The sequence below is a fragment of the Parasteatoda tepidariorum genome, chromosome 1 (assembly GCF_982258835.1).
Source record: "Parasteatoda tepidariorum strain Cologne lab strain chromosome 1, Ptep-v5.0, whole genome shotgun sequence".
In the NCBI taxonomy this organism is placed as follows: Eukaryota; Metazoa; Arthropoda; class Arachnida; order Araneae; family Theridiidae; genus Parasteatoda; species Parasteatoda tepidariorum.
In genome coordinates, this window is record NC_141755.1 from 85541697 (window position 1) to 85785489 (window position 243793).

Below are 243793 nucleotides of genomic sequence, written 5' to 3' on the forward strand. Positions count from 1 at the left end.
TGTGTTTCAAGCTTATTTAGGTCATTAAATTAAGGACTGTATGCTTTCGAACAAGGATGGGCAAACTCTTTTGGTTGAGGGCAAAAAATCGGAAAAAAAAGTTTGGTGGGTTATGTAAAATCTTCTAAAATGAAAAAGAAACGATATACAAGTTTCAATTTAAATATTTAATGAGATTAATGAAATTGCGATTTCATTTTTAAGAGTTCGTTAGATTAAGGTTCCAAGTGAGATGTGCTTATTGTAAGAAACGAGGGTAAATGTTTGACTGATGGTCTACTTCTGAAATGATTGTTTCTAAGGTTGAAACGAGTTTTGTATGGTGTCATAGTTGAAAACACTTGTTCACAGAAATAAAATAACGCAAACATGGCTCTGATTTTCTGGACATGAGATATTAAATTTGGGAAACTAGCTTTTGGTAATGATTTGTAAAACTCAAACTTTGGCATACTTAGAAAAAATTACTTCAGGTGGCGCCAATCTGTGGCTATTCTATAAAGAACTTCTGCTTTCAACATTTTACCAATTGCAGATGTCAGTCTATTTCTATTGTAGAACAAAAATAGAAAAAGTAAAAAGGTCATCAGTACTTTGTTAAAAAAGAAAGAGCAAAAATAGCTTTAAACAAAGTAAACACGAAAATGGATGAATATTGTTTATATTCGCCACGGTTCGGCAAGTTAAAATTCTATCCGCGGGCCTGAAAAAACCTACCGGTGAGCCATAGTTGACCCGTGGGCCTTAGTTTTTGCCCATCCCTGCTTTAGAATATTCCTCTTTAGTTATTAAGAAAGTTTCTTAAAGGGTATCAAAATATAGTTACCAATCCTTCGTGAGCTTTTTATTCTGGACATAGCTCAAAATACGCGTTTCAAAAAATGGCCATGGCTCGAAATGCGCCTTCACGAAAATGAGCAACGCAACTCAAAAAGCTTGTTAAAGAAAATGGACTTAAGAAATGCGCGATTATTAAGAAAATGAACACAGTTTCAAATTACTGTTTTAAAAAAATTAGAAATTTTTTATAAACGTATTTCTAAATAAGTGGATTTTTTTCTGTAAAATTAAGTTTAATAATAAGTTTTGTAAAGATACTTTCCGTTTCATTTAAATGTAGAAAATAAATTTAAATGTAGTTTAAAATTAATTCGTAAAGCTCTTTTTTTCATAATTTCGAAGATTGATCACTCATTTTTTAATGCAGTGCATAAGCAAGTGATCTATAAAGCGGCAGGTAAATTTGCCCAATTACTGCATCTTTTGTACTGAAGCTATGCTCTTTTATCTCACATTTACTGCTACTTTTTCTGTATGTTCTGCTGTTTGTTTTTATTTACCAATTACCAAATGGGGGATAAATGCATAATGTAATAATATGATTAAGTAGAAAGAAGTGCGCTGTTTCTTTTAGCATCTTTATTTTATGATGTAACAATATCGCTATTGATAAACACTTTTTTATGGTGCAGATCAGTGTCAAACAGTGAACGAACCGCCTGCTGCCGATCCGATCCGATTACCATAATCGTGGGTCAGGGATATGACACGTGACTGGCATGTTGGTCGACAGCGGAGGCACTTCCAGCCACGTTCTAACTTTTTTTTCCTTATTTTTTCTTTTGCCAATTTTGTTACTTTTGAATCATTTCGGTATTTCGTCTGTCTGACATAAATAACATAGCCCATTCATTCAATTTCACACTGTCACCACAAATGACTATAAGTAATTGACACGTAGCATTCGATTCCAAAATGGGTTGGCTTTGCCTCGTGTGATACCGATGTCAGTTCACTGTGGTAAATAAATATTTCTGGTTTCTATCAGAGAATATTAAAAGGAAAAAAATCGAGATAAAAGACATGCATCAAAACGAAACTACTTTTAGAGTCTATTTATGTTTTTTAAGAGCAGTAAATCATAGAAAAACTAAATTCTTTGAATGTCAAATAATTAGTCACTTAACAGTTTTTGTTTGCAATTTAGAAAATGGCGTATGAAAAAAAAATATAAACTTACAAAAGTAAGATGAAAAGATTTATCTATCATCTGTTAATTGGGGGAAGACAAGCCGCTTTCATTGCAATTTTTTCTACTAATTGCACATCCCCTGGTGAACGAACAGCATCTTAGTAAGTATCAATTTCATTTGGAGGATTATTTCACTAAATATATTTTTTACGACTATGAAGTAGCAGTGAAAAATAAATTTCTACAAATCTAAAAAATAAATCTTTACGAAATTTCCTGGTATGGTCTGGTGTTATAAAATAAGTGGATAAAAATAGAGATTTTTAATTCGATCTACTATTTACCTCATGCTAACTGAATGTTAATTAATCACGTTAATTAAAAATCACCTCATGCACCAGATTGGCTTAGAAATCTTGCTTACTTTTGCTATACAGTAAAACCTGTTTTTGTGCGGTGGATAAGGACCGCATAAAAGAATTCGTACAAAAAAATATTCGAAAATTTTATAAATTCTTACACATAATAAACAACATTGTACGATATACAACGTAATTTTTTTTTATGCGGTTGATAGGGACCGCATAAAAAAAGTCGGGCTTAGAAATTACATCAATGATTTATGAAATAGATGAGAGAATGCTTTCAATTAAATTAAATAATTAAATTACGCCTAAATAAATTGTAAAAATATTTAATTCTTCATTGTACATATACATGGAGAAGTTTTCAAATTATACATTAAATAGTTTGCTGCTACTCGTCGTAATCCGAAACGCACATCCTCTTGTGATTAATTGGTTGAAAATCGCTTTCGTCGCTTGAAGATAGGATTTCGACTTCAAAAGTGCATTGATGCTGGAGGAGACTACTTTGAACACACCTAAAATTTTGTAAGTGTAACTTTAAAAACCTAGCTGTATCTCAAAAATTTCAGAGTGACCCTCGTATGTACGTAACTGACTCTGCCTTGTCAGGAGATTGTTTAAAATAAATGAACAGAGCATCGCGAAGTCCAGATACATCGTTGTCAAGGAGACAACGTAATCAGAGTACGTCCACAAAATGTATATGTACATTGATAGGAAACATTAAACTGGTGCTAACGCCGCTAAGATTCATATACCGCATAAAAATAAATCGCACAAAAACAAAATCGCATAAAAAAGGACGGCACAAAAAAAAGTTTCACTGTACTCGCTTACAATTAATGCGATGCCTGTTAGTGTGTTTATCTGAATTCTTTTAGTTTAACAAAAATTATTCAAACTATAAGTTTATAAATATTTTTTTTATATTAAAGGGATTTTACATACGTTCAGGTATATAATTTCTGCGCAAAACAGTAAGTAAAAAATAATAAACTCTCCTTATTTACAGAACTTGCGTGAGTGAATCTGTTATCCTGCTCTCTAGTAACACTTAGAACACAGGTTCCCAATTTTTTCTTCACCACCTAGTTAGCAAAAAAAAAATTTTACACGCCCGTTAAAAAAAATTTTTTAACAAATGTTCATTAAATGATTTAAAAATAACTCTCTTACTTTCTTTATTTTCGATATGGTACACTTTTAATCACATCGTTAATTTATTGAAATTCCCGATGAGCTGCGATTTTATATTTTAACTTTTAGCAAATTTTTTTATGAAAGTAGTATTAACATTAAAAAAAAATTCGCTTAGTACTTTTAAGTAGTTACTGTTGCAACATTATGTTCAGGACAAATAAAAACAAACATCAAGTTAATTTTTAAAAATTCACAAAGAATATTCTGAATTTTGAAAAGCGAAAAAAAAGTCAACTCAAACTTCTTAGCGCATAGTTTTTTTTATGTGGAATAGCAAGCAAAATGTCACAATAAAATGGGTCAGAAATCTTTTTTTTTCCATAAATTATTGAATAACTTTAATAGTAATTTATGTAGAATTGTTGGATTTTTAGAACTAAATAAAATTATTAATTTTAAAGTCAAAATAAAATTTAAAGAAATTTCTGCAATCAATTCTTCTAGAAAGTCTCAACGCTTCCCTAGAAATTTGCAACGACCACTGGGGGGTGTTCATGCCCACATTGAGAAATTATGACTCAAAGGAAAGCTGCCTAAATAGAATCGGTAGCGAAAGGTTTCTTAAACTTCTTGGGAGTGGGGACCCTTTAATATTTACAAACCTTTTGTGAAACCCATAAGCAATGCAAAAATCTGACATACGCTTGAGTGAAACTGTCAATTTCACCACTTGTACTGCAATGCGCTATTGCAGTTTTAGGTCATTAACTTTAAATTTAAGACATGGACTAAAATAAATTCAGTGGCGCGACAGCCCATAGAGACCCAAGGCCTACTGTGCCCATCTCAGCTTTCTTGACCTCAGGCTCTGGGGTGCAGGGGCAGATTCTCCGGTTGGATGAAAAGCCGAACGCGGAGCGAACAGGGTTTAGTTCACAAGCATGCTTGGTACTCATTTTATCGACTGAAGGGTGTGTCAAGAATATATTCGAACTAAAGTAATTTTCAGATTATTTAATATATTGCATAATTGTTAAGCAACTTACTCTATGTTCGACTTGTTTCTTTGCTGGCTAACGCTTGAGACTTGGAATAAACTTTGCTTAAAAAATAACGTAGTTGCCGAAAATTGTTTTTCGTGTGCAATCCTAAATTGTAAAAAATTTTCAGTAATTTCTGACTGATACAAATTTAATATAAAAGTGGTATCATTTAGGCAAATTTCCTCCATTTTACTTATAAAATTAGTCGTTTTATAAAGTTTTATTTTAAAAACGAGACAAAATGTAAAAATTTGAAAGAAGTTGTCAAATTTCATTTTAATTCGATACACTTGATAGTAAAATTGCACTACTGTTCGTAAAAAAAAAATTTGCAAATTAAATTTTTGTAATGGTTTACAGCTTTTTTAGGCTCTATACGCGTTTATAAAAAAGTAATAAGTCACTTTTTCTTCAATCCTTAATTAAACGTAGTTAACGATTTCATAGAAAGGGCAAACTTTTGTGAAAACTTATAAATTTGATTAATTGAACTACTTTAATATTTTATATGAACTATATAATTGAATAATTCTCTAAGAAAAACCGTTTTAAAAAAAACCTAAACTTTTGCACTTGATGAATCATCATTTTCGTATGTATGACAGCAGATTTAAATATATTTAAAAAATGAATAATAAAAAAAATATTAAAGGAAAATTTAATAAAATTAAATTAAGCTTTAAAATTATATTTACTACTTAACTATTTACTGTTTAATTATATTTACTGCTTAGTAACAAAATAAAAAGTGAAAAGTTAATTAAAAACTCGGTTTTTAAAATTTTTATTTATTTATTATTATTATTATTATTTTCCTCTTTTTGGGATTATACCCTTTAAACTGTTGGAATTTTTAACCGTTTATTTTTTAGTCAATTTTTAGATGTTGTTTATGTTGGAAGGTATTCAAAATGTCAATTAATGATAAAACGACAATAAATATTGATTGTAGCTGCTAGAAATCGATTGAAACTTCTGTTATCTTTCAGCACAGAGCTTCCATTTCAGTTTTGAATACTCGAACTAGTCATAAATTGATGGAAATTTAAATTGAAGATAAATTTTATTTGGTGATAAATGTAGCTTGGAAGTGATTGAAAGCACCAGTTCAGCTTTAAACACTCTAATAAGTCATAAAACTGATTGAAATTCAGAATGTCACTAAATTTTATTTACGTAGAAAATAAATTTTTTATTTCTGCTGTAATGGTCAGTCGGGCATAGAATCTGTTTGGGATTTGAACACTCAAGCTAGTCGGCAAGAAGTTGAAATTTAAATTTACAAGATTCCACCATCATCACAGACACGAAAGACAGAATAAACACGTAATAATAATCAACAGAATTTTCTTGTAACGCAGGCAATTGCAAATTACTGATTACCCATGATTTTTCCAAAAACTATTCGCTCTTCGTCAATACATGCTCATTATTTATGGCAACATTTCTCGCTTAATGAGGAATTCTTCACCCATTCTTTGATCCGTGTCTCCATAATTTTTACAAACAATCTTGCAGCTTTTAAGCTAAGGGGAAACTAGATGCACGGGTAATCAAATGCTTACCGACCGGGAAAAAAATTGCTAAATGGCGTAAAAAAACTGCATTTGATACGCCGGGGGATTCCGCGGATCTTTTGACGTGGGTGGTATTGAGGGTCTACGATTTGATTGACAGTGGCGACGCCTTTGGAAGGTTCCAGGAACTAAAACTGATGCCGGAATTAAACGATGGTAATTGATGCTATTTTAAGCAATTTCCAGATGCTAATTGGAGAGAGCAGTGTGATAAGGTTGTCGGCTTATTTAGAGTCTTAGTATCAAAGGAAGTAATTGTTGAATTATAAATACTTAAAACGGCTACTGCAATTAATATGATTTTTCATCAAACTAAGTAACTGTATCAGATTAGTTTCGGAAACGCTTAATGTCACGCTTGTGGCGTTTAACGACCGATAAAACAAACAAATGCGATAAAAACAAAACCACAAATCATAAAAAAAGAAAAATTATTTTCAGTTCTAAGCATTTACCAAAAAAAACTCCAAAAATATATTTAGTATACCTTATTTTTATTCACTTAAAATTGAAAATTAATCGATATTTTCTTTTTCTTTCTTTCGAAATCTCATTCCCTATATTATTTCGTTCGAAATCTCATTCCCTATATTATTTCTTTCGATTTCGAAGTTCTTTACACATGCGCAGTACAAAATCATATTGCTATATAATATGTTCCACAATTCGTTCAAATCGCTGACAATTAAATATCAATTTACGAAATTCCCGAGTAAACATTGATCAAAGCCTTGATACTTAATTTTAAGCCTTACAAATTTTAATCCCTGATACCCTATTCAAATTCATTGATACTCAATTTACCCACCCTGATACAAAATTTATACACTGATTAAAATGATTATATTTTTTATTAGGGCAATAGATAGGATGTGAGCAGTTGATATTGAATTCTCATGCAAAAAATAACTTTATTTTTTATGGAATAGAATAAGACCTAGTTTCAAATTGAAGTTAACATTTTCAATTTAAAATGCGAATATTTAAAATTCACTCTTTGTAATCCTAAGAAACAAAAAGAATTGTCTCTGATCTCTAAAATCTTTCAGCAGTAAGCAATGTTTCAAAAATTTCCTGGCCCGAGGGTGTGCGGTATTGGTCCTCGTTAAACTGTGCTACCGTAAAGTGCTCGTTTTCGCGCGCAGGTCGTCGGGCTACCGAAGCGGGGGTGCTATCCCCTCCGCAGAGGATCAAAATTGTGATGGCATGTCTTCGGATCATCCTTCGGGATGTTTCCCAGACCGTCGCCAATAGCCCATTGTGCAGCTCTAGTGCAACGTAAATTAACAACAACAAAAATTTCCTGATTATTACAAAAATAATTTGTAGCTAGATTTTTTATTATTATTTTTTTATGAATAAGAAATAAAGAAAAGGCATAAAGACAAAGGAACTAGAAAAAAAATTGCAAGGCATAATATTGCAAGTACATAAATTCTGATTGCAACTGTGTAATGCAGAGGTCAACAAACCGCGGGCGTGATTTCCTGATCCAGTGGTATTTAATAAACCGCTTTTCTGTTTGGCACATTCTGAAATAAAACATAAAAACTTGATTATTGACATTTTTTAGTACAAGCAACAAATTTTAAAGAAATAAAAAAATTTATTATGATTGCGATAAACTACAACCAAAAGAAATATCTCCAACAAAAAAAAAGAAGTCGAGTAGTTAAAAGTCGTTGGATTGTAAATTCGCACCAAAGTCACCATGAAGAATAAAAAGTTCGTTGCAAGGGCCGAATATTTCAGTAAATTGCTATTCATTCCAAAACGTGCTGGCCTCTAGACATTTTGCATTTTTGTATACTCTCGTTATTGTGAATTTTCTATTCAACAAGCAGAAAATTTTATGGTAATTTACTCAAATTCAATAAAAAGTAACGTAAAATATTCACTCAGCTTCTCGATTTCATTTAATCTTTTGACTCAGAGAGACACCGGTGTCCCTTTTGAACATTTTTTTTTTCTAATCTTCTAATTACGAGCAAAAATAAATTTGTTATTTCTCAATTATAAATAACAGTCTAATAGTTACTAAAAATAGCTGCTAGATTATCGAAATTATGTTTGTACCAAAATATAAAATTTAAAAAATGTAATTTGAAAAAAAAAATTCATTCATATTCAAAAATTAATCGATAACTGATTTTGTAAATTAAAGAAATTTCAACGATGAATAACTGTTTCTCTTAGATCTAAATAACTGCAAATAAGTGCAAATTTGAAAAATTATTGTTTGGAAAATTTTACCAGTGTTTCATGTTGTATTTCATAGCCATATAATATTAAAATGCTTAATCTAATATTTTTGATTTATTTCGACCTAAATTGATATAAAATAATGTAAAAAAAAGTATGAAAAATATGTTTAATAAAAATTCTGTGCCAAAGGGCTTAAGTCTGGTTTCTGTAGACGACTGCTGCACTCCGTTCTTTTCGTCAACGGTGCTATAGTTGTGCATGCCCACTTAAAAAGTGATTAATCATAGATCTTGTTACCCCTTGTCATATTTTCTACTCCCACTATTAATGAACCATTAAACATTTCGCACTCATGTTCGAAATGTGAAAAGCGTCTTCGCTTCAACTTCTCCCTCTTTCGGGTAGAATAAGTGCTTTTTGAAAGCCGTTAGAATTTGATGGTATACAAATTTTTACTTCATTCATTATGTAAAGAATAATTGCTAAGAAAAGCCGGGATAAAAACATCAAAAGCAATTTGATTGCCAGAGGAAACAAGAATTGAAAGGCGTTTGTTAAGATCACCATCAAGTTTAATTAGACAAATCAAACTGGTTTTCATGTGTTTTTTTCTTCTATTTCGTTACTTGAACAGCGATAGCTTAGGGGGTGGAGCGTTCGCCTTCTGATGAGATGAACCGGGTTCGAATCCCAGACGATACGAATTCCGCATCCGGCTTGCACCGACCACAGTGCTGATGTGAAATATCCTCAGTGGTAGACAGATCCTGGGTTAGAGTTCCCATTCCGCCAGGGTAACCGTGGGAGGTTCTCGTGGTCTTCCTTTCCATGTAACGCAAATGCGGGTTAGCTCCATCAAAAAGTCCTCCACGAAGGCAAATTTCTCCAATACTCGATCCAGGAGTTCCCTTGTCTTCTGGATTATTTTCAAAATTACAAGGCTATGGAGTTGAACATCAGTAGTCGTAAACCCATAAAATAGGGTCGGCTATTCAACGAAGGTCATAATATTTCGTTACTTACTCGCTTAAATGTTTATTTGCGATCCTTGACTTGTTTTCTTGTTTCACGTAAAAATGCACAGTAAGGTAAGGTCTAACGAACAAATTTAAACTCCGTTTTTCAAATAGACGATTGTTCGAGTTTTTTTATTTATGAAATTAGATTCCATTAAAATTAATTTTACCTGGAAATTTCCATATTATATTAATACGAAAAATAATATATAATCTCTAACTATTACACTACTACTACTAATAATAATAATAAATAATTTATTCCATAAAAATTATAATTTTAACCTAATTTGCTTTTCTACTGCAACATAATCATGCATATCTGCCGTACCTCAAAGTTTTTATTTAATTATAAAAAACAACTCCTTATTAATTACCTATAACTGACTTAATTGCCAAAGATAAGAAGAAGAAAAAAAAAATTGGGAAAAGTTGGCGCCTATGCTGTTAAGAAAAAGGGTGTATTTTCTTTCGGAAATAGAAGACATCAAAAGAGAGTGTGAACAACTGTCAGATATCATTTATTTGACAGAAATTGCAACCAGCGCGTGCCATTTAGATTGCTCCTTCAATTTAATTTTCTTGAGGACGGTTAGGAAGAAGAAAAAAACTACCGATTATGAACGCTCTTTTATTCGAATTTACAGTTAAAAATTTCAGTGTGAGTGACCGAAACGCATCTCGAGTTTCTTACACTAAATAAGTGTATATATATATATATATATATATATATATATATATATATATATATATATATATATATATATATATATATATATATATATATATATATATATATATATATATATATATATATATATATATATATATATATATATATATGGATGGATGGATGGATGGATGGATATAACCATAGCTGCACTCATACATAATCGTTTCATTTTTGATACGTCCGTTTATTTTTATAAATATTTATAAAAATAAAAATAAAAATAATATTAACTAAAACCGCGTTTTTGTAGTGGAGAATAATAATTAAAAAATAAAAATTTGAAAAACGAAAATCGTGGGGCGCATGAAATACATAACAGTAACAGTGTGTGTGCTCATGAGAATATCCGTAATTGCATCTGAATGTGGATGTGCATGTGGAATATGTTTGTGTACATGCATGTGCAAGTGGATGTATATGTGGATGTGCATGTGATTGTGCATGTGTATGAGTAAGAAAATGTGTATATGTACTGTTATGTATTTCATGCGCCCCACGTTTTTCGTTTTTCAAATTTTTGCTTTATTATTATTCTCCACTACAAAAACGCGGTTTTAGTTAATATTATTTTTATTTTTATTTTTATAAATATTTATTTTTATAATTCTTCATTTTTGGAGTCAGTTTAATCAGCAAAAATGAAAAAAATAAATAAATCTAAATACAGACAAATGTAAAGCATAAAAAGTAAAGTTAGTTCACAAAAATTGAAGAGTTTTAAATTTTAATAAAATTACGGTATTCATCACCAAAAACGTAATAAGAATCATTATAGAATAAATGATGATAAAGAATGGCAATAATTTTCTGGTCTATAAAAATGCGTCGATAACAAAGAAAAGTGGTTCTTGACCATTATGTTTTATGTTACATAGAGATATTATGTGGTAGTTAAGATACTTCTAATTGCTTAAATAATAGTTCGATTTATGGTAATTCCAAAAAAAATATTTGAAAATTGGAAGAAAGTTTCTATTTAAAATTTTTGTTTTAGATATTTTAAAATTAAAGTATCTCACGAATTTGTGAGAAACATTCTGAAAGTGTAAATAAATATGTGATGTGCCATTTAATATCATACCAAGAAGTTTTTGGAAAATCACTAATAAAAGTTTTTTTTCTTTGATGAGATAAAATTAAAAAAATTCTCCACTACAAAAACGTGGTTTTTAAAAATATTATTTTGATTTTTATTTATTTATTTTTTACTCACTTCCAAAATCTCAATTTTTTCACTCACTGTACACAAAACTTTTCAACTGACATGTGACACTAATTTGAAATAATCTTATCGACAATAAAGACAATCGCGAAAATATTAATTTTTCTTTAATTCTATTTTACTTTGTATGTCTTTTTTCTCATCATTTTCATGCATTGTCATCCAATTCTGAACTGCGTGCCAAACGTGCTGTAGCTAGACGGGAAGTTAGTTTAAAATCGATTACAAAATTTCACCCGAATAGACATACACGAAGTCAAGTTGATATAAACGTGGTAAAAATAAATAATTATATAAGTAATTGAATCATATTCAGGAAATTAACCAATAGATAAATCGTTACAAAAGTCAAGTGCCGATGTCGGCAAAAAAATTATCCGAAACACTTTCTGTGGTAGATTAGTTTTGCCTTTAATATTCTTCTTCATTAATTGAAAATATTTTTTCTTCACTTTGACATATTTAGATGCCACATTTTACTATATCAAAAATTTTAAATTATTGATACAAAAAATATATTAACAGATTAACTTCTCCGTTAATTACCTACGAATAATAAAAAGAAATCAATTTCTCTATTTATTTAATAAGTAATCTATATTTTTGAATACATTTTGTTTTATTTTATTTTTGAAATGCATTGTTAAATGGAAAATTTCGAATTTTAAAGAATCCAAGTTTGAAATTTGAATATTTAAAAGTACTTATAATTTTAAAATTCGGAAATTAGGCTCAATAAAACACATTTAATTTTTATTTCTCTTTTCATTGAAACAACTTTTAAGAAACTGATATTTACTCCTTTCGGCCTTACTCTGGCATATATTTAAAGAAGATGAAAACGCCACTGGGACATATGTGTCCGGTCTAAAACACCTGATGGGGTACATATGTCCCAGCCCTCCTCCCAATTCCCCAAATGGTTTTTTTTTTCTTTTCCGCAGAATATTGTTATTTTTTCCCTATTTGATCTTTTAAAATCGTGATTTGCCTTTTTATCTGAAAAGAAAAAATTGATCTTGAAAGGATTAATATACAGTTTTTCGATAATTGTGTTACCTTGATTCACAAGATATTTTTAATCGTTCATATAATTAAAAACATTTATTTCAACATGAAACCTAGAACATGTTACTTCAAAAAAAAAGTGGTGTTTCTGTAAACTTCTAATGAGCTAGAAACAAAACTTAATGAATCAACCGAGTTTCCTTCAAATCCATCATTTTATTCTTTTTTACTGCAAAACAACCAATGAAAAGTTTTTACAACCTCTAAGTTCAAAGATGTACTTAATCATTTTACGTGATGAGGAATGCTTTTAGTTTTTGATTGAATTGTTAGAAGTTGTAATTTCCTTCCCGCCCTAAATAGGTTTTCTTTAGATATGCCTTAATTTAACACTTATGGATATACTCTTTTTTTTATCCAATGCTATTCACCAATGCATATGTTACCACTAAATCTCGAAAGAAGTAAACATGAACATTGCCTAGCTAATTTACAGAATAACTAGTTAATATTCATATAAACGGCTTTCGAGCTTTAGGCGAAACATATACATATGGTAACATTGTTTAGTGGTAACATCAATCTTCTTTACTGAGATAGCTTAGTTTAGTAATTATGGGTGTACTCCTTTTTATCCAATGTATATGTTACCACTGAATCTCGAAAGCCGTAAACATGAACATTGCCTAGCAAATCTACAGAATAACTAGTGTAATGTTCATATTAACGGCTTTCGAGCTTTAGGCGAAACATATGCATGTGGTAACATTAGTTTTGTTTAGTGAGATAGCTTAGTTTAAGCAATTATGGATGTACTCTTTTTATCCAACGTTATTCATTACCCAATGTATATGTTACCACTAAAATTCAAAAGCTGTTGAAATGAGCATTTCCTAGCTAATCTGCAAATCAACTAGGTTACTCCATTAAAGTGCGGAATCAAGTTTTTTCCTCAGTTTCTCTGGAAATGCTCGAAAGTTTCTTATAAGATAAAGTTCGAAAGTTTCTTTCTCTTATTCTAAGAACTAATTTGTTGATTGTTTGACTGTATTTATTATTGACTTGATTCTAAATTGAAAAATAAATAAATGACATTATATCATTTCCTTAATTGTAAGAATGTCTTGAAACTGTTTGATTCTTTGTATTATAGCTTTGAAAGGGAATGGTGATTGATTCTATCAACTAATGAAATGATTGTTTGATTGTAGAAGCTTGATTTCTTCAATAACGAGAAATAAATAAATAACATAATGGTAATTAAAGCTTGTTTGTCAATCAAGGGTCTTATTTTCCCTTTAATGTGTGCCTAGTAGATAATTTGCGAATTATCTAGATAGTTTGAAGATTATTATAAAAACAATCCGAATCAAATTACGGTAATAAGTGCCGGCACTCAAGGTGCCGGTACTTTTCACCGTAAAATACATTTTTCCGAAATCCATGTTCCCGAGAGAAATATCTGATATACCGTAATTTTTACAGTTATAATTACAGTAATAATTATCAAACCTGAAAAGATGCGCTATTCACAGCTCGAATTGTGCAGTAATTTACACTTTCTCTGAATAAACATGCTTTTTCTGGATGAGTTAGGATATTTATGCCTTAAAATATGGAGGATAAGACAAATACTGAATAAATGATTCCATAATAGTTTAGGCATGAAAGCGAGTTAAAGTTTGAGTCCCTTAATGCTAATTCCACTTTTTGCGTAGCTCCCCGTACCTCTGGAACAATTTAAGGAAATTAAAAATAATTTTACACTTAATTATAAAACTTATTTATCTAAAGATGTAAGTGAAAAAAGTATAATCTAAGTGAAAGATAACTTTTATAATTATTTATTATTTTCTTAAAATTTTTAATAATGCTCGAAGGTTTTTTGAATTGCAAACTTTAAAAATTTTTACATCATTTCAAAGTGTGTCACATTAAATAACAAAATACAAAACTAGAACGTAAAATATTTAAATTTTTAAATTACATTTCTCAAGAATATTAGACCGATTCCATTCCAATTTTGAATTTTGTCATTTAAAATTACATATTTAAAAATGAAGTGAGAATTTGTGTATCTTATAATTTATAACTTTTTGTCCTTGTTTAAATAACCATCACAAGATTTTAAAAAATTACTTTTCGCGTAGAATTTTCTCTGGATAAACGAGTTTGTGCTAACAATATTGTATTTTCACAAATAGCTCATAAGATGTGGGGTAATTCTCCGAAGGGAAATAAATTGAGGGATCTAAACATTCAACCACTCTTCTGCCTAAAATATCCAGATTGCTGCTACCCTTTTTATTTTGAGAGTCAAAACCTCAAATACAACCGAAAAAAAGCATGTTTATTTAGATAAAAAATAACATTGTCTGAAATTATAAATGAAAATATAAATAAATACATAACTGAGAAATGTATATTTTTTTTCGCTTTTGCAGTTCAAATTTTACATGTATTCAATCTTTTGACATGAATAGATACGCTAAGTTATAAGAAATATCGTTTAACAAAAGCAAAACATTATTTTATAAAATAAATAAATAAAAGAAAAGTAAGAAATGAAAATAAATAAAAAGCAAATGAATAAAATATACGTAAAAAATATTTTAATTGTTATTCCCCAACTTTTATTTATATAAAATCTTTGCAAAGCTAACAGTGTAACTAGGTTAATTAAATCTAAATGAAATAAAAAATTAATAATGAAAAATGAAAAATTAAATAAATATATATTAAAATATAAACAAATCAACAAAGAACTAATGCAATTTTACAAAATTGCAAAAATAAGCAAGAATCTTTTCAAATAAATATTTCCATCTCCAAAATATTCGTAATCCTTCTTAGTAAAACGAAAAAGTAGGAAAACATCATATTAAAGGATTCAAATTTCCGCGCGGCCGGCGGTAAACCAAAAAAGGCTGCCGCTCGTGTCACAAGCCCCGCCTTCCTCGTAGTTTTTACAGTTAACTCCTTCGTCCTGTCAATCTGTCATTAAAATAAACCGCATAAATTTCAAACATACTATTTAAGAAGAACGACACCCCTCATTTGCTTTTAATTCTGTATGGCCAAAGTATCCTATCCAGTACCACCACAAATTTTCAACCTAAAGCATTTGTAAGTATCTGACTTTAATTTTAATGGTAACTTCAAAAAAAATTTATAGATTATTGTACTCTATGCTTTTTTTTGAAAATGTATAATGGAAGAAAATTATTATATTAAATGGTGTGCTGACTCTTAATATCTCCTTAATTTAAAATTAAATCATTACATTTTTGTATTTAATGAAGCAGTTTAATACCAATAACTTGAAAGTCATTGTTGAGGTCAATAACTTATGAATTCATCACTGAAACTTCTTTTGAAATACATATTTAAACAAAATTTACAATTTACAAAATTATACAAAATTTAATATTTTGAAATACATACAATATTGTTTTGCATTATATTTATTGAAATGTATTTACGATCAATTTATTGAAACGTGTTTACTTTTTTTTTTTTACAAGTTTGTTTATTTTAGATTCTATACAATTGATCCTTTTACCTCGTAGCAAAAATTTGTCATCTATAGATCTCGATTTGTCCCCTGTCATTTAATCTGTCACAAGCAATGTTAAGATTGTAAATGTAACCCAAAAAATAAAAAATCATCGATAAATTTATTGCATCGATAAATTTATTACATCGATAAATTTAGTCATCTATAAATTTAGTATCGATAAACTTAGCCTCGTACAGCCAATCGGCAGAGCAAGCAGTAATGAGAAACAATGCAAAATACTCCAACAGACACTTTGGAAAATTTTTCGGTGCGATTTCGAGCACTTTTTTTTAAAATTAATTTTTAAATGTTACTATGCTTAATTTATAGAGCACTTAAAGTACTACTGATGTTTCATCTCTTAATCACAGTACAAAACTGTAATTACTGTAATTTGTATAAAGACTTATACAAATAAATTTAATAACATTTAGCGATTTTTTTTTAAGGAATGGAATTGGATATTCATATTTTCTTCTAAGCCATGGATTCCTTAAAATATCATTTTTCAATCATATCCCTCTAATCACAGTACAAAACTGTAATTTGAGGGATATGATTGAAAAATGATATTTTAAGGAATCCATGGCTTAAAAGAAAATATGAATATCCAATTCCATTCCTTAAAAAAAAATCGCTAAATGTTATTAAATTTATTTGTATAAGTCTTTCCCGAATGTACTCTGCGAAAGAGACTTACTTTGCTTCTTGACTATACATTGCTAATGACATAAAATAACGATTTTTATTGTCAAAAATTTTGAAGTCCTTTCTGAGGAATGTTAGAAGTGCTTAAAAATCTCTGGTGTAAGTAGAGAATCTCGCGTATAAGTAGATAAATTTAACTGGAGAAGATGTTTTCAACCACTTTGCAATGGAAGATGATAATAGGATTAAAATAATTTGCAACGAAACATTAAATATTTTTAATTATAGCATGTTTATCCTTTTATGTTGTAATTTATTAATTAAAATATTTAGTAATTTAGCTATTGATGCACAAAAATTTAATTTGTAAATGCTATTTCATTATTAAGACAAGATTGTGTGTAATGTATTGAGTACTGGTATACTAAATAAAATATAATTAATTAGATGATATATTAAATAAAATAATACCATCATATAGAAGTAAACTATATATTTAATATTATATTTTGTTAAATAATAATAGAAGTAATAAATAAAATATAATGCTCCTATAAGATTTTTTAACTGTTTAATAAAACTAACAAATGCTTAAAGCTAGATCCTAATGCTATCGTTTTGCTAGATCCTCATAACGCTATATCCTTATGCTAAATCTCATACCTAACGGTCCTTAAATTCTATTTTTTACACCCAAAAATGCAACAGAAGATCTTAGAAAATATTTTTAGACACTAATTTTACATGTATTGCTTTAGGTATCTATTTCATTAAAATTTTATGAATGATAGCTGTTAAAAAAGCTACGAAAGATCATAGAAACTATTTCTTAGAAATTATTTTTACACATATTACTTTTAAACATATATTTATTTTAAATTAAAGAGCACGCTAGCCCACAAAATTAATCATAAATTAAATAAAGAACTTTAAATAAAGAAAATAATTTCTTAAATAATTTTATTTACAACATGTAACTTTATGAAACAACATGCAAACTTTATGAAAAATATGTTTTATGAAGCAAACATGTAACTATTTAATTTAATTGTATATTGTAATGTAAGATTATCTAAACACATATTATACTTATTTGAAAATAATTTACTAAATAGATTTCGTTTTCTTAAGAAATCTTTAAAATAAAGAAATGCAAAGCAGTGCTACATTTTACTTGATTCTGCACTGTTAAGAAGCAGTGCTACATTTAATTAACTCCGCATTTAAGAAGCAGTGCAAGATTTTTTTAAGTAAAAAAAACTTTTTGCGATAAAATAAGGTGTTCTCATGGTCCGAAACGCACAACAATTTAGTTATGGATATTTTATTCACAAACAAATTCAGTTTTAGAACCTTTTTCAACAATATAACTTTTCTGTCATTTTCTATTTTTATGTATTATTTCATTATGCATTATTATTTGTAGCAAAGTCATATACGCCATAACTGTATTGAACAGAAATTTAAATAAATGTGAACAGATTATCAAAATTCTAATAGTACTAGTTAATCGGAGCAGAAAGTAAATGTCTCACTATAAGTAATTTGACATGAGGAAAAGAAAAAAGAAATTTAGAAACGGAAAATATCAGACGTCAAATAAAACATGATTAATAGTTTTTTAAAACTCAAATTTAAGATTTTACAATTATGAAACAACATAATTTTTAAAAAATGTTTTAAAGAGAAATTCAATGCCGTGACATCTTTGGCTCTTGCACAAATCAGCAATGGTTTATGCAGTTATTCCGTAAAACAGATAAAGACCGATATTAGTGAATGTCGTCAGTCCCCAGTGATTCTCATAGTTGCTCTGGTGAATGTCCGAAATATTGTAAAAATTATAAAATAATGATAGCGAACCTTTTATTCCATATTTACTGCTGAATGTCAACATTTACATTTCATTTATTCTTTCTTTCAGTAACAAATGTCGCTAACTAGCGTGTTCTAATGGAAAGATTATAAGTGCAAAATAAAGATAGCGAACTTTTTATTTATTCCATATTCACTGCTAAACGTGGACACTTAGATTTCATTAATCCGATCTTTCACCAGCAAATGTTGATTTCCAGCTTGATCTAATGGAATAATTACAAGTATAAAATAATGATAGCGAACTTGTTTCTTTTTATTCCATATTAGCAGGTAAATGTCGAGATTAATGGAAGTTCACAGTGCCACAAGTATAATATAGGAAGTAAAAAAAAGTCTTCTTAATTATTATTATTAATTTATTTTATTTCTGTTTATTTATTTATTTATTTTATTTTTATTTATTTATATATTTACTTATTTGCAATATGGAATTTTAACATTGATTAGAATTGGTTTACTGTTATAAATGTTTTAAACGTAAAGCTAGGATACGTGACAAACATTGGATTTTGTTTTAATTTTATAAAATAAAAAAGTTCGTACAAATTTAGTGAATTTCGTTAACATTGTATTATTTTATTTGCTTTTGCTTAAATTTTGAAGCTTTTTTAACTAATATAATAGTTTAAATTTCATACAATGCGAACCAGTTTACATAGCATTATATTTTCTAAATCTACTGGCATAGGTAAAATTAGAAAATTTTGTTGCTGGCCAGTGTCAGTTGTAGCATTTCTAGCATTACCCACTGTGGCCATTTTTTTCCCAAAAATTAAAAATTATAAACGATTACGAAAATCGTACGATTAGTAATGCAAGACATTTTTTTCATAAATTTCACGAAATATATTAAGTCCATTTCAAAAATAAGAAAAATTTTAAGAAAGAGCCATAGATAAAATGATTTACACTATATTATGAAATACTCATTACAATTCCGCGTTTATTGAAAAATAATAATAAAATACAAATGTGGTGCATTTTTTGACGGAAAGAGTAGTGATCGGATCGAATAGTCGATTTGTGAGGACCATTAATTTTGCCATTAGTTGATTAGTGAGGACCATTAATTGATTTTAATCTTTATTCAATAGTTTTTTATGTGCATCAATTCTTTTTACAGCTAAAATTCAGAATTCACAAATTTTCATGCTAAAATTTAAATTTTTCGACAATTAAAAAAAATTATTTTGTTGAAGTATTTTAGAAAAGTAGAGTGGTACGAACAAACAAACAAACAAAGTGGTACGAACAAATAAACAAAAATTGAACGTCGCCGTTTTAATAACTACCGAGCCAGACCGTGCTAGTAGTATCTTGCACTGGCATGTTTTTATATCATAAATAAGGAGGATAGTTTTTAAGTAAAAAATAAATGACAGACAACATTAAAAGGAATCAAATAATGTCAACTTGAAAATTTCGTCATGTTGAAAAAATGTATATGAATATTTTTGTTAAAAATGGGTCAAACTTCCCATATTTTTCCTAAAAATTAATTTCAACTATATATCAAGATAGCTACAATAGAGAAATGCCTCAATTGGTACTTAGTTTCTTAATAGGCGATGGATAACAACTTATAAGCAGAGTAGGAAAAGAATTATGAAATAATTCATTTTTTACTCTTTTTGAAAAATTCTTTAAATAAATAGTTAATGACAGTGCTTCTTTCAGATAGGAGGGGCTTTCAAATACGTACACGGAAAAAAAAATTCTGGTAAAATTACCGTACAGCTGTATAGTAATGGCATTTTTGAAAACGAAAAAACAACATGATTCTGGCCAAATATACGGTATTTAAACCATTTATGCAGTAACGGTTTACTGAAAAATTAGTTTTTCGAAATTAGTTCTTTTTACTCCACATTAAATAAAAAATGCAAAATCGGAAAATTAATTTAACCGAATAAATGGTTTTTAAGCAATGCTCTAATCATGATAAAATTACCCAAATTTACTAAATTTTATCTCATGTTATAAAACTATATTTTGTTGTTAATTTTACCAAAATCATTACCAAAGCGCTTCGGAAAAAATTAAAGAGCTTTTTAGTGTTCCCATAAAGCCAGAAATATTGTAAATTTTACCATATTTTGCAATTTTTTACCATACTTTCTCAATGTAGAAAAAATGCATTCCGTTTCCTCAGTGTACCATACTCGTTTCTCAGTGTTAAAAAAATGCATTCAATTTTTTCTCACAGTGTTTTGTATCAAAAATGCGCCTATCAATTTAATATACTTCTCGATGTGTAAAAGAAGCATTTCTCATTATGTAACAGAAAAACCAGTTTACATTTCAATAGCAACACCAAATTTTCCTTTGCCCAAATCTATTACTTACACATATTTTTATTATTAATATTAATTTAAAATCAAGTGTCTCCGAAATGTTTCTGAAATACAATCTTTCAAAAGTATAATATTGGATATAATAACGAAATATTTTAAGTATATTTCTGAGACGTATCAGTAAAGTGGTTAAGAAAAAACTATATATTTCTACGTTTTGAAAATAACTGAAAACCTTTCTGGAACTTTTTGTTTCGTAAATTTTAGTTTTGACTTATCTAAAACGTAATTTTGACAATTTGTTGATATAGGTATAGATCACATCAATAAAAAAAATTGCTAATATTTCAAACTTATCTCTAAATTTGAAATAAAAAGAAATTAGAAAATTGAGTGCACATTTAAGATTTTTTTGATTTGAGTAGTCTAGCTATATCTACAAGGTGCTTTGTAAAGACTTTCCTTAATATGTATTTTTAGAATTCCTTATCGGAAATGGGATCTAAAAATGTATATATATGGAAAGTCACAAATTAATATTTAAACGAGGAAAAAAAGCTATTTAAATTTGGCAAATAAAAAAATAGGATGTAAGAAAATCGGAGGATTTTGTAATTACATCAAAATAAGTTTCATTGGAAGTTCACTCGTCTTTCAGCTGCTCTCTGCTTGCCGACCGGCCTGTGTAGGGGTTAGGGAACTGCCTTTGCATCAGAAAGGTTCTGGGTTCGATTCCCGGGCAAGGCATGGATGTTCTTTCCTTCTCTGCACTATATGTCCTTACTGTGTGAGCAGCGTTGGCCCACCTAATATGGTGCCTCTGAAAGATAGGCCAACAAATCTGCCCTTCAGATGCCTATAAGACGTAAGTCACTCTCCAGGTGGGCATTAGAAAAAAAATACTCTCTGCTTTCTCCTCCTGTAATCAAACCTGTCTTCTTTTTCAATGCATATGCCTTCCTGTACTGTGATTAGTCAGTGTTTCATTTAGCATTTCAGTTTTTTCCTCTTTTAAACATTAATTTGCTACGCTTTCCACCAATATGAATACTTCGTTTTGTTTCCATTTTTGATAAGGATTCTAAAATGTAATATTAAGTGGGATCTTTACTGGACACTGTGTATACAAATAACTGTACATGTTTTTTTAGATATTTTTAGATATAGCAGATTACGCTTTTTTTTCTTCTTCTTTTTTCTTAAATCAAAATTAATCTGTATTAAAAACATTTAACAAATTGCACACAGACTCCGAATAATGTTGTACTCTGTGGCAGCTAACATTAAAATCAAAACGTAAACAAGTGTTCTTCAGGGTAATTTTTCACTCATTACTTTTTTATAGATTCCTGACCCCTTTTGCAATGGTTCCACCCACTCTGGCCAATGATGTATCCTCATCAATGAACCAATATTGCATGTATCAAACCAGAAATGCAACTAAGGTTTTGAAGAAAGCACGTCCTCTTGAAAGTAAATATTATTATACTGTCAGTACAGCATGAAATAAATTTTTCATTTCAGAAGTATTTTTAATCTTCTGAAAATGATTGCTAATTTAATATGCTTTCAAAAATGCATAATTCTTTTATTATGGTCTGAAAAATACATCAAAATTTTCATATGTTCCCAAAACGCATTATAAATTTTACGTTTCCATCTCATTTTTAACTTGATGTTTCATAACTATTTCTAATTCTCCAAAAAAAAACAATTCCTAATTTTTATATGCTCTTAAAAATGTATCATTATTTTAATATGATCTAAAAAACGTATCATAATTTTTGTATGTTCTCAATAACGTATCATACATTTTACATTCTTTGAGAAGCATATAATTATTTCCATATGTTATGTACCATATTTTTTGTATTTCCATTTCATTTCTCATTTGATGTTTTAATAACTACTTTAAATCTTCATAACACAATTCCTAATTTTTATATGCTCTCAAAAATGCGCCATTATTTTAATATGATCTAAAAAACGTATCATAATTTTTTATATGCATCCAAAAAAGCATCGAAATTTTTATATGCAACAAAATTTTTTCGAATTATACCCTCATTCCTTACAATAAAGCTGCTTCCAATTATACGTAAGTAATAAACAAAATACGGCGGCGATAGAATTGTTGTGTTGATGCATATGAGTTTTGCAATCTTCTAAGAAAATCATAGTTTTTATACGTTCTCAAGAATGCATCATTGTTTTAATATGCTCTGAAAAATGTATCATAATTTTATAAGTTTTTATAGTTTCATAATTACAATAATACGTAAGTAATAAACAAAATACGCAGCGATAGTATTGTTGTGTTGATGCATATGAGTTTTTCAATCTTCTAAAAACAATTCTAGTTTTTATATGTTCTCAAAAATGCCTTACTGTTTTAATATGCTCTGAAAAATGTATCATAATTTTATAAGTTTTAATAGTTTTATATTTTTAATAATTTTTATATATATCGAAAACCGCATCATGAAATTTAAAACATATCAGAACTTTCACGTGCTCTGAAAAAAGTACAATTATTTTCATATCCCCCCCCCCCCCAAAAAAAAAATCATGATTTTTACATTCATCCAAATCCGCAGCATAAATTATTATTCAACGAACAATTATAATGGAATCCAATTTTTTAAAATAACAGTCCAAAACTTTAGGATACATGTTAAACTTGAATATTTTTTACGCCTTTTGTCTTCATTCCTTTCGAGATTTATAAGGGAAAAAAAAACTGCGGCGATAGCGTTGTCGTGTTGATGAATTGGTGCTTTGCCTGCATGAGCGATCGTTGAAAAGGTTAAGCTGGACAAGTTTCGAATTACACTGCACTTGAGATATTATGTCAGCAGTTACTACGCATATAAATTGGAAGAAAAATGAAAACGTTGCCTTTAGAAAAAAAAATGTTCATCTCAAATAAATCATGAGTAATGATAAATTTTTATTGTAACACGAGCTTTACAAATGTAATTTCTATACTGATTTTTTTTAATGAAGTAAATAAATATGGTAAATCTAAATAACGTAATCGATTTTACGTATTTGTATGATATAGAAAGATCTTTAAGCTTTTATTTATCAATTAAATAGATCTTAAAGTAAAAAACTCTACATTTATTTATGTCTGAAGTTAAATTGATAGTATGTTGAGATAATAATTATGCCATGATTAAATTTGCCTATATCAGTTGAAGCAAAATCCAAATATTTTTTTTATTTTATTTCATTTTATTTTACTTCTTATTTATTTTATTTATATGTTCATTAAAAAAAGGAAATAAATGGGTAGGCACATAGTTTGAAAACAACTAATATTTTTACCACATGTTTAGATTATTAAGTATTACTTATTATTTAACGAAATAAAAGAGAGATAGATTAATATTTGAACAAAAAGAATCAGTTGTATTTATTGCTTTAATGTTATATAAATTTTCGCTATAACTATTTTTGTTATTTAATCAGACACTAAAACATACTTTCTCTGAACAAACACACGATTTTTTTCCTTGTTGGATCCGTGAATTCCACAATATTAAAGATTACTTCAATCTAGAAAATATGGTCTCAATAGCCAAAATTTGAACACTTGGTCAAAAATTCGATTCCTTATTGTCAATCTTAATTCTTTTTTTTCATTTTTAGTATATTTTTTGGAACTGAATAAATGAATCAAAAAGTGCTAGATCACAATTGTTAATATTATACTTTCAAGCATAATTTTACTCAAAAATAGTTTTTATAAATATTTATCATTTTTTATTCCTTAATAAAGCTATAAAAAAAACTTTGAGAAGTAATGTATAAAACTTTTCACATTAGCTTATACTATATCTATACGGATGACTAAATTCAAAATTTGAGCGAAGAAGGTTAGTGAGAAATAAAAATTTAAAAAATAATAACAACACATTATTCAATTTTTTTAATGCCTCAGCAAATAATGAACTAAAGTATGAATATCTTCATTCAAAACAAATGAAGAAAAAAAAGCACTATTTATTTTAAATCTTAATTTTTTTCAACAACATATGAGCTACAAGTATTATTTCCTTCAAACGTTTATCAAAACATTATTTACACTTAAAAAAAAAATTTAATTTCTTTTCAAAATGTGTCATGGATCCGCTTAAATCTTTAATCACCAATATCAGTATTGTGATGCTTTTAAGAACTATTTAAAAACATTCAGTACGTTTCTGTATGTGATCTCTTTAGGTAAGAATTCCAATGGGATGTCCAGGAATGCGGCGAGAGAGCGGTACCGAGTCAAAAGTTTGAGAAATGCTTTCCATACACTTCAACAATGCCTCCCTTCTGTACCACCCAACACAAAACTATCCAAGCTGGACGTCCTCATTCTGGCCACAACTTACATATCTCACCTCAGTCGGATACTCAACGAGAATGAGATGCCACAGGTAAGACAACAAGTACAGCACGCCAAACACAGTAAATTACTTTTGATTTAGCAATCGATTGACGAACTGAAAAACAATCAGAAGTTTAATGAGTAGATCTCAAATACATTTAAGAACGATAATTAAAATTACGAATAAAATTAAAATTAATTTAATTGTCACACAAAAAGTACTTTCTCTGAATAAACAATGTAAGGATTCGAGGGTATGAAAGAATCACTAAAAAATCGACCCTATGTCTTTAAAAAAGGCACTGGGACTGGTAAAAAGTATAAAGATGACGGCTTGGAGCCTTATCATTTGTCTCTTCAGATGGTCTTGATTTCATTTAAATGGAAGACAACAAGTAGTTGAATTAGATCTCAGCTGTTTTACGGTTTTGATAGAAAGGGAAGAGATTCATTGGTTGGATTGGACAACCAGATCCTCAGACTTTAGCTTTTAGAACATGCCTCTAACGTTATAAGAAGGGCAAGTGTAACTCACGATTCCCTTTCGACAAGCACACCAAACAATACCTCTTAGAAGAGAGAAGGCCTCTGAAAGGGTTACCATAAGCAAGAATTTTGATAGAAGCTCCCAGACTGCCTTGGCCAGATTCTCAACTGGTAACCTAAAATGTCTAACATTCGAACATGGTACAAAAATTTATCTGACTTGTAAAAAATGCTGTGTCCATCCAGCCTCGCCGAAACACATACTTGATTGTGTCGGACTATCCAGGGCGGACTTAACTTCCGATCGCCTTTTTGTCATCGACTTTCTGGCTGTCAACAATTTTTTAGAGTTGATCTGACTAATGTCAGATGTATGAGGATAAGCGACAACAACAACACCAAAATTTTGATCTTTTAGTAATCCAAACGTAATGGCATATTTCGAATTTTCCCCCACTACTCAGCTCAGTAGCCCGAGCGTAGTGACATCGTTGTTATTTTTCGTCCACTGGGCAGTATACGTTCGTTAGGTCGGACTACTGAATTGATACATGCTGAGGCCTTCTCTCTTCTAGGAGATAATGCTCCAAGGCTCCTTTTTGACCCTCAAAATATAGGGGGTAGCAGCAGAAATATGGTCCCAATAGCTTGGTAAGGAAAACGGTTCAGAGTTTGGGCTCTTTATTATTAATTTTACTTTTTGAATATTTCAGCATATTTCGAAAAACTTTTTAAGCGAATTGAAAAATTTTTGCACACAATTGTAAAATTCGTTTATCCAAAGATAATTTAATGCAAAATGCTGAATTTTGAAAGCGTCCTTTTTTTTTTTTTTTAAAAAAAATTCGATTTCTCGGGAACTATTCGACCGATTTTGCTCAAATTTTGCATTATGTCTTTTAAAATTACATTCTTTAAAATTATAAGAAAAATTGTATACCTTATACAATTCATTTCTTTTTCGACTAATATTAAACGAAATAATAAAAAACCACAAATATTTACTATAAGTTACATTTTGCATCGAATCTTTAAATAAATGAATTTTACAATTGTATACAACAATTTTTCTATTCACTTAAGAAGTTCGCGAGATATGGTGAAATACGCAAAAAGTAAAGTTAACATTAAGGTGTTCAAACTTTGAACTGTTCTTCTGACCCAACTATTGGAGCCATATTTCTCAGATTGAATTTGTTGAAAAAAAGGTATGTTTTTTCAGAGAAAGTGCGTATTTGTGTCTGATTTCGTAACTTAAAATTTTGTCTGCACTAATTAATTAGCGTATTCGATGTCGCCCTCTCTAAGCATTAAGTCCTAGATCGTGAAGATCCGATCGTAGATCAAGAGTTATTCAGGGTGATCCGTTTTTTATTTTGAGCACTGTACACTGTTCTGTTAGTAAAAACATTTACTGTTCTTGGTGAAATTTGGATCTAAAAACTAAGATTACAGAAAAAGAAAGAGAAAGAAACAAGAATTAATGTTTAAAAAGTTCTATTTTTCTAGACACGCGTATTTTTAACGAAAATGCTGTTTTTCTAACAACATGTTTTAAGATCAAATTTTTAATAAAACTTTAAACCATCATAAGAGTAATATGATGATTGAGTTCTAAAACCATCCTTTTACCTTGGGCATATCTTTACCATAGAGTTGATTTTTACCTGTAAAAAAATATAAATAAGTAAACGGCACAACTAGGAACAACTTATTTAAGTTTTTTCTATTTCCTAGGAATCGATAATGATGCCAAATATAGATTTTGATGTACCAGATGACTCTTATGCGCAATTACCTGAAAACGAAGCAATAAGTCCTAGGTGGGCGAAAAGTTACTTTCATCCAATTCGAGTAAGAATCATTTTATCTTTTTGTGATAAAAATTAATGAATACTGAATCTGTATTAGAGGCCCCGGAAAGTGATGCAATATGACACATGTTAGTATTTTTTTAAACTTTTAACAGCTCATTGTGAATTTCAAAGTAGTACAATTATCATTATTATTACATAATATATAATAATATATGATTTTTATTATTATTATTATTAGTAGTAGTAGTAGTAGTACTATATTATTATTATTGTGGTTAATTTTTTTTATAACCGTCGTTGAACAGCCGACCCTATTTTATGGGTTTACGACAATTAATGTTCAACTCTGTTGCCTTGTAATTTTGAACCCAATCCAGAAGACAAGGTTGATTGATTGATTGAATGTAGGATTTAGTGGCGCAAGATCCAGATGAGGACTTGCTACGCCAAACAATACGGTAAAGCCAGAAGACAAGGAAACTACTGGATCGAGTAATGGGAGAAATTTTGCATTCGTGGAGGACTTTTTGATGGAGCTAACCCGCATTTGCGTTACATGGAGAGGAAGACCACGAGTACTTCCCACGGTTAGCCTGACGGCAAGGGGACTCAAACCCATGATCCGTCTACCACTGAGGATATTTCACCTCAGCACTGTGGTCGGTGCAAGCCGGATGCGGAATTCGTATCGACTGGGATTCGAACCGGTTCTCCCATTGCAAGGCGAACACTCTATCCCCTGAGCCATCGCTGCTCAAGTGATGCAATATGACACATGTCAGTATTTTTTTTAACTTTTAACAACTCATTGTGAATTTCAAAGTCGTATCAATAATGTTTAAGTTCCTTGTTTACCCATAATAATTATAATAGTAATAGTAAATAGTTTTTATTATTAGTATTAGTAATAGCAGTAGTAGTACTATTATTATTATTATTATTACATAATATATAATATATGATTTTCATTATTATTATTAGTAGTAGTAGTAGCAGTAGTAGTACTATTATTACTATTATTATTACTTAAAATATAGTAATATATGATTTTTATTATTATTAGTAGTAGTAGTACTATTATTATTGTTGTTGTTGCTATTTGGCAATTTATGATGAGATGAATATTGAAAGAAAAATATCCGGTATTGTATGTTGTTAAAGTTTCCAAATGTTACAAAAGTTGATACCAAGAATACATAGTACGTATGTCAAAGATGTTTTTTTATTTCGGAAATCAGATCCGATTCTTTTAATCTCTCTAACTCATATCAATTCGGGATACCAGGCCTTAAAAAATTAATGATTCAGTGTGGGAGATGCTACTCCATCCATCATACTTACCTGACATTGCATCATCATCAGATTTTCGTTTCTATACAGCATTTTTTATTTGACAAAAAAAATTGAAAAATTTGAATGATATCGAAAATAACTGCTCAAAAACCAAATAATCCTGATGGCAAATAGTTATTCATGAGAAGAATATTGATTAAAAGGAGAAGTTTTAAAGTTTGTTTGCTAATACGAATATTAAAAAAAAAATGACATTCTTTTTAGAATTCCCTAAAAACTTGAGCTCTTTTCAACAGTAACTGTAAAAAGGAACTTTCTCAGATTTATTTTTCCTGGCAGTCTTTTGTTTGCTTCTTCAGGATGCACCTTTATTGTTCGGTTTTTAACTATTGGAATATCAATTTAGCTTTAAATATGTCAATAGCATTTAAATATCTTTTTTACTTACTTATTTATTTATTTTACTGTGGTTCCCTCTGATAAGTATATAAATTCAAAAATTTTAAGGCGCCATTTTAAAGAAAAGACGTAAAAAAATTTATACTCTTAATTTTTTATTTAACTTAAAATTCTACTGTCATTCGGAGTTAATTAAGTCATGAGTATACAAAAAGCTATGAGTGTTCATACTATCATCATAATAAATGTTTAAGGAGAACGACATGGAGAATGTCCTAAAGAAGATTCACACAGGGCTGTCAAGTCAATGATGATGATAACTCAGTAAAACTCATTGGTCCACTAGATATACTATCATAATAAATGTTCAAGGAGTACGACATAGAGAATGTCCTAAAGAAGGTCCACACGGGGTTGTCAAGTCAATGATGATGATAACTCAGTAAAACTCATTGGTCCACTAGATGTTTTCACATACTATTGAGTATATTCTCAATAAATCTTCGGTCTACATGTTATTTTGGACCTAACTCAAAATGAATGCTAAAGAAAATGGGAATAGTTTGAAATGCCTGCATAATGTAGTTCAAAACGCGTGTTTAAAATAATTGACCAGCGCAAAAAAAATAGAAATGGCTTAAAATGTGTATTTATAAAGAAGATGAAGTTGTGAAATGTATGTTTTTAAGACAAATCTAGCTCAAAATGCACGTTTAAAATAATGGACATTACTTGAAATACCTGTTTAAACATTTAGACATAGCTCATGCAAAACGTATTTTTTTATGGACTCACTAATAAGGTGTTTTTAATTGTTAAGAACCTGAATTCTTAACCCCGAGCCAAATCACTTTAGAATTCTACTTACTTTTTTAAAAAAAACGTTAATAATAATCGTTATTGAGCGAGTCCCTCGAACTGCAGGGTTGAAAAATGACTAATTGTATTACATTACAAATGTAACTTTTCAAGATGACCTCACTAACTTAGAAAACAAAAGTTATTGGTTACTTTTTAATACCTTTATTTTTCCAAAATGTTGTTGTAAAGCCTCGTGAAGTTAAGAAATAGAAATATCTGCAATTCAAAAATTAATTAAATTGACTCCTCTACCTCGCATTTAGGGCCGGGATAGCCTAGTCGGTAGGGCGCTGGGCCCATGTCCGAGAGTTCTTGGGTTCGAACCCCGCCGGCCGAAGACTCCCTGTGTAGTAAATGCACGCTAAATCTGTCGAGTCTCAAAGTCCTCCATGTTCCCATAACAAATCAATACCTCTGGGGGTACTGAATTGGAGATCGACCGTTTTCTGATTCAGTTCAAAATTACGATCTGTGGATGAATGAATGGATGTATGAATGGGTCCGCCCTATAAAACGGACTGTGACGTGTGTGTGGCTGAAGACGAATTCTTGGACATAGGATGGCGCCACTGAAGAAAACAAGAAGCGCACACTCAGCCTTAAATTTGCTCGGTTTCCCCAAGCAGGCTTGCCCGTGCGGCAAGTTACATTAGAAACAACAACAACCACGGATTTTATGAAAATATTACCCCGTAAAATAATCTAAAAGCACGGTTCCCAGGACTTACAAATTATGAAAAATTTCGCCGAAATATTCATATACAATCTACACCATTTAGTAAAACTACCATTATTGCTATCCTTTCATTATAATGACCGATACGCAAAGTATCCTTTGTTATTCTATAGTCGCCATGTTGTTTTAACTCTCATTAAAGCATCCGAACTGAACAGGTCTTCCCAATATAACGAACAAAATTTTTGCTTAGTACATATATATTTTTTTTGGTCGTAAAAAATTATTTAAAATTTTTTTCTTTATTGGGAACTAAAAGTGCACATTGCATCCTCCTCGTTTGAAAACCGGAGTTTTCTGTATGCATTCATGTACTTTGTAAATTTCCCTACTAAAGGTTCAATAAATTCATTAATCATGTTTTTATTTTATCAAAAATGTACTCACTTCTTTTGTGTTGTAATAGAGGTGTTTCATTTTGGGTTAAAATGTGATGTTTTCTCATTCCACGCGATTTAATTGTTGCTTAGACTTAGCAGTTCTCTAGACCAGCTGTTCCCAAATGGTATTCCTCGGAATCTTAGGGTTCCGTGGAATGCTCTTAAGAGTTCCGAGAGTTTGGACATTTTTAATCAACGTTCTTCAAAACGTATTATTAAATTGATATCTAATTAATTAACCCTTATCTATTATATATAATTCTCTTACGTGGCTCCCAAATTTTGGCTGTATTTCTTTTTCGCCGGTGGCAACATTTGCTTTGTTTTGTTTACGTTTTGAAAACACCAAAGCATTCTGCATTTTAATGATGTGTTTCTGATCTAATATAGACAATTCTCTTACGTGACTCCCAAATTTAGGCTGAAGTACTTTGTACAACTAAATAAGATTCTTTTCACAACACTTAAATATTTACTTTATTTTCTTCATATATCAGTCGGCAAACAATTCTGTTAGGTTAAAAAACATTTCACTAAAAAAATAACGAATTTTTAAAGAAATAAAAATAGACAATTTAAAAAATAAAAATGCTGTTGCCAGCCATAGAATTTTTTGAAAGTTAACTTATCAACATAAATCAAAATGACATAGAAGCTCAACTAGATCAAAATTATGATACCTTAACGCTTGACGTAACAAATCCTTCAATTCTATAAGTGTTGTATTGCCAAATGCCCAAAATAACAATTGAGTTTTTAAAGAAATACTATAAACAGTTTTAAATAAACAACCTACTTCTACAACTGCTTCTTGAAGAACTTGGCTCATTGATTAAAAATATTGTTTTAATTTTACAGTACTAACTTTACTTCTACTTTCATTATTGCTATGACCCTCTTTCAATACATTTTACAACTTCATGCTAAATTTGAGGACTTTAAGTTGTTTTGTGGTTGAATACTGACATTAAGAAATGTGTACATAAAAAAAAAATATTTAGAGGTTAAGAGTTGCCTCAGAAAAATTTGAATTGTTGACATTGAATTTAACAATGGAAACAACCGTTTTTGTGAAAAATTGAATTGTATTGTTGACATCAAAGCTAAAAATATTGTGTTTCAATTTAACAATACTACCTTAATTTATACTTTAGAATTGCCTCGGAGAAATTTGAATTGTTAGCAATGACTTAAACAAAACGTTTTATTTTAACTGACAAATACTGTATTATAATTTTAACTTTTTCTATGACTATACTCATTTTCTTACTCCTTTCTTTGTTTTTTATATATTTTATATTTTTGTGATAAAATAAAAAAACTTATAGTTGTTCTGCTTCTGAACACAGATGAAAACACAAAATGATGGGCTTCATCAACAATCAAAAATATATACATTAATTTTACAAATTCCATATTACTAGGGTGGCGCCCTTCTGAGAATTAAAAATACAAAATTATCTTCATCAAAGCCGATGCTTTACATTCGGCGTTCAGTGGCAGACTACTATTTCATATTGTTTTACAACACATGGCTTAGCCCTCTGGTGGGAAAGACTTTAAAACAAAACTTACAACAGTTACTTTTCTCAACAACTGAAATTTAGAATAGTGTGATTAAGTAAAATATGTGAACTGCTTGCGATTTCAAATTAATATTGAAATGTACAGGTTTAGAATTTTCTACAGTGAAAAGTTTTCGGAACTTCAGTGTTCAAAAAAGTATACAAAAGCTAGACGTTAAGAACGTACCCAAGCGAGCAAAGCGAGCATTGGATTGCGAAGCAATCCGAAATGAACTGCGAAAGCAGTTCCGGGGGTTGGAGAGCGCCAGCGAGCAGGGGGCGAAGCCTCCTAGTTTATTTAATATTTCCATTATTTTTATAAAATTACTTAAGTAAAATGCTTGTGAAGAAAGAAAATCAAATCTTTTAACAAATACATTGAATGAATAATGAATGCATTCATGAGAAATTGCAACAGTACCTCAAATTAAATAAAAATATCAACAAAAAAGAATATTTTGCTGATAACCATTTTCGACAACTATTTTTGCTAATTTCGGTTTTTATTTCAACGAAAACCATTTATCAGCTAATTCATTTTCAGTGTATGCGTGCACTAAAACCAAATTATGAACTAGACTAGATGAATCTCTATAGACCATTATCAGTAAACCCAACTTGTAGACTAGTATTGATGGAAAGTTACAATGAAAGAATATCATATTTTATGCATTCATTAAATATTTTCAAAATAGTTAATACAATTTCATTCATTAAATACTTTTAAAACATTTTAAAGAATTTCATTCCTTAAATATTTTCAAAATAATTAATGCAATTTCATTCATTAAATATTTTCAAAATAATTAATACAATTTCATTCATAAAATACTTTTAAAATTATTAATATAATTTCATTCATTATATATTTTCAAAATAATTAATACAATTTTATTCATAAAATACTTTTAAAATTATTAATATAATTTCATTCATTATATATTTTCAAAATAATTAATACAATTTCATTCATTAAATATTTTCAAAATAATTAATACAATTTCATTCATTAAATATTTTCAAAATAATTAATACAATTTCATTCATTAAATATTTTCAATATAATTAATACAATTTCATTCATTAAATATTTTCAAAATAATTAATACAATTTCTTTCATAAAATACTCTTAAAATTATTAATATAATTTCATTCATTATATATTTTCGAAATAATTAATACAATTTCATTCATTAAATATTTTCAAAATATTTAATATACTTTCATTCATTAAATATTTTCAAAATAATTAATACGATTTCATTCATTAAATATTTTAAAAATAATTAATAGTCGATCTTCGATTTATGTATTCACAATAGCTAATGGATTTATTTGTTTAGTCACGGGGTTCCGCCGAAATAAGGTCAACCATTTAGGGTTCCATTGGGAACCGCTGCTCTAGAGACGAATGTTATTTAACTAAAATGGTTGCTTGCAACCCGCGTAACGTCATAATGCTTAGAAAACACAAATTGAAACTTTTGAAAGAAATGGACAATGTTTATGGACTTACGTTTATGGAAATGAACTTATTTTTACAATGTTTTTGTAAAAATAAGTCCCGTATTTATGAGTTATATTAAAATATTTGCTATAATTTTGTGCATTCATGAGACAAACCGCCACAAGTGAGCCCAGTTATAACGTCGGTTTTCGTTTAAGCTACATCGGTCGTTAAATCGAGCGTCAACTTTATGTGTACAAACTTAGATATTTTAGGTAGTTTGTGATAACCAGTATGCATTATTTTTTAGCGGAAAATGTATTAATATTTCTTTATATAAATATATTGTATTAGTATTGTATTTAGTAAACGTTATAGGGTGTCTTACAAAAAGAAATTCCTGATATATCATAGTAAAATAAATTTACTACCACTGTTATGAATGTGGAAGATGCATGGTAACCCTAAAAAACAAATGTGGATTTTTAAAGTATGTTGAATAACTAAAACATATAAAATGCATTAAGAATTCATTTGGATCCAAGTCCATTTTCTACGTCCATTTTCTTAAATACCTGTCACATTTTTCTCAGACGCATAATTTTGAACTGCGCCACTTTATTTTCAAATACGTATTTAAAGCGCGTAATTTTTTTAAACACGAGTTTGGACCATCTTCAAATTTTAAAAGTTCTACGACGAAATATTTATCAACGAGAACAAGTGTTATAAAATAAAATTGTTTAAAAACTAGTCGTAAAAATAGATAGATTAAGCATATAAATGTGTGATTGCTTTCAGAAATGGCCCATGAGATCACGACTCTACGCTGGCGTGGAAGAAAACAACTCATCCAAAGAACCTATTTCACCACCAATGCTCCAACAATCTCTAAATTCATGGATGATGTAGATTGTCGGAAACTCGTATTCTTGCTCATCAGCAACTTATAAGACCCAATAGTGCTTCCGTCCTCTGTTTTTAAATTTCAATGTAAAGAAATAATAACTTTTCAGTTATTATTCTGTCAGGTTTGCTAAAAACTTTGAGATTAACAGTGTGCAGAATAGATGTCTTCATTCTAAAGTACCAATTATTTTGAACAGTTATAATTTTAGAAATGAGTGCAAGTAAAAGAGGAGAAATTGTGATCAATTAACAAGTAACAATCGACATAATATAATGTAATCTTTCTTGAAAGCATTTATTTTTCAAAGTTTTTTATTAAGATTTCATTCATTAGCAAATAATATAAAACAAAATAAAAGTGATATAAAATAAAATTTTCGTTATCTTAGCAATCATAGAATTGCATTACTTTTCAAGAAAGTAACACCCCTTTTAGGAAATAGAGTATATATTTAGACAGGATGTTTTTTAATAACCACCCTAAATATATATTCTTTTTAGAAAATTGCAGCAAAAGCTATGCATATAAGCGTTAAAGTACGTATAGCGCTCACATATATTAATGTTAAAATCTATACATTAGTCATTAGTGTTACCTGGAAAAAGCTGTAGAAGTTCACCATACAAAAACTTTTAACACGTCACAGAATATACTAAAATTATTCTTCCTTGTATCATTTGCCAATAGTTGGATGATTATCATACTTTAAATTATTTTATATTTAATTATGTATAGAGGGTTATGAATAAGTAAATTTACATACAAAGCTTCCAAGTTGACTTATAAATTTTTGCAAGATAACTCCGTTATCATACTTAAACTAGTATAATGTTTATATTTATATTAATTAATGCAATATATACGCAACTATAACAATATAAATAGTTTAATTAGAAATATAAAAATTACTGTTATTTCTTAATGCCAAGATTTTATTTGAAAGTAAAATTGTAAATAGTGAAAGTTAAGAAGTCTTTTAATCAAAACTTCTGTGAAATTTATATTTGAAGTTCGTTAGCTGTATGTTTTTTTTTAATCATGTCTGCTGTTTTATGTAAATAAAAGAAATGTTCCATACATTGTCATTCCTTACACCATGCATGTATATTTGAATATATGTTGTGAAAATATTTTTATAATATATATATATTTATGTAAATAACAATTTTAATAAAGAATGTAATTATTTTGAAGATTTTTATGAACTTCTCCTATTCCACTGACATACTTAAATTTTAATAAATATATTTTGACCCAAAAAGATTCGGTAAAATATTGATAATCTTCTTATAATAAGTAAAATTTAATTAATGCATTTGAGGGTCTTTATGTTATCATGTGGGATCCTGGTCATTTACCACCCATGCGAAAATAGGGCCCTGGTACTGGCTACAGCACGGAAAAAGAAAAAAAAATGAAACTAAAGAAACTTAAGATCGAAGTTTCTTGATCTAAATTACAATTTTGAAGAGTAGACCTTATTATGCTAATTGATTAATACTGATAATATTCTAAGCTATGAAATCGTACACAATACATGTTCTTTTTCTGAAGATTTGTTTTGTTTATGTCGTTTATTTCAAAATGTTTTCGATCATTATTAAATTAAATAATAAAAAAATAATTTATAAATATCAAAAAAAAATTTTACATGGAAATTCTCTCAAGATCTTTATGTTGTTGTTGTTAATTTACGTCGCACTAGAGCTGCACAATGGGCTATTGGCGACGGTCTGGGAAGCATCCCGGAGGATGATCCGAAGACATGCCATCACAATTTTGATCCTCTGCGGAGGGGATGGCACCCCCGCTTCGGTAGCCCGACGACCTGGAAGATCTTTATAAAGATTAATTTATATTATGATAAAATTTATCTATAGATAAATTTTTATAATAATAAGAAAAGTTTTTTTTTCTTTGATTCGCTCATAGTTTAATTGATAACGATGCGCAGTGCACATTAACCCTTTGAAGCAGATTTTTTCAAAAGCTCTAATTACAAGCAAAAATATATTTTCGTGTTTTTTTTTTAATTTTCAAAAGCAGTAGTTACTTTAAAAATAAATAAAAAATTCAGTCATATTCCAAAATTTATCAATTATTGATTTTGTAAATTAAAGAAATTTCAATGGTGAATAACTATTTTTCTTAAGTTTTAAATAACTGCAAATAAGTGTAAGCTTGAAACTGTGCTTGGAACATTTTACTTTTAACGCAGGAAAAGACACTGGTGTTACATAGTGTATTGCTAAATATAACGTTTTTCATTTATTTTGACCTAAATAAATAAAAAATAATATAAAAAGTATGAAGAATATGTTTAATAAAAATTCCGCGTCAACCGGGTTAAGCGTTTAAGAAATGGATTTTTATGTTTCAACTTTCCTTGGACCAGAATTTTCAACCTTCCTTCTTCCTTGGGTCAGAAATTAAATTTGTAGAAAGTACAATTTTGTGTAAAATGATCAGACGTAAAAAAATTTTAAAATTTTTTTATTAATTTTTTTAGACTACAGTTATTTTTAATTTTGAATTAGTATTCAATTATTCGATCTCGGTTTTGGGTGATTAAATAAAAAATACTAATTTAAAAAATTACGTTTTCTTTTTAAGCAAAAATTATGTATCCTTATTCCTAAATTAGTTTTGAACACTATGGATGAGATGGCCTAGCCTTCATTAATAACTTGTTAATTATTTTTACCATAACTTTTTTACTATTTATTTGTTAGCAATAAGCACAATCTACCCACTCCCTTGTTCATTCCCAATTAGCAGGGAACGATATCATTAATTATATTTATCATTAGTAGATGGCAGCACTACACTATTTTAATTTCGGGAAAGTCGTTAAGAAATAGTCATCGTCGGCATTTGTTTATATTCTTTGTTATGATTTTATATAGGAATTGTAAAGTTAAATTATAGAATTTTATTGTAAATTAGTAGTATTTTGGTAATAATAAATCCTACATTATTTAGATCGAAACTGTATTTTACATTTAGTTAAATTCAATCATAACATTATGCATACGTGATATTTTGTATGTTTTGTAAACATACCCCCCATAGGACAGTCTCCTCAAAAGCGGCTGTTGATATTTTTGTAGTATGCTAATACCTGGAATAGACGACATGCTACATTTTGGACTTCTTCTGTCGTTAATTTTACGGTGGGCTGTATCTCGCTTCTCATATTCAGGTAAATATGATTTCGGTACTCTTTTACATTTCCATGCATCAATACCTGTTCGACGAAAGTTGATATGTTTTTCATTTTCTTCTTAATTTTATTAAATTTCATAAAATTACAATGCAAATATGGTAAACTACTATTATCTTTCTTATTTATTTACTATTGTTGAATTTTACTTATACAAACATCTAATGTATCAGTTATCCTATCAGTTAATTATATTTCATTTTATCACCGTCGTTGCACATCCTACCCAATTTAGAGTTTACGTCTGCCAGTATCCTACTCCGCAATCTTATAATTTTGAGCGAAATCCAGAAGACAAGGGAACTTCCTGGATTAAGTATTGGGTGAAAATTCGTCTTCGTAGGGAACTTTTCTGAAGAAACTTAACTTCCTTTGCATTACATGGAAAAGAGCGGTCCAAGATTAGTGTGATGGTAAGGGAACTCAAACCCATGATCTGTCTACCACTGAGGATATTTTACATTTGCACTGTGAACCGGGTGCAGAATTCGTATTTCCCCAGCCAGAGCTGGGATTCGAACCTGGGTAACTTCATTGGGAGGTAAATTCTCTATCTTCTGAGTATACAGTAATTTATTTGTCTTATATAGTAGTTTTTAGTATATATAGTAGTTATAGTATATAGTAGTTTATAGTATTTTATTTGTCTTATTATAGTTGTTTTTTGGGAATATATCCGTATCATGATCTGTTACTCACACTACATTCGCCAAGACTTTAAACTTGCATTATTTTTTTAAAAAAAATTTTCAGAGGTTTGACCAGACAGAGTTGGCTATGGGTACCCTTCGAGTTGGTCCGAGAATAGGGATATTTACATACCATGATCTCTAAAGCCAACTCCAGGATATTTTCGTATCCTGATCGGCTGCAAAGACATCAATTTATTATAAACTTCATATTTTAAGAATTTTCACGTGTTTTCAGAAAAATATGTAAAAAATATATAACTTTACTTGGGAGTGGCTATAAGGGTACTTTTCAATTAGCCAGGCACCAAGTAATTGAACTATTTTTTTATTTATTAAATTTTTATGGAGGGGATATTTTATGTGCTAAAAAAATAGTAGGTGAAGATCTAAAATATTTGGTGACTTTTTGTTCACACCTTACTAACAGAAAAGTACGACTATGAGTTATATTCTTAGAGTTCGTACCCTTCTGTGATGTTATTTTATGTTTCTCGTAGCCTGCTTCCTAGATGTTGCCAAGACTTCGTGATTATTCTGCAACAGATCTCGATACAGAAATCTTAACTTTCTCCCCTTTTATATTTCAGCCCATCATACTAATGTGCATTGTTTCCGTGGTATAAAGTTACTCATTGCTGATAAAACATTTTTTGTTATATTTCATGAAAATACTATTATACTTTTATTCTCTTGAACAAAGAACGGAAGATATTTCTGTGTCACAATTTGTTGTTAACAACTACAATCGCCCAGGTGCCAAATGAATTTTAAACTCGTAAATATTTTTAAAAAAGAAAAACTTGTGGATGTTTGTCTATGGGTGGTTGGTGCCTTCTGTGATTCTTTTCTTTCAATTTCTCATGGTGCCGAGAAGTTACCAAGACTTGGAGATTATTCTGCCACAGATCTTGGCTCCCAAAAAAAAATCAGTGACGTGATTGCTTTTAAGCTTAGACTTTTTTTTTAATCTTAAAGTCTTGTAATTATCTATTAATTTTAATATATATGTATATAAATTTTATTTGTAATTTTTCATTTTTGCAGGGTCTTGTAAACCACCCATGTATGGTGATTATGAGGCACAGAGACATTGGATGGAAATAACTGTGAATCTTCCTGTACAAGAATGGTTAGTATACCTTTCAAGAAATATTAATTATGAATGTACACATATAATTTATTTTAAATATTTTGTTCACTTAAGAATGTTTAATCCTAATTAAAACAAGGTTTGGTGATTAGTTAAGAAAAAAACAATTGTATTGAGGACATTGGAAGAAACTAAAAATAACTAATATAATTGTTTATCAATAAGTATCATAAGAATAATTTACATTTAATGTAGTATCAAAAAGTTTTCACAATATCTTTTTAACAAAATATGCCCATTTTCATATTATTTATTTAATTTTTATACAGAATAAGTACTACCACGGATCTTGGAGAACAGGAAAAACCTAGAATTTTCAGGAAATTTTGTTTTAACTCTGAAAAGCAGGGAAAATTGCATTTTTTTAGAGAAAACCTAGAAAATTCCTTTATCATACCTGGAAAATAACCAGTCTTAGAATTGTCAGTAACAGTAATCAGTTATTGAGATTCGAGTTAAATAATATTAGCATCTATTACAATTATTTTATAAAATTCCACTTTTTAGTGAAGCTTTTCCATGTTTCAGTTCTCATTCTATTATATGTTTTTGGTCATAAAATTTAATATTTTACATTGCAAATTTAAAAAAATCAAAGTTTTCTGATTAAAACTTGCATGTTATGGATAAAATATGGTCTGGATTTTCATTGAAATTTTCCTAGTATACCTGGAAAAGTCTAGGAATTTTTTTTTTAAAACTAAGTGGGAAACCTGAGAATTTTAAAATGTCTATATCATCTATTTACGAATTGTTTTGATTATTTCATACTTAACTCTTAACAGTATTTAGTTATAAAAATTAATTAGTAATTAATAGTAAATTAGTGATTAATAGTAAACAAATATTAAAATAATTTTTTAAGCATTTATAAACTGTATAAAAAATTATTTTAATATTTGATATTTATTTTCGAAATAGAGTTTCTTCCTCTTGGTCTGGTGTTTCTTTCGGAACTGTTTTTTCCGCTAAGCGGGAACCACTATGGATCAATTTTTTTACATAGGTACTATCTACAAAAGATGCAAGATATTTCAGATAGTTTTTCGTAAATTTAATAAATAGTTTAAAACATTTATAAATTGTACATAATTTACTGTAATTTAAACATAATGATATTTTTTATGATAAACATCAATTCAGCTTATTCGGTAATTGTGTGTTGTGTTTGTTGTTAGTCATTTAAGTACTAATAATAAATTTTTTGTTTAATGAAAAGAACTTGAACTTTTATCCTATTAATTGAATTCATGAATGATTTGTTATCTTATAGGTACAAAAATTCTTCCAATAATGATTTGCAATATTGGGGATTAGATTATCCACCTTTAACAGCCTATCATAGTATGCTTTGTGGTTATGTGTAAGTATTAATTTCTGATGGTTTTTAACTGTCATTCTTCTATGTGAATCAAACAAAAATGAAATATTATCTATTTATTTTACTACTAGTGCTAGATGGATAAATCCTGATTGGGTTGCATTAAATAGTTCCAGAGGATATGAGGGTTATTATCATAAAATATTCATGAGGTCCACTGGTGAGTTTATATTAGTGTTATTTACTCTTTATATTCTGAAGAAAATAATGAATTAATTGTTTGTTAAAAAATAATCCTTTTTATTATTTCATTAAATAAAAATTCTCGTCTAATTTCTGGAAGAAAATTTTTATGTTCGGTTTGTTAGCAAAAGAACAAGGTAAGTACGGATTCACAAATTGTTGGAAGGAGCCAAATAAAATTTTAAAAAATGATTGACTTCCGTGTATCCCATTGTATAAGTCAACCCATAATTGATCGCTAATAAAACCAAGTATAGAATTTTTGAAAATTTAAGTATTGGCAAAAGGTGGATTCAAATTATTTGAATAGGATTAAAGATGATTTTTTGTGACACTCAACAGATGAGGACATTGAATTCCTTGACAATACAGATGTCCTTCTTGATTTTTTTATTTTGTAGCTTTATGATATTTTTCAAAGTTTTCATTTGTCATGTTTTTTTTTTTAAATAGTCTTAGACAGCATGCCTAACTTTTATATTGATTGCTTGGAACCCCTGATAAATATATTATGATGATCCTAGACAAATAACCTTATCAAATAGGTCCTAGCCTTTACTGTTAGACCACCGATAATTTCGAGCCCCGGTTGGTATATTGCTGAAAATGTCTCTAAGTCTAAAGCTAAAGTACTTAATATGATAATGAATATAATTGATAAGTTATCAAAAATTAAATCAAAATATAATGAAGAACTCTCAATTATTTTTAATGAAAATTTTGCTATTGAAGCATCAGATTTTTATAGTAGAATTATAGCTTTTCGAATGAATAATAAAATTCAGTAATAATATTAATAAGGAATGAAATGGTTAATAGTAAATTAAATAGTCGGTTAAATTTAAGTTTGCCATTGTTATTTCAAATGTGTTTTTGTTAGTCATCTTATTTTTTAATTATAATTTAAGTTTATTTTTCTAGTATGTACTCTGTTTACCATTTTGTTGTTGAAATTCTTTTAGTTTTGGCTGCTGATCTTCTATTTTATCTTCCTATAATATTCTACTGGATTACAATAAGGCAACCTCATAATCTAAGGGATAAAGTAAGCAGTTTTACAATTTTATTTACTCTTAGTATTCAATTCATTATGAATGAAATACTTAGTTTCTGTTTTGTGTTTCTTAATTGTCTTCTATATATTTTTGTTATTTTTTAGGCTATTCTGGTTGGACTGTGCCTTTTATATCCTGGACTAATACTTATCGATCATGGACATTTTCAGTATCCTTTTAATCTCTCCCATTTCATTTTTACTTTATCTGCTTGACTCTTTGTTTCCATTATTTCTAATAATAATTTATTGTTTAATAAAAATCAACTAAGTAGCAAGTTTATTTCTTAACTTTCTGAAGTGGAGAATCATTTGGTTTTCTAGATTTTTCACATGACTTTTTTTTTTCTTTTTAAATAAAATTCTTTCTTCAAATAATAATTATTAATTTCTTTGAGATGTAATAAATTAAATTAATATCTTTATATAAGATGACAGCAATTATGTGCTAGATTATATTTTTTAATTGGATAATTTGCATAGTTGAGAATCAATTAATAGTGATTAAGTAAATTTATACATACCAGTTTTGCTGATTTAGTACTTGTTTGTTTTCTCTTTAACAAAAACTGGCATTATCCTTGACAAGAAAAATAAGCAAATTGCAAAGACCTCTTTATTTAAGACTTAGTTCAGATTTTTTTTTTCTGATTTCCCACTGTTCTTTCTTTGTTTATTGTTGCAACATTTTCAACTATTATATAAATTGATGTAGTTTTAATAGCTATATTTCTGATGTTTATTTATTTAAAGTAATCTGATTTAAGTAAAATATTTTTGACTAACTGAGATTGCAATATTTCACAAACAAAGCACTTTGTTTCTGAAGATGCAAGATCTTTAAACATAAGCAGAGAAATCTCCAAGCTGATGCTTGAGAAATTTTTAAAAAATGCAGTGTTGCGTTAATCAACAGGAAGACATAAATAATTTTAACATTATGTTGTTTTTCTTGATTAATAATTAATTTTTTATAAGTTTTAATTTACTTATGTACTGAAACATAAATTTTCATAAGCATTATTTACATATTCATGTACAATCTAATGCATCTCAACATTTTTTCATCATGGTGAGTTTTCAATTTGTCCTGTGAATTAACTTAAAATAATGATAATTCCTAACCCACTTCATGTGTGCATTGCTAATAATTGAAAAACTTTCAGATTCCTCAGTAAAGTAAATTAACATCATTATAACAATTCTAGTTAGCACTTCCTAACATTTATCTAGATACAACTCTGTTAGCTTGGGATTTACTGCCACAGCAATTCTGTTTTTAATGTGGAGATATGATTTAGTTGGGGCAGCTTTCTTTACCCTCGCATTGCATTACAAGCAGATGTCTCTCTATTATGCACTTCCCTTTTTCTGTTACTTACTAGGCAGATGCTTACAACTCCCTTTTAAAGAAAGGTAAGCATAATATAATTTATTAGCTCAATTTTTTTCTGAAGTGGAAAAAAAATAGTTATAATAATATGGAAATTTTAATCTCCATTTAGAGAAACAACTATGTCTTTGTCCCGAAATTGATTAAATGCCAGCAATTTCATTTCTAATAATTTTAATATTTCAGAATTAAAAAACTACTTCGACTGAGTTTGGTTGTCATAGTGACTACAGCTGTGTGTTGGTTTCCATTTCTAATGAGCTTGGAAAGTACTTCAGATGTCATACAACGAATATTTCCACTCAGCAGGGGCATTTATGAAGTATGTGAAGTTTACGATTTGTTTCCACTTTTGTAACTCTTATGTAATAGTTTTTTTTTTGCTTAGCAAATAAAATATGATCTCAATATTTAATTTTTTTCTTTGTTTTAAAAAGTATTTGCTAATGAATCTTAGTTATCTATTTATATTTATATCAATTACTGAATTTAAGTAAAAAAGTAACAAAAAATACTTGAGTAACCCTAAAAAACATGAAAAAATAATCAGATAAATAGGACTTAAAATGCAATTTCTAAAACCAAAATAAGGGGTTTTTTTGTAAAAAAATTTTTTTTTAATTAACGAAGCAGAAATTAAAAAAGAGCTGAGTTACAAATAAGAATTAACAATGAATAACAACATCATGCATGAAGCTAACAAATTTTTTTTTTAAATAATTTGGAATACTTTTACCAAAATATATAATAACTAAAATGGGATATATAACATGCTACTCTGTCTGGAAAAAAAAGTTTTTAATTGCTCAGCATTATCAATAATTATATGTGAAGCAAACTTTTCAATTCTCACAAGCAGATCTATACAAAATGCTTAAAGCAACTATGAAAAAAGTTACACAAATAAGCTAACAAATAAAAGTTTTTAATTTATTCAAGAGAATTAAATGCTTAACTTAGGAATTAGTTTTCAATCTAATTTAAAAGGCAAACAATTGCTGAGCTTGCAATATCTTGGTATGGTATCCTCGTGGTATACGATTAATAAAACCACCACAACACATGGTTTGATGAAATTAGAAGAGCAGCTAGTGTAAATTTAAAAGCTCAAGCAGCAGATCAAATTTCATGGAAAAATTTGGAGGAGACCTTCATCCTGCACTGGATTCAAAAATGGTTGAAGGTGATGTATATTTATAGTATATATATTGTAAGTGAAAAGTACAAAATTGAAGTACAAAAGTAGACAGTAGCAATGGTAAAATAAATTATCCCAAGAAACTGAATCGAACAGACATATTTTATAATGAAATAAATTCATTAGCTTCAAAAATTATTTAGGTGTAAAAAGTAGACATATTTTGAGAATTTGAAAATGAAACAAGTTTTTTTATTTCCTTAAATTAACTTAACATTAACTTGCATTTAATATTCATAATAGATTCAAAAGTACTTTTTTTTTTCAATAATTCTCCTTTTTTTAAAATCTAGGATAAAGTGGCTAATTTTTGGTACTTGTTATCAGTACTAGTAAAACTGAAGGAAGTTTTTCCCTCTTCTAAACTTGCTGTTGTTAGGTAATTTACTTTATTGTTCTTACTTACAATTTTTGTTGTTTTTAAGTGAACCTTATATACATAAAGAATAACTATAGATTTAAAAAAATTAACTTACTTATTCAGAAACAAAAACAAGCATTTAAACACACAAATATATATTAAATGGCAAGTAAAATAGTTAATTATTTTTATTTAATACATTTGAGAGTTTTTGTATTTTAATGAAATGTGCCAACTAACGAAATTTTTCAGAATAATTTGTCCTTATTATTCAAATAAAATGCATGGGTATATAAAAAAAAATTATTTTATTACTGACTTAAAACTTTTCTTAAGATTACACTTTTATTCTAACATAACAAAGTTAAAACAACACATTTTTAATAATTGATTTAATGTTACTGCTATCATAAATCAATTCTTTTATACATTTTCTGATTTCTTAGATACATGGAAATATGACTACTACATAAAATCTTCTTTTATTTAGACTTTTAGTTTATGTATATCATACATTCACTTTAAATTGTTCAAATTATTCAACATCGCTGAAATAAAATCTTTGTAAATAAATCATTTGCGATCTACCGTTTATTTCATTTCTGTTATTTATTGCAATATTAGTTTTTTTATTGTAGTCCAATGTTTAATCCATTACATATATTAATTAAATCTTTTGCAATTAATTGTTTATTTCCTAAATTTTCCAAGTAGCCCAATGGTGTAGCACTTGTGCAGTTTTAACAACCAAACTGAAATCATTAATTTCAAAATGATTTTTTTTTCTCACTCTTTCATATTTTTTTTCTTTCTTAAGATTGTAACATCAGTGATAAAAAAGTGTTTTTGCTGATTAAGCTGGTTTTGCTATAAAAGAAATTTGAAAGTTGTGATTTAAATTGTTTCACATGTTTTTTTTTTTTTTACTATTCCTGGTATATTTTAGTTTGACCATCATGGTCTCTTCCGCTCTAAAAAAGAAGTGTGTTGTGTTATAACTATGCAAGAAAAATATAATTACGCAGAGGGAATGGAATCGGAAAAAAAAATATTTACAAAACCTTTAATGTAATAGATATATTTATAACTATTATTATTTAAATATATTTATGACTCAGAATACAAATAAAAAAAATCAACTTGAAATATTGCTGAAATCAGTTCAACATACAGAATTTGATTCTGCTTTGTGCAAATGATTTATTCAAAAAATATGTAAAAAGCACAGGTATCTGAAACAAAAGTGCAAGTAAATTTTAAAATAAATAATATCTTTATACTTATTTGATTTGAATTTCTTGCAAATAATCTGCAAATTCTTTATCCTTTATCGCTAATTGATAAAATTTCATTCATCCAATTCAGTTTTAATCCCCTTGAAATACAAATTACATATCAAGATTCTTAATTATGCAATTTATAAAATCAACATCTTAGTTTATGATTAATCTTCACTTGGTTTATATATCATTATGTTTCTTTGTTTGTATTGATCTGGTTTACAAATTACACGTTGTAATTTATTATCGGTTTGCTAGTCGTCCATGCGATTTCTCACATCGACTGCATTTCATATAGCATAACTCAATTGGTATTCAGTCAATTTTAGAATCACACATTACAATTTATTTTCATGCAATCTAAAAAATTTTGTATCACAATTGGCAATCAAAATGAGCTACAGGTGGTGCATGGAAGAACTCTTCACCTATGGCAACACTTGGTATTCTTTCACTATTAGCGTGTGGATTGTCATAGGAGTAGGAAGTATGTTAGTCTCCATCTTGATTTTGAAACTGATTTAAACAAATTTTTTAATTTAAAAATCTCTGTAACTCAAAACTGTGCATTAAATATTGTTCTTAAAGTAATCGTCCTGAGAATTCTAAAATAAAAAATATTTTTGACGATCTAAATGCTAAAAGTAATATGGAAGGAAAAAACAGCATGATACATTCCCGTTCATCAAGAGGAGAGGAGAAGGTTGGTGACATTCAAATGTTTTGATCACAGATTTGTCAAAGAAAGATTTGTTTGAGATTACACTTGGAGATTTATATTCATGTGATTTGAGAAATGAAAAAAGCAAATCTTGATTCATGTTCATGCGATTTAAAATTACAGATCACTATTCATGATCACTTGATTTAAAATCCAATATCGCGATAGGTATTCATGTGATTTCAAAATCCAATATCATGATTCTTGTTCTTCCTATTTTTAAATGAAACATATTCATATTTCTGCAATTTAAAAGTCCTGCGTTGTGATTCGTATTTATGTGGTTTAAAAATTGCATATAACGATTAATATTCACACGATTAAAAAATCAAACACCGATATTTCTATGTGAATTTCTACTATTAACTTATAAATTAGAGTTAGAAAAACAATCATTGTTTTTGTGTCAACTTGTTGAGACAAAATGTTTTTTTTTCTTCTCCCATTTAAGAAAAGATTGTGATATTAGGCCGTACAGCCTGTATGTACTGTGATATTAGGCTGGAATTTTTTTCTTCTGCTTAAGTAGCAACCCTGTCTTAGGCCCGCCCTGTCTTAGCATCGCAAAATGATGTTAGAATTTTTTATCGTGCCGGATTTTTCAATTGCCGTATTACATACATACTGTCCTAAGAAAGATATTGATTTGTTTGAGAACTTTCCTAATTTTTTCTTTTCCCTGCTATGATAACCCAGATTCTATCATTGAAAAACGAAATTTTTTATTAAAATGTCTTTTTTTCGTCCACAGTGCACTTTCTACATTGTTAGTTGTTTTGCCTTCCTGTGTAAATCTATTAAAGAATCCTAAGATGCATACATTTAGACTTGCTTTAGTAAGTATTAATTCTTACAAAATTCGGTGTTTATATGTGATGTTTTCATAAAAATATATATTTGTTATAAATGTTACATTTATATATATTTGAAATGTATTACTTAAGTTATATTCACTAATAATATTCTACAAAAATAGGATATGACTCATTACAATACTTTGTGATATTCTATTTAAAAATAAAGAAGGTTAAAAATAGTGGAAAAGTGGATAAAGAACTTAGACCAATAGATGGAGAAATATAGCATCAAATAGATCTAGATGGGGTAAACGGACTGAGATGGCCTTGGCCGGTAACCGGCTGTAAGACCTAAGAGGAAGAATAGATTTAATAAAGAATAATCTAAAATCTTACTTTCAATTGTAGATTATCAGAGATAGTTTTTACACATATTTAAGTTTTAAAATTCATGTACTTGCACACAGCTTGCAAGTTAATCTGCTGAAAGACAGATAGGTAACAGAATTTGAAGAATTGCTGCTAGATTGCTTTATACTGAACCACAAACTTTTGTACTTCTGCTTTTTTTAAATTATATTCAGGCAAGTCAATCTCATCATTTTTCTGACAGATTTTGTTTTAAGAATTAAAAACAATTTTTTTTCTTCCTTTTTGCTGTTTCTTTTTATTATTATTATTACAGTTCATTTTAACAGAGTATTTCTGATAAACTTTATTCATTTATCGTAGCTTTTTCCCTTTACGGTAATAAGGATAACCATGCTGGAAATCTGTAGCTCTAACTATTGTAAAAGCAATCAAGAAAGAACACAGATTTGCAATAGAATCTAGGCAAATTGAGTGCATCAAAAAGTGATGACTCTAAAGTGCAATTTAAAATTTGTATCATTTCTTTTATTTTTGAGGGGGAGGAATTTTTTTTTCCATTGTGTTTAGAATCTTCCACGAGCTGTACACCAACAGTCAGCGGGCCGCATGTTGTGCATTGCAAATATAGATAGATATTTAATTAATGGAAAAACTTATTTTTCGCAAAAGAATTAAGTTACTTTAATTTGAAATTAGTAATGTTTGGTTAGAAAATTGCAAAATATAGCGACATTACTGTTTTGAACATTTTCAAAAGCGCTAGTGTCAGTGAAAAGTATAATGTAGAATTAAGAAAGACCAATAAATTTATACTTAAAGATTACAACAAAAAAGCTCAATGCTAGTGAAGCGGCGTAAAAATTTTCAAATGCTCTTCGAATAAAACTACTAATATTAAAAATTGTGTCATGGTAGCAAAAGAAGTAAGAAGGGATTATCTTGATGAAATTGGACAAATATGAGTGGAACAGAGAAAGTAAAGTTGTTAATGATAGAGAAATCAAGAGAAACAGGCCGTGGGCTGTAGCCATTTGTTGTGTTACAATTGCTGAAGTGGACACTCGGGGGTTTCTGTCTCTCTGGCCACAGAAATCAATCTGATAAATGCTCTTTTCAGACTCTTTAGTGCGAAGCTGTGGGCTAGTTCTGTTGTTGTGTATAGAAATATCAACAAAATTTAGGTGTTACAGTGGTTTAAAAAAAAAATTTAATTACAGTTTTTATCAAAAATCTTGAATGGCATGGTTTTCTGTTAGAAAATCAGCTCAAAAAATTTTATTTAAAAAAAGAAAGCAAAAGGATTAAATTGTGTTTTTCATTGATAATAGCATGGAACATGGTATCATACCTAAGATGAAAAACTGATCCCCCCCCCCCTCAAATACTCATCCAAGTATCAGCCACTAGACCAGGGCATCATTGAAAGTCTTAAAGTTTGCCATCAAAAAGTGAAGAAAAAAAATGTTCTCCATAATAAAAGAAAGGGTTCAACCCCTTGGTGTAAATGTTCTACATGCCTTGTGAATGACCAACAAAAAGTAAAATGAAATGTCTTCCTTTACCATAATAGGCCTAAAAAGGTGATTTGCTTAACGACTATGAAAAAACTCCAATAAATTGTAATGAGAATCCTACTGAAAATCGCATAGAAATGGAATTGAGCGGCAAAACTCACACAGCTCAATTTGATGCAGTTATTTCGTTGTTATTGATAATTCTGTAATAGTGTGCCATCTATTAAGAGACTGTGATATCCTTGTGCAAAATAGAGCTTCTTTTGCATTAAAATAAGTTGAAAACGAGGAAGATAACGAAAACAAATGATAATTATTTTCTAAATCACATTTAAAGCTGCTGTCGCTTTAAAAATGTAATTGATGAATTATCATAATTTTTTCGCAACCAAACGATAATAATTTCTTGTGCAAAATGTTTGTTTTAATAAAAAATTTATTACTTTGTAAAAAAGGTATGTAGAAAGTACATACCTTTCTACCTAAGACCTTTGTATCTAGGTACCGTCTTTTCTTTACTCTATCATTGATAGCATGTAAATTTTCGTTGCTGGAATTTTCAATGCTTCAAAAAATTTTTTGTATCCCATCTAATTTGAGATATCAATGTTTGTCTGTATTTAAAAATGTACCATATTGTGTACCATATTATTACTTTATTAAAGATAAATTGAATCCCTAAGAGCAATCGTCTAAAAATAAATTTTAAAATTATTGACCACAACCTATATCATGCAGAGTTCTCCTTAGAAATAAAAAATGGCAGGGCGCTTCCTTCCTAAAAAGATACTTACCACTGTTAAAATTTATCAAAATGTGAAAGATTATATAATAACTGAATTTGACCCTCAATTTTTAAAATCACTTTCTTATACTATTTTATGTGTATATTTCACAAAGTAATTCTCACTCATTATCAAAATAACAGAAAAGTTTGAAACTCTTGCAGAATAATTAACCGCAGATTCATTTATAAACAACTTGAAAGATTTTTTTATACATATTTTAAGCTGAAAAATATGAGAAAATAAACATTTAAAGGTGCATTTTTATATAAAATGTATTTATTTAAAATATTTATTATAAATTTAAAATCGCTGAAAAATTTATTAATGTTCCCCCTCCCAAAAAAAAGAATCAAATCAAAATTTAATCAGTTGAGAATAATCCTAACAAAGTAAATATTTGTAATAGTAATCAAAAAAACTTATTATGCTGTTACTTATGCTGTTGCAAAATTTATGATTAAGCATAATGTCTATTATTTATATATTTGTTCCATTTTCAGAGATGAGCTTGTATAATTGAATATTTACCATTGACATAAATGGAGACCAAATGGCAACCAAACGATAATAATTTCTTGTGCAAAATGTTTGTTTTAATAAAAAATTTATTACTTTGTAAAAAAGGTATGTAGAAAGTACATACCTTTCTACCTAAGACCTTTGTATCTAGGTACCGTCTTTTCTTTACTCTATCATTGATAGCATGTAAATTTTCGTTGCTGGAATTTTCAATGCTTCAAAAAATTATTTGTATCCTATCTAATTTGAGATATCAATGTTTGTCTGTATTTAAAAATGTACCATATTGTGTACCATATTATTACTTTATTAAAGATAAATTGAATCCCTAAGAGCAATCGTCTAAAAATAAATTTTAAAATTATTGACCACAACCTATATCATGCAGAGTTCTCCTTAGAAATAAAAAATGACATGGCGCTTCCTTCCTAAAAAGATACTTACCACTGTTAAAATTTATCAAAATGTGAAAGATTATATAATAACTGAATTTGACCCTCAATTTTTAAAATCACTTTCTTATACTATTTTATGTGTATATTTCACAAAGTAATTCTCACTCATTATCAAAATAACAGAAAAGTTTGAAACTCTTGCAGAATAATTAACCGCAGATTCATTTATAAACAACTTGAAAGATTTTTTTATACATATTTTAAGCTGAAAAATATGAGAAAATAAACATTTAAAGGTGCATTTTTATATAAAATGTATTTATTTAAAATATTTATTATAAATTTAAAATCGCTGAAAAATTTATTAATGTTCCCCCTCCCAAAAAAAAGAATCAAATTAAAATTTAATCAGTTGAGAATAATCCTAACAAAGTAAATATTTGTAATAGTAATCAAAAAAACTTATTATGCTGTTACTTATGCTGTTGCAAAATTTATGATTAAGCATAATGTCTATTATTTATATATTTGTTCCATTTTCAGAGATGAGCTTGTATAATTGAATATTTACCATTGACATAAATGGATTGATTTATATTTTTCTATTCATCATTAGGTCTCTTTTTATGGGTGAATCATGTTATTTTCGTTTTTCGTTGATTACTAATATTATTTGAGTTTTATAGTTATGTTTTAGTTTATTTTTTACAAAAATATTTGTTTTCATTTTTACAGGTCAATAGTTCCTTGACATTTTTCTTATTTTCTTACCAAGTTCATGAGAAAAGTATCTTATTCCCTGCATTGTACGTTTCTTTACATTTTTATTTTCCTTTGCAATATTTCCTTTCTTTTAATAATTTTAACACCGTAAACATATCAAAAACTAATTAAGTACTTTATGCTAAATTTAAATATTAAACTGATTTTACTATTTTTGCAGACCTGTCATGCTGTTATTTGAAGACCATCCATTGCTTTGTACCTGGTTTGCATACATATCAACATATAGGTATAGTTGTATATGTGCATTTCATATTTAATTTCAGACAACAAAAAAAAATTCCGAAGTCTGATTAAATGTATAGGATAATTCAACCTATTAAATAGTGTTTTTTTTTTTTTTTTTTTACAAGTACTATTTAAATGTTTTTTTTTTTTTTTTTTTTGTGAGTGCAGTGCCTTTTTTTAGATGAAGCATTATTGTGGGAAAATGTTCACACTTTGTTAAGAGTGAATAGTAATGTAATATGCCTATATAATTGGTATTTACCCTATACTATTTATGGGTTTGATTCAGTTCTTAATTTTTGTTGTTTGCTTTTTTATTTATTTCAAAATTACCCATACACATGTGTTGTAGGTCATAATCATATTTTAACTTAAGTAAGTATGTTTGCAAAGTACTGAAGTTGAGCTGGTTTGAAACTTTTCTTTTCTTCATCAAAATATTCTTAATTTTCTTCTTCTAAAATAAATATTGCAACTAATTTAAATGTATAGTTAATAGTGTAATATAGTTCATAGTGTTTGTATTTTATTGATTGTAAATATCCCTAAAACTCTGTTCATAAAAAAATTTAGGCATAAATAATAAGCAGAATTATGCAATAGTTCGCAGTGAAATTTATATTATTGTGTAAAATATATATTGGGGCATTTAGGCCAGTGATATTTTCTCTCTTTTTTTTATATATACCGAGCTTGATTTACAGCATTCATGAGTCTGATCAATTTACCAAAGGTGGTTGTTCTCTCTTACCTCAGTATTTTGTAATGACCACCATATTGATAAAATTCTAGTCAAGAATGAAGTGAGAGAATTATACACATTTAGGGTGTCAAATCAATGTATAAACTAGGATAATATTCCAACGCAATCCATAATCTATGAATCACTATTGAGGAGGCGAGACTGGAAACAAAAAAAAAGTTTCTTTGATTGCTGGCAGAAACAAGGAGGAGTTTAACATAATTTATTTAAAACACATTCAATATTTATAATAAAACTAAACTGTTTTTGTTTTCAGCACTATTATCCTGAGTGATAATTCCCTTGATTTTAATAGTGTTTTTCTTCCTTGTTGAAATATTTATAATATGTGTAAAATTTTTACTTTATTTTCGACCAATATTCTAAAAAAAAAATACTCGAATTTTTGTCTTGGAGCGTGTTCCAGCTAGCAAAAAAGTACTAGGACATTGTACTGGTGCATCCTAGCCCCACTACACTCTAGGTTACTAAGACTGGTATGGTGACTATTCAGGGACTGCATTTAAGCATATTTACCTGCTTATTGTACACTGCTCAACCTACTAGTAATTGTGCTTAGTGGAAATGTATACAAACAAGAACTGCACTCTAGTTTACATACATTTACAAAATATCTTTAATTTTTGCATGTCTTTATTTTTCAATTGACTGTGTTAATATATTATTTTCATTTTTAATTTTCATTCCAAATTAATATTTTCATTGATTTATGTACAGCTTTTTCATGCAAACACATTTCTAAATCAATATTAATTACATTTCATAACTTTTAGTTATTTCTTTATTTTAAACTGGATATTTATTTGCATTTCTATCTATCAATACCTTTTACAAAGTTTTTTTTTCTTTTTAGTCTAGTTCCTCTCCTTGCCAAAGATGGCTTGATAGTGCCATTCATAGCTTTAAGTATCCTATTCCTTATTGGTGCCATACGAGCGTACGAGGATTTACTTCTTTCTTTCAAGAGCCAAAAATCAACCATTGCTAGTCTGAGCGTAAGTACAATATTAGAATGATACTGAAACATTTTATGTTTTGATTTGCAGGATGCTATACAAAGTCTGATTTTTAAAGAGCTATGGAAAAGGAAAAGAACCACTTGTCTGAATGATGTAATATTTGACCTGGGTATTCTCTCGGAAAAGAATCTCAAGAACTTCCTAAAGATTCTTTTTCTTTAATCCTAGAAATAATTTAACCTAGAAAGGAAAAAGGGTACATGGGAAGTTTTAGAGATACAGTGCTTTATTAGTCATAAAAAAATTTGTTTGAGCTTCTGTTGATATTAATATCCATACAAATGTAATTAAATAACAATATATTGCATTATTAAATTTCTGGAAATATGAAAACAAAATAGCATTGAACAGTTGTGAAATTTCTCAGAGAAATGCTCAATATGATGTTCAGTGTTTTTATGCCAGAACCGGGAAAATGAATGCTCCTCAGCAGATTGGAGTGCATCGGAGATGTCATTATGATCATATTATGATTTTACCTTTGTTTTCATGTATACTTTTTGCAGTACTTAGTGATATTATAATATGTGTCATTTGATAGTGAAGGGTTTGATAGTTTACTACATATTAGACTCCATATTTTACATATATTTTATTGGTTTCATTTTATGATCAAGCACATAGCTTTTGGTTTCGATATTTCTAAGATGTAAACGTACTTGGAAGTATAAATACTCTAGTTACTCTTTTATTGCAGTTACTTTCTTTTTTTTCTTTTTTTTTTTGCTGCTGTTTTTTATTATTTTACGAGATTAAATCTTCCAATGTTTAGTTTGGTGTAAATTCACAATCGATTTTTTTACATTGCTATGTGTCTACACCAAGGGTGCAGAATCGTCCGTATGAGGTTCAGGGGAAATTCAGACATCCCTGGGGAAAAGTTTTAGTCAAATTTAAAAAAAATTGCTATAAAATTCTTATTGTAAAATAAATTGTTCCTTTAAAAAAAACATTACTATTTCAGTATATTTTGGTTTTTATTATTTTTAACACACATGCTATTTTTTTCATAAATTAAATTAAATCAAGCGAATTTCTTTCTGTGATAAAAAAAATATTATCAACAAATTTATTACACCCCTAGTCTACACGATCCTCATTGTAAGTTCCTCTATGCACGCTATTTATGTCCTGCAACAGTAAATTAACTTCCACCTCTGCTAGTGACTATTTGCGTTTTTCATTCCAATGTGCGTTTATCTTATTTCCAGTTACATTAGATGGTGAACGAAAAGCAATTTTAGATAAAGTACGTACATATTTAGTAGCTACATTTTTCTTTGTTAGTGCTCTACTTGTTTAGAATTTTTTCTTGTCCCAATTTTAATGTATCTTTATTTTTTCTTTGTAGTTCCTGGTATCCATTTTCGGAAGTGCAATACTTGTGTTTGCCATGTACTCTGTGAAGCAGCCTGCCAGATATCCTCATCTTCATGTCTTACTGAATTGTGTTTACTCAGGGGTACACTTTATTGGGTTTTTACTGTACTTCAACTATTTGCAATTTACTGAGAAACCATATGATTTATATTATCCAAAGATTCGGGACCGTAAATTTGATTAGATGGAATTAAAAATTATTGCACTTCAAATCATTACAATTCATACTATCCAAAGATTCGGGACCGTAAATTTGATTAGATGAAATAAAAAATTATTGCACTTCAAATCATTACAATTTACACTATCCAAAGATTCGGGATCGTAAATTTGATTAGATGAAATTAAAAATTATTGCACTTCAAATCATCACAATTTATACTATCCAAAGATTCGGGACCGTAAATTTGATTAGATGAAATTAAAAATTATTGCACTTCAAATCATCACAATTTATATTATCCAAAGATTCGGGACCGTAATTTGATTAGATCAAATTAAAAATTATTGCACTTCAAATCATCACAATTTATATTATCCAAAGATTCGGGACCGTAAATTTGATTAGATGAAATTAAAAATTATTGCACTTCAAATCATCACAATTTATACTATCCAAAGATTTGGGACCGTAAATTTAATTAGATGAAATTAAAAATTATTCCACTTCAAATCATCATAATATTTTTTTTTTCATTTGTGTAAAATTTAATGAATTATTTTTCATTCTTTAAAATTTGAGTTTGTGCATATTGTGTTGCTTCTATAAAAGATCAAAAACAATTATAGGTGAATAAGTGCAATTTTTTGACATATCGCTTTTTTTATAGAGTTTCAAAAGATTTTTAGTAGCATTGTAATTGTTTGAAAAATTCATGAAATTTCTGCTGTTGTAATATGTTTAAGGTTGACTTTGCCAGACCCATTCAAATATCTCTAATTTATCATTTATGTCTTGAATCTCCTATCTACATGATATCAGTATTTTAAGATAAAATTGATTTTTTGTTAGTAAGTACTAGAAGTATTTTATAGAAGGTTGTAAAGATATCCACCGATTTGCCTTTTTTGATATCATATATTATTTTCTGAAAAACGTCATATATTTTTTATATTTATACATTTGCTTGGTGCTATTGTGTAGAACTTTAATATTGCTGTTAAAAGTTTATTGCATGTTGCTGAAAATGAATTATTTATGCCATAATTTATTGCAATGAAGAGGTATTAAAATAAATGAATTTTAAATAGAGATATATAGTGCTTTAGTGCCTGCTAAATTGTATTGCTGTTAAAAGTTTATTTCTTGTTTGCTGAAAATAAATTATTTATGCCATAATTTATTGCAATGAAGAGGTATTAAAATAAATGAATTTTAAATATAGATATATAGTGCTTTAGTGCCTGCTAAATTGTATTGCTGTTAAAAGTTTATTTCTTGTTGCCGAAAATAAATTATTTATGCCATAATTTATTGCAATGAAGATGTATTCAAATAAATGAATTTTAAATATAGATATATAGTGCTTCAGTGCCTGCTAAATTGTATGCAATGCCTTAAATTATGCTTTTATTTATATAATTATATATATAATTACTGAAATTTTTACTGAGTCTTATGTTTTATGTACCAAGTGTTTTAAAATAAAATGCTAGTAATTTACAACAATATTAACATTGTTATTTTTGTACAAAATGTTTGAAATAATTTAATAATCAGATGAATTTTTTCAATACTTGATTCAACCTGTCGTATGTATTATTTACGAATTCCGCATCATGATTTGTATGAACACTATTTACAAGTCACATAAACAAATTTATATAAATTTGAGTTATAAATTTCTTCTTGCAATTTGTAGAAACAATAACAAGATTAACGAAGCACATACCACAAATCGTTTTTATTAGTATTAAACTGATTTCACATTATGCTTCATATTCACTTGATTTAAATACAAATCTGCCAATGCAATTTCTATTCATGATGGTTGTTCTTACACATTTTGATTTTTATTGACATTATTTTGAAATTAGTTATATAATCATCATCCTGCTCATTAAATAAACAATTGAAGTGTCATTAATAAATTTCAATTTTTTTTGTTTCTGACCAATCACATGTATGCTTATTGTTTTTGTTTTGTTTTTTTTAATTCATAATAAACTAATTATTTTTTAGCAATTTTTTGAGCTGTGCAAGATGCATGTGATGCTCTTTTTAAACAGTCTTAGTATAAGTTACAACGAAGTACATTGCTTTTTATTAAAATTATTCTAGCATTTTGTTTAAACACATTGTGAGTTCTGTTTGTTAATATATTTATATAATATGTTTCTGTTTGTTAATATTTTTATGTAACTCATTGTGTTTATATAATATACAGGGTATCCGTGCATATGGAAAGTCATGAAATGTCATGATTTTAACTATTTTTTTAAAAAATTCATGGATTTAGGTCGCCGAAAAATCTAATTTTTAAAATGGAACTTACCCCCCCCCCCCATTCCATGGTGCTCCGATATCTGAATTTGTAAAAAAGTCCCCAATCAGTCATATTTTATTAAAATATAAAAATTTTTATCGTGTTCTTTAAAAATTATGGTATTCTTTAAAAAATTGAAATAAAAGTATCGTTTTTAGAGCGAATTATCTTTTAAACTTCTATGATTACAGAATTTTTGTTATTATTTATTTTTATTTATTTTTTTTATCAATTTCACATTCTAGCTGAAGCAAGCCAATCATTGACAAATTTTTTTTATTCCGAAATGAGAACAAAAAAAATCAGGAGTATTTCTTTCCTTTTCGATGAACAAGAAAAATATCTTTAAAATATAATTCTGCAGAAAAATAAATTATTTGCTTTTGTATTTTTTTTCAGCTATTTTATTGCTTCAACTCTTTCTTTCCTCTGTTTTTCAAATTTAAAATCTATAAATATGAAGACGCAGAGTATAACAGTTTTGGTTATACCTATCATTTCAATTAATGTTATTATAATGCTTTTTTAAATTTATTGTTGTGTTTTTTTCGGAGAAAATAGTAACTTCGTTAAGTCATGAATTTGAGAATCTAAAATGTAACAGATACCGTGAATATATTTATCAGACATTGAAAATCTTATGTATTAAGTTGGTACTTGAAATATCATTTTCTATTGTTTCATTGAAAAATGAAATTGACATGTCTACTATTTTATTTTGTAATTTGTTTACTTCGTTTAATCTAGTTTTTTTTTGCTGTGTTTGAGTGTTTCTACTTACTTAATTTTCTTGTCTGTTTAAAAATTGGTTTTGGGTGCAATTTTTAAATAAACTGTTTAATCAGTGTTATTTCTCTTTTTTGTTTATCACTATGGGTCTATATATATTTTATTATCGAATCATTTAAAGCTATAGATTTACAAATAATATCGAATATCAACGAGTCTGACAGATTCTGTTGATAATTTACAGAACAAGACAAATATTAAAATTAACCATATAACAAAGGCAATACCAAATTTTTATAGTGTCGCGTACAAAAGATCTCACATTTATTTTTTGAATTGAAAAATAATTAAGAAATAAAAAAAAATGTTCTAATATGAAAAAAAGCATAAATAATACATGGTGCGTAGCGTTTTTAAAAAGTGCTTATTTTCGTTTTTAAAAGTGCTTTTTTCATTGGGTGTTTTTAAAAAGTGCTTAATTTTCCCTTTTCGAAAAATAGATTTTTTTTACCATGTCCATTTTCGCCACGTTTTATACTAAAGCCTGCTTTTCAAGTTGTTCTATACAACGTTTTCACAATTCATTTAACCGCAATCTATTTCGGCGTACCGTTGGTCCATAGCGTACGAAAGCACCAATCATTTTATATGTTTGATGAAGTACTTGCGAGTTCGTATGAGCGTCTACTGAGCGGGATTTGGTGAGCTTATTCCACTCCCATGTGCAACTCAGCTGCATTTTGCAAGATATTCTCAATTTCAAGCTTCATTTTCCATCCTCTGATATCGAATCGAAAAATCTCTCGATCATTTTATGATGGCTAATATAATTAAGAAAAGCGTTCTTTGTTCGAATTTTACGTGATCATGTGAAATCTTTGAAAATTATTTTGCTGATGTATATAGTGCTTACAAATATCTTTTGATGACTTAAAAGGTGCTTATTTAAAGATTTGGCTTAATATCACTGACTTTAATGTTGATTCTTTTAGAAAGAATGACTAAAGAAGAAAGATTGCTTTTGCAAATTATCAGGACTTCCCTTTTTAGAACTTTATTTTAACCAATGAATGGGGAGTGGGAAATATGAGTGTGATGAACCCAGTTATCGAATCCACCAAGAAGAGATGCAAAGCAGTGAGATTGGAATAACTGAGAGCCGAATTCGGTTCCTAGAGACCAGGGTTCGTCACATGCGGTCGTCATTGGCATCCAACAAGTTTTGAGTGGCGACTATAATTTTAGCTTTTTAATTAGGATATGACATTTGTTTTTTAAAATTCAATAATTACGTAAAAAAGTCTGAGAATGAAATGTAAGCTATTTTTCTTTTGTTCTCGTATGTGCTTTCGAGATAAATTCTCTTTTTCTTTATCAACCATCGAAAGATGATCCTTAAAATGCACGATTTGAAAGTTTCGTGTGTGTTAATATCATCTTAAAAAATGGAAAAACGATTAATTTTTATTTCGGCAAAATAATACGAAACATATGTTTTTATTCATAGTATTTACGAAATTTTACGAGGCTCGTGATTTTGGGGTTTTCCTACGGAACTGAAAAGTTATGACGTCTTGACCCATTTTATAAATTTGCGTAAAATTAACCCCGCTGTAATGAACCTTATTACACGCAATCGCAAATTCTCAGATAATGTGCAAATTTAATTGTAAAAACATAATGCTTCGAAATTTCTTTCAATTTTCATAACATTTTATTATGTCGTAATAAGTATTTCATTCATTTAAAATAATCATTCCAAATGTAAGTATTGGATTTTTGTACATTAGCAAAACCAACATTTTTCAAATCCTGGTAGAAACTATTGCCAGATAATTTTTTCACTTAAATTATAAATAAACAGAAAATCTTGATTTTGTTAGTTTGATTTATAAATTTCGTATTTTTATTGTTGATAAAATGAGACATTTTGTACTATATTACTAAAAGATTTTCTATCGCAATGACTTGGGTCGGTAAAAGATGAAAAGTAAATGATCTTTTTATATTTAAAAAAATAGAGTGCTCATTGTTTTGAGGCTTGTTTAAAATTTTTAGACTTATACATTAGCTATTTTTCAATAAATAATATATTTCTGCAAGTTTTTTTTTTTTATGTCTTTAAATCTTATTTTTAAAAATATACTTTTTTTCATGAATACGGAATTATTGAATCAGGGAAATGAAAAACATCCTTTCATATTATCACATTATCCAGATTGATGCTACCTTATAAAATCATAGGAAAAAGACATATTTATTTTTGAGAAATAGGATTTCATATCTTATTTCGTAGCTTAAATTATCGTCTGTATTTCTAATTTAGCATATTTAACCCCTTAACAATCGGTTAATTTTCAAAAAAACGGTCATAAAAGTCCCTATTTTTTTATATACGTATTTGATTAGTGCTCACATCTAGTTTAAAATAAACTATCTACAATAATCTTAAAAATATCCTGGTACTGCCACCTGGTATGTAAAATGAGAAATAAAATATTTTCCGGACAAAAGAAATGAATTAGTTTTATTCTTGTTGGCGCGTTGCTACTGAACACTCCAGCCTAGAAACATCACGGGAGCGAGAAGGAAGGGGTTAATGTGTGCTCCTTAATTATTAAAATTGAAACTTAACATATGAAAATCTGGTTAGTAGATTGAAAGCTATTCTTTTAATTCATTTCTTTACTTTTCCTGCTATACAGTGCACACAAAAAATATTAAAAACTCCCTGTTTAATTTTTCATCCAATGATCGCATTTTCGCGTACTGAGACTCAGTTTTAATGGTTCGAGAGGGTGATCACAAATATGGTAATTAATTATTAGAGACAATATTTTAAATTGCGAAATCAGAGATAGAAATGTACTTTCTCTGAATAAACGTACCTTTTTCTCTACAGTGATTACTGACACCAAAGATATTTAGATAGGTGCAATCGTTAAAGTATGGTCCTAATATTACAGCGGTGGCCAAGCTCCTTAATAGTCGAGCCATTTTTCAAAATTTGAAATTTTTCGCGAGCCGCAATTAAATACGTATTTAAAAGGTATGCAAAAAAGGTATTTAAAAACATTTTTGACATTAATTATATTTATAGAAAACATATAAAAAAAAAAGGAAAAGTACAAAATATATGTATTGAATTTAAATATTAAAAATTAAACACATTTATTTTACTTCTCTTGATAATTGGTGACAGCACTTCTCAGTAATTCTTTGAGATGCTGGTTAGTTTATACTGATCGGTGTTCGGATTTCACGAATTTTAAAGTGAAATAAAATGATTTACATAAGTACGTTGTTCCGAATATTGAAATAATTCGACAGGCAGCCTTTTTTAATTTAGGATATTTCGATTCTGGTACAAATTTCCAAAATTCAGTAATCGACGTCGACTTATATTTTCATTGTAGAGCTTGATCTTCTTGCATCTCTATTAATTCTAATTCTCCAGATGCTTTTTGTGTCATAATTATGTTAGAAATGGAAAACTCACCTTGAATTGAACAACGTTGCACTTAGTCTTTCATATTTGTTCTCAGTAATTTAAGAGACATTTTGAAACACATACGGAATGATAATAATTTTTTTCAATATAATAGCACAAAAATGAAAAAGGAACTCGGGTACATTTTTCAAGAGCCACAAATAATCCTTCAAAGAGCCGCATGAGGCTCGCGAGCCGCAGGTTGGCCACCCCTGTAATATTATGGGGACTGGAAAGTAATGACGTCTCGGCGCTTTAAATATTCGTTAGTCTTAAAAACCTATTCATTTTTTTCGATTCGACATTGAAAGGTTGTTGCTAACGAGGGTGAATACATTATTGATTAAAAATAAAATCTTGATATCAAATGCACTGAAACGACATTACTTTCCGGTCCCCCTAATGGTTTAGTCAAGAAAGTGTTTAAAAGTTTGAATTCCTTAATGTTAATTTTATTTTTTGCGTATTTTATCATATCCCGTAAATTTTTTAAGCGAATTGAAACAAGCATATTTTGCACACAATTATAAAATGTGTTTATTTAATGATAATTCCATGCTAAAAATGGTTTTAATAATTATTATTTATTTAATAATAAAGCCCAAAAAATTTTAAATTGTAGCTTACACAAATTTTTACATCATTTTAAAGAATGATATTTTAAACAGGACGTTTGAACGAAATTAGTCCAATAGTTTCTACATTAGTTATTCAAAATCCGATTTCTCGAGAAATATTCCACCGATTTCGTTCAAATTTTTTATTTTGCCATTTAAAGTTACTTCTTTTAAATGATGTAAAACTTGTATTCGTTACAATTTAAAATATAATAATAATAAATATTATATCCCGACAATTTTTTAATGAATTGAAACATTTTTTACACAATTATAAAATGCGTTTATTTCATGATAATTCCATGCAAAAAATAAGTTTTAATAATTACTATTTATTTAATAATAAAACCCAAACAGTTTTTAAATTGAAGCGTATACAAATTTTTACACCATTTTAACGAATGAGATTTTGAACGGCAAGTTTGAACGAAATTAGCCAAATAGTTTCGACGTCAGTTATTCAAAATCCGATTTCTCGAGAAATATTCCACCGATTTCATTCAAATTTTGTATTTTGTCATTTTAAGTTACTTCTTTTAAATGATGTAAAACTTGTATTCGTTGCAATTTAAAATATAATAATAATAAATATTTATTAAAAATTATTTTTTGCTTGGAATTATCGTTGAATAAATAAATTGTATAGTTGCGCGAAAAATTTATATTCGATTAAAAAGTTCTGGAGATTAGCGAAATACGCAAAAAGTAAAAATAAAATTAAGGGGTCCATACCTTCCACCTCTCTCCTAAGCAAACTATGGGGACCATATTTCGCAGATTGTGGCTCTCCTCTATAATTTGGAGGTCAGGAATCATAATCAGATGAAAAATGAGGTCACCCCCTCGAACCATTAAAAAGTATTTTAATTATGTGCGGTACACAATTAGTTGTTTTTTTTTTCTTGTTGAATGCTCAGTTAATAAAAAGTTAAGATTTTAAAATTGATTTACCTTTAATAATTACTTAAGTTTTCAAGGAAAAATTTTTATAAATAATTTTCGGTAATAGTTTCAAAATGTTTCATAATTATGAGTGAAAAAATTCCTTCGAATGGAAAAAGAAGCGGGAATTCCAAAATGACCTTTAATAACAGAGTTCCTTCATGGCGAGGTATGTCAAGTTCCGCTTGGAAGAAGAAGAAAAAAAAAATCAATAGAAATATTTGTGGAACAGCAATAACTAAGATGCGTTTCAAAATAAATATTTTTCTTCATTAAAACCATAAATGGCCTCGCCTACTAATCTTGTCTTGCCTCAATCAATTTATCATCAATTGCAATCGAACAAAGTTCCATCTATTCCACTCTCAGAAGATGCGGATGTTCCAGGACAACATAACATCTGTTGCTCCACGAAAAATGAAGGGCTTCTTCCTTGCCCTTAAACAGTGGCAGTTTCTGTTAAAAGAATAATGCAACAGACTAATATCCGGACAGCTATTTGTCTGTCAGTAAGCCACTAATAAAATTCCAATCGATGGGCGATACCGCAATCTCGTTTTCTGGTAGCCGGTCGCCACCACTCATCGAGATCCACTCATCACCTGTCACCCGAAAAAAAAAATAATATTAAAAATAAAAATTCTCTCACACGATAAACATCAAGATTAATCGTAATCGTAAGCGATAGCCTTTGAAATCGGATTGTATTGCTTTTGTGTTGTTTTAAGAAGACTATTTACGAATGTTAACATTTTAATGTAGAAATCAGATTTTTTTTTTAATATAATGTAATTTGCATGTTTTTGTTCATTTCTTTTAGCCTACTTTCCAGGGTAATTAAGAAATTTTAGTCACCAGTCTTAAGGAATAGTAATTAAAAGATTTAAATTAGTTCATGCATATTTTCACTGGACCGGTTTCATGCCTCTATTTTATTTCATTTTATGACCGCCGTTGAACAACCGACCCAACCGTTTATGACCATTATGTTTAACTCCGTAGCCTTGTAATTTCAAATCCAATCCAGAAGACAAGGGAACTCCTGGACCAGGCATCGGGACAAACTAGCTTTCACGGAGGATCTTTTGATGGAACTAACCCACATTTGCGTTACATGTAGAGGAAAACCAGAAAAACCTCCAACGGTTAGCTCGACTGCAAAAGGATTCCAACCCATGATCCGTCTACCACTAAGGTCGGTGCGAGCTAGGAGCAGAATTCGCATCGATTAGCCAACGCTATGATTTGGACCTGGGTCATCTAATTGCGAGGCGAGTGCTCTACATGCCTCTATTGGATTTTGTTTAAGTCGTCACCTCTTTTTGACGTAATATTGTTTTATATACATTACACGTCATATTACATGATATGGTATTTTGGGCACTATGTTTTTGACGTAATATTACTATTCGGTTTTGTCCATTTCCTCTTGTTTTTAACGTATCATTTTGCTCTCGCCTTCCAGCTAGCATACAGCCTGTTAGCAAAGAGAGATAGAAAGAAAATAGCATTAAAACAGGTGAAGAGTTTTAAAAAAAATATTCAATAAGCGAATTTAAATTAAAAATTACATTACAAATAATGTCTAGCGTCTCAATTATAATTAAATTGTCTATTTTGTGACAAAAACAGAGACCAAAACAAGGACCACTGATAATTATTTTCTCATGGTCCGACTCAATAGTGGTCTCGGTTCCCCATAATTTCAAGGCCTGCTTCAATTCAAATGAATCTTTCAACTCAACATAACATAACATTTTTCGTACCCTCATTATTTTGCCATCGAAATCTTAAGGCTGATGAGCTAATTTTTCCAATTTTGGTTCGCAATTTATTTTTTTTCTGGTATACTTTCAGATTCTTAAGATGTTTTTATTTTTGGTGTTCAAGTAGGAAAAATTATATTTTCGGTTGTATAACTATAGTGTTATTATTTTTCTTTTCTTGCTGCTGTGGTTATGTAAAACATTTCCTAAAGAAAAAGAGTTAACAGTGTAATAGTTTAGGAATCCCAGATATTCAGGGTGTTCCTTAACGTCCGCCCTTTATACGTGTCTTTTGAAGTAGATAGATAAGTATAAACCTTAATTAATATTTAAGTAAGGTAAATGTAAGGAGGCATCGAAGTCTGATGAATCTCTTGTGCGGAAGGCAGGGATGAAAAACAGTAAAACCTGTTTGATCGAAGGAAAGAGAGGGTAGTTTTATGAAAAACGGCTTCAGGTTTAAACATCCAATCAAACCAGATTTTGATGCTTTTCTTCCTGCCTTTCTAATTCGACAGATTTTGAGAACGGTTTTACTTTACCCTTACTTGAATATTAATTTGCGACCTTTAATGTGCCTACTTTTTAAACATCATTTTTGTTATGGAATCTAAAATTATATATTGTAATCAGTCATTACTTAATTTGTCTGTTTCTCAATGTAGTCAAAATAAAGCTACCCCGGATAATAATTTATATCCAGACATAGATTATACCTTTGTTCCTGAATAATAGAACTGCCCATTTCAGAAAATGGCCAACGTTGACATCGCTGCTGCCAATTTTTTATGATAGCAATCTATATATATATTTCTCTCACACGGTGACAAAAAAAAGCCTCATTACAACTCCCCGAATGGCAACGCTGGAAAATCGACCAATGATAGCCGCTAAGAATGTCACATGCCAAATCTAGCTGAGGTGGCTCAACATATAGCGCTTTTAAAAACGGAAACTGAAATAACCAGAGAGAGCATTCTCACCAAATGTGATCTCTTCCGAAATTCATCCTATCAGCTGCGGCAATCTCATACTATTAAGCTAGGCAGAAGTGAGTAGTCTTTGTCGATAGATCTCTATTTTAGTATTTTGTCGAAAGCGCTCTTTTTCACGAATTTATATCTTACGAATTTATTTGACGATTTTTGATTTACATCACGAATTATTCTATAGCATATTTCTAATAGGTTTCACGAATTACATGTCATTTATTTGAATTCAAATTTATTTTAATGACTTAGTATTTACTAAAAAGATGTATTTTTTTTAAAAAAAAAGTTGTTATATGGATTTGAATGATTGTTTTGTTTTGTGCATTTGCAATGTACCTAAGTTAGTAGCGAGCTTGGTTTGCGAAGCAAACCATATAAGATTGCGTAGCAATTTTCTGGGGTTGGCGAGCGTTAGTGAGCAGGGGGCGCAGCGCACTAGTAAAAAAAAATTAGCTATCAACAATAATTTAATTATTCAGCTGCAAAAGAAAATAACTATCTGTTTTAAGAAAATAATTTATTTAATAAGAAAATATTAAAAGACGAAATAAAAAAACAAAAATTAAGACGAAAAAAAAAAGACTCAGGAGCTATTAAATTTAAGCTATTGCTATCACCATTATTCTTTTGTATTACAAAATATTTCAGAGAATCTTTTTTCTTAAAAAAACAATCATAAGGGTTTTGTTTTGTGAGACCGCGTTCCTGTTTATCCTTGATCTCAATGATTTCTGATCATTTAAGTTCACTTAGAAAAATCTTTTCATATTGTTTTCTTTGTCTTAGGATCGCTACTTTGTGCCGATCATTTTTCAAGTATTAAAGCGCGCTAATTGCAAACAGTAATTGAAGGGGCGCCCCATTTACTGATGTGACGTTTTGTCGCGAGTAAGTTTGTTCAAGAAGCGGAACACGACAGTGACGCAGCACCATTTCCCACGGAGTAGAGAACAAAACGAATTTGTTTTAGGACTACCCAAAAGGAAAAATTCAATTTTCAAGTACCTGTTCGAATTGGTATTAAAATAGGTACCGGAGCCGGATTTAAATCAAATTAAGAAGAATAACTTTTTTGTAAAGCATTCCTGTCAACCCGGATCGGCAGAAATTAATATTATCAATTAACGAAGTGGGCTTTGTAACATGAAGACCCACAGATAATTTGTTATTAAAAAAATTTAATGCGGGACTAATAAGAATTTGGTGACCAATAATAAGTTAAATTGGAATATTGCCAAAAAGCATTTAATATGTGGTGACAAAACTCAAATGAGCGAAATTTTGTTCTCGTATACTAAAAGGACTATTAAGGATATAAACAGTAGAAGTTATAAAATTGTAAAATGTTAAGTTATAGATGGGTTAATATGTAGGAAGAAAATGTGCTATCAATTATTGTAATAATTGACTCCAAAATCTGTGAAACTGTTTTCACATACATAGATAAAAAAAAAAATTTAACAATTATTTTCAATAAACTATCCTTGGGTAAGCGAGTTTCATTAAAGGAGTCGGATTCTTTTGAATTGCATAATTAGTTTTGCAGATTTTGGAGAAAATTGAGCCCAAACTACATTTGGGCATTCCTTTTGTTTTCGGCATTTTAGTGAATGACGGCATTTATTGCATTACGGCATTATAATGCATTTTAATGGATCATGTAGATGATTTTCTGGAGTTGAGATATATTTTCCAGATGATTGGCCATCCATATCTCCAGACTTGAGTAGGCTAGAGAATGTGGTGCCCTGGGTCCTTTCCCACGGTCACTACGTGATCTACAACAGTTACTTCTTATCCTCACTGTGCTTCTCAGTTTGGTGACCAATAACTTTCGATAGCATGGAAAGTTTATGCCCCAATGCAATGATTTTGGAGATTGGCATATTTCATACTAGAATATGTTTTTGTGATGTTTTCATGACAATATTCAGCAAAAAATTGTAATTTACAGCTTTCTCTGAGACTTGATGTGCACATTTTTGTGTCGAGATTTTTTTTTTAATTTTTATAAATTTCTAACCAACGTATAATAAAGAGCTTTTAAGTGTACATTTATTTCAAATTTTTTATTTCTGTATTCATTCATTTTCAAATTAGACACAGAATATTGGTTGTACCTTGCCTTTTGAAAGTCAGCTTACACCCATAGCCACGCACAACCCCAGCTTTATTCGTCTTTCCTTACTCTACTTTTTAAGTACCATGTTGGTAACAACACGCAGTTTTGACTTCTGTCAGATGACGTAAGCAGTACCTGAGCTGGTATCACACACTTGAAACTTCTACACCAAAAAGAGAACTTGCAATCACGTTAAATTTAACATGCTGGTTCTTAAGTCGACCACCATGATCAAAATAACGATTCTCTGTTCTCAACACGAATACGTATTTTATTATTAACGGAAACTTATTAATATACAAAGCAATTTCTCTTCTAAAGAACGTGAGTTAATAAGGGTCGTGTTGCAGGCGTAAATTTGCCTAACTTTTATTGAATTCATGGATATCGAACTTCCTAATGCATCTAGCTGGAGTCTCCAAACTTTGGGAATGTAGGTATATTTTTACCGCTAATTTGGCCGAAATCCCGCTGCCAATGAAAGTGCCATTCCATTACTTGTAAGCTCTTATTCTGTGCCTTTAAAATGCGTGAAATCACCAAGCTAAAATGTGAATTTGGGAGAAAATAGTGTGTGGTCTGCAAAGAATAATTACAGATTCATTATTTTAATTTCAAAATATGAAAGAAACACTTATGTATTTTCATCCAGAGAACATTTTTATATAATTTAATAGCTATAAATGGATTTTTATTTTATTTTATAACCGCCGTTAAACAGCCGAAAAATTTTTTGGGTTTACGACTACTAATGTTCAACTCAGTAGCCTTTTAATTTTGAACCCAATCCAGATAACAAGGGATCTCCTGGATCACGTATTGGGAAAAATTTGCCTTCGTGGAGGACTCTTTGATGGAACTAACCCGCACTTGCGTTACATGCAGAGGAAGACCACGAGAACCTCCCACGGTTAGCCTGGCGGCAAAGGGACTGTAACCCCTGATCCGTCTACCTCTGAGCATATTTCACGTCAGCACTGTGGTCGATGCAAGCAGGGTGCGGATTCGTTTCGCCCAGCCATCGCTGAGATTTCGAACCCGCTACACCTTATTAGAAGGCAAACGCTTTATGCTCTGAGCCATCGCCGCTCTGTTACAGGTTATTACGTAAAAGTGCATCCAAACCTTTTTAAAATTATTTTGGTTGGCTGGTTTCGTATGCCTGTTTAGGCAGAGAGGTGAGATTATTCTTGTTTTCCAGTGGCACCATCTATGGCCAAGAATTCTACTTCTGCCACACCCATTCGTTGCACCCGTTTATAGGGCGGACCCATTCATACATCCATTCATTCATCCACAGATCGTAATTTTGACCTGAATCAGAGAACGATCTCCAATCCAGTACCCCCAGTGGTATTGATTTGTTATGGGAACATGGAGGACTCTGCGACTCGACAAATTTAACGTGCATCAGACACCATTTTTACTACACGGAGAGTCTTCGGCCGGCGGGTTCGAACCCAAGATGAGCCCAGCCCCCTACCGACCAGGCTATCCCGGCCTCAAAATTATTTTATAATGCATATATTTTATCAAAAAGCATACAAAATAGTTTATGTAAACAAAAACAATTTTCAGACTGGCTGAAAGAAAATGATTGATTGATTGCGAAAATTTATTTTTTGCACGAATGTCAAGGAGATGTTCGTTATAAATTTAAATTAAAATCTAGCAAAATTTCTATTAGTAGAGCGTTATTTTCCTTTTTATTATTATCATTTGGGGTGGGGGGCTCAAACAACAAGTTGAGCCTAATTATCCTCACAGGGTGCGAGATTGGATTAAACAAACCAATCGGAAGTGCATGTAAGAGTGTTCATTGCACCTCCGATAAGATAAAAGAATTTCTTATTTCTATTAAGAATTGTATTTAAAGATATGTTTATGATATTCTTTCATCATTAGCATCGTGTAGGAATGTAAACAAAATTGCACCAGGCGTCAACCTACTGTAAAGATCAGATAATTAGAAGAGAAGGTGAAAAAAGTTTTGGCATGACCTCTCTCCTCGAGGTATCAATGGATTTTAAGAAAGATAAATATAAAACAACAAAACCGGATGCATATTACAAAATTTTCTTATCAGATAAAACTATTAATTTTTTATCCCTCCTAAACATGGCTTCGGAAATTTAGCATTTAGCATTATTTTTTGAAAGTCACTAATTTGAATTTCTGAGTTATAAAAGTATTGAGATCGAATTCACTTTTGATAATTTAAATAATGCGGATTTGATTTGATTGGCTGACAGGGGCGGATCAAGAAATTTTTCCTGGTGGCGGGGGGTTCGTAGACTCAAACCCCTCCCCACACAATTAATTTTTTTTTATAAATTTTTTTTAATTTTTTTTTTTAATATTTCTTTTGAAAAAAAAACTGGGGTTTTTAATGCTAGTCTTCGCATTTATTTTTTTCATAATGAACAATAGAACAGTACATAAATATTTCAAGTATTCAAAATCTTTAAATAATAAATGTAATGCGTTTCTTAGAAACTTTGGCAAATCTGTCAATGATTTTTTTCAACATCCAAATCAATTTCTCGATGAATGTTTAATAATGCGAATCCATTTAATCGTTCTTGATTTTGAGTTTGCTCTTGTATTTCTTTTGTCTTGAGTTTCGTTTGTAAACTATTAAAAAAATGATTTTTTTTTTTTGGGGGGGGGGCAATAAAATAAAAAAATTATTTTTTTTCTTGATCCCTATGACCCCCTCCCCCGCTTGATCCGCCACTGTTGGATAATATGAACAACAAATTAACTCATTACAATTATTTCGAAATTACTTCGAATGCATTAGTTTCACCCTGTTCATAGTACATATAAATCACGAAAAAATTTTCTAATCATGCTTAATATTACTGTATTCCATCAAACAATTTTTTTTAATTTCTAGATAATTGTCTAAGTAGATTTATGCACTCCTTCAAAACTAAAGATGTACTTTTATAATAAATACTTAAAAACACTGCGATAGAAGTATTTTTGAAGAAAGATTTATTGTTTCTTTTTAAATGCAAAAATGAAAAAAATCAATATTTTTTTAAAATAAAATAATTCGAAACAAGTTTACTTAGAAAAAATAGCTATATAAACGTAAAATAAAAATTAATTTGTTTTAAAGCGTTGTTTTAAAAAAGTTTCGAGAACGTTTATTTTTCCATCTTCACTAAATACATGTCTCGTGCTACAATGCAACGTTTATCAAAACCTTCACCCTTGTTACAGAGGCGTTTGTTTTTCTATCTTTAAAGATCCGAAATATAGTCCGTTTCTTTTCAATATTTTTCAAAACATTTATACATGTTTTAAAAGCGTGGATTTAAAAACTATTTTTAAAATATCATTTATTTTCATTTACAATCAAAATGTCTTTTATTTTTATTTATCTATTTATTTTTGTCATAATTGTATCACAGATACATTTTTACGAGCGTTTGAAAATTATATTGCGTGTTTGGAAGGTTGAAACTTTTGTGAAAAATAAATGCGATGTTTTGTATTTTTGAAAAGTGTTTTATACTTTTTCTTATTGATCAGCAGTTGATTACCTAGTCTATTAATAGAATTGAAATAAAAAAACTCCCTTTTTTATTTCAATTTACTGGCACAACAGCCGGACTCAACTAAACTGCTCCAAATGTAAACTGTGTTATGTATTAAAGGTAAGCTGGAAAAAAAAGTTCTTGGGACGGTGGGACCCGTGTTTACTAACAAAAGAAAACACACTGATTTAATTCCAAAAAGATAAAAAAGAAAGAAAGGAACTTATAGTATGCAATTGAAAATTTAAATTAATAAATAACTTCAACTCTAAGTTGATAAAATGCCATGAAATATCGTGTAAATCAGTATTTCCTAAGCTGTGGTACGCGTACCTCCCAGGGGTACGGGAACAGTTCGGCGGGGGTACGCGTTCTTATGCGAAACATCTTGCAACAGACGAAAATTTCAAAAACTTTTATTTAAAAACCAAGCTAGGCTAGCCATGAAAATTTACAATTACGTATTTTTCTATTGGCTATTTTTTGTAGAGTTTACAGTTAATAATTAGTGGTGTCAACAGCTAGTTGTGATTGTCAAATTTTGTGTAATTTGTTATACTAAAAAATACATTCTTTTTTTTTATTAGTGGTACACAGCGTTACGAGCAATTTAGAAAGGGTACACAAAAGTCATAAGTTTGAGAAACACTGTTGTAAATAATCAAAATAATATTACCTAAACCTTACCAGTAAAAGCAAGCTTTAGATTATTTTTCATAAGAAAAAAAAAAGCAAATGTAACTTCAACAATTAAAGTAATATATTACAGGGGGGAATGAAATAAATTTGAAACAACAAATAAAATCTTTCTGGTTGATATTTTCTTTTAATGTAAATCCCAATTCCGCTTGCAGTAAAAAATATAACAACACCGCAGGGAATTCGTCGCCAAAACTTCCATTTAATTAATTTTGTTCCAAACGTCAACGATAACAAAGTGCAAAAAGGAAACCGACATGCTACGATGTGTGTCTCCAATCTCGATTATTATTATTACTCTTTTTATGTTGCGGGGGTTACAGGTCAACATAATGACCTTTAAAGAAAATAATGGCTGCTGCCTGTTGTGCAAAGCATGGGTGTTTTAGGAACAAATTAAGAAATTAATTCGTTTGTCCTCAGACTTCACTGCTCTCGGTGTTAGGGGGTCGCGGACAAAGTGCATGCGGAATGTGATTACATCAATTGAAAAAAAAAAGTTCTTGTGGAATCACACATATTAAAGCTGTTTTTTTAAAAGCTCGCCGCTAAATAAAATAATAACCGCAGTTTGACTGCCTGAAATCTGATACAGAAGCAATTTAGAGGCAAATGTTTCCTTTCCATCTAAATCTGTTTCAATTAGTCCATGCTAACGAATTTTAATTCTATTTTAATGAAAATTTAAATTAGTTATATGTGAATGTCATTCGAGCGTTATTTTCATTTGAAATTCTTTTCTATTTGAAGAATTTCTTTTTTTATTTGAAAAGAATTTTTTATTTGAAAAGCTATAATAGATAGAGAAGAGCTCCGACTCACTTTTGAAAGCATGGCATTGCCCAATCAGAAAGACTTTTAGACCAAAAGCCCATCGAGGGTTAATTTTATTTTCAATCAACTTTATACTTAGCTCTCCGAGGTGTCTTAAAAAACTGTTTACGCGTGGTATTTATCATAAAAATGCATAGTATTGGTGCAGCTTAAATAGACACCAAATTTACTCATAAAATACTATGTACATATACTTAGAGTACTTGTACTTAGTACTTTGGTACTTATTAAAACTGCACCAATTACTATAACGCTTGAAGAGTCTATTGCCGAAAGTAAGCATCACTGGTTTCAATAACAGTATGGCGACTTTTTACAGTCCCCCCAAAGCAAATTTTTAATATAGCTTTTTTTTTTTTTATATCAATGAGTACTTATAACCAAAATTAAGTAAGCATTATAGACGGCAAGAATCATTTGCCAATTTTTTATGCTCTCTTAAACGAAATAGTACCATTTTTCTATTAATTTTGCTTTTTAATACACAGCTTAATTTTTTTCTTATTTCAATGAATACCTGTTACCAAAATTAATCACGCATCATTGTCGCCAATGATACTTTGTCGATTCTTTTATGTTCTCTTAAGCGAATTAGTACCATTTCTTCATTAATTTTGCTTTTTTTTACATAGCTTTTTTTTTTAAACTCAATGAGTACCTATTATCAAAATTAATTAAACATCATTTACGGCACTAATAATTTGCTGATTTTTTTACACTCTCTTAAGCGAATTAATACCATTTATCCATTAATTTTGCTTTTTAGTTCACAGTTTCTTTTTTACTTCAATTACTAACTATTGACAAAAATAATTATCATTGGCGTCAAAAATAATATTGGAGTTTTTTTTTTCTTCCTTCTTCTCAACGTATTAACACCATTTACTTCTTGTACAAATGTGGAATGCCCCGTGATGAACACCTCAATCCTGTCTACACAATACAGCAGCACCCTGCTTCTACTGCTGGTGTGATGGTATAAGATTCCATCGCTTACAACACACAATCACCCCTAATATTAATTCACAGTGCCTTAACAGTCCAACGGTAAGCTCGCGACATTATGCAGCCACATATTATAACCGTCTTTAAACAGCCGACGCAATTTTGGGTTTACGACAAGTAGTGTTCGACTCCGTAGCCTTGTAATTTTGAACCCAATCCAGAAGACAAGCCCCCTGATCTATATACCACTGAGATATTTTACTTCAGTACTATGGTTGGTGCGATCCGGGTGCCGAATTCATATTGAACAGCCATTGCTGGAATTCGAACCTGGATTATCTATTGGGAGGTCAGCTCTCTATCCTGGGCAGCCATGACTCTTTATAAAATATCGCAATATTTCAAAGATAAACAGTCCAAAAAATTTTCATATTCTATCCTGACTGTTAGGTCAAGTTTAGCCAATCTCTAGCGATCTCTATGCCTATCTCAATTCTACCGATCTCTATGCCTATCTCAATTCTAACGATCTCTATGCCTATCTCAAAACGATCTCAATTCTGAAAATGGCGCAAAACGTCAATAAGAAAACCCCCCACAGTTTTGTGAAAATAAAATGTGTTTGTGATCGAAAAGTTATTTTAACGCTGTATTATCTGGACTCAAACAAAAAATTTGCAAAAACTCGAATTTCTTAATTTATTTTGAATTAATTTATTTAATTATTCAAAATAAATTAAGAATTTATTTAATAATTTATTTATTTTTCATCTAAGACTAAAAGTTTCGGTAAATTAACCATATTTTTAAAAAAGAAGTTGAGTAACTTTTAAAAAAGCAAAGTTATTTTCGGCAAGATAATATAGCTTTGCCTCAAATAAAAGCGCAAGAGCTTAGAAAAATGCTGCTAAGGAAACGAATTTTAATTCCTTCCTTACATTAAGCTAATAATTTGAAAAACAAAACACAAATGTGAGAATACTATTTTTCTTGGATTCTTACATTTAGATTTTGATGTTTTTGTTATTTTGTAGTCTGTTCTTAAATTTTGCAGATTTTCTTTACTTTGTTGATTAAAGCAGAAAAAAGTTTTATTTACAATGTTAAATAATTTTCTATTGATTTATGACATTTAAAATTGATGCAAAAATTATCAAACTATTGCGACTTGTGAGTAAAGGGGCTAAACCTTTCTTCTTTAAACCTCAGAGCATTTTTTAAAAATATGGTTTTAATTATTGTGTGTAACATTGAAAAAGAATTTTTAAAAACTTTTTTTTATAGTTTTAGCGGAATTTTACGAAATGAAGTTGTGCTTAATTTTTACCGCCAAACTGCATTTAAAAACTCTCCGTAATATCCCAGATTTGAATTTTTTTATTTTTTACGTAAATTATCAAAGTACGAGACTTTTAAGTTTTAACACAAAAAATTAAAATACGCATAACAAAATGCAAGTATTATATTAATCGGTAATTTCTAAACAAAGGACATTGCATCAATTTTTGGAAAAAATAAAATAAAATAAAAATACGATTCTCTACAAAATGAAGAAAATTGTGATCGCCTCAATGCGATCACAGGTTACCCATTGGCAAATTGGTTGTTGTCTAACTTTTTTTGGAAGGGAAACTTTATTGTGTTTTCATCTTGGACATCTTTAACTGTTAATCCTGAATTGCTCGGTGCACAATTTCGCAGACATATTTAAATGCAAATCAGACACATTCTGTGTAAATTCTTTTGATGACTGAATAGACATTGAACAGCCAATCGAGATCAATATTAACATTTTCGGATTGGTACATTGGTACTTTTATGAAATATGATTTGAAAACTATGCTTTTTTTTCCAATTTTACATGAATAGTGAATTAATCATTTATATTGCGTGGAAGACAGTTTACAGTCTTGTGCAATTTATTGGGTACGTTGACAATGGATCCTTTTATCCTTAACAGGTGATCAACAACCAATTCTTCGTATTTGCATGAAAGGGGTTCGGAGAGTCACTCTTCGGTAGGGTTCAATTTTCTCAACCACTTTGGTACTTTGGTGAGGGACGGGCTTCATGCTTGCGTTTGCGAACGGAATCCTTTCGTTTTTCCGTTTGTGTGTAATGCTTAATGTATTCCCGTCTACGCTCTTTGGCTTTGGTTTTTTCAGCCTCGGTAAGTTTCGATCTTGGCATCTTTTTATCTTTCTTCAACTCTAACTTTTGGGACCGTGTCAATCAGTTTAGAACCTCTTTATTTGTGATATTCACCTGAATTAGTACTGAAAACGATCCAGTTTGAACTGTAGGTTAGAATTTCTAATTCTTAATTAAAACAATAAAGACAAAAATATCGTTCAAATGATTAAATTCTCTTTTGTTCACAACTGTAGAAGTATTTATGGGATCTCTCTGGCCCCATATCTCAAAAATAAAATCACCAACTTAATGCATAACAAAATTAAAAGTTAAAAAAAGAATTCTAAAAAAAATTATCAAACAGTTGCGGTCGCCATAGCAACGCATGCGTACTGCTTATTATTACTCTTGATTATTGTAGTTGAAAAGTGAGGACGCCATGAAATCCAAACAAGGATCCATTTGGCCAATGGGTAATAAATAAATAAGTAAATAAATAAAATTTCTTTTAAAATAGCCAAAAAATTTCACTTTGAAAAGAGTGTGATTTTTTTCTTCTTCAAACCAAAGAAATAAAAGAAATCATTTTTAAAAAATTAGCATGCATAAAAAGGTTACCAACTTTGTGAAAACTAGAATATTTCAAAAAGCATTTTCATGAGCATATGATAGAATATGACAGGCATGTTTCTTTAATTTATCTTACTCTAGTTGAAAGAGAAAAATAATTGGAGATTTAAATAACTCTAAGACCTTGTATTTTGTAGACTCATTAAATCTTCGAAGAAGAATATTAGAAAAGATTACAAGACTCTCGTCAATTACCTATCTGTTCTTTTTAGAATTTATTTAGCTAATAAAATGACATCTTTTCTCGTCTGCAGTTACCTAGAGAATTCTATAAATACCGTTTAAAACAGAGATAAATGAAGCGATCGTTAAGAAGGACGCAATCATATTCGCTGACGCCCATCTTTCTAATGAACATAACTTCTTTTTGAATGAAAAGAAAACGATTCTTTTTTCATGGCGCCAAATATCTCATTCGTTAATAATCATGGACGGTTAAGTTACGCTTGTTATAAGTAATCTGATTTAAATACGGAAGTTTTTTTATTTATTATTATTTATGTTAATAACTTCTTTTGTTTTATGTCAGAATTTTTGTGTCACAATCAGCCTTGAACTTCTAATCCTGAATCGATTTTAAAAACATTATTCGTGGCAAATCAGTGAGTCACATTCAATAAGGGTTCAGGGGTAAAATGTTGCATTGAAAATTTTGAAAGACGTTGAGATAATCCTTTTATGGGGAGCTATTAATACAAATCGGATTAAATCCATGTTGATAACCATTTGACGCAGAATCTTTATTTAAGGAAAATTTCATGCTTTTTTTAATTATTTTGTATTAATTTAGGTAAAAAAAGTTGAAAATATTGTATTTAGCATTTTAATAATTGATGATTATGAAATACAGCATAAAACACCAGTGTCTTTCGGTGAAATCTTCCAAATACGACTTTCTTCCAAACAATAATCTTTCAAATTCGCAGTTATTTAGATCTAAGAGAAACAGTTATTCACCATTAAAATATACTTAATTAACAAAATTAATTATTGATAATTTTTTAAATATGAACAAAAAAACTATTTTCAAACTACTTTTGTTTTTATTTAATATTTTAGCAGTAATATAATTCCGATAATCTAACAGGTATTTTTTAGTAACTATTAGGCTGTTATTTATAGTAGACAGTTAAATATATTTTAATTATATAGTTAATATATATAGTCAAATATGTTTTTGCATAAAATTATAGCTTTAAAAAAATTTTGCATAAAAGGGACACCGTTGTCCCTAGGTTCGCAGCGACTTCATAATTTTAGGCGAGAAATATATATCTTTGGAATTATCCTCAGTTTACCGAATGAAATTTGATTTTTATGGGATCATATGAAAAATAAGCATTAGACGGTTTCGTTTTTGCCGTTCGTTATTTTGATTACATAGCAATGTTTCTTTCTTAACTATAATGCGGTTCCCTTACTGGCTGTTCCCCCATTAAATCCGATTAATTTTTAAAACTGAAAATTTACAGCAATTAAACTGAATTAATGTAAATTAACTAAAACTGAAGTTGTTGCTAACCAGAAAGATAAACAACTAACCCCATAAGTTTAAACTTACATTTACGATTACTTTTCCTCTTTTAAGTGTTGATTATAGTAAATAGGAATTCCAGATTATGTAAAAAATAATAATAATAAATCAATAAATAAAAATAAAGAAACAAGCTTGAAATGACTTGAATTGCTTTTTTTTTCCTCTTAAAAAGACATAGTTTCGAAAGTCAGATTACAATAAAAAAAATTTTTAAACGTTCGGGATAAATTTTAATAAATTTAGTTAATTAACAGTTTTCATAGTATTGAAAATAAGTAAACAAATATTTAATATTAGAGCTTATAAAATTTTTTTGCTTTGTCTTCACTCAAATAGAGTCCTACATTTTTTTTCTCCAAAAAAAGTAATTTTTTTTTATCTCAAAAGTAAATGCAGGTAAGAAAACGGCTCAATTGAAAAGTAAAATAACCCATCCTATTTATTACGTGAAAGCAGCGCCCTCTGTTTGATGGAAACGAAGTTAGGAAGAGAGCCGGCGACTTTTCCTTCTTTCATTTCACTCTTTTTCGTCCCTCGGATGAAACGAGAACTTGTAAATAAGAAAAAGAGCATCTCTCTTTTCTTCGGATGTCGTCCCATAGGATGAGGTGATGCTTCTCTCCAATTCATCCATCCCTTCCTGGCTCATCCTCGCCATCAGCCTCACCTGTATTTGCCAGGGTATCGACTACAAATCGGGACCCAAAAATTACGAGGATTTCTTTAACCGCGGAGTCAAAGTGAGCTCGAAGACTTCTCGCGACAAACTTCCCAACCAAATCGAGAAATCGAAAGTTGATGTCCTGGGCTCTGTTCTAAAGAAACAGGTGGAGGCTTTGCGGAAGACGCAAAACAAGGAGCTGGAATTAGTGTTCCTTATTGACAGTTCGGCGTCTGTGGGTGCCGAGAATTTCTTCAATGAACTGAAATTTGTGAAAAAACTGTTGGCTGATTTCACAGTGGAGTACAATGCCACGCGGGTGTCAGTGATCACTTTCAGTTCTAAAAATCGGGTTGTCAAACATATTGACCACGTGAGCGAGGCGGATGTAAATAATCATAAGTGTGCTTTATTTGAGGAACAATTACCGACTATTACTTATCAAGGTGGAGGAACTTACACTCTCGGAGCCGTTCTCCAAGCTCAGGTATTTATTCAATTTTATCTATGCATGTATTATTGTGAATGTCAACATTCAAATAGTTGCTTTGGTCAATATCAAAATATTTGCAGGGATCTGTCCAGACATTTTGTAAAAGGTTTTGTTTTTGTAAAATTGTGAAAAAACTATTCATAATTTATGAATATAAAATAAGCGTTGAGTCACATTCTTTCAACCAGGGTCCCATTTTTGTGAAATTGTGCAAAAAGGGTCCTGTTATTGCAAAAATTTCGAAAAACCTTTTTAAGAAGTTTTTAAATTGTAAATAGATACAAGATTCTGCTCAGCAATTGCTGCTACTAAATTAGAGATGCAACATACAAATATTTGGTATTTAGCCTATACTGCTCAACACAGAATATTCATTTCAGACAAACCATGGAAACAAAGTCTCTTTTAAGGTGTTACGCATTAAGTAAACTTAAACAATTCTTAAATTTATAATATTTTATTTTGAAAATTGCCAGAAATGAATTTTTATTTAGTTACAAAAAAATAAAACGCGATTTAATATTAATAAGAATGCGGCCACGATGTTTGTAAAAGTAGAAATATTTTCTTAGATTACTACATTAGGAATTTAAACTTAGAAAACTGGGAAAACTTAGTTCGTTTCGAACCGTCTTTCTTTTTTTTTTCCCCGGGAAGAGTTTACTCGATTAACAAAACAATAATGAAGATAAACAAATTTGTGAAGGGTCCGATTAAAAGATAAATTATTTTGTTAAGGTTTCATGAAAGGATATATTAAGAAGGGTCAATCAAATTTTTTCATAACAGACCCCTGATTTGTTAAATATAATTTTTTCTCACTGTTACCTTCAAAATAAAAAATGACTAATTTCTCCTGTTAATGTCAACTTTCATTTAGTCTGGTGAATGTTCGAAATATTTGTAATAAGAGAAAAGAGAAATTAACAAAGAAAATCGATAAGTTTAATTCACTACACATAAACTGCAAACACGTGGAATCCGTATAATACAATAAAAATACAAAGAAAAGAAAAACATTTTTTACAGGAAGAAGAAGAAAAACTACCAAAAATAACAAATTTATTATCAAAATTCTTCAAAAAAAAAAATCAGCTTATACTATTGTTATAATATATTTTTCTTTAGCTATATTAATACAATAATAGAAAACACCATAATTTGCGGATACAATAGTATGAGCTGAAGATAAGATAATATCTGTTTTTTTATTTTGTTTTCCGGTTTTTTAAAATTTTACAAGAATTTTGATAATAAATTTGTTGTTTTTGGGAGTTTGAATTCTTCTTCTTTAAAAAATATTTTTCCTTTATTTATATATGGGCATGATTAAGCGACTGCAATCATGCCGTTTTGCATGAAATTGTGGAGCCTTAACCTCCATGAACCCCCAGGCCCACAACGGGCTGTTGTGGCTTAAGTATAGCTTTGGCACTTAAAACTGGATTATGCTTGAACTGTTTTTATTTTATTTTCACACAAAAGTGACTTATATGTACACTGTGAACAAAATTATCGAATTTTGTAACTTTTTTATTAAATTCTGTGATATTTAAATCATATCTGATTGTTAGAGGATAAAAAATGTTTTTATGTTTGGTGGTTTACAAGCTAGTGTCTAAATCAGACAATTTTTTCTCAAATGTGCCCCAATCTATATTGTTCTGTTTTTTTCTTTCTTTTTTTTTACAAAAACATGCTATGTTTCAGGTTCGCGATGTACGCTTATATACATATTAATTTTCTACTAAATTTCACTTGAGTAGCCGAAACAGTGTTTGGAGAAAGAATGAAAAAAATATTTCCATTGAAATGCTTATTGTTTAAATGCTTTTTAACATCAATTAAGTTGAAAAGAAAATCAACATGATACTCACCAGTTGATTGATAAAATCTGATGTCTATAAATTATTTTGCAAAAACATTTTTGAAAGTTTAACTGATACTTTAGCTGATAATTTTAACAACTCAGATAGTCTTAGGCTTATATCTTTTTTTTCCTAAGTATGAAAAGATGCAGTTAAAAATAAATAAATAAAGTTACGTTAGCTAATATAAAATCATCACTGTTAATATCCAATATTTAAATATTTAATTATTAATATATTAAGAAAAGGAATACAGCATTATGGAAAATAATTTTAAAAAACGAGAAAAAAAATTTGCAAATTAATATAAATAATATAAAATAATTTATCCATGTAAATAATTTTATATCATTGAAAATAGTTTGAATAATTTAAGAAATATCAAGAAATTTCTGATATTCTTCATAGGTGTAAAAAATAAAAAGACGCTAATTTATTTTGTTCCAGTCATGCACAAAATTGAAAAAGAAATACTTACACAATTTTTTTTTGCTTTTCCTGGTGGCTTTACGATATTAGTTTAAGCAAAACTCGTTTTTTACAGTTAATAGCATTAAAATTATCAATTCCATCATGTAATTAATCCTATCTCATCAATTTACTATTACTATACTCGAGGCCAAACTCAGCCGCACAATTAAAAAACTAAGTGAGAGATAGATTTTGAGGAAATTGGGCCTGTCAACTATTTTACTTTTCATCGCTAACCCTATCAACGTATTCAGAAAACTATTCGGAAATATATATATATATATATATATATATATATATATATATATATATATATAGATAGATAGATAGATAGATAGATAGATAGATAGATAGATAGATAGATAGATAGATAGATAGATAGATAGATAGATAGATAGATAGATAGATAGATAGATAGATAGATAGATAGATAGATAGATAGATAGATAGATAGATAGATAGATAGATAGATAGATAGATAGATAGATAGATAGATAGATAGATAGATAGATAGATAGATAGATAGATAGATAGATAGATAGATAGATAGATAGATAGATAGATAGATAGATAGATAGATAGATAGATAGATAGATAGATAGATAGATAGATAGATAGATAGATAGATAGATAGATAGATAGATAGATAGATAGATAGATAGATAGATAGATAGATAGATAGATAGATAGATAGATAGATAGATAGATAGATAGATAGATAGATAGATAGATAGATAGATAGATAGATAGATAGATAGATAGATAGATAGATAGATAGATAGATAGATAGATAGATAGATAGATAGATAGATAGATAGATAGATAGATAGATAGATAGATAGATAGATAGATAGATAGATAGATAGATAGATAGATAGATAGATAGATAGATAGATAGATAGATAGATAGATAGATAGATAGATAGATAGATAGATAGATAGATAGATAGATAGATAGATAGATAGATAGATAGATAGATAGATAGATAGATAGATAGATAGATAGATAGATAGATAGATAGATAGATAGATAGATAGATAGATAGATAGATAGATAGATAGATAGATAGATAGATAGATAGATAGATAGATAGATAGATAGATAGATAGATAGATAGATTAGATAGATAGATAGATAGATAGATAGATTAATTTCAGTTTTGAATATTTTGTCCACATTTATCAGTTTCTACGAAATTAGATAACACGGAAAAAATCTTAAAATTAAAAAGCAATTTTCGATTATTAACAAGGTTAGTAACAAACTTATGCAGGGGTCTGTCCAGACATTTTGTGAAAGGTCCTGTTTTTGTAAAATTGTGAAAAAATTACTCATTTGTGATTATGAAATATGCGTTAAGTCACAGTCTTTCAACCAGGGTCCGCTTTTGTGAATTTGTGCAAATAGGGTCCTGTTATTGCAAAAAACCTTTTCAAAGAGTTTTTAAATTGTAAATAGATACAAGATTATTCTCAACACTGTAAAATAAAAATTAAATTTTCAAAAACAAACAGCTATTGCTGCTACTAAATTAGAGATGCAACATACAAATATTTGGTATTTAGCCTATTCTGCACAACACAGAATATTCTTTTCGGACGAATAATGGAAACAAAATCACTCACATTTTTAATAATTTCAAATGACATATTTTAAATAATACAACTTAGTTATGTATCACTTCTAATGTGTTACACGTTAAACAATTCTTAAATTTATAATATTTTTTTAAAATATTGACATTAGTTAATTTTTATTTACATAATATTTTATCAATTAATATTATGAATAATATATTGCTCAATTATTTATTTACAAATAAAACATCGTTTAATATCAATAAGAATGAATGTACACGCGATGTTTTTAGAAGTAGAAATGTTTTCTTAGAATACTGCATTTGGAATTTATAAATTTTTTTTGACTTCGAAGAGGTTAAGGTACATAATATAAATGTAGATAAATATAAATATAGATCAAACTTAGCTTCAGAATTAAAGCAGAAAAACACGATTAACAAATTATTAGAGCAATACACATCGATCACCAGTAGAAATATATGAAGTATAGTTGAAAATATCTATAATAGCTGAACACTCAGCATCAGTCAATTTTTTCCGCCCATTTACAATAATACCAGGGGTCTGTCCAGACATTTTGTGAAAGGTCCGTTTTTCGTGAAATTGTGAAAAAATTACTCACATTCTTCTAACCAGGGTCCGCTTTTATGAATTTGTGCAAATAGGGTCCGTTATTGCAAAAAAAAAGCTTTTTCAAGGAGTTTTTAAATTGTAAAGACATGCAAGATTATGCTCAACACTGTAAAATTATAATTAAAAAAATTAAATTTTAAAAAATAAACAACAATTGCTGCTTCTAAATTAGAGATGCAACATACAAATATTTGGTATTTAGCCTATACTGCTGAACGCAGAATATTAATTTCGGATGAATAATGGAAGAATCGTCTGCCAAAGACAAAACTTAATTCGTTTACATCCATCTTTCTTGTTTTCTGCCCTGGAAAGGGTTTATTCGATTAACAAAACAATAATGAAGATAAACAAATTTGTGAAGGGTCCGATTAAAAGAAAAATCATTTTGTGAAGGGTCCGTTTTTAAGTTAAAATATTTTGTGAAGGGTCCGTTTTTATGAAAAGATATTTTGTGAAGATTGTTAACGGACCCAAATTTCTTCTAAACAGACCCCTGAATACGCAAATGTCTATCGAGTGTCTATTGTGAAGGGTCCGATTAAAAGATAAATTATTTTGCGAAGGGACCGATTAAAAGATAAATTATTTTGTGAAGGGTCCGTTTTTATGATAAGATATTTTGTAAGGAGTCCGTTAACGGACCCAAATTTCTTCTAAACAGACCCCGGATAGTCGACCACCTGCACGAATTCACTTCTTCATGATTTAAAGGCACATAAGTGGGAATTGGCTGTGTTTTACAAACAGATGGATGTAATTCGTAGAAACATGTTAATTAGCAATTTAGCATAACTGTTGATTGGGCACCACTGTTAGTTTACAGTTACAACAGTTACAAAATATCGAAATAAAGCTCTTTTTAGTTTTATTAGTTTAGTTTTTTAGATTTCAATTGTTTAAATTTGGGACTTCTTTCTCGGTAAAGGCTTGTTATTTAGCATTGCTGTCAATTGCTAATTGCCTCCTATTCACCTCAATAATTTAGAAATATTGTAAAAAAATTTTATTGTTTTTCTTTGTATCTGATAAAGAATGCATAATTTAAATGTGAGATTTCTATCTTGGCAAAAACGTTATTAAGCGTAACTGTTAATTACGCCCCAGTACTCCCGATAAATTCCGATAATTTTAAATATTGAAATGAACATTTTTTAAGTTTTTCTATTTATCTGATCTAAAACTGAGTCTTCCCTCTTGTTAAGAATGTTTTTTCAGCATTATTGTCAATTTTAGGCTAATTACGCTCAATTTCATTGATAATTAAGAAATATCGGAATGAAACTTTTTTAGTTTTTCATTTTATATGATAATGAAAGCATGGTCTAAATTTAAAACTTCTATCTTAGTAAAAACGTTATTTAGCCCTACTGCCAATTCGGCCAATTGCCCCCTAATCACCCTGATAAACCGAGATAATTTCAAATATCGAAATGAGTCCTTCTTAATATTTCAATTTATCTCATAAAAAAACACAGGTTCTAAATTTGAGTTTTCCATTTTGGTAAAAACGTGTTATCACTGTCAATTTTTAGATATTACCTATAATTATATTGGTAGTTACAAATTATCAAAATTTAACTTTAAAGTTCCTTATAATCTTTTAAAAAATGCATGTTTCAAATTTGAGACTTCCTTCTTGGTCAAAACTTTTTATTTAGCATTACTGCCAATTTTAGGCTAATTACTCCTTATTACCCAGAGAATTACAAAATATCGAAGTAAAACTTTTTTTAAGACACTCTTTTTACCTGATAACGAGCACATGGTTCAAATTTGAGACTTCTATCCTCAGAAAAATGTTATTTAATGATACTGACATAGTCTAATTACCTGTAATAACTTCTATATACAGAGGTCTGTCCAGACATTTTGTGAAAGGTCCGGATTTTGTGAAATTGTGAAAAAAAATTACTCAAATTTTTTCAACCAGGATCCTGGTTTTATGAATTTGTGCAAATAGGGTCGGGTTATTGCAAAAAACTTTTTCAAGCAGTTTTTAAATTGTAAAGAGATACAAGATTATGCTCAGCACTGTAAAATTATAATTAAAAAAATTAAATTTTCAAAAATAAACAGCAATTGCTGCTTCTAAATTAGAGATGCAACATAAAAATATTTGGTATTTAGCTATACTGCTGAACGCAGAATATTCATTTCGGACGAATAATGGAAGAATCGTCTGCGAAGACAAGACTTAATTCGTTTACATCCATCTTTCTTGTTTTCTGCCCTGGGAAGGGTTTATTCAATTAACAAAACAATAACGAAAATAAACAAATTCGTAAAGGGTCCGATTAAAAGAAAAATCATTTTGTGAAGGGTCCGTTTGCATTAAAAGATATTTTGTGTGTTAATGGACCCAAATTTCTTCTAAACAGACCCCTGATATATCCCAATAGTTCGAATTCCAGCAATGGCTGGTCGATTCGAATTCCGCATCCGGCTAGCACCGACCATAGTGCTGACGTAAAATATCCTCAGTGGTAAACGGATCATGGGTCAGAGTCCCTTTGTCGTCAGATTAAGCATCGGAGGTTTTTGTGATTTTCCTCTCCATGTAACGCAAATGCGGGTTAGTTCTATCGGAAAGTTCTCCACGAAGGCAAATTTCTCCCACTACTTGATCCAGAAGTTCCCTTGTCCTCTGTGTTGGATTCAAAATTACCAGCTTACATAGCTGAACACTTTTAATCATAAACCGAAAATTGGGTCTGCTGTTCAACGACGGTTTATAAAATAAAATAAAGTATGTACCCCAATAATTATAAAATATTGAAATGAATTTTTTTATTCATAAAGGGCTAAGTTCAGAGTTGTAAGTGAAAAATTATAATAATAAAATCGTTCAACATCCATTGTCATTGTCGTGGAAATGTTGATAATACAAGTAGTGTAATTTATATGATGATAATACTAATAAATACAAATTGTGTTTCAAATTTTTTTAAAAAATGAGCCTAAACGCTCTTTTTATTACTAAAGAAATTGTGTAACAGTTTTTCAACGTTTCTCACATTAACATCGACTGATACGACTGAACTCATTACTACTCAAATTGAGCATAAAAGAAAGGGTGTTTTGCAACTTTTCTTTTATACTTCGTGATCTAAGTGTAATCTAACACTTCTTCATTTTCGTGTGAAGATTGTGAGTCACTCTGCAACAATAGGCATTTCTTAAATTTCTGAGAGAATATTTCAAATGTTTATATTATTGATTTTTTTTCCATCAATAAATTGTTTTTGATGATCAAATAGTTTGCACTAAATGATTTTAGTTTGTTAATTTCACTAAAATTCCTAGAAATTTACGCTATTGGAAATTTTAGAATGCGCATTGTTCCGGATCAAATAACGATGAAAAGTCCTGGCACTGAGGAAATTGGTACGCATATTTACTGAACAATGTTACGGAACAAAAAATCCGATATACCATTATTTTTACAGTAATTATTACCGCAAAATACCTGAATCACTCTAATTAAATCAATACTGTAAAATTCCCGTCATATTATTTTATGGTTAAAAATGGTTTTTACATGCATTGTAAAAAATTCCGGTTCAAATCGCGATGAAAAGTCATGGCTCTCAGGAAATTGGTACGCATATTTACTGGACAATGTTATGGAACAAAAAATCCGATATACCGTTATTTTTACAGTAATTATTACCGCAAAATACCTGAATCACTCTAATTAAATAAATATTACTGTAGAATTTACGGCATATTATTTTATGGTAAAAATGGATTTTACACGCAAAAAAAAATGAAAATTTGATGATGCTCCTAAAGATTTGAGCCGGAATTTTTCCCAGCGTGTTAAACTATAACATGGCTAAAATTAGCATCAACATTAATTAGGTGAAATGAACCACATTATCATTCTAATTTCGTTACACGGTACTATGATTCGTCATGGGTCAATTTATAACCGAATTAAAGGCTGCATTACGGTTTCAAGTACGAATGTTATGTATTACTTTGAACGGATTTTCCAGATATTGTAGTGGTGTTTTATTGCATTTTGATGTCGAGAAAAAAACACGAAAGATGCGTTACTTTGTCCAATATTTTGCGTACTTTTTCGTATTTCATTGATGTAAACCAATCAAAAATATGAAAAATATAGCAACTGAATATAGCAACTATAAGCAAAAATATAGCAACTGAAAGCATTGCTCAACCTTTTACTCAATCTGACAGTTGACTCACCGAATTGAAGTCATCTTCTTACTATAATCTTTGCTTTTCTGTTATTTTTAATGAGTTTCAATATTAATTTTAGAGGAAAAAATTTGATTGGAAAAATCTGTTTTGGGATCCCCTCAAGAATGATAGTATTATCGAAAAAAGAATGTTTTTAGTATTTATTACATTTATTTCACACTATTAATATTTAATTTTATCATAGATATATTACAAAACCACGTAACTAAAAGAGAAAATGCAAATTTTTGAACCAGAAACAAAAATGACTGAACTTGTTCGTAACCTTTATGTAGCCACTAGGTCAATGTTTGACATTTCGCTCATTTAGACAAGTCAATGGTGTTTTAAACCTTGATGGGGTTATAAAAACTCCAGCTAATAAAAATAAATATAACGTTAAAAGTATAAAAAAGTTAGACATTCCCGCTACAGTCCGTTTTGGGTCAGGGGGTCATGGAGTTCAAAACTTCATAATTTCAAGACCAACAGTATGATTGTGTCAATGCGGCATGGCACACAACGCCGCCTTTATTTCCCAAGTAAGCTGGAACCCATCGATCTGACTCTAAGTGGGATTACAGTAGCCAGAGAATCGAACCCTAGACCTTGAGAATGACAATTCAATACCTTTAACCATTGAGCCAACGCGGTTCAAGTTTAACATTTTGCTATTTTAAAACTAATAACACAAAAGAGTTTAGAATGATTTGCTGCTTTACTACATTCAGTTATGAGTATTCATTATATCGGTTTTTTTTAAAAAAGCAGACAAATTTGACATACATTTTCGCATTTCTCTCGCTTGCAGCAATAAAGTTTTAGTGGTATTTTCATCACATGCCTGTAATTTTTTTATCTTAATAATAGACGATGAAAAACTATGTAACTTCAATTTTATCATTGTGCAGGCATCGGTACACGGATGATCATTCCTTTAAGACTCTTTGTCAAATACCAAATAGTCAGTATAAACAAAGGCTAACTTAAGCAATAATAAAGAGCAGTAGAACAAGATCAAGTAAAGAAGCAGACGATATTTTTAGAACAGATTTAGATTTGACTAAAATAAGCCGAGTTTTTTGGAAAAGAATTGTAGTAAGCCCGTTACGGCGGAAAAGAAAGACATAATTTTTGTTGAGAAATGTGGACTACCCGTTACAGTAAGTGGAATGAGTTTTAACTTTTATCATCACTTAAACAACTTTCTGCAGTTTTTTTTCTTTTTTTAAGTTTTTATGACTTTTTCAAAAAAAATCGTCTGAAGTGATCGAATTGTTAGTCTTAGTTAGAAATGATGAAAAACTTTCTAATAGATAAATAAATGTCCTTTTTTACATTGATAGTATCTTAACACTCTGTACTGCCCCTCTCCCTATAAAATAGGTGCAAGGATAATTGCTTCATTTAAACCACTGACTTCTTTTTCTCATAAAAAAAGGAACAAGGATGACCATCCTATTGATAATCTCATACAGAATTCCCTTTCTCTTCTATAAAAAGGGAGAGAAGATAATTCCAGTTGACCAGAAGCCACACCCCCCTCCCTCAAAAAACAGTCATTCTGAAATTTCCAAAATAAATGTTCAGTAAATAAATAATAATAGTTTCCTGTATTCATAAGACCTTTTAAGGATTTGTTATATAAATCCGATGTTTCATTATCCTCTGGGTGGACTTAAAAATCATAAACCCATAGAGATGAACGCTTAAAGGCACTATTCTGAAAAGCTCACCATTTTGAATTGCGAAACACTGTTTTCAACCTCGGAAAGTGAGATCTGCTTTTACCATCGTAGTAATTTGTGAGTTAAAAAAAATATTTGAAATACTATATATATAATTATTTTTCTACTGAAATGAATTTGATATTTGATTACTTCTTTTTTGCCAATTATTTATGTTAAAAATAGTTTTCTCAGTAGAAGTTAATATATTTAGCCCCAAGGTCAAGGAAATTAATCTTGCTTTTTCATTTCTTTCTGTATTTAGTTTGCTTAAATTCTATTGAAACTGAATCAGTGATTATGTATAACAATGAAACTGAAAGGCATAATTTTAATCATTTAGCTAATTTTAATTTTATTTTATTTTAGGGAGCATGTCATATTAAATTTAACGATAATATTTTTAAAATTTTAAGAACAATTATACGTTCTATGTTCGATTCATAAAAAGTGGTTAAATACCAAATATTTGTATGTTGCATCTCTAATTTAGTAGCAGCAATTGTTGAGTAGAATTTTGTGCAGTTTTTCACAAAGTGTGGTACGCGTACCCCCAGGGGTACGGAAACAGTTCAGCGGGGGTACGCGTTCTTATGCGAAATATCTTGCAACAAATGAAAATTTCAAAAATTTATATTTAAAAACAAAGCCAGCCATGAAAATTTACGATTGTGTATTTCTCTATTGACTTTTTTTTGCAGAGTTAACAATTAATAATTAGTGGTGTCAACAGCCAGCTATGATTTTTAACTTTTGTGCAATTTTTTTATAGTAAAATATACATTAATTTTTTATTGGTGGTACACAGCATCGCGAAACATTTAGAAAGGGTACGCAAATGTCATAAGTTTGGGAAACACTTCCCAAATGGAATATAAACTTAAATAATTTACGATATTTAAAATATCTTATCTGAAAGTTCGAAAAATAGATTTGTGTAACAATTATTATTAAAAAAAATGAGTTATATTACTCTCGCATTCAGGAAAATTATATGTAAAAATAAGATTTGACTCAAATTTCAATCAAAAACTAGTTTGTTAAGTTCATGGAAACTTATCTTTTTAAACAGCTCCTATTTTGTTATTTTTTTTATTGGATTTAAATAAAATAAACAGTCAACTAATCGGAGAAGAAAATCAACTCCATCGATACTTTCGATCTGTTAATTTGGGTTAAAATAAAAATAAAATGTTATTCAAGTTTGCCCTGTCTAGTTGTTTTGTTTATCATATTTTTAAAAATATTCAAATCTCTTTGTATTTTGATTAAGAATCCTCCAATGTGATTACACGGCATGCTTTTTTTAAATAAATGTATCTTGTTTTCAACACATTGGGAAAATGCGACAACCATTTTTAATTACGATACCCAAATGATAGTTAAAATAAGTTAATTGTTCGCCTAAATTTTTTCTAAACGACAATTTCCTTAGGTATCAAATGATACAAAAATTTCATTCATTTTTTATGCTTGTATCAGAATTTTCGTAATTCAAAATTTCAGTTTTAAATTTATGTTTTTTGAAAGAAGATTTCAAATTTTTTTCTGCTTTGTTTATATTTTATTTTATAACAGTCGTTTAACAGTCTACCCAATTTTGATTTTACGACTACTAGTGTTCAACTCCGTAGCCTTGTAATTTTGAACCCAATACAGAAGACAAGGGAACTCCTGGATCAAGTTATAAGAGAAATTTCCCTTCGTGGAGGACTTTTTGATGGAACTAACCCGCATTTGCATTATATGGAGAGGAAAACCACGTAAACCTCCTACGGTTAGCCAGACGACACAGAAACTCTAACCCATGATCCGTCTACCACTGGGGATATTTTACGCCCGCTCTGTGGTCGGTGCGAGCCGGGTGCGGAATTCGAATCGACCAGCCATTGGTGGGATTCGAACCCGCTTCACCTCATTAGAAGACGAACACTCTATCCCCTGAGCCACCACGGCTTTGCTTTGTTTACAAAAAAAAGTTAGCGCCACAACAAAATAAAATAAAATTTTGGAATTTATTAATATTATCAAATACGAAAGAAAAGAAAATGTGCCAACCGCCCTCTCTTTTAACACCTCTTCATTGAATAAAACAATAGAATACAGTTAGAGTAAAAACTCTTAGAATAAAAACTCTTAGAATAAAAACTTAAAGAATCTCTCAGAATTAACAGTAGTATATGGGGGGGGCTAGAGGACACTTTTGCCCTTTCCATATACTACTATTGATTTCCTATTTTTATATTAAAAAAAATTAAAATAGGCCTATATTTTACATTTTTTATGAAATATTAAAGAAAATCAGCATATTTAAAAATTCTTATTTTTATATTAATAATTTTTATTTTATTAAAACCTTATTGAAAATATCGTTTTTTATTTTACATGTAATTCATAATCGTAATATTTATTTTTACCTTTAAAATCAAAAATATATTTTCCACTATTAATTTTTCTTATAGCTTTATCAGATAATTCACCATGACATTTCGAGAGATAAAAATCTTTCTCATCATTGTCTACTTCTAATCTAGCTATAATAGAGTCACCGTATTTTGTATTTATTTTTCTCAGTGATATTAAATTATATTTACCTATCTCGAGTTCATTTAATTTATATGTTTCAGGAAATCGTTTGAGGTCATTAAATTCTTCCATTTATTTAAGAACATTTTTTGTAATATAATTTTATTATCTATATCTAAAAAATAATAGGGCTATAAAGTTAAGTATGTCATAAAGTTTAACTGACGTTTTCTAGAACTAGGATTTGATCACAAGAGTCTACTACTAAGTCTAATAATTTTTACTATTTAATTAAAACATCATTAATTAATTTAGAAAAAAATGGCAAAATGGCCTACCGGATTGATGTACTGAGACTCCGATTCCTACAGCTGTTTACGAATTCAGGAACCAGAGTCCCAGTACACCAACCCAGCCTACGTGGCCGACACTGTTATAACATTACATATACATTATTAATACATAAACAATATTAACACATAAACAATACATTAATACATAAACAATAAATTAATACATAAACAATACATTAATACATAAACAATACATTAACACATAAACAATACAAACAACATTAATACATAAAAACATCCAGGACATGGAGCCACAAGTCTCCGCCCACCTCGATGACGCTCTGTGGGATGTTTTATATGGCTTTATAATGATCCCCCTATTGACGCTTAACGCAAATAACACTCCTGCTACTCACGAAAGCTTCTGGGGATCGAACCAACTATCTACGTGATGCTAAGCTTAGACTTAACCACAGAGCTACGGGGCCCCAGACTGAAGGAAGCTGAAGAAGAGCTTTTATTATTTTAACAAGAGAAAATGTAAAACTTTTTGATTTCCTTTGAAACAGTGGTGTCATCTAGTAGTATAAAAGAAAGACTGACATTAAATTAATCTTATTATCTACATCTATTTATAATCTCTAATTTCATATGTTATTTTTTTAATTATTAATATAAAATTTTACCAGTAAATATCTTATGTAAATAAATGGAATCAGTTTATACAGAAATATTTGAACAAATTAAGAATAAAAAAATAAGTTACGATTCAGAAGAAGATGAATTTTTTTATGATACGAAGGAATTCGATATTTTTTTAAAACAGAGATACAATTCGAGAATTTGTTTTTTTAAAAAGTTAAAAAGAAAATTGAACTTGGTTTTTACAGTTGAAACAGATGAAATGTTTTTAAAATTTTTAGATTATATGTATTTTAAAAAGAGTATAAATTATAAATATTTTATGAAAAAGATATGTGAATATTATAATATTTCTAACAATATTAAGTTAGGTAGTCCTAAAAAACAAATCATTTATGATGAAATTTGGAATTCGTTTCTTAAAGAGACAGAAAAGTATTTATAAAAACTCCATTTAATAAATGGAAGATAAATTTTGTTGCGATTGTAAGACTTTGAAATCAGTTGACGAATTTTACAAATATAAAAAATATTTATTTAAAAGATGTATAGATTGTGATCTTAAAAGAAAATATATATATTATGAATGCGATTGTGGTAAAAATTATACTTATTCACATAAACAAAGACATTTTAGAAGTAATTTTCATATAAAACGTATGAACTCCTTTTTATAAAAGTATTTATAAATTTTCTTCCTTATAAATGAGTAACATGACAAAGGAGTTCAAACACTTGAGTAATGTACTCTCAACTTTCAGTATTAAAAAACTAAGAGAATTGATAACTAAATTTAAAATTCCTGTCCTGACTGATAAGAAATTGAAATCAAATATTATTGAATCAGTAGTTTCTTATATCAAAAGTACAGGAAATTATAAATCTATTTTATCAGATTATTTAGGATTGGATGTTTCTTATTATATGGAAAACAAAACTAAACTATTTAATAAATATCCTAAGTATAGAAATGAATTAAAAAAAGTTTTTGATTCTTATAATTTAAAATATAAAGATGGTAAATTTATACCAAAAGTAGAAAAAAATATAATAACTGAAACTAATTTAAATGCTTTGTATAGGCCTCAAAAAATAAAAGATAAGGTAAAAGTAGAGGTAAATCTTAAAAATTTCTTTAAACCAGATTATAAAATTATTGAATTCAGAGGTCAATATATTGAAAAATATAAAGTTTATAGAAAACAATATAGAGTGGTAGGATCTAAAATTTTACCTGAACAATATTATAATATTTTAAGAAATATATTTAAAAGGGCTATTGGAAATATTACAGGAAAAGTAGATGTAATTATACATAATCCTAAATTAAATGTACCTTTTCATGATAAAATGATGTCAACTAAAACTGCTTTTAATGAATACATTGATAAATTATCTAACCAAATTGAATATAAAGAACTCGATATAACAGAGTGTATATTTGATTTTAATGTCATCGAATTACCTCAAGGTGGTAGACACAAGGCTTTAAAAATGTATTATGAAACAGATCCAGCAAAAAAGAAAAGTATTTGCCAAATAAAAAATGATGATAATATATGTTTGGCTAGATCAATTGTAACAGCTTTAGCTATCCAAAATCCTGAACTGTTAAGTGATAAATTATGTACTGAAAAATTATCAAGCAATGAGATAATTTATATTAAAAAAGGTCGTGTTTTACAAAAAACATTAGCTATAAAATTACATGATATATGTAAAATTCCTCTAGAAGTGTGCAGTTTAGAAGAAGTTAAAATATTTGAAAATTTTTTAGACATTCAGATCAATATAGTTTGTAGAGAAAATGGTAATGAAATTATATATAATGGTGATTATAAATCAACATGTATTTTTATATATAAGAATAGAAATCATTTCGATGTCATTACATCAATGACAGGATTTTTAGGTAAGAATAATTATTGTAATTATTGTAAAGTGGGTTATAAACGTTCAAATCAACATAAATGCCCTTTAAAATGTGATAGGTGTTTTATTAAAGAATCTGATTGTGAAGGAGAGGAAATATTTTGTAAAAAATGTAATCGGAAATTCTTAGGAGAAAACTGTTTTGATAATCATAACAAGAAAAATTCAGAAGGTTTTACTGTTTGCAAATTACTATGGAAATGTCTAAAATGTAAAAGAAATATTAATAGAAATGAAAGGAAAACAGAAGAACATATATGTGGTGAATATCGTTGTAATAATTGTTGGAAATGGGTTATGAAAGGTCATGAGTGTTTCATGAAATATGAAAACAGTAAAGGAGGTGTATGTGAAGATAATTGTGTAAAAAATAAATGTAATAAATTAGATTGGTGTAAGAAATGTAAAACAGGAAAATACTTATTTTTTGATGTTGAAACCAAGCAAGATACAGGAATTCATGAAGTGAATCTAGTTATATGTCATGATTTTGATGGAAATGAAACAGAATTTAAAAATGAAAACGATTTTTGTGAATGGTTATTTTGCGAGGAACACGAAGGATATACAGTTATAGCTCATTATGGAAAAGGATTTGATTTTCAATTTTTAGCTAAATATTGTTTCAAAAAGCATATTAAAGTATTTACAATTTACCAAGGAAATAAACTAACATATATGAATGCTTATGGTTACTATATAAGATTTATTGATTCTATTAATTTTACAATGTGTGCACTCAAGAAATTTCCTAAAACATTTGGTTTAAATGAACTGGCCAAGGGTTATTTTCCTCATTTATTCAACAAACAAAAGAATCAAAATTATATTGGTAAATATCCAGATAAATATTACTATGGATATAATTATATGGTTGATGAAGACAGGAAAAAATTTGATAAATGGTATGATTCCATTAAACATGAAACTTTTGATTTCCAAAAGGAATTTATAAAATACTGTAGATCTGATGTAGATATTTTAAGAAAAGGTTGTTTAGAATTAAGAAGATTATTCTTAGTAACTGTGAATATAGATCCGTTTAAATATGTAACTTTAGCTGGTCTATGTATGGCCATTTACAGAGATAAATTCTTGAAAGAAAACACAATAGCTATTGACGAAATTGTCATTCAAAAAGATCAGTACAGTAAAAAATCAATAGCTTGGTTAGATTACATATCAAAAAAGGAAAATATTAATATACGCCATGCTTTGAATGGAGGAGAGAAAAAATTACAATTAGGTGAAAAATGTTATAAGGTAGATGGATTTTATAAAAATACAGTATTTCAATTTAATGGATGTTTCTGGCATGGATGTACCAAATGTTTCACTAGAACAAAAGTAAACACAGTTAATCAATTGCTCATGGAAGATTTATATAAACAAACTAAGAAGATCAATAAAAATATAATTGAAGCAGGTTATGAATTGGTAAATATCTGGGAGTGTGATTTTGATAATAATAAGGATATGAAAAATTACATGAAAAAAGAATGGAAGAGAGATTTTATAGAACCTTTAAATCCTAGAGATGCTTTTTATGGTGGAAGATGTGAACCTACCAAATTAAAATATGAAATGAAAAGTAATGAAAAAGGCAGATATATTGACGTATGTTCTTTATATCCTACTGTAAATTATTTTGATAACTATCCAGAAGGTCATCCAATCAAAATATTTAATCCTAAAAAATACGATGAAAATTGGTATGGATTAATAAAATGTAAAGTACTTCCACCTAGAAAATTATATCATCCAGTATTACCTTATAAAGAAGAAAAATTAATATTTTCATTATGTAGAACTTGTTCTGAAACAATAAAATGTAATCATTTCAAAACCACTTTAGAAAAGAAAAAATGTAAGCAGTGTTATGAGATAAGAAATTCTGAGTGTAAACACACTGATAACGAAAGATGTCTAATAGGAACGTGGACTACCGATGAGATCAGATTAGCTGTTAAAAAAGGATATAAAATATTGAAAATATATGAGGTTTGGCATTTTGAAAATAAAACAAATGAATTGTTTAAAGAATATGTTAAAACGTTTTTAAAGATTAAACTAGAAACATGCGATAAATGGAAAAACAATTTCAAAAATGAAGAAGAATACAGACAAATAGTTAAAGAAAAATTAGATATAGAATTAGATAAAATTGAAGAAAATCCAGGTTTGAGATTCATAGCTAAAATATGTTTAAATTCTTTATGGGGTAAGTTTGGTCAAAGAAATAACATGAAACAAACTGAATATGTGATGGAAATTGAAGATTTTTATAGAATTATTCTAAATGATACTATTAAAGATTTGAATATGAATTTTTTGAATGACGATTGTGTGGAAATGAGTTATAAAATGAAAGATATATTTGAAAAAAATAACTTCAATACTAATATATATATAGCTGCTTTTACAACTAGTTCTGCCAGAATTAGATTATATGAAATGTTAGATAAATTAGGAGATAAAGTACTTTATTATGATACAGATAGTGTAGTATATATAGACGACGGAACCAATAAAATTGAAACGGGATGCATGTTAGGAGAATGGACTGATGAATTGGGAAATGATAAATATATTACATCTTGGATAGCTGGAGCCTCTAAAGATTATGGGTATAAATTAAATGATAAATCTGTATATGGAAAAGTAAAAGGATTTAAAATGTCTTATCAGAGTGAAACCATATTAGACTTTGATAATAGGGCTAAAATAATAACAGGTGAAACAGATTATTTGGATGTAGAAATCAATCAGTTTAAAATCGAAAAAGATAGAAATATTTCAAGTATTAAAACAAATAAACGTTATACCTTTGGATACGATAAACGTAGACTTTTAGATAATTATGATACTGTACCTTTTGGCTTTTAAAAATGATTCCTAAATTAGTATAATATTTTTTTCATCTATCCAACTATTAAATTCTTCAGGGTAACCTAGCCATTTTACGAATAACTTATTATCTTTTCTTTTTATTACTTTTTCAATCTTATATGTTTCATTTTTCTTATTATATTTTACTAATTCTTTTTCATAATAAGTTCCTTTAATTTCTTCACCATTTAAATCTTTCACTCTATAAGTTATAGGATCTGTTTTCAATATTTCAGATATTATAAAAATTTCTTCTGTAAATGTAGGATGATAACCTCTGGTAAATGTTTCTTTATATTTTGAAATTCTAACTTTATCGCCTATTTTAAACTTTGGTTTCTTTATTTCTTTTTTAGAAAATAAATTATTGTATACGATACTTTCATTTTCTGTCCGACTGGCTTGTGAGGGTGTCATTTTAATAGATCGATGATAAGAATTATTATAATTATAAACTAATTTATCTAGTACTTCTAAGTATTTATTTGTATTATTTGTAGCCATATATTTTCTTATTTTTCCATTAATTGTTCGATTAAATCTTTCAACAATAGAACATTTTATTTCAACATTTTCAGTAGTAAACCATTGAATATTATTATCTTTGAATAATTTTTGAGTATCTTTATTAATAAATTCCGTACCTTTATCCGTTTGTAGTTTCTCTGGAATTCGTTCTTTAAATATTAACTTGAAAGCATTTGATACTTCTTCGCCTGTTTTTCTTTTTATTGGAATAACCCAAGCATATTTACTAAACATATCAATAACTGTTAAAATATAATTAACTCCACTATTATATTTACTAAATGGTTTTATAAATAATAAATCCGCTTGCCATTGATCATCAATATGTGAAACGTAACATCTCCTTCTTCTAAATTTACGAATAATTGGTTTATGTCTAGTATAAACATCTTGTTCATGTAAAAATTCTGTAATTTGTTTTTGAGATAAACCTGTTTTTCTTTTTAATTCATTTATACCACAATAACCTTTTTCGGGATCATAATAAACTGTTTTTATGACCCCGTTTTCTTTAAAAAAGTACTTTTTTTAGATCCACAAGCTTCACATATACCTTTCCTCGTCAATCTTCCATTTTTAGAAGTTTCTTCATAAACATCTTTAGTATTAGTAAAATTTTTACATTTTAAACAATAAATCATACCCATACCGAATGTTCTTTTGGCTTTGATAATAGGTTTAACAATTCCTCTTTCTATTCTTTCCCTGATTGTAGGATTTGAAATTGTATTTAACTCTTCTATCATATTTTTATCACATACATCATTTCTAGTTTTAGTATCTTTATTTTTAAGGTAACAAACATCATGTTTATATGCTATTTCATCTACTCTGTTAATGGGCTTACTCCATTCTTTATATGTTAAATCATCGTTTAATCTTTTCTTTCCATGTAATAATTGTGTTCCAGGTCCTGTAAATTGATGTCCTGGTAAATGCATTTCAAAGGGTAAATTATTAATTGCTGAATTGATAAAGCCAGATCCTTTTTGACCACATTCTTTACAACAAAACTTGAACTTTCCGTCTTTACTTAATTTTCCAACTTTGAATATATTACTTTTACACGTCATTTATAGGTAATAAAAAATTATATGTATTTGTAGCCATTCAATTGAGTTATAACTTTTTCTGTGAATAAAAATTCTTTTCTCCAAATATTCTTCCATTACACAAATTCTTTATTTCGGTACCTCATATTAGGATTGACTAAATCTAAAACTAAAAAATCATATGGTTTTTTGATACAGTTCTTATACATTTTATTAAATTCTTCTTTTGTTAATTGACCATCTATTTCTCGTATTATTTGTTTAATTTCTTTTTGTTTCATATCGAAAAATATAAAATAATTGCTGTTACTTCTGATGGTTATAGGTATTTTATAATAGTACTGACTTATATAGATAAGGGATGTATTTTTCTTTCTTCCTCGTATAAAAAATTCTTCTATAGATTGTTGATCTTTTTCACATATACAATCATCAAATACAACTAAATTCATATAGGAAGGATCCAAGTCATCTACGGTAATAAAATCCTCTAGTTTGGAAGAAAACAAAACTTGATCTTTTTTAAATTTTTTATATTCTTTCAAAACTTCTTTTTTATTCTTTAAACCTTTACATTTTTGAATATCTTCTAATTCTACATCTGTAAATTGAATGTATTTTTCTTGTAATTTTTTATACTTAGATTCAAATATGTCTTTTGTACACATGTAAAGTCTATCAAAGTGTAAATAGTCATAAATTAAATTGATTAATAAGTTTGATTTTCCACTGTTGGAAGAACCATTTATGATTAATCTAAAGGGATGTATAGGCAATAGAGGATGTTGATTTGGATCTTTAAATTCATCTGGTTCATTATAGTCTTTAATTACAATTTTAGAATACATTTATTAATTAAAAAATAATCTACTACGAGTAAAAAATAATCTACTACGAGTAAAAACTATTATTAAAATAAAAATATTTTTTTTAAATAATTTATTCTTTTAATGGTTCATATAGCGGTACTCGTGTATTATGACAAATTTCAGCAAGAAGTATACAAACTATCTTTTCTTTGTTTGAATTATAAAATTCTTCTGGTAATATATTACTTTTATTTTTTATTAAAAGACAGAAATCTATTTTAGAAACAAATTCTATTACAAAGTCTTTATCAATATCTTGATATTGTATAATATAATCCCAATTTACATAATCTTGAAATTTTCTTATAAGGTTCATTGATAATTTTTGATATCTAGATACAACATTCATATTTAAACGGTCAGAATAATTTTCTATAAATCTTAAATCCAATTTTTGGAATCTTGATATTTCATACCAAGTCACTTTATCTAAATGTCTCTCAATAAAACGGATAGATAAGGTTTGGTATCTACATATTTTTTCCCAATCTACATCAGAGGCATGTTTTTCAATAAAAGGTTCATTGAGTTTTTGATATTGAGAAATAATATACCAATCATTTGGCTGTACATATCGTTCGATTAAAACTTCAGATAATTCAGAAAATTGAAACACATATTCCCATCTTAAATAATCTGCTAAACTTATAATTACATCTTCTGAAAGTTTCTTTCTAGAAAAGTCGTTCCAATTAATTTCATTGGCCATTTATTAAGAAGAAAAATTTATCTTTTCAATATGTAAATAAGGCTTTAATTTACAACCTCCTCCTGTTAACACTGATAATGTTAAAACTTCATTTAACTTTCCATACGCAAACATAGTTATTGCATCTTCATTAACATTTATCTCTTTATCAAGAAGTACTTCTTTCACTTTTTCTAAACGTATTTTTGGCTTTTCATTCATTTTGTCACAGGCTAAAAAAATTGTAATTTTCATATACATGTTTTGTGATAATTTTAAGTTTGAATCTAAAAGTTTTGAAGTAGTTTCATTGAATTCAAAAGTCTTGTAACCCACACCTGTAAACTGAACAAGTCTATCTGTGGTAGCGCAAAAAGTTTTATTATCAACGTAATATTTATTAGCAACGTCAGTATCATTTATGGGCCATTTTACACTCGATATTCTTTCGTTGTGAGCATAATAACTTCTATTAATTTTATCCCACAGTATACAATAATAATCAAGATGTTTTTTGGTAACCACATCGCCTTCTTTTTCAGGTTCTTTTACATTTGATATGATTTTATTTTTAGCATCAAAATTATTTTCATCATGTATTAAACTTTTGTCTTTTAATTCATCGACATATTTTTTAGTTGAAGCATCATTGTCCTCTAGAGGAGTAGCTATATTTCTAATACATTTATTTTTAGAATTAAAATAACCATTATTACGAATCAAACACTTATTTTTTAAATCATCTACATATTTTTTAGTTGAAGAATCATTATCTTCTTGAGGATGTAAAACATTTTTTAAAAGTTTACTTTCCATATCATAATTACCATCATTCGTTAATTTAAATCCTACACCTGGTGGTCCTAAAGGTCCTTCTTTTATTTCATCGTCGTAAAGTGGATAATAAGCAGCCATTTATTAAAATAGAAAAAATCCTTTATGTTTTCAGAGTTTTAATCATTTTTATATCCTGAGTTGACAGATTCAAGGAGCATTTGTTTCTTTCTTTCAAAATAAAGTAAAAAACATAATTTTTAGTAGTATTATTTCTCAATCTCCAATTGAATTCAATCATTAAATTACTCAAGTTCGTATAATTTTCATGGTTTACCAAGTTAAAACAAATTATAGGATACTTACTGAAATTTGAATAGTTTATCATACAACCAGTTTCAGAATTTATATTATTCATTCCTGATTCTAAAAGAGCATAATATAATCGATTATAATCATTTTTATTAAAGTCCATCATATAACTTACAGTGGGAACTTTAATGTTATTAATCATTAACCAACATTCTATCATATCCAAGTGATCAAACATCATATTATTTTGATTCATGTTTTCATTTCTATCTTCATATTGAGGAATGACATATAAACTCAAAACTTCATCAGATGTAGCAGGAATAGAATAAGACCCACTGGAATTTTTATAAAATACATTTGATTTGATAATGTTATAATGATCCCAATTTATTTCTATAGGACTATTTGATAATTTTAATTCATTGAATTTTACAGATGCGGAATTTTTAAATCTAACATAAGGTAACCAAAGTGATAAATCTTCAACAAGAACCTTAAAATCTGGATTTTGAATATCTGTATACAACATATTTTTACTATCATTTCTCTGAATTTCTATTTTAACTTGGAAACCTGTCATTACTTTTTTATATTCGTTAAAGAAATCAAATATATACTTTAAAGGAATCCATATTTTTACTGTTTGACTATTTTTAGTAAATTTACATCTTTTTGAAAATCCTTCATTAAAACTTTCATTTAGTTTAAGGTTTTTAAAAAAATCAGTTATTTTGGTAGTATCTATCAGAGTTCCATTATATTTGAAATTGTTTCTATCTACAGAATCAGTTGTATCTACATAAAAGAACATGTTAGTAGCTTCCGATGTTGAATAATCAGGGGTGAAGTGTATCATCCCTAATACTTGATTCATAATGGCTTTATAATTTATAGTGGATTCAACTTCAGTATTTCCTATAATCAACCTGTTTGAATTAATGAGACCTCCTCCATTCACTAGAGTAACATTTTCATTACTTATTACACCTCCATCTCCTTTTACAATTTTTAATTCTTGTTGCAGATATCCCGCAGAATATAAAATATTAGCATTTGTATCATTGATAAAGAAATTATATGTAGCATTTTCATGAATATTATTTCTATTTTCACTTTTTAATTCTCTATATTCAAAACTTTCGACGTCGTTATTATAATAATAACTAGTGTCTTTCAAATCGTAAATTTTATCCATTTATTTAGGAATAAAAAATTTCAATCCAGTACCATGTTTTTTATTTTTAGAAAATATTTCATTCAATTTTTCTCTCACAAATTCCTTAGATTTATCTTCTACAATAGGACTTATAAAGTCTGAAAAGAAGCCTCTTCCTTGTATTTTTTTACTCTTTCTGTACAATCTTTGTTTATTCATTTATTTGGCAATAAATTTGTACTGTACTTCTTGTTTATTTAAATCAATTAGTTCACCTCTATGATTTGTAATTCTCATTCTAATTCGATTAATAGAATCAGATTTAACCGGAAAAAATATTAGTTTATCAAATTCTTTAGTATATAAACTTCCAGGAGGATTTGATGATGTAAAAGAATAAATAACTTGAGATTGAAACTGATTTATATAAGCACCATCCACTATATCACAGTGAATATAAATATTATCATTACCATTAGCTATATCAGCAATACATTTACCTTCTTGCTCTTCCTCTTCATATATTTTGGGTTCGAATCCTAAAATTTTGTACAATTCACTTTTAGATAAATCAATTTTATAATTCTTCTCGAGTTTAATACTAAACCTTTGTCTTTCTTCTATTATTCCAAATAATATAGGTGAATCATTTCCAAAATATTTTACCATATAACGATTCAAACCTCTTATACTATAATGACCATTTGGAATAATAAAATCTTCCCATTTGGCTCCGTCAAAATATGAAAATTTATTGTTTTTCTCCGTAATATTATTCCATGAAATATACATTGAAAAAGACTGAAGAGCTATCTCTGTAAAATGAAAAGGTCTCGAATACTCAATGGTGAAATCTTCAGATTTATCTACGTTTTTCGAATCTAATATAATATACTTCATTTATAAAGAACAATTTTTTCATTTAATTTACTAGGTTCTTGAGTAAATGAATATAAAACTTCAATAGGAGATTTATTTTTATTTCTTTCAGTTATATATTTCATACAATAGAAACCACATCTTACAGAACTCGGACTTTGTAAAAAACTATCGTTATATCTAATTTCTTTTCCAGAAGTATTTAAATAACTTAGTATGTTTTGAGGAAGAAAATCATTTTTTATTATTCTATTGTTATATTTGTATTCTCCAAAAGGATCAAAATATTCAACAAAATTATATTTTGGATCATTATAATAACAAACCCAATGAGTTCCAGGACCTGTAGATACATCTAAATTTATAATTCCGTTTTCAAATTTTCTTATCTTTTTAGGTAACATATCTATAGTAAATATACCTCTAAATCCTTTTTCATTTTTCATATTGTTTTCAATCATTTTGTTGGATATTCCCATGGCTGATAGACTCCCTTTCCACAAGTTTTTTTTTTTTTACCTGATCCAGAAATTTTGTCCAATACTTTTTTAGTACCCCAACCAGCTGCTCCACTAGCTGCTCCTAATGCTAAAGTAGAAAGTAAAGGTACTAAAAATGGTAAAAACCCTCCATTCTTTTTCAGTTGAGTCTTTGATATTTTAATTCTTTTACCTTTATCAATTTGGTTAATTTGTGTAGCTGTTAAATGTAAATCAAAATTGGGTGTTTTACTTTTATCTATTTGTAAACTAAGTTCTTCACCATTTTTATAAGCTGATTTCAATTTAGAAATCTGACTGTCACTCAAGTATACTTTTTTTACAATATAATTACTCATTTATATACTAAGAAATTTTCCATAGTATTCCTTTACCTGATCGTTTGTCATAGTTCCCTCTCTTAAAAGTAAATCCAACAAATCTACAGTTTTATTATACAATTTTTTACTTTTAGAACCTTTACAAATTTTATCTGTCAGATCAACTAAGATATTCAGTTTATCTTCTAAACCTTTTCCTGTGTAATGTCTACCTTGTTTAATAGCTGATAAAGCTTCTAAATATCTTTTCATCATATTCATTTTATAATCAACATTATCAATCCTTTTCTGATACTCATCTTTGTTGTTTGTTAAATTTCTATTTTTGGTTTCATTTCCTTTTTCTCTTTTAAATTGATCTCTTTTTGCTTTTGCCCTTTTAATAACTTCTTCAATATCTTCATCAGTTTTATTCCACATTATTGAAGGTAATTCAAATTCTAATTCTTCTAATAATTCTTTATCTAAATTTTTGTCTATATCTATTTTTAAAAACATACTTCCTACATCTTCAGTATAATCTTCCTCTGACTGATTCTCTATCTGAGGTAAAGATCTATAGGTCTCATTCATAGTGAAAGATAAATTATCAACAGCATCTTTTATACCTATCAAGTTTTGTTGTCTAGAAGTTTCTAGTTTTTCCATTTGATGAAGTACAGGTTCGTGAAAATCGGCTAATGATTTTTGTATTCCTATATCTTCTTCTAATTTTATTTCATTATTTTTCCTAATTTCTGATTGTAGTTTAACTAATCTTAGATCATTTTTTAATTGCTCTAACAACTTTTTATTTCTCTCTTTTTCAATACTTTCCATTTATAGGTAGTAAAATGTTCTTAAATAAATGGATAAGATTACAGTCAGGGATTTATTTTTCCCAGTCGTAAGATTGTAAGAGAGATAGCATGTAAAATAAAAAACGATATTTTCAATAAGGATTATTAATAAAATAAAAATTATTAATATAAAAATAAGAATTTTTAAATATACTGATATTTCGTATAAAAATGTAAAATATAGGCCTATTTTAATTTTTTTTAATATAAAAATAGGAAATCAATAGTAGTATATAGGGAAGGGCAAAAGTGTCCTCTAGCCCCCCCCATATACTACTATTAACTCTTAGAATAAAAACTTTAACTTTGACTGCGAGATGCTATAACTAAACACTGGAGCATCTATCTAAAGAAAGGTCGTGATCATGTCCCATATATCAGGAGGTTTGGGAACATTTCTTTCACTCTTAGTTCGGGACTTCGTGTTTGTCGCTTTAACCTCAAAGTGTATCAACACTTAATAAGTATTAAAAATAAATGACCCGATAAAATCGCACTATAAATGATTTATCTGTATGCTTTTATAACCTCGGCAATTTTCACTTCTTTTGTAAGATCGTTTGAGCATGGAGTTGTTTTTAACGTTTGCTTAATACTGCGTAAGTTGGTTCTTATAAGCTGTAATGCTAAATATCGCCTGATTCACGCATGCGTAGATGTTTTGACTGAATTTTTTGTATTTACGTTACTTAAAAAATATTTTGTTCTTAAGTTTGACGTTTTCGTTATTAAGATGTTTATTTTCTTTTACTTTTGTAAATAAAAAAGTTCTTTCGATGATTTGTAATAAGAAATAAAAATAAAATAAAAATTTTAAATTTTGTTCTTTTTTATTTACGTTCATTAGCGTCAGTGTTACTGATAATAGGTGCTACTAGAATGGTGGTAAAAGGTATCGAATATACTAATATATAGTATGCACCTAATATAGGTATTGTGGTAATAGGTTTCTTATGGCCTTTCGAAACGAATAAATATTATTAATTTTTGTCGACTCTGAGTCTTAAATTTGTTTAGCTTATACTGTACAACTTTAAACTTGAATAAGTACTAATTAGTTGATTAAAAATATTTGAATGCTTTTTTTTAAAGTGATTAAAGAAATATTTTTAATTGATATTTAATGTTTAAAATTTTAAGTGTGAGATTCAACTCGTTAATTTTATGAATTTTTTAAAAAGTAAATGATATTGAACTGAATAAAATCACTGTGTATTATTTAAGTTCCGAAATAAATTAGCGCAATTTAATGATTCCAATTTCAAATCTATATACTTATCAAAAAGGTTTGTCTTGCAATTCTAGGAATGTATTTAAAGGGGAAAACATTTATCGTGAAGTTCTAATCAAAATAGACCAAAGACACTTGGTTTGTTAAATCGTATGAAAAGGTTCCATCGGTTTATATTTATTATTAAAAAGATGATGACTTTAATGTGTTTAACACTTCTAAATTACTTTTAATTGGTTTAAATGCGGGAATAAAAATATTTAAAAAAATACATTTTACAGGAGAAAATATTGTTTAGGAAAATAAAATTAATTATTTTTTTAATTGCATTTTGTGTACTACATATTGTCAAATAATATATATTTTCAAATTAAATAATTCATAGTGATTTTTAAATATTGAAATTTGAAATCTTTAACTTATTTTGAAATAAATAACTAAGAAGATATTTGTTAATAAATTTAGAAAAATATGCTTTGACTAAAACTCATTATTTGAATACATTATAATTTTGTCATTCGAATGTCATCATAAGTTTACACGGAGAAAGCCGTACATATTACCGTACTGTGTGGTTATGAAATTCCTGGTATCCATAATTCTTGTTATTATAATAAAAATATACGGTATTAAATCTATTCATGCTGTAATTTTTCCACTGACATAAAAACTACTTATCGTAAATTCTAGGTTTTTAAAATTATAATTCTTATTACCACACATTTAGTAAAAAAAAAAAAAAATGAAAATCAAATTAAAGAAAATCAATGGTTTTTATGCCATGCTCTGAGGCTCCTTGATAAAATAACCAAATTTTACCACAATTACCAAATTTTATCACATAATATAAAACCACATTTTATAGTTAATTTTATTAAAATCATTATCTAAGCGCTTCGGCAAAAAATAACCAAGGTTTTTGGTGTTCCCATAGAGCCAGAAACGCGGTAAATTTTACCATAGGTAGCTTTTACCATACTTTTTGTCAGTGTTCTAAGGTCGAAAACTGTATTTTTACTTACATAATTTTATTGCTAATTTTTATTCATAAAACTTCTGTTGAGTAATGCTGAAATAACTGCATTACAAGTTTTTATATTAGTAAAAACACTCACTTTCTTTTTACATTCTTTTACTACTCTTTCAAAACATTCTTTTTATTTTATCATCACCTCTCTCCTCTCAGAATCCTCCACAATAGCATCTTTGTAATCATTTTTGTTCCTTGAAACAGTTTATTACATTAAAATAAAAAATTATTCAATTAAATTATCTGAACGTATTAATACGTAATTGGTTCCACATATTTAATTTCTGATTCTTTTGTGATATAACTTAAAACTAATAAATTTGCTCCGTTACCACTGCAACTTCATTCTTAAGCTTGATTTTGAAATTCCTGCTTTATCTATTGGACACACTATTTTATCTACTGATCACTATTGTTTTATCTATTGGTCACTACGCTATTGGACTCACTATTTTTGACCAAAGAAATTATTTGGCACTTGGGTGAAATATTTATTCTTATTATTGTTTTAGAATTTTGATTAGTTATTTTGCATTCATTATATGAGCTACCTTGAGACTGAACAGTTTTACATAAAATTTATTTTAAAAATAAAGGAAGCTTTATAAAAAATGAAATACAACAGATTAACCGTTTAATAAAAAGATAATGAAAACAGCCAGGGGTCTGTTTAGAAGAAATTTGGGTCCGTTAACGGATCCTTCACAAAATATCTTTTCATAAAAACGGACCCTTCACAAAATATTTTAACTTGAAAACGGACCCTTCACAAAATGATTTTTCTTTTAATCGGACCCTTCACAAATTTGTTTATCTTCATTATTGTTTTTTTAATCGAATAAACCCTTCCCAGGGCAGAAAACAAGATGGATGTAAACGAATTAAGTTTTGTCTTCCGCAGACGATTCTTCCATTATTCGTCCGAAATTAATATTCTGCGTTCAGCGCTAAATACCAAATATTTGTATGTTGCATCTCTAATTTAGAAGCAGCGATTGCTGTTTATTTTTGAAAATTTAATTTTTTTATTATAATTTTACAGTCCTGAGCATAATCTTGTATCTATTTACAATTTAGAAACTCCTTGAAAAAGTTTTTTGCTATAACCGGACCCTATTCGCACAAATTCATAAAAGCGGACCCTTGTTGAAAGAATGTGAGTAATTTTTTCACAATTTCACGAAAACCGGACCCTTCACTAAATGTCTGGACAGACCCCTGACAGCTGAAATGGCAAAATAATTTAAATATGAATAGTGTAATAGTTAAAACAAGTTGAAGATAACTTCAAAAAATGCTTATTAAATATGTCTAAAATCGAAATAAAAATACTTTTAAATGAAAGAGAAATATATAAAATAACGTTTAAATACCGTCATAATAATCATTAGTTTGAAGCTGATGAAGTCCATGATTTCCTTATCCTTGTTAATTAAGGATCCTATTATTAAATTTTTCTGGCTTATAAGAATGCATCAACAACAATGAGAAACTCAGTTATAGACCATAATCTTTTTGTGTTGTTTGTGGATATATGATTTCTTTTTCCTTTTATTTTTCGACGTTGATTTAAAAAAAAATTATCGAAAAAAGCAATTTATGAAAAGCTTGTCAGAACAAATAATTTTCTCTAACTATAGATTGGATCTGGTTATTTGAATATTGATTTGATTATTAAAATCTGATGATTTTAAATTAAAATGGCTTTCCGTTTCGAATTTAAACCTGTTTGATCGCTCCGACATATTTTTATCATGCTCAAAAGGTGTAAATCTAACTTTAATTTGAAGATACGTTTTTATTTCAATTCTGAATTTTATCTGTTAAATATTCATCTTTTTGCTGGATAATATTAATTACTTTTCATCAACAATTCTGAAAAGATTCGGCAAGGATGGTATGATAAAAAAACAAACCTTGAACGCCATATCTCTTTAAATTAAAAATAATCTTCCATTTCTCCAAAAAAGTAAGACGACAAAGAAATTACTTATAAAGAAAAACATACTTTGTTTTCTACAGAGTTCTCTTAATAAATCCCTTCCAAGAATTGCTACAGTAGAAGCTTAAATGAAAAAGAAAGGTTTCTAAGGCGCCAGGATAATTTTTATCTCTTTTTTGAATCGTAATCGGATCCACCTTCGTAAGATCCATCAACTGATTTAATGAGGCTATTAACGTCAAATATTAGTTTCTTTTAATTAGATCCAATGTTCGGCATCAAATGTTGCAAAAAACGATCTTCATATTCCATAAGGTTTTATTAATTTGAATGTCGCGTTCTGTTAGCAATAGAGTAATTGATATCAGGATATTCAGCAATTACTCTGCCATACATTTACATGTTTGACACAAATCTGCTATATTTCAGTTGTGAGTGAAAAGCGAGGATGGAAGTTATAACTGATTCAACCTTATCATTCATATTTGTGTCTTGCATTACTCGGAATTTGATATAACCGTTAATTGCTATTCTTTATTTTTGAAATGTCGGCGTCTCGTTCTTGCAATACTTTTCTGACACAATATTCCTTTATAGATAATATTCAATCTCATTAAAATAATTATAATCTTAGTGTAAATATTGTATTAGAAAGATCAAATCACTGTTAAAGAAACGAAAAACACGTTAAGCATTAAGTAAAAATGACTACTTTTATATGTAACAGCTATTTTGTATCTGTTAAAGCTATTCAGAGCGTTGCTTGTTAATTTTAAAGGTGTGATGCAAAATTCGAATCCAAACATGATACTGTTTTGGATAATTGAAATTTTTTGTTTCATCCAAATTGTCTCTTATGACTGTTTGAAAAGTTTTGCATAAAAATAAACGCAATGAAAATTAGGCATTCTAACGCCTTTCTTTTATTGTATAATAGAATTGTGATAGGTATCCTATTACAAAGTTACTAACAAAACAATTGAAAATGCAACTGACTCATTTACTTCATTTATATAAAACCTATAAAAACGTTGTCGATAGATCTATTCCACTGTTCAAGAACGTTGATAGTGAATCAGTTTCCCCGTTAAGTCGTTAACATGTACCTACTAATACCGATCGATGTTACTGTAAAAGCTTCGAAATCTTGTAAAGTCAAGGTTTTCCCCGGTAAAACCCATCTTTTCCTAAAGTGGTTTAGTCAAGTTCGAAGTATGTTTTAATATGATTCCATTTCGAACTTTTACCCAGCCTTTACTGTAAAACCTGGGAGTTACCAACTCCTTCTGGTGATAGGATTCCTGGGTTTTACTCCCAAGGCTTGGTAAAAGGACAAAATAGAATTGTATTAAAGCATACTTTGAACCTTTACCAAGCCTCTTTGGTGCAAGCTGCAAATAAAACCGCTCCGGTTTTATAGGTAAAACATAGGATTTACCAGATTTTGAACTTTTACCATAACGTCAATATGAACTAGCAAAATGTGTATTGAAGCTGAAGTCGATTACTTTGGAAAAGATGGAGACCTCCATATATGTAAACCGCGTAAAGTGAAGCATGATTTAGTTTTCGAACGAACTCTGTTTTTCTATGAGGTGTTGTTTTATCTTTTCTGTTATTTATTAAACCGCAAGTTTTTAAATTGATTTTATTATCTGAGCAAAGAGAAGAAAGTTTGTGGAACCAAGTCAATTTAAGATAGATGAGATGATAGTTTAAAATGCAATATCATTTATTCTATGAAATATTAATCATCCTCGCAAAGCAAGTTTATTCTCATTCATGTAGTTAAATCTCTTCCTATCCGTTCCCGTCAAAATGACTGGATGAAATTTCGCTCCATATCGTGCCCGTGATATTTCCGGGCTGGAGTGCTCAAAAATGACACTCCAAAAGAAAGATTAAAACAATATATTTCTTATGCCCATATTCATGCTTTATTTCTCAATCTATACACTAGATGGCAGTGGAAAACTATTTTTAATGTGCTTAAAAAGACAGTAAGTTTATTTTAAACTAGATACAGCACTCAAGCATCTAAGCTGAATATTAATCCAAAAATGAATACATATATTGTACACAAACTTGGTTCTATATAATTTTCTTGAAAAAATAGGCACTTTTATTACCCTTTTCTTCACAAAATTATGCGACCATTAAAGGTTTAAATAAGTTAGGAATCTTCTTAGCTCTATGAGCGCTACGCTTATTTTTAAGGTAATTCTCAGAAGGGCACGCTTGCTTAAACCGACCGTGACGATTGCGTGTGACTGCTCGCATTCCAATGTTTGAAAGCTGCGTAATTAAAGTACAAAGTCTCTAAATTTCACACATAAAGAAAGAATTTCTAAATATCTTAATTTCACAGATATTTTTCTAAATATCTGCGAAAGGATTAATTATTTTTATCACTTCCTTCTTTTTAACTTTGGCGAATTGAAATCGATAATGATTCATGAAAATTTTCTTTATTTGTCTAAGATATTGAAGGGCACTTTTAGAGATTTCTAATTATAGAGGGGGCATATACTCTCCTCTCGCCAATTACGCCCTTGGACAAAGCGATGAGAAGCGTACTATTAACAGATATAAATACTAAAAATTTGATATTTAATAAATGAAAATTGAAAATTTTAAATTAAATTTTCAGTGATTGCTTTAGAACAACGTAATTTTTTTTTAGTTTTCGATTTCGTATTTTACACCGTTAGTCACCGATGACTGACCTTTACTCACTTGACCTGTAAAAAATCGGACGAATCACGTGAGTTTTAAGTCTATCTGACAAAAAGTATCGGATCTAAACTATCTGTGCAAGATGTATCTGGTTTGAACCCTTTGCACTAATACAGGCACTAAATCATTTAAAATACACTATTTTTATATAATATTTTAAAATTCTTAAAATAATGTGGTTACTAATTATTAAGGTATAATTTTTTTAATTTTAGACTAATTACTGTGGATGGCGCTTTAGTGGCGACATGGGAGTGCAAAGGGTTAAGTAAATCTGTGCAAAACGATTTGAATATCTCTTTTAAAATAGTAATTATAATAATAATAAACAACGATCTAATTTATTCTGTCCTGTAGGACAGTGCTCCCCAGCCTTTTTTATCACCGCAGACCGGTCAACGTTTGATTATTTTACCGGAATCAGATGTTGAGTGTTTATATTTTAGATGGTTTTGATATAATAATTTAATTTAAATGTATTTAAGCATGTCTTCAGAACAAAATGCAGTTACATGCGTGGTGTGTGTGCGGCTTTAGGTGGCAGATCTTTGTTTTAAGTTTTATCTCAGATTACTTTTTATCTTAGCTCCCAGTTAACACGTCGAATGCCACGGGGGTCACCGGTGACCGGCGAAGCCAAGATTATTAGAAACACATAATTCGAGTAAATTTTTAATGCTTTTAATTTTTTTTAATATTATTATCGTTACTAAAATGGTTTGAAGAAATTAATGCAATACATACTGAGAAAATCATGTTAGCCAGACGGGCAAGCCAGGTAAAATTAGCGCGGCATTCAACTTGTTAACCTTTCGTTCATAGGAGAAGTCACACAAATACACTACAGTAAATAAAATGGAATTAATTTATTGTTCCTTCGGCAATTCGATACCATTTGATCCACTGACCGATACCGGACCGGGGATTAGGGACCACTCATCTAAAAAGCATTTCCAAAACATCTTGGAATTTTTTTTAATAATGTCACTTAAATATTTCAAATATATATATTTTCTTTAAGATAATAGGAAGGGATAAATTAAAAATTTATACGGGGATAATATTATCATGATTTTAATATATTTTATTAGAAAATTACAAATCTCAAGAAAAACTTCAATTCGCACAGTAAAATATGGTAAATTTTCGACCTTGATTTTTTGATAAACTTTGGCTGAAAACCTCAGCTCCCTTTTCAATAAAAACCACTATAATTGCATTGTTCATCAATCAAAGAATGCGTGAAAATATTTAATGCATAAATATTTTGAAACTAAGATTAATTTCTTTATTTGCATAAAAATTGAATGTGAGCTTAACTTTGTTTTTTTAATGAATGTAATAATTTCAAAAATTAATTCTAATTTTACTAACAAAAAAAATAATGCAAAGAGACTTTTTGCAGCAAATATTCACGCTTAAAAAAATTGTTTTCTTAGACCTTTGAAAGTCTAACTGTACATAAGAATTAATTGAAATGATAACCGTGCCATGCATTTTTATGGGACTAGAAAATTACGTTACGTAGATTTTAATGCACGAGATAGCTACAAGTATAGCATAGTAAGAAGCAAGTAAACATAGTAAGAAACTTATTATAGTTAATAATCTATAGTAATAAAATTATAGTAATAAAATTAATTATAGTTAGTATCGTTGATTATTTTAAAATGTGTATTAAGAATCAAATTGTTAAAAATATTATTACAATAAAGGAATTTAACGTAATGCCATTTATTTATAATAAACTTTTGAACTCTGAAGTCGTGAATACGCACATTACCCTGGTATATTGAGCAAAACTCCTGATTGCGCACTTCGCATTACCCAAGTTCATTTGAAGATTAACTAGGTAATTTACATATTAACAGCATTCGAGCATAAGCTATAAGATACATAATTATGATCGAGAATATAAACTCAAAAAACTCATATTTTTTTATTTTATTTGCAGGAAGTATTAGACAAGGCTCGACCTAAAGCTACCAAAGCTGTATTTCTAGTGACAGATGGATATTCCAATGGTGGAGATCCGAGGCCTGCTGCCAAAGTACTTCGAGATCAACAGGTAGAAATTTTCACTTTCGGTATACAGAATGGAAATGTTCGAGAACTATATGACATGGCTTCTGATCCTCCCGAAGAACACAGCTACATACTCGACAGCTTCGAAGAATTCGAAGCTCTAGCAAGAAGGGCCCTTCACGAAGGTCGGTACGAAAATCGTCCTCTCTTAAAATATTTTTTTTTATTAGTAAAACTGTTTAAAGTAGGAGGAATATTGGAAGTTTAAAAATAAGAGAGGCTTGACCCTCTATAAATTTTTTATATTTGAACATTTATTTAGCTAATGAGCACCAGATTGCAGCATGGTATCGGACAAAATCATATATGTTGTTTCAGTCAGTCAACCAATTGCAAGAAAAATCACCAAGTGATATAATTTTCATTCTGAAAAATAATTTGACTTTGTTGCAAGTTCTTCTTTCTTGTATCATCAGTCGTCACCTTAAGATTGAGTTGGTGCATTTAGTTTAATTAATATAATAATAGCCAGTTTGCTCATTATTTAATTTTCATTTCTATTTGAATGTGTTTTTTTATACAATTGCAATTAAAAGAAAGGGTTTAACCTATAGTACAAAACCAAATATTTGGTGAACTGGAAAGTAATGTCGTATCGGCGCATATTAAATTTCGTTAGTCTTAAAAAACCAATTTATTTTTTTCCCGATCCATTTTGATTCATTTTTGATCTGGCAGTGAAAGATTGTTGCAAACGAAGGTGAATACATTATTGATTAAAAATAAATATCTTGATAATAAATATATCAAATGCACCGAAACGTCATCACTTTCCGATCCACCAAATATTTTGAAAGATATACCTCAGTCAAACAGAAAATGAGTAACAGATACAACATGTAAAAAAATAAATAACATCATAAAATATTACGAAAAAGACCAAGAAGCAAATAAAAAACAGGGCGTAGCGTTTTTTAAAAGTGCTTAAAGGGGCCTGTTTTTGATTTTTTAAGTTTTTTTTAAAAGCTCTTCAATATGCTTTATTTTATAACACTTACAAAATGTATTGATTAAACAAGTGATTGTTCTGTACAGATCTTCAAACTGGCAGCTACTTGGATCAAGAAGCCAGTGCATGCAACAAGCTTTGTCCAGAAAGTGGTGACTGTTGCGATGAGAAAGCCCAATGTACTTGTGGCACAACCAATGGACACTATGCATGCATCTGCCAAAAGGGATACTATGGCACAGGACTGAGGGGAGACTGCCACGGTATGTTTATTGTATGCTTTGTTAATTTTTTTTAATGCGAAAGTATTCCCGCAATGGTCAATTTTCGGGCAAGTGGTTTAAGGTTCCCCTATTTTGAGAATGGCATGATGTTGGCAATCTAGTCAGCATTGCACACCGGCTGCCTTTATTACCCATTCTCTTTACCTACCGAATCCGTAGGTTGGTAGGATTTTTACTTTTAACCTACCCGGGTTTAGAACCCGGGCTCTTTACAATGACAGCTCAGTTCCTTAAACATTATGCATGCCGTCGTGGCTCCAATTACGGTTTAAATTTGTGAGACATTTTAGTACATGTTTTATAAACATTTAATATACAAAGTGATCAGATTCATGTTTAAGCTCAACATCATAGAATTGTTGTTGTGCTTTTTAAAAGGAAAAATTATAAACATTTAAAGATTTTAGAACATTATAAAATCGCGTTCAGAGCAAACTCTAAAAATCTACTATTTAGCCATATTGTATGTGTTATGCTTTTAAAAATGTAAAACTAATGTACTTAATTGTAATTGTTGAAGAAACTTGAACTTTCGCACATTTGACATAACTACTTCGTCACTTGAGTTTCAACGCAATTTGGAGTTAATGTTGTTTCCCGCCTGATAGGTAAATATTACTGTAAAATGTAGTAAAATACAGAAACATTAAACTTTTTCATTAAATTATGCAGGAGAAATAGTCAATAGAAGGCCTTGGTCACCCTCTCTTTTCAATCTCTATGACTTAACGATCCAGCACTCTTTTATTCTATAACTTAACATTTCCAGCATTCTTATATTTAGTTTTAAGACCATTGTACTGTACAACAGTATGGTACAAGTATTAGTATACTCTTTTCTGGCATTATCTAAGCACTCATTCTCTCTTACTCCTTTTATTTCAGATTGTATTTTCTAATAAATTGCTTTGATCAATATGTTATTTGAAGATACTTATTTCTGCAATCTAATTCAGGGGTCTGTTTAGAAGAAATTTGGGTCCGTTAACGGACCCTTCACAAAATATCTTTTCATGAAAACGGACCCTTCACAAAATATTTTAACTTAAAAACGGACCCTTCACAAAATGATTTTTCTTTTAATCGGACCCTTCACAAACTTTTTTATCTTCATTATTATTTTGTTAATCGAATAAACCCTTTCCAGGGCAGAAAACAAGAAAGATGGATGTAAACGAATTAAGTTTTGTCTTCGGTAGACGATTCTTCCATTATTCGTCCGAAATGAATATTCTGCTTTCAGCAGTATAGGCTAAATACCAAATATTTGTATGTTGCATCTCTAATTTAGAAGCAGCAATTGTTGTTTATTTTTTAAAATGTAATTTTTTTAATTATAATTTTACAGTGTTGAGCATAATCTTGTATGTCTTTACAATTTAAAAACTCCTTGAAAAAGGTTTTTTTTGCAATAATGGACCCTATTTGCACAAATTCATAAAAGCGGACCCTGGTTGAAAGAATGTCGAGTAAATTTTTCACAATTTCACGAAAAACGGACCTTTCACATAATGTCTGGACAGACCCCTGTAATTAAATTTTCACTCGAAGCATTTTTTAGGAACCGGTTTCAGGAAATTTATTTAATTATTTATAAGTTTTGTTTACCCTCTAAAAAATCATATATGTTGTTTCAGTCAGTCAACCAATTTCACGAAAAATCAGGATTCATTCATTATTTTTATCAATTCATTTTTTAGAGGGTAAACAAAACTTGTAAATAATTAAATAAATTCATACAATTTATTCATTTAGCCAACAAAATTATCCAGAAACAAATATATTTATCCCTAGCTACTAGATAGTTACATTTGTACTAGATAGTTGCGCCTGTGAATACATTGCTATTTTGTTTTACATATGTATTATTTTCAACTTTGTTTAATGATTATACGAAAAGTATGGGCACTTCATTTATTTGTTTATTTACTATTTTGTTTTATTTATTTATTCATTTTATTTTGCATTTTTACTCCGTTTTAACAAAACGTGCTTCAATAAAATCGGAGAAATGTCCGTCATTTAAAATATTTCCGAAAGTGTTTCGAAAATTTAATATTCCAATGTATATCAAACTATTACACTGATTTATCTTATGAAAACGTTTCTATTTTATTTTTCAATGTTTCAGATTTTCCTTAATTTCTCATTATTTTTATCAAACTAAATGACATATGTTCTTCCAGTATATGTTCTTCCAGATCGTTCAACCCACACTTATTCCGAGAAAAAAAAATGTTTTCAAAATGCGCAACCAATGCGTTCCCACGTCCAACCCACAAATGGGTGTTTTGCAATATTCTGACATAATCCCTCCACTTATTTAGACTAACTGTTCATTAAGTCAAACTAAACATTATTAAGCGCCTAAAACAATTTTTAGGAAAAGAGGCGAGTCTGAGAAATGGGCATTTCACTAATTAGTATATAAAGTGCATGCCTGCCAACTTTTACTCATTCTGCTTAAAATTTTATTTTTATACTAAAAGTGGTAGTAAAGTTTATGCTTTCTATATATTCTTTGCATTTATAAACTTAATTTGAAATGACTTTGACTACTACTACTTTTAAAAAAATTAAGCATATATTTGTGATAGCATCATGGTTGTCTGTTTAAGATTTATCAAAATTACACGTATGTTTCTGCCTAAAATTATAATTCAATTTCGATTTTACTACCGCTGGCAGGGTTCTGTTAAGAAGAACTTTGGGTCCGTTAACGGACCCTTCACAAAATATCTTAACTTAAAAATGGACCCTTCACAAAATAATTTATCTTTTAATCGGACCATTCACAAATTTGTTTATCTTCATTATTGTTTTGTTAATCGAATAAATCCTTCCCAGGAAGGGGGGGGGGAGAAAGACAAATGCAATACGAACTAAGTTTTGTTTTCGGCAGAAGCTCCTTCCTTTATTCGTCCGAAATGAATATTCTGCGTTCAGCAGTATAGGCTAAATACCAAATATTTGTATGTTGCATCTCTAATTTAGTAGCTGCAATTGCTGTTTATTTTTTAAAATTTAATATTTTTATTTATAATTTTTCAGTGTTGAGCATAATCTTGTATGTCTTGACAATTTTAAAACACCTTGAAAAAGTTTTTTTGCAATAACGGACCCTATTTGCACAAATTCACAAAAGTGCACCCTGGTTGAAAGAATGTGACTTAACGTTTATTTTATATTCACAAATTACGAGTAATTTTTTCACAATTTTACATAAAACGGACCTTTCACACAATGTCTGGACAGACCCCTGGCTGGGAAAAATCATCCTAGAAAGGATTAAAATTTGGCAGGTATGAAAATGTAAATGGTTCTTTTGCACACATTCGAAACTCATTCATTTCATTCGAAACAGTTTTATTACTTAGTTTAGAAATCAGCTTTCATTACCGTTAAACACTGTGAAATAATAAAAAGTATGAACTTTTTTTCCTGCTTATTTATAAAATCGAAAAATCTATAAACTTTGCCTTCGCCTTAAAGAATTGATCAGTTACTTGAAGTCATCCAATTGCTAAAATGTACTGTTAATGGACTTCAATTAAATTACAATTAATGACTAAATGTAATAATTAGAAAATTATAAATTAGTGTTAAAAGGAAATTTCTTTTATATAAAACACTTACTAGATCTATTTTATTGTATGCATCGAGACATGGACTGTAACCTCGAGAGATGAGGAAGCATTGGCAATTTTTGGGAAAAAGATTATAAGTAATATTTGTGGTAGAACGCAGGTGGACGGCTTATGGCGAAGGCGAACGAATTCGGAATCATATAAAATATTTAAAGAGCCTGTTGTCGTGAAATACTTGAAAATATAGTGGATAAAATGGGCTGGACATCTGGTTATATTGCAGGAAGATCGAAACTGCCTATTTCTAGCCAAGATTATAGGAACAAGAAAAAGAGGCAGACTTCACCTTAGATGGATTGACTGTCTTGAAAAAGACATGGATGTTCTAAAAACCAAAAATTGTGAGGACAGTCATCTAACGAAGAGAATCCTGGAAAAGACTTCTGGGGAAGGCCATGGCGCACTCAGAGCTGTTGTGCTACTGAAAAAGTTAAAAAGATGATTCTTTACTGAAACATATATAGCGATTTGTAAATATGTAGCGATGACACAAGTTCCAAAAATATTATTGATGTTTGTATATTATAGCATTTTAGTTTTGGTTTTTGTAAACTATTCATACCTAACAAAGAGAATGCATACTCATCTAGTGAATGCATATCTAATGCATGAATGCATTGCGCAATTATGACGTGCCATTTCAGATGCTTAATATATAAATCTATTAATATGTCATGATTTGTGATATTAATCCTAATATATAATCCCACTTTCACGTATTATCTGCAACGTGTTTGAGCTCTCGTAACATATCTTTTTTCACTTTCTTGAAAATATGCAATCATTCATCCTATGTAATACTTTTGCAAAATATAATAATAAAATTTGCATTTGCAAAATATAATATTTGCTTTATATTTTTAATAAAGTTCAATTTGCTAAAAAAATTTGTAAAAAAACATCTTTGTCAATAAACTAATTTATTTTAAATCATGTTTTAACCTTTATATTAATCGCAGCTTGCCCCGCCGGCACCTTTCGGCCCACCACAAGTCCAGGAGATATCTCCACCTGCTTGCCCTGTCCAGATGTGAACCAAGTTTCTTATCCTGGAAGCACAAGTGTTGACCAATGCGTCTGCAAAACTGGATTTCAAAGAGTCGGAAAAAAATGTGTAGGTAAGCAAAATTGCTTATCCACTCATAAATCAATTAATTCAGTGTTACATTGCATTACCACCTAGTTTATCACATTATTTAAAACTATGTTTAAATAAATATTACTTGAAAATAAAATTCCATTATTTGTTTCGAATGGAATTGTATATAAAACTTGATTTCAATTGTTAAAAAGGTAAAGTTGAATAGGTTTTTTTAAGGAGTTAAGAATTAATTATTTAAAATAAATTTTTATATTAAAATATTATAATCTTTTATAAATAATATGAGTTTAAAATATTTCTTTTGACATTATTCCATAACGCAAAAAATATTCTTTTAACAATTCTTTTAAAATTTTAAATTTTTTATCTTAAATTATATAAGTGTATAATATAAGGATCGTGAAATTATTTCCGTTATAAATTCAGTTAACAGCTTTTACGAATCATGTTTAATATTACATGCTGATATCCTTTTAATTTGTCAAATGATAGCTTTTTACATGTTCTGCTGAACGTTTTACATTTCAACTGACAAATTTTTTTTATAGAATGACATCAAAACCTGCTCATTTTCAGGGGGCAACACACAGAGGATTCGGAAGACAATTATCAGAAACACCTATAAGTTTTAGCCTGCTATGAGCAGGCTCTCGAATGTTCTCTCCTGGTTTTTTTTTAAAAAAAAGAAAAGAAAAAACAGGAATTAGACATATCTCTAGAACTTTTTTTTGCTTGCTTAAATATTAATTTAAGATTAAAGCGGTTGGCTCCTATATCCATAGTTTTTCCCTTCTTTTCCGACCTTTTTTTTAAAAAATATATGTTAAGAGTGATCTTTACGAATCAACCTATTTATTTAAACAATGTAATCGGATACTCAATGAAATTTTAAACAATGTAGAAAAGATGGGACACCTATGAATAACATTTTAGAGGTCTTCGAAATTAGAGATCAAAGGGGAAGAACGGGAATTTTGATGAAAAAAACAATTCTTGGTTGCAAATAAATGCTTTTAATATTCATTTATATTTTTATTTTCACGATTTCAATCGTATTCTATCTTCTGAAGAATCTCAGACCTTTAAATCCCCCCCACACACACAGAATCAGCTTTTATGAACATAATCCGTTTTTCCTCTTTGATCTTCAATTATTAACAGATATTGAAGCAAAAAAATAATTTTTTTGTATTTAAATAATTTGTTCGTCGTTCAATGTAATTTTTGTTAAATATTGTTTCTCACTTACGCCAGAAAATGTCGATATTTAGCATAAAATGATGGTGAATGTTTGATAAAATATTTTTGTTAAATGTCTTTGTTTCTTATTTACTCAGGGGAATTTTGATATTTACCATTCACTAAGGGAAGGATTATTAGGGGAAACAATGTAAAGGACCTTTTAAAATAATTCGTTTATATATAATATTATTTTCGTTTATTCGTTTACATTATTTACATTTATGAAGATTCTTCATTGATTTCTGAATGTCGATATGTTTTAGTAAAACCAAATAATGATATTAATAATTTTGTGAATGTCGGCATTCACAGAAACACTCATTGCTGTTGTTGTTTATGTCACACTGGAGCTGCGCAATGGGCTATCGGTGACGGTCTGGGAAACATCCCTGGGGATGATTCGAACACATTACATCACAATTTTGATCCTCTGCAGAAGGGATGACTCCCCTGCTTCGGTAGCCCAACGACCTGCACGCGACGTCGAGCACTTCACGGTAGAACAGTTTAACGAGGACCGATACCGCATACCCTCGATCCCTTTATAGGCTGATCAAAGTGGTCACCCACCCGCACACTGGCCGCAGCCAGTGATGCTTGACTTCGGTGTTGTACTGGGAAGGAAACACTCATATACTTTTTTAACCAAACTTAGTAGCCTTTTACAGCTCTGAATATATATAGAATAATTAAGAAAATAATCTTTATAATGATAAAGGTAAAATATAGGATAGTAAAATTTAAAAAAAGTGGTAAAAACAAAGAGTAGTTTTTTTCTCATTTGTTTCTATATCTAGGTTCGTACATTTGTTTGATGAAAATTCACATCAGTAGGAATAAAAATTATATTTGGCATACAAATGTATATATATAACATAAAGATATGTATATTTTTAGTACAAGTTTAAGCAGCATTTTTTTTACAAAAATATTTCTTTCACTTAATCTTCAAGTTTCTTTGGAGACTTAGAGACTCAAACTCGAACTTTTGACCTTTGTATCTGTTTAGTGAAGACGAGAGTTGCAGGTGAGCTCATTGTATAAGAATGCTCCAAATGACATTTTTAGTTAATTTGGAAACATGAACTTAAAAAAATATATCAACAGCAAAGTATATTTTCTCATTATTAAAAAAATTATTTTTCAGTGATAATTTTTGCACCTTCTAAGAATGTCATTTATTAAGCCTTCGCCAACAGCTCTAGTGCGACTTTAATAAACTACTACACTTGTTAAGCATTTAATTTATAAATAAACAGAATTAAGTTACCATAATTTTTTTCCATGATACTCCCAAAAATGGATAGATAATTTTCATTCATATTGAATATAATGATAATTTTCATGTATTCATAATATTTTACAAAACGAACTAAATTTTCCTGTGGTTTCAAAATTCAAATACTGTAGTAATGCGTTTTTCTAGTACTGGAGTGTCCACCCCTCGATCCTCCCGATCACGGATACTTTGTGAGTGGAAGTTGTAGTCGTGTTTTTAATGCTGGATGTGGGATCCGTTGCGATTCCGGGTACAAGCTTCAAGGGAGCAGCATCCGTTTGTGTGCAGAAAATGGATCCTGGACGGGAGAAGAAGCTATCTGCAAAAGTAATCCTTCTTTAGTTTTTATTCATTCACAATTATTTATATCTACTACAGGGTGCGTAGCGTTTTTAAAAAGTGCTTAAAGGTGCTTATTTTCGATTTAAGTAAGAAATATAATTATTTTCAATTGTACAATATCGATGTCTAGAACCTGGGCCAAAATGAGTCAACATCTTTGGAGTCAACATCTGGTCAATGCATTTATTTCATCTATTTTTCTAACACGAGTTTTAGAACATTCCTGCAATTGCATATTTCTCTAAACTGAATCAGTAATTTAGCTCAAAAGAATTTTATTTGTAATTTATAAACCATTTCAATACTGCAACTAAAAAAGAAATGAAAAAGCGATCTTCTCTGGACAATGCTCTTGTCTTATCGTATCAAATCAAAATTTATAATCTTCATAATAGCTGTCCCAAACAAATAATTAAAAGAAAAATTTTCTATGAAAAAAAAAACGAATTCGTAAGCTGGAGTAACGTATAAACTAATTAAACTTTTCTACAATTCTTTTTCTTTTAATTTTATTTGACAAATAATCTTATTTTGAGCACTTCATACTTGCGGCCTTTGCCAAAGACCTTGACCTTGCGGCAAACTTAACATTTAAGCATTGTTTTTACTATAATATGTAATGTTTGACCAGTCAGGGATCTGTTTAGAAGAAATTTGGGTCCGTTAACGGACCCTCCGCAATATATCTTTTCATAAAAACGGACCCTTCACAAAATATTTTAACTTAAAAACGGACCCTTCACAAATTTGTTTATCTTAATTATTGTTTTGTTAATTTAATAAACCTTTCCGGGGGGGAAGACAAATGTAAACGAACTAAGTTTTGTTTTCGGCAGACGCTTCTTCCTTTCGTACGAAATGGATATTCTGTGTTCAGCAGTCAGGGGTCTGTTTAGAAGAAATTTGGGTCCGTTAACGGACCCTACACAAAATATCTTTTCATAAAAACGGACCCTTCACAAAATATTTTAATTTAAAAACGGACCCTTCACAAAATATTTTAACTTAAAAACGGACCCTTCACAAATTTGTTTATCTTCATTATTATTTTGTTAATCGAATAAACCCTTCCCAGGGCAGAAAACAAGAAAAATGGATGTAAACGAATTAAGTTTTGTCTTCGGCAGACGATTCTTCCATTATTCGTCCGAAATTAATATTCTGCGTTCAGCAGTACAGGCTAAATTCCATTAATTATAATTTTATTATTATAATTTATATTTTAGATTATTATTTTTTATTATAATTATAATTATAATTTTATTTTTATTTATTATAATTTTTTTAAATTATAATTTTACAGTGTTGAGCATAATCTTGTATCTATTTACAGTTTAAGAACTCCTTGAAAGAGTACTTTGCAATAACAGGACCCTATTTGCACAAATTCACAAAAGCAGGACCCAGGTTGAAAGAATGTGACTTAACCTTTATTTTATATTCACAAATTACGAGTAATTTTTTCACAATTTTACAAAAACAGGACCTTTCACAAAATGTCTGGACAGACCCCTGCTAGTATAGAATCGTTCACATAAATATTGCCTATATATTTAGTAATAGAGGTGGCATTATGCGTGACCAGCTTGGCCCTCTTATTGACTAGAGTAAAAGAATGATGATTTCATTATTATTGTTTCATGTTTGATACATATTGGTGCAGAATTCAAGTATTGTCAGTTTTACGTTAGGTAAAATGTTTAATTCTTGTGACTTCATCATTTCTCTTATTTCAATCTTAGTACTTTTCATTAATGAGAATTACTGAATCATATTGCTTTATTTTTATTCTTTTTTTAACGGATGGTTATAGAACGGATAGTGATTGTAACATAAGTTTTAAAGTATACATTTAATCCTCATCCATTTGAAAAAAATGCTAGTCATAAGTAGTGATTATCAATTTATATTTGATTATCGTTTAGTAAAAGTGTTATATTCTGATTGGTATGTAGGATATAAATTATTTTTAATTTTAAAAAGTCGCCAAATAAAAAGCGTTACTTAGTAAAAACCACTGGTAAATGACGTAAACAGGCTGTCTTAGCCTTGGTAATGTTCAAAGTTTGCTTTGATGGGAGGATAATTTAACCATTAAAGCCATTGATCTTAGCAATGATTTTCATTAAATTTTGATAACGTTTTTCTTTTGTGCTAATTAAAACCATCATCTTTATCTCCTATAAAGCTTGTCTCTTTAAATTTCACTTTTTAAAAAGAATTATATTAACGAACTCACTCGGCCTAAAAATTAACACAATACATCTGATCTCTATTTCATCTAATTCCAGTGAAAACATGTCCTGCCCTGAGTCCACCAAGACATGGTTACATGACGTGCACTACGCCAGACAATGTATTCGAGACTGAATGTCACTTCTCCTGTGATCATGGATACACACTTGTTGGATCGAAGAAGAGAACTTGCCTCGCCATTTCTCTTTGGGATGGTCTCTCAGCACTCTGCAGACGTAAATATACCTGTTTTCCTTTGTTCCTCAAATACTATTACTTGTATTTATTTAACATTATATGCATAAATATACAGTTCTCCGGTTTAGCAGTCAGTTAAGGCATCGTCGCTCACACCGCTGGTGAAGAGCTGGATTCGTGAATTCGATCCTTTCAGCCGACTAAACAATTGACATGTATAGAGTTGCCCAAGTCAGAGGCTGTTCCACTATAATCTTTCGTTTTGCATCATTCCTATTGGATAATTCGTATTCTTATCCCAAATATAAACGTGTTCCTATTGGTTGCATCTGTAACTGATTGATCATTGATGGATTTCCAATGAACTGGTAAGTAAAATGACGTCAGCTTAGACTACGCAGCAAGGTGAGTGTTAAATCTGTCGTATATAAAGCCCTCTCGTTTTCTGTTAAGGGGAAGTTTTTCGAGAAGGATACCAGCTCAGGCACTGTCCACGTCGCTTTACTTGCATCGAAATTACGTGGTATTCCTACCATGGCCATTAAAAGATAGAGACCCTGGAAATCGAGGTTAGGTGCTTGGCCATGGTTGGGCGATTTGCCGAATGTACACGTATTTACTCTAGTTACAAGAATTATACACACTTGCTTAGATAGCTTGACATTTTTTTACAAATTTTTGTGATCAAAGGAAGAACTTCTTTTTTGTACCTTCCTAAGAATGTAACTTGTAAATCTGATACAAGAGTATACCTCTTTTTCTTATTATCTCCCTTAGTTGTGCAACCTACAACGTTTCTGACGTGGTTGAAACATAGTTGACTTAAACTGAAATTTAAATCTTAGGCAAAGGAAATATTTATGCCTTAAATTCCACCCCAAAAAAATATAGGAAAGGTGAGAACCATTAAAGTTTCTCGGGGTTGTTGGAACATTGTTAACCCAATAAAGACAAACCATCGGGATCTCAGATTAAATCAAATTTTATTTAACTGTTCTGGTTATTGAATTTGAAAGTCGTGTATCGAAAGCCATAACGAAGCAAGTTAAAGATATTTACTACTTAGAAATATTTCCAACTAACTTCAAATTATCTGATCAAATTTAGGTGAGTTTTCTTTTTAAAGAAATGTCCATAGAGAAAATATTTTTTCGGGCAATTTTTTCTGTACCATAACAAGTACCATGTTCTGTACCATAACATGTACGTATAGTACCGAAACGAGGATTGTCTTATGTCAACTACACGACTTGTACTCCTGTGTTCTTGCTGATTCCGCTGTTATGAATCTGGAGTAATCTTTTTTTTTAATAATATCCTTTTACTTACACTAGGTAATTTCGTTTAAAAAATTGGTCTTAAAACATTTCCTCAAAAAACGTGATTATACTGGCAGACAAACAGATCGATAGTTTTGTTTTAGCCTACAAATTATGTAAAATAAAACTAAGAAATATTTAAATAAATCATTGTTTGGGTCACTGCCTCTCAAAGATTTCTTACCATTTGTAATTTTCAGCCAAATTATTACATTACATATTTTCTGTTGACTTTCTAAACCATTACTGTGGATTATACTTGCAAGAAAATCGCTCTTTACATTTGACAAAAAAAAAAATCATTTAAAAATTAATCACTTGCTGAATGGCAATTTACCTATAGCTATGTACATTCGTTATCTGTGCGCCAGCCTTTTTTTGGGGCTTTATCACATTCGTGTGTATGAAGAAACTCCGAAATCTTAACAGGAATTTTTTACCTTCTTTTTAAAAAAAATTGAATTATTAAAACAAAAAGAACAAAAGAGACATCCATGCCATGAGCGAGATTCGAACCCTCAGCCATTGACTTCACAGTCAGGCACGCTAACAGCTCGGTCACCTGGCCCGCAGATGTAGAACTACACGTAGAAATTAATTAATTTTTGCACATATTTATAAAATGTGTTGATCGTCGAAAAATATAGTTTTCAATAGCTATTTTTAGAGATCTAGTTTATTTTTTCATTAAAATACAAAATTCAAAAGCTATTTATTATGCTTTTTTTTTAACTGTTGATATTCAAAGAACTGTTAAATTTTAAAATCGATTCATATTTTATTGAATATTTTAATTTCAATCTAGAAGAGCTCCTGAAATTTTGAAATAAAACATAAAATGGTCGCTAAAGTAGCAGATAAATGCGTTTTCTCTTGTTCCTGCAGTGTGCAGACTAATATGTTTATCTCCAAATGTTAAATTATTTTCATTTTAAGAAATTTTCATAAGGGGCCTTTTTTCTATTTTTCTCTTATGGGAAAAAATTATTATGGGAGAAAAGAAAAAAAAATACGTCTGTAATATTTTTCCGTGTGGAATAACCCGGAAGCGCATCTTACTTAATTATTGAAGATCAAATTAATGATTGACCTTGGAGGGTAAATCAGAATCTATTTTATTGAAATTAGATGAAGTACATGTTAACATTGTATATGTTTCATTCTGTGCTTGCCATTAATCGTACCAAAAATAGTTCGAAAAAGGACATTTTTTATCATTAAGGTCTAGCAAATATTGTTATCAAATGCTTGTATTTAAATTCAGTTCAAAATAAAGTGTTTATTGTGAACAGTGACAAGCTGCTAATAATGTTAAAATAAATACATTCTTAAAGAAAATGTGACTGATTAATAATTGTCAGCGAATAAAAAAATTATTTTTTATTAATTTCTTATTTCAATCTTTGCCACTGAAATATTAAAATAAATTAGTTTATGACTGTGGTGTTAAAGTAATTTATGACTGCGAAATAAAATAATTGATGACTCGTAAGTACGAGCGAATTTTGATGAAAGAATTTTTATAGATTAGCGGTTTCCACATGGTGTTCCTTGGAGTAGTTACTTTCACTATCATTATACGCAATATAATTGAAAATTTGGCAAAAAAACAAATACAAAATATAACAAACAAATTTTTTTCTCATCTAAATATATCAAAGTTTTTTTTTTCGATTGAATTTTTGTTTATATTTCGTTTTTGCAATTTTCCGATAGACGGAGAATAGAATCCATTTTCTCTCAGCATGGGACTTTAAAGAAATGAAATACGTTTAAATTATTCGACAAAATTTTCAAAACACTTTATCTCGTATTAGTCTCCTTAAAGTGCTAAAGTCTAAAATTCAACATTTATGAGTAAAATTATGATTTTACTCATGGTGGATTTGCATGCTCAAAATTAAAATAATCTCAGTTAATAATATTACAATTTAAAATAAACATTCCTAATTAGGTGACCCGAGTTCAAATCCTAGCTGTGGCTGGTGGAAACGAATTCTGCACCCGGCTCGCGCCGACCACAATGCTGACGTAAAATATCCTCAGTGGTAAAAGGATCATGGGTTTAGAGTCCCCTTGAAATCAGGCTAACCGTTGAAGGCTCTCGTGGTTTCCGTCTGCATGTAATGCAAATGCGTTCTAGTTCCATCAAAAAGTCTTCCACGTAATAAATTTTTTTCCGATACTTGATTTGGGAGTTCCATTGTCTTCTGGATTGGGTTCGAAATTACGGAGTTGAACATTAGTAGTCGTAAATTCAAAAATTGGGTTGGCTGTTCAACGACTGTTATAAAATAAAATAAAATAGTAATCAAAATTAATTGAAAAATGTTGTTAATAACAGTATGATTTAATTATTATTTTCTAATGAAATCTTGCGTATCAAAGCATTTAAGGGAGAGACGATAATTATTTTACATCAATAGTTATAGTAAATTTTAACATATAATAAATTTAAATTATAGTAAATTTTAACATATATATTAAGTTTTAACTAACAAATTTATATTATAGTAAATTTTAACAAACAAATTAGAGTTTAACTGTACTTTAACAATATGAGACAAACTTTTATATCCTTGATTTAGAAAGAAAAAAACTTTTAAGAAATCTGTGATCTTTACCTTTTCCAGATAATTAAAGTAACAAATGTATGAATTCGCGAAAAAAACATTTTCTTCGTATTTGAAAATTCTTCGGTTCACGTAAAATATGCAATCCAGTCAACAACTTTCGAAACAGCGCGGTTAAAAGTTCGCAGTTAAGAAGCAGTAGTTCTCTTAGCTTCTTATTTGATCCCCACTCCCACAAAACGAGAAAATTATAAATAAACAATGAGTAAAAAGAGGCTTATAAAACAAATTCTGCGTCGGAAAAATAACAATTTTAACATGCTGAGGCAGCCAACATGAAATGCTAGCGCACTTCTCTCGCTGTTTTTTTATTCTATTTAATCTTTTTTAGCTTCGAACAGGTTGAAAAAGCCATCAGAAATACGAGCTGTCACTGAAAGTTCTTTTTTTTTCTGTGAAAGATAATGATTTTATTTTTAACTTTTCCATCTCGCTAGGATACACACTTTTCCTATTTATTTTTACGCTCCTCGATCTTTGTTAAATATCGTTTGCACAAGGAGCTGCGCATGCGTAAGCTGTTATGCATGTTTTCTTCCATGATGACAGATTTCTTCATAAATCATTTCTTACACGCATCCTTCTTTTTGATGTTACAATTTTTTATGCTTGTTTATAACTTTTTTTCATGTAATATTCTTTTTTTTTTACTCCTTATCCCCATACCCTCGCGGCTAGAGTACTGAATGCAGTCTGGAGACTTGGGTGGTCATATTTATTTTTCCTTTTTTATTTATTTCTGTGAGATAGATGTTAGATTTCACGGTTATTTTCTCAACTCTTTCATCTGTTCATACATGGGGAAGGTCGTTGTTCTTCTGCGTTATTATCCCATCTTTCATAGATAAAATATATCATAATGGCTGTCCACCCCGCCCAGCGATTAACAAAATATTATTTCGATACTACGCTATCGGGCTTTGAGAAACGTTCTTGTGGTGAATTTGGAATTTTCGAAAATATTTACACTCTTAGTTAAAGAGAATAAATTCCTTCACTTTGTCAGCTGTTCAACGCAGGTTTTATAAAAAAAATATTAAATGAAATAAAAAATAAAGTAAAAACTATAAATCCATATCAGTTTTCAATTTCGAATTCAAACGTTCACTGAATTTAATGAGTGAGCTCTTCTCCTTGACCCCTCCCCCCTCCAAAAAAAAGTTCTGTACCGTGAGTTAAAAAATTCAAGGAAAAAGTATCCTTCTGAACAAATAATCAGATTTTCATGTAGGGGGGAAGAAGGTTAGGGTGGACAATTTTTTCTATATTTTCGGAAAATAGCCTAAATAAATAGAATAGTTCCGATCATTTTGAAGATATCTAGTTTTTATTTTTATTAAATTTAGAACGTTTTTTTTTTCATTTGGAATGATGATAAGCTGATTTCAGTGTATACTTTTTAAAATTCTTTTTTTTTTTTTAAAGAAAAAGTTTTTTGTTTTGTTCTATTGCTAGTTCAGTGACATGGTGTTAGTATGAACAAGTCAAGCAATTTATTGGTTAATCTTTTGTTTATGTAAGTAATAAATGTAAAAGTAAAATGGAATTAGTTTTAACCTTAAAATAGTTTTAAATAAATATTCCGAAAAATATTTATTTTCATTTGTGTAAATGCATAGTTAAAGATAGTCAATATAATTTATAATTAACAGCTGAATTATATTGCTTCTGTGTTAAAAAAAAATGTTTTAAAGGCAAGCTACTACCTATTACTAAGTCTGCTTTTAATACTTATTCAGTTAAAAAATATTATTTTTATTAAGTCAAATTTAGCTTTTATTTTGCGAAGTAATTTCGCAACATAATATTGAATGTAAACTAAGGGCAGAAGCATTATTATAATTTTGGATCTATAAATTTTACAATTTACAACTGCTACGAAAAAGATAAAATTCTGTAGGAAACATTTTGAGAGAAAAAAAACTTGAAACGTAAAGCATTGGAACAGAAATTTTCTATTGTACAAATATTTATTGAATTCTATAAATAGAAGCCTAAAATATGAAAATTTTTTTAAATAAATTAATAAATTACTAATTTAAACTTCCTGTTTCTTTCTGATTATTTCAATAGAAAAAAAATCGATGCTGGCATTTTAAAGCCAAAAACTTTAAAATATGGTGTTTTAATGTTTCGTATTTGGTGGCACAGAAAATTTTGTTTAAGAAGGACCTGATACATTTCACAGGTAACTTAATTTATAACTTTTTGGAATTACAATTGTTTTATTTACTATTAAAAAAACTTTTAGAATGTTCTTTTTTTTCTTCATCAAACCATTGCGTCGGTGCCCTGGCCCTGTAATCTCACCTTCACTTGGTGATGCAAAAAAAAAGAACTTTTACTTCAACTTGCAGGAGTCACGTAAAACCAGTTTTTCTACAAGCAACCGTACATTTTAGCTCGTGGCACGGTCGGTGAAGCATGGCTGTACAATGATCCTAATTTCATTTTTAACTTTCTGTGTTTATTTGTAATTAATTATGTTTAAATTAAATTTATTCTTCAAACTTTAATTGGTAATTTGCTTTAATGCTTATAAAAACTCAATTTACCAAATTGGTGACCCTTTTTTCGAACACTCGTTCAACATCAACTCAGGATATGGCGTTTCAACAATTTCAGTAAGTTTATTTTTTAAATTGGTTTCCACTAGGAGTATCACGCGGTAACTTTTATTTTCTTGTGTGGCTTTTTTTTATTTCTTATTACCGTCTAATTTAATAGTTATTTTTACTTCTCACTAAACATGGCATTTTTGTTATAGCAATGTTCGCGTTCATCAATATTTACATTATTTTTAATAATAATCCATAATCAAATTTGTTAACTAAATTCACGACTTATTTGAGAATTTTCTTTTAATTTGTTTAAACATTCCGCAATGCCTAACGAAACTCTAGACGAAAATCAAATTGCTCACGTGGCAGTCAAACCACCTCCGTTTTGGAAATCAAATCCCGCCTTGTGGTTTGTCCGGCTAGAAGCACAATTCACTTTGGCTAAAATTTCCACCGATGATACAAAGTTTAATTACGTACTTGCAGCTGTCGACTCAGATGTTTTAATTAAGATGTTCGATTAGCGATATTGTTTTAAAACCTCCTAACACTGAGAAATACGAAGCTATCAAAAAACGATTAATTGAGCTGCATTCCGAGAGTGAGGAATCAAAAATTCGGACCCTTCTTCAAGGGCTGGAATTGGGTGACCAGCGACCTTCCCAATTATTAACACGAATGAGAGCACTCGCAGGTGATAATGTGGGCACTCCTCTCTTAAAATCTTTGTGGCTTGGTAGACTCCCTAACAACGTACAAACTATTTTGGCAGCCCTCAATGATGAATTAGACCAGCTAGCTTCAGTTGCTGACAAAATCAATGATCTCACCTCGTATCAACACGTAAACACTGTCTCCGCTGATAAAACGTCTGCACTCGAATTGCAAGTCGCTCAGCTCACTAAACAAGTAAGCGAACTCACTTCTCATGTGAGACAGTCTCGAAACCCGAACAGAGAAAGAAAGAATTCTCAACATCGCAGCAATTCTAGAGCTCGCAGAAAATATAAAGAACCTGAAAACGGGTATTGTTTTTATCATACAAATTTTGGTAATCGCGCTAAAAAATGTAATTCTCCATGCAATTACTCGGAAAACTAAACAGGCGATCGCACGAAGGCCATACCGATCGCCACATTAATCGTATTTTATTGGCCGATCAAAAAAGTAACCTTAATTTGCTTATTGATACTGGCGCTGATTTGTCTGTCTTGCCAAAGCGTTATGCATCTGATACTAAAGTTTCTGATGATTTAGTATTATTCGCAGCAAACGGTACTAAAATTTTAACATACGGAACAAAAATTTTAACTTTAGATTTTAACCTTCGTAGGCCATTCACTTGGCGTTTTGTTGTTGCCGATGTTAAACAGCCAATTATTGGTGTCGATTTTCTGAGACATTTCGATTTATTAGTTGATGTAAAAAATAGCCGATTAATCGATAATCTAACTAAACTAACATCACGTGGAAAGATTGCTAATATTGATTTTCCAAGTAGTTTAACTATTCACTTAGGAGACTCAAAATTTGATAGGGTATTGTCCCGCTTTCCGGAATTGACAAACCCATCTCATGCAAATCCTACGCCTACTCCTTCGACCGTTTACCATTTTTTAGAAACTACAGGACCGCCTGTATTTTCAAAGTCAAGGCGTTTATCGCCCGAAATTATGAAAGCGACCAGGGAAGAATTTGATTTTCTTCTAACTCAAGGGATTATAAGACCATCAAAAAGCCCTTGGGCTAGCCCACTACACGTAGTTAGGAAGTCGAATGGTAATTGGCTTCCCTGCGGAGATTACCGAAAACTTAATTCCATAACAGTTCCTGACAGATACCCAGTTCCACATATTCAGGACTGCACTCAATTATTTTACGGTAAGAAGATTTTTTCAACTGTCGATCTCACGAGAGCGTATCATCAAATTCCGGTGAATCCTCCGGATATTCCCAAAACAGCAGTCACCACTCCATTCGGACTATTCGAATACGTTTACATGCCTTTCGGTTTAAAAAACTCTGGTCAAACTTTCCAAAGGTTTATGCACCAAGTTTTAACAGGCTTAGACTTTTGCATACCATACTTTGACGACGTGTTCATAGCTTCAGCTAATGAAGACGAACACATCCAACATCTTCAAAAAATATTTACCCGTTTTTCTCAGTACGGCCTTAAACTTAACCCATCAAAGTGCGTGTTGGGAAAATCATCCGTTAAATTTCTCGGTTGTCTGATTTCTTCAGATGGTGTTCAACCTTTACCTGAAAAAGTACAAGCCATAGTTGATTTCCCCAAACCTGAGACAGTTGTCCAACTTAAACGTTTTCTAGCTATGATAAATTTTTATCGCCGTTTTTTAAAAAATGCCGCAGCCACACAAGCTCCTCTAACTGAATATTTGAGAGATTCGAAGAAAAACGACAAACGCTTGATCCAGTGGACAGGCGCAACAATTTCGGCATTTGAAAAATGCAAACAAGAATTAGCTAATTTTGCTATTCTTAGTTATCAAACACCTAATCAGCAACTTTCGTTAATGGTAGATGCTTCCGATACCTCTATTGGCGCTGTTTTAAATACTGATACTCCTAGTGGACCAAAGCCCCTCGGTTTCTTTTCCCGTAAACTTTCATTAACTGAAAAAAAATACAGTACCTATGATCGCGAATTACTTGCCATGTATGCAGCTATTAAACACTTTCGCCATAATCTTGAAGCGCAAAATTTCATAATATTTACCGACCATCGTCCCTTAATTTATTCCTTTAAAAAAAATTCAGATTCATGCTCACCGCGCCAGCTTCGACAATTAGATTTTATAGCCCAATTCAGTATTGAAATTCGCCATGTTTCTGGAAGTGATAATGTAGTAGCCGACACACTCTCGCGATTAAACTCAATAAAGCTTCCACCAATTGATTTTCTTAAAATCGCTGATGCCCAAAGAGCTGATGAGGAACTAAAGAAACTACTCACTGAATGCGAAAACTCTACAATGACTTTGAAGTTGCAAACTATGAAATTGGACGGCCCATACCCCTTATATTGTGACACCAGCAATGACAGAGTTCGTCCATACGTGCCAAAAGAATTTCGAAAAAGTATTTTTATGTCTCTTCACAATTTGACACATCCTGGAATCCGTGCTTCGAAGAAGCTTGTTCTTTCTCGATTTGTATGGCCATCCATAGCCAAAGATGTTGTAGAATGGTCTCGCTCCTGTGTCAGCTGTCAGAAAAACAAAGTGATCCGACACAAACGGTCTCCTCTGCAATCATACGAGTTACCATCTCGACGGTTCGATCATATCCACATCGACCTTGTCGGACCGCTCCCTCCTTCTGATGGATACCAGTATCTCTTGACGTGCATTGACAGATTCTCAAGGTGGCCTGAAGCTATCCCCATCCCAGAGATTACTGCCGAAACGGTAGCCCGAGCACTCGTGAACAATTGGTTTTCTAGGTTCGGCATTCCTTCTGTAATCACAACAGACCAAGGCCGTCAATTCGAGAGTAGCCTTTTTCTTCAACTGTCTCGAATGATCGGAGCAGCTGGAGTGCGTACAACACCATACCATCCTTCTAGCAATGGTCTCGTCGAATGCTTTCACAGAGCTCTAAAACAAGGTCTCAAATGCCACCCCAATATAAAATGGACTGAATCTCTTCCCATTGTACTTCTTGGACTAAGATCTGCCGTAAAGGAGGACCTGGGATACACCAGTGCTGAACTCGTCTATGGAACCCCCCTACGACTACCAGCGGAGTTCTTCGATCCGTCAACTTCAAATGTTGATCCACACGAGTTCCTTCAAAAACTTCGAACCTGCATGTCAGAACTGAAACCAATTACAACTTCATCACATGCAAACGTAAAAGTTTTCATCCACCCAACTCTTGAATCATGCTCTCATGTGTTTGTGAGACGTGACAGTGTAAAGAAACCTCTTCAAGCTCCTTATGATGGACCATATAGAGTACTCAGTCGGTCAGAAAAAACTTTTTGTCTGGACATTTCTGGAAAAGCTTCAGTGATCAGTTTTGACCGTCTAAAACAGGCTTTCCTCCTCAAAGACATTGAGCGAACTGCGATATCAAAATTACCTCATGCTGCGATAACTCCAACGACCACACAATTTACTGAACCTTCGCAGACAACGACACGATCTGGCCGGAGAGTTCGATTTAATCCCAAATACTTGTAGTATTTGCTGGAGGGGGAGTACTGCGGCGGTGCCCTGACCCTGTAGTCTCACCTTCACTTGGTGATGCAAAAAAAAGAACTTTTACTTCAACTTGCAGGAGTCACGTAAAACCAGTTTTTCTACAAGCAACCGAGGATATCCACATTTTAGCTCGTGGCACGGTCGGTGAAGCATGGCTGTACAATGATCCTAATTTCATTTTTAACTTTCTGTATTTATTTGTAATTAATTATGTTTAAATTAAATTTATTCTTCAAACTTTAATTGGTAATTTGCTTTAATGCTTATAAAAACTCAATTTACCAAACCATTATATCATTTTTGCATTTTATTCATTCTTAAATCCAAATTTATATTTTGGTATCCTTCTTAGAGAAATATAAGGTGTATCAACAGCTTACTCATTATGCAGGTATCTAAAAGGCTTCGCAATCATCCTGAATATGAAAATAAACACGCTTGTTCATGTTAGTGAACAACTCAGTGAGTGGGTTCGATTCGGAGTTAGAAAAACTCTTCCGTAAACATCATAGGCATGAAATTATGCTTTATCACTAAGCATCATTTCATGCTTATGTCATAGGGGGGGGGGTAATTTTTTTTCCACTAACCTTATGAAAGATAATTAAAATTAAAACACCGTAAATTTATTTGTGAAATACATTTTTATTTAAATTTCGATCTTCATTGAGAATTAAAACTTTATTAGACAAAGAAATTTGTTTTCACTTAAGTGTTACTTTTTTAAGATATATCATTTTTTTTAAACTTCCTTGAAATATTGGGTGTACAGCTTAGTTCGGTCTGTTTTTTTATGGTCAAAAATGCATTTATTTTTGAACAAAATGAATGAACAGATTAATTAAAGTATTGTCCATCGCTGGCTACTACTTTTTCCCACCTCTCAGGCAATTTTCGAATTCCATCGTGAAAAAATGTCTCGCCTTTAGAGGCGATCCAAGTTAGGGGCCAATTTTCGATTTCTGCGGGAGAAGTGAACCGGTGACCTGCCAAATTGAGCTACATCCGTCGGAATAATCAGTAATTAGAAGGAGCTATGTCTGGTGAATACAGCGGGTGCTGTAAAATATCCCACTTGAGCATTTCAAAAAAAATTTTTTTTTTACGACTTTTGCGACATGAGGCTGACCGTTATCATGACGAAGAATAACTTCGTCATGTCTTTGCTCGTATTCCGGCCGTTTTTCTCTTAATTCACGACTCAAACGAATCAATTGTAGCCTATACCGATCGCCCATAATGGAATCGCCAGGTTGTAGCAGCTCATAGTATACAACACCATTCACGAAACTTCGAAACCATTCCCAACATGATTTTTCAGTTGGAGCATTGTCACCATTAACTTCTACAAGCATTTGATGCGCTTCAGCTGCACTTTTCTTGCAATTAAAGCAGAAACATTAAAGCCTCCCGCAAATGGTGCTTAGTTACCACAAAATTTGACATATTCAACCAAGTAAAAAACAGGGTTTTTGTATGAAACTCAAAGCCATATAAACTGATTATTATTGACAGATGTATAACCTCTCTGAAATCACCGAAACCAGCTGTCACTATGAAACATTCATAACAGTCAGAGCTATCTTTTGAGAACGGATCGAACTTATTTAAACTCCCAATAGATTTAAAAGGGACTGCTGAACTTCTAAATATTTTTATTTCTTATTTTATAAAATGTATCATTTATTTTTAAGTAATTAATTCATTTGTTATAGCCGTAAGCTGTTCACCCCTAAAACCCATACATAATGGCATCGTTACTCCTTCTAAGTGCACGAAAGGAAAATCTAGTTTCAACGAAGAGTGCTCATTCGAGTGTAAGAAAGGCTTCACCATAGCCGGACCTGAACGAAGAAAGTGCATAGATTCCGGCGTCTGGAGCGAACCCGAGATCGATACTACTTGCGTTGGTATGTAGTTTCTATTCAATTTTATGGAAGTTTTTAGTCAATGTTATATCTAGATCTGTTTGTTGAAAGTCTTATTGGGAAAGCGTGATGAAACATACAGATAAGCCACACCAAAAAGTAGAGAAATTGTTCCAAATGAAATATACTATTGACATTGCGTGTTTTCAGATCATTAGGTTTAATACATGTCAATTTTTATAACTTAATAGTTTTTGCATTTAATTACTCAATTAAATGAATTTCTGAATTTATAGTATTCTCTAATCAATAAACGCTTTGAACCAATTTTTCGTTGCACCTTTTATTAAAAAATGAGCTAAAAGTATTCCTTCTTCCAAGGTAGAAACAAAGGTCTTTCAGCACTGTTTATTCTTCTTTGCAAATTGGGTATAATATAAAAAAAACACAACTACTTCCACTTAGTAGGAATAACATTTACCATGACGCAATGCTAAATTCTATGCCACTATCCACATAAATGCCACTATCCACATAAATCAGTTATTAATCAAAAATCGAATATCAATTACTTTTCTTTATAATGCAATAAAATCTGGCGAGCAGCTATTTAAACGATCAAACACTTCGTTTGTTTATTTGTGGCTTGAAGTTAGGCTCGCAGAAAATGCCGTTCATGGGTTAAATTTAGTAGGAATAACACAACCTGTGACGTAGGCTATAGTATACCCAATTATGAACGGATCAGGTCTGTTTATAACGCCTTCGATCCGGTTTACGGTTAAAGAAATGGCCTAACGTGGCGCTTTTGCACCATAGAGAATGTGACCGAACGAGATCCGTTCGTAATGCTGTATCTTTGGAACAAATACCTAGAATTTTATCGGTTGGAACAAAATACCTAGAACTAAAACGAGAAAAAAAAATATTCACATTGAAGTTCTAAATTTATTGTTTACGTTTGTAAAAAGACGAAAATGTTATCGAAGCCTGAAGAATTGTTATGGAGCGAGGTGAGATTGAAACAACAAAGCCAATTTGTATTTTTTTGAAAAATACAAAAATCTATTTCGTATTTTTTGAAAAAGGTACAGCAAAGTTGGTTGTTTTAACATGGGATGGGATTGATCATTCGAATTCTTCAACCCATAAACTTGTTACCACTTCTTAGATGTGAGATCTCACATAAAAGAGTGGCATATATTATTCTCTATTTTAAATACTCGCTTGTTTTTTCATTGTATATTTAAAATAAAATGGTGCAATGAACTATTTTCGTAAATTTGACAATTAGAAATAAATTTAGCATCCTAAACTTTAAACCTTGCTGTTAAACCCAAAAAAAATTCTCCTAGGTCATATATTTCTTATCGATTCTTCTGAAATCTCGGAAATTGAAGATTTCTTCCAGATGTATTTTTAAAAAAAGAAAAAAATATTTGATTAATGCAATTAAAAATTTAACCGAATCAAACTTTTTTTTCAAATAGTGTCAAAAACAAATGCTATTAACCCCTTCCTTCTCGCTCCCTTGAAAATGACGGGGTGAGGTTTCGCCCTCTATTTCTCGCTCCCTTGAAATTTCCGTGCTAGAGTGTTCAGTAGTAACGCACCAATAAGAATAAAACTAATTCATTTCTTTTGCCCGGAAAGCATTCTATTTCTCATTTTACACACCAGATGGTAGTACCAGGATATTTTTAAGGTAATTGTAGACAGTTAGTTTATTTTAAACTAGATGTCAGCACTAATCAAATACGTGTATTTGACGAAATAGGCACTTTTATGACCGTTTTCTTGAAAATTAACCGATCGTTTAGGGGTTAAAAAATGGTTCAAAAACTAAAACACTCTTTGTATAAGTGTATGAAACTCCTTATATAAGCGCATAAAACCTATCGTAAAAGTAAATATAGTACAGAAATGGTTATAACTTATTGTTCTAATACGAGACAGGTTCTTTCATTTGATTACAGATATAGAACCGCCTGTTATCAAGTGCCCAGAAGATATAGTTGTGGATGCTGATGAAAGCGATGCTAGTGCTCTGGTGGAGTGGCCAAATCCTCTTACGTATGACAATAGTGAAGAACCTGTGACTGTAACTGTTATACCAGCCATTGTATCTCCAAGAAGATTTGACATAGGAGTGGCAGCTGTTTTGTACTCAGCAGAAGACCGTGCGAGAAACAGAGCTAGATGCAATTTCACAGTCACAGTTCGAGGTTTGTAAAGATAGTTTATTTTTAATCGCAATCGATTCAGTTGCTCATTAAAATTTCAAAAAAAATTTTCCTTTTACTTCTTCGTCATTTACTTTTATTGATTAAAAAATAAAATAAAAGCAATTTCTTGATTATTTTTAATGTGAATCAAGAATATTTTAGACACGGGAAAGTAGAGATTTTTTCAGACAAAATGTTTTTTTTTTTTTTTTTTCGTTACAAAATTTTCTACAAAATGCGTACTATTACCTCGTTTGGTTTAACCCTTTAGTACCCTTGGGAAATATACTTCTCACCTACTTCATTAAAAAAATTTAATGTCTATGAGACGCTATTTTCCCAACTATTATTTTAGCTGTTATTTTAAAAAAAAAATATGAATTTTTCGCATAAGTAGCAGTAAAGGTTTGCGTGGAGTGACAAAGAGAAACCAGCATTGAGAATTATTTTCTCTAACGTTTTGCTTTCGTTTATTTTATTTTATTTTATGACGGGTGCTAAACAGCCGACCCACTACTGAGTTTACGACTATCAATGCTCAACTCCGTTTCCTTGCAATTTTGATCCCAACCCAGAGACCACATGGGAACTCCTGGATCAAGTACTGGGACAAACTGGCCTACTTGAAGGACTTTTTGATAGAACGAACCCGCATTTGCGTTACTTGGAGATGTAAAACCTCGAAAACCTTTCACGGTTAGTCTGACGGCAAAGGCTACCTACTGTTGAAGGCATTTTACATGAGCACTGTGGAGCAGAACTCGTATCAACCAGCCGCCGCTCGGATTCAAACCTTGGATGATTGGTAGGCGAACACTTTAACCACTGAGCCAGCGTTTGTTTGTTTAACCATTTCTCATAGAGTTTATTTGTGGTTATAAACACAGGATTTATAAATTTGGCTATTTATGAGAACAATTTGAAGCTTGTATTGTACGGCCAGTTCTTTACAGTGGGTAAAATTTTTGAAAAATCCAATCCCCATTCACATAAAAAAAAGAGTCTTTAAAGTCAAAATAATTTTAGGTAATGATATCAATTAATTACTTTTTCTAAATCAATCTCAATCCTAAAATTATTTCAACGTATCATTACTTTGTAGGGAAAAAAAAAGCCTATAAGGGGTTAAAATAGTACACTATAGCCTAATTTTTTTATTCCATGTTGTTCACTATAACAAAATAAACAATAATGCTTTTTTATTTAATAGATATCCAAGCGCCTACCATAGATAGATGTGTATCGCCTTCAATCTTCTTGTCGAGAGTCCTGCCAGTAACAGTAACATGGGAAGAACCCCTATTTTCCGACAATTCTGGAAAAGCCGTCACCGTGTGGAGATCTCACGAAAAACCTGCTGCTTTTCCTCTTGGTTCCACAGACATCGTGTATGAAGTTAGGGATCAGGCTGGCAATAACAACACTTGCATCATCACCATCACTGTTCAAGGTGAAGTCCTTTATATTTTTATTATTATTATTATTATGTTTTGTTAATTACTGTTTTCGAGATCGTTCAGTTATGTAAACACGATTTCTACAATTCATAAAAACATTAAATGTTTATGGGCTTTTCAAGCTGTGAAAACTGTTTGGGAAATTCAGGAAACCGATGTTACCGATTGTTTGAAGACGTGAGTGCCGTTGCAAAAATGTACAAAACATCGTTATCGGTTGAGACGAAATTAAAACTATTTCATTAAATTTACAAAAACATCGTTAACAGTTGTTCGTCAACAGTAACAAAAATTCGTGTATGAAGTTAGGGATCAGGCCGGCAATAACAACATTTGCATCATCACCATCACTGTTCAAGGTGAAGTCCTTTATATTATTATTATTATTATCATGTTTTGTTATTTACTGTTTTTGATATTGTTCGGGTAATGTAAACACGATTTCAATAATTCGCAAAAAAACATTGTTATTTGGTTTTTCAAGCTGCGAAAACTGTTTGGGAAATTCAGGAAACCGATGTTACCGATTGTTTGAAGACGTGAGTGCCGTTGCAAAAATGTACAAAACATCGTTATCGGTTGAGACGAAATTAAAACTATTTCATTAAATTTACAAAAACATCGTTAACAGTTGTTCGTCAACAGTAACAAAAATTCGTGTATGAAGTTAGGGATCAGGCCGGCAATAACAACATTTGCATCATCACAATCACTGTTCAAGGTGAAGTCCATAATATCTTTATTATTATTATCATGTTTTGTTTTTTACTGTTTTTGATATTGTTCGGGTAATGTAAACACGATTTTAATAATTCATAAAAAAAAAACATCGTTATTGGGCTTTTCAAGCTGCGAAAACTGTTCGGAAAATTTAGGGAACCTATCTCACCGATTGTTTGAAGACGTGAATACCGGTGCAAAAATGTACAAAACATCGTTAACGATTAAGAAGAAATGGAAAACTGTTTCAGAAAATTTACAAAAACATCGTTAACAGTTGTTTGAATTCGTTAAAACTGTTTCTATAATTCTCAAAACATCGTTAATAAAAAGATTGTTTAAATACTTTCTACAATTCGCAAAACATCTTTACTCATTGTTTGAAGGCAGGAAAATAAATTTTTACAATTCACTAGAACATCGCCTATGTTTAAAGACGAGTCCACAGCTTTCACATTTCACGAAAATATGATTTGAGATTGTTTAAAAGAGTAAACATTGTTTACATAGGTTATGCGAAATTTTTTCATTGAAAAAATGGTTTTGGAATCTAAGATACTTGATTGGTTTCTAAATAATCATGCAATAATTACCAAAACCAAAAACAAAGTTGCCTCTTTTATGGCGAAGATAATTCTCAAGTGTGAATCTAACTGGAAAGTTGCCTAAAATACAGATTTCAGCTTTTTTTTTAAAATTATAACTATTTAAATAACAATAATTTGATATCGTGCTAACATATAATATTATATTCTAGTAAATACTACGATGTACTATTTAACACTTACTGTAATGTGTCGACTATCTAGAATATATACGCGTATTTAAGCGCATAATTAACTAAGTTTATTTATTTATAAACTGTAAGCTATGTTTGATAGCTAATGTTGAACAATACCGGGGGGGGAGGTAGTAATGTTAAGAGAGATTTGCCCGGACCCTGTTCAGTTGGAACTTAATCAGTACGTTTGACTACGTTTGTACGTGAAGTACGTTTGACTACACTGTAAGAACTGTGGTGCAATACCTTTCCAAATTTAGTGTTGAAAACCTCCTCCAAAAACTGTGTGCATGAATACTTTATTTCAAATTAATACCGAATCAAGCGTTCATGCATACTTTAAAGGCTGTAGAACATTAATAATTGAGGAAGCTTACACCAAGCTAAGACAGGGCTAAAGAGAATAGAAGTGCTGGTTCACTCCTTTGAAGTAACTCTCGCCGCTCCAATCCTCCGATTTTCTCTAGTGACGTCACTTTGGCGCAAAGCTCGCACTTTTACCTCAAGAACGGAGCGTTCAGCCTTACTAGCTCTAACTAATATTGGATTATTTCTTTTTGCGAGATATTCTAAGACATGTTATTTCTAAGTTACTACCATGTTACTAAGTTACCTAAGTTACCTACCATGTTACCTAAGTTACTACTAAGTTACTACCTAAGTTGTTACCATGTTATTTCTAAGTCTATAAGTAAGGCTAGTTACATATTATATTCTAAGACATGTTATTCTAAGACATGTTACAGTTATTTTCTATATTGACTTTCCTCAGTTTTTGCAGTGAATTTACAAGAATTTAAAACTTTTATCGAAATGCCAGTTTGCGCGATTGCAACTTGCAAAAATTCTGATACAAAAACAAAAGGAAAAAATATAATTTTCCGCATGTTCCCTAAAGTAAATGAACAACTATGTAAAGAATGGATTCCAAAATGACGCAGTTATTGCTGTTTTAACAGCAATACGTTTATTCTGACGTTAAGAACTTTTATAAAAATTCATTATCTAAATAGAAACCGCCTCGTTACTTCAAAAAGAAAGGCAGGTGAAAAGAATTAAAAAATGGATATAGTCAAAGAAAATTAAAATGTAAATAAAAAGTATAAATAAAATATATAGTATATAGTTGAAATTCTCCTAATTTCATAACATATTTTTTAATGTAGTTATTCTAAATATTTATGATTTTATTTAAAAATTATATTCTCTTCAATTTAAATATCTATAAATTATATCATCGTAAATTTAAATATCTATAAACAATTGTAAAATTTTTAATGTCATTATGAACCTAAATTATTATTTTGTTTCAGTAATTAGCGTTTAAGGTTGATGTTTTCTAATAATTAAGTATGAAAAAATTGCTATTAACGACATATTTTAAAATCAGGTATTCTAAATTTAACTCAACTTATCGTTATAAAAGAATATGTAGACAAAAAAAGTGTCGATATATGATTTCATTTTTCTTAATAATTAAAGTTAAAACTGAACTTTTTGAAATAAAGTATTTATAGTGTCATTTTCGCCAGCTAGTAAAACATTTTTATAAGTTTAAAATGGTATTTTTTTTTTTAATATAATAACCAAGAATGTTTTTTTGAACTATGTTTATGAACGGAAATAATGTGTTAATTACGTAAAGTTTGAAAGCTAATAACCAGAAAAAGTCTAACTTATTTTTACAAAGAGAAAGATGCAAAGTTATCATACCTTTGCTTGCGATCTCCGAGATCTGTGGACACAGTGACGTCATGAGGAGGGAAATCGTAGCTTCAGCTCTAAGAGCGAAGTGAACTAGCCCTTCTATTCTCTTTAGCTCTGAAGCTAAGATGCATTTACTTTATTCGTGAATTATTTTATCCAATTTTGGCTCACGTTTTGAAACCACCAGATGACAACAGCTCCAAACAGCCTATATAACAGCCTACATTTGTTGTCGTCTGCACGCTGCTGAGCATTCCACAGAAAAAGACGTTAATTGTTATAAAAAGCTTATGTATGTTTTTAATTGTATAATAAAGATAATTTTGTTCTCCTACGAGAATTTGCATAAATTTGTCAATTCTGTTAAATAATTTTATAATATTTAATTTCTATTCGTTTTGGTTTAGTTAAGCCTAGTTCGAATTCCTCTTAATATTCTCTTTGTGCGGAATGTATGTTTGATTAGCAATCTAATTTTATTTTAAGTATTGTTTGTAAAATATTGATTATCATAATCAGTTGACTGCTCAGTTCAATGATGTTTCTTTTCTTCAGAGCATGCGTGTGCCTTTCCATCTGATCCCATCAACGGGCGTTCGAATTGCACTGAAGCAGAGAATGGAGTGTTCTGCTCTCTCACATGCAACGAAGGCTATGGATTTGCAATGAAGACACCACCCTTCTATTTCTGTGCGTACGATGGGATATGGCAACCGTCGGAGTACCTACCTTTTCCAGACTGCTCAAGTAAGCTCTCAATTTACTTTCCTTGTTTTTGCATTATGAAATAATATCGTTGGCACGTGAACTACGACAAAAAAACACGAATCTGTCATTTTATTTTATTTTATAACCGTCGTCAAACAGCTGACCCGAATTTCGGGTTTACGACTGCTAATGCTCAACTCCGTAGTCGTGTAATTTTGAGCACAATTCAGAAGACAAGCGAACTCTTGGATCAAGTATTGGGCGAAATTTGCCTTCGTGGAGGACTGTTTGATGGAACTAACCCTCATTTGCGTTACATGGAGAGGAAGACCACTAGACGGCAAAGGGACTCTAACCCATGATCTATCTACCACTGAGGATATTTCACGTCAGCACTGTGGTCGGTGCAAGCCGGATGCAGATTCGTATCGATCAGCCATCGCTGGTATTCGAACCCGGTTCATCTCATTGAAAGGCGAACGCTCCATCCCCAGTGTCATCGCCGATCTGTGCATTTTTATTAAAAATTATTGCACGCTTAACCTATTACGCTGAACAGACTTGCTACCTATGTCAAGAATCAAGTTGCTCTTTTTTTTCTCACAAAATCACCAATGACCTGCTTGTACAAGTCCGTAGGCAATTACCTCATAAATAAAAATGAAAAAAGACATTAGTGGTTCGCATCGCAGAAATATGAAGGATTTTAGCGATTTCTCGAATAATTTACATCTCGCAATGAGTTGCTGTCAGCTGCAGGGGTCTGTTTAGAAGAAATTTGGGTCCGTTAACGGACCCTTCACAAAATATCTTTTCATAAAAACGGACCCTTCACAAAATATTTTAACTTAAAAACGGACCCTTCACAAAATGATTTTTCTTTTAATCGGACCCTTCACAAATTTTTTTTATCTTCATTATTATTTTGTTAATCGAATAAACCCTTTCCAGGGCAGAAAACAAGAAAGATGGATGTAAACGAATTAAGTTTTGTCTTCGGCAGACGATTCTTCCATTATTCGTCCGAAATTAATATTCTGCTTTCAGCAGTATAGGCTAAATACCAAACATTTGTATGTTGCATCTCTAATTTAGAAGGAGCAATTGTTGTTTATTTTTTAAAATTTAATTTTTTTAATTACAATTTTACAGTGTTGAGCATACTCTTGTATGTCTTTACAATTTAAAAACTCCTTGAAAAATTTTTTTTTTTGCAATAACGGACCCTATTTGCACAAATTCATAAAAGCGGACCCTGGTTGAAAGAATGTGAGTAATTTTTTCACAATTTCACGAAAAACGGACCTTTCACAAAATGTCTGGACAGACCCCTGAGCTGTTTTGGTAAGCGTATATGTGAATTTCTTGCCTACCCAAGTAAAGTTACGTCGCGACTTTCTTTAAAGTCAGAATAACTTTAGTAATAAATTGCGTTATTAAATCATTCCTTGTCATCCTCAGACTTCACATTGTAACACACAACAATGGTTGCAAACTTGTGCTTTTTGCGCTCAATCGCAGAACCTATTTATCTACAAATAATCCCGTGCAAGCAATATTTGTTTTAAAATATTTATCATTTCATTTATTTATGGTCGAAATAATTTTTACCAGTGAAGTCTACAAATTTATACTGCATTTCAAACGTCAAAGTACAAAAAATTTGAACGGAATTTGACAGTTAGTTCTCAAGAAATAAATATTTTTAAAAAAAGCAACTTTTTTTAAAAAATTTTTCATGCTTTGAAATTTTACGGGTGTGAAATTTTAGTCATTAAATCATAATTTTTTTTAGATATTCTGCTTTTTTCTGCTTAATATAAAATATTTAATGTGTTATGCTCAAATACTCAATTTATCTTGGATGCGACGTGCTTAATGGAAACTCTCATCTTCAAAAATTCGCCGAATACCTTCTTACAGAAAGAAAGATATTTCAAAAATCGAAGTTACAACAAATGGTCACCCTGTGGGCCTCCCTTATGCCTTATAAGTTTCACTTTTTAAGATCTCCTTACCTCCCTCCCTTAAAAAACATTAAGTGCTTCAGTAACTTTATCTTTCTCTTCTTTTTTCCTCTGCATCTTTTCTTCTTTTTTTTCTCTCTCAAATGTACTTTTCTTTTAATCGAAACCATTTTACTTTCAGTTGAAACTATCCAAAAGCTTTTATGTGTACTTTCAATGAAATATATCAATTCTTATCTAAGTTTGTCTTTTTCATTTGAAACGAATTGCTTCATTTTGTTTTAAAACATAGAAAAAAAGTGCAAAATTTTGTAACTCAACTCAATGAAGGTATTGAAGATGAGGCTTTATAATATCAAGCAGGTCAATTTTTTTTCTCCTCTTACCTTTTTTTCAGTTCCTTTCATGTCTTACGAATATTTTTTGTGAAGTTTATTGAGTGATTTTAATCAAAAACAGTTTATATATTATTTTTTAATAAAAATACTAAATCCAATTTTTTTACTTTTTTAAAAATATTTCAAAACCGAAACAAGTATAAATATTTAAGAAAGAAAAATTAAAAAGAACCTTGAAGTTTATCTTTTAATTTTTTTCTTCTTTTAGACATTTAATTGTCATATTTATAAAAATGCGATTTAACCACGCAATGTTTTTTTTTTTTAAAAAAAAAATACTGTAGTTAATGGATGATAATCAATTCGTATCCTAATAAGAATTATTGTAAAATACAGCTATTCTCAAACGAAAATTGTAATCTTATACCTTTAAGGAAACTAAAAACGATTACCGAAAGTGTTAGATACAAAAAAAAATTTTTTTAATCTTATATTTTCTTTTCTTCTAACTGTTACTTAAAACTTATTGTTAATTTTTTCTGAAACTTTGTTTACAGATTTCTATTTATGTTACCAATATTCTGTTAAAATTTGAAAAGGATCGAGTATTGCCGTTCTTGGAACCCGAAGCCGTAAAATACGTAATTTTTTCTGAAACTTTGTACACTATTTATGCTACCAATATTCTGTTAAAATTTGAAAAGGATCGAGTATTGCCGTTCTTGGAACCCGAAGCCGTAAAATGCGTAATTTTTTCTGAAACTTTGTACACTATTTATGCTACCAATATTCTGTTAAAATTTGAAAAGGATCGAGTATTGCCGTTCTTGGAACCCGAAGCCGTAAAACACGTAATTTTTTCTGAAACTTTGTTCATAGATTTCTATTTATGTTACCAATATTCTGTTAAAATTTGAAAAGGATCGAGTATTGCCGTTCTTGGAACCCGAAGCCGTAAAACACGTAATTTTTTCTGAAACTTTGTTCATAGATTTCTATTTATGTTACCAATATTCTGTTAAAATTTGAAAAGGATCGAGTATTGCCGTTCTTGGAACCCGAAGCCGTAAAACACGTATTTTTTTCTGAAACTTTGTTCATAGATTTCTATTTATGTTACCAATATTCTGTTAAAATTTGAAAAGGATCGAGTATTGCCGTTCTTGGAACCCGAAGCCGTAAAACACGTAATTTTTTCTGAAACTTTGTTCATAGATTTCTATTTATGTTACCAATATTCTGTTAAAATTTGAAAAGGATCGAGTATTGCCGTTCTTGGAACCCGAAGCCGTAAAATACGTAATTTTTTCTGAAACTTTGTACACTATTTATGCTACCAATATTCTATTAAAATTTGAAAAGGATTGAATAATTGGGGTATTGCCCGTTCTCGGGGGCCCTAAGCCGTAAAATACGTAAATCCGAACTTGCGACTTACAAGCAAACCCTTGTGGCAACTCCCTCACTAACCAATTCAGAGGATTATCAAGTCCAGACGCGGATGAGTTTCTTGATGTTAAATTAATTTATATATGATTTCTCCTGCAGGTGATATGTATTTTGCCCGTCTTATTTTATACCTGTCCCACTGTTCCTCTCTGATTTCTACATATTATTTTGCAGTTGTTTTCTTCTCCAATGCCATTTACAAAATTGGAACTGTCTCTGTTACTTCCGAAGGACAGGGTCTCACGTGCGAGGATAACTTTCTGTTGGCCCAACTAGAAAAGCATCTTGAAAGAAAAATATCCAACAGAGTGAGTGCTGAGTATTGCTCATTGAAATTGGATTATTTTTAAAGAGATTTTGGCTTTTTTAATCATCGAAGTTTAGGAAATTATAATATGTTTTTTTTTTTTTTTTTTTTTTTTGCAACAACAAGGAGTACGGTTTTAACTGTTTCAAATGGCCACTGCACTTTTTAAATTTTTTTAAAATAATTTATGAATTTACTGTTAAAAAACATTAAAGTATATATTTTTTAAAAAAACTTGATGCATTGTAGTAAAATTTATTGTGCGATTATTTTACTTAAACCTAACTATTAAAAATGCTAAATGCTAATAATTATCCTAATATAGCTAATTAAGACCCTAAAGACAGTGTAGTTTCTAAAACGGTTTGAACTAATTAAACTTATATTTAGGCCGGGATAGCCTGGTCAGTAGGGCGCTGGGCCCATGTTCGAGAGTTCGTGGGTTCGAACCCCGCCGTCCGAAGACTCCCCGTGTAGTTGGTGACTGATGCACGTTAAAATTCTGTCGAGTCGCAAAGTCCTCCATGTTCCCATAACAAATCAATACCTCTGGGGGTACTGGATCGGAGATTGATCGTTCTCTGATTCAGGTCAAAAATACGATCTGTGGATGAATGAATGGATGTATTAATGGGTCCGCCTTATAAACAGGCGTGACGTATGATGTGGCAGAAGTCGAATTCTTGGCCATAGAAAACAAGAATCGCACCACTGAAAAACAAGAATCGCACACTCTGCCTTAAATTTGCTCGGTTTCACAAAGCAGGCTTGCCCGTGTGACAAGTGACATTAGAACCAATCAACCAAACTTATATTTTTTTAACAAAATAAATCAATACTATAATGTTAATTCCATTAGAAAAAAAGTTTGAAAATTTTTGTTTAATTAAACTTTTAAAAACAGAGTGCTCATCAGAATAAAAAAAATCTTTTTTTTTCCAACAAATTCCATAATCGGTCCTCTGTTAGTAAATAAAAAAATAAAAAAATGCTTCTTCAAAAATTTAAGTTTCCTCAACCCAAACAAAATTATAAAAAGGAAAAATTACAAAAAAATATTTCGCTTTAAACAAAATAGAAAAATTATACAAAACATACTTTCAGTTTCAAAAATAAACCTTATAAGAAGTGAATAAAGGCTTTAAAATGTATACAGACCGTGTAACACCGTCTTACATGATCTTTGGTTTGTGCAGGTTAGCCATGTTTGTCGAAATAATGTCATCTGCGAAGTTGAAAACATGATTGCAGAATGTGAAGAAGAAAGAGACAGTAAGTATTTTCAACACTTATCCTTACAATTTAAAAAATGCCTTTAATGAAAGTTTTCGTAAGCAAATACTACTTATTTTAAAATTTTCCTCCACTTCTAAACAGAACTTGAAGAAGAATCCAATTCAATATTTTTAAGAAAAAGACGTTCATTCCATAACAATGCCAAGCGCATGTCCAGGTTCAAACGAGGCGTCCCAATGCCTCATCTTCTCGCCAAATCAAGAGCCATGAATCGAACCTCTTCTTTTGGAAGTTTCGATTCTCATCACATGGAGTCACCCAATCTTCTAGACAGAAGCAGCTTGTCGAGTTTTGGGACCTCAGGATATGGTGTCACAGAAAGTGTGACTCAGTTTGATGTTGGAAGTATTGGATATCCCCGAACTGGACAAGATATTCGTCCGGAATTATCTGGTGTTACCCTAGTGGAAAATAATCCAAACAAGATTGAATTAGAATTTTACTTGAGAGGTAAATATGGCATTAATTGAATTGACTTTTGTTTTAATTTTTAGTCGATGTAAGAACACTAAAAATCAACTGTCGAAGTTGTAATTTTCAACTGTTGTAATTTTAATCGGATTCAAATACTTGTTGCCACATTTCATTCATTTGCATAATACTTTTATTTATTTCTAATTTTTTTTATTCTGCTTTATTATCTACTTTAAGTAATTATTCAGGGTGCTCTGTAAAGACTACCTTTAATGTGTATTTTTGGAATCCATATCAAAGGTGAAAATAAAATAAATGAAGTGGGAAATTACAGTAGAGAAAGGCGAATATAATAAACACTATACAGATGCTTAAAGGTGTTACTAAAATTCATCCCTAAAATCCTTGTTTCCTCCAGCAATCAAACTTGTCTTGTTTTTCATTATATTCACCCTCCTGTTCAGTGATTTGTCCGATCATGTTACTATTTATGTTTTTTTACTGGCTTAAATATTAATTTATGACCCCCTTCTGTAATACTTATTAGCTTTCATTCCTGATAAGGGTTTTAAAATGTACATAAAGCGTGGTTTTTACGGAACACTCAGTATATTTTAAATTTATTTTAAATAATGAATAATTTTATAAGCAGGTGTCAAGTAATACAAAACTTAAGATCGGAAATTTTCAAAAATATGAATAATCAGGATTTGCCAACTGCTGTATTTCAAATAAGTTTAAAATTTTTTTGTTTATTTATAAAATGATTCGCTTATTCCCTGGTACACCGACTTACTACTTTAGTTAATTCTCTGATTCACTTATACTTCGAGTCACTTATTCGACGGCTGACTGGTTCACTGAGTCGCTGAACCACTCTATTGATTCCTTCCTATCTTCGTCATTCTTTGCTTTCTTAATTCACTTACCATATCAATTATTAGTGAAATTAAACGAAGACCATTTTAAAAATAACCACGTGTAATATTAACATATTAGACAAGCACACGAAAAAATTTAAACAATGTCTTGAAATCAAATTCATCAACAAAAGAAGAAAAAACGTAATAATAATGAAACAAAGTGACATGACTCTCGCTATTGGTTTAATGCTTGCAAAGGGTAAAAGCCATAATACACCCTTTGACAGAGTGTGTATCGTTTTTAAAAAATGCTTAAAGGTGCTAATTTTCAATTTTCGTGCTTTATTCATTGGGTGTTCTTAAAAAAGTGCTTAATTTTCCCTTTACCATGTTGATTTTCGCCACGTATTATGCAAAAAGACATTGTTCATATTGTTCTATTGAACGTTTTTACAATTAATTCAACCCCTATCTATTTCGGCGTATCGTCGGTCCTTAGCGTATGAAAACGCCATTCGTTTTATGATTCAAATTTTCATGATTTTTGACAATTGTCAAAAACTATGCCAAAAGTTTTTTTTTTTTTTTTTTTTGACATGACGGTTAAATCCGGATAAAACCGTCAATTGTCAAAAACTTGCCAACCCTGACTAATTATATTTTTTAAAAGTGCTTAAAAATATGTTTGAGTGCTTAAAAGGTGCTTATTTTTGTTGAAAAATTTGGCTACGCACCCTGCATGATTAACAAATGTTTATAAACACGCTATAAATTATCTTCTTATGTATAGAGGTAGTTATGGAGTGGCTTTAGGGAGAAAACACCCAGAAATTTCAAATTTTGGTTCATTATTTTAATTGAAATTATTTTAATTGGTTGATTATTTTAATTGAAAAGCAGCAAGCAAATTAATTTAATGTTGAAGACAATGATACATTCTACCCTCTTTAGTACAATCCCTCATCCTTTCATTATAACGAAATTCACATGCAATCCCGTTTGCTGTTCCATAGACGCATTGTTATTTTAACGTTCTTCAGAACGCCTGAACTGAAACGTTCATTCCAATAAAGCAAACGAAATTTTCTTTCATTTTCGTAAATTCTCGGATAATTACTCAAAAATTAGGTGTAAGACATTTTTTCTCTTTTATAACTTTTCAGACCACTATTTCTTTCGATGTCAGCGCTCAATAAACATGAAACATCTTTTCTCAATGAATGAAGAGAGAGTGACTGGACCACCTATTATATACCGATGAGATCGTGAACGTCATCTATGGTTTAAAAAAACTGTGACATTTGGGTTACTTACAGTTATTGAGAATTTGAAGTGTGTATTGCAAAGTCATTCAAAATTCGGTGTTTCCTAAATAATCACAACCTTTCAAAATTTCGTTTTAGAAGGTTTAATATTTTCATCAATCATATTTTTCTTGTTTGAAAATTGTGTTCACTCTTTTTGCGAAGTGTTGTAAGATGTGGTTTATTTTGAAATAAAAGCAAGTGGTTGTTTTTTGGTTGTTTTTAGTTTCGCTCGTTCTCTGGACGTATATTATTTAGCGAAAATGGTTGCAACTATTCAGTGTAATGCTATATGCTTAGAGCGAAAGTTAACAGTTTTAAAGGATGTGGATAGAAGAGTAACACAAATGACTAAATTATTTAAGATTCCGAAAAACACTTTGTTTAAAATATTTAAAAATCTTGATGTTATTCTAAAGGCATAATAGCAAAATGTTCTAATTTCATAAAATTTTCATGAAGCAAAATTCAAAATCTAGAAAAGAACAGTGAAACTATGCTCAATATAATAAGGTGTCTTTTAAAAAAAATGTAAATGTATTTTTAACCATTAATATTCTATATTAAATGATACTTTTACCTTACTGATAAAAAAAAATTGGTATCGTAATTTTATTTAACTTGTACTTGTAAAGTGTTTTTTGCTGAAATAAACGCAGCATTTGTGAAATATAAGAAAATATTTGCACTTACTTAATGTAATCTTGGTATAGCGACCTTACGCTATAACATCCTTTTTCATTTTCGTAAGCTATACAGCTACGGAGAACAACACCGTACTGCTGCTTATTTAAAAGACTTGGAGAAGCGTTCAAAGACTAAAAAGTGATATCCCCTTCAGCAGGGCAGCTAAACAAAATCTCTTAATTCCAGAACAAAAAATGTTTAGATTAACAAATGTTTAGATTAAGAAATGTTTAGATTAAGATTCAGACTGCCTTTACAAAACTGAACCCTAGAAAAAAACATTAGAGTTACTGCACCACTGTTACTTGTTATCATCTTTAATATTGGTGGTATTTGATGTTTATCATTCCAACTACATACGAATTGATTTTTCAAAAAGGAGGGGGGAAACTGTAAATTTTTTTTAATTATATTTTATTTTCAGGAAAGATGGCCGAGAACTCTGAAGAAAGAAGGGAACAAAATTCTCTTATGCACAGTGTTCAAGAGGCTATGCAATTCTTGCAAGATGCAGCATACTCTGGGGAGTTGGACATCTCGCTAGGGAACAACAAACTTCACGTAGAGTATGTTAAATTCGATGAAGATGAACCAATGTTCGTTTGTGAAGCAGGAACTGTAGCTCAAGGAAATATTTGTCGTAGGTATTTCTACTTTTACTTAAATTTTATATTTATTTCTTACTTTACTGGTGAGCAAAAACTAAATTTTTTTTTTCCATTGTAAAGTCGCGCTTCAAAAGTGTTCTAAATTGACACGAATAATATTACAACATCTCTTAGACATACGAACATGAGAAAAGCGAACAAAACTAAACAAAAAAAATCAATGGTTAAAAAGAACGTTATTGAAAATTTAGCTTTGAGTATAATTGAGCAGAAGACCGAAACTCCCATGTGGTGTGTTTGGTAAGGAAAATCCTGACTTGAGTAGGTAATTATCACTTCTTCCTAACTGCTATTCCAGATTTACGCTTCTGTCCATGTTGAATTCAATGTTATCAAAGAACTGTTTACGTTGTTTATGTCTCTTTCTGTTAAAGCATCGATAGTGGCCCTGGAACCATTGCTGGTGGCTGTCAATTTCCATCACTGTTCCGCTAGTGCTAAATTAGATTTATATCTGGGTACATTTTTGAGTGACCTATTCGCTGAATATCGCATTACATTTCTTTTTAACAACTGTTCGGCAGCCACTGTATAATGAATGTGTAGCTTTGTTGCCCATGGAGAAGAAGTGGGGACTATGGGGACCCATAGTACCTCTAAAATGACGCGTGTCAGGGAAGAGAACCTCGGTACGACCCTGTACCTGTGCTTGAACCACCTAAGAAGATATGGAAGCTAGTACAGATAATAATCACGATACTTCCCAAAACGAGAACATTGTCATCTCCATTACAGGTCTTTTCGATGATATTGAAGAGTTAATTTCGTGTTCCCAGCTTTCTCTCGATAAGCAAGTTACATTTCAAAAACCAAAAGTCAGAAGAAATCTACTTTATCCGTAAAGAGTGCTCGGCTTCATTGCTCGTCTTTTCTGTTCTTGTGATTCTAGCGCCACAGAAATCGCAGTATCCGACTAGCAAGTAAGAATGGTGCACTCTGTACTGGTTGTAGTGAAAATAGATGTTTGTTTAGTCTTCTAATATCGGCAAAATGCGATATTGATTGTCCAGATTTTGTTGCCTGCACCTTGAGATTTTTCCAGCAGTGTGCTGCCTGTTAAATCTTCTTTTTGAGGCAATGTACCAATAGTCCGCCACCGTGGATGAACGTGGACGACCACTACTTGGCCCTCGGAAAGCTAATACTGATGTTTAAAATGTTCTCCAAGCTCGTGAAATGATACTTTAAATGACCCCACTCCGCAGTCCCACTAGTCCCACCTTTACTTTTCTCATACTTCTCCATTGATTCGAAATCGGGCGAAGTAATCTTTTTATCGTTAATAGAAAACTATTTGTTTGACATATCACACTGAGGCAGTAACTTCATGTCGTTTAAATTGGGATACAGTGTTCAATAGCTTTTACGGAAATGCTAAACATACATTTTCAGCGTACTTTATACTCTTCCGACAATCGCCCACTATGTCATACTGCCACTATGCGCATGCCGAGTAGTACTTGACCCAAAGTTGATCGGATTAGTCCTTCTATTCTTTCTATCTGCTCGTTCCGCTGCTTTGTTGCTTTTTTAGTTGCGTTCTTAAATTTTACTTACGAGTGTATGTAGGGAGGGTGAATTTTAAGTATTAACCTTGTTATACGTTCGTTTTTGAAAATGCGACTTCGTGCGACTTTTTGAGGTTCAAGCAAGACAACGGACGAACTAACAAAATCCTTTAGAACCCGATTTTTATTAAATTAATACTTCCTAATATTTACACTTAATAATTTTTTGTAGTTCTTTTTTTTTTACTTAATAGACGAAAAAACGGTTTATTGTGAAAATAGTAAGAAAATGTATGAAAATTTTATAATGATCCCAAACCCGATGGGACTGTGTCCGTCTTATTTCTAATGAACACTTGCATTTTTGCAATCACTAATGATAAATGTATATCAACCAAAAAGGAAGAAACCTCTAAATCTAAATAAAATTTTTAAATTGGTCTCAAAATTTAAAACTATAGATATAATTTTGACCTGACTCTTCTGAGCTGTCATTACACATTGAGATCAATTTTATCATCTAATATATATAATTTTCTTACGTGGCTCCCAAATTTTGGCTGAAGTACTTTGTACAACTAAATAAGATTCCTTTCACAACACTTAAATATTTACTTTATTTTCTTCATTTATAGAGAAAACAGTCGGCAAAGAATTCTGTTAGGTTAAAAAACATTTTGCTAAAAAATAACAAATTCTAAAAAAAATAAAAAAATAAACAACATTCGCGATCGCAACGCTCGAGTACGCCGTCTAGCGGGAGCCTGTAAATATCAGACATTAACTTATCACGTTTTCATTTGGTTCCATCAAATTCATTGACAGAATCAGACGCCATTTTTTAGCAGCAAATAAGAAGCAAAATTTCCCTAAGGAAAAGGCCGAAGAACTTGAAAAAAATCTCCAGAATATTAGTAAATCTTTCAGGAACAGAACACGCCAAACATTTGAAGAAAAATTCCTGAATAATTTTTAATTTCTATTATCAACAAACTTCCAACTGATGACTTCCGATTTCGGATACTGTTACAGATGTGCGTATTAAGGTAAAATGCATTTCTTCTGTCTTCAATTCATTACGAATTAAAGTGAAGTCAACATTGCTTTCGTCATTCCAGTGAATAAATATGAATTCAGAACATACAGAATTGTAATAGTTATAGCATATTCTTCTTCGTTATAGAATAGTAAATATTTCTGTATCCATATAATTCGGAAAACAACAATAAAAAATTATCCAAGTTACTTGAAATAGTGCCATTTGTGCTGATTCTTAATTAATTTTTATCGTTTTCTTGGTAAGTATTTTTTAGTTTTGAAAGAATAAGTTCAACTAGAATTCAGCTATTCTGTTTTTAGCTACATATTCAAATTCATATCAATTATAAAATTTTGCTGTGTAGTATGTTATCTAAAAGTAATGAAGGGATAAACTATGTATCTTCTATTTGAGAATAAAGTTTTCAAACAAGGAACTTATCATTTTGGAATTCTCCGGGAATTATAAATCAGGTAAGTGCAATGATTTTTACAATAAAAAATTTGCTTGTAAATATTTTTTTTTTCATTTGATGATGGTTCTCTATAGAATGGTTTTTTACGTCTGATTAAGAACTATAAGAATAATAAAAAAAGAAACAATATGAAAGTTTTTATTTCAATGTAAAGAATTCTTAAAATCGTTTTTTTATCCTAAGAATTCTTTATTTTCCGTTTTTTAGTTTATAATTTTTTGATAAAAATTGTTCTCAAAATACTTTTTTTGAAAAATTAAATGGTATAACATTATGTGTTTATGTATACTTCTTGTATATTCCAATGTTTGAAGTAATATGATTCAGAAAAGTATGGAATAAAACGTATTAACACCACCGCCGCTACAGATTTGGCGGTTTTTAAGTGCCGCCAATCTACACTTAAAATTTTTGGAACAATTCATAAAATAAAACACTTTATTTAAAATCAAAATAGTCAATCGGATTTCGGTGGAAAATGAGCCGATATAGAGTTTAGCATAGACTCAAAACAATCATATCGCCATATGAACTCTGATAAATAAGATTCCAAATCAAATAACATTTCCAAAACGTACGTTTACTAAGATTAAGTTTCATGTTGTGGGAATTGGTACATTTTCGTTTTTTCGGTAAAATATTTCCCTCCTGAAAAAATAAAATTGCATCTTGTTTTGTTTTTGGCAAATCCCAAAGACGAATTTTCGTAGCACTAAAAATGGCGACAAAAAAGAATTGTTTTTTTGTTTTTGTTTCGTCAGCATTCTTTATTTTACGTTTCTTAGTTTCTAAATAATGATTTTTATTGAAACTTGAAATTTTTTGCTAAAAATTGTTGCAAAAAAACTTTGTTTACAAAATTAAATTTCATAAAATTATGAGGCTTATGTATACTTTTTGTTCATTTTAATTTTTGAAGTAATATGATTCTTAAAACTATAAAATGCGAAGTTTAAATGGGCCTTTCATGTTATATCATTAAATTTAGTAATACTATTTCTCGGGCATTGCGTTTTAACTCTTATAAGAATATACATATTTTTTTCTGTTAATGTACAAATAGTTTTCCGTTTTTTTTTTAGATATTCCTTCTCTAATAAAAAGAGATACCATTTTGTTTTCGTTTGCATAAGAAAGAATATCAAGCATTTTTCTTTTTTAAATTTAATTAGCCACAATAAAGAAGGAACGTTGCAATGCTACGTGCTACATTAACGACGTTTTTAGAGTAAATGAATGACTGTTCATATAAAAATCGCAGGTATTAGTCTCATACAACAACGCCCCCTATAGTTCGTTGCGATCGCGAATAACAAACATAAAAAACAAACTTAAAAAATAAAAATTCTGTTGCCAGCCATAGAATTTTTTGAAAGTTAACTTAGCAACATAAATCAAAATGACATAGAAGCGCAACTAGATCAAAATTAAGTGTTGTATCGCCTAGATCACCTGAGCGCTTGACTTAACAAATCCTTCAATTGGGTATAATATGAAAAAAACACAACTACTTCGATTTAGTAGGAACAACATATGACGCAATGCTAAACGAATGAAATTTAGTTGTTGTTTATTTAGTTATTGTTATTAGTAGTTGTTGTTATTTGTTTTAGTTGTTGTTGTTTATTTAGTTGTATTTAGTTTCAATAACTTTTCTTTATATTGCAATAAAATCTGGCGAGCAGCTATTTAAACGATCGAACACTTCGTTTGATTTGTGGCTTGAAGTTAGGCTCGCAGAAAATGCCGTTCATGGGTTAAATTTAGTAGGAACAACACAACCTGTGACGTAGGCTATATTATACCCAATTCTATAAGTGTTGTATCGCCAAATGCCCAAATTAACAATTGTGTTTTTAAAGAAATTCTATAAAAAGTTTTAAATAAACAACCTACTTCTACAACTGCTTCTTGAAGAACTTGGCTCATTGATTAAAAATATTGCTTTAATTTTACAGTACCAACTTTACTCCTACTTTCATTATTTCTATGACCCTCTTTCATTACATTTTACAACTTCATGCTAAATTTGAGGACTTTAAGTTGTTATGTGGTTGAATACTGACATTTAGAAATGTGTACATAAAAAAATAATATTTAGAGATTAAGAGTTGCCTCAGAAAAATTTGATTTGTTGACATTGAACTTAACAATGGAAACAATCGTTTTGTGAAAAATTAAATTGTATTGTTGACATCAAAACTAAAAATATTGTGTTTCAACTTAACAATACTACCTTAATTTATACTTTAGAATTGCTTCGGAGAAATTTGAATTGTTAGAAATGACTTAAACAAAAAGTTTTATTTTAACTGACAAATACTATATTATAATTTTAACTTTTTCTATGACTATACTCATTTTCTTACTCTTTTCTTTGTTTTTTATACATTTTATATTTTTGTGATAAAATAAAAAACTTATAGTTGTTATAGTCAGACTACTATTCATATTCTGAACACTGATGAAAACACAAAATGATGGGCTTCATCAACAATCAAAATTATATACATTTATTTTACAAATTCCATATTATTAGGGTGGCGCTCTTCAGAGAATTAAAAATACAAAATTATCTTCATCAAAGCCGATGCTTTACATCCGACGCTCAGTGGCAGACTACTATTTCATATTATTTTACAACACATGGCTTTAACCCTCTGGTGGGAAAGACTTTAAAACAAAACTTACAACAGTTACTTTTCTCAACAACTGAAATTTAGAATAGTGTGATTAAGAAAAATATGTGAACTGTTTGCAATTTCAAATTAATATTGAAATGTACAGGTTTAGAATTTTCTACAGGGAAAAGTTTTCGGAACTTCAGTATTCAAAAAAGTATACAAAAGCTAGACGTTAAGAATGTATCCAATGAGCGAGCAAAGCGAGCATTGGATTGCGAAGCAATCCGAAATGAACTGCGAAAGCAGCTCGGAGGGTTGGCGAGCCCCAACGAGCAGGGGGCGAAGCGTCCTAGTAACTAAAATTAACATACTTTGGCTATTTAATTTTACTGTTATGTTAGACAAGCGTTAAATGTTCTATAAAGGCAAATTGGGATAAATAGTTTAAAATATTTTTTTTTTAAAATTACCTAAGGATTAGTTAAAGGGCTGCACTTTTTTCTGAATATTAATATTTACCAAAATACTTAGATATATTATGAAAATATTTAATATCAATATTTTGGTTTTCAAAAACAGAAAAAATTGTCAAAACCCAAAACGTGCATGGAGCAGAATGGTAAAGACAAGCTATCATAGAAAATGTGTACAAATATTGTTAATGCAAAAAAAAAGTTTGTTCCATTTAGTTTTAAATAACTAATCGATTTTTAATCTTTTAAGACTGAGCTTGTTAACTTAGGGACACTTTAGAAATATATTTAAACATTATTTAACTACAAGAAATTTACATGCAAATAAACGAATTGTACTAATTATAGTTGCAATGTTAACAAGCATATATACTTTACCTTAGTTGCAACATCACAAGAATACAGGAATACGTGACGAAAACTACTCAAACAAACACTAGTTGATCAGTAACAGATTAATTTATTTGAACTAGTTTCCACTGGATAACAACACCTCTTTCCTACTGAAAAGTCATCAGACTTCAATAACTCGATGTGCACCGGGTTCCCATGTATACTAATAATTTCAATCATTTGATGACATGGCGTTACTTACTAAAAATTAGTAATGTTTAAGCTTGAGTTCAGCTTTTATTCAGATTGGCTCGAATTTAAACTTAAAAAATAAACAGTTCATTTTTCAAACTATATTTTTTTACTTTCATAGGATTTATTTCTTAATATAACAAATTATAGGTAAAAACAAAAAAAGTAACATAATGGCGTGTTTCTAAAAGATTTTTAGGAAATGTAAATAAATTATATTTTGCTTTGCTTCTTCCTCTCGAGCAGTTTTCATTTAATTTTATACAAATTCGGAAGTTAAAAATAGTTATTATAATAATAAGTTGTCCCATGAAACGAGATTGTTGTTGTTGTTAATTTACGTCGCACTAGAGCTGCACAATGGGCTATTGGCGACGGTCTGGGAAACATCCCGGAGGATGATCCGAAGACATGCCATGACAATTTTGATCCTCTGCGGAGGGGATGGCACCCCCGCTTCGGTAGCTCGACGACCTGCGCGCGAAGTCGAGCACTTTACGGTAGCACAGTTTAACGAGAACCAATACCGCACACCTTCGGTCCCTACGCAGACTGATCCAAGTGGTCACCCACCCGCACACTGACCGCAGCCAGTGATGCTTGACTTCGGTGATCTGCTGGGAACCGTGTCTTAACGATCAGTCCACTGCCGGACGAAACGAGATTGAATGCATATCTTTGGAAAATCGTTAAAATAAAAGAGAACACATGTGACTTCCTTAATGTTCATGTCAATAACTAAAAAATTTCCTTTAAATATTCAAAACTCGTTCATTACGTAGTTACAAAGTAAAGCATTAATAATGTCAAATTACATAAATAGATACTGAAACCTCTCTCACAGCTTTGATAAAATGCCGTAAGATGGCAGGTTGACTAGATTCTTAGCCACTCAGCTGCCGTTACTGTCACTTGATTCAATTGTTGTGAAGATGGCAACAGTAGTTTGCTTACATTTATTTTTGATTTAAATTTGTTGGTGCAACTTTTTCTCGAAAAAAGTTTTGAATTAAGATTTTAAATAATATTTTTTTGTGTAGAAAGTTATTCATTTTCATATTAAAATGGCAGCTAGTGCTCCGAGTTATGTTATGGATCAGATTGAAGAAGATGCGAGTGAATTACAATTTCCGAAGGAATTTGAAAATGCAGAGACTCTTTTGGTATCAGAGGTCCTTATGTTATTAGAACATAGAAAGCAGCAAAATGAAAGCGCAGAAGAAGAACAAGAATTGCCTGAAGTATTTATGAAAACTCTGAATTACTGCCAACGATTTAGTAGGTTTCGTAATCGGGAAACGATATCTGCTGTTCGAAGTTTGTTGACTCAGAAAAAGGTTCACAAATATGAACTTGCTCAGCTCGCAAACCTCTGCCCGGAAACTCCAGAGGAGGCAAAAACATTAATACCAAGCTTGGAAGGTAGATTTGAAGACGAAGAACTTCGTCAAATATTGGATGATATCCAAACTCAAAGAAGTTTTCAATATTAGTCATATCTCAGGGCTTTGAATTCCATTAAATTAACTATTCAACAGTTAATGACTATTTATTAATTGGCTAACTTTAAGGATTGTAACTTATTTATGTTGTGATATTTTTCTGTGTCTACTGGACATATCTAATATTTCTTTCATTGCTCTTTAATATTTAGAAATTATACTGTTAAAATGAAAATACTATAATTGTAAAAAATTTAAATAAAAATTTCTAAAGTAAAATAGCATGTTGTTTCTTGACTGATGCATTCAACAACAGTAATTTATTGATTTAATTATCCTTGATATTCGCTAAATCAAAAGTGGTCGCGTGTGGCACATGGTGCGTAGCGTTTTTAAAAAGTGCTTATTTTTGATTTGCGTTTTTTTGAAAGCCCTTAAAGGTGCTTTTTTGCATTGGGTGTTTTTTAAAAGTGCTCCCTTTTCGAAAATGAGATTTTCTTCTTTACCGTGTCGATTCTCGCCGCATATTATTTGTTGGGTTCAGTGAGATTCTTGGACTCTCATGTGCAACTCTGCGGCATTTTGCAAGATATTCTCAATTTTAGGCTTGATTTTGATATCGAACCAAAAACTCTCTTGATCATTTTTTAATGGCAAATATAATCAAGAAAAGAGTTTATAGTCAGAAACTAGTTATTTTATCATGCTCATGTAAAGTCTTTGAAAATTATTTTACATTTTGTTAATGTATATAGTGCTAGTGCTTAAAAATATTTTTTGAGTGCTTAAAAGGTGATTATTTTTTGTTGAGAGATTTGGCTAAGCATCCTATGACAGCATCAATAATGCATAAAAGATAAATGTGTTATTCTTAAGGGTTAAAAATTGAAGAAGAGTATTCTACTGACTAGCCAGTTTTCATAAGGACACAGAAAATAAATATAACTACTGGCTTTGTTGGTTCGAATCAATACAATACACTACAAATATAGACAATTTTAACTATAGACAATTTTACAATACAAGAATTTTAACTACTAATAAATACGCAATAGTACAATTCTTGAATAACAGAAGGTGAGTGTAAGGTATAAATTTATCGTCAAATATTTGCTATTTATAACCAATTCTGTCTTGGTCAAACAGTTTCAAATATATTGTAAATAGTTTTCGTGAAAAATGTACATTATAATTGAATTTGTCAAGACCCAGGCTACAACCCAGGAAACTACTAAACATTATCGAAGAGTTAAAATTCTTGACACCTGTAATTATTTTGATTATAAAGAAATGTTGTAATCACCTGCCAATAAAAAGTTTGCTACTTCTATTTATTGTTCTGGACACATTCTTTATAGATTGATTTTATAGTCACTTTAAATATCCTTATGCAAATTAGTCTATGGTGCACTTTTATAGCAATAACATATGCTGACTTTCTGAGACTGTGACACATGCTGACTTAGGGGAATTTTTATTGCAAAAAGGGGAATTAAAAAATTATACTTACTTGTGCAGTAAATAATTTTTAGTCTTTTAAAAATAGTTTTAATTGATTAATTAAAAAGGTTGATTTAGAAGAGGAAGGTTAATAACTGCAAGCATTCTCCATATGAGTTTTTTCAGTTCAGATAAATTGGGAATTTGTCATCTACTTGCATTATGTTTTTTGGAATATTTTTTTGTGCCATTAAATTCCATTCTTTGGTAAGTGGGGAATTAGGAACCATGAAAGCTTTGCATAAATTTGTTGATCTTAAAGAATGCTTTTTTTTAATGAATTCTATTGCAGAGGTTGTGTTCGTTTCTTTTAGGGCTATATATTCAAATAAATGTTATATGAAGATGCCAGCATGATTCACTTTGTCTATTAATATTTTCTGGTGCTTGCAAAATCTGTGTTTTAATATATTTTGGTACAGTAATTTAAATAAAAAAAGATTGCTACCTAACACTGTTTTTCAGCAGTTCAAATGCTAAAATAAAAGCCACTATTATGTTAATGTGTGTGAAACTTTTAAAAAAAATTAACATTTAAAGGTCTTTACCATTCTCTAAAATCGTTTGCAAAAAAGTTGGCATTTTAAAGATCTGTTGCATTTTTTTAAAAGTAATGTCCAGACTGAAATAATAAAAAAGTTGCTTTTATTTTTTTAGTGTTTCTTTAGTAATTCTATTAAAATATAATATTTTTTTGTATTCTACACATTTAGCCATTAGGAAAGGGATGTTTTAAAAGTTAAAATATTTACTAAAATTGTTTGAAGTAATTACTATGAAGAATTCACTGTATTAAGGATATTTTTATAACATTCAGTTTAATTTCTATAATGAGGTTTTAATTAATGGTTACCTTGAAGATGCTTTAATTTTTGGTAGCGATTAAATCTCCTTCAAGTTGAGTTCTTAACCTTAAACTGTATCTTGCAGAGTATAAAGCTCTTTAATTCTATTTCAAAAATTATAAGGGGAAATGTGTTGAAGGCTTTCTCATAAGTTTTTATAAAGATTACTTTTTATTATTATCAACTATTATTTTATTGGCAATTTAGAAAATTTTTTTAAAACAATGAAGCTTGTTTTAATCTTTTTAAAATTATTGATTTTTTGTTTATTAACATCTATTAATAAATAATCTTGAATAACTGGATAAATTATGTTGATTAATAATCAACATTTTAAATGTTGCTTCAATCATTTATTATCTGTATCCATTTTTTTTATGGTAGAAAGTCTTCAGTGTTTTTAATATTTAAAAAAATAGTACAAAAATTATCAGATTTATCTTAAAAAATATTGTGTATATCTGCCAACTACAAATGAAAACAGGTCCATTTGGTATGTTACTTTTTAAGTATATTGTTATGTCTAGAAGAATCAATTTTATTTTATGGTAAAATTTTAATTAAAAAAGTAAATAAATACTTTAAAGTGTTATAAAAATGTTCTGATAGACTTTATTCTTAGGTAATTGACCAGGCATTGCACATTAAGTGTTAGAATATTTTTTCTTTTAATTTGATAACTTGCAATAATTTATATGCTTAATCTTGCATTTATCTGTTACTAAGCAAATAGTTGAAATTATCATTCTGGAAAAATAAGTAGCTGAAAAAAACATGATTAGACATGAAAGTTTTTTTTTTGTCATTTTGCATGAAATAAATAATACTTTCTGTTACAGTGAAATGTCCGGTTGGCACTTACTTTAATGTTGTTTTTGAAACTTGTGAAGCTTGTTCTTTGGGTACGTATCAATTTTTAGAGGGACAGTTTTCTTGCGTTGTCTGCCCAGAAAAGACATCTACTACTACTGGCCAGTCAAAAAGTGTAGGAGAGTGTAAAGGTAAATCCTGCTGTTTCTTCCTAATTTATATTTTTTATAAATTGTCTCTATTTGCCTTGAGAGTGTGTTTTATAATTTCACATAGTAAATTAAATTAATAAAAATTTGTCACTTCCTTGTTTATAGGTGATTGACTCTTTCCTTATTTTATGATAAGTCTCATATATTTTCAAATAATAATATGTATCTACACTACTTTCAATTTTTTATTGTACTCAAAATCAAGTTTTTGAAGACCTGATGCATTTTCAATGTCCACTATTCCCTTAAGATAGTTAACCTTGTTTTTTGTGTACTTTTTGATTCTTGTAAGCCATTGATTAGTTCTTTTTTTGAAAAACATTTCTGAGTTTTAAGAAATTAAAGGAAAGAAAACTTGACTGCAACTACTTCTTTCATATTCTCCCTTGAGGAGAGTAGTAATTGCAATCCTGTTATAATTTTGGCGCTAGTATTATAAGTAATTGCAATTATTTTTTATTGTAACTTTTGTATTATAAATGTAATTATTAAAGATTTTGCTGTATTCACTATTACTTTTATTATATGCCTTCTTTATCTATACCTATTACATTGGCAAATAAATGGAAAATCGCCATTTGAAGGACCATAAATATTGTGTCTCTTGATAATGCTTTCATCAAGAAATAATTTAGACCTATAAATTGACGCATAATTACAATTTCACATGAATTGAACTTGTTAAAATATTACTTTTAAAAGAAATGATTAGATGCCTATTCTTTTGATTTAAAAAAGGCAATATTGTTTGGCTCCTCTTTTTTTTTTAAAGTGCTTTCATCTTTTTTCTTAGCACAGTGTTTGCCTGGCAGTTTTTCTGCTACTGGTTTAGAGCCTTGTGAGACTTGCTCTATTGGACAATATCAGCCCAATTATGCCAGCCAAGAGTGTGCCCCCTGTCCTCTAGGAACAACCACTCATAGAAGAGGAGTCCGTAGTCAAACTGAGTGCAAATGTTTGTATGCTTTCTTCTAAATTTGTTCACATTATTTTTTATTTTTATCAAAAGTAAGGTTTTATAATTTCTTTTTTATGAACAAAAAAAAAATTCAGCTGTTTTTTTATATTAATATTTACTAATATGAACATTTTAAGACTAAAACAATAACAGTTTTTTTAAAATTATAATTATTCATGGTGCATTATAATTATTCATGGTGCATAGCATTTTCAAAAAGTGCTTGTTTTTGATTTTTGTTTTTTAAAAGCCCTTAAAGGCTTTTTTTTCATGGGGTATTTTTAAAAAGTGCTTAATTTTTCCTTTTCGTAAATGAGATTTTTCCTTCACCGTGTCGATTTTCGCTGCGTATTTTGCAACATAATGGTTTTGTTGAACAAAGTGAAAACCACAAAGAACAAACTTTGTTCTATTCAACATTTCCTCAAATCATTCAACCACAATCCATTTCGGCATACCGTTGGCCCGCAACGTTTGATAACACCATGTATGATAGCGCACCAATCATGTTACATGTTTGATGAAATACTTGGGAGTCCGCATGTGCGTCTACTGAGCTGGGTTCGGTGACATACTTGCTCTCTCATGTACAACTCTATATTCAATAGCAAGATATTCTCAATTTCAAACTTCATTTTCCACCCTTTGAAATTGAACCAATAAATCTCAATCTTTTTATCGTGGTTAATACAATCAAGAAAAGACTTCTTTGTCTGAAACTAATTATTTTATCATGATCATGTAAAGTCTTTGATAACTATTTTACATTTGGTTAATGTATTTAGTGCTTAAAAATATTTTTTGAGTGCTTAAAAAGTACTTTAAAGGTGCTTAGTTTTTGTTGAGAGATTTGGCTTCGCACCCTGTTATTTACTTACTTTAAATGTATTGCAAATTTTCATAAACAACAAAATACACTACCCTACAATAATGGAAGAGACACTTTCAGTTTTTGACAATTTTTTAAATTTTTGAAGAAATACTGAGAAAATTATTTTGTAGCTTATGAGGTATTAGTTCATGTGATTTTTCATACTTAGCAATAAAATTTCAAGCTTTCAGAAGTTTGAGAGACTGACAATAAATAACGAAAGAAAACAAGTATTTTTGGACACCCTATGCCAGAAAAGCAAGCAATAAAGCTTGTAACTTGTATCCAATACTTTGGTTGTTATTTTCAATAACTGCATCGAATTTCATAAATATCGTTTAAATATTTATGGAAATATGAACATTTTTATAGAAAACTAATTTTTTCGAACAAATTTAAAAACATTAAATGAAATTAAACAAAGTTTTGGAGCAATTTAAAGTTAATTTGAAAATCAATGTTTTAAAATTGGGAAAAATTCCTTAAAAACTGCCCAAGATATGAGCATTTAAAGTCGTTATTTTATGCTAGGCATGCGCAAAAATTTTTCTCGAAAAAAAGTAATTTACTGAGTAATTTTTTTACTTTTTAAAAACTAGCTAAAAAAAAGAAGGGCTTTTCCACAAATTTCATTTTGGATTGTGAGAAAAATTTAATATCAAATGATAAAACTTTACTGTAATTTTCCGTGCACCAAAATGTGATGATATAAGGAAAAAACCTGTGTAACAAAGCATAAATTTATGGGGAAAACATATATTTATCCCACAATGCTGATGCCATTTTTAATAAATCTTGTTTCATTATACAAAATATAATTTGTGGAAAACCCCTTATCGTTTTGAGATTTCTTTTAAAATCAGTGAAAAAAGTAGTCAGAAAATTGCTTGAAACTTTTTACTTAAGATATTCAAATTAGACTTTTTTCATTAGTTGCTAAGTTCAATACACTACTAAAGTATGAAAAGAATTTTTTAAATATTTTTCATGTATGCACAGCATAAACGAAATACTTTAAGTGCTTATATCTTGCACAGTTTTTAATGAATTTTTTTTAATTTTATAACAATACCTTTCTAATTAATTATAAATTGCTTCAAAAATTTTGTTTCATATTATTTAATATCTTCCAAATTATAGCAGAAAAACGTTAGACAAAAAAATTACTTTTTTATAAAAATGCCCATAGTTCTGTAAATATTTAAGCGAAGTTTACAAAATTTTATACAGTTATTGAAAATAACTAGCAAAGTTGTAAGTTAAAAGCTTATTGCTTGGATTTTTGTCATAGGGTGTCCAAAAGCACTTCCTTTCTTTCATAATTTATTGTTGGTCCCTTAAACCTTTACAAAGCTTTTAATTTATTGTTAAGTGTAAAAAAATCATATGAGCTAAATGCCTGTTTCAAAATGATTTTCTTGGTATTTCTTGAGAAATTTAAAAAAATGTCATAAACTGAAAGAATCTCTTCCATCATTATAATGTTTTCTTTCAGAGAGAATCGATATTAAGTCGAAGGTCTTATGGTAATATAATAATAAGCTAAGACATTTCTCTAAAATGATATTTTTAATATATTTTATCTAATATTTCTTATTATTGCATTGTTAGAAATTTCTTGGAAAAAATGGTTAAATAACAATTTAATGAATGGTTATTTTACCATATTTAATCAAAACAGTCAAATAACCATAAATAAAATGGTAATCAAACTGTTAAGTTTGAGAAAAACTGTTTATTAACTGCTTTCACCTAATACGGTTACACAACAAGCTCTAAAACTTCCTGTCTAATTAAACTATTTCATAGTTTTATTTATAATAGTTTCTAAACATAGATTTAAAATGAACTTTTTCTAAATGGATTGAATAAATTTTTATAACTTTATTGGTTTGAAGATTTTAGAGTTTTCACTGTTTTTCCTTCCTACTACTTTTGAATGTTTTATTCTAGACAAATTTGTTGAAATTTACAAATATTACGATTAGTCTTTTTTCAGACAGTTAAAAGTACTTAAAGGTATTCTGTATATTTTTTGTGTAATTTAAAAATGAATTTTTTTTTAAAGTTAAGTTATTTTATTGCTTTTGTTTCAGTACCGTGCCCTCCTGGGGAAGTATCTCGAATAGGTCTCCTACCATGTTTTCCATGTCCTGATGGCTTCTTTCAGCCACACAAAGGAGAGAAGTCCTGCTTCAGGTGCCCAGGAAACCAGAGAACTGGTACACAAGGAGCAAAAAGCATTGATGCTTGCGAAGGTATCTCTTCTCATCTCATCATGGTTTCACTATGATTTCTCTTCTTTAATATTTGATAGTGAATTATGTTTGTAGTTAAAATCCTGTTTCATTTTTGTTTTAAAATAAGCTTATTTGTTAATAAATCAGTATTGAAATATTTTTTTACCATGTACAGGGTATCCGCGCGCCTGGAAAGTCATGAATTTCAGTATTGAACAAAATTTGTCATGATTTTAACTATTTTTTAAAAAAATCATGAAAAGGCATAGATTTAGGTCACTGAAAAATCTAATTTTTAAAATGGAATTTACCCCCCTCCCCCCAATTTTATGGTGTACCGAACATCTGAATTTGTAACAAAATCCCTACTCACAGTCATATTTGATTAAAATATGAAATGTTTTTATCATGTTCTTTAAAAATTATGGTGCTCTTTCAAAAAATGAAAGAAAAAACAGCAAATTATCTTTTAAACTTATGATTCCAGTATTTTTGTTATTATTTATTTATTTTTTATTTTATCAATTTTAAATTCTAGCTGAAGCAAGCCAGTCATTTGCGATTTCTTTAAAATTCCAAAATGAGAAAAATCAGGAGTATTTCTTTCCTTTCCGATGAACAAGAAAAATATCTTTAGAATATAATTCTGCAGAAAGAAAGAAAAGAAAATTATTTGCTTTTGTATTTTTTTCAGCTGTTTTATTGCATCAACTCTTTCTTAACTCTGTTTTTCAAAATTTAAAATCTATAAATATGAAGATGCAGAGTATAACAGTTTTGGTTGTACCTATCATTTCAATCAATGTTATTATAATGCTTTTTTAAATTTATTGTTGTGTTTTTGTCGGGAGAAAATAGTAACTTCGTTAAGTCATGAAAAATTCTTGGAAAGTCATGAATTTGATAATTTAAAATGTATCGGATACCTTGTAAATCAGTATTAAAATATTTTTTACCATGTATTAGTGAAATATATTAAATATAATTCATTGTAAACTATAAAAACGTTAAAAAAAATGATCTTGTTCTAAAAAATCTACCTTTTTACAAGTTTTGTAACATTTAAAAAAAAACTGTGTTCACTAAAGATATCCTAAGATGTTTTTTTTTTCACTTCTTAGGATCCTATCAAATAAACTTTTTCAAAATATTAGGCCATTACAATTTATATATGTCTTTATTATTTCATTTGTTTTCAAGTCGCATTTTATTTAAAATAATGTAATTTAACAATCTAAGCATTTTGCCCTTGAATGAAATAGCTCTGATATCTGATACTGACTACTTTCCCTTTAAAAACAAGTGAAATGATGCATTATACATGTTGCATTAAAGCCTGCAGCTTAAAATTCGCAAATAGAGGGACTAATGATCTGAGATTTAAATATATAGTTTGAGTAAGTTTTTTCTTCATTATAAGTTAATATTCCCCTAGTAACTATAACTAGGTTTGTTCGGTTTTGCATTTTTACTAGGTGTTTGTTCCATTTTTAAAAAAAAATTTTTTTTAGTCTTTTTCTTTATATTTTCAAATTTTGAATATTTGAAATTCCATGATAAATGAAATAGATGTGCATTGGAAATTTAAGTGCATACCGTACCCTTAAAATTTCTCTTATGAACCAATTATTGAGTGTTAGGTATCTTACCATGATCGAGATTAGAATTTATGTGATAGTTTCTTTTCTATTTCTTTTTTTTAAGTAAAATAAATTATACAAAGACACTTGTATCATTTTCTAATCTTATGTAATTAAAAATTCACTCTTGAATTTTCAACTGTGTTTGAATCTTTTTGTATCTAATACTATATGATAACTCAAATTCTAGTTAATCACATCAATTTATGACTTTTCAGCCATAAGTTATCCATTTTATATCAAATCATCTCAATTCTATCTCAAATATGATGTCATCGGAAGATTTCAAAACATTTATTATTTTACATAGATTTTTCAACACTGAATCACAATTTATATTCCTGTGATTCACTCATTTCATACTTAAACAGTGGGTTTTTTATTTATTTTGTTGACATTATACTACACATGCTTGGTTCAGATTAGTTTTTTTATTTTATTTATTTTTTAAAGTGTGAAGCATTTTATTTTTACTAATTTTTAGTCTAAGTAAAATTTTTGTTGTCAAACTCTTCTAAGTAACAGATTAGTATGAGTCTCTTTGACTAGTCAATGTCCTATACCTAGCTTTTTTTTATATATGTATATAATATTAGTGAAGATATTTTTAATAAAAGCATGCTTTTGATAGGGTTGATGATTCAAGATGTAATGAAAAAAGCTTCACCAGCTTCGGCTGAGCTGACTATAAATGATTGCTTTTCTGTTCCTTGTCTTAATGGAGCATCTTGCCAAGCTTTGGAAATAGGATTTCATTGCATTTGTCAGCCTGGATATACAGGTAAGCAGCTGTTTTAATCTAATGTGCTTCGGTTTAGCTTTTTTTCTATGCTATTTTTATTTAATTTATAAATTGATTTTTATTTTAAAAATCATGTGAGGAAAAATAATTTATACAATCGAACTATTGATGTAAATATGGTGTAATCATATGAAAATTGCATGTATTTTGTAAATGATGTGATAATTTTTTTACTTGTGGTGAAAAAATGACTTGTAAACTGTAATTTATCGTCATTGTCTTGGGTTGTTCAAAAAAATTTTTTTAAGGTATGTGGAAAGTTTATATGTCATGACAAAAATCTCAGATTTTTACTTCTAAGTTTTTTAAAATATATTTTATTATAACTAAATAGTTATGTCACCCTTTTTATTAATCAATTTCTCCATTTTAATTAATTGTTTATTACAGTCGAACTCGTTTATAACGAGCTCGGATTTAACGAGAACTTGGATTTACTGAGGGAAACGAGAATATTTGGTTGGATCAATGTTAAGTCCATGGAACAGAAGTCACTTTTAACGAGCAAGACCCGGTTTTAGCGAGCAATATTTTTCTGTCTTGCAATCTTTTTTCTCATCTTTCTAGTCTTTCTGTCTTATCTTTTTCTCAAAATGATAAGAAATGTGCGTGAAATAAAAAAAAACGCGATTAAATTAATTAATGTAATTAAAGTAAGTAAGTATTAATTAAATTTTAATTAAATTCAATCATTTGACCTCCCAAGCACCCCCCCCCCCACTCTTCTGGTTGCACGCCTGTCTTAAGTACCCGTTTATTACGAGCACTCGGATTTAACGAGTACATGTTACGGTCCCTTTGTGCTCGTTATAAACGAGTTCGACTGTATTTTATATTCTTGTAACAATTTTTACGTGATTAAGATTTAAATTTATTAAATACTTATTTAATGTATTTTTTAAAAAAAGAATAGAATGAAACGAAATAATTTTTTTAATAAATTATGACAGCCTTGTAATAATTATTAAAATAATCAGAAATTATAAAACAATTAATTAAAACGAGGAAATTGATTAATAAAAAATGTGACATAACTAGCTACACTATAACTAGCTATTCTTGCTTGAAAATAGTTGGAAACAAAGCATGGTTCTAGTAACAATTTAGCTAAAAGATAAAATAAATCTGTAATGTTTGCAGGAGTTGGGAGTTATGTAATTCTCTAGTTGTCAGCTAATTCACGTGAAATTATGGTTTCTTCCTTTCTTATTAATTAAAGAAAAATACTGATTTGTTTTCTGTTTTTAGGTATTTATTGTGAAAAAGACATAAATGAATGTGATCCCAGCCCTTGTCGAAATGGTGGCTCATGTCAAGATGAAATAAATGCTTACAAGTGCTATTGCCCAGCTGGTTATTCAGGTGAGCACTGTGAAATAGATGTTGATGACTGCCTGTTTGAACCCTGCTTCAACGGAGCAACATGCTATGACAAAATTAATGGATTCCATTGCAAATGTCCAGCAGGATTCGTTGGTATGAAAATTGAATTTTATAATAAATTGATCGATCTAAAAACATTTTGCTTGTATGTATCTGAGATTTAAACAATTGTATACAAATTTCAGGTCCCTTGTGTCAATATAATATTGATGAATGCATTAGTAATCCTTGCCAAAATGATGGATTTTGTATTGATTTAATTGCCAACTACACCTGTGATTGTATGCCTGGATTTGAAGGAAGAAATTGTGAAATAAACATTGATGATTGTGCTGATTCTCCTTGCAAAAATAATGCTACCTGTGTCGATGATGTGATGATTTTTAAGTAAGCTGTCTATTTAGTTGGTATTGAACTTGCACATCTTTGTTGTAAAATTAAGCATTCATAATTCATTTTGCCAATGTATTAAATCCTTATTTCAAAACTAGCTTAGTGGCCATTGTTGAAAATATGACAATATTTAATCAGTCGATACATGCGTATTTAATTTGGGGCATGGAATTTCAGTTCCAAAGGTACTAGCCACATTAAAGTCAAGCTCTGTTACACTAGAGTCAACTCTGAATACTGGAGCCAAACTCTGTTACAGAGGTCCAGAGTGTGTGTGAATGAGTTTTGAGGGAAATTCAGCCAACCCTGGGGAAATATTTGGTCTAATTTTTAAAAAAAACTAGGGAAAAAAAGACTATTTGTTAAATCTTGTTACTAAATTAAAATTGTAATATTTGGACAAATAAGGAATACGAAAGACTAAGTCATCATTTAAATATTAAAAATTCATTTTTAAAGTTTATTTTAACATTCTTTATGCCATATCAACTTACTGTCTGAAATGGAAGAGAATATTTTTTGCTATGTAAAATATAATACAAATAACTTAATATGTCATTTTGTTGATTTATTACCTTATTTTTATGAGTTGGACCATAAATTTAGCTTCATAAATTACTTTTTCTATGTATTTTAATTTCATATTATTTTTAACGATGCTAATTTATTCAAGAATTGAGTAAAATGGAAGTGAATTGTTTTCATTGTTGGAGCAAAAATTATCCAAATATTTTGAAAAAGTTATTGTAACTAAAATTAAATAAATAAAAACTATAAATGAAAAAAAAAAAAAAAAAAAAAAAACTGTAATTTTTGCTGAAATTTCACATCAATAAAACCTGGTCTGGGGTAATATTAGGCTCTGAGAATTTTCTGCACCTCAGGTCTGTTACACTGCAGTGACACTGAAGTCAAACTCTGTTACTTACTCACTAGCCCTAAATATTTAGTTGCTTATAGCGAATGGAAATTTAGCACCCTGATTTAATTTACTTTTTAATTTTTGTTAAATATTATTTTATTGCTTTATATTTAGGGAGGTTGAATCTAACTTTAAATAAAAGTAACATTCTTTTTTTACAAGATGCAGATTGAGTGTAATTTTTTTTAAATGTTTAATCCAATTATTATAGTACTTGTTATTAATGTCACATTAGATGTGAGTGCTTGGCTGGATTTGAAGGCATTTTTTGTGAGACAAATGTTAATGAATGCCAACCACAACCCTGCATGAATGGAGGGACCTGTATCGATAGAATCGCTGGATTCAAATGTCTCTGTCCACCATCATATGTTGGAGACCTCTGTGAAACTGGTAAGCTTTTCATCATAAGGATTATTTAAGATTCCTTTTTGAAAGTTTGAACAAGATTTAGCAACGAATTTTTCATAAAATTAGAAGTACATCACATCCGTTGTAATTAAATATCCAATTCAATACCTTTTATTTAAGAAGCTTTAAGCAGGTAATTTCTTTTAAAGTAAAATTCTATGAGTGCAAAAAATGGTAATTTTTTGCTTTAATTGTAACATCATGTCAATATTTGTTTTTAGATTTTAACTTTTAGTTTCGTTGTATTGTTAATTTTTATTCCCTTTTGGATTTTATGTATAAATCTGTGTCCTTTTGAATAACAATATTCTGGATATAAATTTGTATTAAATATTCAAGGGATTAAAAGTAGATATTTTTAGTACTTTTTTTTCTGTATTAAACGTTTTTATCTGCCTATTTCGAAAAGTTCTCGAGAATAACAAGACTTTATTCTGCTATGGTAGTTGTTAAATTTTATTATTAGGTTTTTAACTTATAGTTCTTTTATCTTTTTAGATTTTTATTTCATTTTATCTTTTTTTATGAACATGTGTCTTTTTTTAAAGTTATTGTGAAAATGAATTTTTATACATCATAAAAAAATATTTCTAGCTTTTTTTAGAGTTTTAATTTGCCTATAACAAAAAAGAATTTATATTGCTATTCATTATTGGTATAGTGTATCTGATTTGGACCTAGCAGCATTGAACCCTGTATTCAACTGAACCTGTTATGCTATCTTGTAATATTTAGTTTTTACTGTCGTGGAGGATGCTTTATTGCGATGTGACTTTAAATTAACTTATTTTAAATTAGTTTTTACTGTTATAAATGCTTGTTTTCGGAGTAATAAGTCATTTAATTTTTTCTTTTTTGCAGAGCTTTCATCAGATTTCCTTTTGAATTTTCCGTCTTCAAATATTATGGATTTTGTGCAGCTTGATTACCTTCCTCGGGAATTAGCTGAGGTGACTGTTTGTTTCTGGATGCTGACTAGTGACAAACTGCATTACGGAACTCCGATCTCCTATGCTACCGATGAAGCTGACAATCTGCTCACCCTAACTGATTACAGTGGGTAATGGCCTTGAACCTTTCTATTTGATAACTTGTTCTTGATATATTATTTCATATCAAAGAAATTATTTTAAACTATGTGTAGTAAAGTTTTTTTTAAACAATATATTTTTAAATAGTATTTTAGTAATTGATTCTACTTTTCTTCCATCTGGATTAATGAGTTTAATTACACAAACTAAAAGAAAGATTTCATTTTTTTATCTCTAATAAAAACCTAAGTAATTTAATGTGATATAGCAATGGGAATAACATACTGTGAGGATGCTATGTAATATCCAAAATGGTGAAGCATTAAGTGATAAAATGATGAAATAAATAGTATATTGATGGTTGAAACAATAAGAATTTTATTTCATAACCAAAAGTTGTCCTCAAATAGCAGTTTAAACCAACACAAAATTAAGTTAGAAAACTGTGCCTATTTACTGTATCAGACAGTGATCTAACTTGTGACGTTTCAAAACAAGAATTACACAATGGTTCGGGGATTCATGGCTTCATTTAGAAATTAACCATTTAACCTATTGCTCTAGGCTTCAGTATCGCAACTACTTTTTTGATTAATATAATCTGTTGGCAATTTTTTAAACTATAATTTCAAAAATTATGTATATAATTCTAGCAGCTTTCAATATCAGTACACTATTTTATCCTTTCATTTCAATTGTTTCAAAGTTATTTTTGAAATTGTGTTCTTTCTGTTACCCACTTAACACGCTGCATGTGCATGTGGTATTGTTAAAAACACTTTGTTATAATACTTTAATTCTATGCTTGATTTTCATCTTCTATGATGAAAATAATTTTAATGTATGTAAAGTATCAGATAGAATACTGATTAATTTAAATTTTTTATGGTTACTTACATTTTGGACAAACAAAAATACCTTGATATAATTTATTACAAAGATACATAATTTATTTCTTATAATTCGATTTTATAACTATTGCCTGAAAGATATTTGTTTACACATTATTTACTTAGTATTTTTTGTGAGACAATTAAAAATAAAATTTGATAAATACAAATATGATTCATCATGATTTTTTTCTAACAATTGAAATTTATATTCTCTTATCAATAACAATGGTAACCTCATTTTAATCTTGTCACTAAATGAAATTAATATTTTGTTGTTACCATACCATTTTCTAAGAATAATGATCGAGTTTCTCACGTTTTTTATTTTTTTCTTCTTAAATTATGTTTAGAAAAACTTTTTATAAAATTTATGTAGAACATATTATTATTTAAGTTGGTTATTTTTTAAGCTTATATTTTAGATTAAAACTGAAAATAGGAAAAGTTTAAAAATACTAAAGATGATAGTTGATTAATAAAGTGTCAAGGGCCACTTTTCTAATTTTTTTAATGCTATTGTTTGTTTTATAATTATAAGTAATAATTTTTACTAATGGAATAAGTATATATATATCTTTCTTTTTAAAATATTACGATAAAAAAAGTATATGTCTCTATTTTATATTTCTTAGCATAGTTACTTGTTTTAGTGATGCAATTCTTATGCAGAGTTAAACAGAAAGTTAAAAATTCAATATTATTATTTTAGATTTGTATTGTATGTGAACATGGATAAGGTTGTCACTGATGTCACTGCAAATGATGGTCATTGGCATCACTTATGTGTCACATGGTCTTCAAGACAGGGGGCTTGGGCCTTCTACAAAGATGGTGTGCAGCAAGATAATGGAACTGGTTTAGCTCCAAACACATTTATTCCGAGTAAATATAAAAATCTCAGTCCTGCTGATTTTATTTTAGTTATTCTTCATTTATTTTTATATTGGGTTTTATAACTATGAGAAAATGTTTTCAATTTGCTTAAATAATTCAAGAGAAAGAGGAAAAACTACAATTACAGTGAAACCTCCAGGACAGACCACCTCTATTGGCGACCACTTTTGGGAGACCCAGAATTTTTTCCATAGACTTTGTGTTGATGAAAACCTTTAGGAAAGACCATTTAAACCTCTTCCAGTGATCGGGCAAATATCTGTGCGAAATGTGGAAAAACTCAAATAAGGAAACACAAAAAAATATCAATACAAAAAATATTAAAATGTATTCAAAATGTTTGTCTGAGGCTCCTATTTAGAAAGCTCTTTTTGATTATACAACCTCAATCAGAGTACACTAAAGACGATACTATAAATGATTTATTTTAGAGTTAAAAGTTAAATTTGAATAAAAGTTTTTTTTAAAAAAAAACAAGCATTTCAAACAAATAAGCCTCTTCTCTTTTAACTCTTACTTATTTTTATGATATAAAATTAAATACAAACTTAAACAAAAAACATAATTATTTATTTATTTAAAACAGCTTTATCATTCATAATTGGTGAATTTGTTTTTACACACTATTATATCAGTTGGGATCATTTTTATGGACGCTAAATTTTATTCATTGATTCATCTTTTTATGACGCCAACAGAAGTGGCATTTTCGCACCAAGAAAAAAGCACTGACTAAAACTAATACCGTCTGAGAAAAATCACAAATGTCACCTTCGATAACAATCAGTCAATGAGTCAATGGGGTAGACTCTGAGAAAAAGCAACCTTCATCAATGACCATTTTACTTAGGAATGGAGAGTGTTCGCTCCCGAAAGGTTTCACTGTGTAACATTAACTGGCTCAAACTTTTGGTGATTCTCTTTCACTGTAATTATACCTCCTTGTTTAAGGGACTTGAAATTACTGTCTTAATTAAATATCACAAGACCAGAGTTATTTTTGGACTCCGCTAGTGCTGGACAAAACATTGTGATAGGCATTGTACAATGCGAGCAATTTTTAACAGCAAAACATTCTATATCTTTTTTTTTGTTTTTGAATTTTATTCTTAAAACTGAGCAACTTAATATTTTTCTTGCTTTTTTATTTTCAAATATTATCTTATCATTTATTTTTTATCAAATACATACTGGCCATAGAGTCCTTAGAAGTAAAAAAAAAATGTGTTTAAAGACAAAAGTTGAATAATCATCTAAAAATGTTTATATTTCATTTTCCAAGTCGTTATGGCTTAGGGGATGTAGTACTGGCCTCTTAGGCAACAAGTTAAAATCCTAATGTCCACTGGTTGGTTCAAATTCTGCTACCGTATTATTACATTTACCACAATGTTGATATAAAATATTCCTAGTGGTAGATGGATCATGGGATCAAATCCCCTTGGTGTTGGACTATCTGTGGGATATTTTCCTCTATGTAAAGCAAATGCATATTGAATCCATCGAAAAGTCTTTACCTGAGGTTAGTTGGTCCTAATGATTAAGTATTAAGTCCAGAAGTTCCCTTATATTTTGCATTGAGCTCAAAATTACAAGGCTACAAAGTTGAAAATTGATAACTACAAACGCTAAAATGGGTGAGTTGTTCATGTCTAAGATTTATATTTCAGCGAACAGCTTATGCAGGGCTCCAAAAATTTGTGGTGACCACTCCTTTGGAAGCCATGCTTAAGTTTACATCTATTTGATCAAAATGGAAAAGAATTTTGCAAATTTTATTATTAAAAATTAACTTTAAGACATTGAAATGTTTTTTTCCTTCTCCTAAATATCACTGGTTCATAGTCCCTTTAAGTCCTAGAAGTTCAAAGCCTTGGACAAATGCTCTTCTTGCTTCATCCATACAACTGCTCTGCACAAGACCCGATTCCTCTTACTGTTTAAAATTTCAAGAAACTCCATTCAACTCATTGATTTCAGAATTGTTTCTTATTAATTTTTTTTCTACTAAATCACATCTCACCGGAATTTATCTTTTTATTTTATTTGTTTATTTTGTTCAGCGATATTTTTCCTTCATATATTATAGTTTCTCTACTTGCATTTTATATAAATAGAATTATATCCAGCTACAAACTTGTATGCCTTGTTGTATTTTCTCTTCTTTTTCTTTATTCCAGTGACTGGAACTCTGATATTGGGTCAGGAGCAAGACAAACAAGGTGCAGGTTTCAGCACTCCAGAAGCATTTGTAGGAACCATGGCATTGCTTAATATTTGGGACTATGTTTTGTCTGTAGATGATATTGTTGCTCTGATGACTCGTTGTGATAAATATCACGGCAATGTGCGGTCTTGGGCTGATTTCCTCTCTGGTATTCGAGGAAAAGTGCAACAAAAAGATTCACATTTCTGCTCTGGTAAATATGCACATCCACTTTTTCTGAACTAAGCTTTGTAACTGTTAAAAAATATATGTAGTTTTTGCCTTTATAAAATTTTTGGGTTATTCTAGGATGTATTATGCCTGATTCTCCTCCAAATGGAGAAGTCTCCATAAGTGGAATGAAAACGGATGCTCACCTAACCTATTCTTGTAATCCAGGGTATGAATTGACTGGAGTGTCTGATAGAAGGTGTTTAGCATCTGGTAATTGGTCTGATGAAAGTCCCCATTGTGTTCGTAAGTTCCAAACTCATTGAAATTTTTAAAAAAAAACTTATTGTGGATTTTAAATGGAGGGTAACTGTTATTAATTAGACTCCTTAGAACATCTATAGTTTGCAGTTATAATTAGTAGTTTGATTATAAATATTCATTTTTCCTAATTTTTACTTTAGCATTAAAAATTATTCTTCCTATTGTTCCAAGTAATGTTTTTTTTAATGATTATTTTTATATTTTTAATATTTTTCTTTATTTTTTTATGATCTTTTTAAAAATTAACTTTTGGTCTTTTTTTCACTTACATCATTTATTTGTCATTCTTCAATGTTCAAAAATTTTAATTTTTATCTGTAAAATGTTTGTTTATTCTTATTTATGTTTGTTAAATATTAATTTCCTTAAATTGAAAAATTAATAATTTTAGAATGAAATGCTAAAAAGAAGCTTTTCCGATGAAATCGACTGCCGTAAATATCACATTTTAAGAATGTTACTTTGCACAATATGTTTCTCATATCACTTATCTTTCTAATGTAGGTATAAGCTGTGGATTCCCAGGTTACATTGCTAATGGCTATATAAATGGTAGGCAATACTTATTTCAAGATATCATACAGTATGTGTGCAATCCTGGATATAGGTTGTCCGGGGAATCAACAAGGACCTGCCAAGTGGACAATAAATGGAGTGGAACTGCCCCAAGATGTGAAGGTAATTCTTTACAACAAAGTATTAAAAAGTTATTCTTCATATTCTTAAACATAATAGGATTAGGTATATTTACTTGTACATACTTTCATTGAATGCCATTCAATAATTGAAACCAATGTATTATTTCTGAAATTGTGATATTGAATTGCGCTTTTAGGAAATGTTCTTGTGCATCAGTGGATTTTCCCTTTTATATCTTTATCTCTATAATTCAGTTTATAAAGCTATTTTGTTTGCTTTCTTCTAACTTGATAATATACAAAAAGCTGTTTTGTCTGAATGAGTACTATTAACTAAGTTTATTCTTGCAAGTATATTTTTCCCTACCTTTTTATGAACTATGTATTTTAATGATTTTGAGCCACAAGACCTAAGAATTTTCTCTCATATTCAATGTGTATTGTAGAAAATATTAAAAACTAAGGTCCTGCACTCTACATAATATAGCACTCTACTCTCTATATAACCTTATAATCATTTTAAGAAACTGTACCTCCTCAGTATCACAAGTATTGCGCCTCACATGATAGTAACTTTGATTCATGATAAGAAATTCCACAGTTCCTTCACAGCTTTAATGTATGAAGAAGAATCGTCTTGCGCATCTATAGATAGGACCTTCATGATAGCAACCACTTTTTGTTTCCTGCAATGGAAATTTGGTAGTTCATATATATATGTACTTTGGATGATGGAGATTATATTGCATTTCATTTGACCATCCAATAGTTATTTATTTATTCTTCTAAATATTTTTGTGATAACTATCTAACAGAAAAACTTTTTTATGTGTAAAAAGTGTTTTAATGCATTTTTATATCATTTTAGAAATTGTATGTGAAGCTCCAAAAACAATTGAAAATGGAGAAGTAATAGCACTCCAAAACCAGTATCGATTAGGTCATCGAATACAGTTTCATTGTGACGATGGTTATCGTTTAGATGGTCTGAGCACCCTCACGTGCTCCAGCCGAGGCCTATGGAATGATTCACTTCCAATGTGTCAACCCCGCTCTTGCGAATCTCCCCCTAGAGTGCCACATGGTCATGTGATTGGACCTCAAGATAATCTGGATGTTGGTAACGTTGTGAGATATCAATGTGATGAGGGTTTTGAAATGAAAGAAACTGGCGAAATGTATTGTGAGTTGAAAAATCGTTGGGCTGGAGAATTACCACGCTGCGAGCGTGTCTTATGTCTTCCCCCGGCACCCATTCTGCATGGCATAGTGGAAGGAAAAGATTACAGATATGGAGCCACGGTTCTCTATAAATGTGAACAAGGGTATGAACTTCATGGAACTAGTTATACGGTTTGCCAAGCCAATAAAACATGGTCTTACGAACCTCCTCAATGTACTCCGGTCAGCTGTGGTATGCTTGAAGCTCCTGAGAAAGGTGGTATAGAAGTGAATGATGTTATTTATGGAAGTATTGTGAAATATTATTGCCATTCTGGATTTGAACTGCAGGTAAAAGTCTTGATTTCAAAACTTTATAGATGTAAAACATTTTATGGTTTAACTATTAGGTCTCTTGCAAACATATTTTCTGTTTGCTACGAGCCTTGATATACGACCTCTCACACAAACTCTTAACTATGAAAAAAGCATGGTTTGTACCTACTGCTTTCTACATTCTAAATTACATGCATTGAAGATTCTTTGAGATAATATCTTCCTAGAAATCTTGCACAGTCAAGTGCAATTTCGAATGTTTGAAGATGAAAACTGCTATTTATTTGTGATCAAGAACTTTTTGTCAAAGCTTATGGCAAAATGGAAGGGTTACTTGCTGAAGGCCTAATACTCTCTATATCTTGATAAGTTTATAGATCAATCATTATTGTTCATGCCTTATAAATCAATCTTTTTATATTAACCAATATGATTAGCATTTTTTTAAAAAAAATTATGCTTCCTTAATTTGGTGATGTCAATCAAGTGCTCATTAATAATTTAAACTAAATTGACGTACATGATTTTTTTCCTTGGCTTTTAATGATTTATAAATAATTATAACAGTAGTAATTGTAAACTGTATTGTAAGACAGTGCATCTTAATCTGAGGTACATGTATAAGTTGAGTTTCAATGATTTTATTAAATTCAAAGCAATAAGTAAATTGAAAAATTTTACTTTTCTTTGCAATTATTATTAATTCTCTTTAATTTCTATGACAGAAATAAACTTTTATCCTCCAAAATATGACATGAGAAACATAAAACAAAAGTGTCTCATACTGAAGCACTACTTTAAATATGAATAAAAAAATTTTTCTTAAGCTCAGCATTTTTCTTTAAAAATGTATGTAGAATGACATCCTATCTGTCAAACTTTGAACTTTAGAACTTTTCATAATTATTCAATCATCCTTAACTTTAAGTTTAATTTTAGGGAGTTAGATCCAGAAAATGTAGAAGTAATGGTGAATGGAGTGGGGAAGCTCCAAGTTGTGTTCCTGTAAGTTGCAGCCAACCTGAGTCTATATCTAATGGCAGGTAAGTTCTCCAATCAGGTCAAAGGTACTTTTTTTTCCCTATACCTATTTAGTATTCTCATTGCACTTCTTAAATTAGGTACAGTGGAAGTGACTGGACTGTAGGCAATACTGTTAACTACATTTGTAATCCTGGATACATTCTTATTGGAGAGGCTGATAGAGTTTGTTTGGAAAATGGTCAGTGGCTACATGAAGCTCCTGCCTGCGAACCAGTGGAATGTCCCCTACCTGATAACATTGCCCACGGATTCTGGAAGAGCGATGGTAGGAGATTTGGACAGAGGGTGTCGTATTCTTGTGAAGAAGGTTATCAGCCTGTGGGACCTACAGTTCGAGTTTGTATGGAAGATCAAAAATGGGAACCAGCTTCACCTGAATGCAGACCTGTCAATTGTGGGCCATTAGCCCAGGTACTGGAAAAAGAATTTTTTTGTTGCAAGTTTGGAAAATGTAGAATTTTTGTTACAAATTTCCTTTATTACAATAGCCTGTTAATGATGCCTCACCTAAAAAAATTTTTTATCATATTAAAACAATAAATTAATTAGTTATATTATCTATAAGGAAATTTAAAGACAAATTCCATCGGACGCTTACATTTGAGTGGGAATGGAATTTATTTCCTTCTGCCTGTGAATTGTAACAGAATTTGTCAGAAAAAAACCCTTAAAAAAGAAAAAAAAAGAAATTTTCAAAAAAAATTATTTTAAGGAATTATGTATAAATCCTTCATATCTAGTGGTGGTTAACGTTTCTATAAATTTGTGGGACATATTTCCTTATACAGTCAAACCCCGCTATAGTGAACACGGTTTATAGTGAACTCCCGGATATAGTGAACGAAATGTTCGGTCCCGTGCCTTGCTATACCCGTACAATGTTATTTTTTGTGGATATAGTGAACCAAAAAAGTGATGAAGTTGGATATAATGAACTTTTTTCTGTCTTCGACTGATTTTTTTCTTCATTTTTTTTGTAATAATTTTGAAATTTCTATTTCAAAATAAATACATATACCGATTTTTAAAACCATCTATAGTGGAGAAGACAGCGATAAGCATTTTTTTCTTATTTGCTTCTTTTTTCTTACTTTCCCATCCCTAAACAAATCAAGTAGATGCTTCCAACACAGGCAGATAATGCACCTGTAAGGTGTCAAGCTGATATTTTCAGGGAATTTAAACTATCCAAATCTACAGTTTGTAACATATGGAAAAATAGGCAATTAACAATTTCTGCTCATGAAAAAAATTTAAATGGCAGGAAAAAGTAGAGAAAAGCAGATCACAAGAATATTAAAGAAGCATTACTTAAGTGGTTCAGCATTCAAAGAAGCCGCAATCTTCCAATATCTGGACAAATGTCGATGAATTTGCTAAGCGATTTTATGAGATTACTTTTATGTGCTCGAATGACAGGTTAGACAAGTTTAAAAAGTGGGCTAACTGAAATTCAGGAAAAATTATCTGAGAGTCGGGAAATGTTTCCATATCTGATGTTGAGGACTGCTCAACAGCTAAAGATTACTATTTTTTTTTTTTTTTTGTACGCAGAACGAAGAGTAAAAAAAAATTTCTTTTGCTACTACGTAATATTTTTCAGTCATTATTTGAATAACGTGTAAGAAAAGAGAAGAATTTGGGAACCATTAGTTAAATTGCCCGCATAACGGATATAGTGAACTCCCGGTTATTGTGAACCAAAATTTCGGTCCCTTGAAGGTTCACTATAGCGGGGTTTGACTGTAGTAGTAAACTGAAACAGAAATTTTTAAAAGCAAATAAATTTTTAAATTTTTTTTTATTCCTACAGGCATTCCTATTAATTTTTTGGGGCTTTTAAAAATGTATAAATTGTGGTGTTCAACACTTTTTTAAAATAAATTTATTATAGAAGGAATAAAGTATTTGTGCATAACCTTTATTACTTATGGAATAAAATTTGGTCAAAAATTCTCTCACAGTTGAAAGGTTTTCAAATGTCATGTTTATGAATTCACTATTTAAAATCTTTCAGTTATATTTGTATCTTGAAATGAATTCCTCAAATCTTTTTAGATGGTTTTTATTCAAAAAAGATTAAAGTTCATTCAAAAAAGTTTTAAAAAAAGTATTTAATATTCAAAAAAATCATAAATTTTTCGAAGTATTTTAAAGTTTTTTACTAAAATTAATACAAGCTTTTTTAAAGATTAAATTTAAAGGAACACAATTAATATTATGCGTTCTGAAAAATTCTGTGTTCTATTTCTGAAGTGGTTCTCATTGTATAAATTACTATTCATAAAATATAATTGATCCAGGTACAAAATAATATTCTGAAAATGTATGAAATTTTGTATTTTAAAATATGTTATGGTCAGCTCTTCGAAAGATAGTGTATAAGTAGTTAAGAGAAGTATATTTTAATGACTTGCTAGCTCAGAGTCCAGTGATGTTTTCGACATTGACACTTGTCGGATATTATGATGTCAATACAGTTGTTATATTTTTTTAAGGTTGGTGTTCCTTTAATTCACTGAAATATTACTTAGAATTTTCTTCTGTTAAGCTCTTTAATTGTAGTGAGAATCATTTTTTTAAAAATATGATTTGTTTTAGTTTGTTAGTATTATGATTGTTTTATACTTCTATTTATTGCAGGGTGAGAATATTATTTTGGAAACAACATTTACTGTTTTTAAAGGTGAAGCACAATATTCTTGTCGTGAAGGATTTCGATTGGAAGGTCCACGTGTTCGAAAATGCTTGGCAACAGGAAAGTGGAGTGATCAGAATCCTTCTTGTGAAATCATCCGTTGTCCTGACCCTCTCAAAGTCACACACGCATATTTAATTTATTCTGATAACAAGTAAAAAGATCTTTTTAATCTTTCTGCTTACGTATACTATATATTTATAATATTTTCCTGAGTATTCATTAAGTGTTAAAATAAGTCCCCTTTTTTTAAATCATATTGTAATAGTTATTTTGTAACTGAAAAAGTTTCATTTTGTTATTTCCAAGTGCTAGCTATTTAAGGAAGACACACAGTTTGTATCAAGGGTCTACAAAAGCTATTTTACAGCATATTATAGAATGAAAAATAGAATAACAGCTTTTTGAGTTTTTAAATAAATAATTTGGTTCAAACTATGGTATACAAGCATACTTTGGATTTTAGCATGCATAAGACACAGTCAATTATGTATGTTGAAATCACATTATACATAAACTTACATAACATTCAAATGTGCCTTATAGTTTTTTAAGGCAAAATACCCACGGTTTAGTTGGATGCTATGTTCAAAAAGATCTTTTTTTTCTGCTGAAATTGTTCAGATTTTCAGAATTAGGTTAAATTTTAGGTATCAACTATGATATCTTTAGATGCTATGGGAAATAGGCAACTGGGATTTGCCGACCTCTGATTAACCTATGGAAAAGAAAGCAACATAATAAGCAGAAGTAAAATTGAGTACTTGGTATACAGCTTAAACAAACATCATTCTCAGTGCCATTGTGATTCTTTTTTTTAGGTTTTAATTCATTGAAGTCTATTTTTCCATTTGAATTTGTGTTCCACTTTTAGTAGTTTTATTTTGTTCTAGATGCAACCTTTGTATATCTAATCAGATTTCCGATAATCAGAGTTTACAGTGAAACTTAATCTGTTCAATTTTTTTTTCACTTTGTATTTATGAATAACTTTGATGCTAATTAATGAAATATCTGAATAATTTGCAAGGATGTTAAAAAATCTGCTTAATGTTTGTTCTTTATTTTTTCAGATATGGATCTAGTGTGGAATATTACTGTGATGAAGGTTACAAACTCATTGGATCCATCCAAAGACTTTGCACTGGTGATGGAGAATGGGCAGGATTAGAACCAGAATGTGTGCAAATTCGTTGTCCCTCACCACCTTCTTTAGCAGATGGAGATATCGTAACACACGATACAACTTATCGTAGTACTGTACAGTATACTTGCCATAAGGGATATGAACTGATAGGATCAGCTGAAAGAATATGTTTGTCTGATGAAACTTGGAGTGGAACAGATCCCTCCTGTGTTGCAATAAGATGTCCGACTGAACAACTTTCACTTGAAAATGGCCGCATTTTAGGTATGGGTTTTCTGCTTGCTCTTCGCGAAAGTTGTTTTAAATATCAACTCACCACTAGTCACATAATATTTTTGGTTGCCTTTAACCTTGGCATTTATGTTCAATGGACTTTAGATACTTATATGGTCACTATTAAAGCAAGTTTTGAATATAAAGTAACTTGATAGTAAAGTAAAAGAAGTTAAGACGTCAAATGCTTCCTTCATTGTAACTTGAACCTTATGTCTTAGAATTCAGTACTTGTCATTTTTACCTAAACACATAATAACATTTTATTTTCTTTAAAATGTTTTAAGAATGGGTTTCATGACCATCTCATAAGATGCTTCGTTGTCTAGCTGTGCTAATTTTAAATTTATGAGTTGTGCTGGAATAAAAATGGTTATATTTCTACTACTAAAGTCATAACAGTCCCACTTTAACATTGCTTCCAGATCACAAGTAATTATTTTTTAAACAGCTTAAACTTAATAAAATCATTAAAATTGTATTTAATACTAAATTACGGAAATGGTATACTATAATTCAACTTAAAATACCACTGAAGGTTTTGTATTGAAATTTTAAATCTAATATTTTCTGGCATTATTATTTTAATTTCTAAATTAATATTTTTTTCATAAACTATCTCCGTTAATATTTTTGCATTATTATCTTAACGTGAAAGTCCTAATTGTTCTTTTTTTTCTTTCCAGGTGACAGTAATGTTGTAGGTTCAACAATTCAATATGAATGTGATGTTGGGTATAAACTGATTGGGACAGCTTCTCGAACGTGTCAGGAAAGCAAAAAGTGGTCAAACCAAGAGTCTATCTGTGAGAAAGTGCAATGCCCAGTCCCTATTGCTCCTGCAAATGGAGAAATATCTTGGAGAGGTCACAGGTAGCTATGATTAATGTTTTTTACTTCTTTATCGAAGCAAATACAATATTAAAGTTAAAATGTTAAGTTAAAGTCGTAAACAGCTGAATCAGATTTTTCTAAATTGTAATCGGTTATCTTAAAAAAAAAGCTCTACTTTTCAAAAATTGCCCATTGCACCTAAACTTTTTTTAAAGTTTAATGGGTTAATGTCAACAATAATATATTTAATGTTCGTAAAACTGAGCAAGTAGACTAAACAGTGATTGTTTCAATCTTTAAATGTTAGAAACCATTTTCAAGAAAACACCAAGATACCTTATTTGGTTTGATTTGATGACTTTAAATACCTCTGGTTGCATACATCGATTATAAATTTCATGATTTTAAGGAATTTTTCAAATGTTGTTTTCTTGGATAGCACCATAAACTTTGCTGAGTATTTTTCTTTAAAGCATTGATACCCTGTTTTGTATAAGTTTACTCAATGTCCAGCTTTTCAATATCTATGATTTAATATAGTATTTAAATTTTTTTGACATTTAATTGCTAGAAATTAATTTTTTTTAAAAAAAGTTGTTGATTTATGTGCTATAAAGAAAAAAGGTGATAAAATTCAATCTGTTAAAAAAAAAAAAACACTGCATGCATTTAAATATATTTCTTGAAATAATTGCATTATTTAACGAAAATTTACAGTTTTTCAGACACTGTTACCATCATTTGCTATGAAGGTTATGACTTGATTGGAGATGGCTCTCGCTCTTGTCTACCAGATGGTACCTGGAGTGGAGCTGATCCACTCTGCAAACCAGTTGAATGCAAAAGTCCACCAGACCTACAGAATGGACATACCATTGTAAAATCCATTCTACTGGGTGGCAAAGTTGAATACTCATGTGGTACGGGTTATAAGCTCAGAGGTGCTAGAAAAAGAACATGCAAAGCGAATCGCTCGTGGAGCGATCGTGAGCCTCACTGCCAATTAATTCTGTGCCCAGAACCTCCTCATGTACCTAATGGCCAACCTATTACTCCCAAACAGGTAGATATATCATTCAGTAAAGTATTTGTAATTGTTACAAATTATATTATTTATCTATAAATTTTATTTTATCTATAAATTTTATTTTATCTTTAAATTTTATTTTATCCATAAATTTAATTTTATATTTAGGAAAAGTTCTGAAATATCTTACTGGCAATTTCATTTGTCATTAATACTTTCCAATATTATTTGCTTTGATTCTCTTCCATTTTGTTTTCGTTTTCTTAATTCATTTTGTGTAAGTTTGACCTGATGGCAGTTGCTATATTTTCATTTCATTGTACTCTACACTTCTTTATGCAACTTTAATACAGACTAATTTCCCCTCACCCTCCAATTAGAAAATTGTTGTATGAAGGATAACTTTTATCTTATATAGTTCTAGAAAGTCTTTTATCTGATTCTAGATAGGTGATTGTTAATGCTCAAAAATATTTCTATTCAGAAAACAGTTTTTAGTTAAAATGGAGTGAAGTATTTCACAATATGTATTGATGTAGTTTTTATTGGTTATTTGATATATGTACATAATATTGCAAAGCTTATTAAATTATCTATTTTAAAATGAAACTCGTTATATCATTCAAAAACATCATGGAAGCCGTGGTGCAATATTTGTACATTGTTTTACTGTGAAGTCTATTAAATTATTGACTGTAATGTTATAATTTTTATATCTGTTTAAGACGGCAGTTTAAATGTTGATTGACTGCACTAGAACAGGGGTGTAAACAAATTTTTTATCATTAATATTTTTCAGCCATCAATTGTATCTAGAATTTCTACAAAACTGTAACAAACTTTCATTGAAACTTAAGGCATCTATGCACATAAAAAAATTAGTTGCACAAATAATTAATAAATTTTAAGTTATAAAACATTTACTCTATATGTGCATGGCCATGCAAAAACTCTTAAACAAGATTATCTAACAAATTTTAACAAGAGTTATAATTATAGTTCAACTACTAGTACTAAATGATTTTTATTGAAGACTATTCTTAAAATAAAATTGATTTTAAATTAAATATGGTTCTTATAATGATGTTTTAAGATATTTGATATCACTTATTAGTTGTTTCTCTTGGGTGAATTATTATAAGCATTAAATAGTTTTGCAGTTTTTTTTCCTTCACATAATATCCTATTTTTATATTTTTAAACCAGGTTTTATACCAGATTTTATTTATTTTAGAATTTGACTGTAGGGACAGAAGTGGAATATACTTGTCAAAAAGGATTTGAACTGGAATATCAATATCCTCGCACTATTTGCAACGCACAGGGAAAATGGACTGGCTTACAACCAATATGCCGAATTATCAAATGTCCTAAGCCACCTCCTTTGGCATTTGGATATATCGATGGACAAAACTATACGTACAAAAACGTGATTCATTTTACTTGCAACCAAGGATGGAAACTCATTGGGGAAAAAACCTTAAAATGTGAGGCAGCAGGAAAGTGGTCTTTCCCTTATCCTACATGTGAAGGTATTCTCTGCCCAGACCCTGTACATATTGAAAATGGTTTCATTTCATCTACCAATTTCAGTAATGGAGCTAAAATCACATACAAGTGCAATAAAGGTTATGTACTAATTGGAACAACTGAACATAAATGTCAAAATGATAATACCTGGAGTGCTAGCCCTCCAACATGCAAGCCAGTGATTTGTGATGTACCTGGAAACATAACAAATGGCAAATATGAAGGTTCAATATTTGAATATGGAAAGACTGTTACATACACTTGTAAAAAAGGCTATGAGCTTCATGGGGCACAGACGTTAACATGTAAGGAAAATCAGAAGTGGTCTTCAGATCCCCCAGTTTGTGAGCAAATATCGTGTCCTCTTCCAGATGCATTGCGTAATGGGGAAGTTGTAGTACATAGCTTTTCACAGGGTGTTTCAGGGAGAGAAATACACGTTTGGCCTGACGAAGAAGGAGAAAGGGGAGATATAACAATCAGTGGTCAAACCATGTTAGAAGCAGCAAGGTCAAATATTTTTCATCTTGGGGATGAAGTCATGTATCGTTGTTCAAAAGGTTACAAATTGCATGGAGGGGACACAAGAATTTGTTTAGAGAACGGTACTTGGTCTAATGAAGTGCCTATTTGCAAGGCAGTCTCGTGCAGAGCACCAGAAAACATCATGATGGGAGAAATGGCCTTCACTTCTATATCCTTTAGAGCTGAAATTAATTATAAATGTGAAATTGGATATAGATTACAAGGTGCTTCTATCAGAAAATGTCAAGCAAATGCCACATGGTCTTATGGTCCACCAAGTTGCCAACCAGTAGTGTGTGCCATGTTGCAAAATATTCCTCATGGGCATGTGAAGTGGAGTTCTTTGCGATATGGTGCTACAGCAACTTATGAATGCTTACCTGGTTATAAGTTAATAGGTGAACCTGTCAGGCTATGTGAATTATCTGGTAGGTGGAGCAAGGAAGAACCCCAATGCATCATTAGGGAATGTGGTCGCATACCAGCACCGGAAAATGGATGGGTAGAAACTGAAGGTATTGTTGTTGGAAGTACTGCAACCTACCATTGCAATAAGGGTTATGAGCTGGAAGGTACTATGACTCGATCTTGTTTAATTAATGAGAGTTGGAGCTTAGTTATCCCAACATGCAAAATCATATCTTGTCCTCTCCCTTCTCATATAGAGCATGGAAAATATGAAGAATCTAAGTTTACTTTTGGATCAAAAGTCACTTACTTGTGTGACTTTGGTTACAAAATTGAAGGAAGTTTTGAACTCACATGCTTAGCTGATAAAATGTGGAGTGATGTTGCACCAAAATGTGTCCCTTTACCCTGTCCCAGACCAACTCCTCCAGCTCATGGTACTGTTCTTTTTAGAGCACTGGTGGTTAGTAGCACTGTTCATTTTGGCTGTAGTGAAGGTTACGAGATGCACGGTTCACCAAATAGTACATGCTTAACAAACCAGACATGGGATGTGGAACCACCACTCTGCAAATTAATATCTTGCCCAGCAGTTAAAAGCATAAAATCTGGCAAAGTTATTGGTTCAAATTTTCATTACGATTCTAAATTAGAATTTAAGTGCAATTCAAAATTCAAGCTAGATGGCCCTGACTCAGCTGTCTGTTCTTCTAATAAAAATTGGTCAAATCCCATCCCGAAATGCAAAAGACATGTATGTGATCCACCTATTGCAATATCCAATGCAAAATTTTTCACCGGTCCTTATACAGTTGGACAAGTTTTAAATTATACTTGTGATAAAGGTTATTACATGGAAGGAGAAAAAACCTTAATTTGTGATAGCAATGGACAATGGATTGGAGGTAAACCTACCTGTGCACCTGTTGATTGTGGAATGCCCCCAAATGTTAGTAATTCACAGTTTGTGACAGATGGAGGGTGGATCTTTGGTGGTAAAGCCTCGTACAAGTGCAATTTTGGATATCAGTTGAAAGGAGCTGTAAGTAAGTAGTTACATTTTAAAAATATTCACCTTGTAGATGACCTTGTTCATAAATTACGCAATTGAATTCGAAAGTTACAGATTTTAAAAGATTTTCTTCAATCTTGTTTTTTGGTGGAAGGAAATTTCCATTAAATCTAAGTATAACTTTTTCATCCAATTTTTGCAAAATATATATTTTTTCTTTTAAAATTATATAATACCTGTAGGTAGAGATCACATTCAGTCACTTTTGGAAGGGTATAAAATAATCGAAAAAGGAATTACAAGATCCTACATTATCAATGGATAGTCTTTTTGACTTAGATCATATAAATTTCGATTTTAATAAAATTTAAATTTTTTTACATGGAAATTAATTTTAGGAAATCTTTTAGTGACTTTCTATATTTGCCTGACTAAGAAAAAACCTGGTTGATTTATTAAAATCTGTATTAAAAATATTTTAGTGATATTTTGTAATAAAATTTATATAAATAACAATGATCTAAAAATGTATTATAGTTTTAAGTTACAAAGTCTTATTTTTACCCCCAAAATGTTTTGCATTATCTATAATTTTGAATAAAATTTTTTTATTTAGGTATTGAAGGGGCATTTTTGAAAGTGTGTACTAAACACTGTCTTATTTTTATGAAAAAAAATTTTTGTCAATGGCTTAAGAAAATTTTATTTGTTGAAATTAGTTTAAAATTTCCTGCAAATCATAATGATTGTGCTATTTAAATTCATGCAAAATCTGCACATTCCACACTGAACTTTCTTAGTAAGTCTTTGAAGTCATGCTGGCTGCAGTCAGTGAATGGGTGGGTGATTAGTTTGATCAGTCTATGAAGAGACCAAGGGTGTGTCGTTTCGGTCCTTTTAAACTGTTCTCCCATAAATTGCTCAAATTCGCACGCAGGTCATCAGGCTACCAAAGTTGGGGAGTCATCCTCTCCACAGTGAATCAAAAATTGTGATGATATGTCTTCAGATCATCGTCAAAGATAATTCCCAGACCATTACCGCTAGCCCATTGTGTAGCTCTAGTGTAGCGTAAATAAAATACTAATACTAAAAAATTTTGCCACCTGAATTAATGGAAAAAGTATAAAGCACCAGGAGTCTGTCCAGTGCAAATTTACTACTGTTTAACGGTACCGTCACAAATTCAACTTTAGGAAAACGGTAGTTTTACAAATTCAACATTAGGAAAAACAGTCATTTCACGAAATACTTTTAATAAAGCAAGTTCTAAGATTCTCCTCTCCGCCTCTTAAAATTTTGTTTTTGTATGACCTAGTCGAAAATGTTCTCATAATGGAAATAACCTTTAGTGCTGTTTAGCAATAAAAGTTTAGTACTGTTTTTATTAAATTCAAGTTGATTAAAGTCAAGTTGATTGATCAAGTTGATTAATTCAAGTTTTATTAAATTCGTGTTTTTATTAAATTCAAGTTGAAATGTAACTATGGACAAAGGTTTTTATCAATTTTTAAATTTGTATAAAATTTTAAGCTGAAACTTTTACAATAGCAAAAGTATTTTTGAATATATTGGAAAAAGTGTATAGAATCTTATCAGTCATAAATGATTTTTATATGTAGGGACAATTTTTGAACATATTTTCTTACTATATTTCTATGTTAATTCTTTAATATAATTTTTAATTTTCACAAATTATGTCTAAATTTTCACAAAATAGGCACCTCTCAAAAAAATCTAGACTGTCCCCTGAGCACTATAAAGAGTAATTTATTTCTGCAGTAAAAATATTTTGTTAAAATGGCAGACTAGAAAAGCTAGTGAATTATCCTAATTAGCTAAAAAAATTTGCAGAGTTGGTTATTGCAACTTTGCTTTCAAAAATTAGAGTGCTCTTTTTTTTTAATGACATTATTTTATGTTTAGTTTTCCTAAATATATTTATTTTTCTCTTAAATTTCAGGTGTAACATGTAAAGAAGATGGTTCTTGGAGTGATCCACCAACATGTGAAGTAGTGAATTGTGTTCCTCCCCCTTACATAGAACATGGAAGTTTTGTTGTACACAACACACCAGGATTAAGTGAAGCAACTTATTCTTGCAAGAAAGGATATAAACTAATAGGACTAAAACAGCATACGTGCATTGGAAATGATGCCTGGGACATTAAAAAGTATGCATTAATAGAGTTTTTCACAAAAAAAAATTTTTTTAATAATTTTAATGACTACATTTATTGCCTTTGATCTACTGTTCTTATTATAATGTGTTGAAGAGATTAGACTTTAAAATTAAAAAATGGTATTGGGTGTTGTTTTAGAGCATTATTCCTAGCTTTTAACCAACTTTAAAGTGGTGGCTTGTTCCCAACAAAAAAAACTAGTTTTTCAGTAAGAAAATAGCTTTGAGATGAGTATTTTTTGTACAGTTTTCTCCAAAGTAGATGCTCTAGGAGAGTTAAAACCATTAGTAAGAGTTAGAATAATATTAGAAAAATTTAGTAATTTTAAGATATTTAGACTTAAAAAACATTGTCAGATTGATAGCACACCAGTTTTTTAGTTTTAATTTTGTATTATTAACACTTGTTATAATGATTTTAAACTTCTTTCTGTAGACTAAGGGTTATCTGTATAAAATATTAAAAAGACTGATAAAAAAATTTCTTTTTTATTTTAGGTGATGTTTTGTGATTCTTTCTTTTGGATAATAAATTAGTATGAAAAAAATAAGCTCTGTATTTGTTAAAAAATTTAATTCAATCTCAATTTCTGCCTCATTTGGTTTCATTTAAACACCACAAAATTTTAAATAATTATGGTAGTTAGTATTTTATTTTTTTATATAAAAATAAAAAAAGACTAAGAATTTTTTTAAATTATTTTAAAAGATTTATTATATAAAATTTATTTCAGTAATTTTTTTTAATTATGCATTACCTGAAGCTGCAAAATCTTTAAAAAATTTAAAGAATATGGACAAAAAATGTACTCTAGAAAGTCTTTTTTGTATGATCTTTGACAGCATTTTTCACTGAAAAAAAAATTGTTACATGATGAAATAAATGCTTAATAATTTTAAAACTTATTGAATTAACCTGTAAGATCTATTTTACATTAAAATAAAAACATTTTTCACCGAGTTCTCATAACTTCTAAATAGTGAACTTGAAAGCTTTTGACATTTAATACCAAATTATTCCTTTTAATTAATGTTTGTTACTTTAAAATTCAAATTAAATTATCAACAAGCCATCAACAATACTTTTGTAAATACATTTATAAGAATGCTATGATACTATGATTTTTTTCTGAATGTTTTAAGAAATTTTGCAAACGTTTTTAATTTTTTTAAAAATATAAAATAAGAAATTCTCCAGCAATAGTTTTTCTAGTTATTTTCTCGTTCATTTTATTACATTTGGCATACATAATGTTCTTGTTAAATGCTATTTGATCATCATTATTAATTTCTATTTCTGTTAAGGAACGAATCTAATATGAATACTTGGAGGGGGGGAAGACACCATTTCGTATTCTAAAAAAATTCTTCATAAGTATATTAATTGTGCAGTATGTTTTTTGTCAATATGTTCCAATTAAATATATTTATTAAGCTGATGTAAAGGAAATTTTTTTTAAAATCAGTTGTCAAATATCTTATCAGTAATTATTTAGTGTTTTACTAGAAACTAGTAAGCAGGGTGGCCAAAATAAAAAAGGCCCGACAGAAGATTTATAAAGCCAATTAATAAATGGACCCCATTCATTTGCTCTACCCTGTATACACAAATCAATATTTCAATTTTTATTGTTTTTCTTTGTATGTAATATTTTAAAGATTTATATTTTATTGCTTGATTTTTTTCAGCATCTATTGTGAATTGATTTTATGTGGAGAGCCTCCATCGATAGCTTTTGGAAAAATTGTTGTTCCATCAAATTTTACTGTTGGAAGTCGAGGCACGTTTCACTGTTTCCCAGGCTATCGTATTGTGGGAAGTACCACGGTGGAATGCTCGTGGCAAGGTGTCTGGGAAGGCAAACCTCCTCACTGTGTCCCCATTACTTGCCCGTCACCAGAAGAACCAGAGCACGGTGAAGTGATTGGCAATGACTATTCCTTTAAGAGTGCTGTACTTTACAGTTGTCAAAAAGGATATGAAATTTATGGAAGGGATGAACGATTTTGTTTGGAAGATGGTACTTGGTCGGGAGAGTTACCCCTCTGTCGAAGTAATTAAAAAAGATTTTTTGTTTAAATATCATTAATTTAGTCAAACTCCCCTTACTTTCAGTTTAAATAAAGTTAAAAGGTTTTCTTGTAAAGTTAAATTTTTTTTTTAAATTTTATATATTTTGCTTAAGTATTTTAGTCTAACTTTAATTTAAACTATAGCTTCTGTTCACGTGAGTGTCATATTCTTTCTCTTAATCAGGTAGAACAAATGATTTCTACTATCATCTTTGAGGGAACTAACATTCTTTTAAAGGTGATGGGTATGCTATAGTGGTGTAGTAGTTTTGGAGGTTGTTTAGGAGCAAAGACAGAAAGGACACTTATTGATCTGATTATTAAGAAAGATTAACACATTTTACCAACACGAAACTGGATGTATTCTTTTCATATTCATTGATAGCTCATATCTTGTGCAATCTGTTGCTAAGAATGAAAATTTTGTAGGAACTAAGTTCTAAGTAACATTTTTGAAAAAGAAATTAGCTATCACAAGGAAGACTTACTTTAGTTTTATTTAACTAAGCAACATTAATTTATTTAATTGAATTTTTAAATTTCTCAAGTCTCAGTCAAGGAAGGTACTATGTTACAGCCTTGAAAAGTTTTAGAATTAGAAGAAGGTTCTTTGAAAAAAAACTCATTAAAAATTCTCCCTTATAAAAAAGCTTGAACCAAATCAATAGTCGTATTAGCTTCTACTAATGTGCTAAAAACAACGAGATTAAATAAAGCAACAAAAACGAAGTAACATATAAACTTAAAAAGCTAATCAGTGGTTATGACATATGTGGTCTTTTATATCCCAGTGTTTTCGTTGAAGTTTCTGAGATACATTATAGTGGTATTTATACTACTTTTAAGTTTCTAATTATTTAAACAGAAATCTACTTTATGCTTAAAGCAATTTTTGTTATAAGTTTTAAAAAATCAACGTTTTATAATATCTCTATATAATTTTTCTTTGAAGCACCAGACAAATCTAAGCAAAGTATAATTATGACCATTAATTAATAAAATAAGGAAAACATAATTTAAAAAAGTATGACATCGTTATTTTTTTATTTACAAAATTAAATTATATTTTACACTTGATAAAGATAAAAGTTATTTGATTTTTTTTTCTCACATTGGTTTAAACAAATTTATGATATATTTAATACAGTTATTTGAAAATGTCTGTGTACTTGAATATGCGGAAAATTGGTCCAAGCATTAAAAGTAAATAAAAAAATTACCATATTCAAAAATTTGGTTTATATTCCTTGGCATTTATTTAGCAGATTGGAAAAATTCATGTCTTTGTTTTAAGTATTTCATCTCAATGCTCAATATTACTCCACCTTTATTTACTTAAATATCCTTGAAAAATTTTCAGTAAATTTTTTGCATAAATTGTCATTGGAATTAAATAGCATCTGAATATTCAATAGGATGTTGATTGTTCAAATTCCTTATTTGGTGTCCAATTAAAATCACTTTTTGGTGCATCCCTATTTATTATAATCCCATTTAAGCCCGTTCAAATAGTGTATATTGAACATAGTATATACTGGGATTCAAAATTTTAATGAACACAAAAACTCAATCAATTATAATTTATATTTGATTGATTTATATTCACTAATTTATTCTTTTTATCTGCATAGGAATTTCTTGTGGTCAACTTGACCCACCTGATAATGGTTATGTAATCCAGGGTGTACCCGGCCACTATGGAGATCGAATTCAGTTTGCTTGTCATAAAGGCTATGAAATGATTGGCAGTGACACAGCACATTGTTTAGATACTGGAAAATGGGATAAAAACACTCCTAAATGTTCAGGTATCTTAATAATCCAAAGCTATTTATAATATATAATAACTTTTTTCTCTCTCTAGTATATCAGTGCTCCCCAACCCCGGTCCGTGAATCAAATGGTACCGGGCCACCCATTTCATTGAAACTGAATTTAAATTCCTAGGTTTATACCCCAAATCAAAAATATCTGTGTTCCTTTAAAATTTTATTTATTTAAAAAAAGGGGCCGCCGAAAGTAGTGACATAAATTTTTTAGTGTTTGTAATGTATCATTGTCTCCGATTACCCCGAGATGAAACAGTCTTATTGCAAAGAAACAAGCTCAGGTTTTTCATTGATTTAACGTTCTAGTAAGTTATGTTAAATCACTTTATATTTATTTTTTGGTGTAACTGTATTTTATTTTGAAGGCATGTTTAAATAAAATTAAATTAAAATTAATAAATCAAAATAATCTAAAATATAAACAATCAACGTACGCCCCCCCCCCCCCAGCAGCCCGCTGTAAAATTATCAAACGTTGACAGGGCTGCGGTGATAAAAAGGTTGGGGAGCATTGCAATATATTATATTGTGTTATATTAAATTAAACATTATAAAATAACTGCATTGATTTTTAATAAAAATATTATGTATAAACTAATAATTAGAATAAACTTTTACAAAATGAAAGTAGGTCCTCATATTTATTTTATTTAATGCGGTGATAATTTGTACTTATCTTCCATTAGATATTTTTGTTTGCTTGTTTTAATATTGTTAGTTCATTCTCTTAAATTTTTCATAATACTTAAAAATTTAGATCTTAGAATAATGTGTTTCATTCAAGAACAAAAATATTTTTACAATCAGCCTAAATCTTTTTACACTAAGAATATAGATTTTTTAAATTATTTTTGCAAAAAATAATTACCTACTTTTAAATAAACATTATAGAAAAATAACAACATTGAAACATTATAGAAAAATACATTATTGATAAAGATTGAAACATTATAGAAAAATACATTATTGATAAAGATTGAAACATTATAAAAAATACATTATTGATAAAGATTGAAACATTATAGAAAAATACATCATTGATAAAGATTGAAACATTAAGAATCATTAGATAAGAAAAAAAAATCTGACACTGAACTTCAATAAAAAAAAATGAAATTTCTTAATTGACTTGAATCTTCAAAGTAATTATTTAAAAAAAATTGTTTAACTTGTAAACTCATTTTATTCCTTACTTGTTTCTTTTTTTACATTTCATTGGCACTTGAAAAAAAGCATCTTTCTACATTGGAAATGCAAATAGAAGGTATTCAATATATATTTCGTTAAAAAAATTTGTTTTATGGTAACCTATTTTACCATATTTATTTTTTCATAGAATTTAACTATATTTACTACATTCTGAAGGTTTCTTTTAATTTTACATCAAAGTTGTTAGTTTCGTATAAAAATCTTTTAAGTTTAAATTCGAGTTCTTTATCTTTTAACTAGATTAAGCTTTTACCTAATCCTAGTTAAAAATAAAGAAAAGGCAAAGCCCTGAAAAAAGTGACTAGGTGCTCGGCTTTCATTGGGGGCTGTGCTGTGAGTTTAAGGTGTAACAATATTACTGTTTACTACTCTTTTGCCTTTAAATTCTACATTTATTTAATCAATGCTTACATCTGATCTATTTACAAAACTATGTGTATTATAAAATTTCCAAGTTTGTTTGTTTTTTTACTATTTTTTTAAAAATTCCTTAGCATGAACTTACTATTTTGGTTTTTAAATATATCTAATTAATAAAATAGCATTTTTGTTTTGTATTGTGTCCCTCAAATAAATAACTTCCAAAAATCAAATAAATAACTTCAAAAAATTTGAATTTATGTTCCATAACTAATATCTAATTTACATAATAAAATAAGATTCATAAAGTAGATTAGAATATGAAGCAAAGGATTTGAGTCGAGTTTTATTATTATTCATTTGATTTATAAGAGTTAATTTTAAGTTTTTCCTCTCTCTTAACAGCTGTGACCTGTGGCCCTGTTAAAGAATTTCCTCCAAATGTCATACCTATCACTTTTACAGAAAGCAAATTTGCAATTGGTGATAAACTAGTATACACTTGCGAACCTGGATTTAGAGGCTTTGGGGATCTTACTTCCCATTGTTTGGCTAACAGTTCATGGTCTGTGCCTAAAGGTGGATGCAAAAGTAAGCTTTTTTTTGCATTCAATATTGTCTGCAAACACATATACTTTATAGAAAGGAAACTGTTTACTTATTATGATTAGCATCGTAATTATGGTGTTAGCATTTGCTTTTCTTTGTGCATAAGAGTTCATGTGACTTAATGTATGAACCATTTGTTATGCAAATACTAAATTCACTTTTTCTCAGAGTAGTATATTCAAATTAATTTTCAAAAATTCCTCTACTTACAAAATAAAGTTTAATATCAATATATAATGAAAATTTCACAGTATATCATATTTTATACAAAAATGAAACATATTATTAAAAATTGGAAAACTCAGAAATTGTCTCAGTTAATTTAAAAATCTCAATGAATATTTATTAATTAAATAAGATAGACCAAAATTCTTTTAAAAATAGTTTATATTTTTAGTTATTAGTAAACAAATTAGTAGTTAGTAGTAAACAAATTAAAATTGTGACAAATTTTAAAAATGATTTTAGCATATATTTTTAAAAAAACTTGTGATTATAAAATTAAGAGAAAGAAGCGTTAAATAATACCATTAACTGTATTTCGTTTTATTATGAACTAACCTCTAAGGACGAGTTGCTGAATAAAAATAATACCAATGTTTAGAGTAAATGGTTATATGGACAAGGTGGTCTGCAATAAAATTTAATAAAAAATGAAAAGTCAAAAAACAATGCACATTAATATTAAGAACTCTGAAATTTTTCAAAACTCTGACCAATCATTACTGAGTAGAAACAACAGCAACAATTATTAAAATATTTATTTTTTAGAAAAAAAAATTGATTTTAAATTTTTTAAAATTACTAGTATTTTATTTAATTTAATTTGTTTAAATTGAAACTATTTATATAATACTTATTGTTAAACAATTATATTGGTCAGTTTTAATTCTATTTCATCTTGTTTTTTTTCTTCAGTAACCTGGACAAAATAGTTTCGGGCTAAATCATAACCATTGCTTTAATGATCTTAGTAGTGATTAGTAAATTTTTGGTTTTTGTTTGTTCACATTATAGTATTAGTTTGCAATCCCTAATGTGCACTGTTTTTTTTTTTTTTTATGTCTTAAAAAATATAGACTACCTCCAACTAGAAAGCAAGTTTCTTTCAACTTTTTGCTAATCACCTTTATTTTTTTTAATAGGAATGTCTTGTGGTCGCCCTATCACCAATACAGGTGCCATTATACTTGGTATGTCATATCAATATCGTGATAAACTGGCAGTTATATGTCCTCCCGGAAGTAAAGTGAAGGGGAAGAAGATACTAACATGCATGGGAAGTGGCATATGGGATGGAAATGCCACTTGTGAAGGTGATTGAGTCATTTTAGAAATGTTTTTTTTTTAATCTTTATTTCAATGCATGTATTTTTGGTCTACAGATCATATTTTCTTCATATTGAGGTGTAATCTTAATTTTTGAAAAGGTAGATCTTAAATATTTAGAGCAGATAATATTGTAAGATGCAAAATGATTTTTTTCAATGGATTTGACTTTTTCTCTTTTGAAATATAAGGATTACCACAATTTATAAAATATAATCCCAATAATTTAACCAGGAGAGCAGTCAAAAGCATTAATTCTCTATATCTGATTTTTACTTTTTTGCACTTTAAATTATATTCATATAATTTTGTCATTTTCAAAACTCATATAAGATAATTCCATGCAAAAAAAAAATTAATTTAATAATAATTGAAAAAAATCAGTTACAAAGTATGCACATTTTTGCATGCTCTTAAACTTTTATGCTCAAAAAATGATTAAATAGTTCTCAAAAAATACAAATTTAAATGACATTTATGACATATTATGTGACATTACATTAAATGACATATTATGTGACATTACATTTATGACATATATTATATGAAATTATGACATCTTTTAAAGTTTTGTGGCACAGAAAGTATTCAATTGATTTCGTTTAAATGTTGTGACTTAAAATTACTTCTTTATAGTGTAAAAATTCATGCATCTAACATTTTGTAAAATTTTTGCTCATTATTAAATTAAGCAGGGAAATGATAATAACTTGAAAAAGTTTACAGTTCTTATTAAAAATGTATGGCATTTTTTTAAAAACTGACATGCCTAGGTAATATTTTTGTATCTAAATTACGGGTATTTAAGAATAAGTTTTAGAAATTAATTTTACATAAATGAATACATCTATTTATAAAAAAAGAATCAAAATGTAAAAGAAAAAACTTTTATTTGTATGAAAAGTTTTAGCTCAAATGCAGAGTGTTTTACATATTTTAAAACAATCTAAAGTATCTAAAATAATATTAAAATTTAAGACACAGTTTCATGAAAAAAACTGAATTTTTAATGGCCATTTTCAGACAAATTCATAACTTGAATGCAAATTGTATGACTCCATTTTAATGAATGACACATGTAGAAACTATTTATGTGTTTATGTCCTTAAAATATAAGTTTCCTAGTGCAAATAAAAATTAATTAATGCGTTTTTTTTTTTTTTTTTTTTTGTATTATCAAAATTTCAGCCAGATTTCCTTCTATATGTCTCTAAATTCTATTGGTATTTTCCAAACAATTTACAGCTCCAATGAAACGCCTATGGTACAATTTTAAAATTTAATCCTCATGGATTGGTGTACATTTATGAACTTTTTTTTTTAAATGTCATTTTTTAGGTTAATGCTACAACTTCTTCAACCATTGATTGTTTGTAGTAACAAAATTTATGTATGTTTTTCAAATCTAAGTAGACTCTAAGTAAAATCAATCTTATGATCGTAGTCAATCTTATGATTAGCATACAAGCAGTATAATTATCCAATAAAATTAAAATATTTTTATTTTATTTTTTAAAATCATCAATGCATGATATTTTTCACTCAGTTTTTAAACAACATAAAGTTTCAATGACTGGAATTTTTGCTTAATTTTAAATAAGTACTAAAAATATTAAACATGAAAAAGTTTTTTTTTTTTTACACATTGCTTTTTTTAATATTTTTCTTTGTATTAATATGTAATGTAGGAATGTGTACTAGACCTTGTTTGAATGGTGGAAGATGTGTGCCACCTGGATTGTGCAGCTGTCCAGCAGGTTTTGTAGGAGATGTTTGTCAACATGGTAAGTGGATAAATTTACATATTTTATAAACAGAGTATTACCTGTGTGCGGTATCTGTTTAATTAATGTTTAAAATTAGTACATTTTCATGAGTGTAGGAGCTGTTGATTATTCAATTATGAAGCCTATTATCAAAATCAAAATAAATCTCATAGTCATAATTACACTAAAATTTACCCTTACTTTTTTAATGTTTTTTTTCAGCTTTCATATTCTTTTCCTTTCTTAAAAATATTATGCTAAAAATATATTAATGTGGCATTTTTTTCAATTTTATTTGACAGATAAGGTTACTTTCGTAGTCAATCTTTTTGGCATTCATGCTTACATTAATGTTTTTATCTGATTTAAATTATCTTTCACTACTCCACATCCTGCTAATTTCAACTTTGGAAAGTATCCTATGAGTATTGATTAGAAAGCGTCCTGTGTATCTTATAAAATAATTTTTTTTCATTAATTTTTATTGAACTAAATATTTTAGTTTCTATAATTTCAGCTGTGTGCATATTACCTTGTCTGAACGGAGGCACGTGTATAGGACCATACAAATGTCGATGCTTGGAGGGATTCTCAGGATCAAGATGCCAATTATGTAATTATTATAATTTTTTCACAGCCTTTCTTTTATTTAATTTAAATTATTTCTACATCAAGAGAGTGTTAATTTTATTAACAGTCCTTCAGGTAAAAAAATGATATGTTTAGGAAATTTTAATTAATTAATATTGAATACAAGAAGGATGTATTCACTTTAAATAATGATTCTCAAATGAAGATGCACTACTTTTAGTGTGTAATTTTAATTTATTTCTATAATATTTCAAGACTGTTCAAAAGTATATATTTTGGAACTCTCTTAACCTTAATTTACAATTCCAACCTGTTTATGTCTAATTAATTTTTCATTTTTCTCAGATCAAGATGTGTATATCCTTATTTGATTAACCTACGTATATCCTTGCATTGAACTCAAATCAAGCTTCATTTCAGAACTATTAATTTTTATTTTCATAATTTCTTACATTTTACTACCAGCATAGAATGATCATGATGTCAATCCAGGATCAAAATTACATAATTTATTAGCTCTTATAAATACTAGGAACCCTGGAAAAGCCAAAGAGAGTAGTACTTTTCATACAAATTTTAGAACAATTCTGCAAACGATTAACCTGAAAAAAACCCATCTTAAAATTATGGTAACATTAATTAGCTAATGAAGTCTAAATTATATAAATCTAATTTTTCTTAGAATTTGTCTGCACCAAGGTTCAATTTTCATAGAGTTATTAAAATAATATGTACAAAATACTCCTTGTTTAATAATTTCTTGTATTAAATTTTTTTTATTGAATATAGCTATATTTGTTGTTTGGCAATAAGATTTACACAGTTGTATGGGGTGAAATTATCTGTCCCACCGAAGCAGGACGAGTAAACATAAAAAATAGAAATTAATCAATCAATCAATCGCCACTTTTTATCATTAAAAATTCACCCTGTTTGCATTTTATTTTATTTTTTATTAACTATGGAATTTTATCAATATTTTTAATAATATTTTAAAATTTTTATTTTAAGCTTTCTTCTTAAAATTTTTCTCTAACTTAAATGTACCTTGTAATATTTACCATATTTTAAAAAATGCTTCAAAAGGAATACCTTAAATCATTTTCATCTATTTTCTTAAAAGTATTGCTGAAAATTTTCAATATTTGAAAAAGTGGTTACAGTTAAACATTTAATAACTAGAAATTTGTAGGAAATTTTCTTATATTTGCCCTTTACTCAGTTGGATGATAAGTATAATGGTTATATGACTGGTAATGTGACTTAATTAATAAATTATATTCTGTTTTTGTAATTTTTAAGCAAAATATTGTTGGTGGTTGCAAGCAAACAGATTTGTCTCAAAAACATATAAATTGTTACTAATCAAATTATTAATTCTGCAAAAAAACTAATTAACTGTCAATACATCATTAACTGTGTTTAAATATTTGCAGCAACAATAACAAGAAGAAGACCCTATTATGGATAAAACAAAGTGTTTTATTGAAAATGTTTCATTGCATGCCAATGAAGAAGTTACTGTACAGATTCATTATATACAAGACCCGAACTGAAAGCAGCAATGCCCAACAACCACACATGTTAACAATCATCTCATTACCATTCCTAAACAAAGGTCAATCATAACTTTTGTAAAAATGTATTCTCTGAAATTTTTACAAGGATATATATATATATTGTAAATAAAAACAATTATCTTGTCTTGTAATGAGTTCTCTTTGATCTCTTGAATTAAGCCTTTATGTCACAATACAGAAGATTGCTCCTGATAAGTGGATGCTAAATTTTTAGCATTTTGTATTTCTTCATATTTACAATAATCTTGGAGGAACACAGAGGCTAAATTTGCAAGCCTTGGATTTGAGCTGCCTTTACACCTTAGCATAAAGTCTATCACTGGAGCAGTTACAATATCTACAAAATTATAGAACTAAGTAATAATAAATACTAAACAATAGTAGCATGTATTTAAGTTTTAAAAATAGAAAGTCGCTTGAAAGAACTAAGGTTGAATTTTTAGTACAATTTTCTAAAATAATAAATACCGTATATTCTGGCGTATAACGCGCACTTTTAATACAAAAAATACCATTGGAATTTACGGGTGCGCGGTATACGCCGAATATGAAAAATTATAGATTAAAAAAATTTAAATATAGAAAAATAATTTTATTTTAAAGAAATAACATACCTTTACCTATATACTTTGTTGATTTTCGTTATTACATAAATAGTTCATTATATTCCGTTATTTCTTCAGGCACGTCAGCACAATCTGTTTCGTCTTCATCTGTGTTACCTTCATCCATAAATAGACAGTCATCTTCTGATCCGTCCAGATTATTTGAAATGCTGCATTTTTTGAATGATTTTCTAACCATCTCAGGCTTAATTTCATCACATGTTTTTAATATCCATTCGCACACTGTTTCCAAACTTGCATGACGCATATGTCCTCCTTTCGTAAAGGTTTTCTCGCCCTCCAATATCCAAGTGTTCCACTGTTTCTTTAAATTGGCTTTAAAAGCAGCCGTCCAATGGCTGAACTAATGGTGTCAATCCGCCCGGAATAACTGTCATATCAGTGTTACATTCTTTCAACAATTTTTTTGTATTATCTGTAAGGTGGGACCTAAACATGTCCCACACTAAAAGGCTTTCTGGTTTTCTATAGATACTAGACGAGATATTGCACATGTACAATCCAAATTTTCGTACGCGTTATACGAAGAGTATACCTTAAAATTTAAAAAAAGCTATTAGGAATTACGGGTGCGCGTAATACGCCGGGGCGCGTTATGCGCCGGAATATACGGTAAATAGTCGTGCAAGAAAAACACCATCATAAGAGCAAATATATAATGTTAATCCAAAAACTATTCTTTCAATAGCAAGGAAAGTAAATTAAAAGAATAACACCTAGTTAATAAAAGTGAATTAATAAGTAATATTTAAACTTCAAAAAAATGCAGTAGATTTAAATTTACATTTAATTTTCAACCTAAACACAATTCTATACATAGATTTATGTATCTAAAAATATTTAAAGATAAACTACACTTATTTATTTTGTAAACTGTCAAACACTTTGAAAAATATATGTATACAAATTTTCTTGTTCTCACACTGATGATAAAGAAAAACCAGTTTTTAACCCTTATTCACTTTGAGGTGGACAACTAAAGTATTAAATATTTATTTTTTATTATTGTTCAAGATTCTTGTAGTATAACTTCAAATAAAATGGACTATTTCATAAAAACATACAAAACCAATAATGTTGTACAATTAACATTATTCTGAGTTTTTTCTTTTTTCACATTTTGTTTCTAATCAGTAAATTTTAACATGGTAAAAATGTTGTTGGGTACTTTAAAATGTGAGTTATAATAGCACATAATTGCAAAAAAGGAGGGAGAGAAAAATTAAGTGAACCAAAAAAAAGAAAATTAGGAATCAATGTCAGTAAACAGGGGGAAAGATATTCAGAAAAACTAGATTATACTATATTATTTATTTCAATATTGTTATTGAATTGAAAACATTAAAAAATTTAGTTTCTTAATAATCATTATGCTAACAGTTTGAAATTTTGAATTCTGTTTTTAAAATTATAAATTGTAAGAGGGATTCTGGTAAAGAAAAAAAAATTATAAGTTACCTGCTTTGCTTTCTGGACAGACTAAATACATCAGAGCAGTAGTTGCAGACATCACAGTTTCTTCATTTTTATGAGACAAACATGTTATTACTTTAGATACCCCACCTCTTTTGTGTATGAGCTGTTTGAAGTTTTTGTCTGTAGAAATAATGATGTTTTATTATATAATAATGATCATAGTTATATTAGATGAGAGAAATCAAGTTATTAAATGTTGTACGCACTTTTTTTTTTAAATAATAGAAATTAACTTACAAAATAAATATGTTTTTATGTAAAACCATGCTAAATTTTAGACATAATGAATCTTAATTTGAAATATGAAGTTTATTTTATGCAGATGGTTATCATAACAAATTACAAGATTTATTCTGATGTGGCAGTTATAGATTGCTCATACTATATAAGATTTGATTGTAGAGTTTATTGTATGCTGAAAACCAGCCATATATTAAGTCTAGAAAGGGTCGAGTGGTTAGCGTGCCTGACTGCAGAGCCGATGGTTGCGGGTTCGAATCCCGCTCAGAGCATAGATGTTTCTTTCTGTGTTCTATGTCCTTTCTCCGTTGTGTGAATGTGTCCCGTCCTATAAACGGGTTTGTGGTTGTGTGACGTGAGCGACGCTGCTTTGCCACAGGTGCCCACTGGGTAACGAGAAGAAAGTAGCAGTTCTGGCACTCCTGGCCAATGGGACAGTGCATCCCAAGTGCCCGCCATTAAAAAAAAAGTCTAGAAAGTTTACTTTGACTACATGAAAAGTGTCCCAGCATTGTTTATCAAAGTTTTTTTAATACACATTCTTAAAATAGCAATTCATTGAAAAAAACTAATGTTACTTAAAGCCAAAAAAAAAAAAAAAAAAATCACCAATTTTTTTATACTTCTTCATTTGAGGAAGGTAAAAGATACACTTTCAAGCATAACATTGTTCAAATATGTTTATTATTAATATCTATTATCTAATACATAAAAATTTTCTAAAATAGAAAAAAGAATGCACCTGGGGAAAAAAACAAACAAGAAACATAACATGTTCTTTCTTTTTTCCCCTCTCTTACCTAAAGCAAGATTACAGATTCCACCAACTGCAAATTCAACTAAGGTGTCATTATTACAACAAAGTTGATCTGAAAGAGAAATGTAAATTCAAATTTATCTTGAAACTTAAAATGATAAATATTGATCAAAAGAAACTGAAACATGATATAAATAGAAGAAAAAGAAATTCATATTTTAAAGTTAATAAAAGAATTTCTACTTTTATAAAGAATCCATAGTTATAATAATTGCAGCTACTTATTTATGTGAAGCACATTCCAAACAAGATCTTTGTGTTGATCTGTATAAACTAAACTCAGCGGCGCGACAGCCCAAGAGGGTCAAGGCCTACTGTGCCCATCTCAGTTTTCTTGACCTTCGGCTCTGGGGTGCAGGAGCAGACGTTCCGGTCAGGTGGTCAGCCGAACGCGGAACCCCCAGTGTTTAGTTCCCAAGCATGCTTGATGCTTGGTACTCATTTATCGACCCACTGAAGGGAGGAAAGGCTGAGTCAACTTTGCCCGGCCCGAGGATCGAGCCAGGGACCTGTGGCACGACAGCGCGAAGCGCTACCGCTCAGCCACCGGGCGTCTGATTTGTATAAAAGGAGTTGGAAATTGAAAGTATTATTTTTTTTTTGAATGGCAGGCACTGAAATTTGTTCGTTTCGCCTTAGAAGATGCTAGAGTTGTTACTCATTTTGCGTTACCCAGTGGGCACCTGTGAACCACTGGGTGAACCAAACCTGTGAACCAAAGTCACGGAGGCGAGTAACATTTCCCACGCCACAAACCGGTTGGGCTACATTCACTCATCACACACAAGAGAGAGAAACATCCACGCCCAGAGCGGAATTCGAACCAGCGGCCATTGGCTTCACAGTCAGGCGTGCTAACCACTCGGCCACCTGGCGGGTGGAAATTGAAACTAATATATCATTTAAACAAAATTCAAATTAAATTTGTTTCATGATGATTAAATGCAAACATTACTATACATCTAAGTGTTGATACATATAATTTTATTAAATTACTAAAAAAAAAATTTCATTAATGATTTACATTAAAAAAAATCCCAATTAACCCGTTTTAAGTAATATGTACCACATTTTAAATGAGCATAATGTGATAGGATTTCTAGATTTGCAGCGTCAAAACTGATCAAAGACTATTTTAGTAAATAAATATTATGTTGGAAGCTTTGTGTGGTAACATCTCCCAAAATATGATAGTTATGTTAAGTTTTCATATCAATTTCTAAATAAGATTATCATTAATATCGATATACATTTATTGAAATTATTATAACTATGATTTTTATAAATCTTTAGTGTGATGAAATAAATAAGTCAGCAATAACAAATGGATAGCATAAATATATTTTACCTAAGAACAAATCAACAATATTCAATTCATTAAAATGAATATAGTTTTCTGGATCATAAGCAAAATTTGCTAGGTTGGCTAAAACTTGTTCCTTTGCATCTAGAAAGAAAAAATATTATTTCAAAATTTAGCTACAGTAAGAATGCTGTTGTCCAGTTAACAGGATTGATAAAGGAGAACAGATTTTTTTTTCACCTTCTGAAAAAATTTTCTTTTACACAAATCCGTAATCTTCAGATATAGTTGGCAAGGTTTAGGACAAAATTACCACTTTTTAAACCGTCCTGTAAAAAACCTGTTAGTCTTAAACTATCCAAAACCTTTAATTCAAATTATGTCGCTAATTTTAAAAAAAATATTGTGTAAAATAAAATGTTAATTTTTGAACAAGAAACAGAATGAATGCAAGTTTTTGTTTTATTAAAAAAGTTTATAGTTATTTTTAATATTGCATTATTTATATCCTTATGCAAAAACATAATTTATCAGTATTAAATACTTATTTAAAGGATAAGGCATTCACTTTTGTTGTTCATTGAATTGTGGAACTTCAAAAGCTATAAATCTTTTCCTATTATATTATTTTCCTTTACTAAGTTAAAGCAAATTGTATAAAAAAGTATCAACTATCTTTTAATACATGTAATTATTATGTGTACAATGGTTAAACACATTGAATTTTTACCTTTTACCAATGTTCAAGGTTTTGGACACTTTAAAACAGTTTACAGGGGTCTGTCTAGGTTTTTCTGAGAAGTACCTATTTTGTGAAAATTAAAAAACCAACACAAAAATATGGATTTATAGTTTCTTACGGGATACAAAAATAAAATTTTAAGAAAAAGTATTTTGTGAAACTACCGTTTTCCCTAAAGTTGAATTTGTGAAGGTACCGCTAAACTGTAGTAAATTTGGCCTTGACAGACCCCTGGTTTAGGACAGTCAAACCCACATGTCCTAACCAAAGCCAGTTTAGGACATCCAAAACCCCAACCCTTCAGATTCTCTGGGAGAGGGTGAGAAAGAAGGTCAAAAATTGATGAATTGTTGGGCATAGTCTTAAAATCCAGAGATATTATTTCAGAATTTGAAAATTAAAATAAGGAGTTCATCTATTATGCTGATGAAATTGGACTCTTTAGTATTGTGTATCATTAGTAAAAAACATTAGTATCTATTTAAAAAAAAGTTTTATAGCTGTTATTAAAGTATTCCAACAATGTGGAATTTTTGTTATTTCAGTTCCAACCAGTCTGGATAATTAGCACACTACTGTACATTAGTACATACATCAACAACAAAAATCAAATTCCGGTTTAAAAACTGGGTTATTTCTTTATTAGTAACAATTTGCTTCAACTATAAGACAAAAATGCTATTTTAAAGTTGCAAAAATTTTAAAAAATGTGTATAGAAGTCAGGTCAACATGAGGATGGCTATGAGTTGTACCTTTCAAGTTGGTCCCCTTCTGTTATGTTTGGCCCAACAATCATTACAAAATATTTCCATATTGCCTACCACAATTTCAACCTACAGCTACAAACTGGTAATCAGAAAATTATGAAATTTTGCAGATGGCTTTATAGGTTTAAAGGAATTGTCCTCTATAAAAAAAGTAGTTCAAAATATAACAACCAAAGGGTCTGTTATTAATAAATGACACATTTAACATTATTTTATAATATATTCATATAATTTTTATTGAATTGAATAGTTTGAAATGTGATGATGATCACATTAAACTACCACCTGAAATAGTGAGATGATTTGTTCCACAATTAAGTTAAATGTAATTCCCCTCTCCCTACCTGTTTGCTCCAACAACAATCACCAAAACACTAAAGAGACTTTGAACTTTCAAAAACTTTAAAAAAATATGCAGAGCTTTGCCCATAAATGTTTATCAGATATACCTACTTTTCAAGTTTGTCTCTTACAGATATCTTCTTGCAGACAACTGCCCGGAAGTCTTCAAAATTTAGCAAATATTTCTGTTCAGGTAGCAATATGGAATTTATTTCTAAAACATATTGATAGTGTGTCCTGTAATATTGTTTTTAAGCTCAGGCATCAGGTTATCGCCAAGTCGAATCTCTCTCAATCAATCTTTAAGCCAAAAATTTTATAAATGGAGGTATAAAGATTAGAATTCAAGAAAGCAACAAAAAAAAAAACACTTTTGTATTAGAAAGTTTTTAATTACCAACTGACATCGACCGCGAGCGATTGGTAAAAATTTACATTATAGGGTAGCCTTATAATTTCATTAATTTTCCATGGTCTTACTGAAAACAGGAAAATAACTTAAAAGTGAGATTTTTCTAATAAATCAAAATAGAAATAATAGAAAAATTTCATGTACAGTGAAAGCTTTTAGGTTAAGTGCCTAATCCAATGGACACCCACTTCTACACTTTAACCCTTATTTAATTTATTATTTTAAACACAATTGTGAAAAGTGACAAAAAAAATTCACTTATTCTTCCAAAATGTATTTTATTCTATTTTATAACCGTCGTTGAACAGCCGACCCAATTTCATGGGTTTACGACTACTTACGTTCAACTCCGTAGCCTTGTAATTTTGAACCAATCCAGAAGACAAGGAAACTCCTGGATCAGTACCCCCAGAGGTATTGATTTGTTGTGGGAACATGGAGGACTTTGAGACTCGACAGATTTAACGTGCATCAGTCACCATTTACTACACGGGGAGTCTTCGGCCGGCGAGGATCGAACCCACGACCTCTTGGATATGGGCCCAGCGCCCTACCGACCAGGCTATCCCGGCCCTTGGTAATGATTTGTAAAACTTTGGAATAGTATTTAAAAACGACTGCTTCAGATGATTGTTAAATAGTCCGCTCTTTGGAGCGTAAAATGCGCAGTCTGCCAAATGTGAAGTGCAATTTATCTATTTTAGATTCCATAAGTCAGCTCCTCGAGAATCCTGAAATTTTCATATCGTACATAAAAGGTTAAAAGAAACTATTAGAGATCGATTAGTACACACGATTAAGAAAGGCGCAGATAAATGCGTAAATTATACCATCAGAAGAAGTATCTTGAAATTCAGTAACCAGCTCTCTCAAATAAGAAAATCTTTCCCTTGGATCATTCTTCCGCCGTTTAGCCATTAAAATAAAAATTTTAAAAAAATATAAAATGGTTTAAATAAGAACTAAACAATTAACATTCAAATAAATGTCAATATTTTTAGATTCAAACTCAATATTTCATCAGAAAATTACTTTAAAAAACGATATTCAGATCGAAGCATTGTAACCGATGAAACTTCTATTTGTTTACAAACACAACTTACAATTAAGCAGTTACAGTGAAAACTTGAATTAACTTTTGTTTTGTATTATTGTTTTTTAATTGATTCGGAAAGCTTTGTAATATTTCGCTAAGAAGTTTTCTCGAAAAGAATTAAAAAATAGTTTTTTATCAAAAATGTTTGAGATTTCGAAATTTTACAAAAATTTCGTAACAAAACCGAAACAAATTTCTGCTTATGTTTATTTTTGAGACGCGTAAACAAAGGCATAAATAACTGCTGGTTCTCAGGTTATCTTTATTAATGTACTAATAAGTTACTGTTGAATTGCACAAAAAAAAAGCATTTTCGTTCTATTCTGTATATGTTGAATTTGCTTTCTTCTTTCTATTAGCTAATACATAAAAATGGCGGAGAAAGGACAGTCTCAAAATCCTCAGGGTCAACCGCTTATGAAAATTGGATATTATATTTTAGGTGAAACACTTGGTGTTGGAACTTTCGGTAAAGTTAAAAGTAAGTACTTTGTTTCATTGTATTTTGAATTTCTAACACTTGTTCTTATAGTATAATTTCATTATATATGGTGTCGGGCCATGTGCGTTGTTAAATGTAAACAATGTCTGTCATCTATAAAATACAAGTTGAATTAATTTTAATTACTTATAATGGTTTCCAGTGTGTCAAATTTATTTATATTGTTTCTGCAAACATTTATTTCATTATTAAATTGTCCTATTTTTTTTTCCTTTTATAGCTGCGAAACATGAACTTACGGGACACAAGGTCGCTGTTAAAATACTTAACAGACAGAAAATCAAAAATTTGGACGTTGTTGGAAAAATACGACGAGAGATTCAGAATCTAAAACTTTTCCGCCACCCACATATTATCAAGTTGTGAGTATTGTTATTTAAGTTATGATTCATGTACATTGTATGTATGTAAAGGAATCAAAATTTTAAAAAAAAAAATTGTCTTTAGAAGAAATGAGGTTTCTTATTTTAATAATAACGTACAATTCGTTTAGTAATTTCGTGCTTGATAACCGCTTTTGTTTCTCCTTAAGCTCATAAGAACAGAAATGGAAACATGAAGTTGTGTAAATAATTTTTTAATTTTATTAATAATGTATAAAATCAACAATGTCAACTGATAATAAATAGCATATTAGGGTGACCTGGGGTAATTATTGATCAAAAAATGCAAACATCTATTTTGTGAAAAAACTATTCAAGATAGAATTTTAATATTTACTGGAAGTTTGAAGCTATATGAGATGAGTCCTATTCTACCTTCTTTTGTTTGAAAATCTAATTAGAATTTAAAAGATCTTAAATTTTTAGTGATCAGGAATTGCCCCTTCTCTTGATCATTTCCGGGGTAATTCTTGATCATTTCTGGGGTAATTACTGATCACCAGTTTTTATAGTAAATGGGCTGTTTAAAAATAACTAGACAATGGTAATTAACAAATAAGACATTAAGATCAAACAAATAAACCAAAAATATATGTTTAAACTGCTAATAAAACGTTTTATTTAAAAGCAGGAATAAAGATGAACTCTTCAGCTCTGGCAGCAGCTCTCACACTGAAATTTTCATTTTCAATCATTAAAAGAAATTCACTATTTTTGCTTTCTAGAAGCTTAGTATCCTTTTTAGGCTTATAATTTCTCACCATATTTATATTAGGCTAATTTATCAACTTAAAAATTATTCTAACAACATACATTCATAAAATTAAGATAGAAGCAAGGTAAGACAAGCTAGAAATGGTGCATATCAGAACACATTTGTCTTGTATACAGTTAAAAACAAATTTTGTGATTATAGTTAAAATATATTTTATAGTTGTTCCACTTAATAAATATGAACTGTTATTTAAGAAAAGAAAATTAACTATTTATTAGCTATTTTTTAAACTATTTATAAGAAGAAATGACAATGATCAGGAATTACCCCAGTGATCAATAATTACCCCATCTTTAGGGGGCAACATTTGATATAGTTTCCTATAATCAATTATAATGTTTACAGTAGATGTGAAACAATTAAACAAAAGCTTACACTATTTTTATATCAAAGAAAAAGAAAGTAACTCAAAATATTTATTATTAAGAGAAGGAGGGGGATCTTTGCAGAAATGTGCACATTTTGAAACCCATCTTTGAAATGGAAAATACAGAGAGCAGTTTAAAAGATACTTATTTTGTTAGATTAAACAAAAAACTATTATTAACTAAATGTAGTTATACTTTAGTAAAGTGTACAAGCATTCTTGTCCATGTCTCAAATTAAAAAAAAAATAATTTTTTTAAAATAAAACTTAGGTGATCATTATTTACCCCAGAAACAGAGTGATCGTGAATTACCCCGGGTCACCCTAATTGCTTTTGCAATGCATAATATGGTCACTATACTAAATGCAAAAATTTTCGAGTCTAAATATTTACTATCACTTTATTTTGTTTACAATAAATCGATATCATGCTTAAAATTTAAGCTGATTTCATTGGAAGTAATTTAAATACTAAAGGTTAATTTTATTATTGTCTTTGACTTAATTTTAACTTCTTTAATTTTGAATAAGAGCTGAATTAGATAATAAATGAATAAGAGCTTGATATAATCAAGCTCTTATTCATTTATGCATCTTATCTCTGCAGATGATAAATTATCTTGTTATCAAGTTCTTGAAAGAAATTGCCTGATTATACATTATTGCATTTTTGGTACTGTGTCATTTAAAATATGGTATCTAGTTATTGATTAAATTATTTGTGTATTTATTTGTATGTGAGTTGCAATGCACCAACTCCTATACATAATTAGGCATACACTATAGACTAAATTCATCCACCATAGATAGGAAATAAGCAGATTGCTTAAGAGCTTACAGAAGAGCTTATTATTATATTTCTAAGCTAGAATAAAATGTATATAAATATCCTAAACTAAAATACTATAGATAAAATTAAAAATGAATACTAGATGAATGGAGGTAGACATGCTAGTACATGAAAACCATAATGACAAAGCAAAGTCACTAAAACAGAGTATAGGTACTTTTTATGTTCATTATGATCTTAACATAATTCTCTTTATCAATACATAAAGAAATATCTAGTATTAAATGAATATTTTAAACAGTTTATAATAGCATTCTAGTTTAAATAATAGTTTTATTTCCAAGCCAAAAAATAAATAATTTTTAAATAAATAGAAATAAAGAAAAATAGAAATCTGAAAGAAAATAGAGATAATGAACTTTTTAAGGAATTAGAAAAACTGTAACATCTTTCATTATTTTGCATTAAGAAGTACAGTAGAACTTTATTTTATAATTATGTAAGAATCTGTTAAAATATAATCAATTTATAAATTATTGTATAATATTACAAATCAAAAATTATATTCATAAATACAAGCAGCAAACTAAATGCTCTTAAGTGTGAATACTGGAAGCAATGTTTACATAGTATAATTACTATAAGATATTTATTAATAAATATTTTTATTGGTAATTGTATTTTTGCATATACCTAATCATAAAATTTTAAATTATTATTTTGTTAAAATTTATTCAATTGGACTAAATTTAGTAAACTTAAAAATATTTATGACAAATTTTTACAAATTAGTGAATATTCATTTTTAAATCAGTGATTAATTTCAAAAAATTTAATTAAGTGTAATACAATTTTAAAGCTTTTTCAATGTTTGCACTAAAATTCATGCCGAAACTTACTTGTTTTATTTAAAAAATAAAGCTTAATATCAAATATAAATGTTACAGCTAAGGTTTTTTTTCTTTCTTTTTCACATTCAAAACCTAGTTCTTATTTTATTTTTAAATTCATCAATTTTCTTTAAAAAAAAAAAAAAAAAAAGAAATAAGGAAGAAAAAAAATTTTTAATATCAAAATGTACATCTAAGATATATAAACTAGTATGGGAGTTAACCTTTCTACTCCCATACTAGAAGATAATAGTATATAAGTCTTTAAAAAATTCCAATTGAATAAATTTTAACAAACTATTAATTTTTCTTGTTTTTGTTTATTACAACAAAATTTTTTCTTCTTAACAATAATCACTTTTTAAAAGATTTTACCATAACATTTGAATCATTTTACCATAACATTTGAGTTTTTCCCCCCCCCCTTCATTCATGTTTTATGGAAAGAGTCTGTGATGAATTTTAACTCGCAAAACTTGTGTATAGTCTTGGATATCAACTAGTACGGGAAATTAAAGTAACCAGTGCATATGCTAACAACATTGCCATCATCATGCTTTTGGTTGTAACCTCATGGCTGACAACTAGCTGTGGTAGCAGTATTTAATAATTTACTAAAAATTAATTGAACACCTGTAAAATATTTTTAAAAATATTTCACCAGCTGTCAAACTTTTTTTATTTATTAGTAAATTTTATTATTCCAAAAATAAAAATAAGTTTATTTTAATTCTTCAACTTTTATTTATTGAGTTTAAATATTTAATAACAAAATATTCCAACTCAAAAATCTAAAATTTTAACTCATTAAGTTGCTCTTTTAAAAATGTATAACATGCTAATAAATAATAATATAACATGCATTCCTAAAATGAATGTAATGATTATTCCTTCATATACTATTTCAAAAGTGTAATGTCAATTATTTTCTTCAGGTATCAAGTTATCAGCACTCCTACAGATATCTTCATGATTATGGAATATGTGTCAGGAGGAGAACTGTTTGATTACATTGTGAAGCATGGAAAAGTAAGTAACTGTTGTTAGATGTGAATTAGTCTCACTGTTTTAAAATAGAAACACATTTAGTTTACACATTTAACTTCAGAATTATTGTAAAGTAACTGTTCCCCCCCCCCTAAATGCTAAAACAGGGTGTGTAGCATTTTTCAAAAGTGCTTATTTTCGTTTTTTAGTCCCTAAAGGTGCTTTTTTTTATTGGATGTTTTTAAAAAGTGCTTAATTGTCCCTTTTTTCAAAATGAGATTTTTCCTTTACTATGTTAATTTTCGCCTCGAATTATGCAAAAAGACGTAGTTCATTTTGTTCTATTCACCGTTTTCACAATTAATTCAATCCCAATCTATTTTGGCGTATTGTTAGTCAGTAGCGTATGAAAGCATTCATTTTACAATGATTCAAAATTTAATGCTTTTTGACAGTTGTCAAAAACAATGCCAAAAGTTATTATTATTATTTTTTTTGACATGACGGCTAAAACAGGATAAATCTGTCAATTGTCAAAAACTTTCCAACCCTGCCTAATTATGATATTTTTTAAAGTGCTTAAAAATATTTTTTGAGTGCTTGAAAAGTGCTTATTTTTTGTTGAATAATTTCGCTACGCGTCCTGTAAAAGCATTTGTAGATATGTATAAGTAGCTATGTCTACATTATTAGTGAAGAAATTTTAATTAGAGACATTCTTGAACATTCTTCACTTCTTAAAACTTTTTTTAGTCTGTATGAGAAAGAAAACTCTACAATTGAACTCTTTTTTTGACATTTTTCCCTCCTTATATAAAAAAATTCGTTTAGCCTCTGTTCATAAATATAATAAGAGTTTGATGTTGCAATTATAGTGATAAGTTATACTTTTTCCTAAGATGTCATTTTTAGTATTGTTTTTCGATTGGTACATAAGAGATGGTAGCAAAGATCATAAAACATTTTATTGCCTACCTAAAAATTATGTGTTTTCATCTAGAACATTCTTCTGAACAGTTTAAAAAATGTTCTTTAATCTTTTAACTCTGAATTTTTTTTTTTTTTTTTAACTGAGTACAATAATTTTGAAACTCATATAATAAATTTTAGATTTATTTATTTTTTAAGTATGTTATACTTTCATTAATTAATTAATTTTGTTCCAGTTAAAAGAAGCTGAAGCCAGGCGCTTCTTTCAACAAATAATTTCAGGTGTTGATTATTGCCATCGACATATGGTCGTTCATAGAGATCTGAAACCAGAAAATCTTTTGCTTGATCAGAATTTGAATGTGAAAATAGCTGACTTTGGTAATTAGTTTTATGAAATCAAGTACAGAAAAAATGCTTGTAGAAACTATAAAAAAAATAAAAAAAGCATCACATGGTGATTTACCTGAGCTAATAATATTTTACTTCTCTTTTTTAAAGGGTTAAGCAATATGATGATGGATGGTGAGTTTCTTAGAACTAGCTGCGGATCACCAAATTATGCAGCTCCTGAAGTTATATCAGGAAAGTAAGAAAATTTAATTCTCTCAAGCTGTATATAAATCTGGAGGGGAAAAGATTAGTTCACTGTGGTTAAGAATTTGAGTAGACTGATTTTAAGTTCTTCCAGTTGAAATCATGAATATTGCATTGTAATTCTAAAATGAAATTCACGAACGGTTTGTTAAATGTCTTGTTATAATATTTTCAAAGATTTTGTTTCTGACTTCATACAAATTCCAAAGATGTTTTTTTTAATGAAAAATGCACTATGTTTTATTTGAATTTCTAAGGTTTTATATCCTAAAGAATCCTTTCCTTCAATTACAGAAATTACTTTTCAAGTACTAAACCAACCTCAAACTGAAATATTTAAAAATCATGCATTTTTCTTTCTATTTTAAATGTAAATTTTTCTGAAAAATTATGTGAGCTTATAAATGAAGTTAGTTATTAAATAAAATCAACTGAACTGGAATAAAAGTTTTTTTTTTTTTTTAAGCCGAAACTCATTTGTAAAAGTATAGAATAAAAATTATTATTATAGTAAATAAGAATATGGTGGCATGTAACTCTGGATTCCACACAGAGACTATTGACCTTCGTATGGGGATAGCATGTCTAAAAAGCATGTGTTAATTATTAAGTTTTTCTCTGATGTAGACATTTATAGTTTTACATCAACATGATTTAATTGACCATTGAATGATACTCAGTATAATTCGTGCATGGGATGGCTGTATTTAAAATATTTCAAGAATTAAATTTTACTTACTAAAATAAATTTTAAAACTTAAAATAAATTATGAATAAACTTTAAGTATGAAACTGTTATATCTATGGTATATTTAATATGACTTTTACTTTTGATATTTAATAATGATCACAGCATATTTCTGGTGGAACAGAAAGTTATAAATATTTCTATAATTCTAATGTCTAAAAATATCAAATTTGGTTGTACTTTGATTGTATTATATCTCTATATCTTGTTTAAAGGCTGTCTAAGTAACTTATTTAGTATTTCTTTTCCTAAAATTAATACACCCAATTTGAAATAAGCAAAGTACTTTAAAAACAAACTGTAAAAAAGTATCTCCATATGATATTTTTAAAAAGTTTTACAAAATTCTGTGATTTAAATAAACATCTATATTTGTGCTAGTATCTGTAAAAAGCTAAATATTAAACCTTTTTTTTTTTTTTTTAAATTCTAGTTTTCGATAATGACTTTTTTTCCCTTCATATAAAACCTTAGGCATGATCATTATTTCACTTTGAAAGATAATTGTAGCATATTTATGTATATATTTAAAAAAAAATTTGAACCAAAGTGTGATTTATCTTAAATGTATCACCATAAAGAAATTTGTTTACTCCTAAAGTACCATACTTTTTTCTTTTCTTTTTCATTACTAATAGTAACTCTGAGGTAAATAAAAATTTCTTTCCTGAATACTTTAGAAATTTGTGAATCAATTTCTTTTATTTGATGTAGGTTTTTACAGACTTGGAAATATTTAATTTAATATATTTTTGAATCTTAAAAAAAAAAAAATTGTTTTGTTGATATAAATAAAAAGTATTATTTTAATAAAAGCAAAGCATGCATATGATTTTATACAAAGCTATATTGAATGAAATAAAAATGGCACCCAAATTCATACAAATTTGACATAATATTTAACTTTTTCCACTTCAAGTACTATAATATATATTTTTTGAACTAATGTAAACATTAAATCATTTAAACTACCTAATACAATATTTTTATATTATTTCTAAAATTTTTTAACATAACATGGTTGCTAATTAGTACCAAGATATATAATTTTTTAAATTTTAGTGTGGTGACCTTCGATGTCTGTGGAGTGCTAAAGGTTAATTACTATTTCAAGTCTGTTATTACCCTCGTGATATGATTTTTTAAGTTTTTTAATAGAAAACATCTCAGTTTTTGTGAAAATTCCTAATCTGTAATTTTATACTATGTGAATTTTCATCTTTTGTTACATTCTATACGCAACACACCATATTTGCAGATTATATGCTGGGCCTGAGGTGGATATTTGGAGCTGTGGTGTTATTTTGTATGCCTTACTTTGTGGAACTGTAAGTTTGTCTGTGTGACTTACTTTTATTATATTAACTCGTTTTTCTTTGGAGGTAATAAAAGCTTACAATTTTTATTTTTGTAGTTGCCTTTTGATGATGAGCATGTTCCTACTCTGTTCAGAAAAATAAAATGTAAGTTAATTTACTTTTCTATGCTTACTTTCTTTAGATTCTCACATACTTTTTTCATGCTACGTTATCTATAATACATTTTTACTTGTACCTTCATTCCTATAAATGCTAAAAACCTTGTGAAAATGTTAAAAATATAGGTGATTAATGCCAATGAAATAATGATTTATATTTTGGCTTGTGTGATAAATTAATTTCAGATAATCGATCTAATGAAAGTTCTTATTTTTTTGAAGATGTCATTTCTATTTATGTGTATTTTTAGTCAATATTTAGTTCATATACATATATTTATGTTTGTATAAACTTGTGCATAAATATTTAATGAATAATTGATTTTGGTCAATCATGTGCATAGCTGCCAACTCTACTGGATTTACTAGTAAACTACTGAATTTTGCCAGTTTCTACTGGTATAATTAAAAATCTGGTCTTTGTACATTTTAGAAACTTCCCTAAAATTGATTAAATTTTTGAGAGAAAAAAAAAATCCCTATTAATATAGAATTGTTACTCAATTTGGTTGCTTGAATATTTTAATAAGTAATACTAATATATAATGAAGATAGCCTTGCAGTAATTAGTTTAAGGCTTTTTTTTTCTTTGCTCTGAAAGTTTCAATTTATTTTTTTATTCAGGACTCCCTTTTTAAATTATAAAATCTTATAACTATCAATAATGAATTACTTGTCCATGCTACTATTTAAAATTATGAGTTGACATAGTAAAAAAATACATTCAAAAATCATTTAATGTCAATCATAAAGGAAAAATATTGCAGACCATTTATAGTTATCTGTAATAAAGTTTTTGTATTTTGATGACAATAAAATTCCCTATATGTAAAATATTTAGTATATTCCGCAACAGTTATCATGAAATTTATATAATTGCATAAAATCTGCTGCATTTTTTCCCTATCCATGTTGGCAGCTATGTGTGTTTAATGGTGAGTAAAATATTTACAATCAAAATGTGAAATTTTTTTAGTTAATAGAAGTAAATCTTTGTAATCAAATTATTTTTAAATAATGAGTATCTAATGAATTTTATTATGTAGTTTAACTTAATAAATTTTTACAATAAAGTATGGATTTGAAATTTCAAAAATAAATAATTATTGTATTCATCAGTATAAAAATTACAGTGAAACCTTACATTATGGGCATTTTTTAATTCCCTGTGATTAATGAATAAACCCTTATTTACCCTCTCCACACAGTGATCTTATTGAAAGTTAGTATACATGTAACCAGGGTTGGCAGGTTTTTGACATGTGACAGTTTTTGACAGTTTAAACCATGGTTTAAACCGTCACGTCAAAAACCTCACTGTCAAAAATGTCAAAAACCTATATTCATATGTGAAATTTAATACATAAAATTTATATATTTTTTAAAGGATAATGTTTCTAAATATGTTCTAGAAAAAATAAATTTAAAAATTTGAAGAAACACTTATATTTTGAATAGTAACCAAAATCTTGTACTTTTGAAAACTCACATCTTTTGTTATATTATGTATTCATTTTCATGTGTTATTGAAAATCTGCAGTGATATTATTAAGAAATTTGTTTATAATCAAATTTAGTGTATAGTATAGATTACACTAAAAATTAGACATTTTTAAAGATAAACATTAGCAGTTTTGTACATTAGACATCTTCTTTTAAAGAAATTTTTTTTTTTAATATTCTTTTAAATCTTCTTAATAATCTTTTTAACATAAGACAATACAAATTTAAGTGCTTTCTGTTAAATACACAGAGTAGTTAGTGTCGATTTACAGTATATTCAGCCTATTCATTTACTATGCTGAAAATTTAGTTTATCCAAATACTTGTGAATTTCATTTTGCTGAATACGATATAGTTTTGTTGAATATCTAAATATTCAGCTGTTGAATAATTGCTTCTTGCTTTCAAGATATGCATTATTTGTATTCTTAATACAAGTGGAGAAAAAAAATTGTTTTAAAAAGATAAATGTAATAATTATAAATAAATATAATAAACAATATGAATTATATTTATCATTATTCATAAATATAACTACTTTTAAATTCAAATTAACATACTGGATAATAAAGATATTCGGTATAACATTAAAAAAAATTTTTTTTATACACTTGTATCTTATATCAAGTTTGTATTTATACAACATAACTTGTAAGTTCCTTATAAATATTAGTTATATGTTCCTTATATGTCAAAAATGCATAGTAATAAACTTTTAATTTTCTTAAGTATCAAAAAGAAAGAAAATTTTTTTTAAATATAAATATTTAAACAATTTTTGTGCAAAATTTTTCTGCACATGCATTTGAATATAAATTTCTGAGATTTTAAATCTGTTATTTTACCTTAATTTTAATTAAAAAATATTTTAAAACCTGCTGATTACCTATAGTATAATTAAATTTCAATATAATGCATGGCAACTGTTGGTAGTTTTGAAGTTTATATATTTTCTTGGCAAACTTCAGTTTTTGACATTTTTGACGGGTTTTTGATGGTTTAAACCAGTATTATACCCTTGTCATGTCAAAAACCACTTTTTGACGTCAAAAACCCAACCCTGCATGTAACAGCATCATCCAGTTGCAAAAATGATTAATATTAGATTGAAACATTATTTTTCTTAAAATACATGTAAAATACTTTGTAACAAATTTTAATCTATCTATTCAATAATTTCAGCTGGAATATTTCCCATTCCTGATTATTTAAACAAATCTGTAGTCAATCTATTAGTATACATGTTGCAAGTCGATCCTATGAAAAGAGCTTCTATGAATGATATCAAGTAAAACTTTTTCTTTATTGTTCATTAATTTATATTTTATCCCTTTTTCCTTATCATATTTTTTTTCGCAAATTCATTTGTAATTATAAATTATTTTTTTTTTCATATGATTTTAAAATTAATGGGGAAGAAAAGCAATAACATATTTAACTAAACTATGTTATTTAAAAGTAAATACTTCAAAAGCTTATAAAAATGTAATAAAATATGCATATAATGACGTTTGTTAATAATGTTTTAGAGAGCATGACTGGTTCAAGAAAGATCTTCCTGTATACTTGTTTCCTGCCGCCAATGATCAAGACACATCTCTAATCAACACGAGTGCCCTAATGGAAGTTTGTGAGGTACATGAGTCTGGTTTTATTAATATTTGATTTAAATAAGTAAGATGCTGAATGAAAAGTTTTGTATTGAACCCTGCTCTGTCCTTAGTCAGGAGTTTTTATTAATGCGGTTTTGTTTAACCTTTTAGCTGATTTCTTACTTGGGCAATAATATACAAAAATTTATGCGTTAAGTACAGTTGAATAATCTGAGGAAAACTGGTTTTTTGTGCCGAAAAGCAAGCAGTTTTTACTCGAAACTAAGTTTGGGGTTGACAGATAAAGAGTTGAATTGGATGTCTGATTAACCCATTTCAGGCCAAGCATATAAATTTTTGTAAAATTTGATAATATTTTCATTGAAATTACACTCGATTCGACACAAAAAGTTGTGCCTGAAAAATGATATTTTTTTTAAGAAATAAAATGGTTCATATAATGGTAAAATTGTGCAATAGCTAAATCCTTAGGTTGAACACTAGTTTTTTGTTGTTGTTAAATTCGTTTTTTATATATTTTATTTACAGAACAACTTAACCGAAAATGTTTACTCCAATTGAATTAATGATATTTTATGGATGTCTTCCGAACCGTTGACTTGACAATTGCAAAAAAATATACATCACAGTCTTTGTTAAAAAAATATTTATTGAAATGGTGCGTTTACACATCTTTGGCTGAAAGTGAGTTTATAAGAGCTGATGTGTGGTTTTTCCATTTATTAATAAGTAATGTAAAGAATAGTCATCAATCTGTTGTACTAATTTGTTATGTTGTCATCATAATACAAATACTTTATTGCACATTTTCTTGGTCATTATTGCTACCAAAAAATTATTTGTGTGATTTTTTTCCAACTCATTATTATATCTCAACTTTTATTTTATTATGGCAATAATAGTTTTATTACTGCAAAAATTATAATAATAATAAACCGTACCCAAAGTTTATATTTTATCATTGGTCACTTTCACAACTAAGGAAATAAGGGGGGCTTAGGAAGGGGTCAAAATATGTCCCTCATTTAGAAATTCTTTGGAAAATACTTTCATCAAAAATTTAAATTTTTCCCACAAAGCAGTACTCAAAAGGGAAAGACTGGGACGATTGTTGCAGGTCAGAGCTGCTATTCCATATGAAATGTCTAAATTTTTTTAATGTAATTTAAGAAAAGAATTATTGGGAGTTCCTTTTTGTGTATATAAAATAAATTATATAAACTGGTAAGTTTTTAATTGCAACTATAAGCAAGATATGTAGGTTTTAACATTGATTATTTGTGAATATTGTGGTTGTCCCACCTCCAAATACGGTGGATAATCAGAAGTATACTTTATGGTATACCGTGTTTCGGTCAAGTTTATATAAAGTTTTTACAGCTTTACATAGGATCTCATTAAATTATTTTTTGGAAACTTTTTTTAAGACTAGACTCCTATTCATGGGCATGACAGAAAAAGAATGGTTTGAAGAGTTAACATATTTGATACTGACTTTTTTCTCTATTTATTCTACTGTTTATGTTTCAAGTAACAGTTTATTTGTTAAATTTTGATTCTATGTTCAGGGGTCTGTTTATAAAAAATTTGGGTCCGTTAAAAGTGATACATAACTAAGTTGTGTTATTTAAACTAGGTCAATTGAAATTACAGTAGAGAACCGATTATCCGGAACGATCGGGACCATCACGATTCTGGATAACTGATTTTTCCGGTTTTCTGAATCGCTACAAAATGCCGTTTTTTTTTTAATGTTTATGAAACGAAAGTAAAAAATTTTTTTGAAATAGTTTTAAAAATAATAAAAAATGATAAATAATGCACTTAAGTTTAAATAAGGAAAGAAATTATGAAATGAAAATTATATACTGGCTTATATATGTTATTAATGTTATTATTAACATTAATAACATATATAAGCTATTTGTGCTTATGTGAGATTCGTCTACAAACGGCTTTTGATCCGTCCTCTAAATCAGTTCTCTCGTCAACTCGATACGCCATACTCTAAATAACAAAATTGGCTCAAAATCTTACAGGAAGAAAATTAATTTACGGTTCCGAATTTCATTCCGGTTATCTGGTTTTCCGGTTTTCTGATTTCCGGATAAGAGGTTCTGCACTGTATTAAAAATGTGAGTGATTTTGTTTCCATTATTCGTCCAAAATGAATGTTCTGCTTTGAGCAGTATAGGCTAAATACCAATTATTTGTATGTTAAATCTCTAATTTCGTAGCAGCAATTGTTGAGCAGAATCTTGTATCTGTTTACAATTTAAAAACTTCTTAAAAAGGGTTTTAGCAATTTTTGCAATAACAGGATCCTATTTGCACAAATTCACAAAAACAGGGACCCTGGTTGAAAGAATGTGACTTAACGCTTAATTTATATTCACAGATTATGGGTAGTTTTTTCACAATTTTACAGAATGTACCTACAATTTTAGCTTTTATAAAATGTCTGGACAGACCCCTGATGTTGGTTTTAAATCATAATCTAAAAAAAGTTGTCTTTTGATATATTTAGAAACTGTCTGTGCGTGAGAGTGAAGTGCACAGTGCTCTTCTGAGTGGGGACCCACACGACCAATTGGCAATCGCATATCACTTGATTTTAGACAACAAGAGAATTGAAGATGAGACATCCAAGTATGAGAAAAATAGTTTCTACTGGGCTTCTAGTCCACCTCCCACCACAACCGATATCAGTGTGAGTTTTCTTCCTTTATGTGTCATTCTGTTTAATTTAATGAACACATGTCTTTTTCTATTTTTAGTGTTTTTCTTTAATATTGTTGTACTGTTTTAATTCATAATGGGTCATTAATTCCTGAACTTCACAGACAAATAAATTTAGTTAATACATTCTTGCCAACTTTTACGCATTTGGCTTAAAATTTTATTTCTATATTTAAAGTGGTAGCAAAATGTATGCTTTCTATATATTCCTTGCATTTATAAACTTAATTTATAATCTTTCTGACCACTGCTATTTTTCAGAAAAGTTAAACATATTGTAATATGTAATACTGTCGAGGTAGTTCGCATAAGCTTTCTCAAATTACAGCGTTTGTGTCAACCTAAAATTGTAATTTAATTTCCATTTTACTACCAGTGGGGAAAATCATCCTCGAAAAGATTAAAAGTTGGTAGGTATGTAAATATTATAAATTCTAGAAAAACATTTTTCATGTTTTTTTTTTCGACATCATATTTAGAAAGAAGAAAAAATAAGGTTAATTTATGAATATCAAAACTTTTTAACTGATCCATGGTTATGATAAATTGTCTCAAAATCATGCTAATTAAATCCATAACTTTATTTTCTTTCAGGTTATAATATTTGTTATTTTTTATTAAGCTGCTTTGTAGTCTTGGTAATTTTATAATAAGCTTTCTTATAACCGGATTTGGATCTGTAGTATTTTTGTTTATCCCTGATATCACAAATAACTCTGTATTATATATAATATTCATATCTGATTCATAGATAGATAATATAGACGCACACCGTGCCTGGACACATTTGTGGTGATTTCAATTTTGCAGATACTATTTTTAATATTTAAAAAAAAGCATCCATGCACGCAAAGGAAAAAGTTTGCAGTGGGGGGGGGGATACGAGGCAGACGACATAATCATGATTTAGGCAAGGTAGAAGAAAGTCAGTGTTCAGTTGTACGCATGCTGCTCCCAAAAAGGCAAAGATATAACTGCCACTTTAACCCAAAGATTAGTGATCCTATAGTTAGAGGTCGAGACTACAATCAGCTAGTTCTTTTAAGACTGAACTCGACTATTGCTTTGCAATGAAAATAAACGGTTACAGTAAGAAATATTTTAATGCAATTTAATTTGAAGCGAAATTACTAATATTATTTTATATGATAATTACTTTATATGAATACACAGGGTGGCCACCCACCTGGAAAACCTTGAAAACCTGGAATTATCAGGGAATTTTTTTATACTGGAAAAAACCTGGAAATATCAGGGAAATTTAGATAAAAACCTGGAAAAATCAGGGAATTTTAAAAAAAAACTGGAAATTTTTTTCTTTGATAATTTTTTTAATTTTACTAATTTAAATTATTTGCTAATTTTCTTAATTTAAATTATTTCGTCCATTATCCCATTTTTTTTAAACGGCAAACAGTTGAAATATCATCAACTTTGCTTGCATCATGCTTGATACTTTGCTTGCATCAAAACTTGCTCCATTACAGTGTTAAGCTGGAAGGCCACATAAAATTCTCCCACTGTTGCTAAACGAATGTAGAAACCTTTGACCGCTATGGGACTGTGCAATTTAGATAAGATTCTGGTGGAGGTGGAAAAAGGGATTAGGATATTAGCTTCTGTTTTTAAATTCTGTCCTTGGGCTGAATCCATTTATGGCTCAAGTTTGTTCTGATGCTTTGGTGGTAATTTTTTTTTTCTATTTTGACAAAATGTTTTTATATTTTTAACTTCATAAAATTCTCCAAAAATTAGTTGGTTATAATTTAATAATAATAGATTTTGTATTGCACTCTTTTTCTGAGAGCTTTTCTACTCCCATTCAAAGAAATTCGTGAATTATTTTTTCTCAGCAAACCAACCAATCTCTCATTTTTTTGCAATCGCTAACAGCAATGTTTGTCGACAAATCGTTACAATTGTTGCATTAATGCTAATTTTTTTTATTTCATTTTAACCTTTTATAACATTTTAATTTTAAAAGAAAGATTTTTTAAAAACCAACTATATATTAATATTTAATTTTACTCCTTTGTTGGTCAATGTATGATTTTTGATTCAAAATTTTGTACCAAAGCATTAAAAAATAAATAATAAATCTAGCCAAATTGTCAAAATAATTTTTTTTTTCAAGATGATATGTTAAAAAAATAACATTTTGAATAAAATATTTTATAATATGGACACTTTTCTTGTGCACATCCTACGCTTTATACGAAAAAAGAAATAAAAACCTGGAAATTTTAAGATTTTTATCTGGAAAACCTGGAAAAATCAGGGAAATTTGAAATCTGATTTGAGTGGCCACCCTGATACAGTTCTTAAATTTCCTATTTATGTATAACTATTAATTAATATTAATCTTTCTCTAATGTCCTTAATGTTAATGTGCATGTATATGTAGATATTGTTTTGTCAAGAATAAATAAAAAATTTAAATCGTTAACTGTTTTCGTATATTTAATAAATTTATTCTATTATCCAAAATATTATGAGCTTGCGGGTACTTTTGGATTCTGTGCGTAGATACTTTATGTATTTATTTTACGATTGATCTGATTGGTTATTATCTATGTCAACAAATTATTACTGATGTAACAGAATTTAAAACTTATTATTTATTTATTATATTTTAGAGCCCTGGTAAGACTCATCCAGAACGAATTGGTGGTAAGTTGTAATTGTCATTGAATTTATTTGTTTTTTTGAAAAAAATTTCCTAAATGCATTAAAAGCAAAGTTTTTTTTGTACTAACTTCGCATAAATTTTTTTTCCCTTCAGGGCGCCAAAGAATGATGAGCGGTGGTAACAGTACTGACAAAAGTAAAGGAACTCCAATGAAACGGGCAAAATGGCATTTAGGTAAATTGATAAGCTTTATCATTATTCGGAATTTTCCAGGTTTTCAACGGAATCAGGGGAAAATCTAGAAATTTTTTCCATCAGGAGCAGTCAGAGAAATTCATAAAATTATTATCAAATTGGAGCATTTTGCCAACAAGAATGTGAAGAAAAACTCACTCATTGCAAATTGAATTGTTTATTATAGCATCCAAGCTAGTGTTGGTTTGATTAATCCTAAAATATAAAAGCATTTAATATTTGATTAAGTGTGAAAAATTCAAGAACCAAATTTGAAGAGATAAAGTAATGGAGAAAATGAATTAAAAACTTAAAATTCTTGAAACTGTTCAAAAGAATAGTTTAAAATCTAAAAAACAAATTGCGAGCCTCAAACCTCTGGAAAAAAATTCTGATCTTTATTTAGTTTTTTTGTTTTAAACTTTTCTTAGTATTTGTTTTTAATCTATTTTTTATTTGTATTATGAAAAACATTTATCTTTTTACCTATATTTCTTTAAGCCATGGCAATGGATTTTTTATAATTTCTGTAAATTTTATTTCTTACTACAAAAAGTCCAATGATGTCAGATTTTTTCTTCTTATTTATTAGATAATTACATTCCTTGATTTATATATATATATATATATATATATATATATATATATATATATCTTTGATAAGTCTACTGAGTGTTTATCTTTATACCGTTTAAATTTATTGAAAAAAAAAAGAATACATATTTTTTCCTCTAAAAAGTATTTTTTTAGTATTGTTTAGATATTTAAATTTGTATTTATTATTACTGTAAAAAGTATTATGAAAAACTCTATCTTGTTTCCATATGAAAATAGTCTTGCAGGCAAAGAATAATGTAGATACTGGTTAATATCTTTGCATGCTTTTATAATATTTTCCTTCTGCTGAAATCAAAGTTATATATTATTTTTAGGCATCAGATCTCAGAGTAAGCCGTTTGATATTATGACTGAAGTTTACAGAGCCATGAAGGCTCTTGATTTTGTGAGTTTTTCCTTTGTTTAACATTGTTTTATATTTGTTTGTCATTTTATATGATTATTAATGTGTTTGAGACATATTATAGGAATGGAAAACGGCAAATCCTTTCCATATCATTGTCAGGAGACGACACCCAGTAACTAATAAATATGTAAGTTTATATGTATTTATTTCTTCTTGTATTATAAATGCATTTGTTCTGAAGGAATGTATCTAATGTTCTAGCATTTGAAAAAATGAATAATATTTAATTATAATTAAAATAGGATAAATTTTCTGTTCATTTTCGAACTATTTGAAAAACTCATTCTCAAATTTAATATTTTAACCTTTAAAGTGTTACAGGGTGCGTATCATTTTTAAAAAGTGCTTAAAGGTGCTTTTTTATTCGGGATTTGTAAAAAGTGCTTAGTTTTCAATCTTTTAAAAAGATATTTTTTCTTTGCCCTATTGATTGTCATTCTAAATGACAAAAAATGCATAATTTTCTCTGCATTAATTATCAGAAACTAGTTATTTTATCATGATTATGTAAAGTTTTTGTATTTTATTAATTTTATGTTTATGAATGAAGAACTTAAAATGATAGAAAAAATTTTTTTTATTACTGCTCATCTCCTAATTATGATTTATTTTATTTAGTGATGAAAAAAATTTTTTGAGTGCTAAAGTACTTAAAAGGTGTTTATTTTTTGTTGAAAAATCTGGCTACGCCTGTGTTAATTTCAATTAATGGCCTTATCAATCAAATCAATTTCAATTAATATACTAAACCTATCTCAAATAAAAGAGAAGTTCTGTATTTGTTTAAAGTGTATGTGTATTTTTTAAGAAACTGAAGATTTGAATTTATTTATACTAAGGGGAACGATGATTTCTTTGCAATAATTGTTTATTAGCATGAAACAGGTTTTTTTTTTATGAAAGTTGAAATTATTCACTTAAATTATATGTACAATAACGAATTCTGTTTGTTTACACTTTCAAATGATTTATTTTGAGTTAAATTTGATTGTCAAATAGTATGAAAAATCTCTATTTCTCTTAGGATTCTATTAAGATTTATTACTGAGCATAAATAATTTTGTTTAGGAATTATTTAAAAAAAAAAATATTTGAAATTAAAGCTATATTGTTATAACAAAATTCATGAATGTTTCTGTAATTCTGCAATTTACTGTTTTCACTTACCAAGCTGATTGATATATATATATAATACAATTTGTGCATGCATCACATTTGGCATGAACCTGATTGTTAAGCTCTAAATTATGTGACTGATCTCATTAATTGTAATTTATAATAGCATATTAATGTAATTTACACCAATTAGTAAGTTAAGACACTGATTCAAATAAGTTTATTTAAAAAGATAATATCGTAACATTTCACTATAATACTAATAGTTTAAAAAATTGAATTCTTGATTTAGAAAACAATCAAACTCAAGAATGTAAAAATGGTAGAGTAGGAAAAAAATAAATATTGCTGGTTTTATAATACCCTTAAAAACAAAAAAATAATACTTTTATGTCTTTTTTGCTGATGACAACCAAGAAAATATGAAAATTACTGTGAGAAAACTGGATCTTACCGTATGATTTTCCAGCCAATAAAAATGTACCGACCAATACAAATAAAATGTACCAATGTAAAACTGCGACACTTTCATTTGATTTTTATGTATTGATATTTTATTTTGTTATTTAAATTTTTATCTAAATAATTAGCTTTTTAAAAAGAAAACTATGCTATTATATTAAACCAGTTTCATTTCATGTAGTGTTCAGAGTAACGTATAATGGCACGCTACCTTATGGTGCACATGGTGGGCGAAGAAAAATATTTCATCATAACAATGATCATTGTAAATAACAATAAATAATAGCATCGAAGTATATTTGTTCGTTAATTTTGATGAAGAGTTAAAGAACTGTTTCTCTTTTATTGTTACTTACTTCATATAATCAACATAGTGCGTAAAGTTTTTAAAAAGTGCAACGTGCTTATTTTCGTTTTTTAAAAGCCCTTAAAGGTGCTTTTTTCATTATGTGTTTTTAAAAGATGCTGGATTTTCCCTTCTCAAAAATTAGATTTTTTTTCTTTACCGTAACGATTTTTACTGCGTTATTATGCAAAAGCGTAGTTTTCACATTGTTCTATTCAACATTTTCACAATTCATTCAACCACAATCTATTTCGATGTGCTTTCGGTTCATAACGTATCATAATGCCAATCATGTTAAATGTTTGATGAAATTCTTGGGAGTCCACATGTGTGTCTACTGAATTGGGTTTTGCAAGATATTCTCCATTTCAGGCCTCATTTTCTACCCTTATTTTTCGAACCGAAAAATCTCTCGATCTTTTTATGGTGGCTAATATAATCAAGAAAAGAGTTCTTTGTCAGAAACTATTTATTTTATCATGATCATGTAGAGACTTTGGAAATTATTTTGCGTTTTGTTACTGTACATAGTGCATAAATATGTTTTTTAAGTTCTTAAAAAGTACTTTAAAGGTGCATGCTTATTTTTTGTTAAGAGATATGGCTACGCACCCTGATCAATCTTTAAAAAAAAATAAGTTATTTGTTGAAAAAAACGAACCTAATTTGCTTTTCATTCCTTATTTCTATCCCCCAAGAAACAATTAACTATGTGGCTATCAATAAACGAGAATAGTTATTACACCTTAAATTGCAATGAATTAGTAGTTTTCTGTTGAGAAAAAAAAATTGGTGAAGGATAATTTTTTAAGTGATTTTTTCTTGTTAGGCAAAAAAGAAAAGAACAATAACTTACAGAGACTGTTTGATAAAAAGTAATGCTAAGTTGTCAATAATAATCAATAGGCTTTTGGCACTCATTTCAGTAAAATATTTTATTTTCAGACAAAAATGACTTTGCAGTTGTATCAGGTAGATTATAAAAGTTACCTTTTGGATTTCAAGTCACTTGCAAACAATGAAGAAGGTATTGATAGTCAGAGTAAGTATAATATGTTTTTCATTACAAGATCCATTGTTAAATTTGTTAAGATATAGTCACTCAATATGCAATTGGAAGGCCACTGTGACACATGCCATTAAATTTAAATGTTAAAAAGCATCCAATCCATTTTGTTTATATCATAATAAGTGAAAAGGGTATAGTGCGGCTTTGAGGAGAACTTCTCCAGACTAAAAGTCTGCCGCTGTCTGCTATTATGGTAACAAGCGAGAGCACATTTCTAATGGGGGTGAAATGGGAGAAAGAAGGTGTCGATTGGTTTACTCGCGACGACCTATGCCGAGATTAAGATAAAACTGTTCACTCCACACCCCTATTCAAAGTGTCCTTTCCTCGTAACCATAGTACACGACGCGAGACGGGTGTCTGGAGGAGTTCTCATGAAAGCCGCACTATACTTGTGTAAAATTGTGTGGATCATTTTCAAGAAAAGCGCTAAACAACACAATTTTTCGCCAACAATATAAACTATATTCTAAATACATAGTTATTACTTGTCTAGTCCATTGTTGGTAAAAAAAAAAAACGTCTCGTGGCCCCAATTTTTGTTTTTAAGGCAAAAGGTTTTTTGTAGCAAAATAAAAATTTCTTATCTATTTTTTTGTACTTAATTTTATAATTAGAAAATATTTAAGTTTTGATCATCATCAGCCATTGATTTGCCATTTGGTCAGCATCAGCATTCAATAATTTTTATTTTGTCTGTTTTTAAGGTTCTACTGAGTCAATTTCGTCCAACTGTCAACAATCATATAATATTATGGAGTTTTTTGAGATGTGTGCTGCACTTATCGCTCAGTTAGCTCGCTGAGTTGAGTTGTTGTGGAGAGGTTCCTGGTTTTTGAATGTGTGTATTTTGAGTTTATAACTTCTGAAAGTCTGTTTTGTGATATGTAAATTTTTTTTTTCTTTTTGAATGTGTCCCGAGTGGTATGTAAATAAATCAGAGAGTTGTATATAAACTTATGTCAAAGTTGCTTTCGTAATCTGTACATAGCTTTATCGCTGAAACTTGTCTTTGTACAAAGGACTTTATATATGTATATTTGTGATAGTTAGTTTATTTTAAAGAGTTTTTATGTCTATCTATATCTATATAGTATAAAAAAAATGTATAGAATGTGCATAGAGGAATATCAAGCACATTATGTTTTATCAAATTAAACCCAATGTACTTTCAGAAAAATGAGAAAGTTTCTCATTATTGTAATTCTATATTGTTTATCTTCAAATTTAAAAATGAATAAAGTCTTTATTCTAATTGTTGTATATGTTTTAGTTCGTAAAACTCAGGATTTATATTATTTATAAAATTATGTTCATTTTAAATTTGCACCTAAGGTGCAAGTTTTATATCTAAGTATGAAAAGTTAAAGCCAAAATTAAAACGAATCGTCAGGCCTTAAGTTGACCAACACATCAATGAAGCTTTCGCAGAATGTTGCTGGATTTAAATAGGCACTGAGAATTATATATTTTACCAAAGCTAAAAATTGAAAACAGTAAGATTTAAAAACTTGTTTTTTAATCAAATCAATCATTACAAAAACATCGTGAAAAAAATAGAGACATTAAAATTACAGGTTAAAGAAGAAAAGCGAAAGAACCGATTTTTTGCAAGATCATTTGCAAAAACTCGAAAATACCCTTTCAACTAGTATAGTTCTATTCAGGGTTGCCTCAGACTACTAAAATGCTACTATTTTCGGCCTTATGGCGACTTTTTTTTGCCTGAAAAGACTAAAAAAGTAACTATTTTTAGGAATAGGCGACTATTGGGAGACTATTTTACTCTTAGCGAAGTTATTTTTATACTTATACTTATTTTTCGTAGGCCTACTGTTACTTTGCGATTGCTGTACAATTGCTGTTATCTTAAATTTCCGTTCTGAACTCAATTGATCAATGAAAAGAAAATATAAATTTAAAAAAAAAAAAATTCTTCATTGATTTTTTTCAATTATTGTTTTTCATTTTAAGCGATACAATTTAATAGGGGTATTTTGTATTTAACTTTTATAAAAAGTTAGTTTTTTCAAATTTATTTAATGTAGGTAAGTATAATAATTTGATTATTTTTAAATCAATAAATGTTGAGTTTTTAATTATAAAAATTAAAACAAAGCTTACGTTTATTTAATTTGCTTTTATTTTTGAGAAACTGAAAACAAAACTTTAAAAAAAAATTGGCTATTAGTTAGAAGAAAAGTTTTAAAAAAAATTTAAATAGAGTTTAGTGATGTTTTGACGCTTTTTAATAATTTAACATTAGTATTTACAGTAATTTTTTTAAAAATTTTTATTAAAATTATTTCAATACTTGTTTGTTTTATAATTTGTTTGATAGTCATTATCATTTTTAAGCAAATAATTAATTTATTTTATTTTCAATAGTTAATTTTATTTCCAAAATAGAAAATAATAATAAGTAAGTAAAAATATTTTTACATTTATTAAGTACAGAATTTGACCATTAGTTAATACTACTTTTTATTTTAAATAAATAAAAGAGAGTCTAATGATGTTTCAAAAGCATGTTTTTTTTTTCAACAAATTTCAACAGTGAACATTTTTTTGGTTTGCTTTCTACTTCCGTTTTTTTTTTCTTTTAATTTTTATGCAAGTATGTAAAATATTTTGTAACAGTATTATTATTATTAAACCAATAAATCTTAAATAATTTTTAATTTGAGAAAAAGGAAATAAAGCTTGGGTTTGCTTTTGACTTCTTTATTATTTTAATTGAAAAAATTAAGCAATGATATTGATGTTATAGTAGAATGTGTTTAAAATTAATATTTTCTTTTGTAATGGATTTATTCCTTTTTATTTATTTTTGATTGATCTAAAGACTTGCCATAGGTAATTTCTGAACATATGCTAAATCGCGATGTCTAATGGACGATGTATCACGATTTAAAATTTCTGACATCACCCAGTCCTAATCATAGTATTTGACAATTAAGCTGCAATTTTAGTTATTTGGCTACTATTTTTGATAAATTTTTGTTCCTGTTCAGGTAACTATTTTCATGCTTGAGGCTACTAAAAGCAACTATTTTTGTTAATTTTTTATTGTGGCAACCCTGTTCTATTGAATGTTTGGGCTTAGCATTGAAGATTACGGGTTCGACTGTCTCGGTTTATTGGTTCTCAACTTATTCTTGTTGGTTTTCAACTCTTTATTATTGATACTACTCTTTATTTGTTAGTCCCTCAGTTGTCTGATCGTTAAGACACGGTTCCTAGTAGAACACCAAAGTCAAGCATCACTGGCTGCAGTTAGCAAGAGGGTGGGTGACCACTTTGATCTGTCTACATAAGGACCGAGGGTGCACGGTATGGGCCTTCGTTAAACTATTCTACCGCAAAGTGCTCGACTTCGCGCGCAAGTCGTCGGGCTACCAAAGCTGAGTTGCCATCCCTTCTACAGAGGATCAAAATTGTGATGGCATGTCTTCGGATCATCCTCAGGGATGTTTCCCAGACCGTCGCCAGTGGCCAATTGTGCAGCTCTAGTGCGACGTAAATAAAGTACCTACCTTATTTATTGATTGGTTTATCCTCACGACCTACTAGCCAATTGTGGCTGTTTAGCATATTGTGTCGTAGCTAAGCCGAAGGCGGTGATGTAGTATATCAAGGTTTAGTCAAGTAAGCTTAAAGAGGCTGTATAACAAATCATTTAGGCCTAGCAAAACTTAACGTGGCGGACAGATACACAATTAAGGCATACCTAACCTAACGGTGTAACGTATCATAAAAGACTTACAAAGCCTAAAGTGGCGGTTTAGCATATTAAAAAGTCTTCACTAAACCAAATGTGGAGGACAAACATGCCATGGAGAGCCTAACCTGACGGTGTAACACACCACTTAGGTCTAGCTACGCCTAACCTGACAGTGTAACATACCACTTAGTCCTAGCTCAGCCTAATCTGGAAATAAAATGTATCATTATGATCTAGCTAATAATTATTTGTAATTAAAAGCCAGCTAAGCCTAACTTGGCGGTATAACATACCACTTAGGCCTAGCTAAGCCTAACCTGGTGGTGTAACATATCACTTAGGCCTAGTTAAGCCTAACGTGGTAGAAAAAGATAAAATTAAGAGTTTGAAATTAAGGCTTAGCTAAGCCTAACCTATGATGTAACATACCACTTAGGCCTAGTTAAGCCTAATCTGGTGGTGTAACATATCACTTAGGCCTAGTTAAGCCTAACCTGATGGTGTAACATACCACTAAGGCCTAGCTAAGCCTAACCTGCAATTTAACATACCACTTAGGCCTAGCTATACCTAATCTGGCGCTGTAGCATGTCTTTAGGCTTTTTGTGAACCTGCATAGGTGACGTAACATATTTCTGAGGCCTAGCTAAGCCTAACCTGGTGGTGCAACATACCACTTAGGCCTAGCTAAGCCTTATCTAGTGGTGTAATATACCACTTAGGCCTAGCTAAGCCTAACCTGGGGATGTATCATATTATTAAGGCATAGCTAAACCTAACGTGGAAGAAAGATATAAAATTAAGAGTTTAAAATTAAGGCCTAGCTAAGCCTAACCTATGATGTAATATACCATTTAGGCCTAACCTGGTGGTGTAACATACCACTTAGGCCTAGTTAAGCCTAACCTGGCTGTGAAACATATAAATTTTGGCAATTTAATCCAAATCTGGCGATGCAACAAAGCGTTTTCTTACCCTACCTTGAAGTACCATATCACT

At 29.3% G+C, this 243793-nt stretch overlaps 6 protein-coding genes across 11 annotated transcripts; 5 read left to right on the forward strand and 1 right to left on the reverse strand.

Annotated features, from left to right (window-relative positions):
* The first annotated feature begins 15285 nt into the window (after positions 1-15285).
* Positions 15286-35296, forward strand: LOC107450054 (uncharacterized). Its single transcript, XM_016065757.4, has 5 exons — positions 15286-15410; positions 22009-22136; positions 24891-25093; positions 27268-27384; positions 34831-35296. Exons 1-5 carry the CDS (start codon positions 15358-15360, stop codon positions 34939-34941), a joined length of 612 nt encoding a protein of 203 aa, XP_015921243.1. The 5' UTR covers positions 15286-15357; the 3' UTR covers positions 34942-35296.
* A 2477-nt stretch (positions 35297-37773) lies between these two features.
* gny (ALG6 alpha-1,3-glucosyltransferase garnysstan) lies at positions 37774-56464 on the forward strand. The gene is made up of 14 exons (XM_087168249.1): positions 37774-38141; positions 39899-39983; positions 41278-41367; positions 41457-41545; positions 42531-42613; positions 42728-42792; positions 43856-44038; positions 44202-44337; positions 45507-45592; positions 48327-48411; positions 52696-52766; positions 52904-52972; positions 54588-54729; positions 56105-56464. Exons 1-14 carry the CDS (start codon positions 38051-38053, stop codon positions 56315-56317), a joined length of 1488 nt encoding a protein of 495 aa, XP_087024375.1. The 5' UTR covers positions 37774-38050; the 3' UTR covers positions 56318-56464.
* Positions 56465-80115: 23651 nt separating this feature from the next.
* LOC107450057 (sushi, von Willebrand factor type A, EGF and pentraxin domain-containing protein 1) lies at positions 80116-210198 on the forward strand. Of its 2 annotated transcripts, none has more exons than XR_011636554.2 (42): positions 80116-80751; positions 116342-116597; positions 117508-117684; positions 122312-122470; positions 125123-125302; positions 127609-127788; positions 140211-140405; positions 142340-142588; positions 143799-144038; positions 147809-148000; positions 151890-152023; positions 153219-153294; positions 153400-153768; positions 157011-157226; positions 168585-168746; positions 169561-169722; positions 172693-172854; positions 175108-175257; positions 176527-176754; positions 176847-177048; positions 178212-178369; positions 179249-179447; positions 181021-181193; positions 183386-183625; positions 183721-183888; positions 184411-184584; positions 185413-186056; positions 186981-187084; positions 187163-187496; positions 189729-189937; positions 190857-191194; positions 191890-192076; positions 192755-193100; positions 194299-196569; positions 198503-198713; positions 200411-200775; positions 202426-202602; positions 204598-204783; positions 205947-206117; positions 207819-207914; positions 208414-208509; positions 209924-210198. XR_011636554.2 is itself a non-coding variant. In XM_043039731.3 (42 exons), exons 1-42 carry the CDS (start codon positions 80215-80217, stop codon positions 209956-209958), a joined length of 11112 nt encoding a protein of 3703 aa, XP_042895665.2. In that variant the 5' UTR covers positions 80121-80214; the 3' UTR covers positions 209959-210198. The 2 variants fall into 2 exon arrangements, 1 of the variants encoding a protein (XP_042895665.2); XM_043039731.3 differs by having other exon boundaries at positions 80121-80751; positions 194299-196573.
* Positions 164883-165679, forward strand: LOC107450061 (DNA-directed RNA polymerase II subunit RPB4). Its single transcript, XM_016065767.5, has one exon. The coding sequence runs from the start codon at positions 165023-165025 to the stop codon at positions 165449-165451; it is 429 nt and encodes a 142-aa protein (XP_015921253.1). The 5' UTR covers positions 164883-165022; the 3' UTR covers positions 165452-165679.
* Positions 208908-217900, reverse strand: LOC107450060 (armadillo repeat-containing protein 7). 3 transcript variants are annotated; one of them, XM_087168274.1, is made up of 5 exons: positions 217588-217846; positions 214575-214673; positions 213210-213278; positions 212152-212289; positions 208908-209089 (listed from the first exon to the last, which is right to left on the reverse strand). In XM_087168274.1, the coding sequence occupies exons 1-5, from the start codon at positions 217709-217711 to the stop codon at positions 209085-209087; spliced, it is 435 nt and encodes a 144-aa protein (XP_087024400.1). In that variant the 5' UTR covers positions 217712-217846; the 3' UTR covers positions 208908-209084. The 3 variants fall into 3 exon arrangements, with proteins under 3 accessions (XP_087024400.1, XP_015921252.2, XP_042895668.1); XM_016065766.4 differs by lacking the exon at positions 208908-209089 and adding an exon at positions 209949-210404 and having other exon boundaries at positions 217624-217900; XM_043039734.3 differs by lacking the exon at positions 208908-209089 and adding an exon at positions 209949-210404.
* Positions 217901-240325, forward strand: AMPKalpha (AMP-activated protein kinase alpha subunit). 3 transcript variants are annotated; one of them, XM_016065764.4, is made up of 17 exons: positions 217901-218144; positions 218249-218370; positions 218612-218753; positions 222532-222625; positions 223750-223894; positions 224015-224102; positions 226117-226186; positions 226273-226321; positions 229021-229126; positions 229368-229473; positions 231979-232161; positions 234827-234860; positions 234973-235053; positions 235986-236056; positions 236139-236204; positions 238947-239043; positions 239778-240325. In XM_016065764.4, the coding sequence occupies exons 2-17, from the start codon at positions 218262-218264 to the stop codon at positions 239873-239875; spliced, it is 1539 nt and encodes a 512-aa protein (XP_015921250.1). In that variant the 5' UTR covers positions 217901-218144; positions 218249-218261; the 3' UTR covers positions 239876-240325. The 3 variants fall into 3 exon arrangements, with proteins under 3 accessions (XP_015921250.1, XP_015921248.1, XP_015921251.1); XM_016065762.4 differs by having other exon boundaries at positions 217902-218159; XM_016065765.4 differs by having other exon boundaries at positions 218115-218370.
* Positions 240326-243793: the final 3468 nt, after the last annotated feature.

What these genes read in the sequence shown, in the direction of transcription:
- LOC107450054 (XM_016065757.4), top strand. Translation starts at nt 15,358, where the DNA reads ATGGCCAAAGTATCCTATCCAGTACCACCACAAATTTTCAACCTAAAG. An exon ending in GAAAGCACGTCCTCTTGAAA is followed by an intron (nt 22,137 to 24,890) that starts GTAAATATTATT and finishes TGATCTCTTTAG; the next exon opens with GTAAGAATTCCAATGGGATG. An exon ending in GTTACTTTCATCCAATTCGA is followed by an intron (nt 27,385 to 34,830) that starts GTAAGAATCATT and finishes GATTGCTTTCAG; the next exon opens with AAATGGCCCATGAGATCACG.
- gny (XM_087168249.1), top strand. Translation starts at nt 38,051, where the DNA reads ATGCTAATACCTGGAATAGACGACATGCTACATTTTGGACTTCTTCTG. An exon ending in CTCATAATCTAAGGGATAAA is followed by an intron (nt 42,614 to 42,727) that starts GTAAGCAGTTTT and finishes GTTATTTTTTAG; the next exon opens with GCTATTCTGGTTGGACTGTG. An exon ending in ATCGATCATGGACATTTTCA is followed by an intron (nt 42,793 to 43,855) that starts GTATCCTTTTAA and finishes ACATTTATCTAG; the next exon opens with ATACAACTCTGTTAGCTTGG.
- LOC107450057 (XM_043039731.3), top strand. Translation starts at nt 80,215, where the DNA reads ATGCTTCTCTCCAATTCATCCATCCCTTCCTGGCTCATCCTCGCCATC. An exon ending in ACCCTAACTGATTACAGTGG is followed by an intron (nt 179,448 to 181,020) that starts GTAATGGCCTTG and finishes TTATTATTTTAG; the next exon opens with ATTTGTATTGTATGTGAACA. An exon ending in AGATTCACATTTCTGCTCTG is followed by an intron (nt 183,626 to 183,720) that starts GTAAATATGCAC and finishes GGGTTATTCTAG; the next exon opens with GATGTATTATGCCTGATTCT.
- LOC107450061 (XM_016065767.5), top strand. Translation starts at nt 165,023, where the DNA reads ATGGCAGCTAGTGCTCCGAGTTATGTTATGGATCAGATTGAAGAAGAT.
- LOC107450060 (XM_043039734.3), bottom strand. Translation starts at nt 217,711, where the DNA reads ATGGCTAAACGGCGGAAGAATGATCCAAGGGAAAGATTTTCTTATTTG. An exon ending in TATTGTTGATTTGTTCTTAG is followed by an intron (nt 213,279 to 214,574) that starts GTAAAATATATT and finishes TTTCTCTTTCAG; the next exon opens with ATCAACTTTGTTGTAATAAT. An exon ending in AATCTGTAATCTTGCTTTAG is followed by an intron (nt 212,290 to 213,209) that starts GTAAGAGAGGGG and finishes TTATTTCTACAG; the next exon opens with ACAAAAACTTCAAACAGCTC.
- AMPKalpha (XM_016065764.4), top strand. Translation starts at nt 218,262, where the DNA reads ATGGCGGAGAAAGGACAGTCTCAAAATCCTCAGGGTCAACCGCTTATG. An exon ending in CACCCACATATTATCAAGTT is followed by an intron (nt 218,754 to 222,531) that starts GTGAGTATTGTT and finishes TATTTTCTTCAG; the next exon opens with GTATCAAGTTATCAGCACTC. An exon ending in ACGGGCAAAATGGCATTTAG is followed by an intron (nt 235,054 to 235,985) that starts GTAAATTGATAA and finishes TATTATTTTTAG; the next exon opens with GCATCAGATCTCAGAGTAAG.